The sequence below is a fragment of the Rana temporaria genome, chromosome 11 (genome assembly GCF_905171775.1).
Source record: "Rana temporaria chromosome 11, aRanTem1.1, whole genome shotgun sequence".
In the NCBI taxonomy this organism is placed as follows: Eukaryota; Metazoa; Chordata; class Amphibia; order Anura; family Ranidae; genus Rana; species Rana temporaria.
The window spans coordinates 107,872,625-108,143,381 of NC_053499.1; the positions used below are offsets into that span (position 1 = coordinate 107,872,625).

The window sequence follows — 270,757 nt, forward strand, 5'->3', positions numbered from 1 at the left end:
CGCTGTCCTGGGACATCCACCGTGTCCCGGTGGCCAATAAAATTACAGCCACGTCCTTGGCCAGGTTGAAGCCAGCCTCATCCACATACACGGGTATGTGAGAGGTCTCGTTTCCTTCCAGTGCCATTATTCTCTACAATAGAGTAAAAAAAGAAAACATCAAATCAGTCATACAGAAGAGTCATACACTAGAGTTACAGACAGCTACATAGGAATGTTCTATGTTCCACAAGTTCAATATACTACTGGCCAGTATTCCAGTGGTTCCAAACCTGGGGTACATGTTCTCAGAATTGGGGACCCAGTCGAATACTGGGGCCCCCGCCACAGCTTTAAATTTTCAGGGCCAACATGGTCCCAGAACCAGGAACACCGCGTGGCACGCGCACCCCTGTCTGGTAGGCCATCTCGCCCGGGGGCCGTGATGTGTGGTCACCCTAAAGGTGGGTGCCACCTCAGGAAAAGAACCCCGCCTCAATGGCGTCTGCTCCAGAAGTATCCCCCAGCATGCCCAGCGAGAGAAACTCCCTCCCGATTGGCTGCTGGCAAGAGGCACCCCAGCCTGGACTCCACTGTCGCCCCGGGGTGGTATGACACCCCAGCAACCACAGAATGGACCCGCAGCACAGCCCAGCTGAAACAGAGACCCTTTGTAAAATTGCAATCAGAATCAGTCAACTACACTCTGATTATCCCTTAACTTTTACAGTAATAGCACCGCTACTTGGAAGTACACAGGCGCTACATCTACAATATTTTTCTTGTCATTGTTAGTATCATACGTAACATCCCACTGAGGTAAGATACTGTTATACTGTAGGCCTAACACACACACACACACTAAATGAATATGTAAATGAATAAACATATTTGTTGCTCTATGCACAGTGTCCTGTCCTATACATTATATAATTCCATCATTGATTGTGAGGCCATGGCTGATGACATGGTTTATAATTGTGGCCCGAATTTCATCAGGGACAGCACGGTGTCTTCGTGCTCCTCGGCCTCTTCCCCCTATTCCACCACCACGTACCCTTACTCCTCCTCCTCCTCCTCTTCTTCCTCGAGCAGACAGTTGCCATTGTTCATTTACTTGGCCAGGTGACTCCATGTTCAGAAAGTGTACTGGTCCTGCATGGTCAAGCTCTATATATACATGTTTGGCAGCATTCACAGTTATGGACAGCACCTGTCAGGTACAGTAACTAAACATACTGTTTGATTGGTCATCTGAGACCAACTCCAACTCCTCCTTCGTAAGTTCTAGTTGCACCTGACTGTCAATTGCTGTAATCATTTTATCAAATGTTCCAAGAGATTCATATATGGTATTCATGGTATTATGTTCCTGAATCATTTTGACAATTGAACAGACTATTGTGCATGTGATGACTTAAACAATGAAATGACGCTGACACGTTTTGGAGAGAACGACCATAAGACTGAAGAAATGACAATCAGTTTAGATCAACAAGATTTATTCAATTGGAAATTGTGCTAAATGTAGGCTACTTGTACTAAATCATTTGAAAAATGTACTGAGACAGTGAGACATGTACTGAGACATTTGCAATTTGATGAAATGAATGAGAAATGCCATTCAGTTGTGAACAATTGCGAAGTGGTTTGGAGATTTGTCCATGTTGTTTTGAGAATGTCATTTCTGTTTCAAGAAATGAGCCAAAACAATGGAGAAAAACTGTAATACAAGCTCCTCAGCTTCAGTAAATATGGCTTTGCTGAGATTGAAAATACCAAAATCGTTTAGACACGTCTTCTTTTTGCGAGACCGCCTCCCCCCCTCTGGAGCCCCGTTTCTTTCGGGTATTCTCTTGTAATCGCCCATTTCTCTGAGAAAACCCGATGATTGGGATGGCTCAGCATGATTTTTGTTGTATTGTAAGGGGATCTATTATAGAAGTCCTGTTCTCTCTCTTTATAGGAATAAGGAGAATAGTGAGATTCTCGGGTAGACTCTTCACGTAAAGGTGAGTATCTATTGTGCGTCCGAATGGGTGTTGTATATTGATGATAGTTCTCTCTATAGTGTTGATCATGCCATCTCTGTGATGATCTAGATTGGTCATATTGTTGAGAATGATGTCTATTCGTATTTCCTATGGGATGACCTCTACCTCTATTTCTATTAGGTCCCCTTCCCCCACCATGGTGGACATGTGACCCTCCCTGATGGGAATTTGGTGTGTATGTATTCGGATGTCTATATTTAGGGCCACCAGGGGTGGGTGGAGAATTTGTTTGAGTTGTCAACCTAGAGCCCACAGAAAGGGGCAATCGGGGCTGACTGGCGGGCAAAGGCGGGGCCGAGGTATCCATCTGTGAAAGTTCTTCATTAGTATTATGTGTAATATTGTCTTTCTTTTGCCAACTGAAAACGTTATGGGTTTTGTAATCATTGACATCTCGGGTATACTTTTTTTGTTTCTTAGTTCTTTGATCACATTGCTCTTTCTCTAAATGATTTTTAAGATTAGTAGAGAGAGTGAGATATTCAGAAGTGGACTTGTGTGGTGCCAATTTCTCTTTTAGTTCCTTAATTTCTTTGTCAATGGTTGAGATTCTCATGCGTTTTTTATCAGACAAGAAATTTAAGAAACTAATACCAGCTTCATTACAGTTTTTCTCTATTGTTTTGGCTCATTTCTTGAAACAGAAATGACATTCTCAAAACTCTAAGATCATTTGGAAAAACAATCTTACAGTTTAGCACAACACTATAACTCAGGTGCAAAAGCTCATATCTCTCCCAAAACTGTTCACTCATGCTTCAAAACCATATTCCTTTCCCATATAAAGAGTCAGTGCCCTCAAAATGGCAAATATTCTTCTCAATTGCTTTGGCTCATTTCTTAATACAGACCGGACGTTCTCAGCTCTCTTGGTACTTTTGCCAAAATAACCTGGATGGTTCGGCACAACACCATGGTTCACCTTCAAAAGTTCATATCTTTCTCAAAACAGTTCACTCATGTGTCAAAACTAAATTTCTTTCTCATTCAAATAGTCAGTGCCCCCAAAATGCTTCATCCCTTTGGCATTGTGTAAGCACTGCAAGTCAAAATGTTTAGATGTTTTGTCTCTATGGCAGAGGACCATTGAAATATCCCTCATGTCCACCTTTCAGTCTTAGCCCAGTCCTTCATTGACAATGGTTACTGTACAGTTTTTGTCTAGCTAATTGAATACAATTGTGTATAAAACTGAAAAAAAGAAAAGATTTTAGGGTAAGAGTCGCCTCCAAGGTTTGACATCACACATTGCACTCATACTGCCAAGGAAAAATTACTTTACAGTATTGTAACCATTATCATTCACACACAAAGTAACTTCCATACTTCAGAGTAAAAAGAAAATGTATACAGCATAATATATACGGAAATATAAATACACAAACATAAAACAAGGAAAATTTTATTTAGCCTACAATGCTGTAAATAAAGCTGGAGTTTCACAAGTACTGTAACATCTCTTCACTGGTCGCTGTCCTCACCCTCCCTCTCCTGACCACCGTCCTCACCCTCCTGCCCACCGTCCTCACCCTCCTGGCCACCGTCCTCACCCTCCCTCTCCTGGCCACCGTCCTCACCCTCCCTCTCCTGGCCACCGTCCTCACCCTCCTGCCCACCGTCCTCACCCTCCCGCCCACCGTCCTCACCCTCCCTCTCTTGGCCACTGTCCTCACCCTCCCTCTCCTGTCCACCGTCCTCACCCTCCTGCCCATCCACACGCTGCTGTCTGTCTGGCCACAGATTTTCGTCAACATCACAGCGTATATTCTCCCTTGCAATACAACGAGGGAAGAAACGGTGTGCATGTCGCAACCATCCCCTACACTGATCTCCTGTAATATCCTCACAGGCGGCGTCCATTGCATGGAGCAGGGACCTCTGATCTTGAGCCCGATGCTCATACACTCTCCACCTCCAAGCGGAGAAAAACTCAGAGAGTAAGGTGGTAGGAACACTATATCCATCCTTGGATGAGCAGTGAACCAGGCCCTGATAAGCGGGCCATGGTGAAAATTCGCATTGCCCCATACAATTATATTATGTGGTAGGTGAGGCCCTATGAGACCTCTCTCATTTTCAGGGATCAAATCCAAATGAAGGTGGTCCAAGAAGATGAGGAGCTTCTGTGTATTGTGTGGGCCAAGACTGGGCATGTGAGTGGCCACACCATTCTCAGAAATGGCAGCACACATAGTTATATTGCCCCCTCGCTGTCCTGGGCCATCCACTGTGGCCCGGTGGCCAATAAAATTACGGCCACGTCTTTGGCCCTTGGCCAGGTTGAAGCCAGCCTCATCCACATACACGGCTATGTGAGAGGTCTCGTTTACTTCCAGTGCCATTATTCTCTACAATAGAGTAAAAAAAGAAAACATCAAATCAGTCATACAGAAGAGTCATACACTAGAGTTACAGACAGCTACATAGGAATGTTCTATGTTCCACAAGTTCAATATACTACTGGCCAGTATTCCAGTGGTTCCAAACCTGGGGTACATGTTCTTCTCAGAATTAGGGACCCAGTCGAATACTGGGGCCCCGCCACAGCTTTAAATGTTCCGGGCCAACATGGTCCCGGAACCAGGAACACTGTGTGGCACGGGCACCCCTGTCTGGTAGGCCATCTCGCCCGGGGGCCGTGATGTGTGGTCACCCTAAAGGTGGGTGCCACCTCAGGAAAAGAACCCCGCCTCAATGGCGTCTGCTCCTGAAGTACCCTCCCCCAGCATGCCCCGCGAGAGAAACTCCCTCCCGATTGGCTGCTGGCAAGAGGCACCCCAGCCTGGACTCCACTGTCGCCCCGGGGTGGTATGACACCCCAGCAACCACAGAATGGACCCGCAGCACAGCCCAGCTGAAACAGAGACCCTTTGTAAAATTGCAATCAGATTCAGAGTCAACTACACTCTGATTATCTCTTAACTTTTACAGTAATAGCACCGGTACTTGGAAGTACACAGGCGCTACATCTACAATATTTTTCTTGTCATTGTTAGTATCATACGTAACATCCCACTGAGGTAAGATACTGTAATACTGTAGGCCTATCACACACACTAAATGAATATGTAAATGAATAAACATATTTGTTGCTCTATGCAGTGTCCTGTCCTATACATTATATAATTCCATCATTGATTGTGAGGCCATGGTTGATGACATGGTCTATAATTGTGGCCCGAATTTCATCAGGGACAGCATGGTGTCTTCGTGCTCCTCGGCCTCTTCCCCCTATTCTATCACCACGCACCCTTACTCCTCCTCCTCTTCTTCCTCCAGCAGACAGTTGCCATTGTTCATTTACTTGGCCAGGTGACTCCATGTTCAGAAATTGTACTGTTCCTGCATGGTCAAGCTCTATATATACATGTTTGGCAGCATTCACAATCATGGACAGCACCTGTCAGGTACAGTAACTAAACATACTGTTTGATTGGTCATCTGAGACCAACTCCAACTCCTCCTTCGTTAGTCAAGTTCTAGTTGCACCCAACTGTCAATTGCTGTAATCATTTTATCAAATGTTCCAAGAGATTCATATATGGTATTCATGGTATTATGTTCCTGAATAATTTTGACAATTGAACAGACTATTGTGCATGTGATGACTTAAACAATGAAATGACGCTGACACGTTTTGGAGAGAACGACCATTAGACTGAAGAAATGACAATCAGTTTAGATCAACAAGATCTATTCAATTGGAAATTTTTCTAAATGTATGCTACTTGTACTAAATCATTTGAAAGATGTACTGAGACAGTGAGACATATACTGAGACATTTGCAATTTGATGAAATGAATGAGAAATGCCATTCAGTTGTGAACAATTGCGAAGTGGTTTGGAGATTTGTCCATGTTGTTTTGAGAATGTCATTTCTGTTTCAAGAAATGAGCCAAAACAATGGAGAAAAACTGTAAAGTAACAGAACCAAGGTTCTGTTTCAGTGTCTCCCTGTTGGGGGTGCACGTCCCATCTTAGACCCCGTGGTACCATCCTTTCCTTGAAATATTGTTCCAAAAAAGCTATATCCCATTCGAGATGCAATTCTGAAACCATGAGTTTTTTAATCTCATGAACAATCCCCCTAATTCTGAATCTGCACTCAATGCAGTGAATACCCCTTAAGTGTTGAGTGAGCGGCTAGACATATAGTCAAAGACGTCCATCTCCACAGAGAGGAGTATCTCAAAATTAAGATGGGATAAAGTGCGGCTGCGGTAAACAAATCAAATAAATATGTGAAAAATGTAGGGGAGAAAACCGCGCTGCTAAAGGGAAAAAGGGCAGCTGCAGTGCTAGCACACAACATGCAGAAAATATGTGAGAAAAGTTAAATATAAAAAATTGTGCTGCGCTAATGAATCAATCTAGACCTGTGTGGTCGTGATGTGGACATGTACAAAAAATGGTGCAACCAAATGTACACAAAATATGTGAAGGAAAATGGTGTATAAACAGTATAAATGCGGCAGCAGATATATATGCGTATAAGACCAAGTGACAGTGAATATAGTCCAATACTAAAAAATATTAATACAAATAGTCATGAGTCAGTTCAGGAGAGGGTCCATGTAAATGGTTGACGATGTTAATCAAGAACGATCCTCGCAAACAAGGTGAGATGTGGGACATGGAACAATACTGGTAAACTTGATGGTAGAAACCAATAAAGATATAAACATGAATCCAAAAAGGTATAAGATGGGTACTCTTACCATGTGGCGTGGACCCAGAACCCATCAAGAATGGGTTAAGTAGGCAAAGGTACGAGTGATGGTATCTCTAGCACCTCCAAAGGTAATCTCTGGTACAATCCAGAAGTTCCTCCCATCTGTTCACCGATATATTCAAGAGATCAGGAAGCTCCAAACACGATCACTGGTTCCCAGCAGCTCGATGGTGCAAACAGCAAAAGGCAGAAATGGAAATATCCCTCTGGGGATTTACGGCATGGCATAAAAAGGAACAAGAAAAACAGGCCTCCACATGGCGCAGGTCAGAAAGTAAACCCAAGGGATTTTAAATAAAAAATAATGTACAAAAGGCAAAAAAGACAAATAAAAATGATAAAATAAAAATTGTAAAAATCCTGCGATGGTTACAATGGTGATCACTGATAAAAAAGGCGCAGAATAGGCAACAAGCATAGAACCCTATGCATTTCGTCCTATAGGACTTCTACAGGGGTATATCTCAGCCTGCTGCTTCTGTGCTTACATAATACTGGCCAAATAGTATTAATGTACCCATATGATCCGTGCTCGTCCAATAGTGCTGCTGCCCCTCGTCTGACGTATTCGCATGTATTTTGCGCTATGCAGAAGGGAGGAGTTTCGGCTGCACACGCCCCGCTGGCTCCGACGAACTCAGGGGCGTGTCGCTCTGTTCCAGCCTGTTGAGACGTGAGTTCCCTTTGTGATGGACGTCCGCGGTGATGCAAGTGTGCTGAGGGTGGCATCCACACTGAGGGCTCTGGTGTGATGGGCCGGATTTAATGATGCAATGACGCTAAGCGTCGATGGGCAGGTATTTCTGATGCAATGACGCTGAACTCCTCGATACTACATCTGGATTGGTCATTTGCACACACACCTCCATGAATGGTTACCATGATACTGACGACATATCTGGCTTGACAAGCTGTGAGTGGCCACCCAGAATGAGGCTTGAGGTGCAAACTGACTCCACATGTCAGGAAGTTAATGTCCTGGCAATTATACTACTATGTGAGTGGCCATTCAAAATGAGCCTTGAGGTGCAAACTGACTCCACATGTCAGAAGTAAATGTCCTGGCAATTATACTACTATGTGAGTGGCCATTCTGAATGAGGCTTGAGGTGCAAACTGACTCCACATGTCAGGAAGTGAATGTCCTGGCAATTATACTATTATGTGAGTGGCCATTCAGAATGAGGCTTGAGGTGCAAACTGACTCCACATGTCAGGAAGTGAATGTCCTGGCAATTATACTACTATGTGAGTGGCCATTCAGAATGAGGCACAAACTGACTCCACATGTCAGGATGTGAATGTCCTGGCAATTATACAATTATCAGTGTAACAGTATATAAGCGCAGAAGCAGAAGGCTGAGATATACCCCTGTAGAAGTCCTACAGGACGAAATGCATAGGGTTCTTTGCTTGTTGCTTATTCTGCGCCTTTTTTATCAGTGATCACCCTTGTAACCATCGCAGGATTTTTACAATTATTATTATTATTATCTTCTTTTTTTTGCCTTTTGTACATTATTTTTTAATAAATATCCCTTGGGTTTACTTTCTGACCTGCGCCATGTGGAGGCCTGTCTTTCTTGTTCCTTTTTATGCCATGCCGTAAATCCCCGGAGGAATATTTCCATTTCTGCCTTTTGCTGTTTACACCATCGAGCTGCTGGGAACCAGTGATCGTGTTTGGAGCTTCCTGATCTCTTGAATATATCGGTGAACAGATGGGAGGAACTTCCGGATTGTACCAGAGGTGCTAGAGATACCATTACTCTTACCTTTGCCTACTTGACCCATTCTTGAGGGGTTCTGGGTCCACGCCACATGGTAAGAGTACCCATCTAATACCTTTTTGGATTCATGTTTATATTTTTATTGGTTTCTACCATCAAGTTTACCAGTATTGTTCCATGTCCCACATCTCACCTTGTTCGCGAGGATCGTTCTTGATTAACATCGGCAACCATTTACATGGACCCTCTCCTGAACTGACTCATGACTATTTGTATTAATATTTTTTAGTATTGGACTATATTCACTGTCACTTGGTCTTATACGCATATATATCTGCTGCCGCATTTATACTGTTTATACACCATTTTCCTTCACATATTTTGTGTACATTTGGTTGCAACATTTTTTGTACATGTCCACATCACGACCACACAGGTCTAGATTGATTCATTAGCGCAGCACAATTTTATAGATGTGAACGAGGCCTGAAAGTGAAATCGGTGCTGTAACACAAGGATAATGGGTAGGAGGAGAGAGTAGTGGAATTATAACGGTGCTAAGTTATTGAGATATCAACATAACAGTAATTTTAATTATTTATTAAAATATCATGAAATATATAAATCACATGACGAACAGATTGTTTAAAAACATGTATATTGTTACAAACATATTGTTTTTTCTGGGTCGCTGGAAATCCCAACTTGGAATATCCTGACGGTCAGGTAAGATGTCAATTCCCAATATATTTCCCCAAAAATTACTTAATCGGGGGTTACACTATGACCAGAAATTAGACAGCCAGCTCTAATAAAAATAAAAAACAACATGTAAACCAAACATACAAATATATAAACATATAATATAGTTTTGCCATATAGATAAGGACAAGTGCTGACCTGTCCCCCCGGATAGGGACTACCTTGATCCTGCCAAAAATGTAAGGAATCAACATACGACCCTACACAATAGGTGCAGAACCCTAATCCTGAATTTCCAGATCTGTGTAAGGGCAAAGCTCAGCCGTAGGGGGAGAAAAGAGACCCAGCTGTGAGGAACAAAGAGCCTAATGAGTGCTATGTTCCAAGATGGCATAGAATTAATTAAATATAATTAGTTTAAATAGACAGGGCTTACTATGTTTGATAATTGCAAACACTTGCGGAGACAGACAGATAACCAAGGATAATGGGGCTCCATTCAAATCCGTGTGTTTCCTTTCATTTCAGAAATGCTCTGCACCAAAAATTGCATTAAAAAACGCATGAAGTCCCACTCTAAAAATTAGTTCTGAAGCTTCTTTGGGGCGATTGCTGTGTGTAAGGCAGCCCATTCAGGTATGATGAGTGAAAATGCTCCAAAACGCCCCCTGCTAACATCGCATGGTCCCGCTATGCAGAGTTGTGAACGGTGCTTGACAGCTGATTGTTTCTGTTCACTCCCTCCTATATACTTGTCTAAATTTGGCCATGCAATATGATTCTATATTGTGTATTTAGTGAGAAGGGTGATCACTGATTGCAATTCATTTAAAAAAACATGCGGCTGGGAATGGGTGAGAGGGTGGATGATGCAGGGTGTGTGCTAATAAGGTCAGCTGGTCAACACCTTCCTGTGGCATCTCCTATATAGTGTAGCGCCCCCTTACTTTCAGTATGGGCACTACGCTAAAGTTAGTGGGGAATGGGAGAGTTATTTGGCTCCCATTCACAATTTGTTAAATTGTGGGCTGCTGTCATTCCTGAACTATCCTGTAGGTCAGTCTGCGCTCCAGGGGTGTTGTTTCCACCCCTGGGTGACAGGTGGCGCTAGAGGGGTTCTGGCAGAGCCACTCTTCCCCAGCAGCCAATTAGAGGAGTTTTCCCTCGTGGGGCATGCTGGGAAGGGGTATATCTGTGGCAGACGCCATCTTTATTGGTTCTTCCCGCGGGTTCCAGGTGCGGCATCCACCTTTTAGGGTGCGTGCATCCAACGGACCCCGGCGATGGCCTTCCAGGTCGGGGTCGCATGCTACGCGGAGCTACATATGGCTGAGAGGGGCCCCCGGTGACTTACTGGGTCCCCCGCTTTACTGAGAAGATCCCAAGCTAGGTGCTGCTCGATTGGGGGGTCGGCTTGAGGAGAACCCGGAGGCAGGTTGTCCAACAGGTCTTGAACGAACCATCTGGGATCTGGTGACCGGAATGCTGACAGGTACTCTTTGCTGTCATCCGGTGACCTATGTTCAATCTATTGGGAGGATTCGCTCAATTCGTCCATTTAGCTCATTCAAGTAATAGGCCTGTGGCAGAGGCCCTAGAGCCAGGCCTGTTCCTCCCAGCAACATAAAGTGACATTTCGGCTGCCAGGCTTGTGGCAGAAGTCTGTCCTGGGGCACTTCACCCACTCTGGCTAGAGTGGCGACGAACTGTGACTAATATTACTGTATTGCCGAGAGCAGGATTGCTCTGTTTATATCCAGGCCTGATACCGCAAGTTCTCTATCGCTTCATCAACCTTTTTCCTTCCTACTGCATGTTGATGTTGGCTATGTTGGGCCTGAAATAAAGCATTTGAAAACCTTCCTTCATGTACTGGACATTCGCTCACTGCTTTATTCATCAGTTACACCCCTAGATGACACTGAGGTAACTTAATACGCCGATCCCAACAACAAACCAGCGGCTCCTGCGGGGGTAGCGATACAATAGTCTGACCAGGAAGTAAGGCAGAAGCAATGGATATGTTTGGAAACATGGATGAGGACAAGTGAAGTAAGTGACTGTAGATTTCATGGAAAGCTTTGATATTTTTGCAAAAAAAAAAAAAAAGTACATGAAAACTATATTGGTACATAAGGGAGCTGGAATTTAGAAAAAGGTGAACTTATCCTTTAACGTTAATGTGTGTGTAAAGGCAGGCATCCCAATACTTTTGGTAATATAGTGCATTAGGGATGAGCCGAACATACCCGCGTTCGGTTCGCACCAGAACGTTCGAACTGACCGACCGTTGGCGCGAACATTTAGAACCCCATTGAAGTCTATGGGACTCGAACGTTCAAATTCAAAAGTGCTCATTTTAAAGCCCAATATTCAAGTTATTGTTGAAAAACGTCTCTGAGAACCCGGGTCTTGCCCCAGGGAACATGTATCAATGGAAAAAAAAGTTTTAAAAACTGTAGTTTTTTTCTGGAGCAGCGATTTTAATGATGCTTAAAGTGAAAAAAAAAATCAAAAATTCCTTTAAATATCGTACCTGCTGGGTGTCTATAGTAGTGGCACGTGTTAAAAAATGTCCCTGCACAACATGAGATTACTCTCAGAAAAAAGTAATTTAATACTGCTTGCGGCTTCAATGTAATGTTTGGTCCCTGCAATATGGATAAAAATCATGGAAAAAAATAGCATGAGTTTCCCCACCACCACTCCGCCCAAGTCATTACAAGACCCAGTGCCGATCCTGACCTCCCTGCGGCCTTAAGCAAAATGACATGGCACATTAAAAATGAGAAGCAGGGGGCTCTGACGACAGTGACATGTCACATTAAAGAAAGTTGAGAAACGGGGGGAGGGGGTGTTTTGCTGTCGGTAATGACTCAGCCAGTGAGTTTAGAAGCGGGGTGAGGGGGAGAAAATGACTTCTCACCAGGCGGGGCCTCTAGTAATTTGGGGGGCCCTTTGCAGCTTTGCGGGGCCCTAAGCGGCTTGCATAGTGAGCCTATAGGGAGGATCGGCCCTGACAAGACCCTTTGGCCCTATATACTTTGAACAGCAGTATACAGGCGGTGCAAACAAGACAAGGACTGTAGGTTTGTTAAGTAGAATCTGAACCATGTCATACTTTGCTGCTGCATATTGCACAATTTCCTAAAGAGACCCTCAACAAACTACATGACACTTGTGCCGCCTGGTGATGAGGCCATTGATGTTCCAGTGGTGGCCCGTGAGCCTGTGGCCATACAGGCTTGGCCCCCCAAAGCGCACGTGCTGTGTGGCAACTGGCAACAATATGTCGATTATTCTAGGGGTGGGGGGGGGGGGGGCGGCCATTACAATGCCAGATCTTGGCTGAATAAATTATGTTTTTGGGAAAGAAAAATTCTAGAAAAAAGGGGGGTTGCCACCCGGGGCCCCCTTTGAACAAATTCTGTGAAGAACTCCTGTTCTCTGAAGGCCTCCATTATTTCTGCAAGTCAAAATGTATCTAAAAAACTAATGTCAGTCAAGCCTTAGCTTTCTCCCCATATCTAACCCACAAACTCATCCACTGATCATAAAGTCCAAAAATCAAGTTTCGTATCGTCCTACTGCACGATCGTTTGCCCGACGTTTTCTACCGACTGCGAATGACGTTCTCACTCTTGCAATATCCCTTGTACACTACGCATGCAAGAAGCTCCGCACGTCTCCCCGCCCATGACGATCGTGCTAGTAATTGCCACGCCACTTTTCGGTCGGTCAATGCACTTCACTGAAGACATCATGGCGGACACTCAGGAGAGACAGGAAGCTGCAACCAGTTATTAAGGAGAGAGGCCAGGCACACACCAGGAGCAAGAGGAGGTACAAAGCCACCAACATGGCTTTTGATGAAATGGTGGAGATGGTTGCCATCCTTAAAAAGGAGGACTATCACTGTCTAAAAGGGCCTTACAAGAACCCCAAAAAGGTCAAGGCCAAAATAATAAAGAATGTTCAGAGGACTCTCCATCTGAAATTTAAGGTGCAGAGGTCAAGGGAGCAGTTGAGGAAGAGGTGGTCAGACCTCAAAAGAAGAGAACCGGAGCAGCTAGAGAGAATTCAAAGAGTCCTCAGAAGACGTAAGTTATTTAAAAGTGTACTTTGATTATTTGTTTTTATTATTTTGCGGCATGTGCTTTTTCTTTCAGGTTGTGTGTATATATACAGTCCAAGAATAGATGTCTCAAGGTTCATGTTTGTGGGCATAATGGTTGTTCATTCTATATATGATCATTTTATGTGAGACCAATTTTTTAGTTAATGTAGATGTGTTATTAACTATATTTAACCACTTAAGCCCCGAATCAAAATGCTGCCTAAAGACCCAAGGGGTTTATACAGTTCGGGACTGCATCGCTTTAACAGACAATTGCGCGGTCGTGCGACTTGGCTCCCAAACAAAATTGGCGTCCTTTTTTCCCCACTAATAGAGCTTTCTTTTGGTGGTATTTGATCACCTCTGCGGTTTTTATTTTTTGCGCTATAAACAAAAATAGAGCAACAATTTTGAAAAAAATTCAATATTTTTTACTTTTTGCTATAATAATAAATATCCCCCAAAAACATATATACATTTTTTTTCCCCTCAGTTTAGGCCGATACGTATTCTTCTACCTATTTTTGGTAAAAAAATCGCAATAATCGTTTATCGTTTATCGGTTGGTTTGCGCAAAATTTATAGCGTTTACAAAATAGGGGATAGTTTTAATGCATTTTTATTTTTTTTACTACTATTGGCGGCGATCAGCGATTTTTTTTCGTGACTGCGACATTATGGCGGACACTTCGGACAATTTTGACACATTTTTGGGACAATTGTCATTTTCACAGCAAAAAATGCATTTAAATTGCATTCTTTATTGTGAAAATGACAGTTGCAGTTTGGGAGTTAAACACAGGGGGCGCTGTAACATTTAGTGTTCACTTAGTGTGTGTTTACTACTGTAGGGGGGTGTGGCTGTAGGACTGACATCATCGATCGAGTCTCCCTTATAAAAGGGATCACTCAAACGATGCGCCGCCATAGTGAAGCACGGGGAAGCCGTGTTTACGCACGGCTCTCCCCGTTCTTCGGCTCCGGGGAGCGATCGCAACGGAGCGGCTATAGCCGCGCCGTCGTCCCGGATCGCTCCCCGAGGCTTACAGACTGCCGCATGTAGCGGGGGGGGGGGGTCCCGATACGTACATGTGCCTGTCCGTGCCATTCTGCTGACGTATATTTACATGAGGAGGTCTGCAAGTGGTTAAATAATCCAACTTAAGTCAATATACAGTAAAAGGCGAGTATGCTCAGCACAGCAGTTGATTACACATATGGACCCAGTAGCACAATGGTTGGCATGGCCGATCCGCCCTATAGGCTCACTATGCAAGCCGCTTAGGGCTTGCATAGCTGTTGAGGGCGGCTTGCATAGCGGCCCCGCAAAGCTGCGAAGGGCCCCCCAAATAACTAGAGGCCCCGCCTGGTAAGAAGTAATTTTCGCCCCCTCACCCTGCTTCTCAACTTGCTGGCTGCATGGGAGAAGAGGCAAGAAGTCAGCACCCCTTGCTTCTCAATTTAATGTAAGATGTCATTTACAACAGCAGAACACCCCCTCCCCCCACTTCTCAACTTTCTTTAATGTGACATGTCACTGTCGTCAGTGCCCCCCGCTTCTCATTTTTAATGTGCCATGTCATTTTGCTTTGGGCCCCAGGGAGGTCAGGATCGGCACTGAGTGTTGGTCACAAGAACAACCTAGTTAGCATGTCACACACAGGTGATCCAGTGTATACTTGCTGTTTTCCCATGTAGGAAACTTGGCCTAAAGATAGAGAAATGAAGCAGCTTTGGTAATGGATAAAATCCTGTGTTAAGCTTAGAAGGATTGTAAAAACAGACAATTGTACGACACTTTTTAAAAAAGAATAATTGATATTCCTCTTTCAGGCCTCTAATTTTTTTGATTCATCTATCTCTTTTTTTACAATCTCATAGACCGCAATCAAGCTGCAGCAGTGGAGCCGACCAACCCCACACAGTGCCAAGCCCCACCCTCGCCGGATGTGCAGGAAGTGCAAAATGCCACCACATCAGGTCAGTGTCATACAGCACAGCTTCAGGTAATACATGCAGGCCTGCATAATTTTAATACATGTTTTTTTTCCAAATTTCAGGTGTACAAGCTGTTGGGGGCGGCTTAGACACCCACAGTGCCCAGGTGCCAATTGGGGAGATAATGTCCTGCAGGGCACAAATAGAGGACACAAACCTCGCCCTCGAGAAGATCATAAAGAACAACAGAAAGGTGGACCAAAACCTGAAGAATCTTATTGATGTTCTGGGGAGGGTTTAAAAAAATAAAAAAATAAAATAAAAAAACAATAGATGTAGACAAGTATTTAAAAGCAAAAATATAGGGTCAGATTCAAAGCAGAGATATGACGGAGTATCTGAGATACTCCGTCGTATCTCTGAGGCCTTGTACTCACGGCAGGACATGTCCGATGAAAACGGTCTGCAGACCGTTTCCATCGGACATGTCTGGCCGGGGACTGCCCGGGGACTTCTGTTCGATGGCTATACACACCATCGAACAGAAGTCCGCGCGTAAACAATACGCGGGGCGTGTCCGCGGCGTCGACGCGTCGATGACGCGGTGTCGCCGCGACAATGACGCGGCGGCGTGGGCGGCCTGCCTTTAAAATGCTTCCACGCATGCGTCGAAGTCATTCGACGCATGCGAGGGATGGCGGGCGGCAGGACATGTACGGTAGGTCTGTACAGACGACCGTACATGTCCGGGCGGACAGGTTTCCAGCGGACTGTTTTAAAGCAAGTCCGGGAAACAGTTGTCTGCTCAGAAACGGTCTGTCAGACAATTGTTTGCTGGAATCCTGTCCGCGCGGCTGTACACACGACGGAACATGTCTACTGAAACTGGTCTGCGGACCAGTTTCAGCAGACATGTTTGGTCGTGAGTACGGGGCCTCAGAGTATCTATGCGACTGATTCATAGAATCAGTTACGCATCAATAGCCCTTAGATCCGACAGATGTAATTGTTTTACACTGTCGGATCTTAGGATGCAATACCGCGGCCGCCGCTGGGGGAAGTTCGCATCGTAAACCAGCGTCGGGTATGCAAATTAGTAGTTACGGCGATCCACAACAGTTTTTCGCGTTCGCTACGTCGCTGATAGTCTAGTTTCCCGTTGCGAAGTTAGTCGTCGTTTTAGGTGCCCTAACTTTACACAGCACATGTATGTGCTGTATAAAGTATGGCCGTCGTTCCCGCGTCGAAATGTAAAATTTTTTTCCTTCTTGCGTAAGACGTCCGGGAATACGGAAGTACGCTATGCACGTCGCCGTTTGAAAAAATGACGTCACTTCGCGCAAAGCACGGCGGGAAATTCAAAAGGGAGCATGCGCAGTAGGTCCAGCGCGGGAGCGTGCCTAATTTAAATGGCACACGCCCCTTTGAATTACGCGGGCCTACGCCGGAGGCCGCCAGCGTAAGTTTTCTCGCAAGTGCTTTGTGAATCAGGCACTTGTGCAATTTTTTTAGATTTTGGTTTGTGGTTCCCCTCAATATTTATACTAGACCCAAAGGGCCTGGTTATGGTCTGGGGGGGGAACCCATGCTGTTTTTTTCAATGAATTTTATCTGTATTGCCAGGACCCGACAATTCATTACAGCTGCGAGCAGTTTTAAATTACTCTTTTTCGTTTAGAAATGTCATTTTGCTACAGGGATTGTTCTAAACACGGGAAAACTGCGCCACTTTACAGGCATACTATAGACACCCCCTAGGTACGAATTTAAAGGAATATTTCACTTTTATTGTTTCACTTTAAGCATGATTAAAATCACTGCTCCCGAAAAAATGTCTGTTAAAACTTTTTTTGCATTGATTCATGTCCCCTGGGGCAGGACCCAGGTCGCAAAACCCTTGTTATGACAATACCATGCATATAAGGCCCCGTACACACGAGAGGATCGATCCGCTGGAATTGATCTGTGGACCGGCTCCAGCGGATAGATCCCCTGGTGTGTACGATCCAGCGGATCTGTTTCCGCGGATTTTTGTCCCCGGGGATGGATTTCCAGCGGATCAAAATTTCTTGACATGCTAAGAAATCGATCCGCTGGAATCCAGTCCAACGGATTGATCCGCTGGTCTGTACAGACTCACCGGATCAATCTGTCCGAATCCATCCCCCGCATGCGTCGTAATGATTCGACGCATGCGTGGAATTCCTTATATGACAGAGTCGCGCACGTCGCCGCGTCATCATCGCGGCGACGGCGCGACACGTCACCGCGGACGGAATTCCGCGGGGATTTTGATCTCACGGTTAGTACAACCATGAGATCAAAATCCGCCAGAGGATTTATCCGCGGAAACGGTCCCCCGGACCGTTTCCGCGGATAAATCCTCTCGTGTGTACCCGGCCTAAGCCTTTAACCACTTAAGGATCTTGCCTGTTTTTCAGACTTGGTGTTTACAAGATTAAAACATTTTTTTGTTGTTAGAAAATTACTTAGAACCCCCAAACATTATATATATATATATATTTTTTTTTCTAACACCCTAGAGAATAAAATGGCGGTCATTGCAATACTTTTTGTCACACCGTATTTGCGCAGCGGCCTTACAAGCGCACTTTTTTTGGAAAGAATTCACTTTTTTGAATAAAAAAAATAAGGCTGGATTCACACCTATGCAGTTTTAGTGCTTTTTGCATTACACATATTTGCACTACAGAACGTATTCCATAGGAAACCATGTTAAATGAACTGTAGTGCAAATCTGCAAAATGCAAAAAGCACTAAAAATGCATAGGTGTGAATCCAGCCTGATGCCACGTACACACCATCACTTTATGTGATGAAAAAAAACAACATTTTTAAAAACGTCAATTTAAATGACCGTGTGTGGGGGAAAACGTCTTTTTATGTCTTGTGAAAAACGACAAAAAAAAATTGAAGCATGCTTCAATTTTTTGTGTCGTTTTTCAAAACGTCGTTTTTTGTTTCACAAAAATTGACCGTGTGTAGCAAAAAACGACGTTTAAAACTACGTTTTTAAACCCGCACATGCCCAGAAGCTAGTTATAAAGTGAGCTTCAATGGAAAAAAGTGGTGAACGTAACCTCGCTTTGCTAGAGCACTGTGAAAAAACGATGGTGTGTAGGCAATATCGTTTTTGAAAATTTAAGTTTCAAAAATGTCGTTTTTTTCCATCACATAAAGTGATGGTGTGTACGCGGCATAAGAGTTAGGTTGCATCTTTTGAGTTACAGAGAAGGTCTAGGGCTAGAATTGTTGCTCTCGCTCTAATGATCGCGGTGATACCTCACTTGTGTGGTTTGAATACCGTTTTTTGGCTCATCCTTGGCGATACCACATGTGTGAGACATTTACACAGTATGGTCACATACAGAGGTCCAACATGCAGGGAGCACCATCAGGCATTCTACTGTAGAAGCATACATTACACAATATATCATTTCTAGACTACCTCTTGCACTTTAGAGACCCTGGAGCACCAGGACAATGGAAACACCCCAAAAATTACTACATTTTGGAAAGAAAACACACAACGTATAATCTATGAGGCATAATGAGTCTTTTGAACGTGTAATTTTTTTCTACAAGTTCTTTAATCACACGTAAGCGCATTTACTGCAAGTGCAATTTTGCTCTTTAATAGCACGTAAGCGCATTTACTGTAAGTCCAAGTTTGCTCTTTAATCACACGTAAGCGCATTTACTGTACGTGCATTTACTGTACGTGCAAGTTTGCTCTTTAATAGCACGTAAGCGCATTTACTGTAAGTGCACGTGTCCTGTTTTATTGCAACTAAGCGCATTTAGTGGAAGTGCAAGTTTGCTCTTTAATAGCACGTAAGCGCATTTATTGCAAGTCCAAGTTTGCTCTTTAATCGCACGTAAGCGATTTACTGTACGTGCAAGTTTGCTCTTTAATAGCACGTAAGCGCATTTACTGCAAGTCCAAGTTTGCTCTTTAATCGCACATAAGCGCATTTACTGTACGTGCAAGTTTGCTCTTTAATAGCACGTACGCGCATTTACTGCAAGTCCAAGTTTGCTCTTTAATCGCACGTAAGCGCATTTACTGCAAGTGCAAGTTTGCTCTTTAATCGCACGTAAGCGCATTTACTGTACGTGCAAGTTTGCTCTTTAATAGCACGTAAGCGCATTTACTGCAAGTACAAGTTTGCTCTTTAATCGCACGTAAGCGCATTTACTGCAAGTGCAATTTTGCTCTTTAATCGCATGTAAGTGCATTTACTGTAAGTGCAATTTTGCTCTTTAATCGCACGTAAGCGCATTTACTGCAAGTGCAATTTTATTCTTTGATTGGAAGTAAGCGCATTTACTGTACGTGCAAGTTTGCTCTTTAATAGCACGTAAACGCATTTACTGCAAGTGCAATTGTGCTCTTTAATCGCACGTGAGTGCATTTACTGTAAGTGCATGTGTCCTGTTTTTTTGCAACTAAGCGCATTTAGTGTAAGTGCAAGTTTGCTCTTTAATAGCACGTAAGCGCATTTACTGCAAGTCCAAGTTTGCTCTTTAATCGCACTTAAGCGCATTTACTGCAAGTGCAAGTTTGCTCTTTAATCGCACGTAAGCGCATTTACTGTACGTGCAAGTTTGCTCTTTAATAGCACGTAAGCGCATTTACTGTAAGTCCAAGTTTGCTCTTTAATCGCACGTAAGCGCATTTACTGTAAGTGCAAGTTTGCTCTTTAATAGCACGTAAGCGCATTTACTGCAAGTGCAAGTTTGCTCTTTAATAGCACGTAAAAGCAATTACTGTAAGTGCACGTGTGTTGTTTATTTACACCTGAACGCATTAAAATGTCTGGAAGGACAACAAACAGAGGCAGAGAGTCACAAGGGCAAGCAGGCTCTGCATGTAGAGGCAACGCTGGTGGTGGACGTGGTGCATCCTCTTCAGCACGTGGCCGTGGCCGCTCGTCCTTCTTTTCAGGAGCTGGACGTGTTGAGCCTCAACATGCAGAGAAATTAGTAGAGTGGATGACCAAGCCGTCCTCATCCTCCTCATCCTCTCTCACACAGACTGATCTTGGTTTGTCTGGCAAAGCAGCTGCCAAGGCTTCCTCTTCCCTCTGCACAATGGCATCACACAATCCTTCCCTAGTCACACTGTGTCCTCCTGAGGAGTCCCCCGAACTGTTTCAACACAGTGTTGGGTACATGCTGAATGAAGATGCACAGCATTTTGAAGGCTCTGATGATGGAACACAGATAGAGGAAGGCATTGATGTATCCCAGGAAGAGGGGGTGGCCGAGAGGGACAGCAATCTGGCAGTGATGTTCCCCCAGCTTGAGCATACTGCCAGGTTTTCGACAGTGATGAGGAGGGAGGGGATGATGAGGTCACTGACTCTACCTGGGTGCCTGATAGGAGAGAGGAGGAGGAGGAAGAGGAGGAGGAGGACGAGGCACAGGCACATCTCCAAAGAGGCAGGATGCCCTCCAGGGGTCAGGTTAAGGGCACACCAACTGCATTACATCGCACATCTACGCTTGTGCATGGTGCATGGTACAGCAAAAGTTCTTTGGTGTGGGCCTTTTTTGAAACATGTCCATCAGATCGTACCTTTGCTATTTGCAACATATGTCGCAAGCGTATCTCGTGTGGCCAAAACATCACCCGCTTGGGCACCACATGTTTGTCCAGACATATGTCGAGCTGCCATGCAGCTCGTTGGCAAGCATACCAGAAAGACCCACACCAAAGACCTTGCCCTTCTGTGACCTCCAACCCCACTAGACCCCCAGTCCTCTCTGAAGCCTGCACTGAAGAAATAGGTGTGTCACAACCTAGTAGTGGTAGTACATGCAGGCAATCTACTGATAGTACCAGACAAATTTCCCTGCCCCAGCTGCTGCAGCGCCGAAAGAAGTACGCTCCCAGCCATCCACATGCCCAGCGGTTGAATGTTAGCTTAGCAAAATTGCTAGCACTTCAACTGCTACCTTTTCAGTTGGTAGATTCTGCCCCCTTCCGTGTGAGTTTGTGGAATGTGCAGTACCTCAGTGGCAAGTACCCAAACGCCACTTTTTCTCACGGAAGGCGATTCCGGCTCTCTACCGGCATGTGGAAGGCAATGTCCATGCCTCGCTGGACAGGGCGGTCAGTGGTAAGGTGCATCTTACCGTTGACTCATGGTCCAGCAGGCATGGACAGGGACGTTACCTGTCTTTTACGGCCCATTGGGTGACTCTGCTGGCAGCTGGGAAGGACGCAGGGCAAGGTACAGTAGTTTTTGAGGTTGTTCCGCCACCACGCCTCCAAAACACTACTACTGGTTGTGACACACCTCTCTCCTCCACCCCCTCCTCTTCTTCTTCCTCTGTGGCCTCTTCCTGTGGTGATGTTTCCTCAGAACCAGCCGTGCTCCGTAGGCGTACGAGGGGCTACGCAGGAATGCAGCCCAAGAGATGCCATGCGGTGCTAGAGCTGGTATGCTTGGGAGACAGGAGCCACACTGGGGAAGAGGGTTCTGTCAGCTCTGCAGGGGCAGGCTCAGAGGTGGTTGACGCCACGCCAGCTGAAGCCTGGAATGGTGGTCAGCGATAATGGCATCAACCTCCTCTCTGCCCTGCGACAGGGAAAACTCACCCATGTGCCCTGTTTTGCGCATGTCCTGAATTTGGTGGTGCAGCGGTTCTTGGGCAGGTACCCGGGCTTACAGGATGTCCTGAAGCAGGCCAGGAAAGTCTGTGTGCATTTCCGGAGGTCATACAATGCCACTGCTCGGCTGACAGACCTCCAAAGGGAATACAACCTGCCCAAGAACCGCCTAATCTGTGACATGCCCACCAGATGGAACTCTACGTTGGCCATGCTGCAGCGGCTGCACACGCAGCAGAGGGCCATCAATGAGTACCTGTGCCAATATGGCAGCAGAACTGGGTCAGGGGAGCTTGGTTTTTTTTCACCACGCCAGTGGGCCTTGATCAGGGATGCATGCACTGTCCTGTCACCATTTGAGGAGGCCACGAGGATGGTGAGCAGTGACAGTGCATGCATCAGTGAGACTGTCCCTCTTATTCACATGTCGGAGCACACGCTACGTGGAATAATGGACAGGGCCCTTGAGGCAGAACAGAGGGAGGAAGAGGAGGACTTCCTTACCTCTCAAGGCCCCCTTTATCCAGACAGTGGTCCTGCTTGCCCACCTAGCACACAGGAAGAGGAGGATGAGGAGGAGGAGGATGATTGTATCAGCAGCATGGAGGTGGAGCCTAGCACTCAGCATCAGCAGCAGCAGTCTTCAAGGGATCATTTACAGTCCCAAGGAACACGTGGACTTTTACGTGGCTGGGATGAGGTGGCTGTGGATCCTGTCTTCCTCAGTGACCCAGAGGACTGTGCCCCGAATGCCTCTGCAAACCAACGCTGCATGGCCTCCCTGATCCTGCAAAGCCTGCGTAAGGATCCTCGTGTACGTGCTATCAAGGAGAGGGATCATTCCTGGCTGGCAACTCTCCTTGATCCACATTACAAGAGTAAGGTTGCGGAGCTTATGTTGCCATCGCAGAGGGAGCAGAAAATGAAACTTCTGCGGGAGGCCTTGCAGAAGGGTCTGTGCAATGCGTTCCCAGAACCGGGGGGATTACCAAAACCTGGCCCTGGACAACGTGTTGCTGAGGCTTCAGTGAGTCACAGAAGGAGCGGTGGAGAAGGTGGCCGTCTGACCGATGCGTTCAGACAATTTTTTAGTCCGCAGCCCCAAGGTCTGACCGGTTCCAGCAACCATCGCCAGCGTCTGGTTTACATGGTCCGGGAATACCTAGGGGCAAGATCCGACTTGAACACCTTCCCCACCGAAAATCCTCTGGCTTACTGGGTCTTGAGCATGGATCACTGGCCAGAGCTTGCACAGTACGCAATTGAGCTACTGACTTGCCCTGCATCCAGTGTTCTTTCAGAACGCACATTCAGTGCTGCTGGAGGCTTTGTGACCGATCACAGGGTGCACCTCTCCACCGACTCTGTTGATCGACTGACCTTCATCAAAATGAATCAGGCTTGGATCAAGACCAGCTACCAAGCACCTGATGCTGATGTTACTGAATAATATTTTTTTGTTGAAATGTCAGATCCCTTTGAGACTGCGTATGCTGATGCTGAGTGACTGTCCTGTTATGCTGCTGATGGAATATCCTTCTCCTCCTCACTTTTCTTGCTGATAGCTAGTAAGAAATGTTGTGTTTCTGGGCTCCGCCACCAGTGCCTAAGGCCTAATTTTTGTGCCCCTGTTTAACAGGGGCATCTAATAACAATTTTTGATGCAATACTTTGCACGTGGCTCTTTGTTGCGCTTCAATTACAGTTATTGGGAGGGGTTGCAGTGTTGTGCCTAAGGACACATTTTTCTGGCCCTGTTTAACAGGGGCGTCTAATAACAATTTTTGATGCAATACTTTGCACGTGGCTCTTTGTTGCGCTCCAATTACAGTTATTGGGAGGGGTTGCAGTGTTGTGCCTAAGGCACAATTTTTCTGCCCCTGATTAACAGGGGCGCCTAATAACAATTGTTGATGCAATACTTTGAATGTGGCTCTTTGTTGCGCTCCAATTACAGTATGTTTGAGGGGTGCCCTTTTTTCTACAATTTTTCTTTCACAAAAAAATAATGGCCCCCCACCACCCCTAAAATAATCGACATATTGTTGCCACACAGCACGTGCGCAAGCAGTATTAAATTACTTTTTTCTTATAATAATCTCATGTTGTGCAGGGACATTTATAAACACGCGCCACTACTATAGACACACAGCAGGTGTGATATTTAAAGGAATTTTTCATTTTTTTTTTCACTTTAAGCATCATTAAAATCGCTGCTCCGGAAAAACGGCCGTTTTTAAAACTTTTTTTTCCATTGATACATGTTCCCTGGGGCAAGACCCGGGTTCTGAAAGACGTTTTACAACATTAAATTGAATATTGGTCTTTAAAATGAGCGTTTTTGAATTTGAACGTTCGAGTCCTATAGACTTCAATAGGGTTCTAAAGGTTTGCACGAACCCGCGGTCTGTTCGAACGTTCTGGTGCAAACCGAACGCGGGTATGTTCGGCTCATCCCTAGTAGTGGCATAGATAAAGCATTTATGGAGAGGGCTGAGCATGGATGGGTATGGATAGGTATGTGTCATGAAAGGCAAAGAAGAGGTATTACAACCCATCTATAAAGGATGCTGCACACCCCTGATAATACTTGGAGAAAAGGAAATTTACCCCTAGGGGCTTTGTGTTGCAGCACGATATAAATAATGTACAAGTTGGTAAAAAGGATACATTTATTGGAATAAATAAGGCATCAAAAAAGAGCCCCTGGACAAAAAGGGAACTCAGGATATGAGCTTTGATAAAAATCAATCCATAAACAAAAAAGCAAAGAAATTAATCACAACATGGTAACAATAACAATTCAAATTTGAACAGTACTCTATGCATATAAGCACTATGTGCGAAAAAGCCCCTACGCGTTTCGACCTTCGTAGTAGCGGTCTTCTTCATGGAGCAAATGTTTTTACGCAAACATAAGTTCTATGGAGAAAATGTATACAAATCAATAAAAATGTAAACACAAACATAAAGAGGACCCGTCTACCCCAACATAAGGGTAAATGTAGGGGTGCATGATGTCCTCCCATAGCAATATAATTAACAATGATGTACGAAATCAAAATTCCACTCACCAAGACACGTATCGAAAAGCAGACCGGGATCGGACACCGAGCCACACCATCGAGGGCAGAACTGGGCAGATGGGAAGGCAAACAAGGGAGAGTTGGAACAGGTCACAGGGTCAGATGGAGAAACGACTCCAGGACGAAAACCAAGAGGCAAAATCACTAAAGGGCCTACGAGAGGTCACTCGTGTGTCGTGACCTGCACCACAGGGTGGAAAACAGGGGAGGCAGGGCGGGGCAGAGGAGGCGGGAGGCAAAAGGAAAGGGGGAAGGGTGGCGACAGTCAGGGTGAGGCAAGCACGCCCGTGGGGGGAGAAACCAGGTCCAACCCACCAGGGCCAAGCGTGACCCAGCACACCGTGCGAGCGGGGGTGGGCGGAGCCGGGCAAAGTCGAATGCCAACCTCCTCGAGACGGGACGAGACCCTAAAGAGAAAATATAAGACTAATGATAATATTTGAACGGGTGGTGATATCACCACAATTATTCAGTATATAACAAAGTACACTAGCACATCCACGCAATAGTCGTGTGTGCATGTGTGTGTGCGCATATATATCTATTTGGGAGAGTCTACAAGGTACATTAGAGAGGAAAAAAAAAAAGAGAGGAAAAAGGAAGAAGAAAGGGATGAGAGAAAATAGAATTATGAACAGAAGGTGTGGAAGTGTGAACATATAAATGGACCGACATAAGTGAATGGTGACGTGTGGGAAGTGAATGTGTGTGATGTTTGATATAATACAGACTAATGCATAATAAAAAAGAGAAACAGTGAAAGAAAAAACGATGTTTAAAATAAGTGTGTGAAGTGAAAAAAGGAATGTAGAAAGGGGGGGTTTTGAAATTGTGAAAATGTGCCTATATGGTGCGTTGAGCATGGAAAAAATGCTGAGATATGAAATAACAGGTGGGATGTGGATGGACAGGGAAAGGAAAATGAGAAGGAAGGTGATGAGAAAGCAATGGTGAAAATAGTAAGATAGGGAAGATTGTGAAACTACAAAATGACACAAACGCAGGGAAGGAAGATGAACAAGGGGAGAACATAAAAGGTGCAATGTACCTGGACTGTCCTCATGGATGGCAGGAGTAAAAAAGTCAGACAGTAATGAAACAATGGGAACCAACACCCCCGTTGTGGAGAGCAGTCCTATAATCCTCGTCTGTTACAGAGACAAGTATATAAAGGAATATAAATAAGGATGAAAGATATTGGCAATTGGGAACAAAGCAAAAGAGGAAAAAAAGCAGGCCAAGGCATATGCTTACCCCCCTAGTAGCTGCAGTATGTCCAACCAGCCAGGTTCAGATCACCATGGGATTGAAATCCACTCCCCAGGTGCTGATGATTTATATATATGTGAGCATCAGCCCTCTAATTGAGAGTGTGTACCAGCCAGGTTCAGATCACCATTGGATTGAGATCCACTCCCCAGGTGCTGATGATTTATATATATGTGAGCACCAGCCCTCTAATTGAGGGTGTGTACGCACCGACATGGGACCCCACCCCACCCCCCCACCCAATTACTGGACCAAGAGGCAGCCAAGCCCAGTCGGAGGGAACAGGAAAAACCCCCTACATGGCGTACAGACCCCACCCCTTCCCAACCAGCCCCCGCCAAAAAGACCCCCCCTCCCCCCGTAGAAAGACCCTCCAAACACGTGGCGCCAGATGCGACAATGCCGCCATAAAGGACGGCGCTGGGTGGCCTCTCCGGCGTTCCGAACAGGACCAGAAGGTCCTGGGCGGCCACGCCGTCATCCTAATGCACCACACGCGCGCAAGCCTGAGCGCCAGTCGCGTGGGGCATCGGTGGCATGACGCCACCACGGGACACGCGCGCGGCAACCGGTAAAGAGGTGCAGAGGTGATGACTGGGGGACGCCGCCGGCAGGCAGCGGGCTCCCCCCGGTGGTCAAAAACGAAAGGCCACCAGGGAGTAAGTACACACATAGCAGGACTAGCCTGAATGTGTATATTAACCCCTGCCTGCCGTGAGGCCCAGGAGAGAAAAAAATCCTGGCTGCCGTACAACTTCCCCTGTGCCCCAACATCCCCAGGTGCTGTGAGATGGAATAGGATGGTAGTGGTCTCGGGAGGGACCCAGGTCTGGAGGCCGAATGCGCCTATGGAGAGATAAGCACACCAATTAGGTTACAGATGTCTGCATGTAAGGAACATACAAGGAAGTTTCTAAATGAAAATTTGTGTAATATAATCTGAGTACATGTGATACAGAAAGCAATACATGTATACATTTAAATATATAGAAAAAAATATATAGCCCGAACAAAAAAAATCGGGAGATATAAATAAATACGATAAAACAGTAAATAGGACAAAATCAATTGAGATAAAGAAAAAAGGAAATATCCAGCACAATTGATCAAAACACGAATGGGCAAACTAAGAAGTTAAAGGTAAGGGAACAAAACTCAGGCAGCCAGGAGTAGACGAAAAATGCAGAATAAAAGGAAAATGATGTAACGTCCCTCAGAACAGTTGCACTTTCCCTTAATTTTTAAAGTCGGTCAGTTTTCCCGGATGCGAACCCCTTTAGAAAAGGAGCAAAGGAAAAGGATTCATTAAGGCCTGGATACACCATGGCCTGAAGTCTAAAAATCCTCTTTTGCTCACATAGGAGGAGGGCTTTGTTCCAAACGTCGCCCCTGATCGGTATATATATTCGATCAATGGCGACAGAGGAAATTATGGGCATTATATAGTTGTGTTTGAAAACAACTAGGTAGATTCACGTACAGCGGCTTAACTTTGTGCGGGCGTAACGTATGTTATTTACGTTACGCTGCCGCAAGTTAGAGAGGCAAGTGCAGTATTCACAAAGCACTTGCTCTGTAAGTTGCAGCGGCGTAGCGTAAATTGGCCGGCGTAAGCCCGCCTAATTCAAATGTGGAAGAGGTGGGCGTGTTTTATGGAAATTATTCGTGACCTCGTGTAAATGACGCTTCGAACGAACGGCGCATGCGCCGTCTGTGGACATATCCCAGTGCGCATGCTCCAAATCACGTCGCAAAAAGTCAATGCTTTCGACGTGAACGTAACTTACGCCCAGCCCCATTCACGGACGAGTTACGCAAACGACGTAAAACGTGAAAAATTTGATGGCTGCGCCATCTTTTTGGTGGTTTATCTTTACGCCTGAAAACGCTTTACGTAAACGGCGTATCTTTACTGCGACGGGCGAGCGTATGTTCGTGAATAGGCGTATCTTGCTGATTTACATATTCTAGGCGTAAATAGACAGCTAAGATACGACGGCGTAGGAGACTTACGCCAGTCGTATCTTAGCAACATTTAAGCGTATCTCAGTTTGAGCATACGCTTAAATATACGATGGTGCGGATTCGGAGTTACAACGGCGTATCTACTGATACGCCGTCGTAACTGTACCTGAATCTGGCTAAACATGTCTACCCAGCTGTTTTGTAACCGGACATGAAGTTGAGCCATTCGGTGTCCTGAAAGTCACTCATATTGAAAAAATAAGAAAAGGTTTGTCAAAATGCATCAAAACAAAAGCTGGATACATACACAAAACTCTAAATCTCATGTCCTGGGTCCATGGGTATCAAACCCTGGGGAACGGGTGTTTAGCCACCCAAATTTTTTTTAGCAAAGAAGAGGTATTACAACCCATGGATAAAGGATGCTGCACACCCCTGATAATACTTGAAGAAAAGGAAATTTACCCCTAGGGGCTTTGTGTTGCAGCACGATATAAATAATGTACAAGTTGGTAAAAAAGTATAAATTTATTAGAATAAATAAGGTATCAAAAAAGAGCCCCTGGACAAAAGGGAACTCAGGATATGAGCTTTGATAAAAATCAATCCATAAACAAAAAAGCAAAGAAATTAATCACAACATGGTAACAATAACAATTCAAATTTGAACAGTACTATATGCATATAAGCACTATGTGCAAAAAAGCCCCTACGCGTTTCGACCTTCGTAGTAGCAGTCTTCTTCAGGGAGCAAATGTTTTTACGCAAACATAGGTTCTATGGAAAAAATGTATACAAATCAATAAAAATTTAAACACAAACATAAAGAGGACCCGTCTACCCCAACATAAGGGTAAATGTAGGGGTGCATGATGTCCTCCCATAGCAATATAATTAACAATGATGTACGAAATCAAAATGCCACTCACCAAGACACGTATCGAAAAGCAGACTGGGATCGGACACCGAGCCACACCATCGAGGGCAGAACTGGGTAGATGGGAAGGCAAACAAGGGAGAGTTGGAACAGGTCCCGGGGTCAGATGGAGAAACGGCTCCAGGATGAAAACCAAGAGGCAAAATCACTAAAGGGCGTACGAGAGGTCACTCATGTGTGTCGTGACCTGCACCACAGGGTAGAAAACAGGGGAGGCAGGGCAGGGCAGAGGAGGCGGGAGGCAAAAGGAAAGGGGGAAGGGCGGCCACAGTCAGGGTGAGGCAAGCATGCCCGGGGGGGGGAGAAACCAGGTCCAACCCACCAGGGCCAAGCGTGACCCAGCACACCGTGCGAGCGGGGGTGGGGGGAGCCGGGCCAAGTCGATTGCCAACCTCCTCGAGACGGGACAGGAGACCCTAAAGAGAAAATATAAGACTAATGATAATATTTGAACGGGTGGTGATATCACCACAATTATTTAGTATATAACAAAGTACACTAGCACATCCACGCAATAGTCGTGCGTGCATGTGTGTGTGCGCATATATATCTATTTGGGAGAGTTTACAAGGTACATTAGAGAGGAAAAAAAAGAGAGGAAAAAGGAAGAAGAAAGGGATGAGAGAAAATAGAATTATGAACAGAAGATGTGGACATATAAATGGACCGACATAAGTGAATGGTGACGTGTGGGAAGTGAATGTGTGTGATGTTTGATATAATACAGACTAATGCATAATAAAAAAGAGAAACAGTGAAAGAAAAAACGATGTTTAAAATAAGTGTGTGAAGTGAAAAAAGGAATGTAGAAAGGGGGGGTTTTGAAGTTGTGAAAATGTGCCTATAAGGTGCGTTGAGCATGGAAAAAATGCTGAGATATGAAATAACAGGTGGGATGTGGATGGACAGGGAAAGGAAAATGAGAAGGAAGGTGATGAGAAAGCAATGGTGAAAATAGTAAGATAGGGAAGATTGAAAAAACATGCTGTACAAGTGAAACTACAAAATGACACAAACGCAGGGAAGGAAGATGAACAAGGGGAGAGCATAAAAGGTGCAATGTACCTGGACAGTCCTCATGGATGGCAGGAGTAAAAAAGTCAGACAGTAATGAAACAATGGGAACCAACACCCCCGTTGTAGAAAGCAGGTATGTGTCATGAAGATCCTGCCATTAACAGGTGCCTCCGACTCTCCGGTTCCCGATTGCGCGTGCAACCGCGTGTGCGCGTGCACACCCCTGTTGGCGCCAGGCGGGCTATTTAAGCCTGCCTGTCACATACTGTCCACGCTGTCTGCTCTACAGCGTTTGTCTACCTGAAACCTGATCCGTGACTTGTACCTGTGAAAGACCCGGCTTACCTGTGACCATTCCAGCTCTCCGCCTGCACCTGATCTTTGGCCTGTTGTGACTATTCTTCTGCTTGCACCTTTGTACCTCTGCTGCCTGCCTGATAACCGACCCGGCCTGTCTGTTCCTGGTTTCAGTTCAGTCTGCTAAGCTGCTCCAGTCTGCTGAACTGTTCCTGTTTGTTCCTGGTTCCAGTCCAGTCTACTAAACTGTTCCAGTCTGCTGAGCTGTGCCTGTCTGTTCCAGGTTCCAGTCCAGTCTGCTAAGCTTCTCCAGTATGCTGAACTGTTCCTGTTTGTTCTTTGTTCCAGTCCAGTCTACTAAACTGTTCCAGTCTGCTGAGCTGAGCCGGTCTGTTCCTGGTTTCCGGTCCGGTGTTCCAGTTCCTGTCCACCAAGCCTGTCAGCTGCTCCAGCTCCTGTTTCCCAGTTTCTGAGGACTTCTTGGACGTCTGGACTACTTCATTCTCTGTTGATCCTGCCAGGCACTCGTACCCCTCCTTATTCCTGTGCCTTCTGTTACTTAACCAGGGGCCATGGGTGGGAGCCATAAGGGAGGCCTCCCTCTGCAATATCGGGCTCACAACCATGGAGGTACGTGACAGTAGCAGACAGCCGTGTCTGAGCCCATGCAGGGAGCCTCTCCTATGGAAGAACTGTGTCAACACCTGGCAGGATTGACTGAAGCAGTTAAAAGTCTTCAGCAAGGCTACACCCGGTTACAAGAATGGGTACTGGTTCTATCTAACCCTACTGGAACTCGGGGTGGCCGAATGCCTCCACCTCTTCAGCCAGGGCAGGATCAACACCAACGGTTGTGATGCTCCCACCGGAGCCCAGAGTCCCTACGCCTGAAAAATTCTCCAGGGATCAGAACAAATTTAGGGCCTTCCGCAATTCTTGCGAACTGTATTTCACCCTCCAACCACGTACCTTCTCCCTGGAAGTTACCAAGGTGGGTTTCGTGATCTCCTTGCTTACCAGAGACCCTCAAACCTGGGCCCACTGGCTTCTAGAACAGAAGGATGTTGTTTTAACCAATCTCGCTACCTTCTTTGATGCAATGGCCCAGTTATATATGAAGACCCCCAGCTTTCAGTAAGCGCAGAAGCTGCATTGCGTAGCCTGCAACAGGGACTCAGGGCAGCAGAGGATTACGTGGCTGAGTTTAGGCAGTGGAGCGCTGATACAAACTGGAACGACTCTGCTCTCCACCACCAGTTCCGCATGGGACTTTCTGATCCTTTGATAGACGAACTAGCAAGAGTTGGACTTCCACACACTTTGAACGCACTGATCGATCTGGCCATACAGATCGATCGACGCTTGAGGGAACGAAGGGCCGAGAGGGCTACGGGTCTCTCTCGCCCAACCTGGATGCTTTCAAGCGTTCCCAGTCACCTACACCTAGCCTCCACGCCTGATGCACCTGAACCCATGCAGCTGGGATTTCTTCGCCCTTCCCTTACCCAAGAGGAGATTTGTAGGAGAAAAAAGCCCATGGGATGGTACGGATTGTAATAGGATGGAATTGTCGAAAAAGTATATAAAAATAGAAAAGTTTATTTGGTATAAATCGTGATGATCAAAATCTACAAAAAATTTGAAAACATTCATTTACAGTTTTTCTCTATTGTTTTGGCTCATTTCTTGAAACAGAAATGACATTCTCAAAACTTTAAGATCATTTGGCAAAACAGTCTTACAGTTTAGCACAAGATTTTAGTGTAAGAGTCGCCTCCAAGGTTTGACATCACACATTGCACTCATACTGCCAAGGAAAAATTACTTTACAGTATTGTAACCATTATCATTCACACACAAAGTAACTTCCATACTTCAGAGTAAAAAGAAAATGTATACAGCATAATATATACGGAAATATAAATATACAAACATAAAACAAGGAAAATTATATTTAGCCTACAATGCTATAAATAAAGCTGGAGTTTTACAAGTACTGTAACATCGCTTCACTGGTCGCTGTCCTCACCCTCCCTCTCCTGGGCACTGTCCTCACCCTCCCTCTCCTGGGCACCGTCCTCACCCTCCCTCTCCTGTCCACTGTCCTCACCCTCCCTCTCCAGTCCACCGTCCTCACCCTCCTGCCCATCCACATGCTGCTGTCTGTCTGGCCACAGATTTTCGTCAACATCACAGCGTATATTCTCCCTTGCGATGCAACAAGGAAAAAAACGGAGTGCATGTTGCAACCATCCCCTACACTGATCTCCTGTAATATCCTCATAGGCAGCGTCCATTGTATGGATCAGGGACCTCTGATCTTGAGCCCGATGCTCATACACTCTCCACCTCTGAGCGGAGAAAAACTCCTCAATAGTATTGAGGAAAGGAGAGTAAGGTGGTAGTAACACCATATCCATCCTTGGATAAGCAGTGAACCAGGCCCTGATAAGCGGGCCATGGTGAAAATTCACATTGCCCCATACAATTATATTTTGTAGTAGGTGAGGCCCTATGAGACCTCTCTCATTTTCAGGGATCAAATCCAAATGAAGGCGGTCCAAGAAGATGAGGAGCTTCTGTGTATTGTATGGGCCAAGACTGGGGATGTGAGTGGCCACACCATTCTCAGAAATGGCAGCACACATAGTTATATTGCCCCCCTCGCTGGCCTGGGACATCCACCGTGGCCCGGTTGCCAATAAAATTATGGCCACGTCTTTGGCCCTTGGCCAGGTTGAAGCCAGCCTCATCCACATACACGGGTATGTGAGAGGTCTCGTTTCCTTCCAATGCCATTATTCTCTACAATAGAGTAAAAAAAGAAAACATCAAATTAGTCATACAGAAGAGTCATACACTAGAGTTACAGACAGCTACATAGGAATGTTCTATGTTCCACAAGTTCAATATACTACTGGCCAGTATTCCAGTGGTTCCAAACCTGGGGTACATGTTCTTCTCAGAATTGGGGACCCAGTCGAATACTGGGGCCCCGCCACAGCTTTAAATGTTCTGGGCCAACATGGTCCCGGAACCAGGAACACCACGTGACACGCGCACCCCTGTCTGGTAGGCCATCTCGCCAGGGGGCCGTGATGTGTGGTCACCCTAAAGGTGGGTGCCACCTCAGGAAAAGAACCCCGCCTCAATGGCGTCTGCTCCAGAAGTACCCTCCCCCAGCATGCCCAGCGAGAGAAACTCCCTCCCGATTGGCTGCTGGCAAGAGGCACCCCAGCCTGGACTCCACTGTCGCCCCGGGGTGGTATGACACCCCAGCATAAAACAAGGGGGGAACTAATGCGCAAACCAGCCTAACACGGGAAAAAATATAGTGGTACAAATAAATTAAAAGTTACAATCAAGCAGCAGCCACAACTAAAAGTGCTCACGCACTGACAGCATATGATAGACAGGGGGATGTAGTGGCGCTTGCAAATACTAAGAACCGACAATAATTTAAAACAATAAAATATTCTAAACAATGATTCCTAAAGTATGAGAGTGAGTCCGTCCTCTACTGGGGTAAAAATGTGTTCCACTCGAGGTCTATGCCCAAAGAATACCATCCAACATCAATAATTAGATGTGGAAGGAACTGCGAGTGAATATATAATGAAATCCAATGGATAAAAGTGCCTAACTGGCCGCACAGTGTACATGGGATAATAATCCTTTTTTTAAAAATATGTGTCATAAATCCTTAAAGTGCTTGATAAAACACAAGTGCAAAGTGCTAATAAATAAAACAATAATAGCAGTGAATGAAAGCTCCAGCTCTCCTGGAAAGTGGTTAATTACTAATTAGCAAACACATGCAGGAAAAAGCAACAACTGAAAAGAAGTCCAAAAATGCAAGTGTCCTAAAAACCTAAACGGTTCAATCATAAAACTGTTGTTTTTCTGTGCGATGAAAAAAATATAATAATATAATAATAAAAAAAATATAAAAATATAAAAATCATAAATAATAGTCCAAAAACAGATAGTGAATAAAACTATACCCAGTGCACAATCAAGTGATGATGATAATATTAAAAATAAAGTCCAAAGTGCAAAGTGCATCTGTGCTCCATTCAACAATTCAGATGATCAGTGGTTAATTCAGTGAAGACTTGTTACATTGTGCTCATTCAGTGAAGACTTGTCACATTGTGCTCATATGTCTGTGAATCAAACCAGCCCGATTTTCCTCAGTGTGGGGATTATTTTTACCAGCCTCTTACCTTCCTGAGGCTTTTACCAAGCCTGTAACAGGAGCTGCTCTGCAGTCACATAGATAAAATCCAGGATCCAAAAACGGCTCACACTCCTCCCCATTCAGGCTCTCAAAAAGAAACACAGGAATGCCTCCATAGCATAAAACCACAGGATATCAGTTTAATAAAGAAAAACGAATACACTCACAAACATCGAGTGTCACCGCTCTGCGGCCGCAAAGCAGGTGACTTCACCAGCAAGCCCTCTGTGTCCTCCTCACGCGTATCGTGACAGCCCTACGTCGCTTAATCATAGGATCCTATGATTAAGCGACGTAGGGCTGTCGAGATACGCGTGAGGAGGACACAGAGGGCTTGCTGGTGAAGTCACCTGCTTTGCGGCCGCAGAGCGGTGACACTCGATTGTACACACGCTGTTTAACACAGCAATGTTTGTGAGTGTATTCGTTTTTTCACTGAATGAGCACAATGTAACAAGTCTTCACTGAATTTACCACTGATCATCTGAATTGTTGAATGGAGCACATATGCACTTTGCACTTTGGACTTTATTTTTAATATTATCATCATCACTTGATTGTGCACTGGGTATAGTTTTATTCACTATCACTAATCCTGCAGTGATATTGTACTATCTGTTTTTGGACTATTATTTATGATTTTTATATTTTTATATTTTTTTTATTATTATATTATTATATTTTTTTCATCGCACAGAAAAACAAGTTTTATGATTGAACCGTTTAGGTTTTTAGGACACTTGCATTTTTGGACTTCTTTTCAGTTGTTGCTTTTTCTTGCATGTGTTTGCTAATTAGTAATTAACCACTTTCCAGGAGAGCTGGAGCTTTCATTCACTGCTATTATTGTTTTATTTATTAGCACTTTGCACTTGTGTTTTATCAAGCACTTTAAGGATTTATGACACATATTTTTAAAAAAAAGATTATTATCCCATGTACACTGTGCGGCCAGTTAGGCACTTTTATCCATTGGATTTCATTATATATTCACTCGCAGTTCCTTCCACATCTAATTATTGATGTTGGATGGTATTCTTTGGGCATAGACCTCGAGTGGAACACATTTTTACCCCAGTAGAGGACGGACTCACTCTCATACTTTAGGAATCATTGTTTAGAATATTTTATTGTTTTAAATTATTGTCGGTTCTTAGTATTTGCAAGCGCCACTACATCCCCCTGTCTATCATGACACCCCAGCAACCACAGAATGGACCCGCAGCACAGCCCAGCTGAAACAGAGACCCTTTGTAAAATTGCAATCAGAATCAGAGTCAACTACACTCTGATTATCCCTTAACTTTTACAGTAATAGCACCGGTACTTGGAAGTACACAGGCGCTACATCTACAATATTTTTCTTGTCATTGTTAGTATCATACGTAACATCCCACTGAGGTAAGATACTGTTATACTGTAGGCCTATCACACACACTAAATGAATATGTAAATGAATAAAAATATTTGTTGCTCTATGCACAGTGTCCTGTCCTATACATTATATAATTCCATCATTGATTGTGAGGCCATGGTTGATGACATGGTCTATAATTGTGGCCCGAATTTCATCAGGGACAGCATGGTGTCTTCGTGCTCCTCCGCCTCTTCCCCCTATTCCACCACCACGCACCCTTACTCCTCCTCCTCTTCTTCTTCCTCGAGCAGACAGTTGCCATTGTTCATTTACTTGGCCAGGTGACTCCATGTTCAGAAATGGTATGTTCCTGCATGGTCAAGCTCTATATATACATGTTTGCCAGCATTCACAATCATGGACAGCATCTGTCAGGTACAGTAACTAAACATACTGTTTGATTGGTCATCTGAGACCAACTCCACTTCCTCCTTCGTTAGTCAAGTTCGAGTTGCACCCGACTGTCAATTGCTGTAATCATTTTATCAAATGTTCCAAGAGATTCATATATGGTATTCATGGTATTATGTTCCTGAATAATTTTGACAATTGAACAGACTATTGTGCATGTGATGCCTTAAACAATGAAATGACGCTGACTAGTTTTGGAGAGAACGACCATTTGACTGAAGAAATGACAGTCAGTTTAGATCAACAAGATCTATTCAATTGGAAATTGTGCTAAATGTAGGCTACTTGTACTAAATCATTTGAAAGATGTACTGAGACAGTGAGACATGTACTGAGACATTTGCAATTTGATGAAATGAATGAGAAATGCCATTCAGTTGTGAACAATTGCGAAGTGGTTTGGAGATTTGTCCATGTTGTTTTGAGAATGTCATTTCTGTTTCAAGAAATGAGCCAAAACAATGGAGAAAAACTGTAAAACAAAGGAATTGATATACAAAGTGAATTCGCCAATATACAGAAGTCCACACCCAAATGCTGACAAATTAATGAAGACAAGCAAGGGTGGATACAATCCGACATGTTTCGGAGGCAGACGGTTAGGTTAATTCATAAACCATATGCAAATTCCTTCTTCAGGGATTCTTAATATTGGTGTAAACAATAATATTAAATTTTTCCTAAGGAGAAAAGAAAAACAAAATCTAAATATAATTTGTAGCATTGTTAATTTCTACTTTACTTCTAGAGCTTTTTGCTTTGCATATCATTTACAGACATTGGGCCAGATTCAGGTAGACTTACGTCGTAAGTCCGAATCCCCGCCGTCGTATATTTAAGCGTATTCTCAAACTGAGATACGCTTAAATATTGCTAAGATACGACCGGCGTAAGTCTCCTACGCCGTTGTATCTTAACTGCATATTTACACTGGCCGCTAGTGGCGTGTACGCTGATTTACGCCTAGAATATGTAAATCAGCTAGATACGCCTATTCACGAACGTACGCCCGGCCGTCACAGTAAAGATACGTCGTTTACGTAAGGCTTTTTCCGGCGTAAAGTTACCCCTGCTCTATGAGGCGCAGCCAATGTTAAGTATGGACGTCGGGACAGTGTAAAATTTTCCGTCATTTGCGTAAGTCGTACGCGAATAGGGCTGTGCGTAAGTTACGTTCACGTCAAAAGCATTGACTATTTGCGATGTGATTTCGAGCATTCGCACTGGGATACGTTCATGGACGGCACATGGGCCGTTCGTTAGGAACGTCAATTACGTGGGGTCAAGGCTCATTTTAATACAACACGCCCACTGCCTGGACAATTTGAATTAGGCAGGCTTACGCCGGCCCATTTACACTACGCTGATGTAACTTAGAGCGCAAGTTTTTTCTGAATACAGGACCTGCCGCTCTAAGTTACGGCGGCGTAGTGTATCTGAGATACGATACGCCTGCCTAAAGATAGGCAGATCTATCTGAATCTAGCCCATTATGTCCAACATCAAATTCAGTCTATTTAGTGACTAGAAAAAATACATAGGCCCGGATTCACAGACACTGGCGCATATTTATGCCGCCGTAGCGTATCACCTTTACCCTACGCCGACGCAGCGCAGAGAGGCAAGCACTGAATTCACAAAGCCAGTGCTTCCAAATCTGCGCTGGGTTTCCAAGGCATAAGTTGGCGTAAGTGGAAGTGGGCGTGAGCCATGCTAATGAGGCGTGACCCCATGCAAATGATGGGCCGAGCGCCAGACAGATACGTATCGCCAACTGCGCATGCGCCGTCCCGTGGGCGCATCTCAGTGCGCATGCTCACAATCACGTCGAAACAACTGCCTAAGATACGTCGGATCACTGCCTACGGCGTGAACGCAACCTACGCCTAGTCATATTCACGTCCTACGTAAACTACGTAAAATACGTCGGCTTGAGTTCCCTGGTGCAGCCCTTTGCATGGATGATGCTGAATTACACCTCCTTTATGGGGCATAACTTTACGCCAGACGTATGACTTTATGCGCACTGCGTCGGACGGACATACGTTCGTGAATCAGCGTATCTCCCTCATTTGCATATGTGAATAGAAAATCAATGGGAGCGCCAAATACGTCCATCGTAAATATGCGCCCACTCTACGCCGGTGTAGGCAAGTTACGTTGGTCGGATGAAGCCTGTTTTTAGGCGTATCTTAGTTTGTGGGCACGGCGCACAGATACGACGGCTCATATTTTCACTTACACGGCGTATCTCGAGATACGTCGGCGCAAGTGCTTTGTGAATCCGGGCCAGAGTACTTACATCATATAATACACTGGGCATGTCTGGTTGGATAATTCTCTGGGGAGGCCCAGCCCAAGTATAATGCGTATAGCCATAAATGATGAAAAAAAAAAATATATATATATATATATATATATATATATATATAGAAGAAAAAGTTCAAGAGTTGCTGCACTTAAAATGGTTTTATTTTTCCAAATATTCTCGTAAAGGTTACATACCAAAGAAGTATACAAATTATTCAGACATGGATGTCCATTTCGGGTTTACATGCTACCGCCCTTCTTCAGATCAAGTCAGAACATATCTTAAGTAATTAAGCGTCGGCAATTACAAGCGCCAAAAATTAGCCGACAGGCGTTCACCTGACAGAAAACAACCTTGTATTCTGTGGCTGGTGGTACATTAGGCATTCACTGGATACAGAAGTAAGTGTCGGCCATTACAGGCCCCAAAAATTAGCGCACGGCCACAGGCGTTCACCGGACAGCAAACAACTTTGTAGTCTGTGGCTGGTGGTACATTAGGCATTCAACGGATACAGAAGTAAGTGTCGGCCATTAAAGGCCCCAAAAATTAGCCCACGGCCACAGGCATTCACTGGAAAGCAAACAACTTGGTATTCTGTGGCTGGAGGTACATTAAGCCATTCACCGGATACTGAAGTAAGTGTCGGCCATTACAGGCCCTAAAAATTAGCCCACAGGCATTCACAAGAATTTGAATGAAACATTGTGTACTGGTTACATGTGTTGAATTCCTCCGAGATCCATGCTTCATTCATTTTTATAAATGTGAGGTAGTCAACACTGTTGTGAGCTAGGCGAGTGTGCTTATCGGTCACGACCCCCCCTGCTGCGCTGAACGTCCTTTCGGACAGGACACTAGATGAGGGGCAAGCCAACAGTTCCATTGCAAATTGTGCAAGCTCTGGCCAGAGGTCAAGCCTGCCCACCCAGTAGTCCAGGGGTTCATCACTTCTCAGTGCGTCCACATCGGCCGTTAACCTGATGTAGTCGGACACCTGTCGGTCTAGGCGTTCCCTGATGCTGGATCCAGAGGACAGCTGTCAATGGGTCGGCTGAAAGAATGATCTCATATCATTAGTGACTAAGACATCTTCAAATCGCCCTCTTCTTGCAGGTGCTGTTGGGTTGGTACCCAAAACTGTTTATCTGTGAGTGGAAATTCCTCTGCCAGTGGACACAAAAGCAGAATGCAGCATTTCTCGAAGCAAGGCCTGGAAGTGCTGCATTCTGATAACCCTCTGTGATGGTGGTAACATTTCCGCCATGTTTTCTTTGTACCGGGGATCTAAGTACGTTGCCACCCAGTACTGGTCCTTGCCCTTTATGCTTTTAATACAGGGGTCCCTCTTAAAACACCGGAGCATGAAGGCCCCCATTTGCACTAAACTGGAAGAGCTGTACTGGCCTGGCTCCTGCTCATCATCCAGGATAATGTTGTCCTCGTTCTCCTCCCCCCATCCACGGACAACACCAGGGATCCCAGAAAGGTTTAAAGCATGCTCTTCTTGCTCCTCCTCCTCCGCCCCAGCACCATCCTCCTCTGACTCCTCTTCAGACTGCCGTTGTTGACTTGTCTCAGGTGGAGTAGCCCCCCCTGGGAATTCATCCAGCATTGCAACTTCCTCATTTTCCTGCTCCTGCTCCTTGACGGCTTGATCAATGACACAACGCAATGCACACTCCAGAAAGAAGGCGTAAGGTAACGATGTCACTGATGGTGCCCTGGCTGCGACTGACCAGTTTGGTGATCTCATCAAATGGCCGCAGAAGTCTGCATGAGTCGCACATGAGCAGCCACTGGTGCGGTGCGAAAAAACCAAGCTCCCCAGAACCTGTCCTGCCGCAGAGTTTGAACAGGTAGTCGTTAACTACACATTTCTGCTGGAGCAGCCTATCAAGCATATATAATGTTGAGTTCCATCGCGTCGGGCAGTCACAAATAAGACTGATGGGCAGGTTGTGTCGCCGCTTATGTCAGCAAGGCGAGCCATGGCCGTGTAAGATCTTCTGAAATGGGCCAAGATTTTCTTGGCCTGCCGCAAGACGTCCTGGAGCCCAGGGTATGTGGTACAGAATCGAGATGCATGACCAAGTTCAGGACGTGTTCCATGCATTGCACGTGTGTAATTTTGCCCTGTTTCAGCACGCTGAGCAGATTGGCACCGTTGTCACACACCACTTTACCAACTGTCAAATTGAGCGGTGTTAGCTACTGATCTGCCTGTGAACGCAAAGCTGAAAGGAGTGCAGGATCAGTGTGGCTCTTGTCTTCCAGGCACAACAGATGCAGCACAGCATGGCAACGTCTCACCTGGCATGTTGAATAGGTTCTGGGGATCTTGGGTGGCGCAGCGGAAGAGATGGTAGCATTGGAAAATGAGGAGTCAGCCGAGGAGGAGGGAGGATGGAGTAGTAGGAGAAGGAGAAGAAGAGGCAGGCCTGCATGTAATCCTGCATTTAAAACCAAATTTACATGAGTGCCACGGGTTAGATGCTTGACGGCCGTCAGAAGGTTCACCCAGTGGGCAGTGAAAGTTATATACCTTCCCTGCCCGTGTTTGCTAGACCACGTGTCTGTGGTCAGATGTATCTTGGCACCGACACTGTGTGCCAGAGATACATTCACTTGCCGCTGAACATGGCCATATAGCTCTGGGATGCCCTTCTGTGAAAATGTTTTCCTTATTGGGACCTTCCATTGTGGTGTTCCAATGGCCCCAAATTTTCGAAAGGCCTCCGACTCCACCAGTTTATATGGCAGTAGTTGGCGGGCTATCAGTTCCGACAAGCCATCGGTCAACCGTTGGGCAAGAGGGTTATCCGGCGTCATCTTTTTTTTACGATCGAACATTTGGGCCACGGAAGCCTGCCTTTTTGCAGAAAAACGTGAGGAAGGCAGGATGGAAGGTGGAGTGGAGGACAATTGTGGGCATAGAGGGGAAGGAGAAGAAGAAGAGGCTGGAACTCTGAGAGCCTGGAGTGTGGCTTTGTGGGTTCTGATGGCGTTACTCCCACTGGGCTTGGTAATGGGAGGCCAGGTGCCTTCTTAAAGGGGTGGTTCACCCTAAAAACTACTTTTTTTTATTACACTGCCCCCCCACATTACAATACGATTAAGGGTATTAATTTTTTTTTATGCTGTACATACCTTTGTACAGCATATTCACCCATGGCATCCGGCTTGCGAGTCCCGCGGGAGTGGGCGTTCCTAACATGTCTGTGATTGACGTTTGACCAAAAACGAGCTCCCCCCCATCGCGTAAGCCGTGTCACGATTGGCGAAAGGAGCCGAGCGGCGATGCGCATGCGCAGTATAGCACCGACTCGCCGTTCGGCTCCTTTCGCCAACCGTGACGCGGCTTACGCGACGGGGGGAGCTCGTTTTTGGTCAAACGTCAATCACAGACATGTTAGGAACGCCCACTCCCGCGGGACTCGCAAGCCGGATGCCACGGGTGAATATGCTGTACAAAGGTATGTACAGCATAAAAAAAAAATGAATACCCTTAATCGTATTGTAATGTAGGGGGGGAGTGTAATAAAAAAAAGTTGTTTTTAGGGTGAACCACCCCTTTAAGGCGGTCGTCCCTAGGTAAATGTTGGGCTTACCGCGACTTATGTGTTGACTGCAAAGGCTGCAGATGGCAACACTATTGTCTGCAGCAGACACGTTAAAAAAAAACACACTGCGGAGCCATGGGCCAGCGTCGCTCCTGATACATTAGGAGTCTGCTTTGTCCCTCCTGTGCAATGTAAGTTCGGCCTGCTTCTCCTTCCTATATGTTGGTCCATCTCTCCCTCTGAACTCCCCTCCTCTTCCTCTCTTGTGGGCACCTACGTGACGTATGTAGACACGTCATCATCAACGTCACCTTCCCCATCACTAACAGTAGAGATCTCGGAGTAGGCAGCAACAGCGGGCACCAACCTCCCTTGGGCTGATCTGAGTACTGTCATCAGACTGCTGAGTGCCGGCTGTTGCTACCTCCTCTTCCTGATCTAATGCCAAGAATGGCTGCGCATCCGAAATGTCTTCTGATGGATCGGAAAATAATTCCTGTGACTCAAGCGGAGGATATATGGTGGTGGTGGTGGTGGTGTTGGTGGCGAGCCACTCAACCAAGTCTGGTGCATCCTTTGACATAAGCGAACGAACATTGTGCCACTTCCCACTTTGGCTCCGGCCTGGTGCTCCTGCCCTACCCCTACCACCCTTGCGGAAGGGCCTGCCTCTTCCTCTGCCTGTCATTTTTTAAATGACCCTGTGACAAAAATCTCTAGAGAAGCGCAGTATATGTGTAAGAAGGTATATAACAAAATCTGTTGTTTTGGGGGGCCACTGGTTTATTTCGCCAGTTATGAAACTTTTTTTTCAGGAATTTTTTTTAATGTGTGTAGCAGAGGAAACGCAGCGAAAGAGGCAAAAATCCAGCAGTAACCAAATGCACCGCCAGTCACAATGCTGCACAATACAAATCCACTACAATATGCTTTCTATATTCAAAAGTATATTATAAGTGTATATTACACCTATATACTGCAGTGCACATCAAGTAACACACCTATACCAGTGCTTGAAAGGACTTTTGTGGACCTGTTAGGTAGCAATTGTTTTTGCTAAACGCTGTCCCTGCTGGAAACGCCAACCTCGCCCTACACTGACAAAAATTATATGAATGTATTACACACTATCATGTACTGCAGTGCAGACCAAGTAGCACACCTATACCAGGGCTTGAAAGGACTTTTGTGGATACAGCCTGTCCCTGCTCCAAACAGCAGCCTCTCCCTACACTGACAAAAAGTATATGAATGTATTAGACACCTATATACTAGAGCAAGTAGCACACCTATACCAGTTCTTAAAAGGACTTTTGTGGACCTTTAGATAGCTATTTGAAATAATACAGCCTGTCCCTGCTCCAAACACAGCACCCTTTCCCTACACTGACAAACAGCAGAATGTAAGATGGCCGCCAGATCAGGTCTATTTATAAGGTAGGGGGTATGTCCAAGTGCTGAAATGTCTCAATTGGCTGTCCTGCACCACCCGATGAATGTGTCATAGGTCAAAGTTCTTACCCATGTAACATTGCGGACCGCCGCGAACATCGCCAGATGTCCGACGGTTTGGCAGACCGCGAACGATGAAAGTTTGCCGCGAAACGACCGCCTGGCGAACCGGCAGCCCATCTCTACTCGACACTACCAGACGGTCTTTAAACTATTCAGTCCAGTAGTAGATACCCTATAAGTCCCCAACCATTTGAAGCTTTCAGTTGTTTTTCTTGTTTCTTTTTTTGTTTCTCTTCTATATGCTTTTTTTGCATACAATCTGCATAGGTTAAATTTTCTTCTCCCCCTTTTTTTTTTTTTTTTAATATGGCCGAATTGTACAGCGAATCCTGGGAGTCCTTTGTGACTAAGGTACAATCTGACTATGGTCAAAATGAATCTTGGGAATCCGAATTAATTTTTCTCTTCTCTAACCTCTAAAAAAGTCTTTGATGCATTGGCATGTAAAAACTTTCGATGAATATGCCCGAGATGATCTGAATCCTTTTGGACTATGGGTCCAGATTTTCCCTTCTTATGAGAACCTGGACCCCATGTTCAAAACTGCATGGGAAGATAATCTTAAACAATGTTCGCTCGGGATGATGAAACTCCTAATGGAGGAATATCAAAAAGGTTTGATTGATATTAATGTCAACATTGAAAAAATCTATTCCAGAATTAAACCACTTCAAGCTCATTCCTCCTACAAGGACCTTAATGAAAAACTCAAAATCCATATTGAACTATTTAATAAATCAATTTTATCTAAAAAGGAATTTAAGTACTTACGAGATAAACAAGCCTTTGAGGAGGGTAGAGCTTATAAGTAGTCTCATAATAATAATACTAGGTTTCCACGTAGAAATGGATCACAACATTTGGTACAATCTGACATGTCCGATACTTCTTCTGCATCATCAAACATGTCACGCCTTCCACCTAGATCTAAACACACGAGACAACCTAAAAGAAGTCGCGATTTTGAAAGTTCCTCTACTCTCAATACGAATAAATGTCCACCTAAACAACACCCACGCACTCCTTTACCTGCTGTTTCTACTGCTCCGGCTGCAGCTACCTTGGATGTCGCCGACGCCGGCACAGGACTAACGACAGGAACTAACACTTTTGTTCTCCCTAAAGTTCCCCCAATGTTTTCGAGAAATCAGAGAAACTCACAGGTTCCACTAAACTCAACTCCACCTTAGTAGATCACCATTCTTCCTCACCTTTCAATATTATTAATCTTTCCTCTCACGTCCTCACTAATGATGAAATCTCTGTATTATCAAAAGAGCTGACTTTTTGCCCGAATAAATAAACCGATAAATTCGAGGTCACCAAAGATCTCCATTTATACACACGTAAACTTCTCCTTAGGAGTATATTGAAAAAACAGACACAGATACACGAGAATTTCACACTTTCAGTGAAAGACAAGCACTGAAAAATTTAAAATCACTATTGGAAGAGAATGAGCCCAGCGATCTCATTGACAGATTGGACTTGGAATCTCTTCTAAAGATCTCAGATGCTCCATCAACGAGCGCTCAGGCTGTTTCTAAATCTTCCCTCAAAAAGACTTTGGTACTATACCCAGCACCAAGCTCCAACCATGGAGTTGCCAACTTTTTAAAGATGACCTTGCATGATATTAAAGCTTTACAATCTATACCCCCAGACCATATGAATCTCACTCGGAATGAAAAACTTGCTTTAAAGAATCTATCCAAAAACCATCAAATTACTATTAAGTCATCCGACAAGGGGGGCAACATAGTCCTAATGGACAATAACCAATAACTGTAAGATGCGTTTGGACATCTTGGGCAACCATGACTGGTACCGTCCAGTCAGTATTGGTATTGTAGAAGCCTTCAATACGAAATTCTATGGCCTGGTAGATATAGCATTTCAGAATAACACTATTTCAAAACAGACTTTTGAATTTATTCGTACCCCCTTCCCCAGGATACCCACTTTTTATTCCCTTCCCAAAATTCATAAAAATGCTCAAAGTCCCCCTGGTCGCCCAATAATATCGGGCAACGGTGCCATTTCTGAGAACTTATTTTGCTTGGTTGACGAACATTTAAAACCCTTCGTTCTTAGTATACCATCATATGTACATGATACTCCTCACCTTTTACGCCTTATCGAAGGTGTTCAGGTTCCTGTAGAATCTATCCTTGTCAGTATTGATGTGGAGGCTTTATACAGCTTTTTTCCACACTCTTTAGGTCTGGTCTGTATTCGACACATCCTTTCACAAACAAGTAATCAGGGACTTAAGACCATTATTAAGGGTTCTGCAAGAGCAAGAAATACAGTACAATTGGGGTTTTCCAGCATGATTGATTGGCAGAAAAAACGGGGTTATGGCGAGACTCAGATTTATTGAAGAAATACCGGAATTCTGTCAAAAATTAGACATCCCAATGCCTATCAGTTAACGAAATGGGAAGGGGACGGGTGAGGGGTGGGAAAATGTGGGGGGGGGGGTGGAGGTGGGGAGGAAAAAAAAAAGGGGAGCATTAAAATTCAGAAAGAAAGAGACATGGGGACCCGAGACCCCGGTAAGGCCCCGGAGTTATTTCCCTAGAAATAGGGATTAGGAGACCGTGGTGAATAGTTCTCCACCTTAGAGATAGGAGCATAGAGCGCCAAAGGGGGCGCAAGAGGAGATGCTCTATAACAGGACCATAGGGTCTAGGTTCCACCATGGGAAGGGAGGAGGGGAGGGAGGGAGGGATGGGAGTGGGGAGATGGCAGAGGTGGGTGGGAAAGAAGGGGGTGGGAAAAGGGGGTCAGGGGGGAGGGGGGGGATGGGGACTCAGATCTGTGAGCCTTAAAACAAAAAATATATATGTGCCGGAAACGAGGAAAAAAAAAAAGAGAAAGATATGACTAATATAAATTTTATAACATACAGCGTAAGAGGCCTTAGCTCCCCGGAAAAAAGGCATATGGTGTTAAGAGAGGTGGAAAGGTATTCGGCAGAAATCGTCTTCTTACAGGAGACACAAATAACATTGGACTCTAATGTAGACTTTATTCTCGGGCAGTCCCAACCTGGTATTATGGTGACTCTTCAAAGAAGAGAGCTAAGGGGGTTGTTATAGGGGTAGGGAAAAACATCTCTTTTAAGGTAGAAGAGAGGAAAGTCGACCCAGAGGGTCGCTATTTGTTTCTGAGAGGGGTCCTCCAGGGGAAAAAATATACGCTTGCAAATATATACTGCCCTAATAGACATCCGCAATAATTCCTTAGTGGGATCCTGAAAGCTCTAATGGATTTCAAACAGGGATACGTAATCCTAGCAGGATATTTCAATTTTTCAATGGAACACCACCTTGGTAGTACGTCCGGTGCACAGATGCGAGATACTAAACAACTCCGAATACTAAGAAAAAAAAGTTTAACCAGCAATTAATAGATCCATGGAGGATCACACACCCAAATAAAAAAGACTATACATATCACTCGTCTGTGCATGGTACATACTCAAGATTGGATTATATGATGGTAGACCATGAGTTATTGGAAGATATCGTTAAAACCTCAATAGGTGTAACAACAATTTCAGACCATGCGCCGGTAATAGTGAAAATAAGATTCAAAGAGATAGAGCAAAGAAAAGGAATGTGGAATTTAAATGAAGAACTTATAGAGGACATAGAGGTAAGCAAGATAGTGAAAAATGACTTGGAACAATATTTTATGATAAACAACACATCGGATGTAAGCATGGCCACAGTATGGGAAGCCCATAAGGCATTTATCAGAGGGAAATTAATTTCTATAGGAGCAGGGATAAAAAAAGGCAAGAGAATTAAACATGAAAAAATTAACAACACAGCTTTACGAACTGGAGCAAGCACATAAAGAACGAGGAGAAAGCGAAGTACATCAGAAAATAGTGATAAAGAGGGCCCAGCTCAGAGACTTGATGAAACTTGAAACTAGAAAAATATTTAAAAATGTTGCAAAAGAAAGATACAAGTGGGGGAATAAACCAAGGAAATACTTAGCCAGAGTATCCAAGGAAAAAAAACAAAACACAAATTACATTGAAAAAATAAAAAATCACGAAGGGCAGATGAAATATAAGACTTCTGAAATTGCAGAGGCGTTTCAGACTTTCTATAGCACATTATACTCTATTCGAACCAATGAGACTCAAGAGCAAGAAGATATCAGAAAAAGAAAAATCAAAGAGTACCTAGAAGAAGTTAATTGGCCAAAGATATCTCAAAATGATATTGAATCCCTAGAGGATCCAATTACTCAGGAGGAGATTTATAAAGCTTTCCAGAAGACACCAGGGGGTAAGAGCCCAGGCCCTGATGGTATGCCGATTAAGTACTATAAAAAATTTAAAGAACTGCTGGTCCCAGAGATGTGCAATTATTTTAATAAAATAGGAGAGGAAGAAGAAATCAGAAAATAATCGCTTCTTGCCAATATTACTATTATTCCTAAGTTAGGAAAAGATGGAACTTTGTGTTCCAACTACCGACCAATAGCATTGTTGAATGCCGATTTAAAGGTATATGCAAAAATATTTGCAACAAGGATACAAAGTTTAATGCCTGAACTGATAAATACTGATCAGGCTAGTTTTGTAAAATAATAGCATAAGGACAATACTCCTATTACAGCAAGGAAAAAAAAAGAAACCCCCAGTCGTACTAGTGTCAATAGATGCTGAAAAAGCATTTGACTGAGTCGACTGGGGGTTTATGATGGACACCTTACGAAGCATAGGTCTGGGACCAAAATTTATGAAGTGGGTAAGGAATTTATATTGCCATCCGATGGCTAGGGTGAAGGTCAATGGGAGTGTGTCGTCGGTGTTTGAAATGAAAAATGGAACCAGACAGGGTTGCCCGCTCTCGCTATATGTAATAACATTGGAACTACTAGCAAAAATCCAGGAAAATCCGGATATAGGGGGGGTGAGAGTGGGCGACGATGAACACAAGGTGGCGGCGTACGCAGACGACATACTCCTATATTTGACCAAACCTAGAGTTGCACTGCCCAATGTCATAAAGGAAATAAAAAGATACGGTGAACTCTCTAATTTTAAAATAAACCCGATAAAAACAGTAATCCTGAATTTGGGTATAGGCAAAAAAGAAGCGGAAGAATTGCAGAAAGAATTTCTATTTACGTGGGAAAAAGAATCTATAACATACTTAGGAATTAAGATCACACCCGCAGTGGAAAAACTTTACTTGGCCAATTATGTTCCCTTAATTAATGAAATTAAATAAGATTTGAAAAGACTGGCAATGAAACCTATCTCCTGGATTGGTAGGATCAACGCTTTTAAAATGATGATACTACCGAAAATAACCTATAAATTTCAAATGCTCCCTATAAGAATTCCACAAAGTTTTTTTAAAATAATTAAAACATTAATCCTGAAATATCTTTGGGCAGGCAAAAAGGCTAGAGTAAGCTATACACTGTTGAGTACGAAAAAAAAAAGTGGTGGGTTGGCGCTCCCTGACATAAAAAGATATTACTATGCTGTAATACTAGCAAGGTTAGTAGAATGGACAAATGCACAAACTAAAAAGAAGTGGGTACAGATGGAAGATACACTAAGTATGCCCCATTAAAATAGGAATGTTTGGATACCACCAAAAATTAGGAAATTGGGCACGGACACACACTGCATAACAAAGAATGTATTTAAAATATGTGACACAGTATTTAGACGGGAAAAATGGGAGTATAACTCCCCATTGATCCCATTAGCAGGCACAGATTTTTTTCCACCAGGCAATAGGACACGGTTGGGAAAGCAATTACGCGGAAAAATAAAAGCAAGACAGGACATAAAAACGGGAGAAGGCGATCAACACTTGAGTGATTGGGAGTATTTTCAGTTGAAACACTTTGTGAGCACTTTACCACAGCCGATACGGGATAATAAAACATTAAACCCAATAGAAAAGATATGCAGCATGGATAAGCCATTGATACATGGTATATCATTGGTATATGGAATATTAACAGATTTGGAGACTCAGGAGACATTGCCATTCGTAGAAAAATGGGGAAATGATATGGGTAAAAAGATCGACAACTCACAAATGATAGGAGCAGTGTATAACTATGTTTCAGACATAACTACCATTGAAGCCAATTATAAGTGTATGGTACGTTGGCACCTGACCCCAGCAAGAATGTGTAAAATACATTCAAACATCTCTGACCTCTGCTGGAGGAATTGTAAGCAAAAGGGGACAACAATGCATGTCTGGTGGGACTGCCCAAGAATAAAAAAATATTGGGAAGACATTTTTGAATATACGGAAGAAATCACAGTGGAGAAGATCTTATGTAATCCTATGACTTGTTTATTTCATGGAACAAATAAAGCTAAAAAACAGTATGCAATAACTTTAGTCCCGGGTATTACTAAATGCAGCTAAGGGCCTAATTCCAAAAAATTGGCTACACCCAAAAAGGCCATCAATAAAAGAGTGGATAGAGAGGGTCGATTATATAGCAGAAATGGAGTACCTCGCTCGAGGGGAGATAGGAGGAGAGGACAGATCCAGAGAGGTGTGGGAGAAATGGAAAGTCTTTAAATCATCCGAAAAATTTGTACAAGGTATGACAGATATTGATAGTTGAGAAAATAAAAAAAAACGACAACAGCAATAAGGCACACAGATCTGGGCGGGAGGGAGGGGAGGGAGAGGGAGGAGAAGGGGGAAAAAAAAAAACAAGAGAGGCTAGTAACTATATTAAGCCTATATCTCCCAGAGGGGAAGGAGCCAATGATCATATGTCCGTGAAAAAAAGATAAACGTTGCATTTGCACTAGAAAAGAATATAAATATATTAGAAAGAGGAAAAAAAAAGAAATAACCACATATGATGCGAAGCCATAAACGAGACGCTATGGGCGGTTGTACAGTGAGCAAGTCTCCCTGTCCTCTGTCGGGGAAGTCCTTTGTTGGCGAAGTCTGAAGTGGACAAAAAATTAAAAAATAAAATAAAACAAGTAATCATGAAGATTAATTTAATGAATTCATACTTCGGACACTAGATGTTACGTACCTGGTTACCAGAGTCTGATGCAGGGTAGCCCCTCTTACGGCTCTGGTTCGCGAGCCACTGAATATGAGAACAGCGGACTCTGAGCACAGAGGGGTAGGAGTGCCGAGGTGGTGAAGAGAAGTCGCAGACGGACGGAACCCTCTTGATAGACGATGCTGAACGCAGGAGCGGAGGATGGGTCAGCGACCCGCACGGAAGCTGCGACTACAGCGGCACAACAGGAGACAGTTCAGATATATTGGTTAGCAGGAACAGACAAGCCGGGTCACAATGGTTAGGCAGGAAGGAGATGGCAGAAGGGTAGTCGGTAATACAAGCAGGTGGATCTGGCAACGGAGAGGTCCAGCAGGCGGATGGTCGGACGAAGCCGGGTCGGGATTGGAGAGGTAGAGTAGTCAGACAAGCCGGGTTCAGAGATCAATCAGGATTTCAGGCAGGTAGGAGAACAACAGGTCTCAGGTAGGGATCCAAAGTCAGAACTGCAGATCAGGCAGCGAAGACACTGTGCTGCTGAGGTGTTTAAATAGGGCAGCCTGCTGTTAATCACTGAAATCAGTCTGCACCATTAACCCTTAAGTGGCAGATCCATGACATTGTGCTGCTGAGGTGTTTAAATAGGGCAGCCTGCTGTCAATCACTGAAATCAGTCTGCACCATTAACCCTTAAGTGGCAGATCCATGACACTAGACTTCATACTTAGACACAATGGCCCGGATTCAGAAAGACTTACGCCGGTTAATTAACATGTAGCACGCCCACTACCTTCCTACTTTGAATTAGGCGGGCTTACGCCGGCCAATTTACGTTACGCTGGCGCAAATATGGGAGCGAGTGCTTTGTGAATACTCAGATTGCCTCTCTAAATTACGTCGGCGTAGCGCATATGAGATGCGCTATGCCGGCACAAAGATGCGCCGATGTCTCTGAATCCGGCCCAATGTCTTTACTTTTGATGGTGGAGCATTCCTCCAGGTGCAGGGCATAGCCATGGGCACTTGTTGTGCCCCTGGCTACGCCAATCTGTACCTGGGGGAATGAGAACGAGCCATGTTTTCGGATGAGGGTCTCTCTATATACCTGTGCCACGTAGTTATGTGGCACAGGTACATAGATGACATCCTTGTCGTGTGGAATGGCCCACAACAACTATTAAATGAATGTCTTTTGGCCTTGAATGTCAATACATTTAACTTAAAATTCACCATGGTATCTGACAAAAGCAAAATTACATTTTTGGATGTGGAAATTTTCAAGGACCCTAACAACATGCTGTCTTGCAAACTGTTCCGTAAACCTACAGCAGGGAACACTATTTTACATTCTTCAAGTTTTCATCCTAGACCCTTAGTAGAATCTATTCCATACGGACAGTATCTGAGGATCAAACGTAACTGTTCTGATCCATCAGATTATAAACGAGAAGCCAATAACCTCAGAAGACGACTCTTAGAAAGAGGATATAGTCATAAATGTCTGAAAAAAAGCATTTAACCATACCCAAATGAAGAATAGACACGATTTGCTGGCACCCAAACAAGCTAAAACCTTGGAAAACAGTCATCGTATCATTACCACATATACTGATGACCATACCCAAATAACACACATCTGTCAGAAGTATTGGCATTTACTCACCTCTGACCCTGTAGTTGAACCTCTTGTGCCTTCTAGACCTACTATAACCTTTAGAAGAGCCACTTCTATAGGAGATTTACTCGTTCAGAGTGAATTTCAAGGCTCCCGTAGAGGAGATCCCTGTAAAGATTTGGGTACTTTCCCTTGCGGATCATGCACTTACTGTCAATATATGAATACTGACGAGGAGATTTTTCTACCCAATGGAAACATTTTTTCCAAGATACTATGCAAACTGCCAGACAACAGGGGAAATTTACCTTCTGTTGTGCAGTTGCAACTGCTTCTATGTAGGCAAAACTATCCAAAAACTCTGGCAACGTTTGTATCGTCATCTAAAAGCCATGAGAGATAAGGACCCCGATTCGCCTCTTGGCAGACATACCCTTCAAACTCACGCTGGCATATTCCCTAAAATCAAGGTACTAGTTTTGGACTGGGTGCACCGCAGCTCTCGGGGAGGGGATTTCGACAAGATTCTCCTGCAGCGAGAGTTGAGGTGGATCTCAGACGTCAATGCAATCATGCCACCAAGCTTTGAATTTTAAACCTTTCCTACCGGGTTTTTTCTCTGGGGTCTTTGACAAAGACCTCTTAAATTAAAACACAAAGGGCCAGATTCTTAAACGAGATACGACGGCGTATCTCCAGATACGCCGTCGTATCTCTAAGTTGCGCGGTCGTATCTATGCGCCTGATTCTAAGGCCTCGTACACACGACCGGATCTCCGCTGGAAACGGTCCGCTGGACCGTTTCCAGCGGAGATTCCTCCTCCGGATTTGGATCCGATGGCGTGTACACACCATCGGATCAAAATCCGTGCGGAATTTCTCCGCGGTGACGTGTCGCGCCGTCGCCGCGACGATGGCGTGGCGACGTGCGTGACGCTGGAAGGTAAGTACTTCCACGCATGCATCGAATCATTACGACGCATGCGAGGGAGGGGAGCGGACGGATTGATCCGGTGAGTCTGTACAGACCACCGGATCAATCCGCTGGTCCCGATTCAAGCGGATAGATTTCTTAGCATGCTAAGAAATTTCTATCCGCTTGAAATGGACCGGCCGGACGAATCTCCGCGGATAAATATCCGTTAGGCCGTACAGACGACCGGATTTGTCCGCTGGAACTGATCCGCAGATCAATCCCAGCGGACAGATCCGGTCGTGTGTACGGGGCCTTAGAATCAGTTACGCATAGATTTCCCCTAGATCCGACTGGCCTAACTGTGTTACACCGTCGTATCGTAAATGCATATTTACGCTGGCCGCTAGGTGGCGCTTCCGTCGAATTCCGCGTCGAGTATGCAAATTAGCTATATACGCAATTTCCCGAACGTACGCCTGGCCGACGCAGTAAAGTTACGCCATTTACGTTAGGCTTTTCCCGGCGTATAGTTACCCCTGCTATATGGTGGCGTAAGTGCGGCGTACCAATGTTAAGTATGGCCGTCGTTCCCACGTCAAAATTTTAAAAAAAGTTGCGTCGTTTGCGTAAGTCGTCCGTGAATGGCGCTGGACATCCTTCACGTCTAAACCAATGACGTCCTTGCGGCGTACTTTGGAGCAATGCACACTGGGAAATTCCACGGAAGGCGCATGCGCCGTTTGGGAAAAACGTCAATCACGTCGGGTCACAGTACATTTACATAAAACACGCCCCCCTGATTTAGACCATGTTTTGTTGTTGGGGTTTTTTTTTTTCCCACCGTACCTCCCGCCCCAATGCGAAAGGGGCCTTATACTTTGACTTCCTTAGTTCACTTCACCCCCTCTCACTAACATGCTAATACAGTTGTTAAATAAAACCTAATAGGTTTTGATTACATACCTTATTTTAGATCTATTGACTTTACCAGGCCTCTGTGCTTCTCTATGCAATGCAGGCAAATTGTGCCTGATGAGAGGGGTCGGCAGTTTCCAGAGAACATTACAGCATCCTACCAATGTGCTTTTCTCAAGAGCCCTTGTTGGGGCCGTCTTTTTGCATGGGCACGCTGGGCAGGGTTTTTTTTATTTTTTTCTTGCAGATGTGTACATTGTCTGACATTTATCCCTCTTTCTTGATCTTCCAACATCAAATCTATACATCTATGGTACTATGAGTGTACACTGAGCCAAATGGTTTCTACTGCCCATCGTACTAATTTATACTCTCTTTTGCATATTTGAAATAGAAGATGTTCCAAATTGACTCAGTGCACATTCTGCTAGTGTGTAATATGCTTATATTTATGCTTGCATATGTGTTTTTCTCTATTATTATTTTTGATTGATGTAATATCTTTCTTTGTAGATACTTATAACTCTGTAAAGCTGTATGGCATGTCATCTCTGTAATGGATGAATTCTCTGATGGTTTGTAGACTCCACCTTTCAATAATTTTTTACCTATATTGATTATTATTTTTTAAATTGTCTGATCAGTAGGTTTTGGACCATCTGGTAGTGTCGAGGCTCCCCAGCACGTAGAAACCTCTGTCTTTTTGTCACTCAGGGGCCAGCACTCTTTTTTGAGTGTTTTCGGACGGTTACGCTGCCTGGGAGTTAACTAGTCCCGTACGCATGCGCTCTGGCGATTTCCGACAGTCCAGATATTTCCGCTCGCTATACGCGCTGGCGGTCACGTTGACGTGTGACGTCGCTGCGTTTTGGTGCCAGACGCCGCGAGGATCAGGGGATTGCGCGGGAACAGACCACGATGTGCACACCTGATGTGCAGTTAATGCTAGGGGGACCAAGTTCATTGGCCCCTTGCATATACCTTAAATTTTGTCTTTGCCTCTCACCTGGCACCAAGTTTGGGCCAGTTTGATAGGCTGACAAGCATCAGCTGCTCTATTTAAACCTGGCTGTGTCATTTTCTTACTGCTGCACAGCCAGGATCCATGCATCTTGTTAAAATCCAGGAACTAAGGTATGAGAATCTGCTGTCTTCTTAAGATTTGCAATAGCACACCAAGCTCTGCTTGGCTGGTCGGTATGTACTCACATCTTTTTTTGGTTTGTGCTGTTGGCAATTTTTCCTTTTCCTTTTCCCTTTTTTCTATACCGTATATATACTTATACACATATATACCTTTAGGCAGCTAAAGGACCTGGCCCGTTTTTGCGATTCGGCACTGCGTCGCTTTAACTGACAATTGTGCGGTCGTGCGACGTGGCTCCCAAACAAAATTGGCGTCCTTTTTTTCCCCACAAATAGAGCTTTCTTGTGGTGGTATTTGATCACCTGCGGTTTTTATTTTTTGCGCTATAAACAAAAATAGAGCGACAATTTTGAAAAAAATACAATATTTTTTACTTTTTGCTATAATAAATATCCCCAAAAAATATATATATTTTTTTCCTCAGTTTAGGCCGATACCTATTCTTCTACCTATTTTTGGTAAAAAAAATAGCAATAAGCGTTTATCGATTGGGTTGTGCAAAATTTATAGCGTTTACAAAATAGGGGATAGTTTTATTGCATTTTTATTAATTTTTTTTTTTACTACTAATGGCAGCGATCTTTTTTTTTTTTTTTTTTTTCATGACTGTGACATTATGGCAGACACTTCGGACAATTTTGACACATTTTTGGGACCATTGTCATTTTTACAGCAAAAAATGCATTAGAAATGCATTGTTTACTGTGAAAATGACAATTGCAGTTCGGGAGTTAACCACAAGGGGGGGCTGAAGGAGTTAAGTGTGACCTCATTTGTGTTTCTAACTGTAGGGGGGTATGGCTGTAGGTGTGATGTCATTGATTATGTTTCCCTATAAAAGGGAACACACGATCCATGACAGTGCCACAGTGAAGAACGGGGAAGCTGTGTTTACACACAGCTGTCAGGATCAGCAGCTAAGGTGACCAGACACGTAGCTACACAAAGGAACTGAGACCAAACAAAGGATATATGTATTAGTGATATTTATTTACAGTGAACATACACCAATAAACATACACAGCAACCAGTGAAAACATAAACCACTCCAGCAAACAAGAACTAATAAACCTAACAGCTATCTATATACAATATCTACAACATGAGGGAAAAGGCAACAGGGATGCAAGGAAAGGGACACGGCTGGGGACAAGAGCATAAAACAAGGCAAGAAGGGTGCAGGATGGATCAGAACAAGGACAAGTTATTAGGCACAAGCTGGTAGCAGACAGACAGGAAGGGACCAGAATCGTAACGCACTGGGGGAAGGGAGGAGCAGCCTAAAATATCCACCTGGCAGCTGGAGCCAGGTGTGGCTGATCAGAACCTGCTGGCTTCTGGGAGACACCTGCTGGTGGACACTGGAACTGCAGCAAACAGCCCAGAGCAGGATAGTGCCACCAGCAGGTGAACTTAATCCTAACAGATTGCCCCCCTTAAGGAGCGGCCTCTGGACGCTCCATAGGACCCCACCACCAGGATCTGCAAACTGACTGAGCACTCCAATGTCCATGTCTGAAGGCCTGGTGAGAACCCCGCCGCCGGGGTCCCAAAACTGTCTGGGTTCTCTGTTGGTCAGATCCCTGAGGAGGCGCAACACCAAAGGTACATTCTTAAAAGCAGCCTGTGTCCCAATGCCGGGACACCAAAGGACACCCGACCGCCCAATGCCAGAGTCCGTGGTCTGTGCAGGTACCCCGATGCCAGGGAATTCTCTCCCTCTGTTACGAGAGGCCGCTCTGCACTGTACCTCGGGTCTACCCAGCGCATAGGTTACCTCACTCGGGTCCCCAAATGCACCAGGGATCGCAGAGATTACCCCTGGGTCAGAACAAAGCTCAAATGGAACACTGTCCTTTCCCATGGGACCTCTACTACCGGGGCTGTAACAGTAGATTTGGCTCTCAAGTTTAAAGGGGAGATCTGGACCACCTGGCCTTGGCATAACAGGATCCTCTGGCTGCAAAAAGAACTCGGTATGAGCAAATGTAGGGATCTTGACCCACCCAGACAACCCCTTTAGGCCACATAACACTGGATCTTTTTTTTTTTTTTTTTTAACAATCAGGAGTGCTTTATTGAAGGAAAAAACAGACACATAATATACTGGCAATATAGACAGTTCGATATTCAAGAATAATGCATTACAAAGCATGTCAATCACATATTTCACATATCATGCACGCTCAACAGTACAATCAGTAACACAACCCAGACCAAAAGAATGTATAAGGGAAGTGGAGTGTGCTCCCGGGAGCCAGGACCGGCGGAGTCCACACCCAGAGAGACTCCGCCACCCGGCAGATTAAAGTTCCATCCAGGGCAGCCACACCTTATCATACTTCCAGGGACACCCACGACTGATATAGGTCAATTTATATAGTGGCAACGCTGCATTAACCCTATTCTCCCACGCGGACACAGAAGGGGGGGCAGAAGAGGTCCAGTTGGTAAGTATTTCTTTTTTGGCATAGAACAACAGGTATAAGATCAGTAGCTTGCTATGATGGGTCCTTTGATCATCGTCCATGACGCCCAGCAAGGCCAGTGCAGGCGTCATGGGGACTGAAAGCTCTAGACGAGCATTCAGATGGTCAAACACACCCGTCCAAAATGGCCCCAAAGCCGGACACGTCCAGAACATATGTAAGAAAGAGCCCCGCTCCACCCGACACCGCGGGCACAGTGGGTCCCTGCCCGGGTATATCCTAGACAGGCGCACAGGGGTGAAATAAACCCTGTGCAAGAATTTTGTCTGCACAAGCTTATCTCCCGCAGATATTACCAACCTGGGGGCACGCTCCAGACACTCCTCCCAATCCTCCCTCTCTAGATCCGGGATATCCACCTTCCAAGCATCCCAGAGCCTGTCCAATTTATGGGAGTCAATGGGAAGCAATACGCCATACAGGGCAGATAGAGGCTTTGGCAGGTCCTCACCAGATAGGAGATCCTCCACCGGGTCAAACCTGAGCTCCGGCGAAGTGGGAAATTGGGCCCTAGCTGCGTGGCGAAGCTGAGCATACCGGAAAAACATCCAGCCCGGTAGCCCATATGACTGCGTCAATTGCGAGAATGATAGCAAAGCTCCCAACGGCATGATATCTCTTAAAGTCTTAATACCAAATCTCGCCCAAACCTGAGGGTCAGGCATGGACCGAAAGTGAGGCAAGTTAGGATTCCCCCATAGAGGTTGTATCGGGGCCCAACACCCCGCACGAAAGAACCTGCGTCTCGCCGCCACCCACACCCTAAGGGTAGTTCTAGTTGGAGCCGGCAGACCCACATAGGCCCGCAGGCCCCTGAAAGCCAGGTTTTGCAGTGCCCGAAGGGAGCCCAGCCAGGCCGCCTCCACACAGACCGCAGCATTAGAGCGCTTGGCCGCAAACCACCAGTACACCGTGACCAACATTGCAGCCCACCAGTAGGTTTTAAAGTTCGGGAGTGCCAGACCCCCCAGATGAGTAGGAAGATGTAGCGTGGACTTAGCCAATCTAGGGACAGCCCCATTCCAGATAAAGGAAAGAATACACCCATCCACCTCCCGAAAGAAGGCAGCCGGAATCCAGGCCGGGCTGTTCCGGAACATGTAAGTGAATTTCGGCAAGAGAATCATCTTCAAGATGTTAATTCTACCGATTAAGTTCAACGGAAGGCCAGACCAAGACCGACAGCGTTCCCTAAGGAGCTGGAGCAGGGGGAGCACATTAAGCGTGTAATACTGGGCTGGGGACCTAGCCACCCTCACTCCAAGATACTTGAATTCAGTAACCCACTGCAGGGCGGTGGGGCTGGACAAAGCAATAGTCTGTGGGTCTAGGGGGAAAAGAACTGACTTCGACCAATTAATACGGATACCAGACAGGGAGCCAAACTTATTGAACAGATCTAGAGCAGCAGATAGGGACGGGCCCGCGTCATTTAAGTATAGTAGGGTATCGTCGGCATAGAGGGATATCCTCTCCTCCAGTCCACCAATCCGCATGCCCCGAACCACCAGAGATTCCCGGACCAAGATCGCCAGCGGCTCCAGTGCCAGGGCAAACAGGCCAGGGGACAGGGGGCACCCCTGACGCGTACCCCTGTGGAGGTGAAAGGACTCGGAGACCCAACCATTCGTACGCACCCTAGCCCTCGGCGCCCGATATAACAGCCGAATCCACCGGAGGAAACCAGGGCCAAAACCAAATCGCCGCAGAACCCCCCAAAGGTACTCCCATTCCACCGAGTCGAATGCCTTCTCGGCATCGAGGGAGGCAATGACTCGGGTCCCCACATTCTCGTGCTGGATCGCAAGGTTCAAAAAGAGTCGCCTAATGTTAATATCCGTACCCTTACCCGGCATGAATCCAGTTTGATCTACATGTATCAACGTGGAAATCACTGCAGACAGGCGGGTAGCTAGAATCTTTGCCAGAACCTTGGCGTCCACGTTTAGCAATGAGATAGGCCTGTATGAAGCGCACTCCTGCAGGTCCTTACCAGGCTTGAGTATCAGGACAATGACAGCCTCCTCCATGGACTCGGGAAGCGCCCCGGCCTCTGCGAGTCCAGAGAATAGAGCCCTGAGTCTAGGGGCAAGGATGTCTGCATGCTGTGAGTAGAACTCAGCAGGAAGGCCGTCTGCGCCCGGGGTCTTGCCACTCTGCAGACCCCCAATCGCAGCCTGGACCTCCTCCAGAGAGATGTCCCCGTCCAATTGCGTCTTGTGTTCATCAGACAGGGATGGAAAGGGGATGGCACCCAAGTATTCCTGCAGCTCCGCGGTGGAACAGCCGACCCTGGAGCAATACACTCCCTGAAATAACTCAAGAAATCTAGAGTTAATGTCCTCAGGAGAAGACACCAGCTCCCCCCGGCCATCCCGGACACCAGCAATATGCGTGGAGGACCCTTGGGACCTCGCCAACCACGCCAGCAGTCTGCCATTTTTGTTTCCATGCTCAAATATTCTTTGCCTAGAGTACAACATAGACTTCTTAGTCTGTTCCACATTATGCAGAGAGAGATCACGCAGCGCGCCCTGCCAAGCCCGGTACGCAGCCTCATCAGGGGATTGAACGAATCTCCTCTCACACTGACCAGCCTCCCCCTCCAGCGCCTCCAGGGTTTCAGAGGCCTCCCTCCATAGTGCAGCAATGCGAGAGATGTATTCCCCTTGTGTCCATGACTTGAAAGCATCCCACAGACCATTGGCGCTAGCAGACTCCCCATTTAGCACCCAGTAGTTACAGATAGCCTCGACCATAGGCTCCTGCAACCTCTCATCTATCGCCCAGAACCTGGACAGACGCCAAAGCCGCAGACTTGGGGACTCACCGAAAGAGATGGAAAGGTGGAGAGGGGCATGGTCTGAAATCCCACGAGGCAAGTGCTCAACCCTCCTTGTCCACCGCAGCGCCCCGGTAGAGGCATATGCCAAATCAATACGGGACAGAGCCCGGTGGGAGGCGGAATGACAGGTGTACTCCCTGGCAGACGGGTGGAAATGACGCCACACATCCGTGAGAGCAAACGTGTCAGCCCAATGTGACAGACCCGAAGAGGGGCGGGCGGCAGCGTGCAGTCTGTCCAGGTCCGGTGAAGGCACCATATTAAAGTCTCCAAAAAGAAAGACCTCCTGCGTATTAAAACCCAACACAATCTGCATTATATCATATAGTAGCTGCTCAGCCGCAGGAGGGGGGAGGTACAAACCCACCAGAACCAACTCTTTAGCGTAGAGCACAGCGTGTATAATTATAAACCTGCCACCTGGGTCCGTTCGGACGCTCAGCACCTGGAACGGGAGGGACTTGTGGATCAACAAGCTCACCCCCCTCGCATAGGTAGAGTATGTGGCGTGATAGTGGGCCCCAACCCACGCCCTCCGGAGACCCAGGATTCTGTTACCCACCAGGTGTGTCTCCTGGAGAAAGACTATATGGGGGTTGTATCTCTGGAGGTACTTGAAGACCAGGGACCTTTTGGTAGCTGAATTTAGTCCCCTAACATTCCAAGAGATCACAGATATGCTCGCCATAGGTCATATATGATAGAGTTTGAACATGGTGACCCGGTCCCCCCGGCCACCCACCCCAGACCCCAGGAGCACACACCCAGAGCAAACACACTCCCCTCAGACATATTTGTAAAACCTGACGTTTGGCACAGTATGCATAGTACACATATGAAGTATCATAGCAATGATTGCTGCAAAACAACTCCTGACGTAACAATATAACACAAAGTACCCCCAACATCTGCAACGGCAGAAAACTTCCCCTCCCACCCCGCACCCCCAGCAAAACTTGGCGATGCATCGTATCCCCGAACCCCAACATGAAATAACGTTTCAAAGAGGGCTAGCTCCTAAAGTGAAAAAGTATCTTCCAGCAGATCCATAGAGATGCTGGCAGGCGAACACATATAGTCTCCTGAATGTTCTCAGGGGCACACAACTTAGTTACTCATCCGGTACAGAGCAGAGGAAGAGCACTCATACCGGTGATATGAAAAATTTCCGACAAGAAAAAATTTAAGAACTGTACAAAAAAAAAAAAAAAACAACGTGGGCAGTCTTTTCTTTTTTATCCTCGGGAAGCAAGGATCAACCGGGTCCCGTAGTCCCCAGGCAACTGGCGATCAGTCCCCACAGCCAAATCTCCTGCGCGGGAGACACAGTCTATTAGCCATCCGACCCTGTCAATGTAGCCCCGACCTCCCAACACCCAGTCAAAAGTCCCCTGCCCATAGCAGAGAGCTCGCGGACACCAGGGGGGGCCATGATCGGGGATAGCAGTTAGGAAGGAAACGGGGGTCCCGCAAGGAGAGGCAGGCGGCACCGTCTATGCACGGATGAAAGAGATGCACCGCCACCACCCCATGTATTCAGGGCACACGAGCCCAGCTGAGGGGTCCTCAGAAATAGTATGCCAGAGGGGGGGGGGGAGACTGCGACATCCCCACGAACACTCCAGACAGCCAAGGTCCCCCCGCAGTACAAGGAGCACAGGAACATAGTAGTGGCCATATCACATTCTTCAGCACCCAAGCCAAAGGCAAAGTGGAGGGACGCATGCCTGCAAACATCACAGCGGGGGCTTCAGTAGGTCATACAGGGCCAGTAGCCACACTCGGGATCCGTCCGGCAAAAGAAAAACTCCCAGCCATAGTAAAAGAGTGTACAGTCTACAGTAGATGAACAGTCATTTACCAGCGTATAGGGGGCAATGACTCCAACCATGCAGCGGCATCACGGGGAACGGTAAAAAACCTGACTGTCTCTCCGTCCTGGACTCTCAGCTTGGCGGGAAACAGAATACTATACTTGATATTCCGTGCACGCAGCCCCACTTTAACTTGATCAAAAGATCTGCGGGCTTTTTGAGTCTCCATGGAATAGTCCGGGAAGAAGAGCAGGGTGCCATTTTGGTATTTCAATTCTCCCGCCTTGCGCGCCGCCCGAAGGATCTCGTCCCGATCCCTGAAGTTAAGCACCCTGAAGATAAAGGTGCGCGGCCGGGTTCCAGGTGGTCCAGGGACCGGGGGGATCCGATGGGCACGCTCCACCGTGAAGTACGGGGAAAACTGTGCGGCTGGCAGTAAACCCTTCAGCAGGTCCTCCACAAAGACCGTAGGGTTCTTCCCCTCCACGCCCTCCGGCAGACCAACGATACGAAGGTTGTTCCTTCTGTTCCTATTTTCGGCGTCGTCCACCTTGTACTCCAGGGCCCGCATCCTCGTCTGGAGCGTGCGGATGGAAGCAGAATGCTCCTGCACGGTGTCTTCCGTCTGGCCGGTCCGCCGCTCCACCTCCGACATTCGCGAGCGAAGCTTGTCCAGGTCCTGGCGCACGAGGCCAACATCGAGCTGCACGGCCTCTATCTTGCCGGTCAGGGTGGCCTGAGAGTTAGCTATTGCCGCCATCACCTCCCGAAAGCCAAGCTGCTCATCAGCCGGCTGATCCTCCATCTCCGTCTGCGATGCTCTATTACAGGCGCGCGTAGCAGGGGTCACCACGTGCAGATCCGCTCCGGGCGCCTCAGCGTCCGCTATAGGTGGAAAGTATAATCTCTTTCCCCTGTGCCTGGTCTTAGGTGGCATCCGGAGAGCAACAGCAACGTTCCAGGGTCCAGTAAACAGGCAGGAGTAAGGATAAAAAGCGATTAGCCAGCAGAGCTCTGAATCTAGCGTCCTTCTAGATCGCCATCTTGGCCACGCCCCCAACACTGGATCTTTAGAAGCTTCAGACACATTAGATTGTTATTTAACCCAATCAGTGACCAGTTTGACAGCAAGTAGAAATTTGACATAGTCCGGAGGGGCGGCAGCCCGGCAATCGGCATAGTCCAGAGGGGCGGCAGCCCGGCAATCAGCATAGTCCAGAGGGGCGGCAGCCCCGCAATCAGCATAGTCCAGAGGGGCGGCAGCCCCGCAATCAGCATAGTCCAGAGGGGCGGCAGCCCCGCAATCAGAATAGTCCAGAGGGGCTGCAGCCCCGCAATCAGCATAGTCCAGCTGGTCAGCGGCAGCCCGGGAACCCGCTGTGGCAAGCTTGGCAACAGATGGCAGATCACCCGCCGCAGGCTTTGCAACAGACGGCAGCATGGAGGAGGCATGGATCGCATCATCAGGCGGCAGCATGGAGGAGGCATGGATCGCATCAGCAGGTGGCAGCATGGAGGAGGCATGGATCGCATCATCAGGCGGCAGCATGGAGGAGGCATGGATCGCATCAGCAGGTGGCAGCATGGAGGAGGCATGGATCGCATCAGCAGGTGGCAGCATGGAGGAGGCATAGATCGCATCAGCAGGTGGCAGCATGGAGGAGGCATGGATCGCATCAGCAAGTGGCAGCATGGAGGAGGCATGGATCGCATCAGCAGGCGGCAGCATGGAGGAGGCATGGATCGCATAAGCAAGCGGCAACATGGAGGAGGACTGGATCGCATCAGCAGGTGGCAACATGGAGGACTGGATCGCATCAGCAGGTGGCAACATGGAGGACTGGATCGCATCAGCAGTCTGCATGGAGGAGGACTGGATCGCATCAGCAGTCTGCATGGAGGAGGACTGGATCGCATCAGCAGTCTGCATGGAGGAGGACTGGATCGCATCAGCAGTCTGCATGGAGGAGGACTGGAACGCATCAGGCACCGGATTGGTGGGAACAGGATCAACAGGCAACATGGATAGTGGCACAGATATAAGAGTAGGAGATGAACTTTGTTTCTTTTTCTTAGGCTTAGGCTGATATTGGATCACTGCATGTAGTTGCCTTGTGCTGACCAGGCTGAACTGCTGATGGTGGGAAGGTAGAAACAGTACTAGGGGGAATAGAGGGGAGAGTATCAGAAATACAGGAAGAGGCCTGAGAAGTTGCCATGGGTAACGGTACTGCAGGGGGAGCTTTTAATTGATTGCATACAGGGGTAGTGTGCCCTCTGGTGGCAGGGTAATTATGTGACTCATTTAGCACTGGGGATATGATCCCTGACCAAGTTTGTAGCAGAGGTTGAACTAAAGTCAGTCTGTCTCTCCCTTGCTCAATTAAACAGTGCACAGAAGCAATACATTCCAACACCACCTGCTGTGAATAGGCTGCATACTGCTGGAGAAATGAATCTGCACAATTTTTCAGCAACCATCCCAAAAATCCAGCCTGGTACAAAGTAAATGGAGGAGGGAAAACATCATGGCCCTGAGGGGTAACCGGAAATAGTAGCTCAGAACAGACCTGAATGAAAGGTTGTACTTGATCAAATGAAAATCTACCCTCCACGGCTAAGGCATGTGCAGTCAGAATGCCTCCAAGCAGCTCCTCCTCAGTGAGATCCTGCCACAGTGAATGACACAAATCCTTATCCTCTACTGCAAGCTGCACACGGCAAATAACCTGCACTCTCAACATTGTGAAAGGAAAAGCAAAAATCCAAATCAACTGGCTCTCAGTCCCCAAGTGTAGCAGATCTGGTCATTAGTGGGCGTTACGATTATGTCAGGATCAGCAGCTAAGGTGACCAGACACGTAGCTACACAAAGGAACTGAGACCAAACAAAGGATATATGTATTAAGTGATATTTATTTACAGTGAACATACACCAATAAACATACACAGCAACCAGTGAAAACATAAACCACTCCAGCAAACAAGAACAACTAATAAACCTAACAGCTATCTATATACAATATCTACAACATGAGGGAAAAGGCAACAGGGATGCAAGGAAAGGGACACGGCTGGGGACAAGAGCATAAAACAAGGCAAGAAGGGTGCAGGATGGATCAGGACAAGGACAAGTTATTAAAGGAGTTCTCTGATCTAAAACTTTTAACCCCCGCTGTGCCCGGGCTGTAAAAAAATAGAAAATAAACTTTCACTTACCTGCCTACGATCCCCCGTTGTTCCGATATCGCCGTCCCGTTCTCCGGTCCCGGTCTCTTCCGCTTCCTGTGTGTCGGTGACTCATAGTGCGCTCAGCCTATCAGTGGCCGCGACGGGACATTGCTGCGGCCGCTGATAGGCTGAGCGCACTATGAGTCACCGACACACAGGAAGCGGAAGGGGCCCGGGACCGGAGAACGGGACGGCGATATCGGAACAACGGGGGATCGTAGGCAGGTAAGTGACAGTTTATTTTCTATTTTTTTACAGCCCGGGCACAGCGGGGGTTAAAAGTTTTAGGTCAGAGAACTCCTTTAAGTACAAGCTGGTAGCAGACAGACAGGAAGGGACCAGAATCGTAACGCACTGGGGGAAGGGAGGAGCAGCCTTAAATATCCACCTGGCAGCTGGAGCCAGGTGTGGCTGATCAGAACCTGCTGGCTTCTGGGAGACACCTGCTGGTGGACACTGGAACTGCAGTAAACAGCCCAGAGCAGGATAGTGCCACCAGCAGGTGAACTTAATCCTTACAACAGCTCTCCCCGTTCTTCAGCTCCGGGGACCGATCGCGGGACTCCAGCGGGATCTGTACGTGCTTGTGCCCAGCCGTGCCATTCTGCCGACGTAAATGTGCAGGAGGCGGTCCTTAAGTGGTTAATAGATGGTTAATAGATTTCACCGCACTCTGCCTGCATCTATCCTCGTGAGATTTGACACACTGCATGGTTCCATCTCCCTGCTGATCTTATGTCTGACCCTTTTTGTCTAATACTCCAAACCTCAATGGAATAATGACACTACTTCCACATTTTTAAAGGGCAAGACCCTTTATATATATATATATATATATATATATATATATATATATATATATATATATATTGTTTACGCAATATATACGCATTATACTTGGGCTGGGCCTCCCCAGAGATTCATCCAACCAGACATACCCAGTTTATCCACATGTGTAAATATCATCATATAATGTAAGTACATTGGCCCAGATTCACAGAGTGTGGGCGCACATTACGCCACCGTAGAATAACCACTGTACGCAACTCCAGCGCAGAGAGGCAAGCATGGAATTCAGCAAGCCAGTGCTCCCAACGCTGCGCCAGCGTGGCGTGGGTTTCGAAGGCGTACGCCGGCGTAGGTGGAAGTGGGCGTGACCCATGCAAATGAGGCGTGACCCCATGCAAATGATGGGCCAAGCGCCAGACAGATACGCATCACGAACTGCGCATGCGCCGTGATGTGGACGCATCCCCCTGCACCTGCTCACAACCACGTCGGAACAACTGCCTAAACTACGCCGGATCACTGCGTACGGCGTGAACGTAACCTACGCCCAGCCAGACACACGTCCAATGCAAAATACACTGGCTTGTGTTCCCTGGCGCAGACCTTTGCATGTCTGCTGCTGGGTTGCACCTCCTTTATGGGGAATAACTTTACACCTGGACGTACAACTTACGCGCACTTTGCGTAGCCTACATCAAGCACACGTACGTTCGTGAATCGCCGTATTTCCCTCATTTGCATGTTTGAATGGCTAATCAATGGGAGCGGCACCATGCACCCAGCCTAAATGTGCGCCCACCCTACGCCGGCGTGTTGAAGCCTGGTTTTAGGCGCATATCTGTTTGTGGGTCTGGCGCACAGATACGACGGCGCACATTTGCCCTTACGCCGGCGTAACTTGTTATACGTCGGCGTAAGTGCTTTGTGAATCTGGGCCTATGTATTTTTTCTAGTCACTAAATAGACTGTATTTGATGTTGGACATAATGGCCCAGATTCAGGTAACACTTACACTGACGTATCTTAAGATACGCTGCGTAAGTGCACAGATGCGCCGTCGTATCTATGCGCCTGATTCTTAATGCAAGATACGCCTGAAATGTGACTTCGTCCGACCGACGTAAGTTCCCTATGCCGTCGTATCTTGGGCGCATATTTACGCTGGCCGCAAGGGGCGCTTCCATTGATTTACGCGTTGAATATGTAAACGACCGAGATACACCGATTCACGAACGTACTTGCGCCCATCGCAGTAAGCTACGCCATTTACGTAAGGCGTACGTCCGGCGTAAAGTTATTCCACATATAGGCGCTCATCCCATGCTAAGGTATGGACGACGGAACACCCGTCGTATTTTACGTTGTTTACGTAGTAGTACGTGAATGGGGCTGGGCGTAGGTTACGTTCACGTCGTAGGCATTGAGCCGTCGTATCTTAGGGAGTATGTTCAACGTGATTCTGAGCATGCATGCACCGTTCGTTCGGACCATCATTTGCATGGGGTCACGGTTCATTTAAATGGATCACGCCCACCGTCCACCTACTTTGAATTAGGCGGGCTGGCGCAACGTAGGGAGCGAGTGCTTTGTAAATACTCTGCTTGCCTCTCTGGGATACGTCGGCATAGCCCATATGAGATGCGCTACGCCGGCACAAAGATGCGCCGATCTACCTGAATCTGGCCCTTAGTCTTTAAATGATATGCAAAGCAAAAAGCTCTGGAAGTAAAGTAGAATTTTTTTTTTTTATTGTAAAAGTTTTTATTAAGAATTTAATCAAATACAATATTAACGACAAGCTTAAAAAGTCAAAAAATCACGGACGCAGCCGTATATCGAATCATAAATAGACAATTTGGCCCAGATTCTCGTACATCGGCGCATCCTTATGCGGTCGTAGCGCATCTTGGATGCGCTACGCCTTCCTAACTTAGAGAGGTAAGCTCCGTATTCCCGAAGCACCGGCGTTCAAATTTGCGCCGGCGTAGTGCAAATTCGTGGGCGTATGTGGGCGTAAGTGAAAGTAGGAAGGAAGTGGGCGTGATACATTTAAATGAACCGTGACCTTATGCAAATGATGGTCTGAACGGACGGCGCATGCGCCGTCACGTGACCGGGTGTCCCCCGCCCCTATGCGCATGCGCACAACGCGATTGGCGAGTTGCTCCAAACAAGTGCATAAATACGCCCAGACATGCGCCCATCATGTGCAAAAGTACACCTGTTAGTTTACTGTTGGTGGTGAGCTTACTTTTGCAGTGCTTTGCCATGTCTGCTGAGCGTACAAGTAGAAGGAAAAAGAATTTCTCTCATGAGGAGAGGGCCATCATTCTTGCAGGCATGGAGAGGCACTATGACCGCCTCCATGGGTCCAGGAGTAAAACCACAAGCAAGGGGCGAAGGGATGAGATCCTGCAGAGGATAACGGATCAAGTGAATGCTGTGGGCAATGAGGCGAGGAGGCCCCATCATATAGGCAAGAAAATTAATGATCTTAGGAGGAGGGTCAAGGACAAGATGGCCCTCATGGCGAGGCATGCCAGGGGCACTGGTGGGGGACCTGCCTCAAGGATCCGTCTGACACCAGATGAGGAGGTAGTTGCCCGGTGCCTTACCAGGGTTCAAGTTGAGGGAATGCCGGGCTATGATTCTGTTCATCCGCCCTTGAGGACAGGTAAGTGTTTATTTCAACTATCTGGTGTGTAGCATGTGTGTGGGGGGAGGTAGGGAATATGTGACAAGTTTGTGGGTCCACCAACATGTGAATGTTTTGTGTCATCCACAGGTGTCCAGGATGAAGCTGGCCCGTCTCGTGCCCCTGCCCGTCCCACAACATCCCCTGATGCTGATGCCCCTGCCCGTCCCACACCATCCCCTGATGATGATGTCCCTGCCCGTCCCACACCATCCCCTGATGCTGATGTCCCTGCCCGTCACACACCATCTTCATCTGATGAAGATGCCCCTGACCCCCAGGGAAGGCAAGCGGCATTGGTGGAGGAGAGTGGTGGCCACGCCTCCATTGAGGAGGTTCTGCAGGATGCGGAGCATTTGGGGGAGGAGGTGTCACTGTCCCTTTTCTTGGAGGATTTGGGAAGCTTGGCTGGTCCATCCCGGACCTCAAGCCCACGATCCTCCATATCCTCGGACTCCATCTCCAACCCAGCCACTCCCTCTGTCTCCATCTCCAACCCACCCCCTCCATCTAATCCCTCACCCTATGCCAGGCCTGAAGCCTCTCGTGGACCAAGGAGGTCAACGCGGAGAACCAGGGGGGTACCCGAGTTGCTGTCTGTGACCCTGACCACTGCGCAGGAAGACCAGACCCGCCTTATGGGTGCGATGGGCCAGGACTGACAGCCTAGGGGAGAGGGGACATGTCACCGATGTGATTCAGGACATTGCAGGCAACACCACTGCAATTATCACATGTTTGCGGGATCTCGAAACCACCACAGCAAGCCTGGTGAAAGAGGTGCAGACCCTAAATGAGTCCGTCCAGGGGCACACAGCTGCCATTGTTGGTGTTCAAACCGAGACCAATAACCTCCTGAGGAGGATAGCGGTGGCATTAGAGGGCAGGCCTCCAGCCACGGTGGATGCTCCTCTGCCTGATGAAACCCCCCCCCCCCTCAACCAGGCAGTTGAGGAGCCGGGGCCGGGGCCGTGGCCGAAGGCAGGCCAATTAGTTTTTCGGGTTGATTATTGCTCTGGTAAAGAGTTTTTTTATTTATTTTTCAAAGTATTGCTCTGGTAAAGAGTTTTTTTAATTATTTTTCAAAGTATTGCTCTGGTAAAGAGTTTTTTAAGTTAGTGTTGACAAATGCACACGGTGAGGCGTGCAGAATAGTGTGACTGGTGTGAGAATGGGGGGGGGGTTGACACTCCTGCCAGCAAAGGGGTGTCACCCTCTGCCGTGTGAAAGGTGTATGAATGTACAGTAACATAATTGGAGCCTTGGCGCGGCGTTACTGCTCCCTAAAACAATGTGGTTTGATTGGGTCTAATCCAATTCGATGTGCATGTGGGGGGTGTGTGCTAGGGACCACAGTGGTGTGCACGTGTGCATTCACATTGTGCCATTTTTAATGTGTGTGTTTAACGTTCAAAGAGACGTTCAACGAGGCATCTCCTGATTGCTGATCCCTCAGCAGACGGGGTACCCTCAGGCAGGGGGGGATTGTCGGGTTGGGGGCTCAGGTCATCACGTAGTTCAACCTCCAGGCCCTTTCTCACTGCGAAGTTGTGCAGAATGCAACATGCCCCGATGATCTGGCACACAAAGTCTGGGGAATACAACAGGGTCCCCCCAGACTTATCCAGGCATCGGAAACGGGACTTCAGTTGGCCAAAGGTTCGTTCCACCACTGCACGGGTACTTATGTGTGCAGCATTGTAGTTTTCCTCTCCTGGGGTTTGTGGGTTCCGGAATGGGGTCATTAGATGAGGTCCAAGTGCATATGCAGAGTCACCTGGAAGAGAAAAGACAGGAGGAGGTTAGTCATGCATGTGTCCCTCGTAATGTCTGCGTCATGGGGGGGGACAGTCATACCTGACACCCATGTCACTCACCAACCAGCCAGCTGTCCCCGTACACATTCTGGTCAAACTCCATTGGGATGTCGCTTTGGCGGTAGATGAAGCTGTCATGAGAGGATCCGGGGTGTTTGGCACGGACGTGCCATATGAGGCCATGGGCATCCACGATAACCTGGACATTGATAGAATGCCAGTGCTTCCGATTGCGGAATAGGTGCTCTGTGTCATGGGGGGGCTGTAGTGCCACATGGGTGCAATCAATTGCCCCGATGGTGCGTGGGAATCCTGCAATTCTGACAAAATCTGCCCTTGCCTTATTCCGCTGGACCTCCTGGGTGGGTCTGACGATTTGGTTGGACATGTGTCTCAGGATTGCGGGTACAACCTGGTGCACACATCTGCTCATGCTGGTTTGTGACATCCCAGCCACACCTCCACTTGTGCGCTGAAAAGATCCAGTGGCCAGGAAGTGGAGTGTTGCCAGGACCTTGATCAGTGGCTGCACTGCATGTGAGCGGTGTGTTGGGCTTGTAAGGTCATCCTGCAGGATTGTGGTTATTTCCTGGATGGCTTGAGTATTAAATCTGAAGAGGCGATACACCTCTGCTTCCCCGATGGCCAAGACGTCTAATGGCGTTCGGTAAAAACGCTGCCGTGCCCTCCTCCTTCTCCTTCTCATTCGAAGCGCCTGGGCGCACACTAGTTGTGCTATGACCATGCCTGCCCCTGGCATGTTGGCATACAGAAGTCTTGTCCTGCAAGTGTGGTTGCTGAGCTCGTCCGTAAGGGTGCTGCTAAAGCTGCTCTCCAGCTGACCTGCACACGTCTGGTGCAAAGTTGCCCCTGCTTTTATGAGGGGCAAGTTTACACCGGACGAACAGCTTACGCGCACCGCTCGTAGCCTGCGTCGGGCGGTCGTACGTTCGGGAATCTCGGTATATCCCTCATTTGCATATTTGATTATGAAATCAATGGGAGCGCTGGGCGTTCTCGGCGTAAATGTGCGCCTACGCTACGCCGGCGCACAAACGTTGCGCCGATCGAAACAAGACTAATTTCTGGCGTACCTGGTTCTGTGGGTACGGCGCACCGATACGACGGCGCATCTGTTCAATTGCGCCGCGCAAATCAAGGTGCCCCGGCATAACGCCTTTGAGAATCTGGGCCTATATATCAGTCACAACAATAGTTGGAGATTTATGCATATTTCGAATCAAACATTAGACGTTAAGAGTAGTGTCCAAAGGCAAATTCAGTCAAATAAGAACCAGAAAAAAATAAAATAAAGAAAAGGGGTAAGTAGAAAAAATAGTGTGGAATAAAAGCGTTCTAATGATGTTTAAATGTAAAAATATATAATAACACATTCTGTCAAAGAAAGGATAACGTTTAGGAAGTATATGAGGGAAGAAGGGGAGGAGCCTGCCACAGCTCTAGAGTATCAATTCACATTAAGTAAAGGGGGTATCAATTTCTAGAAATTTAATTTTTGAATACATCAGTTGAAGTAAAACTCAGCCAGTCAGACCATGTTTTAACAAATTGGTTATGGGTGTCTTTTGCTTGATGAACCAACTTCTCCATTTCCATATTCCTCTGGGTACGGGTAAACCAATCAATAATTGATGGGGGGTCACTGGATTTACATTTAGCTGGGATACATATTCTAGCCGCATTGATAAGATGCATGGTCAGGGATTTATAATAGCCTCTAGGTAAAGAAGGGGAGTAATGAAGCAAGAATTGAGCAGGTTTGAAGTCTAATTGAAAAGGGGTTATTTGAGAAATATATTTATGGACTTCTGTCCAATATGGTTGGATAGCAGTGCATAACCACCAAATGTGGAGAAGAGACCCTGTCTCGTGTTTGCATCTCCAGCAGGTTCTAGATATTGAGTTATCGATACGATGTAAGGCAACAGGGGTTTTATACCATCTGATAAGAATTTTATATGCATTTTCTTGTGTTTGGACATGGGTAGATCCTTTATGAATAAATTTGTAAATATTTTCCCATTCTGAGTTTGAAAGATCAAGCGAAAAAGTATTTTTCCCATAGCTGATTAGCCCAGTTAATTTTAGGTGAATGATTGGAGAATAATAAAGCATATGTAGAAGAAATCAAATGTTTAAGAGGTTCTCCACTGTCACACCATTTTTCAAATATAGTTTTATTTCTCGCCCAGTCTGGTTTGGGGTTAGGCTTCAGAAGAAAGTTTCTCAATTGTACGAATGTCCAGAAAGGGAATGATTCTTTGTCCATTTTATTAGCTAAGTCAGTTTGAGACAACAATTTATTATCTAGGAAGAACTGTCCAGCTCCAATAGTTGGGTGAGGTCAGCCATCAGATAAAAAAGTGTGCATTCCTGGTGTAAAGTCAGGATTCAACTTAATTGGGGTCATTGGACCATTTACAGAGGAGATTTAATGTTTATTGCAAGCACGTCGAAAGGCGATTAAAGCGGGATGAATCAAGGGATGTTGTTTACATGCTATAGGAATATTATGAGTTAATCCACAGGATTTGGGCAAGAGGGAGAGGTGAGAACATGTGTTCTAGTTTAACCCAATCTTTGTATTCATAGACCCAGATTCACGTAGGCGCAAAAATGTGGCGCAAAAATGTGCGGGCGTAACGTATCTCATTTACGTTACGCCGCCGCAAGTTTTTCAGGCAAGTGCTTTATTCACAAAGCACTTGCCTGTAAAGTTGCGGCGGCATAGCGGAAATCACCCGGCGGAATTGAAATTCGGCGGGTAGGGGGCGTGTATCATTTAAATGAACCGCGTCCCCGCGCCGAACGAACTGCGCATGCGCCGTCCCTAAAATATCCCAGTGTGCATTGCTCTAAATGACGTCGCAAGGACGTCATTGGTTTTGACGTGGACGTAAATTACGTCCAGCCCCATTCACGGACGAGTTACGCAAACGACGTAACTTTTATAAATTTCGACGCGGGAACGACGGCCATACTTAACATTGGCTGCGCCTCATAGACCCAGGGGCAACTTTACGCTGGGAAAAGCCTAACGTAAACGTAACTTTACTGCGTCGGATGCGCGTACGTTCAGGAATTCGCGTATCTAGCTAATTTGCATACTCAACGTGGATTTCGACGGAAGCGCCACCTAGCGGGCCAAAAAAAAAATGCAGTTAAGATCCGACGGCGTAAGAGACTAATGGATATCTATGCGTAACTGATTCTAAGAATCAGGTGCATAGATACGACGGCTCAACTCAGAGATACCAGATACGCCGTCGTATCTCTTTTGTGAATCTGGGCCATAGTGTACATTCCAGTCAATAATTCTGGTCAGACAAGAAGCTTGGTAGCATTTAAACATCTCAGGTAGGCCTATTCCTCCTATAAATTTCGGGGTCGTAAGCCTGTCATAGCTTAGTCTCGGGTGAAGTTTATTTCAGACAAAGTCAGTGCTCAATTTCTTATATGAAGAAAAGAAGGTTTGAGGGATCACAATAGAGATAGTTTGTAATTTATATAGGATTCTCGGAAGAATGTTCATTTCAATGATCGCAGCTCTGCCAAACCACGAAAATAATCCAGAGGACCACCTCAATAAATCAGATCGTATATTTTGTAGTAAAGGGACGTAATTCAAGGAATACAAGTCATTTAAACAAGTCAGAAGTTGTATACCTAGGTATTTAATTGCTCAAGCGTTCCAAGAGAATGGGAAGTCAGATTGGCATACGTTTTATGTCGTCGAAGGTAGCGAAATGTTGAGGGTGGTTGTTTTCGAGAAATTGATTTTGAATTTTGATAAATTCCTGAAATTATTGAAATCTTCTAGTAAGTTGGGTATGGTGGTAAGAGGGTCTGTCAGAAACATAAGGATGTCATCCGCAAAAGCGGCAAGTTTATAGGTATGACCCTTAATGTCTACACCTTTAATGTTGGGATTGGATCTAAGGCGTCTCAGTAATGGTTCTAACGTAAGTATAAAAATCAGTGGGGAAAGGGGGCATCCCTGGTGAGTACCGTTCGATACAGAGAAGGCGCCCGACAGGTGTCCATTCACACGTACTCTTGCAGTGGGTTCTGAATAAAGAGTAGAAATAAAGTTTAACATGATGGGCGGGAGTCCTAAGGCTTTCAGTGTTTCAGTCATGTAGTCCCATGCCACCCTGTCGAACGCCTTCTCCGCATCCAACGAGAGTAGAAAGCCAGGGGTCTTGGTGCATGTGAGCCAGTGGTGTATATTGATGCCTTTAAGGGTGTTGTCGTTCGCTTCCCTGCCAGGCACAAAGCCTACTTGGTCTAGGTTTATCAATTTGGGCAAGAGAGGAAGAAGTCTGTTTGCTAAAGTTTTCGCGAACCATTTAAGATCAACATTTAGTAATGAAATTGGTCTGTAGTTCGCAACTTTGGAGTGGTCTTTGCCAGGTTTCAAAATCATTACAACATGTGCTGACAATAATTTACGTGGCGGTGTGGTGGAATCATTAAATGAATTAAAGGCTGATAAAAAGAATGGGGTGAGGGTCTCTGCATAGGTTTTATAATACCCCACCGTCAGTCCGTCAGGACCAGGGCTCTTTCCCGGTTTCATCTGTTTAAGTGCTAAATCTATTTCCAATTTGTTTAGAGGAGCATTTAATTGTAATTTCGTGTCATCAGTTAAGGGTTTGGGGCTATATTGTTTTAGGAAATTTTTGATTAGTTTTTGTCTGTCTTCTTGAGATATAAAAGGATCAGTCGGGGGGAGATTATAAAGGTTTGTGTAAAATTTAACAAATTGTTTGGCTATGTCTGAAGGGGTGTGAAATGTATTTCCTTGGTCGTCGGATATGGAGTGTATAGTTGTTCTAGCTTTTTTTGTCTGTAAAGCTTTGGCAAGCATTTTATTAGCCTTGTTGCCATATTCGTAAAAGGTTTTGTTCGCTAAGACAAATTTGCGCCTAACTTGTTTGCCCAACAAATCCAACATTTCGGTTCTAGCTTGGATAAGTTCAGTCATGGTTGCCAAAGCTTGCGTAAGCTTATGCATATTTTCTAATTTTTGAATTTTATGGAAAAGATCTGAGTATTCTTTTCTTCTGTTTCGATTACGCTTTGCAGCGGCAGCAATGAGAATACCCCTGACTACACATTTGTGGGTCTCCCAGTTAGTGATAGGAGAAGTGTCCAGAGGATCATTCTCCTGGAAGAACAATTTGATGTTGGATTCCACTTCCTGAGCTATTGTAGGGTCTGTAAGTAATGACGGGTCAAGTCTCAATATATTCATTTTAGGATGTGCGTCTGGAAATAATAATGTAAGAGAAATGGGGTTGTGGTCTGAAAAAAACATGGGGTCAATGGATGTGTTTTGGATCATAGATAAATCATTTTGGGTAATGAACAGGTAGTCAATTCTGGAGAATCTGTCATGTGGAGAGGAATAAAAAGTGTAATCTCTACCATTAGGGTTTAAGGTGCGCCATGTGTCATGAAGCAAAAGGTCTTGAAGGTGAGATCTAACTTTTCGTATTGTCGCAAATGAGATGGAGGAAGTGCCAGTGGAGGTATCCTGAACAGAATTGAGAGGAATATTGAAATCCCCACCTAATATAAGAGTACCTTCTTTGAAGGAGGCTAGTTGTTCGGAAATGGATCTAAAAAAGGATACCTGATTTTTATTGGGGGCGTAAATATTTGCTAAAGTAATCTTAGGTGCCCTTCAAAAACAAATACCTGCCATCTTTGTCAGCTACGGATGTAGAGATTAACAAGGGACAATTTTTAGCAATCAGTATTGAAACTCCCTTTGATTTAGTTAAGGGGTTGGTGGAATGGAACACAATAGGGAAAAAATGGTCATGTAACTTGGGTATTGAATTAGATCGGAAGTGGGTTTCTTGAAGAAATATGATGTCTGCCTTATTCTGTTTCATAGTCAATAGTAATTGGGAACGTCTTTCTGGAATATTGAGACCCTTAGTATTGAGAGAAATGATTTTAACCGGAGGAATATTATCAGATGAGGAACTGGTCATCATGATGTATTTTGAGGCAATTATTAAGTGAGGCGTTTCAAAACGAGTTACGTAAGGCTAGTGGCAGGTAGAGGGAATCGATACCAATGGAGAGAGAGAAAATCAGGAAAGGGAAGGGACAAAAGGAATTCCAGTTATCTGTGAAATTCCACTCACCAACTAAACGGAGTGGACACACTAGAAATGGGGGGGGGGGGGGGGATCCGAAATCAAATAGTAGTCTGTGAATAGGATTGAACAAAAAGAATCTTTTTAATATTTAAAAAATAAGACTACCGTACGGGGGTCGGTTAAACCTTTGAGAAGAGTGTGGGAGAGTGAACGTAGGTAAGATGGATCGTCTGTCTGTGCCAAAGCCCTATTATGGCAAAATATTAAACTTTCAGGGTGAATAAGCAAGTATGGGGGTGGTGAAGGAAAAAAAAAAGATCATAGATCGCTTTTATTTTCAGTAGCTGGGAATGGAGAGAACTGGGTTGGATATTTAAAAATTGTTACGGTGTGAGTCAAATACAGGATAAACAGTTTATATCTTTTAAGAGATATCTGTGTAGTCTGAAGTCCCAAAAGCAGGTTGAACATGTATGAGAGGACAAGAGATATAGGGAGATATCCTGAAGCTAATGTGCACGGAGTCTCGTCAGCCAAGACATATTGAAGTATAATAGCAAGTAGTATACATATTGAAACAAGATCTTGTTTGTACCATCTAAAACAGGGGAGGCAAACTCAAATTCACCGGGGGCCGCATCAGCAGTATGGTTACCCTCAAAGGGCCGGGTGCGCTACGTATACAGTGCATGGGTCAGGATTGCGCTACGTATACAGTGCAGGGGTCAGGATTGCACTAAGTACACAGTGCATGGGTCAGGATTGCGCTACGTATACAGTGCATGGGTCAGGATTGCGCCTAAACATTTCTCACATCTGTACTCCATTCTACCTTCCTACCTGGACCAGCTCTGGTACCTCCCTGTGTAGGCGTCTCCCTCCCTTTGTATTGGGCTATGGTACCTTTTTTTTTATTGGGCTATAGTAGTGGTACCATCCCTCTGTGGGTGGATCTCCTGTATTATCAGTACTTTGCTTCTTTTTGTTTTTGACCAAAACTGTAAAATATCAGCACACAGTTTTTTAAGAAGAGTCACAGGACGCAGCCCGCTGGATGGGGGAAAAAACTTCCCCAAAAACTGCCAGCAATCTCTGCCACTTCATACATTCAGTGGCATGCAAAAAAGCCAGCACCGCTGGCTGTAAAGACTGGGGAGGCGGGGTGGAGGTGGAGACGGGGCGGTGGTGGAGGCGGAGACAGGGTGGAGGAGGAGGCGGGCACTAGAGCGGCATTGTGGCTGCAGACAGAGTGGAGGCGGAGACACGGCGGAGTAGGAGGCGGAGACGGAGCGGCACGTCACATATTCACCTTACTCTGTGCCGCTCCGTCTCCGCCTCCGTCCTGCCTCCAACACTGCGTCTCAGGCTCCGCCTCCACCGCCGGTGATCTTTCATTATGGTTCGGGCTGCCGCTCTGGTGCCCGCCACCTACTCCGCCCTGTCTCCAACTCCACTCTGTCTGCAGCCACAATGCCGCTCTAGTGCCCACCTCCTCCTCCACCCTGTCTCCGCCTCCACCACCGCCCCGTCTCCACCTCCACCCCGCCTCCCCAGTCTTTCCAGGTTTTTTTGTTTGCTGAAATCCTGGAAATCCTGGAAATCCTGGCAAAATTAGGTGGCAGCTGTGCGGGCCACATTACAAGGGCCGGATTCGGCCCGCGGGCCTTGTGTTTGCCACCCCTGATCTAAAAGATAGCTAAGTCAGAATGGATACATAGCGTATCAACATAGAAAGAGAAAGAAAGACAAGTGAAAGGAGAAAAGAAAAAAAAATGGTTACAATGTATTACCTGTAGCACATCACATTACATAGTTTCAGCAGAGTGTGTCTTCAGGGTAAACATAGATGAATAACAGGCATTCCAAATTTGTCAATCTATTAGTTATATGAATAACATTAACATCCTAGAACATAGCAAGAAGTTCATATATGAAAGGTAAACTTACTCTGGTGTAGACTTTCTAACAGTTTATTGAATTGTCCTTCATTATCTACACATCACAAGGGATATATACGTGAAGCCTTGAACAAAAACAGGGGAGTAAAATGACTATTTGGCTAACTCATAATGACAGTACTCGTTAAAAATAAAGCCGAGACTAAATTATGAGATAGCGATTTGTTATCAAACAGTAAAAATCAGTAAGTGAAAAGAGTTCTAATAGAAAGGTTAAAAGGGCAACACAAATGGAGATTATAGGACTTGTGTACGGAGTCAGCTACACAATGTCCAGGAGTAAATATCATATAGATCTTGTGATCAGGCATCGAACCTCAGCGGGGGATGTGTATTTGATCTCGGCGAGTTCTGCGAGGTAAGGGTTCAACAGAAGGACTGCTAGGCAGGAGGTTTTCCAGTATTATAGTATCGGCAGTAGTCGGAGAAGGTGAGCGTCTACGACGTGTCCTGGAGTTCAGGGCTTCCATCGGTTCTCCCTCCGAGATGAATTGATGAGGAGTTGGAGTAGCAAATTCGGCGTACCAGTCGGGGACTGCGACAATCGGTATGTCCAATTGTTTGCAAAAAGCTGTCAGTCACGCAGGAGAGCCAAGCGATTTTGATAATAGGCAAATAGCCCAAATGGGAATCTCCATTTGTATCGGATCCCCTTGGAATTGAGAGTGTCCAGCAGAGGGCGCAAATCTCTCTGGTTCTTAAGAGTGATTGCTGAAAGATCCTGAAACAGTTGTATTTGACGGCCTTCAAAGAGCAATCGGTTTTTATCACAGGCTTTTCTGAGGATCGTAAAGCTTAGGGCGTAAAGCTCTGTGGATACGCTCCATAGAGATAACAGAGCTTACAGGCCTGTCAAGAATGTCATTAAATACGTCAGAGACAACTTGAGGTAAATGTTCGTTATCGACGGTTTCAGGTAAGCCCCTGAGCCTCAGGTTGTGACGTCGTCCTCTATTGTCCAGTTTCTCGACGTGACGTTGTATGTCACGGAGTTGACGATTATGGGAATTAATCGGGTAATCGATCCGGTCGATTGCCTTTTGTTGCAATATAGTGGTATCTTCCACTTTCTGTATTCTCCCTGTCATGGCCTGTAGATCTAAACGTAGATCAGAGATAGCAGTGGACAGTGCATTTTTTATGTCGGTGGCTACAGATCGGAGGTCGTCAATATTCAATTGGGGGGTAATCGGTTGAGCGTTGTCCACCGAAACCGGGAACTGGTCCGAAGGGGAGAGCGGGGTTCCATCCGGTCGCTGAGGAGAATTTGGCATATGAGGAGCAGTCGCCATTGTGTTTCTCCGCGGGCTGAATAGATCTGGGATAGTTCGGTTTGAGCCAGCTTTGCCTCTCGGGGACCGGGAACGTTATGTTGCATTGTTCCGGGAGGATGTCCCCATAGCTAGGCAGAAAATCGGTGCGAGATACCCCTATATAGATATGTATTGGGCTGAGGAATGACGGAGCTCCCACTTTAAGCAGCCATCTTTCTCCAATGTTAGCCACGCCCCCCCCGTAAAGTAGAAATTAACAATGCTATAAATTATATTTATATTATGTTTTTCTTTTCTCCTTACTAGGAAAAATGTAATATTATTGTTTACACCAATATTAAGAATCCCTGAAGAAGGAATTTGCATATGGTTTATGAATTAAAGCGGGGGTTCACCCTTAGAGGGCACTTTTTCCCCTTGGCTTCCTGCTCGTTTTCTCTAGGGGAATCGGCTATTTGTATTAAAATATGTGCAGTACTTACCCGTTTTCGAGCTGCATCTTCTTCCGTCGCTTCCGGGTATGGGCTTCGGGAATGGGCGTTCCTTCTTGATTGACAGTCTTCCGAGAGGCTTCCGACGGTCGCATCCATCGCGTCACGATTTTCCGAAAGAAGCCGAACGTCGGTGCGCAGGCGCAGTATAGAGCCGCACCGACGTTCGGCTTCTTTCGGCTACTAGTGACGCGATGGATGCGACCGTCGGAAGCCTCTCGGAAGAATGTCAATCAAGAAGGAACGCCCGCTCCCGAAGACCCATACCCGGAAGCGACGGAAGAAGATGCAGCTCGAAAACGGGTAAGTACAGCTCATATTTTACTACAAATAGCCGATTCCCCTAGACCGAACGAGTAGGAATCTAGGGGAAGAAAAAAATTTTTTTTAGAAATGGGTGAACTCCCGCTTTAACCTAACCGTCTGCCTCCGAAACATGTCAAGTTTTATCCACCCTTGCTTGTCTTGATTTATTTATCAGCATTCGGTTGTGGATTTCTGTATATTGGTGAATTCACTTTGTATGACAATTCCTTTGTTTTAAATAATTGTTTTAAATTTTTTTGTATATTGTGACTATCATGATTTATACCAAATAAACTTTTCTATTTTTATATACTTTTTGACAATTCCATCCTATTAATACAATCCGTACCATCCCAGGGGCTTTTTTCTCCTACAAATTCCCAAATGTTTCTGGGATGTGATTGTGATTCCTTGGAATTGCATAACAACTGATCTTTTTTCTTTAAACTTACCCAAGAGGAGCGTCAACGTCGTTGGGTGAATAATCTATGCCTATACTGAGGAGAACCGACATTACGTCAGAAACTGCCCTCTTAAGTTTAGTAAGTGTCTGCCTATGCCTCTTGAACTTGCGATCCCCTCAGCCAAAACCGCATCTGATCTTGTCCTCTCTGTTTCATTACAGCTTCCAGGAAAGACCCGCCATTATTGACTCCGGAGCCTGCAGCTGTTTCATGGACTCATCTTTTGCTGCTAAACACCAGATACCTCTGCTTCCTAAGACCCAAGGACTCTCTATTCACCTGGCTGATGGGTCTGCTATTAAATCTGGACCTGTAGTACAAGAAACTGCTCTTATACCCGTCACCCTATTGCCAGCAGTTCTGTGGCTCTTACTTTTCCCATGAGCCATCCATTTTACTGTGCCTGGATGCAGAAGCCGAAATACGTCAGTCCATCCCAGAGGTTTACCATGACTTCCTTGACGTATTTAGTAAACAAAGGGCAGAAACTTTACCACCCCACCGAGCCTACGATTGCCCCATTGAACTGCTTCCCGGACCTGAAATTCCATTTAGTAGGATTTTTCCTTTGACAGAGGTGGGCATTAAAAGAATATGTTGATGAGAACTTAAAGAAAGGGTTCATTCGCCCGTCCACATCTCCAGCAGGCGCAGGCATCTTTTTTCGTGAAGAAGAAAGACCATACCCTTCGACCCTGCGTGGACTACTGTGAATTAAATAAAATTACAGTGAAAAACCGTTATCCTCTTCCCTTAGTACCATGGAAGGCGGTTTTCCACTCATCCCCTTCCCTGATACGAACCAGATTGTAGGCTCCGCGGAGATCAAGTTTGGTGAAAATAGCGGCCCCCAGTCTCTGAAATAACTTTCAGAGACTGGGGGCCACTATTTTCACCAAACTTGATCTCCGCGAAGCCTACAATCTGGTTCGTATCAGGGAAGGGGATGAGTGGAAAACTGCCTTCCATACCCGATTTGGGCACTTCGTGTACTTGGTAATGCCCTTTGGATTATGCAATGCCCCCGCCACTTTCCAATACTTCATAAACGATGTTCTTCGGGACTTTTTGGACTTGTCATTGTCTACTTAGACGATATTAAAAATTTCTCCTTTTCCGTTGAATCTCACCATAGGCATGTCAAAAGTGTGCTGGCCTGGCTGCGACAACATGGCTTGTATGCGAAAGCCGAAAAGTGTGAATTCGAGCAGGGAAGTATACCATTCATGGGGTTAATTATTTTCAGTGAGGGCATCAAGATGGACCCCCAGAAGATTGCTGCAATTCCGGACTGGCCGGTCCCAGCAGACAAGAAAGGAATCCAATGTTTCGTTGGATTCGCCAACTTCTACCGTAAATTCATTAGAGGGTTCTCGGCCATTATTGCACCAATCACCCAGTTACCCAAACAGGAAACCCATTTTCATTGGTCCCCTGAGGCCCAAAAGGCCTTCGAGACCCTCAAGGGACTATTTACTTCTGCCTCTGTTTTGAAACATCTGGATTCCGCCCTGCCATTTGTACTTGAGGTGGACGCATCCGAAATTGCTGTAGGAGTAATACTGCCCCAAAGACAGGGAACTAAGGCCCTACTCCACCCAGTAGCCTTCTTCTCTCGCAAATTATCGGCAGCAGAGAAGAACTACGACATGGGAGATCGGGAGTTGTTGGCAATCAAATCTGCACTGGAAGAGTGGCGTTACCTGCTGGAAGGAGCTGCCCATCGAATTCTGATATTCACTGACCACGAGAACCTGGAATATCTGAAATCAGCAAAAGGTTAAAGCCACGACAAGCCAGGTGGGCACTCTTTTTCTCCAGGTTTTCTTTTCATTGTTGACGGGGAGGAGGAATTTGAAGTGGAAGCTATCCTGGATTACAGGAGGAAAAAGAACCAGAACCAGTTCCTGATTAAATGGAAGGGGTATGGACCCGAAGAAAATTCTTGAGAGCCAGAGGGAAACATACACGCTAAGAGTCTGGTACAGTCTTTTAAAAGGTCTCATCCCGAGAAGTTTGCCCGGATAGGGGGGGCAATGTCATGAAGATCCTGCCAGTAATAGGTGCCTCATACTCTCCGGTGCACCTCTGTTGGCGCCAGGTGGGCTCTCTGCTCTACAGCTTTTTTGTACCTGAAACCTGATCCCTGACTTGTACCTGTGAAAGACCCGGCTTACCTGTGACTTTTTTTCAGGTCTCCGTCTGCACCTGATCCTTGGCCTGTTGTGACTATTATTCTGCCTGCACCTTTGTACCTCTGCTGCCCGCCTGATAACCGGACTGGCCTGTCTGACTACTCCTGTCTGTTCCTGGTTCCAGTCCATTCTGGTAAGCTGCTCCAGTCTGCTGAACTGTTCCCGTTTGTTCCTGGTTCCAGTCTACTAAACTGTTCCAGTCTGCTGAGCTGTGCATGTCTGTTCCTGGTTCCAGTCCAGTCTGCTAAGCTGCTCCAGTCTGCTGAACTGTTCCTGTTTGTTCCTGGTTCCAGTCCAGTCTACTAAACTGTTCCAGTCTGCTGAGATGTGCCTGTCTGTTCCTGGTTACGGGCCCGGTGTTCCAGTTCCTGTCCACCAAGCCTGTCAGCTGCTCCAGTTCCTGTTTCCCAGTTCCTGAGGAGTTCTTGGACATCTGGACTACTTCCTTCCCTGTTGATCCTGCCAGGCACTCGTACCACTCCTTACTTCTGTTACTTAACCAGGGACTGCGAGTGGGAGCCGTAAGGGAGGCCTCCCTCTGCAATATCGGGATCAAAACCATCAGGTACGTGACAGTATGGCTGGGTATTGCTGAGTATGGCTGGGTATTGCTGAGTATGGCTGGGTATTGCTGGGCATAGCTGAGTAAGGATGGGGGTGGATGGGATGGCTGAGTATGGATGGATGGCTAAGCATGGATGAATGGCTGAGGATGGATGGCTGAGCATGAATAGATGGCTGAATATGCATGCATGGCTGAGTATGGATGGATGAGTATGGACGGCTGTGAGTATGGATGGGGCTGAGCATAGATGGATAGGATGAGTCCTGCAATGGGCACAGAGCAGCGCTGTGGGCACTACAAGATACAGCCCACAGCACTGCTGCAACCGATCTCTCCCCTCACACTGTACAGAGAGGGGACATGATGCCGGTTTGTTTACAAGTGATCTCTCCGTCATTTGACAAGCGATCACATGGTAAACAGCTGCAGTCAGCGATCATTTACCATAAACCGTGATGCACCGGGTCCTTGGGACCCAGCGGACAGGAATACTCCCATGTGCATACTCCTGGGGACATGTGGGAGTGCGATTTTGGTAGGACGTCATAGTATGCCCACCCAGAGTTATCGAGCTGCGCGCTGTAGCCGTCATTCAGCTATAGCGCAGTTGTTAAGTGGTTAAACTCCCTTCCTTGAAAAAGTTTTACCTATTGTGGGGTCACTAGTATGGTATTTGTAAATTGAAATCATATCCCCTCTCAAGAAGTGTCTCTTCTCCAGAGAGAATAAGTTCAGTGCTTGCAACCTTTCTTCATAACTAATATCCTCCAAACCCTTTTTTAGCTTTGTTGCCCTTCTTTGTACTTGCTCTATTTCCAGTACATCCTTCCTGAGGACTGATGCCCAGAAAAAAAAGGCAAGTGTGTCTTGCTTACAGTCAAGCATGGTGGTGGGAGTGTCATGGTCTGGGGCTGCATGAGTGCTGCCGGCACTGTGGAGCTACAGTTCATTGAGGGAACCATGAATGTCAACATGTACTGTGACATACTGAAGCAGAGCATGATCCCCTCCCTTTGGAGAAAGGGCCGAAGGGCAGTATTTCAACAAAACGACCCCTAACAGACCTCCAAGATGACCACTGCCTTGCTAAAGAAGCTGAGGGCAAAGGTGTGGACTTGCCAAGCATGTCTCCAGACCTATACCCTATTGAGCACCTCTGGGGCATCCTTAAATGGAATATGGAGGAGTGCAAGGTCTCTAACATCTACCACCTCCATGATGTTATCATGGAGGAGTGGAAGAGGACTCCCGTAACAACCTGTAAAGCTCTGGTGAACTCCATGCCCAAGAGGGTTAAAGCAGTTCTGGAAAATAATGGTGGCTACACAAAATATTGACACTTCGGGCCTAATTTGGACATTTTCACTTAGGGGTGTACTCACTTTTGTTGCCAGTAGTTTAGACATTAATGGCTGTGTATTGAGTTATTTTGTGGGGACAGCAAATTTACACTATTATACAAGCTGTGCACTCACTTCTTTACATTGTAGCAAAGTGTAATTTCTTCTTCAGGTTTGTCACGTGAAAAGATATAATAAAATATTTACAAAAATGTGAGGGGTGTACTCACTTTTGTGAGATGCTGTATATATTGTTTTATTTGGACCGACTCCTTATTTGTCCTGATTGAGACTTACCAATATATTCCCGTATATTATTTTGTATATGTTGACTGTGTGCATTCATTCCTCTGAAAATATGATGCTGTCTTGTGTTTGATTAATGCTACCTTAAGTTTTTATGGAATAAAAAATAAATAAATGAACATACCATATTTATCGGGGTATAGCGCGCTCCCGCGTATAGCACGCACCCCTAAAGTTTCCCCGAATCCTGTGGAAAAAAGTTGTTTTGTACTTAGAGTTTTGGTGTCTTGCGCGGCGTCCATCGGCGGCCTCGTCGGGTCCGGCGTCCGTCTGCGACTTCGGGTGTCCTCTTTGTCGGGTCCGGCGTCCTTCTGCGGCGTCCTCGCGTCCTCCCCGCTCGTTTCCCGCGCCGAGTTTGAATACTGCGCCGACATATACAGAGCGCAGTACACTCGTGTATTGTCGGCAATGCTCGGCTACTCTCGCGCTGACGTCCTGTACGTCCAGGACGTCAGCACGGGAGGAGCCGAGACTGCCCGACAATACATGAGTGTACTGCGCTCGGTATATGTCGGCGCAGTATTCAAACTCGGCGCGGGAAAGCGGTTATCGGCGTATACCGCGCACCCGCGATTTTGCCCAGGGCAAAAAAGTGCGCGGTATACGCCGATAAATACGGTACTTTTTTTCAATATATGTTCAGTGCAGTTGCATGACATGGGCATAATTTAATCTGGAGAACAAGTGGTGCTTTACCTCAGACAAGACCTGATCATGAGCATTGCAGCACAATGGTTTTTTTTTTTTTACCCTGGTTGTGTGTGTGTGTATATATATATATATATATATATATATATATATATATATATATATATATATATATTTATATATATGTGTGTGTATGTATGTATGTATGTATGTATGTTTATTTATTTTTCTTATTTTAAAAGAACACCAGAGTTCTGCTTAAGGAGCAAATTGTAGGATGTTAATTTTCTCTTTCAACCATGGAAAAATAACATGGAGAGAATACACCTCAGGGCGACAAGATCTATCTCCTGACCTTGGGGAAACATGGTCAGGACAGTATGAACCAGGATGTTAAAATAGACTACAGGACAGGAAAACTAAAGAAACTGTTAGGAGAAGATCATAACAGTCTTAAAAGAGCACTATAGGTCTTGTAAACAACAACAATTATCAGGAGAGGATGGACCTAGGTTCCCAGCTTTCATGATAGAAGAGTAGATTAAACCAAAAATACTAGAAATATAGATTTGGAAGCAAAAATGTAATATACATTCGTTTGAAAAAGTATTTGCCCCCTTCGATTTTTTTGCATATTTCTCACACTTAAATGATTCAGATCAAACAAATTTTAACCACTTGCTTCCGGGTCACTTAAACCCCCCTCCTGCCCAGACCAATTTTCAGCTTTCAGCACTCTCTCTTTGACAATTGCGCGGTCATACAACACTGTACCCATCATTTTTTCCCCACAAATTGAGCTTTCTTTTGGTGGTATTTGATTACCTCTGCGGTTTTAATTTTTTGTTAAAAAAATAAAAAAGACCAAATTATTAAAAAAAAATATAAAACCGTTTTATATTTTGTTATAAAATTTTGCAAACGGGTAATTTTTCTCCTTCATTGATGTACGCAGATGAGGCTGCACTGATGAGCACCGATAGGCAGCACTGATGGGCTGCACTGATGGGCTGCACTAAAGGGCACCGATAAGGCGGCACTAGTGGGCACTGAGAGGTGGCAATGGTGGGCACTGAGAGGTGGCACTGAAGGGCATTGATAGGTGGTACTGGTGGGCACTGAGAATTGGCACTAATAGGTGGCATTGATAGGTGGCACTGATAGGTGGCACTGATAGGTGGCAGTGATGGGGACTGATAGGTAGCAGTGATGGGCACTGATGGATGGCAGTGATGGGCACTGATCAGCACTGGTAGGTGACATTGATAGGCAGCACTGCTAGGTGGCACTGATGAAGCACTGACTGGCACCACTGGTGGGCATTGATAGGTGGCAGTGATGGGCATTGATAGGTGGTACTGATTGGCACTGACATGTGGCACTGGTGGTCACCGTGGGCACTGGCAGGTGGCAGTGACAGGGGACACTGGCAGGCGGTACTTGTCTGCACTAATGAGGCAGAATTGCCTCTTCCACTTGGGCCTGACATCCCTTACACAGCAGCCATTATCGGCTTTTTTTTCTCCTCACGCAGTCAGCGCGAGGATAAAAAAAAACGATTACCGAGCTTTGTTTAGATCACGTGATCAGCTGTCATTGGCTGACAGCTGATCACGTGGGAAGGGGCTGGGACCGGCCCCTTACTCGGATCCGTGATCACAGTGGGCGCCCTGCAGGGAGCGCACGGGGCGTGTGCAAAGGGGAGGATGTCTTTTGATGTCCTCCCGGAAATTGGGGTCCGCGCTGTAGTCGTCATTCGACTATAGTGTGGGCCCCTAGTGGTTAATATTACAAAAAGATAACCCTAGTAAATCCAAGATGCAGTTTTTAAATTCTTATTTCATTTATTAAGGGAAAAAAGCTGTTCAATCCTGCCTGGCCCTATGTGAAAAAGTAATTGCCCCCTTCTATGCTGAATCATGAATGAACTGTGATTAACCACAATTGTTTGGAAAACTGAGTTAAATTTCACTTGTCACACCCAGGCCTAATTACTGCCAGACCTGTTGAATCTAGAAATCACATAAATAGAATCTGTCAGACAAAGTGAAACACTCTAACCATAGGTGTATCTAGTGAAAATAGCACCTATGGCAAGCACTGAAACTGTGCCCCTGTCGAAACATTTGAAACCCATCTTTCAGATAACCTTAACAAAAAAACAGCTAAAAAAACTAGTGATATTTATCATCCCTTGTGATACCTTGGGTAGTGACATATCCTCTTTATGGAGAAATCTGGGGTTTATTAGACCCCTGATCCCTCCTCTGCCCTCCAAGGCCAGGTAAATGCAGAACCAATACTGGAAGTGGTGACATCACTTAAGGCCTCAGTTTTCACAGAGGAGAGGGAGAAACTGATGTTCCTCCTTCTTCTTTGTGCGCTGCCAATCTGACCAGATGGAATGGGAGAGCCTGGGAGAACAGAGGAGGGCTGTGGCTGAACGCAGCAGGGATCCATTAGCCAAGGTGCTGAAAATGAGATCCTGCCTATACTCGGGAGGAGGGAAGAAGAGACCATCAGGCCCTGGTAAGTGCCTTGCTGCCCAGCCACTCAACATCGCTCCCTTCATATGTCGCCCATATCAAGAACAGATTAGAAACGGTTCAAACAAAGCAACATTTCAGTTTTGGAGTGGCCTAATCAAAGCCCAGACTTAAATCCAATTGAGATGCTGGCCTTACACAGGCCGTTCATGCTGGAAAACCCTCCAATGTGGCTGCATTAAAACAATTCTGCAAAGAAGAGTGGGCCAAAATCGCTCCACAGCAATGTGAAAGATTCTTGATTGCAGTTGTTGCCGCCAAGGGTGGCACAAAAAGGTCACAAAAAGCCAGGCAGGTTTGGACAGCTTTTTTGCCTTATTAAATGAAAGCATCATTTAAAACTGCGTTTTGTATTTACCCAGGTTATTTTTGTGTAATAATAACATTTATTTGATGATCTGAGTCATTTAAGTGTGACAAAATATGCAAAAAAAAATCTGAAAAGCGACAAATACTTTTTCACACAACTGTAGTTTACTTTATTTGAATGCCTAAAGAAATAACTCCCTCTATTTGACAGCAACCACAATTTTCAGATATGAACATCGGCCAGATTCACGTAGAATTGCGTCGGCGTAACTTATCCTAGATAAGTTACACCGCTGCAATTTTTCATCGCAAGTGCCTGATTCACCAAGCACTTGCGATGAAAACTACGCCCGCGGCCTCCGGCGTAAGGCGGGCCAATTTAAATGGGCGTGTGCCATTTAAATTAGGCGCACGCCCGCGCCGGACCTACCGCGCATGCTCTGTTTCCAAACTCCCGCCGTGCTTTGCGCGCCGTGACGTCATTTTTTGAACGGCGACGCGCGTAGCGTACTTCCGTATTCCCGGACGGCTTACGCAAACAGCGTTGATTTTTAAATTTCGACGCGGGAACGACGGCCATACTTTAGACAGCAATACACTTGCTGACTAAAGTAAAGGCACCAAAAAAAAAGTTTAACTTTGCGACGGGAAACTTGACTAGCGGCGACGTAGCGAACGCGAAAAACCGTCGTGGATCCGCCTTAACTCCTAATTTGCATACCCGACGCTGGTTTACGACGCAAACTCCCCCCAGCAGCGGCCGCGGTACTGCATCCTAAGATCCGACAGTGTAAAACAATTACACATGTCGGATCTTAGGGATACCTATGCGTAACTGATTCTATGAATCAGCCGCATAGATAGAAACAGGGATACGACGGCGTATCAGGAGATACGCCTGCGTATCCCTTTTGTGAATCTGGCCCAGTGTTATTCCCTCTTTTTTTTTAGATGAATAATATTATTTTTTCTAAATCTTTTTTTCAAGCTTTGGTTGCCTTTTACCTGGTTTTCAAGGTTGTCAGGAAGTCTCCTTACAACCTCGAAGAAGAGCAGAAGAGGCACACCAGAGTGGTAATAATTTTTTTTTCAGTGATTTCAATTATTTTGCATGTTAGTTTTGGATAAAGTAATGTAAGGAAATGGTTATATACTGCCACAACTGGAGCAGGGAAAGGAAACACAGATGCCTGTCTTGTTTGGAAAATGTATATGCCTTGGAGTTGGAGACAACAAGAAAATAGAGAATGAGAACTTTTCACTTGGACTGGAGTTTCATTGCGAAGATTTCCCATCACCTCTTGGTGACAATGGTCTTTAAGACAGGCAGATACAGAGTGCATTCCTCTAACAGGGGCATAGACAGAAATAACCTGATAATGAAAGGATTTGGCTTCAGATACACCTTAAAATATTTGTCAATCTGTTTTTGCAAATATGCAGGATGGGAAATTTGGGACTCCTGTACTCTATGGTTATCCAAGATTGGTGGTATTTGCAGAAAGTATATGAAATTCTCTCAGACTTTAGTCTTTGTGTTTATTTCAACAGAATATTTTTGTACATAGTTGAATTGCAACTTTTTTCTCTCAGTGTTTAGTACATTATTATACTATTTCCTACTAATGCTTAATGTCTTATTTTCGACTTGTTTGTAATTTTTAGAAATTTGTTGATTTCTTAATCTGCTATTTATATAATATTATTCATATAATTACAATTACACTAACGGTTTAAACAATTTAAAAAGCAGCAAATCTTCAATGTATTATCAAAGTCAGATACGTGCTATTTAGAGGGTGTATTTGTTTTACTGCTAGACTATTCTTGGACACTGAAAGTGCTTGCAGTTTAAGTGTATGCCATGGGTAGGGAGGACAGGGGAGAGGAATCTATTTCTGTACATGTGAGATCATCGTGGATGTCACATACAGTAGCTATGAAAGATCATAAGATCTTGCAGCTGTGAAGTGAACTAGGCTACACAGACTTTCAAAAATTAGGATTACAAATGTGAGAGGGTACAAAAAAGTGTTAGAAGGCTATAAAAAGACTTTTGTTCGAACTCTTATGAAGTCTGAACTCATAGGACAGTCTGACTAGGAGGAGTTTTGTTAGACCACCCACTCACCATTTATGGGTGGTTAACTGACCACATGGTGCCCAGCTGATAGTACTTATGGAGACTAGGTCACGTGTATCATTTTTGACCAGGGACAGCAGGCTGGAAGGAGGAAGCAAGAAGCTTGAAGAGGGGATTCCTGGCTAGATCTCCCAACTACATACCACTGCAATTAAGGTTTAAGAAGCTATTACCTGCTGGCCAGGGGCTGCAGGAGCCATTAAGAGCAAACCCAGAAAACTTGCAGAGTAACATAGAAGTGAACCAAGTTAAAGGGAGAAAGCAAAGATGACTGCCATTGATTCGCATCTGCAGTATACCAACTCGTACAGTGAAGAAATTTACATGGCACAGGAAGATGACTGGGATAGGGACCTACTCTTAGACCCTGCATGGGAAAAACAGCAGAGAAAGGTAAAATAAGTTGTCCTATCACTATGTAAATCTGTTTTAAAATATATAATATATAAGTTAAATTTTCAAAAAATTACTTTGGCTGCCCAAGCCAAAACTGAGCATTTCTAAGCAAAGCCCATTAAAAGCATTGATATAGGAGTGCAAACAGGAGCAAAAGCTTCTATATTCTAACATAGCAGTAAAGAATATTTAAGACTGACTGTTCTGTATGTTCAACAGTTGTATCAGCTGGAGGCTGAACAGGTGCCTGCAACACATTCCCCCCACCCCACACATTGCAGTTGCCCCCATCCTTAGCCTGGCTCAGGATGTTCCACTGATGCTTTTTTTGGAAGAAGTGGGCTCAGCAAGAGTAACAGATTGTTTTTCAGTATCAGCCCAGCCCATTTGTTAGTTGGAGAGCTGCAAGGTGATCCTTACAAGGGAGGGGACAGAAGGTTGAGAGAAGGGAGCTCTGCATCTGTGGCTTAGTGAGCAGCTGGTCCCTTGTAATAACTCTGGGAGGGATAATGCCTTATAGGCTGGAGACATTTTCAGCAGAAGGTGTCATCACCATGTGAAATGTATGAGAAGGGTGATCAGGTGGCATAGCAGAGACTTTATGGTTGGGTTATGACTTCAACATACAGATATAGAGGCAAGGATCATTATCAAATCCCTGGTGACATCAGCCAGGACACTTTATCTGCATGTGTCATAAATGTTTGGAATAGCACAAAAGAGAGACTTTTATTTCAAATATATTTGAAATAAAAGTCTCTTTTTTATGTCTTCCAGTTTTTCACAGGCCTGTTCAATAAAAAAACATTTACACAGAAGTCAGTAATTTGATTGTACTTTCTGGGTTTTTAGGGCAAATTTCCTATTGGTGAAGTTAATGCATTTGACTAGTCCTGCCAAGGTTGATGTCAGTGAGAAGGAAATGTAACCTTGCACGGAAGTGGGTGTTTAATCAAAGGATAAAGGCTCTTTAGTGTTTCATTTCATGTAGCTGTCTAATCAATTAAGTTGCACTTAATTTACACACATTGGAAGGTGACCTGTTGTCTCATACTTAAGGACACATTAAAGTAGCACTGTAGTTTATAGTAGATATCACATGTGTGCTGTGCTGTAAATTTCAAAGATACCAATCTCAGTACATTACTTAAAATAACTAATTATTAAATATGTGCTTAAGGATTGATTTTTTTTTTATAGCTAAAGCAACTACATTTAAGTTAATTTCCTGAAAAAGCTTCAGATAGATAGATACAGTTAGTTGTGTTCCAAAGTTTGCTAATGATTACTTCTACATAGAATCATAATTTTAAAAAATGTCAAAGAATTTGGATTTTCAGAATGTAATAGAATGTTGATTTTTGTAAAAAAATAATCAGATACACGTATTGTATCAATCTAACCAAAACTGATATTTTAAATCACTGCAGATTAATTTGAAATAAATAATTTAAAGGATTTGTTTATCACTCAGATACTCCTGCAGTGAGATTTCTGCACTTGTCTTTCTAGGTTTGCATACCGACTGTATGCTTCTTATTTTATTATTAAATATCATAATGTTATATTTTGGAGAATGCAACAAGATGTTTGTTATGTATTGCACACAAAACATGCAAATGGTTCAAAATAAAAATATGCAGGTACTCCATAACCCCCCCCCCCCCTGAAAAAAAATATATAAAAAAATATATAAATATATACACCGTATTTATCGGCGTATCACACGCACAGGCATATAACGCACACCCTAACTTAAGAGGAAGTTTCAGGAAAAAAACTTTCCACAGCCCCCTGCGTATAACATGTAGGATCAGTTTACCCTCTATTTTCAGGGTAAAAAGTGAGTGTTAGTTTATATATAAATATATATTAAACTATTAATCAATTTCCCAACAATGTTTTGATATGTCTTAGACAAGCTAGATATCAAGTATTATCCATAGATTTTGTTATTACATTTATGCTGTCATCCAAAACTTATACTGCAAACATTATAACATGGTTCATTTGCAGTAAAAATTTGCAGTAAAAATAGTTGTATTATGCTCTGTGTATAAATATATGAGTAGTTTGAAGTATATCCGTACTGATTTAAATTTTACTACTATATAGTCTGTGCAATGCAATATTAGGCTGCTCCAGGACACTGCATATATCTATAGTTATCTTTTACAGTCCCTTGTGAAACCTGAGGTAATTTCTTTAGTTGGAAGCTGGAAGCAGAAGAGTGTATGTGAAAGTAGTGGCTTCCTGGCTGAGGTCTGTATTTGCATTAGAGATTCCACAGGTGCTCTAGAAGAAAACGAATGCTATTACTTTCAACTGGTAATTTACTAAGAGTAGAGTAGCTCTGTTTTTTAAGGTGAAACTCCACCTAAACATTCTCCTGAACACTTATGACAAAGGGCCTATCCTAAGCACTTTCAGTCAAACTCCACTCATTCTACTTGGGTGTTGAAAATGTCACATCAACTTAGGCTAGGTTCACATTTGTGCATTGCTGGAAGATGTGCAAAATCATGAGCACTTCAGCCATGCACAAAAAATATGCATCCCTTTTTTGCATTTTATGGCACCCCAGCAAACACGAACCTTGCTAATGTACACTTCGGAATGAGCTGCTCTAAATGTGACATGCAAAATCACAAGCACATTGTGCCACCAGCATATGTGTGAATAGAGCCTTAAAGTGTATCTAAAGCCAAAACCTTTTCTTTATTGCTCAGGGTATACAGTGTTAGAAGGAATTCTGAGACAACTGGTTATACTGCTGTCTACAGGAGAAATAGACAAAAAAAAAAAAAATGTTATTCAGGCAGGTATAACCCCCCCCCCTCATTATTCTTCAGTTTCTCCCTAGTATCCTAAAATAATGCATATATTTTCTTCTCGGGGGGGAGGCTAATTTGACATTTCTTCTATTTTATCAAGATATTTTTTCTTTAATTGGCTTATCCTTGGCGCTGCCTTTGGCCGTACCTGAACCCCACCATGCTGAAGATAGAGGGTCTTCTTGTAATATAACCTTTGGGCACTAGGCTCTGCTTATGGTGCTCTCCAGGCACCTAGTGTCCTAGTGTAATTTAGTCACAGGGAGCTTTACAGGTCCAGGGCTGTGATAAACCTGCTGGTGTTATCCTGTCCCGAATACTTCTGCAATGTAACATGTATCCCTGGATTCTGTATTGGCTTTCTCCAGTACCTACAGTAAGTTATTGGGTCTTGTTCCACTTTTTAGAGCCTGGAATGTGTTATTCACCTGCATCTTCCCCTTGTTGGGTAACACTTTTCAATGTATTGAAGATGGTCTGTGCAACATGGTTGTGACTCTTACTCTTCAGTGTGTCGCATTGCCCTCTGATAGTTTTATTGCATAGCTTTCAAGGTGTTGCCCACGCCCAGATGGTTCTAACTTGTGGTTGTCTGGTACATGAGCAGTAGATTTTTTCACTGCACCCCTAAAGCCGGTCATACAGCAGTAACCAGCTAAGATGCGAACCGTTAATAGGCAGGCTGAATGTACCAAGTTGATTAATCGATCAGCTGCTATAGCCGCTAGCTATAATCACTGTCTTCTACCAGCAGGGTCCCTTCCCCTACAATTGCTGATTCCCCTGTCAACACTGTCTGTGTTGATGGGGAAATCAGGCAAATTTTTTTCCTGTAACTTCTCCAAAATAATTTGCACCGTGTGTGGCCAGCCTTAGGCCTATGTTGCAATTATTCAGCCTGCTCTGACTCACAGCTATTGGGCATATGCTCACTGGGCTATTATGTGTTGCATCTGTTGGACATGCACCATTACGCTAAATAAAACACTGACCATTGTGAACATCGCCGTGTATGAGGACCCGGTGAACAAAAGCCAGCAAAACCTTAACAAGTCCTCACAGACCCTGGGGTAAGAACCAAGAATATGACTAATGCACCTGGATCGATTCTAACTGATCCTTCAGTTTTGAAAAATTTAGAACTCATGCCTATTTCCCTACACTACTCTGTTAATGGGTTTTTGGATATTGTATGTCTCATATTCAGAATGAGTCTTCTGTCCATACATATGCATCACAAACCTTGGACTCCCAGACCTTCCAAATTTTCAAGCAAATGCTTCTCGCAATGAGGGGATACCCCCAAGTCTAAGAAGTGGAGGAACATCTATTAGCCTTTGCGACCACCTGAAATGAAAGCATCCTCAATGCATGGGTGAAGAAGCTGGTGTCCAGGAGCTACAAGAATTGTAATCTCTGCCAAACTTCATAATGTTGGACTTGCCAATCTCTCTGCAAAGACTAACTGACATCAATGCTGCTCTGGTACAACTGCTCCGTCAAGGAATCATTGACATTTTTCTAGAAATGGAAAGGTTTTAAGGTTTCTATGCCAACCTGTTTGTTCATAGTCAAAGGGGGTATATTCCCTATTCTGGTTCCAAAGGCACTGAATGTCTTCATAAAAGTCCATCAATTCTGCATAGACTTCATAAGGCTAGTCATTGCTTCCTTCCATCCATTTATGGCCTCTGTGGTCGTCAACGATGCCTACAGTCATGTCCTCATCTGTGGACACACAACGCTACCAGTGTCTTGCCCTTCCCTTTGGTTTGTCCACTGCATCTTGAATTTTTACTATGGTGTTAGCCCCTGTGCTTGCTCTGTTGCACTGATAGGGCATTCCTGTCATTGAAAATCTGTCCAAAAACTGTTCAGCCACTAAAAAAGTTTGGTTGGATCCTGAATCTGCAGAAATCAGTGCTGGAACCATCTCATAGCTTAGAGTATCTATGACTCTTTCTAAATATGGCTCAAGATTTTCTTTTCTGCATGACAAACTCATGACTGTCTTTCTCAATTTTGAACTCTGCAGCCCAGGAAACATCAATCTCTCTGCTTTTGCATAAGAGTTCTGCGCTTAATGGTGGCTTTCTTTGAGGCAGCCTTTGAACAGTGTATTGCTCATAATGTTTTACCTGTACTCTGTGGGATCTTAACATGGCTCTATCAGCAAAAACTTTTAAGACTATTAGAACTTTTTCTATGTCAACACTTACCCACAAGGTTGCCTTTTTTTTTATCTAAAAAAAACCCTGCTAAGTGAGTTTATAAGTCTATTGTAGAGACCCATTTTTTGTTTTACATAAAGATAAAGTTGTTTTGAGGAAGATGGCTGCTTTTCTTCCTATAGTGTTTTCCTTCATTCTTCTTAACCAGGACATTATACTTCAATCTCTCCATCCTGCTCCTTGGAATTTTCCTTCCATTGTTTGGATGTGATACAAGCTGTTTTTCTATCAGCCACATTTTCTTCAAGCTGAGTGACTCAATCAATATCATTCCTAGGCCCCTTTCACATGGGGCGGATCAGTAATGATCCGCCCCGTGAACCTCCGCTTGCTCAGCGGGGATTGCTCCGTTGATCCTGGCTGAGCCGGCGTATGACAGGGCGGTCCCCGCACACTGTGCAGGGACCACCCTGTCTTTTCTCCGCTCTCCCCTATGGGGGGATCGGATGAACACGGACCATCTGTCTGTGTTCACCAGATCCGATCTGCCAAACGGATGGAAAAGTAGGTTTTTCCTCCGTCACACTTTGGCAGATCGGAGCGGGTCGGATGTCAGCGGGCATGTCACCGCTGACATCCGCGGCTCCATAGAGGAGCACGGAGTGCCCGTTCAGGTCCGCCTAAAAAACTGGCCTGTGTGAAAGAGCCCTTAGGGTCCCAGCAAGTAACAGACTGCCTCTTGTGCCATTATTTCTAGATGGATTAGGTAGCTCACCATTCAAGCCTATAGGCTTGAAGACAAGGTTTCACAATTTTTTAGCAAGGTACACTTCACTAGGTTGGTAAGTGCTTGATGGGCTTTTTAGCATAAGGTCTCTCTTCCTCAGATTTATAAGGTTTTAACCACCTGATACTAGTTTTGGATGTATGGTCCTTCATTTGGCTTTTTGAGCTGCAGCTAGCCTCCAGATTACCCTTTCGTTTTAGGGCCTGTTCTCAGAATTTCTTCTGACCCTCAGTAAATAGTAAACAAAACAGATGTTTTGACCTACTGTAAAATCATTTTTTTGGAGTTCATTAGGGACACAGGTCCCATCCTTTGTCTTATGAATACTCCTACTACTGCTTTTGCACAAAACTGTAGCATGAAGAGAGTGGGAGGAATTCTCATTATGCCCAAGTTGTCTCAGAGATCCTTCTGACCTGTTTTTTTAATGAACTTCAAGAAAAAGATTTTACGGTAAGTAAAAAATCCTGTTATTTGTAGTTGTGGATAGTATAGGTAAGAGTTAAAACCCATGTCAGCTTTTGTTGCTGTCTGCATCCCATTCGGTAAATTTAACTTTATCTCCTTTCCTGTAAACACAACAGGAAGTGAGAAAAAAATCTCTCTAAAGTGAAGGAAATTTTCTTTTAGACAGTTGTCACCACAGCAATTTTCCCCATTTGGAGACTTCTACTGTTCTGCTGTCTGCTAACAACCATAGGTTTTCCCACACTTTTAGTTCTAGTGACAACTGTTATTGGAGAGAGTTGAAACTTGCCAGCAGAACACAGACAGCATTAACACTTAACAGAGTTTCTAACCCAGAGTTTTTATGTAATATGCATTTAATCTTTAAATTAAAACTTATATTTGTAAAGTGTATGGATTCATACATTTTTACCAACTCTTTAGAGTTAAATTACCAATAGGAAAAAGGGAGAATTTTCCCCCTGGGCCAGTAAATGCAATGAGAATTCACTTTGCAAAAAAAGGAAGGAAAAAAATGCAAATTTTCTTGCAAAATGAAAATTCTTGCAAACCAAACCATTTGCTATTAGTAAACCAATCCATAAAATGTTATTCTTCTTGATATACCTGAATGTAATCCAGAGGAAAACGATGTAAATGATCAAACACAAAAACATAAGAGACTGGAATTCAATACAGAATACAGTCACATGTACAGATGGAGCAATTCCTATGGCACATTCCTAGAATGAACCAACATTTGCATGTGTTAGTCCCCCACCCTTTCTCAAGTGAACAATATAAATTAGGAGACATCATCCAACCAATTGATTCTTCACTCTAAAATGATTGGCTTTTATTGCTTTTGTCAATGTAAATTCACTAAACAACTTAAAGGTGATTTCTGATAGATTGCTATAGAAATTAGAACCATATTCCTCTTTGTGGCTGATGACTAATGTCGACTATAGACGGTTCGAATCTTGACTGGTTCAGCAGAGATTGGCTGAGATTCGAACCATGTATGGGCAGGCTTATTGTACTCAAGTTGATTACTCGTACAACCAACCTGCCAGATTTTTCATGCAATTATTGCCAGCAGCTATAGCCGCTAACAATAACCACTGTGTGAAACTGCTCCCTGCCCCCTTCCCCAGTCTATTTGCCTGACAGCAACCATTTAGATAATCACTGATTTTCATCCAGCCCAAGCAACAGGATTCTTAAGATGATGATCGGGTGCTACTCAGAAATATTGAATAGGGTTATATACACAGGATGTCATGTATAATATTTGCCAAATGTTTTGTTATCATTTCCAGCCAGTCTTTGTGATCCAAAGCCTGTGCTCCACTGTTCATCTAGGCAGGTGCCCCTTACCTGTGTAGGCAGTTTTTTTTAAAGGTGAACTATGTCTTAACAGGACTTTACATCATCATAAAAATTACCACAAATTCACCTTTAGAAATATTCAGTATTGACAATCTACAGCGGGGATAAGCAATTAGCGGACCTCCAGCTGTTGCCAAACTACAAGTCCCATCATGCCTCTGCCTCTGGGTGTCATGCTTGATGCTGTCAGAGTCTCGCTATGCCTCATGGGACTTGTAGTTTGGCAACATCTGGAGGTCCGCTAATTGCTTATCCCTGATCTACAGATTAGTTGTTTTGGCAGCAGCTAGCTGCCATAACCCCGGTAGCCTCTTCTTCAGTGGGTGGTCCGCTTTCAGATATAAGTAGTCTCTGAGGTGGATTCACCTCAAGATCACTTTTATCGGAAAGGGGCCCCCCTCCTGCCGCGATCCGGTGCCCTACACTGCTTACTGGAGCCACCGGCGAAGGTGATCAGATCCTGTACCCTCTGTGGTATGGAGCTGAATGAGGAGAAGATTTCAAATGATATTTTTTTTTTCTTTTATTGCATTTTAGTGTAAATATGAGACCTGAGGACTTTTTGACCCCAGATCTCATATTTAGGAGGTCCTGTCATGCTTTTTTTTCTATTACAAGGGAAGTTTACATTCCTTGTAATAGGAATAAAAGTAACACCATTTTTTTTTTTAAAACAGTGTAAAAAAAAAAAGAAAAGGTTAAATAAACGTACCTCCGTCCCGCCGAGCTCGCATGCAGAAGCGAACGTATAAATGAGTAGCATCCGCATATGAAAACGGTGTTCAAACCACACATGTGAGGTATTACCGCGATCATTAGAGTGAAAGCAATAATTCTAGCCCTAGACCTCCTCTGTAACTCAAAAAATGCAACCTGTAACATTTTTGTAAATGTCACCTATGAGGATTTTTAAGGGTAAAAGTTTGTTGCCATTCCACGAGCGGGCGCAATTTTGAAGCGTGACACATTGGGTATCAATTTACTCGGCAGAACATCTTTTACAATATAAAAAAAAAATTTGGGCTAACTTTACTCTTGTCTTATTTTTTTAATAAAAAAAGTGTATTTTTTCCCAAAAAAGTGCGCTTGTAAGACCGCTGCGCAAATACGGTGTGACAAAAAGTATCGCAAGGACCGCCATTTTATTCTCTAGGGTGTTCAAAAATATATATATAATGTTTGGGGGTAATAAAAAAAAAATATTTTAACTTGTAAACAACGTTTGAAAAATAGTCCAGTCCTTAAGTGCATGTAAGATTATTTGATATTAGCATGCAGAGCTGTATACTGATGTGATTTTAGTAAAAGGGTGAAAGGGTAGAAAGTTCCATTTTAATCTGTAAAATTTCATATTCCTGATATGTATATGTTGTACCATATGCTTGTGTTAAAAAGTATCCTGTTCTCTTTGTATTTATTTATTTGTGTGAAAAACCTAGTGATCCTGCCAGTCCCCCTGCTTTCCTATCTAAAACTGACCACACTAGGTGGTGAGGGTTAACATCTACTTATGCAGGTGAAAGAACGTTCCAGCACATGAATCCTAACTATGACATTCTTATTTTACTACTATGAGTGTTTGTACATAATAAACAGGTTGTACCTCAAAACAAACATAACAGTTATGCATGGATAGTATTCTAAATCACCCACTGGAATAAACATATCAGGATATATAAATCTCTCCATTTGTATCTGAGTTCCGAATGGCGAAGAGGGATAACGAAGTGAAAAAGCGCTTAATTACACAGTCTAGAAAATGGATTAGAGAGAATCACTAAATAAATGAGAATTGCTGGCACTCAACACTGCTGGCTTCATGTACAAAGCAGAGCTTCTGAGCTTTAATCAGTATATTACTTTTGTTAGGTCTATTTTTAGGAACTGACCACTAAAGCCTCGTACACACGACCGAGGAACTCGAAACACATCGTTTTCCTCGTCGAGTTCTTTGTTAGGCTGTCGGAACTCGACAAGCCAATTTTCTCCATTCCCGTCAAGGAAATAGAGAACTTGCTCTCTTTTTGGCTCGTTGAGTTTCTCGACAGTTTCCCCGACGAAAATGTACACACGACCGGTTTCCTCTGCAAAAATATATCTCCCAGCAAGTTTCTTGCTGGTTTTTGCAGAGAAACTCGGTCGTGTGTACGAGGCCTAACACAACTGTCCTTAGCCTGAGTTATTCCCATATGGAATAAATCTTTTAATTGACACAAGCATGTGAAATATAGCTTTTCATTCTGTCCTGTTAGGAGCCATTGGAAGGAGTGCGAAAGGTCACATAGCTGAGGTGTTCAAACTTTTCACAGATGTAATCATGACACTGATTTTGTATCCCAAATATGTGGCAGGTAGATATAGTTATCTCGGTAACAAACAAATGGCCCCTGCCCCCACCTATAACTGACCTTCACAGCAAGAAGCACATGGAAGGGCAACGCATGCGAAACAAAACCAAAGAAAATTCCCTGCTCAACTCACCAACTAGTCTGCTTACCAACCAAATTAACCTGCCTAACAGTTTGTGTTAAAATAGGGGTTAATTAGCACATATTTGCAAATGCATGCTGCAGAGCCGCTCCAAGGCACCTCAATATTTCTGCAGTCTGGCTTTAGTAGGTGGGAAATATTAACCGCTTGCCGACCAGCCGCCACAGTTTTACGGCGGCAGGTCGGCTCTGCTGGGCGAGATCACGTAGATCTACGTCATCTCGCCGAGCAGTCAATAGGGGCGCACGTGTCCCGCCGGAGGCACGCACTCGCATCCCCCGCTCGCCCCTGACGCCGACGCACGTGATCACCACCGGGCACCCCGATCGCTCATTACAGAGTGAGAACCGGGAGCTGTGTGTGTAAACACACAGCTCCCGGTCCTGTCAGGGGGGGAAATGACCTATCGTCTGTTCATACAATGTATGAACAGCGATTTGTCATTTCCCCATGTCAGTCCACCCCCCCTTCAGTTAGAACACACCCAGGGAACATACTTAACCCCTTCCTCGCCCCCTTCCCTGCCAGTGGAATTTTTATAGTAATCAATGCATTTTTAATGCACTGATCGCTATAAAAATGCCAATGGTCCCAAAAATGTGTCAGAAGTGTCCGAAGTGGGGCGCACGTGTCCCGCCGGAGGCACGCACTCGCACCCCCCGCTCGCCCCTGATGCCGACGCACGTGATCACCACCGGGCACCCCGATCGCTCATTACAGAGTGAGAACCGGGAGCTGTGTGTGTAAACACACAGCTCCCGGTCCTGTCAGGGGGGGAAATGACCTATCGTCTGTTCATACAATGTATGAACAGCGATTTGTCATTTCCCCATGTCAGTCCACCCCCCCTTCAGTTAGAACACACCCAGGGAACATACTTAACCCCTTTCTCGCCCCCTTCCCTGCCAGTGGCATTTTTATAGTAATCAATGCATTTTTAATGCACTGATCGCTATAAAAATGCCAATGGTCCCAAAAATGTGTCAGAAGTGTCCGAAGTGTCCACCATAGTGTCGCAGTACCATTAAAAATCGCTGAATGCCGCCATTACTAGTAAAAAATAAATATTAATAAAAATGCCATAAAACTATCCCCTATTTTGTAAACGCTATAACTTTTGCGCAAACCAATCAATAAACGCTTATTGCGATTTTTTTTTTACGAAAAATATGTAGAACAATACGTATTGGCTTAAACTTAGAAAAAAAATGTTTTTTTTATATATTTTTGGGGATATTTATTATAGCAAAAAGTAAAAAATAATATTTTTTTTTCAAAATTGTCGCTCTATTTTTGTTTATTTTTGTTTAACTAAAAATTGCAGAGGTGATCAAATACCACCAAAAGAAAGCAATTGTCAGTTAAAGCGACGCAGTGCCGAATCGCAAAAAGTGGCCTGGTCTTTGACCAGCAATATGGTCCGGGTCTTAAGTGGTTAATTTAACAGATTTTGTTGTCTGTTTATTCTACATGCTTTCTTTTTAAATAAGCACAGGAAGCCCTCCCTGAAAATGATCACTGTTGAACAGCATCATTTTGTTTTATAGTTGGCCTTTTAAAAATGCTGTAAAAAATAATACTGAATCCTTCATACATAAATAAAAATGGTGAACAGTGGATAAACTAAAATTTACTTAAAGTGACACTTATGATAGCTGCACAAAATGTATCTACAATAGCCTGCAAAAGAAGGAGATAAATTCTAAAGCCCTGTACACACGATTGGTTTGTCTGATGAAAACAGACCGATTGACTGTTTTTATCGGACAAACTGATCGTGTGTGGGCCCCATCGGTTTGTTTTCCATCAGTGAAAAATATAGAACATGTTTTAAAATTTTCCTATGGATAAAAATACGATAGAAAAAAACGATCGTGTGGAAGTTCATCGGTCAAAAATCCACACATGCTCAGAATTAAGTTGACGCATGCTCGGAAGCATTGAACTTCATTTTCTCAGCATGTCGTAGTGTTTTACATCACCGTGTTGGACACGGTCGGATTTTTGACCAATGGTGTGAAGGCAAGACTGATAAAAGTCAGTTTCATCAGATATCCGACGAGTGTGTAGCTCAACATGCAACTAAACCCTCCTATTATGCAATAAGCCAGACTAAAGCTTTATTAACAAAATAGGATGGGTGAAACTAATAAGAAAAAACAAATACAGATACATGTAATCAATATATGAAATATACAGAAATACAACGATCAAGCTTGGCTGTTGATGGCGATAAGTAATTTCCACCAGTGATTCTGTGTTTAGGGGATGCAAGCGGATGCAAGTTTTAGGCCCCGTACACACAAGGAGACATGTCCGATGAAAACGGTCCGCGGACCGTTTTCATCGGTCATGTCTCCTGGGAGCTTTTGGTCACCGCTGGTCACCGCTGACAGAGAACGCGGTGACGTAGAAGACACCGACGTTCTCAAACACGGAAGTGCAATGCTTCCACGCATGCGTCGAATCAATTTGACGCATGCGCGGGATTTCGGGACGCTGGTTACACGTCATAACCAGCGGACATGTCCGATTATTTGTACTAACCATCGGACATGTCCGACGGACATGTTTCCAGCGGACAAGTTTCTTAGCTTGCTAAAAACTTTTGTCCACTGGAAACCTGTCCGCTAGGCCGTACACACGGTCGGACATGTCCGCGGAAACTGGTCCGCGGACCAGTTTCAGCAGACATGTTCGACCGTGTGTACGGGGCCTAAGTCCAAGAAGTGCTCTGATAGCTGGTTCCTCCTTTCAGTCTCCAAGATGGAGTCTGAACTCCCATGATGCATCTGCTTCCTTTCCTTGGACTGAAGACTGATGGTAAGTTTTAATAAAGGTGAACAGTTTTCTAGTTTCTGCAAAACTGTAAATTTACCACCAGCCACATCTTGTGGTCATATCCAATATTGCAGGCGAACAACCAATAGATATCCAATAGATATCCTGCTGAATGCAGAACACACCTTTCCAGCATCTTAAAACATATGTTCAGGCACTACTGGAACTCAACAGTTCCAGGTGTGTTGAATACCAGAAATCCTCCCACTTGTTGTGGTTCCTCCCTTCGGTCTCTATGTCACACATTAGCGATGTAGGGGCCAGGGAAACTACAGTATGTGGCCTGGAGGACAAGGTATCTGACACATACAGGAGTATAAAATACAAACATATGATAAGCTAACAGCAGGATAAGAGAAATACAGATGGGCGATTGCTGCTTAACAGAACCCTATCATTATGGTCTTCCTCAGGAAGGTGTCCCCCAACTTGGTTGAGGAAGTTTATCTAACTGATGGAGATCTCTTCCTGAAACTCAGTCATGTTTTTTGGCTTGTAGCTTTCCCAGTCCACCAAATATATAACTTTGCCCTCAGACTTTGGTGTTGATTAACTTAAAGTTATATGAAAAAAAACCTTCCCCCATCTGGTGATCTGACCAGTAACACACTTCCTGTCTTAGGCTCCAGGCACACTAGCTTAAAAAATGCTCATAACAGCTGCTTTTGAGCATTTATTTTCTGCATCTAGAAGCAAATAATGTTAATCTGTGTCCATGCACACTATTTTAATCTAGTAGTGTTTTTGGAGCTTCAACTTCTAGGAGCAGGTGTGCATGGAGCCTAAAGATGCCTCCACTCTAGATGGAGGAACAACTGAAACTTCTTTGGACAGCAGCAGGGAAAGGACAGTGTTAGATGCACTACCAAACTGCTTTTTTCTTCCTATGGGAAAAAGGTTTTACATAAATGAGTAGTTTGATGAAGTTTTTTTTATGTCATTAAAAACGATCGTGTGTTGGCTCCAGAGCATTTTTCACGATGTAAAAAATGGGCATTAAAAATTTAGAACATGCTCTATTTTTTCACTTTGTCGTTTTTAACATTGTAAAAAATGGTTGTTTTTGGGCTTTAACGACGTGAAAAAAACGTGCATGCTCAGAAGCAAGTTATTAGATGGGAGCGCCGGTCTGGTAAAACTAGCGTTCGTAATGGAGTAAGCACATTCATCACGCTGTAACAGACTGAAAAGCGCGAATCGTCTTTTACTAAAACAAAATCAGCAAAAGCAGCCCCAAGGGTGGTTCCATCCGAATGGAACTTCCCATTTATAGTGCCGTCGTACGTGTTGTACGTCACCGCGCTTTGCTAGAGCATTTTTTTTTCACGATCGTGTGTAGGCAAGGCCGGTTTAACGATCGGGTTGAAAAAAACGTTTTTTCTAGACCATTAAAAATGTCATTTTTTACATCCCGAAAAACGGTCGTGTGTACGCGGCATAAGAACTAGCAATTGAAAACACTCCTGTCAGTGTTAATAGATTCTCTTAACCCTCTAAATACCACTTTTTCTTGGTAGTTTTGTTTTTTTAAAAATGTTAAGCATTTTTCTCCCTAAGATCCAGGACATACTGGATCACTTCCTGAAAATGGTGCATTCTGTACTTCTAAAGGGTTTTCTCTCTGCATTGGCAAAAAAAACTCTCAGCAGATGATTGACTTCTCAACCTCTCTTGAAGCATCATCTTGAACAGAGGATGTAGCTAACATTCCATTTCTGTGAAATTTTACAGGATGTATTATTTAATTTCTCTTCAGCCTACCATCTTTCAGCCATTGTATTATGTTCAATCATGTACAATAACCATTGTAAGGTTTTCTTGAGGATATTATTCTGGATGAACATTGTATGATCATGGCAAAATCCTAGATGGCCTGTTTTTCATTAGCCCAAAATACTACAAGAGATGAACAATAGGATTTTGAGTTGGCACCCGGTGTTTCTTAAACATGGAACTAAGATCACAATCTAGGAAGGAGATCAGAAATCCCTCTACTGGGTGATCAACATTGAAATATACTCACAGAAGAACAGGGCTCACCAGGCAATTTTTGAGCTTATTAAATATGTCTTTATATGGTCTAGATAACTAACAAGGGGTAGCAGTCGCCAAAGGTGACTCCACCCCTGGAAGGCAAGTATGATGTCAAGTAAATAAATTTTTCCAGTGGAGTCACCAATTGTGCCAGGGGAGGTACTTTTCTATGAGGACCCCCCTGCCCGAACACACACACCTTCATGGTTAATGTGCAGACCTTCAGAATTCAAGGGAGCTACCTGAATGATGGTTGATTAGGGCATTAGAAAATGCCAATCTCAGCCTCTCATATGCTTGAATTGAATCCAGTGGCTACAGCTACATAGTTGCATATCGTTACATAGTTTGTCTGGTTAAAAAAAGGCACAAGCCTATATAGTTAAACCGATAAAAGGGAAAAAAAAAATACAATTCTTTATCCACAATCCTATATCCACAGTGGATCCAGAGGAAGGGAAAAAAAATCAGCAAAGCATAATCCAATTTTGCTCCAGCAGGGGAAAAAATGTCTTCCTGATCTCCCAAGAGGCAATCTGATATTCCTTGGATTAACTTTTCCTATAAATATTGGTAAACATTTAGGAAAGAATCCAGGCCTTTTTGAAGAAATCAACTGAGCTGGCCAGAACCAGCTTTTGAGGGAGTATATTCCACATTTTCACAGTTCTTACTGTAATAAAGCCTTATCGTATTTAGAGATTAAATCTCCTTTCCTCCAGATGTAAAGAGTGCCCCCTTGTCTTCTGTGATGACCTTCTGGCCTAAAACAAAAATGTTAAAGCCAGAAGCTACACATACTGCAGCTGCTAGCTTTTAATAATAGGACACTTACCTGTTCTGGAGTCCATCGATGTCGGCACCGCAGCTGATGTTTCCATTGCAGGTAAGGGAACCCGGCAGTGTAGTCTTTTGGCTTCACGCCGGGAACCCTACTGCGCATGCGAGAGGCCCTGCTCCTCTCTCCTATTGGGCTGGGGGAGGAGGAGGGAGCCCCCGGTGACATCAAAGGCTGTGGCCCAGACTCCTGGAAGACTCCCTCCCCCCGAAAGGTGCCAATTGTGGCACTGGAGGGGGGGGGGAGAATCAGATGAGCGGAAGTTCCACTTTAGGGTGGAACTCTGCTTTAAAGTGAATAATTCAACACCGAGTTCACTTTATGGACCATTTATGTATTTACACATGTTTATCATATCCCCCTTAATCTCCTCTTATCAAGAGGAATTCAGTTCCTGTAATCATTTCTCATAGTTGAGCTGATCCATGGCTCTTATTAGTTTGGTTGCCCTTCTCTGCACTTTCTCCAGTTCCCCAATATCCTTTTTGTGAACTAGTGCCAAAAACGGAACTGTATATTCCAGATGAGGTCTTACTAATGATTTGTACAGGGGCAAAATTATATCCTTCTCTCTGGAGTCAATACCTCTCTTAATACAAGAAAGGACTTTGCTCGGTTTGGAAACTGGAGCTTGGCATTCTATGTTATTATTTAGCTAATGATCTACCATAACACCCAGATCCTTCACCATTGATTCCCCCAGATATACTCCCCCTAGTATGTATGATGCATGCATAAGTGCATAACTTTACATTTATCAACATTACACCTCGTTTGACACATAGTTGTCAAAATTGCATTGAAGTCGGCTTGTAAGTTGGAGACATCCTGTAAGGATGTTATTCCACTGCATAGCTTGGTGTCATCTGCAAAGACTGAAATTGTACCTTTAATCCCAGACCCTATATCATTAATAAATAAAATAAAAAGTAAGGGTCCCAACACTGAACCTTGGGGTACACCACTGATCACCTTTAAACCATTTAGAGAATGAATCATTAACCACTTTTCTCTGAATACAGAATACAGATTTCTACTAGGGATGGGCTATCTGCTCGAGTCGAACATCAGTTAGACTCGAACATTGCCTGTTCTCCGAACAGTGAACAATTTGGGGTGTTCTCAGCAAATTCAAAAAGCCGCGGAACACACTTTAAAAGTCTATGGGAGAAATCAAAAGTGCTCATTTTTAAGCTATTGTCATAAAATGTGTTTGGGGACCTGGGTCCTGCCCCAGGGGACATGTATCAATGCAAAAAAAGTTTTAAAAACGTCAGTTTTGTTTGGGAGCAGTCATTTTAATAATGCTTAAAGTGAAACAAAAAAAGTGAAATATTTCTTTAAATTTCATACCTGGAAAGTAGTAGGTGGGGGCGGTGAAGTGGCAGGGTTCTCCCCTTCCTCCTTCTCTCCTTGTTTGTGTCCGTCCAGAACTAGTGTTCTGAGCATAGGTGTGTGTCCATCCAGAACTGATGTGTCCTCTGACCATCTCCTGTACTATGTCTGTAGTCTCTGACCATATCCTTTACTATGTCTGCAGTCTCTGACCCTCTCCTGTACTATGTCTGCAGTTTCTGATCATCTCCTGTTCTGTGTCTGCAGTCTCTGACCGTCTCCTGTACCATGTCTGCAGTCTCTGACCGTCTCCTGTACCATGTCTGCAGTCTCTGACCGTCTCCTGTACTATGTCTGAAGTCTCTGACCATCTCCTGTATCATGTCTGTAGTATGTCTGGGGGCTCTTTCTAACAGACTCTCTAACAACTGAAGCCCTCTCTGTGTCCATCAGAGAGGCCCCCCTCCAGGTCCCAATAAAGTACTCTGTTTCTCTTCCTGTATTTTGTTTATTGTTAAGCGATCATGTAAGGATCACAGGGTAATGAAGACTTTGTGGGGGAGCATCTCTGTGGTTGAGTCATTGCCATAGAAACATTTTTAAAGGGGAGGAGTTAGTAAAATTACCACGCCCATGTGGGGGCGCCAGAAATATTTCTACACCCAGGCGCCTGTGACCCTAGGATCGGTTGAATTTCAAGTGCACTTTGCACTTGTAGTGCAAAGTGGATTTGCTTTTCATAAATAACCCCTTCTGTCCACAGCCATCCCTCTGTCCAATGTTTTACTTACCTTCTCATAAAAATAAATCAGATTTGTTTGACAACTTCTGTCTGTAAGGAATCCATGCAGTTTGTGGCTTAAGCCTCGTACACACGGCCGAGGAACTCGACGGGCGAAACACATCGTTTTGCTCGTTGAGTTCCTTGTTAGGCTGTCGAGGAACTCAGAGAGCCAATTTTCTCCATTCCAGTCGAGGAAAAAGAGAACATGCTCTCTTTTTGGCTCGACAAGTTCCTCAACAGTTTCCTCGTCAAAAAATGTACCCACGACTGGTTTCCTCGGCAAAAAAAAACCCCAGCAAGTTTCTTGCTGGTTTTTGCCGAGAAACTCGGTCGTGTGTACGAGGCTTTGCATTTTTTTTCCCTGCAAGTACTTATCTATGTGGTATTTTGTTATACTCTCCAGTATCTTCCCAACTATAGAAGTTAAACTAACAGGTCTATACTTACTTGGTAAAGACTTTGATCCCTTTTTAAATATAGCTACTGCAGCGATAACTAATGAGTGGTCTTTAACAAATTGCGGATTGTTATGTTTGAAACAAAGAAACTTCCTCTATGTCAGGAAAGGTTCCATCCGCTGTTAATATCTATCATTTGGCATGCAGTACTGAGGTCCACCAGCAGGTGTCTCCTGGCAGTTTTGAACTGTCAGGCCTCGTACACACGGCCGAGTTTCTCGGCAAAAACCAGCAAGAAGCTTGCTGTTTTTTTTTTTTTTTGCAGAGGAAACCAGTCGTGTGTACACTTTTTCGACGAGGAAACCGACGAGGATCTCGTCGGGCCAAAAAGAGAACATGTTCTCTATTTCCTTGACGGCAATGGGAAAATTTGGCTCGCCGAGATCCTCGGCGGCTTCACAAGGAACTCGACGAGCAAAACTATGTGTTTTGCCCGTCGAGTTTCTCGGCCGTGTGTACGCAGCCTCAGGGGAACTTCTCCCTGCTGGTGTTATGTCATCCTTGGGCCGCAGTACTGGCGTCCACCAGCGGATGGATCCTGGCAGTGTGGAGCAGACAGCACTTTTTGCGCTCAGGTGTGACTTGAGGCCAATTACAGGCATTCCTGTAAATACCCGGCAAGTGCAAACATACCTTGCCCTGGTATCGTCCTCGTGCCCTGATCTGTACCTGCTGCCTGATTATCTGAACCTGTTCCTGAAATCTGCTACCTGAGTTCCTGATCCTGTCTTCCTGTCCTGACCATCCATCCTCTCCCTGTCCTGTGTTCCTTACCCCATCTGCTGATCTCTCTTTGTATGACCTTCATAATCATAATGCTGATGGGGCCCACGATGAAATTGAGTTTGACACCCCTGTGTAATGCCCTGTACACACGATCGGTTCATCCGATGAAAACGGTCTGATGGATTTTTTCATCAGATATACGATGAAGCTGACTTTCATCAGTCTTGCCTACCCACCATCAGTTAAAAAAAACTATCGAAAAATGAAGTTCAATGCTTCCGAGCATGCGTCGACTTGATTCTGAGCATGCATGGATTTTTAACCGATGGACATGCCCACAGACGATCGTTTTTTTCTATCGGTTTTTTAACCATCAGATAATTTTAAAACAAGTTCCTAGTTTTTTCACCGATGGATAAAAACCGATGGGGCCCACACACGATCGGTTCGTCTGATGAAAATGGTCCATATAACCGTTTTCATCAGACGAACCGATCGTGTGTACGCGGCATTAGAGTATTATCATTTGAGATACTGAAATATGAGAGAGAACAGAATTTGCACCATAAGATGCTGTTGTTTCACAATCATTGGTCCTTTTTCCCAGTGCACTTTAAATCCCCAACTGTGTTTAACTGTTGGTAGCAAGCGTTGTGAATTGAAGGATTTTTTAGCCTTTCTCCAAACATAAGTCTGTCAGGTGCCAAACTGATAAGAGGAATGGAGGAGCTCAGCTATGAGGAAAGATTAGAGGAATTGTATTTATTCTCTCTTGAGAAGAGGAGATTGAAGGGGGATATGATCAACATATACAAATACATAAGGGGTCCATTAAATGTGAACTTGATGTTGAATTATTCATTACATCTAGAGGAAAAGAGATTTAATCTCCAAATACGGAAAGGTTTCTTCACAGTAAGAGCTGTGAAAATATGGAATAGAGTCCCTCCAGAGGTGGTTCTGGTCAGCTCAGTAGATTGCTTTAAAAAAGGCCTGGATTATTTTTTAATTGTACATAATATAACTAGGTATTACCTTTATAGGTAAAGTTGATCCAGGGAATATCGAATTGCCCCTCGGGGGATCAGGAAGGATTTTCTTCCCCTTGAAGCATGAATCATGCTTTGCTGGGGTTTTTTGTCTTCCACTGGATCAACTGTGGGTATAGGATTGTGTATATGGGATTTATGATTTTTTATTATTATTATTTTTTTTTTTTTGGTTGAACCATGTAACTAGTAGGTATATGAAAATAGGTCACATTTCTCAGCAAACCATACTCTTGTTTCAGTTTCCTAGTCATTGCTCTTTCAATAGGTCAGGTATATTTGGGCAATGAACGTTCATAAAGGCAGTTTACACTAGGTGTATTTGTGGATTTTACCAGTATCTTGTTAAATGTTTATCTGTTTAAGAGAAAGAGCTCCTGGTGGACCGCGCAGAGCCCCTGGTGGACCGCGCAGAGCCCCTGGTGGGGAAATGAATCCAATGAGTGCATTTACTGTAAGAGCACGGCTAAGATCATCAAGTTCACTACCATCAACTACAGAGGAAAAAGGACTAACAAAATCATATATTTTTCTCTTGCAAGAGCAATGGTCACTTTTTACAAATGCACAAGTCACTTTTATTTATTATTATTGTTCATTATTGCACCTAATGTAATCATTTTTATTCATGCAATTTATATTTTTAGGATCTGTTGTTTATTCACTGCATCGTTATTATATTTAGGTCTCTAGGATAGAGGTTTTACACTGATTAATATTAATGTTTTTGCACCATTATTTATCGCTCAGTGCACCTTTGCAACAGGGGGTCAAACCCTCTCCATGGGATTGACATAAGTGGATCACACCGCACTTGGTGACCCGTTACTGATAAGCACTAGCTAACACTGGGCACCTAGTTCCTGTCAATTATAATTAGTGTCTGGCACTATTAATTTATAATTTACTCTTTTGCCACAGGGGGTTAAACCCTCTCCATAACACACTCAAGGGATAACACACCACATTTGGAGACCCATTATGGATTAGCACCAGCTAACATTGGGGACCTTGTTCCTTTTAACTGGTCTAAATTCACAGAGGGTATAACACTTAACACCACTTTTAAGCTGATGGTACTGTATATTCTAACTAGCTTTATTTATACCTATCATATAGTGGTTCGCAGCACCTGTCATTTTGTTTTCTAGCCCTTATTTCCCCTAGAGGAACAGCGCCAAATCTACATTTCTCTTTTTCTCTATCTGTACTCCACCTAGGTGGTAGTATTTTGTAGAGGCAGCAGTTTCTCTTATTAATTATATATTTTCCTCTGCCTTGATTATTTCCTTGCGCGAAATCACACACCCACTTTTTCCAAATGTCTATGTGTGCTAGGTAGTTTAATGTGGGACCGCTTTTTGCTGACACAGTTTGTCCAAGTTTAGCCCATCTTGTCATCATATCTGATAATTCACCATGATATACATTTTAACTGATGCAACTTCAATTTAGATACTGATTATTTGGTCTGCTTGCTGCCCTTTTGTTGCTTGTGCTAGTTTAAAACAAAGTACAATTACTTTTTGCCATGTCCCCTGACCCAAACATGCTTCCCCACCTAAATGCATATGTACCTCAGTTTGGAAGCTGCAAACTGCAGTGTTCGTTTACATCTTGACCCAAACATCTTCTATACATGAATGAGCTGCATCCAGTGCACAGATGTTTAGTCCATTGCTGCTGGATTGAGGTATGTATGCATTGCTGTGGTTTGCTAATTCAATCGCATACTAAATTCCTTTTTATTTGAGCTATTTCCATGGCTTAGTCACTCCCTTATAGGTTACAGTGTGTAGAACTAAAGGTTCATTGGTTATAAAATTGTTTAAAGAAGAACGAAAGTGGTCAGACATGTATCATTTCTGTATATATCTTTAAAGTGGAAATAAACTCCCATCTCTGACTTGTACCTATAGGTAAGCCTATAATAAGGCTTACCTATAGGCAGGGCAGGACTTAGGGTGGTGGGGGCCCCTGGGCTTGAGTGTTGAAGGGGCCCCCTGGAGCCGAGAATTGGGGGGGATTGAAGATGTTGAGTGGGGGGGATCATAGTTGTTGAGCGGGGGGGGGGGCGCATTAAAGTTGTTGAGCGGGGGGGCGCATTAAAGTTGTTGAGCGGGGGGGCGCATTAAAGTTGTTGAGCGGGGGGGATGCCTCTCACCTGTGCACGGAATGTGTCGGCTCTCTTCCCTTCAGCAGACATCCACACACCACTCCGGTTTCTCCTGCTTCCGTGCTGCCTCCTCTTGCAGTGCAGGAGAATTAACCCTTTCGCGGGATGAAGCTGTCTGTGCGGGAAAGTCCCGCAGAATCCGTGCGTGTTGGGAGGTATGCGCAGGGTCGCCATCAGGAATTTTGGGGCCCCTTACACAGCTTAAGGCATGGGCCCCCTAGAGCAGAGAACCAAGGGGGGTGCTGCTGCCTGAAATTGAGAAGCGGGGGGGCTGCCGCAAATTAAGAAGCGGGGGGGGCCAAGAAAAAGAAGAAATAAAGAAAAAAAAAATATATATATATATAAAAGGGGGGTAGCCATCCGGGGCCCTGGGGACCTCTGGGCCCTTTAATAAAAAGAAAAAAGAAACCTCTGGGACCTTTAATAAAAAAAATATATAAAAAAAAAAACCATTTATAAAAAATACATAAAAAAGGGAGGTTGCGATCCGGGGCCCTGGGGACCTCTGAGCCTTTTAATAAAAAATAAAAAAATATTAACAAAAATAAAAAAAGGGGGGGTTGCCACATGGGGCCCTGGGGACCTCTGAGCCCTTTAATAAAAAACAAATATATAAAAAAAATGAATTTTTTTTTATATATAAAAAAAAGGGGGGTTGCCTGGAGACCTCTGGGCCCTTTAATGATAAATATATGATATGATATATAATATAAAACTTTTTATAAAAAATGAATAAAAAAAGGGGGGGTTGCCTTCCGGGCCCCCTATTGGGTGGGGCCCATGGGCTTGAGCCCAGTCAAGCCCAATGGTAAGTCTGGCCCTGCCTATAGGTACTGTAAATATCTCTTAAACATGCACCGTTTAGGAGATGTTTACTGTATATGCAGCCAATGACATCACCAGAGCATGCGCTCTGAAGGAATATACTAGCACATTCGAAAAAATAGACCCCCTTGGGAAATGGGATTTTAAAAGTGACCAAAAACACCAAGTATTAATATAAAATAATTTTATTACAAAAAATATAATATAATTGTAAAAACCTTGTATAGATAGGAATGCACAAAAGCATAAAGATTAAATAATTTTGATACATATACAGACATTTATGACATCTCTGATGCACCTGACGTTCCTTGCTTGATGCCCTTCTTCAGTTTTTTTTACAAACATAGCAAAATGTCTAACAAGAAAAGCTGTATTGTTTGCATGCCTCAATAGGATATGATATACACCTGTAGATGCTTGCGCATGTGCAGTGGTGCCGGATGTATTGCGCATGCCCAGAGGTGCGCAATACATCCGGCGTATTTGTGGCCGACCAGGACCAACTGTCCTCAGAGCACATGGTGCCGCCCCAAAGGCGTGACGGCATCCTGCGCTCCAGGGACACCGACACACAATCACAGCCTGTCAACAATGGGCGGGGCTCCAAAAAGAACCGGATCATGTCAGCGCCGTGTAAATATTGGGGCGCGCTGACAATGCAGAACACCCCCTTTGTGCGCCAGATGAGATATATCCAAAACAAAGAGGATGCATGAAAGAAGAAGTCCCACCCTAAAGTGATTGAGAAAAGGGAAGGAAAAAAGGGAAGCTTGTAAAGGAGTCTGAAAGACACAATAAAGTGGCATCATTACCAGCATATTATGCTATATTAGACCCTGAAACCTCTTATAAAAGTCATCATACTAGCACATTATGACATTACCTTTCAGGTCAGAAAAAAATTATAATCACCCAGCAGTTTACTACCGCTTTAATTTCTGTTTAAAGAGTCAGTTCATTCAAAATGTGTATATATATCCTAAACTTTTTTTGTTTAGAATGTGAAAGGGTTAGAACCTCTTCCATTTTTTTTTATTTGTTGTCTGTGACCTCGCTGGGGTATTTAATCAATTCTGTTTGTTCTGTTGACTATTGTCACAGAAAAAGAAAATGATGGCATAACCAAAGGTTTTACAGTTGTCCATAGAATAGGAATAGAGGGACAATTTTTGCGTACTGTCACTTGCACCAGGGACACTTATCTAGGAGGGACATTCTCCTCACTTTGTAAAGATTTCCTCTCACTTCCTATTCTGCCTCCATGACAGGAAGTAAACAGAAATTCCCCCATCCTGACACAGACAACAAAAATAACTGGACAGGGTTTTTAAACTTTCTGTACACTATCCAAACTTGAAAAAGTTTGGGGTTTTTATACAGACCTATGGTCTCCTATGGTCTCCTATGTCTTTAGGGACTGTGGTGGTGAGATCTGTGCTCTTAAGTTCCTGGCTCTGCAAACCTGCCATAGCTTTTATCAAAAGGGTCCAACTCTCCTTGTTGGATTTTTTAAATATATCCTATAGATTGTAGAATGCCACACTAGTAGTGGGGACAAGCAAAGACGATTACTTACCCAGTAGGTTTGACCTGTAATTGAAACATTAATTTAAAATGGACCAGCCTTTTAAAAATGATCATGGCAGAGCCCATACAGATAACAGGCTAAACAGTGAGAAATGCTAAAGTGTATGATCCCACAGCAGCCAATTAGAATTGCTGATGTGTAATTGGCACAGATACCAAGGTAACATAAGTGCTATTACTGCAGCCTGCACTCAGTTTAGCGTGGAGCACTTCAAAGCTCTCTAGTGAGCTATAAGAGCTTCCAGAGCTTCTGCTTGGCCCGTGTATATAAGCCCTTGTTCTTTAATCTCCAACATAACCAAATACAATTAATTAAAATCAAATTGATTTCTATAGTGTACTGCAGTTTGCACATCATCATTATGTTTTACATCATCTGACAGGTATACATAGCCATGTAAAAGACACGTTTATACATGTTTTTTGACAAAGGAGTTTAATTTTATTAATGAGAAATAGAGGCTACAAATCATTTTTGTTTAGAGATCAATAACAATCCTTCGTAGTCTTTTTGAACCTGCACTTCTTCAGTAATGATTGAAATTGATTGGTTGCTGTAAACAAAGTTTCTTTCAGATTTAATCATCAGCCCCAAAGAGCTTAGAGTATTACAATCATAATTTATATTGCAATCTATCAGAAATATGAAACAACCAAAGTCAACTATTTTATAATGAAGAATCAACTGGTGGAATTTTCCCAGACAATTTCTACTGTTCACTTGAGATAAGGCTGGAGCTGGTACATATGTATGCATGGTCATTATATAGGAATGTATTCTATTCTATTAGGTGTTTGTGTTAGTTCATTTAAATAGGTCTCCTCTGAATTACATAAGTCAAGAAGAATAAAGTCTTAGGCCCCGTACACACGGTCGTACAAAACCGATGAGAACGAACCGAAGTTCAGTTTCATCGGACCAAACCAACCGTGTGTATAGGCCATCGGTCTGTTTTCCTTCGGTCCAAAATTTTAAAACATGCTTCAAAACCGAACCGATGGACCGCTGCCCGATCGGACCAAACCGATGGTTAGTACAGAAAAGCATCGGTTCAAAACCCGCGCATGCTCAGAATCAAGTCGACGCATGCTTGGAAGCATTGAACTTCGGGTTTTTTTCAGCACGTCGTGTGTTTTACGTCACCGCTTTCTGACCCGATCGGATTTTGAACTGATGGTGTGTACACACATCAGACCATCAGGCCACTTCAGCGGTGAACCGATGAAAACGGTCCGTCGGACCATTCTCATCGGTTTTGTCCGACCGTGTGTACGGGGCCTTAGGGGTTGATTTACTAGTGACAAAAAGGGTGTTTTGTTTGCAAGGGAATTTTCACATTGCAAGGGAAATTTTCTTAGCACAGTGAATGAGGATAAGCTCTGGTGACTTCCATTGTCCTATCATTTGGTAAAAAAATTACATTTTTTTTTTTAACTTGTATGGTTTTGGGTATTATTTTTAAAGTGAATTTTCACTGTGCTCACTAAGCTAGGAAAAAGTTCCTTGCTTATTGGTTAAACTCTATGGACATGTGGTTTTTTTTAACTTGTAAGAACCAAAAAATAAATATTTTCCCTGTGGGACTTTTATGAATTATGTCAAGTAAAGTTGGTATCCATATATTTTAAAAAGTGCAAAGTTTATTCCATATGACGATTAAAATTAGACAAAGTAGACCTTGTGTCATGATAAAAACAAATACAGTATACATGTATTACTAAAAGTTGCATATATACAATGTTGCAGATGTTGCAGAGACACTTAAATTGGTGCACTGTCTGTAATCTTTACACGTTTCATGGAGCAGCATTCACTTCATCAGCCAAAATATTTTTTTTGTGTATCTGTGGGAAGACCATGTCATAAGCAAAAATATATAATAAAGTAAGCTTATAAATAAAAATATCACAGGTAATGAATAGATCACCTACGTGGTGGACATACCTACACATTCATTGAAGCACAGGGGTAAATACACAAAAAACACCATCAACAAAACACAGTAGATGTGTCAAGGATCATAAGCAGAATTTAAGTAAATCCACAGGCTAAGGTCTGTCCATGAGCTGAAAGAGGAGCAAGCCAGGGGCCAGGGCACACAAAAGGGCCCAAAGAAAAAAATATATATATATATATATACACTGTATACGTATATTATATATTATATATTTTGTCTTTTTTTATTTTTTTCCTTTTACTAATTGTATTTGATCTATCTATATGTATTTATATATTTGCGTTTGATTGGTTTTGGTCTTGTCTAAGTTACCATGCCGCTTGATGGGCTCATTTATGTGATCAGCTTTTTTGGTTGACCATGGTTGAAATCGGCGTCATGTTTTTTTTTGTTCGCTCCTCCTTGAGGAACCTCCGCGCATGCTCAGGCTGTTTGTTTTCAGTCTGTGACGTCCTGTGCATGCATTGTTTAGCCTAGCTTCTGCACATGTGCTGTTCATCCCTGGGCATGTGCGTTGCACCTCTATGGCGTTGCTTGCTACCATTGTGACCGGGGCTGCCTCGCCAGTCCATGGCGCATGCGTGGTTAGGTCTTGCTTCTGCACATACGCTGTCTTTGTGTGTCACACTTTGCTGACGTGCACATGCGTGGTAGCTGCCGTCAACACCACACTCTGGCACCATTCGGCCGCCATTGGTGGCATGCCTTGGATTTGGCTGCGCTTTCCAGCCCAGCCTCCTTTTTTACATGATGCTTAGGTGGCAAGGCTCTTGGCCAGGGCATCATATATAAGTGCCTTTTTCCCCCCGTAGATCTCATTTGTATTTCCATGGTCACATACCAGTGTTGTCAACCTACGAGATTGAAATTTACTGACACAACACCCAAAATTTACTGGCACAGCCAAATTTTTACTGGCATTTCCAAAACTTACAAAATTACAGTTTTAAGTGCAAATTAGAGTATTGGCTACAAACAAATACAATATGCAATTAGCAATATGATTTAAGGTAGATAATAAGGCAAAAAACATGTTTCTTATTTTATTTTTGATATAGTAAGTAGCTTAGGGACAGGCCTCAGGAGGGCAATAAATTAGAATGGGCGGCACACACACATAAATTTGACTCTCCCTGTGACACTGACAGCAGTGTGCAGCAGCACAGATGATGATGAGACCTCACTGACACAACATGTCCCCTTCTGAGTCACAGGGATCGGAATTCTGCTCAAGCTTGGCTTGCATACACATTGTCACACAAAAGCTCTCTGAACTTTCATCCCTCAAGAACGCAGTGACGTACAACACTACAATGAGCCGAGAAAATGAAGTTCAATGCTTCCGAGCATGCGTCAAATTTTTCCGTGCATGTGTCAGAATTTTGCACGTCAGAATTGCTACAGACGATCAGATTTTCCGATAGGATTTTTTTCCGTCAGAAAATTTAAGAACCAGCTCTCAATCTTTTGTTGGCGGAAGTTTCCAACAGCAAAAGTCCGATGGAGCATTCACACGGTCAGAATTTCCATTCAAAAGCTCATATCAGACTTTTGCTGTCGGAATTTCCGATCGTGTGTACGGGGTATAACAGTCTCCCTCCAGTCCACTCCAGTCTAAACTGCCTTGCTCCCATATTGCAGACCCGCACACAAGGCTCTGGCCGCTCTGCTTGGCTCCATTGACATCACATAACATGCACAGGCACCGCCTCCGCCAGAGCTGTCTGATCACACTGTAGCAGACACTTGGATGGTTTGAGCCGGCTCTGGACCAAGCCAAGTGTCACAGCCTTATTTTTTACTGGCAACCTTTTACTTTTAGGCCTCGTACACACGACCGAGGAACTCGTCGGAAAAGACACATCGTTTTCCTCGACGAGTTCCTTGTTAGGCTTGTCGAGAAACTCGACAAGCTTTCTTTACGTACACACAGTCAAGACCAAATCTCCTCGTTCTCAAACGCAGTGACGTACAACACGTACGACAGCAGGGGAAGTTCAATTCCACTGGCACAACCCTTGGGGCTGCTTTTGCTAATCTCATGTTACTGCGTGTTAAGTAAAAGTTTGGTAGGAGACGATTTGCACTTTTCAGTCTGTTACAGTGTGACAAATGTGCTATCTCCATTAAAAACCATACTTTTAACGAAGGTGCGCTCCCGTCTCATACTTTATTCTGAGCATGCTCGGGTTTCTAAGCATACACACGAACGTGTTTCTCGTCGAAAACCAGCCCGACGAGGAACATGACAAGGAAATTTAGACTCCCGTCGAGGAAAAAGAGAACTTGTTCTCTTTTTTCCTCGTCGAGTTCCTTGACAGTTTTCTCGATGAAAAGCATGCACACGACCGTTTTCCTCGGCAAAAAAACTCTGCCACCAAGTTTCTTGATGGATTCTGTAGAGGAAAACGGTTGTGTGTACGAGGCCTTACTGCCATTTACAGGCAGGAGAAAATCGCCTGTTTTTTACTGGCTGCCAGTAAAATACTGACGGTTGGCAACACTGTCACGTACTAATAATTCCTTATTGCAAGTACAGCAATGTATTTAGACCACCTCAGTATTTTTTTCATCATAGATACCACTCAAATGAAGCAGAAATTATATATATACTTATTTAATATAGTATAAATATTTTATTAAACATCATTAAATGTGATGAACTATATTTTCATAGAAGATATATCACAGTGGTGGTGGAACACATTATTGTTTGATTTTTGGTGGGACACAAATTTACTTTGTTGATTATATATATTGTTTTAGATTTTCTGTATTACAATATAGAATTGGAAGTCATGCATTTATAAAAATATTGGTAATATCACAGGGATGGTGGATGTATAGGGTTTAGATATAGTGTATATTGGAGAATTGATCCATGTTAATTATTTTTGAATATCACATTACTCATTAAAGCGGAGGTTCACCCTACAGTATGCTGTTTTTTTGGTTTTTTTTTGCCGTACATACTGTTTTATTGTTATTTTCCCCCCGGCTTCCCGGTTCTGGCTCCCGCGGGAGTAGGTGGGCGTTCCTATTTAGAGGTTAGATGATTGACGTCTGGTGAAAAACTTCCCCTGGCGCATAAGGCGCGTCACGAGTTTTCCGTAAGTAGCCAAACTATATGGCGCCTGAGCAGTCAGCTCTACACGGCGGGCTCAGGCGCCGTATAGCGCCGTATAGAGCCAACTTGCAGGTCGGCTACTTATGGAAAACTAGTGACGCGCCTTATGCGCCAGGGGAAGTTTTTCACCAGACGTCAATCATCTAACCTCTGAATAGGAACGCCCACTCCCGCGGGAGCCAGAACCCAGAAGCCAGGGGGAAAATAACAATAAAACGGTATGTACGGCAAAAAAAAAAAAAAAAACTCGGCATACTGTAGATGTCGGAAGTATGCTGGTATAATTGTTTTAGGGTGAACCTCCGCTTTAAGGATATTATTTGGGTTTGTGATAAGACATGATAATGTAGCGCAGCACTTATTTTATAACTTTTTAAAACAGTGCTGTTGTTGAAGTCCATACATCATCTCTCTTACTAACCACTCCCCTCAGATGCTGATCTATGCCTTCTTCCATTTTAAAGTAAGTTACGCATGGCTTTTAGGACAAGGGCAGAAATGTTTGACATGTAGGCTGAAATTAACAGGTGGGATTCACTTTCCTTTTGCAGTGTGGAAAGCAAGATGTAAGCACCCAAGGGGAAAATAACTTTGTCTTGGTGGATAGACTGCAGTACAATTTTTATTCAATGATTATGCACCAGTGAGTTATTTATAGTCTGTATCATTCATATTTGGCAGTGGCTTGTGTAACACTAGGAAAGGAAAGGATTGCTGTAACGGTTACTGTCAGATTAGCAGTTAAGGATACGCAAGAGGCCAGGAACATTTTGAGTCAAGACTCACCATGTACTTTTGGCACTGTATGCTCCACACTAATAACTTCTTTGCTTGAAACCAACGTACTGTACCTCCAAGGCCTTGCTCACCAAAATCAGTTAAGCAAGCTGCAGACAATTATCTAATTTAAATAAAACAATATTTTAAAATTCTTTATTCGTTGTATATGTGCCATTATATATGATTTTATTAAAATATTTAAACATTATGGCCCGGATTCACAAAGCACTTACGCAAACGTATCTCGAGATACGCCGCGTAAGTGTAAATATGCACCGTCGTATCTATGTGCCGGACTCAGAAACCAAGATACGCCTGAAAATAGGCTTCATCCGACCGATGTAACTTTCCTACGCCGGCGTATCGTGGGCGCATATTCACGCTGGACGTATTTGGCGCCCCCGTTGATTTTCTATTCACATATGCAAATGAGGGAGATACGCCGATTCACGAACGTACGTCCGTCTGACGCAGTGCACGTAAAGTCCTACGTCCGGCGTAAAATTATGCCCCATAAAGCAGGTGTAAGTCAGCAGCATCCATGCAAATGGATGCACCAGGGAACACAAGCCAACGTATTTTACGTAGGACGTGAATATGACTAGGCGTAGGTTACGTTGACGCCGTAGGCAGTGATCCGGCGTATCTTAGGGAGTAGTTCCGACGTGATTCTGAGCATGCGCACTGGGTTGCGTCTACGGGACAGCGCATGAGCCGTTCATTATACGTATCTGTCTGAGACTCAGCCCATCATTTGCATGGGGTCACGCCTCATTTGCATGGCTCACGCCCACTTCCAGATACGCCGGCTTACGCCTAGGAAACCCAGCGCAGATTTTGCAGCACTGGCTTTGTGAATCCAGTGCTTGCCTCTCTGCGCTGCGTCAAGGAGATACGCTACGCCGGCATAAAAATGCGCCGATGTATGTGAATCCGGGCCTATGCTTTGTATACAATTATTTAATTTAGGCATAAGGCTTTATGTGGCATGATGCAGATTCAAATCTTCAACATTGCATATTTGTATCGGTACAAAAGATTCTGCTCTTCATGTTCTTGTGAGTACTCCAGGAAGACTCTGGGTTCTCCAGAGGTTGGTATGCCTGTTATCAGACTGTATATATGTGATGTAAGGGAGAGTGGGGGACTCAACTTCTGATAGTTGGGGTGGCTCTTGACATCTAATATATGGGGATCTAATCTTAGGCCCCGTACACACGACAGAGGAACTCGACGTGCTTGGCACGTCGAGTTCCTCGTCTCGTTTTGGGATGAAGCCGCCGAGGAGCTCGGCGGGCCGCCTTCTCCTATAGAACAACGCGGCCAACGAGAAAATAGAGAACATGTTCTCTATTTTCTCGTCGAGCTCCTCGGCGGCTCCATCGAGCCAAAACTGTACAGACGACAGAGATTCTCGGCAGAATCCGGGTTTTGACCGAGTTTCTCGGCGAATTCTGCCGAGAATCTCTGTCGTGTGTACGAGGCCTTACAGATACAACCGGCCCTTTTTAGGGCAATCATAATGCCGATGTGGCCCACGATGAAATAGAGTTTGATACCCCTGCTCTATGGCATTTGGGCAAGGTTTCCATTTGGGAGTGGTAGGACTTGGAAGTTTTTATAGTACAGTTATATATAGTATAGTTATCCTTTAACATGATACCTTTGACAGGCTTACCTAGTCAAATCAGAATGCAAGCTTTCAAAACATATTACGTTCTTTAATCTATCTTAACATCAGGCATTGTATCACTTTAAAGCTGAACTCTGTGGAGGAGGAACAGTTAACTGCTCCTTTTACCTAAGGAATTATGAATAAGGTGATATATAGTTAATTTAGTACACACTACTGCAGGCTTCCTCCTCCTCTGAATGACTGATCCCCTGAAGCCTTTTCCCTTTGCAGCTCTTTGATGTCATCCTTTACATAGCAGGACTAGCAGTAACTACACTGTATGGGAGAGCACCATTTGTCACTGGACTGGGAATAGGAAAAGTATATTATCTTATTTATCATGCCACCATGCCAGGGGTGTCCAAGTTTTTTTTCAAAGAGGGCCAGATTTGATGAAATGACCATGCTTGAGGCCCGACCATTTTGCCTGTCATTCTTTGAACCATTAAAATTTGGTCTAACTGTGTTTGTCCGAGCACTAATACACTGCCCAACAATAATTATCTTGCCTTTGTGGCTGTGTGTGTGGTGAAGAGATGAGCTTGGGAGTGTTATTTGGATATACCGTGCATATCGGAGTATAACATGCACCTTCACTTTAGTTTCAGGAAAAAAACTTAAATTTTAAATAAAGAACTGTGAAGCAAAATAATCGTCAGTGCCCATGAATGCAGCCTAATCAGTGCCCCTCTGCAGCCCCACCTCTGCCATGAATGCAGCCCCACCTCTGCCATGAATGCAGACTCACCAATGCCATTAATGCAGACTCACCAATGCCATGAATGCAGACTCATCAATGCCATAAAAGCAGCACCCTCATTGCCATGAATGCAGCACCCCCATCGCCATGAATGCAGCACCTCCATTGACATGAATGCAGACTCACCATTGCCATCAGTGACAGGGAGGGGCGGGACGAGCACCAACAGATTACATACAGGAGAATCTGTTTTCTCAATGGCCTCTTTACTACAAATTCCCACCTCCTATGAAGAACAGAACAGTCATCCAATGGCAGCACAGGATACAGGACTTCCTATTTCAGAGGCCGCTGTGTAAACAGGAAATTCTCCTGTATGTACGGCACTTGTCCCGCCCCCTCCGTGTCCCCTCCAAGGCAGCCAGCATATATATCTTTTGTGGCCCTAAAACAAAAGATTTACATGTTCAAATTACCAGGCGGGCCGTTCGAAAACCAGAACGCGGGCTGCAATTGGCCTGCGGGATGGATTTTGGACATGCCTGCCCCAGGCAAAAACGAGCTGTACTTCTTTCAGCAGGAAGGGGGACCCACTGCAATGGTAAAGATTTTTCATCCTCAGAGTTCAGCTTTAACAGGAAATAAAAATTATAAAGTAAAAAATAAAATATTACCAAAGAACCTTCACAGTAGCTATCTAGCATTTCTAGAAGAAAAATTTCAGAATTGGCAGGCTACATGCTTCTCACATTAAATGTAAACTTTTTACTTATTTTTAACAAAAAAAATACTTATTAATTCCTTTAATTGTTGGTTCATCATCATAAATAAAATACATCCTGAAGATCTTTACTAAGCAGGGCCATGTATATATATCTATTAGTACAGTACGCATATGCCCAGAGATAAACGTACAGGGATATGATTACTGCTTACCCTTACTGGCAGTATGAGCTAGCTCATTGTTTGCTATTTAGGCACACCCTGATGAAAGAATCTTTGAATTGCGTTATTTCATATTATTGTACTTTGCAATTTATATAATGTGGAACTCTCAGCAAGGCAAAACTTCTCACAATAGATTGAAGATAGCTTTATATCTTGATGTAAATTTCCAAATGAAAAGTGTGGGGGAGTCACAAAAGTATATGGTGGAGCATCCAAAGTCAGCAAGCACAACATGTGGAACTTGTTATGCTGATTGTTCGATGAAGAGTAATACCAATTTATATCTTCATCAAGCAAGGAATTAAAGGGGGAAACAACAACAGAGGTAACATAAGAAAATCTTGTGTGACACGACTCTTAAGCCCTGTACACACGGGCAAGAATCTCTTCAGGAAAAAAACGTTGTTTTTCCCGAAGAGATTCTTGGCAAGAATCTCTTGCCGCCCAAATGTACAGACTTTCCTTTCAAAAGAACCGCGGTCACATTCGATGCCGTCGCCGGCATCTTGCTGCACCCTACCTATGCCTAGGAAGCTACCACGCATGCGTCAAAGTCATTTCGAGCATGAGCGGGTTTCCACGGTGACCAGGTAAGTATACACACTCTCGGGTTTCTCGGCAGGAAAACTGCTGAGAATCTCAGGCCTCGTACACACGGCCGAGGAACTCGACGTGCCAAACACCGAGTTCCTCGGCCAGTTCAGCCCTGAAGCCGCCGAGGAGCTCGGCGGGACGAGAGCTCCCATAGAACAACGAGGAAATAGAGAACATGTTCTCTATTTCCTCGCCGAGGTCCTCGTCGGCTTCCTCGGCCGAAAGTGTACACACGACCAGTTTCCTCGGCAGAATTCAGCCAGAAAATCGGTCGGAAGCTGAATTCTGCCGAGGAAACTGGTCGTGTGTACGGGGCCTCACAACGAGAAAATAGAGATGTTCATTATTTTTCTCGTCTAGATTCTGGGCAGTTTTCTTGTCGAGGACCCTGAAAGCCTTGTACACACGCTTGGTATACTCGGCAAGAAAACTCTGCCAGCAGTTTTCTTGCTGGTTCTTGCCGAGTAAACCAAGCGTGTGTACGAGGCTTCAAAGAAAACGTCCCTATTTGAAAGTGCCAATTACCTGGGATTCATGACTATGCTTTGGCTCCAAAAAGTCACTGACCTAGAACAAGTATACTGATGATATTTTTGAAACTCATTTCATTTCATTTGTTGCGTGCTTGTTCCAAAGACTTAAATATCCTAAAGTCAGACACAGCCAAGCAACCAGTATTTTACAAAGGAGATCTACAAGGCAGCCCATATATTTCTCTCCTGACAAGGTTACTTTAATGGACTTAGGCAGTGCATAACACAGTTCTGTGAGGCAGATTTGCAATTCTGTAATCGGTTAAGAAATTATTTGTGACTGGTGACTTTATTTTACACATAGTTACAATCCCGTACACTGCCTTAGGAGGGGCTAATGCCAGGTACACACAGGTCAAAGATTGGTTAAAAACGGTCAGTTCGGCAGGACCGGCTTCTGTCGAACGGGCATGCTGAAAAACCAACATCCGATCAGTGCTGGCAGCCAATGGCTTAGAGCACTGACAGGTGTGGGGAGGGGGGGGTGTAGTCCACCTGTCAGAACACAATAGCACAGAAGGGGAAATCACTGTACTAACATCGCCTGTCAGTTTTTTTTTTTTTGTTCAGCCCTGTACCAGGCTTAAGGTTAGGCTGGGTTGTAAGAATTTAATGGGATGGCTGGAGCAGATCTTGAGAATAAGCTGACTGGTTTGCCCTACTTTCCAGCTTTTTACCCAGGACTTTGAGGTAACTAAGCAGATAAGGCATACGTTGAATGATGAGAGACAGTTGGCATGGCCTATTATTAGCTCCTCACCATCAGAGTGGCAGTTCTGCAACTTGAGTTGTAACAGCTGTGACTGGTTTGGGAAAACACTGCCGCCGACTGCTGTCTTTTGTCATTGCTCTTTCTGCTGTTACTTTTTCTGTCACATTACAGAAATAGAACTGATTAACTCATTTTGTTTTGACTGAAGGTACCTGCAGAAAAGTAAATTATTGCAAAACATGGGGTAAAAACTAAAATGACATTTCTAATTTTACATAAGCATCAAGAAAACATTCAATGTGTACTTAGAAGTGTGAACCTGCAATTTTATTATGGGAATTGAATGATGTGGATGTAGTTGTGAGAAGATTGTTTCTATTAAGAACATAGGGCCAGATTCACAGCCAGGCGGCGCAGCGTAACGTAACCGATTTAGGTTACACTGCCGCAAATTTTCTGGCTAAGTGCCCGATCCACAAAGCACTTACCTGGAAATTTGAGGCCGGTGTATCCTAAATACATCTGGCGCAAGGCGGGCCCAATCAAATGGGGTGAGTCCCATTTAAATTAGGCGCGCTCCCGCGTCGGACGTACTGCGCATGCTCCCGTCGCAAATTTCCCGACGTGCTTTGCGCGAAGTTACGACGCGCCGACGGTAAAAAAGACTTGCGCCGGGAAAAATAAAAAATGTAAAAAAAAATCGAAAGCGACGCGGGAAAGACGGGTATACTTTTACATGGTGTACTAAGTTTACACTTTGTAAAAGGTACCCTAACTTTGCGACGGCAAACTAACACTTGCGGCGACGTAACTACGGGAAAAAATTTTCGTGGATCGCCGTAACTGCTAATTTGCATACCTGGTTTACGACGCAAAATCCCCCCAGCGGCGGCCACGGTACTGCATTCTAAGATCCGACAGTGTAAAACTATTACACCTGTCGGATCTTAGGGATATCTATGCGGAACTGATTCTATGAATCAGTCGCATAGATAGAAACAGGGATACGACGGCGTATCAGCAGATACACAGTCGTATCCCTTTTGTGAATCTGGCCCATAGGGGTTATTTACGAAAGGCAAATCCACTTTGCACTACAAGGGCACTGCAAATGCACTTGGGAGTGCAGTCTCTGTAGATCTGAGGGGTAGATCTGAAATGAGGGGAAGCTCTGCTGATTTAATCATCCAATCACGTGCAAGCTAAAATGTTGTTTTTTATTCTCCTTGCATGTCCCCTTCGGATCTACAGCAACTGCACTTCCAAGTGCACTTTCAGTGCACTTGCAGTGCAAAGTGGATTTGCCTTCCATAAATAACCCCTAATGTGTAGTATAAATAAAAATAGTACTTAAAGTGGACCTGACCCCAAAAAAGTGGTGATTTTCTTTTCTATATAGGATATTCAAAAATGATAATTGTGCCTAAGCGGGGCCCCTAAAAAAGGAACCTCTGTCTGCAGTTCCTCCTGAAAAATAGCAGTACATGTTCTGGTATGTGAGTGTACCTAGGCACTCCTATACCTACATCCTCATAGCTGTTTATCTGCACTGTAAGATTAAGAGCACTGCTGCCTTTGACTTCTAGCATTTGAAGTGAGATTTTCTGATATCACCGCTGTGCTGCTGACTGTTCTTTTTTCTGGAGGTTCTGACATGAGGAAACAAACCCCTGCCACTATAAAGATGGCCAACACCACATGGAGACACGGTACAGAACAAGGCATAGTTAGTCAGTAATGAGGTTATTATTATTGGTGGGTGGCTAGTCCTTTGCTTTCTGCCTGCCTGTTTTTTAGGCAGAGTTTCCAGAGTTCAGTTCCTATGTAACCCCTTCATGACCACATATGTGCAGGGGCAAAAGGGTACGCTTTAACACCCACACCCTCTACATTAGCATTATTGGGCGGCCAAACGTTATGTGCTGGGAGGGTGCTCACTGCATGCTCCCAGCACAAACAATAAGCTGTTGAAGACAGTCCAAACTAAAAATCGGTAGCCATGGGCCTGGCTTCAGATCATGTGACTGCTGTAACAGTAGTCTCATGATCGCTGATCCTTTCTGTCCTGTGGGGGTTCAGAACTGCCTAAAGGAACTCCGGAGCAGGCAGAAAGGGGTCAAACAAGACTGTTCATAAAAAGTAGAAAAAGGTGGATCATCGTGAAAATAAGAAGAACAGCAAGTTAGCCATATATAGCCTTTTCAGTACACCTGTCATGTCTACACATATGGGGGCTTCCACTGCTAAAATACCTTCTGAAAATTATAGTTGCCTGGCTGCTTCATCCTCTTGATTCATAGACCCACAACAGTTATGCAGGTAATGAAAGCTTGAGAAATGTAAGAATTCCTTTTTCTCCTTCTGGGTCTGTGACCCCCCCCCCAGTTTCTGTGAAAAAGGGAGGCAACCAGCATTTTCAAGCAAATTCCTATGTACCAAAAAACTAATAGCTGTGTGTTGTTATAAAAGTGTACTTTTGCTATACTGATTAGTTTATGGGCTCTCTAATTAAAAAAAAAAAATATTAATGTTGTTATGTCTTGTAAATATGGCACTTATATAATCTAGTAGCAACCTCAGGGAGAGTGACTTTTGCCTATTTAATGACGTGCCAACAGTGCCGCAAGAAAACAGCACATGAAGACTAGTAGTATACTTGTTGTAGTGGTACAACATTGCTTTTATGTCCTTTATTACCACCGAAAACCTGTAGTAAACATACAATTGTCAAAGTCAATAGTCCATTTAGATTTCTGCACATATATAGTGTTGTGAAAAATGCAGCCTGCATAATTTTTACTATCTCAGTGTGTGTTTTGGGGCATATAAAAATGTATGAAAAAACTCACATACAGAGCCAGATCCACAGATAATTAGATGGGCGCAGCGTATCAGAGATACGCTACGCCGCCGTACCTTACCTGGCGGATCTTCGAATCCTCAAAGAATTTGCGCCTTAAGTTACGGCAGCGTAGTGTATTTCTGGCGGCGGAATTCAAATTGGAATTGAAATTGGCGGGTAGGGGTCGTGATTCATTTAAATGAAGCGCGTCCCCGCACCGAATGAACTGCGCATGCGTCGCTCCGAAATTTCCCGCTGTGCATTGCGCTAAATGACGTCGCTAGGACGTAATTTTTTTTAACTTAGACGTGAGTTACGTCCATCCCTATTCACGGACGACTTACGCAAAAAAATAATTCAAATTTCGACGCAGGAACGACGGCCATACTTAACATGGCAAGTCTATCTATACGCCGCAAAATACCAGCTTTAACTATACGCCGGAAAAAGCCGACTACAGACGACGTTAGAAAATGCGACGGCCGCGCGTACGTTCGTGGATCGTCGTAAATCGCTAATTTGCATACCCGACGCGGAAAACGACGCAAACTCCACCCAGCGGGCGCCAAAGTATTGTACCTACGATCCGAAGGCGTACGAAGCCGTACGCCTGTCGGATCGAACCCAGAAGCCGACGTATCTTGGTTTGAGGATTCAAAGCGGGTAATTTGAAAGTAAGCCGGCGTATCAGTAGATACACCGGCGTACTCCCTATGTGGATCTGGCCCGTAGTATGCATTTAAGCAGTGTAGAGATTTTTTTTTTAGACAAGAACATGTAAAACACATGTAAATACGTTTTACAAATGCTCTTATAGAGGAACTGAACTCTTGAAGCTTGCCCAACAAAAAGCACACAGAGTAAAACACTACTCCCAGTATTGGTCTCCCTGCATCTTCCCCCATTAAAGACACATCATGCCTTGTTCTGCATTGTGTCTCTGTTTTGCAGTAGTGTAGTTTGCAGATCTCTGGTTTGGCCACATGTTGGGTATGCAGTCCGTGTATGCAGTGCTCAGGAAGGATGTACCTGAACTGGAGAGAGTCCAGAGAAGGGCAACAGACCCAAAAAAGTGGCTGGAGAACCTCAACTATGAGGATAAACTACAAACATTAAACTTATTCTTCCTGGGGCAAAAGACACTTAAAGTGTTTGTAAACCTAAAAAAAGATGCTACTGTCTCATTAAAGCAATGTAATACAATTTTTAATTTTGCTTTTTTCAGCCCTGCCTGTGTTGTGCTATACCTGGTTGATCCTGCTTGGGCACCTACTCCTGATAGTAAACTGACCACTCTAGCCTGGCTGCCAATCCATGTTAGCACAGTCAGTTTACATCTTGTGTCATACCGCTTTTAATACAGGCACACTGTGCACAGTGTGCCTGTACCTTCGTTGTCTGTGGAAAGCCGTGCCTTCTCTAATCATGCCTCCTCCAGCCGCTCCTCCCCTCTTCTTACTGCACTTGGCTGGGGAAAGTGATGATGTTGTTGGGTCTGACTACATTTTATTGCTATGGAAAGGCAGAAGCTCCATGGCAACATCATTTTCTGCAATAACATCATACCCCCCTCTTTTGACACGCCCACCAGCAGGTCCGTGGTTCGCTCAGAAAACTAGAGTGGTCACGTGACCTGCAATTTAGAAAGGAATATCTCTACAGTCATGTATATTAGAAAAAAATGACCATTGATTTAGTACAGTGTATCATTTATCTGTAGAATAATGTGTCTGACATTAATTGACTTAACAACTACTTTAAAGGAGTTGTAAAGGAAAAAATTTTTTTGCCTAAAATTAATGTCTGCAAGGTAGACAGACAGAATAGTGTAATGATTCTGTTAAAAAACAAGTAAATACCTATTAAATTTCTTCATCTATATCACCTCCGGCATTCTAGTTTCTGTTCTCTCATTCACTTCCTGGTCTGCAACGCTCGTTCATGTAAGACCTACATTTCCCAGTATGAACTGCGGCACACCCAGTAATTCACACCTCCTTGAAGTCTCTAACATGTAGAGAGCGTCCTGCCACACAGATGTAGTTCCCAGGAGGGGGTGAGCACGTTACTGACCACCGCAGTAAAGCCTCCCTTCACGGTGGTCAGTAAAATCAGACAAGCAGGAAGTGAACAGAACAGAGAAGAAATAGAGCAACTTCTGAGCAAAAACAAACAATGAGGAAGTGAAAAGAGGAATGTCTGCAGGTAAAGGATGCTTATTATGAAAACATTTTTTTTCCTTTACAACCCCTTTAAGAGGGGATATGAAGCAATATACAAATCCTTATATTGCGACTCTAGCATTGGGAGGAAATACTTTAACTCTAGGTCTCTAAAAAAGACATGAGGCCACACAATGAATTTGGAATGCTTAAGACTTAAATTGTAAAAGGGGCTCTTTACTGGCCCTTAGGATGCTGTTGCAATTGTACAATGTACAGGGATATGGAATAGTAGTCTCTCTCTCTCTCTCTCTCTCTCTCTCTCTCTCTCTCTCTCTCTCTCACACACACACTCAGGTTGAACTGAATGTACTGGTGTCTTTATTGACCTTACCAACTATGTACCCATGTAAAATCTGTTGAGATTACCAGCCAGTGGTCTTAAATTCGCACTGCATGTATACAACTTTGAGGCTCTAGGTACAGAGTACCTAGACACACTCACATACCAGGAAGTATGCTGCTATCTTTCACGAGGAACTACATATAAAAGTTATAGTTATAGTTTTAGGTCCCGTTCATACCAGAACGCGGTGCAGGAAACCCACATGCTGTGTGCGGTTCCTGCACCTTTTTAGAAATGCACTGCAGTTACCATGTTAAAAATGCACTATAGTTGCGATCTGCAGTAAGTGTCAATGTTAAGTTAATAACACCCCAGACGCAGGTTGCAAATTCAGGGCATTTGCCTGCATTGATCCTATGGTACTAGCCCTAAGGGTAGTACTTAGGCACAATTAACATTTAACAAAGCAAATTACAAAATCAAATGCTAAGCTTGTTAAAATGGCATTGACTCCACAGACTTAAATATGTATTGTCCTCCCCCATCCTAAGAACATGATAGATAGAAAACATTTAAAGAAATTAAAATTGTATACTCACAGTGTAAGTTTTCCTTTCTTGTGTTCGTCCTGTGACGGAATCCTCACAGTGTAGGCCCCACTACCTTAAACGCTATAGAACTGGTTGCTCTTTAAACTTTCCCTAGTCACAGATGTACCTTCTTATGACTTCATAAACTGCAACAGAAAATGATATGCTGCCAAATGATTTCAAAGCCAATTATGGAAAAGTGACTATGAAACTTTCTGTTTTCCTGGTACTAAAGGTGGCTGCACATTTATGAGACATTGCTAGGAGAAAAAAAAGATACAATGAAAAGTGGGCATTAATTTAGTGCCTGCAACATGGGATTGTGGCCGTCAAAAAATAAATAAAATAAATGTGTATATATTTAAATTTAAGTACTGTCAATTTAAGGCCTAGTATACGGACATGTGTGTCTTGGGCGGGAAAAACGTGTTTCTGAGCGGGAGAAAAACATTTATTCCAGTTCAATACACGTGCGGGGGGCTATATATAAACCCACCACTCGGAGGCAAATCACAAGTTGACCTGAAAACGGCTAGGTGTACTCCCCCTCCCCCCCACCCTGTCGCAGCACCTGTTATGTGGTTTGTCACCCTTGAATCAAGGGGGGACTTTGTATTTATTATTTATGGTATTCGCTCGGAGTTCTATGACTGAGCGAGATCTTAAGAGTTAATTTAAAGTTTTGAAAGTTTTATTCATTAAAAATTTAAATAATAATAAATGAAATATTTATGCTTATATTATATACCAATAAAGGTGCCGCTGCCATTTTTACTACCAAAAAAAAAAAAATGTATTTATCAATAAAGGTTATCGAATCTATTTTTATGTATTGCAAATTTTATTCATTTATATATTTGAAGTTTAGTTATTTTGTACGGCCTACACTCCCATGTAGGATAAATGTGAAGTATCATTCACAAAGTTTGCTATACAGTAAGGCCTCGTACACACGACCATTTTCCTTGACAAAATCCATCAAGAAACTTGGTGGCAGAGCTTTTTTGCAGAGGAAAGCGGTTGTGTGTATGTTTTTCATCGGGAAAACTGTTGTGGAACTCAACGAGAAAAAAGGAGAACAAGTTCTCTTTTTCCTCGTCGGGAGTCTCAATTTCCTCGTCGTGTTTCTCGTCGGGCTGGTTTACGAGAAACAAGATCGTGTGTATGCTAAGAAACCCGCGCATGCTCAGAATAAAGTGGAATCGAACTTCCCCTGCCATCGTATATGTTGTACGTCACCGCGTTTGAGAACGATGAGATTGGGTCTTGACAGTGTGTACGCAAAGAAAGCTTGTCAAGTTTCTCGACAAGCCTAATGCCCCATACAGACGATCGTTTTTTGTGATGAAAAAAAATGACGTTTTTGAAAACGTCATTTAAAATGATAGTGTGTGGGGAAAATGTCGTTTTATGTCTTCAGAAAAACGACCAAAAAAAAATTCGAACATGCTCGAATTTTTTGTGTCGTTTTTCAAAATGTCATTTTTTGTGTCAATGAAAATGATAGTGTGTGGGCAAAACGACGTTTTTAAACCCGCACATGCCCAGAAGCAAGTTTTGAGACGGGAGGTAAAACTACCATTCATAATGGAGTAAGCACATTCATCACGCTTTAACAGACAAAAAAGCACGAATCATCTTTTACTAACAAGTAACCAGCTAAAAGCAGCCTCAAGGCGAATAGAACTTCCCCTTTAGAGTGCCGTCACTTTGTTCATCATTTTTCAAAACGATGGTGTGTATGCTCCATCGTTTTTGAAAATGAAGTTTCAAAAATGTCGTTTTTTTTCATCACTTCAAACGTCATTTTTTTTTCATCACAAAAAACGACCGTCTGTATGGGGCATTACAAGGAACTCGTCGAGGAAAACGATGTTTCGTTGACGACGAGTTCCTCGGTTGTGTGTACGAGGCCTCAGGCTAGAAGATCTTTGCAATATGCTTCTGACAAACTTCACCACAGTAAAAGATGCCTGACTAATCTTGTAATGTGCCATAAATGTTCTATATGAACATTTTTTATATAGTTTTGCCACAATATTTCAAAAGGCCATCCATAATGATGTCATCACTTTGGTTTCTAGAATTTTTACCTGAAATGTAGATAACACTTTGGAAAGCAGCTCTCCTGGTTCCTTCTGCCAACCTCTACATCACCACCAGTGTCCCCTGTTGTGATGGAGAGATCACCAGGAGAAACCATTTCTCAGCAGTCAAGTGGTGTTCAGCAGTGTGAGCGTCAGTACATACACATTTGTTTTACAAGTGTACCTTTTCTTGGAGACTCTGCTATTGCGGTCTCTTTAAATCAGAAATGTTATAAAATGCTACAATTAAAGGCTACAACCACAGGAAGACCAGCTGTCCCCCTCCCATTCCCCAAGTAGCTGTTTTATTTGTATCAGTTTATTTGTATTAGTACTAGAACAAATGGGAACATGTTGTTGATTGTAGTCCAGTTCTTTGTAATCACACATTTATTTGTGCTAGTATTTAGGATAAGAAACCAATCAAAAAAATCAATGCATATCATTTTTGTCTACTTAGTACAACAGCCTGATCATTGGTTATGATAGTTGAAAACTTTTGGTTAATGCAAAATCCAAACTGTTGTTTGTGTCCTCCCCACTGGGGAGAATCCCTTCCTTCACGCTGTATCACCAAAACAGTATTGTAATCTTTTCAATAGGGCACAGACATCAATATAAAGCTGATAAAATGTTCTATTCTCTCCACAATTTTTTTTTAAAAAAAATGCCTTGCAGTTTTAATATGAAGTATTACTGCAGTCTAAATTTTTTATTTTTTTTGTCTTTTAGATAGGATAGGGAATAGTTATAAGCTCTGACAGGTTTTTAATTTTCTCTCTCTCTCTGTTTTTAGAGCGTGCTAAGCCGCTAACCTCCTTATTCCTGGGGGCCATTGTCAACCCAGATAGCAAGCAATTGTGCTGCAAGTTTAACCTCCCTGGCGGTATGATTCTGTCTGGAATTACGTACCAAAAGCGGTACAATTATTTTGCAAGGAAATTTGGAGTTTTATACTGTAGGCCTGTAATTTTTAGAAATAACTCACTTAAATCTGACCAAGCAAGAGTCTTGTAGGCATCCCGGGTATGATTTTTTTTTTTTAAAACAAAATTATAAATTATAATATAATAAATAATTATAAATAATTATAACAAATAATAATATAATTACAATAAAAATTATTCAATAATGTAATCAGCTCAAAATCACTGAAATTTGCTCAGTTGCAGAATTGTCGCTGTCATTATTATTATTTTTTTATGACGTATTTCCCCACAAATCACTATCGCACATTTCTGCAAGTGATTATAATTTATTATCGCTGTTTTCTAGCTGATCTAAAACCATTTTTGACATAAAGGGACACTTTTGGACAATCTACAGTTTTTAGGCAGAAAGAACATTTTTTATTATATAAAAGTACATGTAGGGCACTGGGCAGACCACTAGGGACAAGGGGTGTGTGTATTTTTTACATACAGTACTGTAATCTATAAGATTACAGTATACTGTATGTAATGTGTTTGTTTACTTTTTTTAATTTGGCGCTGATCTCCGCTCCCGTGCGTCGTAACGTCGCAGGGAACGGAGATCGGCGGCACGCGGGGACACTGTGAATCGAGTGAGGAGGTCCCGCTCGCTCACACAGCGGGGTGGCATCGCTGGATCCAGGGACAAGGTAAGTAACTTGCCTGTGGATCCAGCGAGAAGGTAAGCCGCGCCGCTGCACACTCTGCACGTCCACCCCGAGCGTGACTCGGGGATACCGATCTTATCATTGAAAACCAACCCCGAGTCACGCTCGGGTTTACCGCCAAGGGGGTTAAAAAAGGACTTCCTAAGCTAGTACTAGACTTGTCAGGTTTTACAAGTTTAATGCACAATTGCAGCAAGTCCACATTACATCCGTGGACTCCAGATTAACTTTCTTTGCAAACATTCTGCAAGTCTGCTGCAAATTCTGGTTCAGTTACATTGGTCACAAGTCATCCCACCACAGGCTGAATTATCATGCTGTAGATTTGCAGAGCTCTTGCTGTAGACTCACCACTGCAACTTTGCTCTTGCTAGGGACTTGTCACGCAAATTTGCTACAAATTGGAAAAGTGTCAACTAGAACTCTGCAAGTGTACAACTTACCAGTGAAAATGTGCAGCAAGTTAACAAGACTAACAATTCAACCCTGCCACAAATTTGTAACAAGTTATCCTTGCTATCTGGGAGTGTGCTGTCATTGCAACAATCCTTGGCTTGAGTTGAATGTCTTTGGTGTGAAGCCTGTTATTTGGATGATGGATTAACGTTAGAGCTACAACAACATATTTTATCCACTTTTATAGAATAAAACTCCATTTGCCCTCCCCACCCAATCACTAGGAATAAAATGACCTGGCCAGACCTAAACAGGCTGGGGCCATGGCTGCTGCAAAAGTCTGGCCTAAAATGTTTTGTTCACATATAGGAAAACATGTGAACAGACAACTCCTTTGTTATGTTAATGCTTACTTTAATATGTTCAGTCATTATGGTCTTGGAGCGCATGGTCTATGTCTCTAATTCTATATCATCCATGAACAAAGATCACCAGCATCTCAAAATAACAGAATTTATTACAATGGATTCACTGAACAGTGTACCAAACATACAATAAGTCATAGCATATATACTGGCGATCTTTGGTTACATGTGTTTACATATATCATTTTGAGGAGGAGGGTGAGTTGGAGGAATTTGGGCTTTGTTCTACAGAATAAAGTTATAAAGAAAAAAAAAAAAGGACAACCAAAAGAACAGGGTTCCCAAAATAGATATATATATATATATCAAGGAATAGTTTCCAAAGTTTCACAATAATAGCAACAGGAAAAGAGCCAATATCTGTAACAGCATTAATTATAAAGCAATGCTGTTAGGTAAATGCCTAAAGAGGTGTATTTATGTTTTGGATTTAAAGTACTTTTGTGGGAACCAAAAGGCTGCGTCAATGTTTAGTTTCTAAATATTACTTTAGCGAGTCTGGTGTCCATACAGATATACCCACCAAGAGTCTCTCTTGTAAAGCCGCTGTTCTGAGCTATAATGGTTTGCGTGTGTAAGGGAAGTAGCCAGAGGAATTTAGCATCATGTAACAGCTGCTATTCTGGACAGTGGATCCTTTAAAGGTAATGTCTAAATTAGCTTCAGATTCCTCCTCTGTAGAGGAGGGGTAGGGAAGGGAGAAAGATAGGGGCATGAGGTCATATGGATATTTTAAATGGCTTAATTAGGATATAGATTGGAATACAAGAGATAGGAAGATAGATTTTAGGCTTTAGAAAGGATAGTTAGCTGAGGACACCTTGCACATATTTTTTTCTATCCAACTGATTTCACCATTGGAAAAACAATTGTAGCATGCCTCTCTGTAGTAATATAGGTCTTTATCTGTTAGAAGGTTCTAAGTATGAACTGTCTGTTTTTTCACAGATCAGCCAATCAAATTCAAAATGTCAAACTGCAATTTTTAAAACCTATGCCCACAGTTATCATTAACTTGTATAGCATGCCAGCATGCTGCTTCCATAATTAAGGCTTTCTACTTTAGTTGTAATTTTATTGATGCATCATTAAAGCATCCGATGTAAAGCTTAAAGCGATATTAAAAGCAAACGCAAAAATGTAATATATTGCAGCTTATTAATCATTAGATGTGGTGACTGCGTCTGTTTTCTTTTTTCTCTGTGTTTTCACCTAGTGGTCTGGCCACCTCCTGTTTAGAGTGCCCACACTCTAGATAAAGGTACATAGGGCATAGAGTGCCCACACTCTAGATAAAGGTGCATAGGGCATAGAGTGCCCACACTCTAGATAAGGGTGCATAGGGCATCTTTGGACAGCAGCATTGTCAGTTTAGGGGAGGGGGGAATTAAATGTACTAGCAGGTTTTGGATACACTAACAAATTTAAGCCAAAATCTAGCTCACACTGCAGTTAAAACAGTCACAACAACAGTTTTTTTTCTTTTGGGATAAAGGTTTTACAGGAATAAATAAAATCTGATCATTGTAAGCGCCCTGTAAATAGTTTGTCTGAACACTCCAACTAATACATTTGCAGGAGAGCTTGCTCTGTTGAAAAACAACAGACTTATTGGCTGGATCACAGCTGAAACTAAAGGAAATAAATTCTAAAAAAGAAAATGAATGCAGCCATCACATATAAGAACTGGTAAGCTGCAATATAACAAATGTTTGATTTTAGGCTTAAAAAACACTTTAACTGAGATGTCAATTCAAACATATGCAAACAAATAGAAAAAGGGCAAACACCAATTTAAGGACAAAAGAAAAAATAGGCCTAATTTTGTTTGCCCAGTGTTTGAAATAAGAACTAGCTAGTCAAATACAATGTGCATTGCCTGGGATGAACTAAGCAGACTAAAATGTGTGAAAAATGTTGTTTTGAATAAACACACTGGTGCTGACATGGTAATGACTTGGCATATCAAACTTTTGTTGCTGACAATCACTGTTAGCATGTCTTAGGGGTTAAGGTAGCTTTAGTACTAAGGGGAGTTTTATGCTGCGTACACACGATCGGTCCATCCGATGAGAATGGACTGATGGGCCGTTTTCATTGGTTAACCGATGAAGCTGACTGATGGTCCGTCACACCTACACACCATCGGTTAAAAAAACGATCGTGTCAGAACGCGGTGACGTAAAACACAACGACGTGCTGAAAAAAATGAAGTTCAATGCTTCCAAGCATGCGTCGACTTGATTTTGAGCATGCGTGGATTTTTAACCGATGGTCGTGCCTACTAACGATAATTTTTTTCCCATTAGTTAGGAATCCATCGGTTAAATTTAACCGATGGTTAAACAACCGATGGCGCCCACACACGATTGGTTTGGACCGATGAAAACGGTCCATCAGACCATTCTCATCGGTTTAACCGATCGTGTGTACGCGGCATTAGAGTTCGGCCTCGTACACACGACCGAGAAACTCGACGGGCGAAACACATCGTTTTCCTTGTCGAGTTCCATGTTAGGCTGTCGAGGAACTCGACAAGCCAATTTTCTCCATTCCCGTCAAGGAAATAGAGAACTTGCTCTCTTTTTGGCTTGTCGAGTTTCTCGACAGTTTCCTCGACGAAAATGTACACACGACCGGCAAAAAAATATCTCCCAGCAAGTTTCTTGCTGGTTTTTGCCGAGAAACTTGTGTGTACGAGGCCTTAAATGTGAACTCTAGACAAATATAAAATACACAAATTAGTGCAGCTCTATAATCATTAATACATCACTAAATATATATATTTTAAATGCAGGCCATATAATTCTCCAAATTTGACCTGGTTTGCAGTCTCTGTACAGCAGAGATAGGAACCTATCAGTCTATGTGCTGACAAGAAGCATGCTGATAGGAAGAGAGAAAAGAGAGAGATAGGGATGAACTCACTACTGTGCCGCTTCTACTTTCACTGTCCAGTCACAGGGTGGGAGGTGTCCTGGAAGACCAGGGCTCAGAGGAAATAGGTTGAATGATGGCATTGGTGGCCAACAGACTGAGAACATCTATCTGATGAAAAATAAGCACTGTGGTTGAAACCTCTTAATTCAAGTTGAATATTGCAACAAAAGTTGGTTTTGTTATTTTATATTTTAATGGGCTGTCCTTTTGTATTTATTTTTTTGTATGTAGTTCTGTTTTCAACCTAAAGCTTGCATTTACAGGATACAGCTTTTCTCTTGGACTCTAGTGATAAGATATTTGCACTTGGATTCCTAGGTCAGCAAATAAAACTTTTGGATGGATTGACTAGTTAAATATATATACTCTAGTCAAATCTAGAGAGAACATGACCCGAAGCTCCTACAAGGGGTTTTAATTTTTTATTTGGCATAGCTGTAGGACACCAGTCTACTCCACTCAGTTTGATGATTTGTGATACACCAGAGGATGTTTGAATAGAGATTTAAATAAGGGCCCCCCCCCCCCCCCCCACACACACAATAAGATCTCTAAAATATGGCTGCAAAAGATTATACAGAACTCGTATATAATCAAAATAGGAGAATGCCTTTGGTGCTTAGCAATGTATCTTGGATAGCATTGACAAAATTATTGGTTAATGTCACTTATCTGGAACTGCTTTTTAAGGCCTCAGTTATAGTGCCACATTTTATGGGCGCTTAGCAGACAGTTCTGACCCCTGCCAAGTGCCCATAAACCAACTGGTCTAAAAGTGTCTACTAAGCTGACTGCCCAGTTCACAGTTGGTTGGCAGAGATTGTGACATATTGGCCTAAACACAGTAAGCAGCGTTTGGTTTGAGGCTACATCTTGTTTTGTATAGTGGGCATGATCATATTTATTTCAATAGATGAAAGCTATTCAACCACTTGACCTCTGGAAGATTTTCACGCCCCCCCCCCCCCCTTTCCTGACAAGGCCATAGTTTTGCAATAGGGCACTGTGCTACTTTAACTGACAATTGCGTGGTTGTGCAACACTGTAAATAAAATGTATATCCTTTTTTTCCTCCAAATAGAGCTTTCTTTTGGTGGTATTTGATCACTGCTGCGTTTTTATTTTTTGCGCCCTAAACAAAAAAAGGCAGACAATTAAAAAAAAAAAAAAAAAAAACGTGTACTTTCTGCTATAAAACATATCCAATAACAATTTAAAACAAATCAAATTTCTTCATAAATTTAGGTCAATATGTATTCCGGCGGACATCGGCTCCCCCTGTGAATAATCACAACGGAAGCAAGCCACCAGCGGTGCACACTCACGCCCGCTACCCGGAAGTGCAGGATCAGGTATATATACCTGATCCAGCACACAGTGGCCACCATGTAGCAGTAAAACTGAGCGGTCGCTAAGTGGTTAAGAAGTAGCCAAACTTTTTTATGTATTTTATACAAAATGCAAGAGTGTTAAAATGTCTGTCAAGTTTTTATTTCTGTCTGTGCCTATGCTGCGGAGATCCACTCTCTCTATTTGACCAATGTCAACAGGCAAATAAGTTACAAGAAATCCAATTTTACAGTTACCAGTGGTAAATAAATAGAATGGAAATCTTTTAACGGAGACACCTGTTCTGGGGACAGCTGCCTAAGGGGGGATTTTATGTTGCTTTAAAGACATTTTCGTTTCAGTTTGCTTGTGTTTTCTATTTTTTTTTGTTTTTAGAAAAAAAAGCATACAGTAGAAAGACACAATACATTGTCCAAGGTGGATTGCAAACATTGGACAAAAAGCACAGGGCCCTAAAAATAATGCAGTGATCCCGGAACAGAAGTTAGATCTTCATAATATGAGAATATTACAGCTGGGTTCTAGCTCAAAAATGAGAGACAAGTGCATCACAAATGGTCTCAAGATCCTAGGGCCTGGAACTGTAGACAACAAAATTCCAATCCAATGGTGGTCGGATGGTAACAGGGGGTACTATCAATCCACTGAATGGTAAAATGGAACAAGTTTATGGAACATTTGGAAAGCAGCAACATACAGTAAATCAAAAGAGAAAAGGCATTAGGGAGACAAAAGCAATAAATATAAACTTAGAGAATGAGGAGCAAAAGTGGAAGGAAGGTGAGAGGGAGAGAAATAACTCAATAGAAGGGTATCTAAAGTGCTGTGAGTGTAGCCTAGCTCATTCTGACTCTCTTGTTTTACCGGCTTATCCAAGTAGTAACATCAAAGACATTCTGTCAACTTGTATTTAAAAAATAAGGGCCAGATTCACGTAGAAGTGCGGCGGCGTAACGTATCGTAGATACGTTACACCGCCGCAAGTTTTCATCGCAAGTGCCTGATTCACAAAGCACTTGCAATGAAAACCTACGCTGGCGGCCTCCGGCGTAAGCCCGCGTAATTCAAAGGGGCGTGTGCCATTTAAATTAGGCGCGCTCCCGCGCCGGACCTACTGCGCATGCTCCGTTCTGAAATTCCCGCCGCGCTTTGCACAAACTGACGTCATTTTTTCGAACGGCGACGTGCGTAGTGTACTTCCGTATTCCCGGACGTCTTACGCAAACAACGTGAATTTTTTAATTTTGACGCGGGAACGACGACCATACTTTATACAGCACATACGTGTGCTGTGTAAAGTTAGGGCACCCAAAACGACGACTAAATTTGCGACGGGAAACTAGACTAGCAGCGACGTAGCGAACGTGAAAAACCGTCGTGGATCGCCGTAACTCCTAATTTGCATACCCGACGCTGGTTTACGACGCAAACTGCCCCCAGCGGCGGCCGCGGTACTGCATCCTAAGATCCGACCGTGTAAAACAATTACACCTGTCGGATCTTAGGGCTATCTATGCGTAACTGATTCTATGAAGAGAGAATCTGGGCCTAAGTCCTCCGTCGTATCTCCTTTGTGAATCTGGGCCTAAGTCCTCACTAGCAATTTCCGGATTCCTCCATGTCCAAGTTTCTTTTAATATCACATATTAGGCAGTAAAAATGTGTTTCGAAATGTGTTAATGTCACTAGACAAATGATGACCGAGCGGGAGCTTTCTGTTTTTTGGTGGACATCATATGACATCCTCCCAGTCATGCCATCACATGACAATTGTACACAATGAATAGTTTTTCTTCATTCATTCATTAAATCATTGTGTACTATTGTGTTCATCTCTGTGATTGGTCACAGAGATCAAATTGTACAGACAGGGCCAATCACAGTGCATCTGTTCCATGTGATAGTTGGGGCCAATCACAGCTTTCACAATAGTAAACCTTGAATGAATGGATGCCATTCAAAAATTATTAGTTATAACAGTGATAATCACTGTTATATGCAGTGATAGTGTTAAAAAAGTTCTGATCACTTCCCCAAAGTAGGTATGTAAAATAAAAAATAGTAAAAAAAGAAACAAATGTAAAAACAAATAATGTTTAAATGTCATCAGTCAGTGTCCTTGATCACCGCCACACCAGTCATACAATGAAGCTGTACTGCTCTGGTCACAGTATGTAAAACAAAAAAACTGTGAAAAATTTTTTATTAAATGTTTTCATTTCCAAAGAATTGTGGGAGAAAATTACAACTTCAAACAATTCACTATGCCTTTTACTAAATCTCTTGGTATGTCTACTTTCCAAAAAGGGGTCATTTGAGGGACATTTATGCTGTTCTGCATTTTAGAAATCAGATACATTTTCATATATATGTACCATAACTTGTAGACTCTATGGGGTTTATTTACTAAAGGCAAAAAGACTGTGCACTCTGTAAATGCAGTTGCTCCAGAGCTCCATCATCCAATCATGTGCAAGCAAAAATGCTTTTTTAATTTTCCTTGCACATGATTAGGTATTCTTTGTAAAGTGAAGCCTTACCTAATTTACTGAAGCAACTGCACTTGCAGAGGGCAACTGCCCTTTACAAAGTGCACAGTCTATTTTCCTTTAGTAAATCAAACCCTATAACGTTCACACAGACAAACCCTATAACGTTCACCCAGAGGCGATTCAGTTCGCATGTGTTGCGCTATATAAGTTTCTCACTCACTCAAATAATAAACTCTGATTTGGGTTATTTTTACTAAAAGCAGATTACATTTTGACTTACATTTATTAAAAAAGGTTATGTATTTGCAAAATTTTTATAACAGAAACTAAGAAAAAACTATTTTTTTTTCAACATTTTCAGTCTTTCTATGTAGCAAAAAATAAAAAACCCAGTTGAGATTAAATACCACCAAAAGAAAGCTCTATCTATCTCAGAAAATGTCATTTGGGTACAGTGTTGCATGACTGAGTAATGCCATTCAAAGCGTGACAGTACTGATATCTGAAAATTTGGCTGGGCAGGAAGGGGGTGAAAGTGTCTGGCATTGAAGGGGTTAAAGGCATAGTTAACCTTTGCCCAAAAACTATCCATGCAGGTATGCCTTTAGATTAAACCAAATGACACAACTTTCACCAATGCTGAATAATGCCCTTGTGTAGGCGTAGGCCATTTATGTACCTCCTGAATCCTGACTGAAAAAGTCCCAGAGATAGAATCATCCTGTCCTGCCTTGTTGCTTAGGGCTTGCTAAGAGACTCTTAGGGCCAGATTCACAAAAGAGATACGACGGCGTATCTCCTGATACGCCGTCGTATCTCTGTTTTAGGGCCGTTCTAACTATGCGACTGATTCATAGAATCAGTTACGCATAGCTAGCCCTAAGATCCGACAGGTGTAATTGAATTACACCGTCGGATCCTAGGATGCAATACTTCGGCCGCCGATGGGGGGAGTTCGCGTCGTAAACAAGCGTCGGGTATGCAAATTAGCAGTTACGGCGATCCACGAAGGTTTTTCCCGTTGTTACGTCGTCGCAAGTTTTAGATTCCCATTGCAAAGATAGGGCTGCTATTAACATGGTGTAAAATTACTCCACCATGTTAAAGTATGCCCGTCTTTCCCGTGTCGCTTTTGAATTTTATTTGTTTTCCTGGCGTAAGTACGTTACGCACGTCGCGATTCTCAACACGTCGGCGCGTCGTAATTTCGCGCAAAGCACGTCGGGAAACTTGCGACCAGAGCATGCGCAGTACGTCGCATGCTCCGGCCGCAGTTGCTTCTGTGATGGTGGAGGTGAACAGTAAGAGCAAGGAGCCCCTTAACTACAACGTTGCAGCAAGGCAGGACGGGATGATGTGATCTCTGGGAGTTTTTCTGTCAGGCTTCAGAAGGTACATAAATGACCTACACCTATAACAAGGGTATTATTAACCTTTGATCAAAGCTGCACAATTTGTTTTTATCTACAGCAGCCCCTTACCTGCACTTGCAGTTTTTTTTAGTAAATGTGAACTATGCATTTAAAGTATAGCTATCAGTAAGTCTAAACTGACTGTAGAACTAAAATGCTTTAACATTTAAAAATGTACTGCTTTTAATTATTATGACACCTAGTGATCATACCAAAATGTCCTTGTTCTGTATATCCTGTCATGGGATGACATATTTTTCCCAGTTGTGCTCCTGTGTTGTCACCCATTGCATATACCCCTGTTGGAGACTGCATGCATCTATGCCAACACACATTGTGCAGGCATAGTTTACTGTTGTCACCATCTGGATGCCCGTCCAGTGATGTGCAGATGCTGCTGGAGTCAGTGCATGTGGACAGGAAATGTCTGCAGGAGATCAGCAGCAGCACCTGGATCAAAAAGGGGCCAAAAAGTTTTTGGTAGCTCGGCACAGGGGACAAGGAAAAGAAAGCTGGCCATCAATAATGTAATTTTTAAACATGGTGGCACAGGAGCAGGGCACAGGCAGAACTAATTCTGTGGGAATATATAAAAAAAGGGTTGTTGATGGATATAAGTAGATATGTTTCCCTAATTACTTTTACATAGCATTGGCAGTTTAAAAACTGGGGGGAAAGAGATCTCCACTTTAAGCAAACTAAAATTCATCCAGTTAGGGATTAGGTCTACTTTATTTGCTGTCAATGACTTGTTGTGGAGATTTCACCAAGCATGTTGTCCCTGTGACAGCGAAATGAGGAGAAGCAGTTGTAACAGTGACAGGGAAATACAGACCGTAATAAAGCTTCCAATTCACTGAAAATTTGTTTAGTTGCAGTATGTTTCCCCAATTTAAATATTTTAAATCACTTCTTGTCCCAGCAAAAAATTACAGGAAGTTTCCCCAATGAGGACTCACCATGCTCACCATACATGTTACTGTCCGATTGTACATTGTGAACTGAGGTGTATTGACAACCTACTCAAAATAAATGGGCTCCTAACGCAATGCACCTCCTCAATGCACAAAAAATGCGTGCAATGCAGCATACCACACTTTGGTGTGAATGGGCCCTTATGCAAGTACAAGCCAGGGATTTAGAAAATCTTCCTAGTGGTTCAGATATAAGGAAATTATTTAGTTTTAATATTCCACAAACTTACCACATTGCTCCCCAGACACACCGCTAATTATTTTAATGCTGGTTGGACATGTATAGTAAAAGTAATTTAACTTGAAATAAAAAATAAATAGGTTTTTGGTTGATTTCTGCCTCTACTGAGCAATCCCCATTTGTAAAGTCTGTACTACCTTTCTACATTTACTACAGCCTATATACATATATTTTAATTTTCCAATTAGTAAGCCTTATTTTTGTGTAAAATTGGAACAGAATAATCTTCTTAAATAGTTTATATGGCGTAGATATTACAGACTGTAAAACATAATCTTTGTGGCCAGTTTTCTGAAGTGTATTAATGTGGACAATTACCAAATTTAGAAATGATGTCGGCGGAACCTTAAAAGAAACTGTTAAATATAAATAAAGGAGCTGCAGTTGCTGGCTTGTCTTTAAAGGGACAAGATCTATGACTTTATCCTTTAACCTTCAACTACTACTTGGTGGGTCACTGACATGGAACAAGTATGTGTCAAAGGTCAGGTCCCATATTTTTTTCTCGACAGGTTTCACATAACAACCCTGAATAGGATTGCCTGTATTGTTAGACAATTAGGTTAAATCTGGTGATCTGGTCATCAAAGTGCGTTGGACATTTTAATTCAAAATGCACGGTTGTGATTTTCTTTAGTTTGATCCTTCTATTCATGTTTAAATAGCTATGGCTAAGGCCTTGTCCCCATTGCATTAACTCAGTTCAGAGGGTAATCCATGATAAGCAGTGTTAATCTGTTCCATATAATTACATTTCAGTTACATTGGTGATAATCTAAGGGAATGGTAATGGCAAAAGTGGCAAGAACTTACCTTTGTAAAAAAAAAAAAAAAATTAAGATTATTATAGTAATACAAATTTCTCTTTATTGCTATCTTTTATGTTTATTTTTGATTAACAGTCTCGCAACTCATGTTATATTACGCAGTGAAATGAGCATTAAGGTGAATTAAAGTGCTTCAAATGTATACATTGTCAGTAACAAGAAACATTTATTATTGGCTGAAGAAAAAGTGTCACATGATATGGTATGCAGTGCCACAAAAAGAGCATCACTACCATAAAAACTTCAGGAAGATGTTAGCTCACCACATTGCAGACAGAAATTGGATCTCCCACCTGCCTTTTCCTTTGGTATGGAATAGCCAAGCTCTCTCATTCCAAGATGTTGTACAGTGTACCTCCCATAAACCCTCTTTGGGACTCTCCAGGATAACGTTACCCTATAAATAGCTTTCTAGGAAGCTGACAGATTTGTCTAGTTGACCAGACACCTCAGAAAAGAAATTCTGATTAAAAGATTTTTAAGGCAAGCAGCAAGCTTGACTTGACAAGACTATAAAAACATGACATTAGTAAAACTCTACCATTACAAGACACAGGGCTCAGCGCAAGTGATAAAGAACTGAAAAGATATGTTGTTTTTAAAATGAATTACCATCTTATCATCTTTAACTATATTCCCTGAATCCCATAAATCATGACACGCAACTGGCCCCTTCCTACATTCTATGTATGATCTTCTCTGATAGCTTTATTGAACTAATGTGCCATACCAGTATATTGTAACAGGCTTTAAGAAATTAGTTATATTTTTTATTATTCATGATCGAATCCCTAATGTCATTTCTCTTGTGCATTACGGATTTAATATTGACATCTGATTAGTTGCTTCAGACATCTCTGGTTAATCATTCATCTAGTGCAGTGGTTCTCAACCTGTCTAGTGCCGTGACCCCTTGAAAAAAAAGCCCAAGTTGTGGGGACCCCTAACGGTAAAATTATATTCCTATTGTGGGTTGTCGGCACCCAAGGTAAGACAAGTAATTTGCACCCCTAACCCACGGACATTTAGCGATCCCTGAGTGCCTTCCACTCGTACAATATCAGAACCCCTTATAGTACATTTTAGGATGTACCACTCTTTCTCTTTGTTCTCCTTTCTTTCCCTTTTATCTCTCTCTATCCTAATTTCCTGTTTGTTATCCCCATCCCTCTCTAGACGTCTTTCTTGTTCTTTCTGTTTAGTCTTTCTCTCCCTTTTTCTTTGTTCCTCCCCCTCTTTTCCTCTCCCTTCCATGTATTCTCTATTTTTTATTCCTTCTCTTACTCCCTGGTGGGGAGTCTGGAATCAGTGGCAGTGCTGGCGGGGAGTTGGGATTCAGTGGCACTGCTGGTGGGGGTTGGGATGAGTGGCAGTGCTGGTGGGGAGTTGGGATCAGCCAACTTAGGTGCTCTTGATCAAGGTCATCTGCTGATCTGAGAACTGTAGTGGGGACTCTAATCACAGGTAGTGTTACTCACTTTGTCTCCAACTTTGTGGTTTCTCGTAGCAGTGACACCTATGCTGAAATCAGCAGATGGGGTCTCCTCCAGCCCCTCCCACTTCACATTCCTCACCAGTCAGCTGACCTCTAGTCCCAGCTATGCCGTGAACTTATTTGGGCGGCTGTGAAGAGGCTGAGTGGGCGGCCACAGGCTTCAGAAATAGCCCAGGTTTTGGGGACCCCTGGCAAATCCTCATTTGACCCCCAAGGGGGTCCCGACCCCAGGTTGAGAACCACTGATCTAGTGTATATGCATAAGACCACTGCCAAAGCCCTTTTTTAATAAATTAGGATTCTCAAATCCTGCTATATACCATCTAAATGACTTAACAAATACATATCTGACATAATAGGTGCCTCAACCATTTAATATATAACCAATTATTTGCATTCAGAGAGTGGACATTTTAGCAAATAATAGAATATATTTGGTTAGGCTCATAATGTTTTGGAACAATAGTGTTATTGACACTAGTATAGGATTACTTTACATTTTAGTTATTATTGGTGATAGGATTCTACCTATAACTGATAATAATTGTTTGAGGTTAGGTTTTAGAGCAAAAGGTTTGGGTATAATTTAGGTTAAAGTTAAGGGTTGAATTTAGAGGTCAGGTTGAGGGTTATGGCCCATACACACAATTTGAAAATCGGACAACAGATCGTTCATTTGCTTGCTAGTCACATATTGAAAATGAAGGGTTTACTAAAGTTATGAAAATTCTTGTACGACAGAATAAAAAATCAGAAGTAATGTAATGTGTATTTCTATTGTATTATCGAACGACAACTGTACTGATTAAACGAAAATCACGCGATCTGGTATCGTACGAGAAAAACTTACGTGGTTGTCCAATCAGATAATATTAGATGATATGAATTTTCAGATTGTGTGTACGGGCCATTAGGATTAGGTTTTGGGGCTATGTTCAGGCTATGTTGGTTACTTATGCACAATGCCATATGCTGTGAGCATGTTAATTAAGCTTGCAGCAGAGAACTCAGAATGTGCACCTTCTGAGCCTTCCTTTTTTTCAAACTTCACTGTCAACTGTGTTGACAACAAATTAAAGCGGTAGTAAAGGCTGCTTGGTGATTTTTACATACAGGTAAGTCTATAATAAGCCTTACCTGTATTTAAAATTAATATCTCCTAAACGTGCAGTGTTTAGGAGATATTCATCCTGGATGCAACCAGTTACATCACCGGCGCATGCCCTCCTAAGGTCCAGCATACCTTGCCGTACCTTCAGTGCCTTGTGCTGAAACTGAGGGATCCCTGTGCCCATGCAACCCAAACCTGAACCCTTTGAACCCAGAAGAAAGACTGGAGGAAGAAGTCAGCCCTCTCAGCAGTGACAGCATGCCGCTGGAAAGCTTAATGCCAAGGTAAGTATTTTAATAATGTGCTAGTATGTGATGCATACTAGCACATTATGCAATTGCCTTACATGTGTTTTTTTTTTACAGCCATGGTTTACTACCGCTTTAACTGATACATACTGATGCTAAATTTAGTCTCTGCGTCTAAGTTTCAATTATTTTGGTTTGCAAAAGCATTAAAGAATTAGGGTTTGGGGGTTGGATTGAGGTTAAAATGTAAATTTAAAGATTAGGTTATGGATTAGTATATGGGGGTACATTGAGCTTAAATCTGAGTAGCTATTATTGTATCAGGTGTGATAATTTTCTGGATTAAAAAATGTGTGCTGAAATATTACTTTAAGTATCAGTGCAAAATGCATATGTGTGATTAAAATCACTTGTTCAGTATTTTTGATGCCAACAATACATGATAGATGTAGCACTCTGATGTTTAGGCATGGTTTCTATTACATTTATTTGCCAAGTGATAGCTGCCTTGGCCAATTGTTAGGAGGTCAATTAATTTCACCCTAATTCTGGAATTTCTACACTTCTCTCTTCCGTCACTAGATGGCCGGGTGTCTAGTGACATTAGATAACACAAGGGCATTGCAAGGACAGATTAGGAATGAATGGGGGTGTCTCAGCCAATGGGCAGGGATTTTCTTGGGTCCCTTGGCCTGCTGGGAGAACCTATTTATTTGGGTGGAGTCAGGTGATTGGGGTTCTGTGCCACCTGGACAGCTGTCTGGGTGGAAGTGTGTTGTATTGCCCCAGTCTGCTAGGCCATAAATCTAAGGCCTATCTCAGGGACATCTGGCTGCTAGGCTGAGAGTCTATCCAGAAGTAGTGCAGGGTTGGGACTGCGGGGTTGTAGTCCAACCAGAAGTAATGATCCTGCTGGCCGGAAGAACCAGTCATGGTCGGAGGTAGAGGGGAAGCTGTCGCCACAAAGGGACCATCCATTTTGCTACCGGTGACCATTGTGATTATGCTGAGGCCAGTACCAGAGCAGACTTCTCGCCAACCTTAAAGTAGTGGGAAAGAATCAGCAAGTCCCAAGTCAGGGACCCAGTGGGACAGCAGAGGTGACGCTTGTGGAGTGCCAAGCCAGGGACCTAACGTGTCAGCAGGGGTGAAGCTTGATGAGTATCTGTATATGCCAAGCCAATGACCCAGCAGTTAAGATACCAAATGCTACAGTGAAAGAGCTCAGGGGATCCAGTGGCTAGTGGATCTGAAGTTTAGTGAGCGAGACTGGGAGCTCGTTGAGTGAAGACTTACAGTGGGTGAGTGTGGGGTAAAGAGAACTGTTCGTGTTGCAGATAGTTGAATACCTTTATCGTTCGTAACAGCTGCAAGATTGTTGTCATAGGAGACAGCAGTCCTACCTATACAGAAGTGGTGTCCGGCTGGAGGCCTTCACCTGTATAGCTGTCTACCTATAGAAGTCTCAGAATCTGCCAATTAAAACTGCATCTACCTAAGGTGACAGTGTTCTGGCCCTAATCCTCTCTCTCACAGTTCTGTTTAAGAGACAATATATCTCTTTGCATTCAAAAAGTGTCTGGCACCAGCTTGCATTACACCCACCGTGCCTTGTAACCCACTCTACACTGAAGGATGTCAGCTGTCCTTAACTCTGGAGGTCACCATTGTGCTTCAGGGGCCCGGAACTCTGTTACATAAACATTATGAGAAACGTGTACTTTTAAAAAGCAGTTCAGCATTGGCACTATTCATATTGGTATGCTGCTTTTCTTACATTAAAAAGCAGGATTGTCTTACTTATGTTATATACTGTATGCACAAGCTTTCTCATATGTCCTAAATGCATTTATTTATAAATTCTTGTATAACCCAGTTGTTTTCAGGTTAGTTTCATAAGGCTACATTCAGGTGTCCGGATAGCAGCAGTCTATCCTGGCTGCCAACAAGAATCAGCGCATGCAACCACTCATCTCAGCCTTTAACCAATCCTGGACGCAGCCAGTGTGCAGGATCGGCATTTGTTTTCAGTTTTGGCCACATACAAACTATCTGCCCCTAATTGCCCAGTTTGTATGTGACCACAGTACAGGGTGTAGCATTGTTCAGAGGCGGAGTTTAGCCACCTCTGAGTGCAGCAAACTATTCGCTGCTATTTAGCCGTCTGAATGTAGCCTAAAGAAAATGTCAGCCTGGCAATTTGTAGCAGCCAGATTTTTTTTTTTTCTGGATATAGAGTTGCTGCTGTAACCTATTATATTGCTTATCTATGCAGCTACAATACGCTAGTGTGCCATGACTATCAGCTGCTGCACTGGATATCATGAGAATCAGCTCCAAAAACCTCAAAAATCAATTGCTTAGCAACCCAGCTAGAATTTATCTTTGAATTTCAGCAACACAGACATTTCATTGACTGCTATTAAAGGGGTTGTAACGATACATTTCCCCCTAAATAGCTTCCTTTACCTTAGTGCAGTCCTTCTTCACTTACCTCATCCTTCGATTTTGCTTTTAAATGTCCATATTTCTTCTGAGAAATCCTCACTTCCTGTTCTTCTGTCTGTAACTACACACAGTAATGTAAGGCTTTCTCCCTGGTGTGGAGTGTCGTGCTCGCCCCCTCCCTTGGACAACAGGAGAGTCAGGACGCTCTCTACGTTGCAGATAGAGAAAGGAGCTGTGTGTTAGTGGGTGTCCTAAATCTCATGTAGTCCAAGGGAGGGGGCGAGCACGACACTCCATACCAGGGAGAAAGCCTTGCATTATTGTGTGTAGTTACAGACAGAAGAACAGGAAGTGAGGATTTCTCAGAAGAAATAAGGACATTTAAAAGCAAAATCGAAGGATGAGGTAAGTGAAGGAGGACTGCACTAAGGTAAAGGAAGCTATTTAGGAAAAAAATTCTACCTTTACAACCCCTTTAATTTTTTCCCACCAAAGGAAAACACTATTTCAGTCTTAATAGCAATCATCAAGCTTCCTTATATCTTACTTATTCAGGTTGATTTATTATTTTCCAAACCTCTCCATGTGGATCATTGTAACTATGCTTATTCCCTTTCATTTGTTTTCTTCTATAGACCTTCACAGCCTGGTGCAACTCTCACCTGAGGAAAGCTGGCACACAAATTGAAAATATAGAGGAAGATTTCAGAAATGGCCTTAAATTGATGCTGTTGCTTGAGGTCATCTCTGGTAAGTACTTTAAAGAATACGTTTCTTAGTTGTAGCAGTCCAGCAGGGACAAAGGTAAGTGCAGCCCTGGTTGTTGCTGTACATTAGAGTTCTGCCTAGTGTGGATGCAGACTGACACCCAAACACCTATATGTTTCTGGTAAAGTGGATGTAAACCCACATTTTTTTTTTAAATCAAAGTGATATTAAAGGTTTAAATATATATTTTTTTAAATAACAAACATGTCATACCTACCTCCAATGTGCAGCTCGTTTTGCAGAGTGGCCACGAACGGCGTTTTCTGGTGTCCCTCAGTGGCTCTCTCAGCTCCTCCCCGCTTCAGATAACCCCCTCTGAGAAGCGCTCTCCCAAGGGGTTTACCTTGCGGGCACGCTATCGTGTCCTGCATTTGGCGTCCATAGCCGCCGAGTGCAGGACTCGGCCCCGCCCCCGGTCCCCACGTAAGTGGATTTTATTGACAGAAGCAGAAGCCAATGGCTGCGCTGCTATTAATCTATCCAATGAAGAGCCGAGATACCCGGGCAAAGGAAGAGTGCGTTCTCGACGCAGAACTTTCCAGGGCTCAGGTAAAAAAAATGGGGGGCCTGCAATTGTCAGATGTTTTTACACCTTAATGCATAGGATGCCTTAAGGTGAAAAAAACATGAGGGTTTACAACCCCTGTAAGGCTTGACACTTTTAGAGCATAGGATTCCATGTCATCTGTGCCCAGTCTTGCCACAAAGAGTTAATCCAGCTTTGAGCAATCTTCGTATCTTTTTTCAGCAAGATAAAATGGACACACAGCGGATGAGAGGCATTCTGTGTACTTCACATTCCCCTCCTTTCTTCTCCAGCTCTCCCAGGATTGGCTGCTCTCCACCTCAGCATTATTGGGCACATTGAAGTCATGTGGTGCCTTTCCTGGGTTTTGACTGGATGTTAGTGATCATGGGGCATAATCCACGAGACCAGCAGCAGTTTAGTGTAAGAAATACTCAGGAGAAAATATATGTTGCCAAGGGGAGTGTAGAGGTGGGCGGAGAGTCTACTGACATCACCCCAGAGAATCCAAAGTTTTGCAGGGCTACAAACAGAAAAAGGGGAGGTATTTGACAGGTAAGGATACATGCAGGAGGCAAAAGTTAGTACACCCCTTTTTGTAAATATTTTATTATCTTTTCATGTGACAGCACTGAAGAAATTACACTTTGTTACCATGTAAATTTGTGAGTGTACAGCTTGTATACCAGTGCAAATTTGTTGTCCCCTCAAAATAACTCAACACACGGCCATTAATGTCTATACCGCTGGCAACAAAAGGGACTACACCCCTAAGTGAAAATGTCCAAATTGGGCATGAGGTGGCACTTATGGGCACTGATGAGGCTGCACTAATGGGTATTGATACGCTGCACTGATAGGCACTGATGGGGCTGCACTGATGATCAACAAAAACAGCGCGCTGACAAGCTTGCCGGTTATCGGCACTCCTTTCCTCACACAGACACAGCACTTGAGGAAAGGACTGCCAATAACTGTCAAGTCTGTTTACATGTGACTGGGCACAGCTGATCACATGGTAAAGGGCCACTATGATTGCCACTTTACCCTGATCTGTGATCAGCTGTGTCTGAAGGACACCAGTCACAGAGCACAGCCGATGCATGCAGGCAGCTCACAGGCCCCAGAACTTTAGTACAGCGCTTGTAGCTGTCTTTTGGTTATAGCGCAGTACTAAAGTTCAGGTCCGCCTGTCAGTTTTTTCAGCAGGGCCTGAACGGCCACTCCATACAGGTCTATGGAGAGTCGGATGTCAGCGGTGACATGTCCGCTGACATCCGATCCAATCCACTAAGATCAGTCGGATGGCAATACATGCTGTCCGTTTTAATCCGATTTCTCCATAGGAGACAGCGGCGCTCAGTGAGCAGAGAGAACCTGTTATCTGTCAGCTCAGCGGAGATCAACGGAGAGATCTCCAACTGAGCTGGCGGAGGGCTCCAAACGGATCCGCCGCGGCTGGAAGGGGCCTTAGATACATTAATATGTCACAATATTAGATAACAAATTAAAATAAAAAAATTCTCTCAAGAACCTTTCCAAATAAGGAAAACTGTGTTGATTTACTGACCTTACCATTCTTAACTGCTTCAGCTCTGAAGGATTTTACCCCCTTCCTGACCAGAGCACGTTTTACAATTTGGCACTGTGTCACTTTAACTGACAATTGCGCGATCGTTCGACACTATACCCAAACAAAATTGCGTCCTTTTTTCTCCACAAATAGAGCTTTTTTTTGGTGATATTTGATCACATCTGCTCTTTTTATTTTTTGCAGTATAAACAAAAGAAACGACAATTTAGAAAAAAAATCGCACTGAAAGTGCACTTGGAAGTGCAGTCGCTGTAAATCTGAGGAGTAGATCTAAAAATGAGTGGAAGCTCTGCTGATTTTATCATCCAATCGTGTGCAAGCTAAAATGCTGTTTTTTATTTTCCCTGCATGTTCCCCCTCGGATCTACAGCGACTGCACTTCCAAGTGCACTTTCAGTGCAATTTCAAGTGCACTTTGCACTTGTAGTTTTCTCTTGCAGTGCAAAGTGGATTTGCCTTTCGTAAATAACCCATAATATCTTTTACTTTTTGCTATAATAAATATCCCAATTTTTTTTCAAAAAAACTAATTTTTTCTCAGTTTAGGCTCATATGTATTCTTCTACATATTTTTGGTAAAAAAAAGTGCAATACACATATATTGATTGGTTTGCGCAAAAGTTATAGCATCTACAAAATAGGGGGTAGTTTTATGGCATTTTTATTGTTATTTATTTTTTTACTAGTAATGGCGGCGATCTGCGATTTTTATCAGGACTGTGATGATACGGCGGAAACATGGGAGACGTTTGACACATTTTTGGGACCATTCACATTTATACAGCAATTAGTGCTATAAAAATGCACTAATTACTGTATAAATGTCAATGGCAGGGTAGATGTTAACACTAGGGGGCGAACAAGGGGTTAAATGTGTTCCCTTGCTGTGTTCTAACTGTAGGGGGGATGGGACTTACTAGGGGAAGAGATAGATCAGTGTTCACACATTTTATGAACACACAATCAGTCTCTTCTCCCCTGAAGCCTCGTACACACGACCGAGGAACTCGATGGGCGAAACACATCGTTTTCCTCGTCGAGTTCCTTGTTAGGCTGTCGAGGAACTCGACAAGCCAATTTTCTCCATTCCCGTCAAGGAAATAGAGAACATGCTCTCTTTTTGGCTCTTCGAGTTTCTCGACAGTTTCCTCAACGGAAATGTACACACGACCGGTTTCCTCTGCAAAAAAAATATCTCCCAGCAAGTTTGTTGCTGGTTTTTGCCGAGAAACTCGGTCGTGTGTACGAGGCCTAAGAGAACCGGGATCTGTGTGTTTACACACACAGATCCCAGTTCTCGCTCTGTCACAAGCGATCGCAGGTGCCCGGTGGTCAGCTCACCTGCCAGGAACTCGCATTGACTCTGGGGGGCGTGCCTCAGGTGCGTGCGCGTGCCTCCGGTGGCACATGCACGCCCCTAGTGGCCGTGCCATCCTGCTGCAGTAAAACTGCGGCGGATGGTCGGCAAGTGCTTATAGAAATTTTTGTTGGTTAAAATGGAAGGATCATTCCCATAGCCCACAGAAAAATTGGCCAGGGATGGGAAAAATTACCCCCAGAAACCTATGCAGAAATTCTGACATTTATCAGTAACTCATACTTACTGGTACTTTTTTTTAGAAACACTAACTGAGCAGGCACACTTTTAATTCTCCATGATAAAGTCAGACAGTCATGTAACAGTTTACCTGTTTTGAAATATTAAGTATATCACAAACTAAGAGAAATTCAGCTTTGAGTTTTTATACCAGCCTTTCTCAACCCCCAAAACCTTGAAATATTTTTCAGGTCTCAGGGAACCCCTGTTCAAAATAATTATACCTACAGTTTGTGGTACATTGGTGCGATTCCCCAAAATGTAGAATGTTTTATATATTGCAAAAAATAATATGACATACCCAACATATTTGATGTCGTGGACAGATCATGTTTACACCCTCCTGCTCTGCACTGTGGGCCAGATTCACAAAAGAGATACGACGGCGTATCTCCTGATACGCCGTCGTATCTCTGTTTTAGGGCCGTTCTAACTATGCGACTGATTCATAGAATCAGTTACGCATAGCTAGCCCTAAGATCCGACAGGTGTAATTGAATTACACTGTCGGATCCTAGGATGCAATACTTTGGCCGCCGCTGGGGGGAGTTTGCGTCGTAAACCAGCGTCAGGTATGCAAATTAGCAGTTACGGCGATCCACAAAGGTTTTTCCCGTCGTTACGTCGGCGGGATAGGGCTGCTATTAACATGGTGGAAAATTACTCCACCATGTTAATGTATGTCCGTCTTTCCCGCGTCGCTTTTGAATTTTTTTGTTTTCCCGGCGTAAGTACGTTACGCACGTCGCGATTCTCAACACGTTGGCGCGTCTTAATTTCGCGCAAAGCACGTCTGGAAACTTGCAAACGGAGCATGCGCAGTACGTCCGGCGCGCCTAATTTAAATGGTACCCGCCCCATTTGAATTGGGCCGCCTTGCGCCGGACGTGTTCACGATACACCGCCGCAAGTTTCCAGGTGAGTGCTTTGTGGATCGGGCACTTAGACTGAAAACTTGCGGCGGTGTAACATAAACGGGTTACGTTACGCTGCGCCGCAGGTACGAGAATATGGCCCATAATTTTTAGTGAAATTCTTGAAATTAAATAAAAAAAAAACCATAAAAGTAATACATACACGATCGGAAATTCCGACAGCAAAAGTCAGATGTGAGCTTTTGAACGAAAATTCCAACCGTGTGAATGCTCCATCGGACTTTTGCTGTCGGAATTTCCGCCAACAAAAGATTGAGAGCTGGTTCTCAAATTTTCCGACGTAAAAAAATCCTATTGGAAAATCCGATCGTCTGTAGCAATTCCGATGTGCAAAATTCTGACGGATGCTTGGAAACAATTCAACGCATGCTCGGAAGCATTGAACTTAATTTTCTCGGCTCATCGTAGTAATGTACGTCACCACGTTCTTGATGGTCGAAAGTTCCGAGAACTTTTGTGTGACTGTGTGTATGAAATCCAAGCTTGAGTGGAATTCCGTTGGAAAAACCATCCAAGGTTTTTTCGACGGAAAATACGATCGTGTGTACGCAGCATCACAGTATAAATTGTGGTTTCCCTTAACATTAGTGGTCATTGTAGGTAGAAAAGGAACTCGATATTGCTCACTGCAAAAAATAATAAAAAAACGGGTTTCCCTGTTTTAGCATTGATAAACCAAAGACATATTTAACCACTTGCTTACTGGGCACTTAAACCCCCCTCCTGCCCAGACCAATTTTCAGCTTTCAGCATTGATGCACTTTGAATGACAAATGCGCGGTCATACAACGCTGTACCCAAATGAAATTGTTATCATTTTTTTCACACAAATAGAGCTTTCTTGTGGTGGTATTTGATTGCTAAACAAACAAAAAAAAAATGGAAAATGTTGAAAAAAAAAAATCATGTTTTATATTTTGTTAAAAATGTTTCTCCTTCATTGATATGCGCTGATGAGGTGGCACTGATAGGCTGCACTGGTAGGCACTGATAGGCACAGATAAGGTGGCACTGATAGGCACAGATAAAGCGGCACTGAAGGGTATAGATAAGGCGGTACTGATAGGCACAGATAAGGCAGCACTGATGGGTGGCACAGATAGATGGCTCTTACCTGTATTGGCACTGATAGGTTGCACTGATGGGCACTGACTGGCACTGGTAGGTGACAATGATGGGTAGCACTGTTTGAGGCACTGATTAGTGACTTTTAGATTTTGCACTCTGGGCACTGATAGGTTGCACTCTGGGCACTGATAGGTTGCACTGTGGGCACTGATATTTTGCACTATGGGCACTGATAGGTGACACTGGTGGGCACTGGTAGGTGGCAGTGACAGGTGGCACTCATTGGCATAGATAAGCTGTCTGCACCTTTCCCTGATCGGGACCAATGTCCCGCTGTCTTCTGCCGGTGATCAGCTTTTTTTCCCTCCCCGCGCTATCGGCGTGAGGAGAAAAAAAAAAGCCGATTACGGGCTCTGTTTACATCACATCGGGACCGATCCCTTAGTCCGATCTGGGATCCGTTGAGGAAGCATGCATAACCCTAGTGCAATAGTGTAAATAAGAATACACCAAATATTGATCTGATTCGTTTTTTGTCTTTTTTTCAGTAGTACCTATTCTAATTTTAGTCAGGTCATCTATGTGGTAACCACAGCACAAAATGATGCTCCTGCTCACTTCTGCTGATGCTGTGTTTAAATATTTCAGTGGACAGCCTCTAGTTCCCCTTGCCATAAAATGTGTTGATATCTTGGTTTAGAGTACACGTTCAATATGTGTCAAGGGCAGGAAATATCTTTCAGCACTGTTTGCTAACATTCTACTGCCATGTAAACTCTATGGCTAGCTTAAGGAAGAATGTGTTAACATTTATTATCAATATAAGAAATGTTACAGGCTGCATGCTTCCAATTTTGGTTGGATTCGGAATGCTTGGGGACTACACAGACATTCTCACTAGCCTATATGAGTTTTGAGTATGCAAGTCAAGGGTCCAGTTGACTAGTTTGGTTTAAAAAATAAGTACTAATGACTAGACTAAAATGTAATTTATCACATCTATTGGGATGACACAATTCAAATTCTAGTGGGTTTATTTTACTGACATACAGTATCATTTTTTAACCTTTATTAAAATGTGGCCACTGCTGAGTCTTTATGGGAACTAGGTTACACGCCATACTTATAGATGAGCACAGATACCTTCTGAAATGTGGATCTGCATGGATTACATTATGAAAGATTTGTTCATGATAAATATTTGAACAATGGCTTTGAGAGATGAAGTTCCTAGCAAAAGGGGCTCAATGCCTGGGAACTTATAAGCATTATTGATTACCATAGATGGCTGATCTCTTTTATGCTGAAGTTGTATCCATATTCATTATGGATACAGGTGTCAGTACACATATGTACTGCACACAGGCACTTTGCTTAGTGCTGCATGCTGATGCTTTAAACTGGTGCCAAAAGTGTTAGTGAGTAACGACAGCTGCATTCACCAGAAGGAAATAATTCTTAATGTTGGAATTCAGGCGTGTGAAATACAGATGCTTTCTTCCAATCCCAAACACAGAAGAGGTTCTTTGATACAGCAATCCATAGATATGTACAGTGAGGAAAATAATTACTTGATCCCCTTCAGATTTTGTAAGTTTACACACTTACACAGAAATTAAGGTTCTATCATTTTTATTATAGTTTTTTTTTAAATTGAAGAGACAGAATATCAACCAAAAATCCAGGAAAAAAAACACACTACAAATGCTATAAATTTAGCTGTAGTTCAGTGGGTAAAATAAGCATTTGATCCCCTGCAAACCAACAATAATTCTGGGTACCACAGACTGGCAATTTAAGAAGTTGCTCCTAATGGCAACTTGTTATGTGTATAAAAGACACCTGTTCACAGAATATTTTTCTTCCATTCAAATCTCACCATCATTGGCAAGGCCAAAGAGCTGTCAAAGGACTTCAAGGACATGATTGTAGACCTGCACAAGGCTACAAGACCATCAGCAAGAAGCTTGCTGAGAAGGAGACAACTGTTGGAGCCATTATTTGCAAATGGAAGAAATACTAAATAACCATCAATCGCCCTTGGTCTTGAGCTCCATGCAAGATTTCGCTTTATGGGGTATAGATGATCATGAGAAAAGTGAGGGATCAACTCAAAATGACACGGGAGGAGCTTGTGAATGATCTCTAGGCAGTTGGAACCACAGTCACCAAACAAACCATTGGTAGCACAATACGTCGCCATAGATTGAAATCCTGCAGCTCCTGAAAGGTCCCATGAAGGCACACGTACAGGCGCTTCTAAAGTTTGCCAATGAACATCAAAATGATTCAGAGAAGGATTGGGAGAAAGTGAAACCAAAATTTAGCTCTTTATCAATAACTCGGCTCGTCGTGTATGTAGGAAGAAAAATGCTGACTATGACCCTAAGAACACCATCCTTACAGTCAAGCACGGAGGTGGAAACATCATGCTTTGGGGCTGTTACTCTGCTACTTTACTTTGCTGCATTGAGGGGCCAATGGACGGTGCCATGTATTGTAAAATCTTGGATGAGAACTTTTTTCCCTCAGCCAGAACACTGAAGATGGGTTGTGGATGGGTCTTCCAGCATGACAATGACCCAAAACATACCACCAGGGCAACAAAGGAGTGGCTCAATAAAAAGTACATTAGGGTCATGGAATGGCTTAGCCAGTCTCTAGACCTTAATCCTATAGAAAATGTATGGAGGGAGCTGAAATTTCAAGTTGCCAAGCGACAGCCAAGAAATCTAAAGGATTTAGAGAATATCTGTAAAGAAGAGTGGACCAAAATCCCTCCTGAGTTGTGTGCAAACCTGGCAACCAACTACAAGAAATGTCTTACCTCTGTGCTTGCCAACAAGTGTTTCTCCACCAAGAACTAAGTCATGTTTTGCTTGGGGATCAAATACTTATTTTACTCACTGAACTGCAACTCAATTTATAACATTTGTATTGTGTGTTTGTTCTGGATTTTTGATTGATATTCTGTCTCTGTTATTTAAAATACCCTTTGTTTCTTTGTAAGTGGTCGAACTTACAAAATCTGCAGGGGATCAAATAAGTATTTTCCCAACTGTATATTAACCTGCATAGCGGTATTCCCGAGTCAGGCTCAGGGTAAAATTTCAGTACCATTAGCGGTATCCCCGAGACAGACTCGGGATCGCATTGCATGATCCAGGCATAGTTACTTACCTTGTCCCTGGATCCTGCGATGTCTCCCCGCTGTGTGAGCGAGCTGTCTCCTCGATCCATTCACACAGTGCCCGAGATCGGCACCAAATTCAAAAAAGTAAAAACACACAATACATACAGTATACTGTAATCTTACAGATTACAGTACTGTATAAAATAACTACACATTCCCTTTGTCCCTAGTGGTCTGTCCAGTGTCCTGCATGCACTTTTATATAATAAAGACTGTTTTTTCTGCCTGGAAACTGGAGATTGTCCATAGCAACCAAGAAGTGTCCCTTTATGTCAAAAGTGGTTTTAGACCAGCTAGAAAACAGCGATAATAAATTAGAATCACTTGCAGAATTGAGCGATGGTGATTTGTGGGGAAATTCGTCTTCAGACACTGAAAGTAACAATTCTGCAACTGAGCAAATTTCAGTGTTTTTGATTTGATTACATTATTGATTAATTTTTATTATTATTATATTATTATTTGTTATAATTATTTATAGTTATTTATTATATTATAATTTATGATTTTGTGTTTCAAACTTTATCATACCCGGGATGTCTACTAGACATCTTGTTTGGACAGATTTAAGTGAGTTATTCCTAAGAATTACAGGCCTACAATATAAAACGCCAAATTTCCATGCAAAATAATGGTACCGCTTTCAGCACCTAAAATCTGACATAATCATACCGCCAGGGAGGTTAAAAGGATAATTAGCATATAACTAACATCTTTTCCTGTGAACAGCATAAAATTTGTGGCAGATGTATCATAAGGAAAATGCTATATATACATGTCTTATTCAAATATTATATATCTGTCTAAAATGTGTAAAACACTGAAAGGAAATTTCTAAACCCCTGAAAACTGCCATTGCATTTTTTTTCATGTACACATTCTGCTCCTGCAGGTGAGAGGCTGCCTAAACCGGACAAAGGAAAAATGCGCTTCCACAAGATTGCAAATGTCAATAAAGCTTTGGATTTCATTTCCAGCAAAGGAGTGAAACTGGTGTCTATTGGTGCTGAGGGTAAGTAGTAGCCCTGGACTGGTAACTCTATTTTTGTGGGGGAAAAAATTGCAAATAAAAAAATATAGCATATACAATTGGTACATAAGTCATAATGTAATTGAGTGTTATTAAAAATTAAATTTCATTACTATTGCAATCTACAGCTCTATTCTTTTCTGTAAAATGCAATATGGCCACCCCTGGCATGCCATTTTCTGCTTGTGTAATTGTCTTCTCAGAAGTCTGCACTAAGATAAAAGTCCCCTGCAACAAAAAAAAATTTTTTGGGTGAGATACGCCCTAAGAAAATGATATCCCTACCACTTTCCTCATTGGAAACCCCGAAAGAGCAGCAGCTGATTCATAATTATAAATTCACTCCCATTAGATTCACTTAACACATGTACACAGACAAACAGACAGCTATTTCCTCAGAATAACAAAAGGTAGGAATCTGTAACAAAGTTTGTTAAAATCCTTTTTTTGTCTCAACAAAAGTGGAGTTACTCTTTACATATGTATGTGAAAGAGATTGTGGGGCAGATCCACGTAGCGCGGCGCATATATCCACCGGGCGTAGCGTATCTAAGATACACTACGCCGCCGTAACTTTTTTTTTCGAATCCTCAAAGAATTTGCGCCGTAAGTTACGGCGGCGTAGTGTATCTTTGGCGGCGTAAGGGCGCGGATTTCAAATGGATGTAATGGGGGCGTGTTTTATGTAAATACGTTGTGACCCGACGTAAACAACGTTTTTTTTGAACGGCGCATGCTCTAAATGAAACCGGAACAAGCCAATTTTTAAGACGGTGACGTCATTCTATGCAAATCCCTATTCGCGAACGACTTACGCAAACGACTTAAAAAAAAAAAATGCGAGGCGGGAACGATGGCCATACTTAACATTGAGTACGCCTCATAATAGCAGGTTTAACTATACGCCGGAAAAAGCCGAACGCAAACGACGTAAAAAAAAGCGCCGGCCGGACGTACGTTCGTGGATCGCCGTAACTAGCTAATTTGCATACTCAACGCAGAATTCGACGGAAATGCCACCTAGCGGCCGGCAGAAAAAATGCATCTACGATCCGACGACGTACTAAGACGTACGCCTGTCGGATCGATCCGAGATGCAGTCGTATCTTGTTTTGTAGATACAAAACAAAGATACGACGCGCAAAATTTGAAATTACGCGGCGTATCAAGAATACGCCGGCGTAATTCTTTCGTGGAACTGGCCCTGTGTTTTTTTTTTCTTTTCTATCAGTTCTAGATGTATAGTACGTGGAAGCAGCCATATTAGCGCACTTCATACACATGCAAAATATCCTGCTTTGCAGGAATAAAGGATTTCTAAATTGTAAATTAGCATCTGCTAATGGTTAAGTCCATAAATTTGTAGATGTAAATGTAAGATAAAAATACTACAGTGACCACGTGCAACGTCATCCTTTCCTAGGTGAGGAATGAGGAAGTGTGAGGAAGCACCTGTTGAGGAAAAGGTACTTGCCACCCCAAAAAAATTATCAAAACGTTTAAGGGCCTGTTCACACTGCCACCACAGTTGCCACACTCTAAACTGTAGCGGTTTAGTGTGCAGCAGCTATTCATTCTGGCTGCAGTGAGCCTGGTAGTAAGGGGCAGTGTGACAGTTCCCTTGTTTTGTTTTGATTCCACTAGTTCATGTGTATAAAATGCGATGATGTACAGTGACATGCAATCCAGTCCTGTATGCTGCCATAAATTGCAACATGTCTGCATTTTATCGCAGCTCACTGCAGTGCAGTCCCGGGCTGCATTACAGTGTGATTATAACACAGAAAACAATTATTTTCCGTGAGTCTTGAAACTGTGAACTGAAAACCCTAAAAGGGAGGGGGAAGAGCCAGGATTATGCAATCGGTAAAAGGTGAGTGAAGGTCCTAATTCTTCAGGCAGGTATAAAAAGGCATAAATTAACGTATCTCTGTATTATTGTTTGTTTATTTTATTATTTTTAAATGCAAGCATGGCATGCACCTGCATTTGACTTGGTATCAGCAGCCTTGTATAGTCCTTGTACAGCAGAGCTCAGCCTGAGATAGGAAGAAGCATCACAAGGAGCCAATCAGTTGTGCAGTAGTGCAAGATGCTTGCTGATATAAGGAAAGAACAGAGTGTAAAGCCCCATACACACTATCAGTTTTCCTGCAGGTTTTCTCTTCAGGTTTACCAAAACCATCTAATATGAGGTCAAACCTCAAGAGTTTGAATTTGAATGCAATCAGGCAGGTCCTTGTACTACATGGTTTTGGTAAACCTGAAGAGAAAACCTGCAGGAAAACTGATAGGCCTCGTACACACGGCCGAGGAACTCGACGTGCCAAACACATCGAGTTCCTCGGCCAGTTCAGTCCTGGAGCCGCCGAGGACCTCGGCGGGCCGAGTTCTCCCATAGAACAACGAGGAAATAGAGAACATGTTCTCTATTTCCTCGCCGAGGTCCTCGTCGGCTTCCTCGGCCGAAAGTGTACACACGGCCGGGTTTCTCGGCAGAATTCAGCCAGAAACTCGGTCAGAAGCTGAATTCTGCCGAGGAAACTGGTCGTGTGTACGGGGCCTTAGTGTGTATGGGGCTTGAGAGAGACAAGCTCATCAGCATGCTGCTCTCTCTTGTACATCCTATTTTCTTATAATTTTCAAAGAGGATTCACCCATCAGCATACAACATAATAGACAGGTTCTAAATAGAAACAAGGGGCCAGATTCTCAAAGAATTGCCCTGGTGCAGCGTATCAGAGATACGCTACGCCGCCATATCTTACCTGGTGGAATTTCGAATCCAGGAAGATTTTGCGCCGTAAGTTACGGCGGCGTAGTGTATTTCTCGGCGCGTATTTCAAATTGGGAGGGTGAACGTAGACGTGAGTTACGTCCTTTCGTATTCACGGATTACTTACGCAAAAAAAAAATTCTAAATTCGACGCGGGAACGACGGCCATACTTTAACATGGCAAGTCTATCTATACGCCATGAAATAGCAGCTTTAACTATACGCCGGGAAAAACAGACTAGCGACGATGTAAGAGAATGCGATGGCCACGCGTACCTTCGTGGATCGCCGGAAAAAGCTAATTAGCATACATGACGCGGAAAACTACGCAAACTCCACCCAGCGGGCGCCGAAGTATTGCACCTAGGATCCAAAGGCGTACGAAGCCGTACGCCTGTCGGATCGAAGCCAGAAGCCGTCGTATCTTGGTTTGAGGATTCAAACTAAAGATACGACGCGGCAAATTTGAAAGTACGGCGGTGTATCAGTAGATATACGCCGGCGTACTTCTTCTGTGAATCTGGCCCAAGGTTTGCGTATGTTTTTTAAAATCAATCAAGGTTCAACCATTATCATCAGCATATAACATAATATGGAGAAATTGCAATGACAAACACGATTTTCTTGTCACATTTAACATCAAACAAGACTTAAAGGGTCACTAAAGGATTTTTTTTTTTCAGCTAAATAGCTTTCTTTACCCTAATGCAGTCCTGGTTTTATGTCCTCATTGTTCGTTTTTGCTGTAATACTTCTGTGTTCTGCACACTTCCTGGTTGTCTGTTTCCTTATGAAAAAAGTACTGGGAGCTTCTCTCTGTGGTCTCTAATCAAGAAGGTGTGATTACTGTGTGTCTAAAACCCCTCAGAACCAATCACTTTAATTTTAAAAACAAACACTGCCCTCTATTGGCTCTGTGTCTCTGTCCTTCACAGAAGCATGAAACTAGATGAAAACGAAACTGAAAGTGCAGGCACATTATATGATTGATTTTTATCTATTTTTAATCATTTTTAAAAGGAATTAGTTAACTATTATGTCTCTATACCCTGTAAACAGTCATTTCAGCAAAAAAATGTTTTTCCTTTACAACTCCTTTAACCATGTTACGCATAGGGCGAATCCTCTTTGAAACTGATAGCCTAATGCTGTAAAATGCAGACAGACAAATGTCCAGCAAACATTTGAATGTGCGAATGGCATCGTGAATCCTTTATAAATAGACCCCTCAGTGTACTATCTGCATACTCCTGGTACATGAAACAGATTAAGGCAGAAGGTCAGCATGTTGGATTGCTTCCATAAAAGTATCTTTATTCTATTCAGGAGGTAAACCATGGTCAAAGGCAGGCTATATCTGTGTATGTGGTTTTACATCTCTAATGAAATCATTAAACTTTTAATGAAACAATCTGATGTGCGGATCTTTGGGTTTCATATTTTACTAGCTAGTTTAAAATAAATCGCTTTGGTATACTTCTTCCTCTACTACTAATTAATACTGGATATTTAGAAGCCAATTGACTGGATCAGAATCCTAGGGGTCCTAGTCAGACAAGGATGAGACGCAGTCAGATAGGGAACCATTATTTGGTTTTGACAGTCTTGCCAGATGACATTAAATTGATTTTAATAAGATGTAGGCATTGGGCCAGATCCACAAAGAACTTACGGCGGCGTCTATTGATACGCCGCGTAGGTTCTACGATGCGCCGTCGTATCTTTGTTTTGTATCCACAAAACAAGATACGCCTGAATGTGGGCTAGATCCTAATGACGTACGTCTTAGTACGCCGTCGGATCTTAGGTGCATATTTACGCTGGCCGCTAGGTGGCGCTTCCGTTGATTTCCGCGTAGAGTATGCAAATTGGCTAGATACGCCGATTCTCAAACGTACGTCCGCCCGGCGCATTTTTTTACGTTGTTTACGTAAGGCTTTTTTTGGCGTAACGTTACCCCTGCCTCTATGAGGTGTACGCAATGTTAGGTATGGACGCCTGGACAGCGTAAAATTTTCCGTCGTTTGCATAAAACGTTCGCGAATAGGGCTTTGCGTAAATTACGTTCACGTCGAAAGCATTGACTATTTGCAACGTGATTTCGAGCATGCGCACTGGGATACCCCCACGGACGGCGCATGCGCCGTTAAAAAAAGTAATTTACGTGGGGTCAAGATGAATTAGCATAAAACACGCCCACATCTTAGTCATTTGAATTTTGCGCCCTTACACCGACAAATTTACACTACGCGGCCGTAACTTACGGCGCAAATTCTTTCTGGATAAGGAACCTCCGCTCTAAGTTACGGCGGCGTAGTGTATCTGAGATACGCTACGCCTGCCTAAAGATAGGCAGTTCTTTGTGGATCTGGCCCATACTGTATACCACACAGGAAAAGTATTCAGCAGTTTGACCTAGTTATTTCAAAATCTGTCTGTACATAGAGAAGAATTGTTGTATCAGATGAATGACAGTTATGTAGCCTGTAAAATTACTGTATGCTATCCATGTTTTTGTTTCCAGGCATTTTGGTTTTCTTTAACAGATCACCTTAAAATATGTCCCTAATGTAAATATTAACACAATATGAAAAATGTATCTACATTTGAAATCCATAATAAACTATTTTGGTTATTTAATTATTTTCCCATAGAAATTGTTGATGGAAATTTGAAGATGACCTTGGGTATGATCTGGACAATTATTCTGCGTTTTGCAATTCAAGACATTTCTGTTGAAGGTATATGTTGGGTGTATCTTTATATATTTGAAACCATTGCATTCATTGAGTATGATTCTAATGCTAAATTAAGGATCTTTGCAACACTACATCACTTTAGCGTGAGTGTCTCTGGTGAATTGCTCTAACCTGTCGTGAGTGGATATTTTGCCTCATTACATCCACACACTAAACTGTTGTAGCAACCTAATTTGTTTTATTAGGCAGGAAAATCGTTGTATATAATAACAATAGTGTAACAATGACATTTTCAATCTTACAGTGTTTTTAAAGCCCAGCTCCTATCCAAAAAATAAAACCTTACGCAAGAAAATATTTTTTATTTGATGACACGATTGAAACATTGAGGCTCGGTTCACATCTAATGCTGATGTATTGTGCCTCCTGGTTCATCGTTTCAAGTCTGATTTCAGCCCAAATTTTTACCTGGAAAGGACCAAAACATGCACAGGGCTCCTGTGCAAATTTGCACCGGCGCCGCATCAGAGATATGCGAACCGGCTCCATAGAGAGTCGGTCACAATCTCCTGTATAAAGATTTGCTGCTCGAGGTTGGAGTAGAGCACTTACTTTTTGCTGTACCATATTTTGCTTTCTGATATATGTAAGGCCCCTTTGGACTATCCTGCCTCATGCATTCCTCATTCATGTAAGCATTTTATATCTTGCAATACAAGTCTTTGGCTTGCTCTTAGATTTATTTAGTTCTCTAGTCAGATTCACAATGATGTCTGTGTCTGTGACTTTTGATTTATGTATGGGCAGGGAGGTTCTACTGATTGACTTCTGTATAACCACTCTGACAAATTTTTCCCACTTGATCAGCACTGCAGGCTATAGCCTGCAACATTGATCAGAGTATTCTGACAGTAGAATTTAAGAGTTGTAATACCTTTTTTTCTGGCTTTGAAATTATATTCATTCAATGTCCTTGCTGAGAAAAATCTTACTAGCTTTACAATATTTCACCTGCTAAATGGAGGAGGATATGTGGGATATGTGGAATGTCCAAGTATGTTCATGTAAAACACCAGGGAACAATCTTGTGCTTACAAGATTGTTCCCTGGTGTTTTACAAAAACAATATAGTATAGGCAAACATTTTACTTGAATATTATCTTGTAGCAATGAGCATTAGAACCCTTCCACACGGGGCGGATCCACTTGCAGCGGTCCGCCAGCTCAGCAGGAGATCTCTCCTTGGATCTCTGCTGAGCTGGCGGATGACAGGTCCCTCGCTGCTCACTGAGCAGGGAGGGGCTTGTCCAGCGGCGCTGTCTTCTATGGAGAGATCAGACAAAAACGGACAGCATGTCAATTTTCATCAGATCTCACCCGATCCGATCCACCATGAACGGATGGCGACGTATCGGCATCCGTCTGATTTTAGCGAATTGGATCGGGTCGGATGTCAGCAGACATGTCACCGCTGACATCTGACGCTCCATAGAGAAGAATGGAGCGGCTGTTCAAGTGCGCCGAAAAAACTGACAGGCGGACCTGAACTTTCTGGCAGTGTGAAAGGGGCCTTATTTTGTAGGAATGACTTTAATAACCTGGGTTTATTTACTAAAATTTGAATTATGGGGTATACACAAAACAAAACAAAACAAAAACATACCACTATTAGCCGATTCTGGGTCATAGAATGTGTAAATGTACCCCTATGGCTTGAAGGAGAAGTATGGCCAAAAAAGGTTTGTCCATACTTCTATTTTAAGGAATAAAGATTGCCCACCTAGCAAATGAATGTTCACTTTGCTTAGTAAATATATTAAGTTATGCTCACTTTGAATAACAAATAACGAACAAGAGAAATAAAGAAAAACAGATAGTGGGGTTAATTTCTTAAGTCTAGGTTCACATCAATGCAGCTGCGCTTGACGCGTTTTTAAACCAGCATTTTTATGTAATTTTGCATGCAGTTTTCAGACATTTTGCATTTTACATGTTTAAATGCACTTTAAAACACACTATATAAAGCTGATTGCTAAGGAAGGGGCCGGGACGCCGGCAGCTGCTTCCCTATCAACCAATGAGTCATCAGCTTTCAGCGAGGTTCCCGAATAAAACGAAATGAAAAAGAAATGGCGTGGGGTTCCCCTCCAGGTCCATACCAGGCCCCATTGGGTCTAGTATGGATTCCCGCTGAAAGCTGAATAAAAAGAAAAAAAAAATTGCCGGCAAAGAAAATTGTAAAAAAAACGGTGTGGGGTTCCCCCCCCCCAGGTCCATACCAGGCCCTTTGGGTCTAGTATGGATTCGTCTTCGGCCACTGTTTTCTCCCCGAGCTGTCATCTCCCGGTGTCGTCTTCTTCCTCGCCCCCACCGCCGCCTTCTTCTTCTTCCTCCTCACATTGCCGTCTTCTTTTACTTCCTCACTGCCGCCGGTTACCCGCTAAAAAACAAAAAAAGCTGGTCTTGTCACAAAGCTGTCTTCCTCCGTTGTTATGTTCCCCGCCGTCCAGCACCTCTTATATAGGCATGGGACATGGCCATCCAATGATGTCGCCCGGTGACATGTGACGACACAAGGGGCGGCCTTTGGATGGCCCCATGCTTATATAACTGACGCCAGACAGCAGGGAACATAACAACGGAGGAACACAGCTTAGTGACAAGACCAGTTTTTTATTTTAGGTAACCGGCGGCAGTGAGGAAGTAGAAGAAGAAGAAGATGGCGACGCAAGGAGAAAGAAGAAGAAGTCGGCGGTGGTGGAGAAGAAGGAGTTGACACGGGGAGATGACAGCTCGGGGAGAAAACGGTGGCAGAAGAAGACGAGGGCACCAGGAGAGACGGCATTGGGAGAGAAGGCTCAGAGCTATTTTACTAATAAAGGAATTATCAAAAACTGTCTCTTGTATTTTCTAACTTTTGACTGCTTTTTTGGTGAATGGATAGGGGTACGATGTACCCGATACCCATTCACATCCACTGGCTAGGGTTGTTGGGAAGAGGCCCTCATCAACATGGGGTAAACTAAGGTGCTTTGGGGTGGGAGGCGCAGAGCCCCCCTGCCCCAAAGGACCCATCCCCCCATGTTGGGGCAGGGGGGGCGCTCGCTTGTCCCCTCCCTTTCCTGACCTGTCATGCGTTATGGATTTGGGGGGGACCCCACTGCGTTTTTTTTGGCGTGGGGGTCCCCTTCGAATCCATACTAGACACGAAGGGCCTGGTATGGACCTGGGGGGGGGGGGAATCCCACGCAGTTTTTTTTTTTGTGAATTTTTTTCTTACTTTCAGCCTTCAGCGGGAAGCCTGCTGACAACTGATGACTCATTGGTTGCTAAGGACGCATCGACCGGCTTCCCGGCCCCCTGCTTAGCAACCAGCTATATGCAGTGGTAAAATAAGAACCGCAACATGCAAAGCACATAAAAAATGCACCACTTGTGTTTCTGGTGCAGCTCCATTGAAGTTTATTAGCCACAAATTGTGCGAAAAAAGTGCCCGACCCTTTCCAAAAATGCACCAGCCGAAAAATTCATAGATGTGAGCTAGTTCCATAGGGAACCATGTTAAATGGACTGTGGTGCATTTCTGAAAACTGCAAAAGGGCACTAAAAAATGCATAGCTGTGAATGTAGGATAAAACTGGAGAGTGAAAAATCTGGTGCAGCTGGTGCATGGTAGCCAATCAGCTTCTAATTTAAGCTTGTTCAATTAAGCTTTCACAAAAAAAAGCTGGAAGCTGATTGTTTTCTATGCAGAGCTGCACTACATTTGGAACTCTCCATTTTTAATAAATTAGCCCCACTGTGTATGATAGACAGTAATATCTGTTAAACTCTACACTAATGCTAGCCATAGACCTGTCGAAAAATTGTTCGAACGAGTTTTCAAAAAACAAACACATGGTCGTGAGAGCAATCGATTTTGCCATCATGTAATCAACAAATTTTGATCGATAAACCGTTCAACGGACATAAATGAATTCATTTTTTGTTTGTTTTGTCACAGTGCAAACTGTTCGGGTGAGAAACACATTAACCTTTTAATTTATCGTCCATTCAGCCGAAGTATTCCAAACTTTTCCTTCGATTGTTCGGCTCAAAAAAACTCACAACCGATTTTCAATGGGTGCCCATTAACTGGACGATAAATAAACAAACTGCCCAAATGACAGATTTTCGAGCAATTTTTTTGTCTAGTGTATGGCCACCTTAAGTTGAGTTTACATTTCCAGCTCAGTTTGGCAATAGCACAGCATCATTTTCAGTGCAGTTCTTATTTAGGCTTATATACATTTGCACACATTAAAAGTTTTGTCGTCATGTTCTGCCTAAACTGAGATGGCTGAAGTGTTCTATTATTTTGTATATTGTAATATTTAATATTCAAACAATGTTCTTCCATCAGAGACATCTGCCAAAGAAGGCTTGCTGCTGTGGTGTCAGAGGAAGACTGCCCCCTACAGAAATGTTAATGTGCAGAATTTCCATATCAGGTAATAGTAGATGCATGAACATCATCCTTCATCAGTCCTTCATATTGAAATTGAGTTTTTTATTTTTGCGAAAGCATTTGTAGGCACCAAATATACAGTTACCAACATGTTAAAAAACGTTTTCAAGAACACTGCTATTGTTTTTGGTTAATTAGTTTTTGTACTTTTTTTGTATTTTATACAAAGGGCCATCCAAAGACATCACAGAAAACAATATATTGATTATTAAGCCTCACGAACATAGGTGTTTAGCAGCTCCTGGGTGCTGAGGCATAACATCTCTTGTTCTTTCTATCACTCAGAGAGCCACATGTGATGTAAACAGCCGCCAATACAAGTGAATGGCTGTACATGGTTATGTTCAACGTTCACCCGAGCACTGGCATGTAAAGCCATTCACTTGTATGTAAGCATCTATATGTAACACCTGAGTTTCCCTGACCACCCCCTTCCTTTTCCTGAGCATCATACAATGCTGGGGATAGAGGGCCGGATTCAGAAAGCCCATCGTAAATTTCTGCGGGCGTAGCATATCTCAGATACACTACGCCGCCGTAACTTAGTGAGGCAGGTTCTGGGCCAGATTCTCAGAAGAGTTACAATGGTGTATCTCAGGAAACACCGTCGTATCTCTGTTTTTGGCCCCGGGTATCTATGCGTCTGATTCCTAGAATCATTTTCGCATAGATACGGCGTAGATCTGACAGGTGTAAGTCACTTACACCGTCGGATCTTAGATGTAATTCTACTGTGGCTGCTAGGTGGCGTTTACGTTCAGTTCTCATTTGACTATGCAAATGAGCCTGATACGCCGATTCCCGAACGAATTTGCGCTGCGTCGTTGTTGTTTACGTTGTTTCCGTAAGCGTAAGGTTACCCCTGCTATATGAGGGGTAACCTTACGCCAGTCCGCCGTATGCCATGTTAAGTATGGCGTCGGGTCAGCGGCGTCTTTTTCCGTCGGTTACGTTGTTTTACTAACTCATTTGCGGGGGCGCGCTTAATTTGAATACAAGCCGCCCCCTTTGAATTACGCAGCCATACGCCGGGCCATTTACACTACGCTACCTCAAATTACGGAGCAAGTGCTTGGAGAATACGGCACTTGCTCCAGTAAGTTGCGGTGGCGTGGTGTAAATGGCTTACACTACGCCGCCGCCGATTCTATGAGAATCTGGCCCTCAATGCCTTAGCGCACAAGAGCTGCTAAGTGTTCATGTGCATAACGCCTTTGAACTTTAGCTACCATGAAAAAAAAGGACATGCAACCATTACTAAATACTGAGAACAACAGGGACTTACATTGGTGAGCCATGAGAAGCTATCTTACAATTTCCAGCCAAATAATGCACCTAGGACATATGAATGTTTGCATGGAATGAGCCTATCTTGAGCTTAATCCAAACATTTGAGAATGTTGCGGGGTGAATGTTGGGGTGATTTACCAAACTTACCTTTTTTGCTTAGCTTTCGAACTTGAGATCACTTTCAATACATGTTCACATGCAAAGAACATCTAATATTGTCAATTATATTTTGATTTACAAGTTTATACATTTTTAAACTCTTTTTTTTTTTTTCATCTGTTTTAACTGTCTTTATATAGTCATTGTTTCCAAATTAAACATTTAATACACAACCAAGGGAAGGGTTCCCGAAACAATAGAAGTTCGCTAAAGAAATAGAAAGCTTGCTCTCTGGCAAAGGATAAAGTCAATTTCAACAGAGCTAAAAGTTGAATGTCTAAAGAGGACTACACTGCCATCTGCTGGCTAGATAGAAGACTGCATAATGTTAATTTGCAATATCTCATATTAATATGAAAATGTCAATGGAAACCATGCTAGAAACAAACAGCCTTTTTTAGGAGCCAACATTTAAAATATGTGCAGATTACATGTTAAAGTGATTGTAAAGGACATTTATTATTTTTTCTTATAACAAACATGTTATACTTACCTGCTGTGTACAATGCACAGAGCAGCCCGATCCCCCTCTTCTGGCATCCCCCCACTGTTGTGCCTCCCCCTGCCAAGTCCCCCGTCCCCCCAGCAAGTCACTTGCTAGGGGTGCACTTGTGCATACTTGATCCTGAGACACACTGTGTGCGTCTATAGACACACACAGTGCGGCTCTGCCCTGCCCCCTTGTCACTGATTTTCATTGACAGCAGCGGATACGCCGTCGTATCTCTGAGTGTGGCGCTTCCGTATAGTTACGCAATGAATATGCTAATTAGGTATTTACGCCGATTTCAGAAATGTATGTCTGGCCGGCGCATTTTTTTACGTCGTTTACGTTAGGCTTTTTTCGGCGTAAAGTTACCCCTGCTATATGAGGCGTAGCTATTGTTAAGTATGGACGTCGTTCCCGCGTCAAGTTTTGAAAATTTTACGTTGTTTGCGTAAGTCGTTCGCGAATAGGGCTGTACGTAAGTTACGTTCACGTCTAAAGCAATGACGATTTGGAGCATGCGCACTGGGATTTTTTCAGGAACGGCGCATTCACCGTTCGTAAAATACGTTATATACGCGGGGTCACCATTCATTTGAATAAAACACGCCCACATCATCCCCATTTGAATTAGGCGGGCTTATGCCAGACAACATACGCTACGCCGCCGTAATTAAGGGCGCAAGTCTTTTCTGAATACGGAACTTGCGCCCTAAATTACGGCGGCATAACGTATCGCAGATAAAAAATCACAATAAGCGTTTATTGATTGGTTTGTGCAAAAAAGTTATAGCTTAGTGGACTATTTTATGGCATTTTTATTAATAATTATTTTTTTTACAAATTCTTTACTAATATACAATCAGCGATTTTGATCGTGACTGTTTAAAAATGTTTAAAATGTATAAACTTGTAAATCAAAATATAATTGACATAATTAGATGTTCTTTGCATGTGTGTAAACAAGGCATTCCCCTATTCTGCCTAGTGACACTGTCACTAATGACCGTCCCCGTAATCGGGAACGCTCATCAGTGACGTGTCACGTGTAGCCACGCCCCCTAACAGAATCACTTCCTAAGGAACACTTAACCCCTACAGCGCCACCTAGTGGTTAACCCCTTAACTGCCAGTGTCATTTTTACAGTATCAATCAATTTTTACACAATCCCAAGTTGTTAGCTCTGTTTCAAATGAAACATGAACTAGGTTTATGGTTATGAGAACAGCCCGAGCTGCAGACATGTAATAAGATCTGACTTACAAACTGCCATAGTCATAATTATGTTGCACAAGTGAATCTATCAGGGACAAAAAAAAGCACATTCTTAAATTTTTTTGAATGCTTCAGAACTTCTGACTGGCAAAAGTTGCCAAATGTACATGTAATAAAAACTAATTCTTAAACCATTATCAGAAGTTTTAGGATGCACTACTGTTTGACACAATAATATATTATTCTTTTCTGATGTTCAGTATCAAAGAAGGCTTTTCATTCTACTCCCTAATGTTATGTGACTTGTACTGCAGCAATGTCCAGTAAGCTTTTATGGAATCTGCTTACCAGGGAGAATTACAGAGTGCATCTGCTGGCATCAATCAGAGCCACATCTATTTTTACCATTCAGTAAAACATGCATACCCTTTACAGTATTTAAGAGTAAATGAAAAAACTGCCCCGGATCTAGAATCAAATAAATTGTTTGTATTTCAAAAATGTTTTTTCAACTTAAAATACTTTTTTCCTAGTTGTATTAGTTTTTTTTAAAGGTGTTTATTTATATACTGTATGCATTTTCATAAACGCAACACAAAATCAAAACACTCTGGCACTCTATATACATAGCAAAATATGTAAATAAATCCAGTAAGCACAGGTATGGCATATTTGAATAAACGTAAACAAGAAGGATTAAAGACCCTCCAGGCTCCCGCATATAGTTGTACATAGCTCCCAACTGTCCCTGATTTCAAGGGACTGTCCCAGATTTGGAGCAATGTCCCTCTGTCCCTCATTCCTCCTCATTTGTCCCTCATTTTGGTCTGATCTATATATGGTCTTTATCTATCAAAAAGTGTTTTCCAGCGCTAAACCTGTCATCTGATTTCTAAATTGCTGCATTTGTAAATTCCAAAAGCCAAAATAAAGGAATAGTAGTGGTAAAAAACACACAAGGGGGTAGATTCAGGTAGGGGCGCGCACTGCTACGGCGGCGCAGCGTACCGTTTTTACGCTACGCCTCCGTAAATTACTTGAGCTACGCTTCATTCACGAAACATTTGCTCCGTAATTTGCGGCGGCGTTTCGTAAAAGGGGCCGGCGTAAGCGCGCGTAATTTAAATGATCCCGTAGGGGGCGTGGATCATTTAAATTAGGCGCGTTCCCGCGCCGAACGTACTGCGCATGCTCCGTAGGGAAAATTTCCCGACGTGCATTGCGATAAATGATGTCGCAAGGACGTCATTTGCTTCGACGTGAACGTAAATGGCGTCCAGCGCCATTCACGATCCACTTACGCAAACAACGTAAATTTCGAAAATCGCAACGCGGGAACGACGTCTATACTTACCATTGGCTGCGACGAACGCAAACGACGTAAAACACGACCGCCGGGCACGCGTACGTTTGTGAATCGGCGTGAGTATGCAATTTGCATACTCTACGCTGACAACTACGGGAACGCCACCTAGCGGCCAGCGTCAGAATGCAGCCTAAGATACGACGGCATAAGAGCCTTATGCCAGTGGTATCTTAGGCTACAGTCGGCGTATCAAGCTTTCTGAATACAGAAAGTTGATACGCCAGCGCTACTTAGCAATTACGCTGCGTATCTATGGATACGCAGGCGTAATTGCTACCTGAATCTACCCCAAGGTTTATCCAATCTTGTAGAAAAGAGGAAGGGTGGGGGCAAAAGAATAGTTGCTGAAGCTAGACTTAGGGGCATGCCCATCCAAATGTTAGTGGACTATCTCGGTACTGATAAGGAATAATAAAAACAGTTGCATTAAAAAATATTTATTAAAGATAGAAAATTACAAAACAATCATACAGATCAACGATTGGACGAAGTCTCTACTAGTTTCGCGGGAATACCGCTTCTTCAGGAGAGCCAATCTATAAAATACATAATACAATAAAGTCATATGATACAGTTCAGCAACAATAAAGATTACATAGAAAACAGTAGGGGTAGCTTACCCGATGAGTAATAAAACCGTTGCGAAGGCAACAATTAATTCAGATGATGGTACGATGTTATAGTTTTTTATTTATCTTCTACATGAGGCTATACTCCAACTTTGTTTAACCAATCTTGTTTTTTAGTACAATTCTCCATTAAGGTGGCATGGCAATGGGGTGTGTCCTATGCCTATATACTTTTGTTGATAGGTGTCCCTTATTCCCATCTCAAAAAGTTGAGAGGTATGCTTCAATAACAGAAGCCTCTTCTTTTGCAATCTGAAAACACAAAACAATGAAAAAAGATGTTATGCTGCTTAACAATTAAATATATATAATTTTCTGCAATATTACAGAAGTACTTTAGGGCCCATTCACACCTAGGCACATAGATTCAATAAAGTTGAACATGGAGGTCAGGTATTGTTAAATCATCCCTTTCACCCAAAAAATTAAATAAGGGACAGTTTTGACAGTTTGCAAAGAAATGCAAATAATGCAGTCAGAAATGCTGCTTTGTTATAAAATAATTTTTCTAATAATTTTATAATGTTTGCTTCTTCTTCTTCCCTTGTCATGTAAAGCTGGAAGGATGGCCTTGCACTTTGTGCTCTTATCCATAGACACAGACCTGACCTCATTGACTACTCCAAGCTCAGAAAGGTATACCCTTCACTTTCATTATTTTTTATATTGTCAGTGTAAGTTTTAAGTATTTGTTTATACCATTCTTCCTTCATTATTATAAAGGCTAGCTTTCTTTTCCAGAAATAAGATTTTATAAATTATATTGCTATTGATCAATTCTTAGATGTGTGGGCTGCATTTGTTTTATTTTTAGTCTTTTTACCTTTATTTTTACCTTTAGACCCAGACAGTAAGGGGTCAATTTACTAAGAGTTAAATAAGGCTGAAAAAATTGCGGTAAAATAACACATGCTGAAACAATTGTGCAAATGTTCAATCCATTAAGAATAATTTATCACATTGAGCTGGTTGCTCAAGGAGTGGGCCAGGATGCCAGCCGCTGCGTCTCTAACAGCTGACAGCTGAATGTAAAGATAGCATACCAGCAAATACAAATTATGAAAAAAAAACCAATGTGGGGTCCCCATGTGGCCTGGTATGGTTCAGGAAGGGGGGCAAGAACTTCTATCACATAACCCTGGGCTGTGATTGAGGAGGTCTTATCAGAATTTGGAAGCCCCCTTCAATAAGGGGCCCCCAGATGTGATGAATTTGCGAAGAACCTGCATTACAGCTGATGATTCATCCATTATTAAAGTGGTACTAAAGGTAACATTTTTTTTTCAAAAAATAACAAACATATCATACTTACCTCCACTGTGCAGTTCCTTTTGCACAGAGTGGCCCCAATCATCCTCTTCTGGGGTCCCACGGCTGCTCTCTCAGCTCCTCCCCAAAATATCTAACCCCCTCTGGGAAGCTCTCTCCCGAGGGGGTTACCTTGCGGGAGCGCTCTCGAATCATACGCTCAGCATCCATAGACGCCCAGTGTATGACTTGGTCCTGCCCCCCGGCGGCCGCGTCATTGGATTTGATTGACAGCAACGCAAGCCAATGGCTAAGCTGCTATCAATCTATTCAATCAATGGCAAGACTCCGTGGAGAAGAGAATTGCAGATACGAGCCGAGCAGGTGAGCTGGCTCAGGTAAGTAAAACGGGAAGGGGGGGGCCCGTGATTGCTAGGTGTTTTTTCACCTTAATGCATAGGATGCAATAAGGTGAAAAAACACAAACCTTTACAACCCCTTTAACCTCCCTGGCGGTATGATTATGTCAGGTTTTTGATGCTGAAAGCGGTACAATTGTTTTGCATGGAAATTTGGCGTTTTATATTGTAGGCCTGTAATTCTTGGAAATAACTCACTTAAATCTGTCCAAACAAGAGTCTAGTAGAAATCCGGGGTATGAAAAAGTTTAAAACACAAAATCATTAATTATAATAAAATAAATAACTATAAATAATTATAACAAATAACAATAATACAAATTATTCAATAATGTAATCAAATCAAAAACACTGAAATTTGCTCAGTTGCAGAATTGTCGCTGTCATTACTTTCAGTGTTTGAAGACAAGTTTCCCAACAAATCACTTTTGCTCAATTCTGCAAGTGATTCTAATTTATTATCGCTGTTTTCTAGCTGCTCTAAAACCACTTTTGACATAAAGGGACACTTTTTGGTTGCTATGGACAATCTACAGTTTCCAGGCAGGAATTACAGTATATATAATATAAAAGTGCATGCAGGACACTGGGCAGACCACTAGGGACAAAGGGGGTGTGTAATTATTTTATACAGCATTGTAATCTGTAAGATTACAGTATACTGTATGTGTACTGTGTTTTTATTTTTTTGAATTTGGCGCCGATCTCCACCCATGTGCGTCGTAACGTCGCAGGGAACGGAGCTTGGCGGCACTCGGGCACTGTGTGAATGGAGCGAGGTGACAGCTCGCTCACACAGCAGGGAGACATTGCAGGATCCAGGGACAAGGTAAGTAACTCCCTGCCTGGATACTGATAATGCAATGTTACCGCTATTAGTACTGAAATTTCACCCCGAGCCAGACTCGGGATTACCGCCAGGGAGGTTAAAGATGCTGCGGCCTTAGCAACCAGCTATTGGGGGGATCCCCACTTTGTTTCTGACAAATACTGCATGTCATACCACCAGCAAAACCCTGGTGATACCTATTGCACGTTTTTTTACTGTCTGTTCTGTTTGCGAATTGGACTTCAGAACTTATCGCATTTTTTTGGGCGATATTTACCGGCACATTTTTCATTTTGCGGTAAATACTCATTATTTTTTTGTGAATTTAACATTTTTTTACTGAATGCAATAATTTATGCAAATGAGTCATGTGACTATGTTATCGCATGCAGTAAATGAGAGTGAGAGCAGCTGTGCTGAGAGCAAGTAGCATCAGGTGGTGGCAACAGTGGGCTGGTTTAGCACACAGCAAGGTTTATAATCCTACTATTCAGTGCACAGTTTTTGTTGGTAATTTTGTTGGTAGTTTCTGTTTGCTATACTAACAAGAGTAGTGATAGTATACAGTGCAAACACTGTCTGCAGCCATACAGCTACATCGCCTGTGATTGCCATCATCATAATGATCCCACAATACAGGCTGTATACAGTATATTAAGACACAGACCGTGTTTGCACTGTACACTGATCAGCCATAATATTATGACCACTGATAGGTAACATGAAAAATATTGATTATCTCATTGCAATGGCGTCTGAAAGAGGGTGTAATATATTAGGTAGCAAGTGAACAGAAATTGATGTGTTGAAAGCAGAAAAAATGGGCAAGCTTAAGGATTTGAGCAACTTGGACAAGGGTTAAAGTGGTTATAAACCCTTACAGACCATGGTTTAGAAGATATCCCCCTGTATCTGCATGTGCCAAAGTCATCGGCACATGCACACTGAAGCAATGGCATGTCATGCTGTTGCCCTCCTGCACGCATGCGCGGGAGTGACGTCACTTGACTCTGTCCAATCACAGAGCCAGAGTCCACGGCCCTGGAAGGAAGAGGGGCGAGAAGATGGATGCAGCCTGCACAGGGGACAGTGCTGGATTCGTTTGCAGGTAAGTGTCATATAATGGGCTAGTATGTGATGCATACTAGCCCATTATGCTTTAATTTGCAGGGTTTGCAGTAAGCAAAAGAGGAAGTAAGCCCATCTCTTTAAACTGTAATGGCTAGACAACTGGGTGAGAGGAACTCCAAAACTTTGGCTCTTGTGGGATGTTCCCAGTTTGCAATGGTCATAACCTACCAAAAGTTGTCCATGGATTAAAAAAACTGGTGTACCAGCAGCAGGGTTATAGGTGACCAAGGCTCACTGATGCATGTGGATAGCAACGCTTCCAACCCCTACCTCTTAACTCTTCATAAAAAAGAAGGGAGTGCACTCTTATTAGTTAGAATTGTTTTTAACTCTCTATATAGACTACATAGTCTATATAAAGAATTAAAAATAATTCTAACTGATAAGAGTGCACCACATGCAACGAGAACGGGAAATTATCAACTTTGAAGGAAGAAAAAAAAGAAAAGTTCATTGTTAGGGTTTAGATTTACAATTATTTTGTTCCAGTGCTCTAAATATTACATTCTGAAAAGTCTATAAAATATTTAAAACTATTTTTGTTACTGAAATATAAGGTAAACCTAGGTTGAACACCATTTATCTGTCTAAAATAATTGTTTTATCAATTTCTTCAGGATGACCCCATTGGTAACCTCAACACAGCCTTTGATGTAGCAGAAAAGTTCCTGGATATCCCTAAGATGTTGGACGCAGAAGGTGTGTAAGCAGAGCAGAGACATGAAATAAAGCTAGTAACAGTATTAGTGAATTTCTATTACAGTTTGTTTATCTTCCTGCAGATATTGTAAACACACCCAAGCCAGATGAAAAGGCAATTATGACTTATGTGTCCTGCTTCTACCATGCCTTTGCTGGAGCTGAGCAGGTAACAAATACAAATCTTAAGAGCAGCAAAATACCCAAACGCCAAGACAAAGTGACTCACTGTAAGAGTAGAGAGTTTGAAAGACTTGGGACAGGAACAGGATCCATCAGTAACATATCTCCATGAGATTATTTACTTATTGCCATAAAAAATGAAAACAAATTATATAAGGGTGCTATATTCTACAGACTCCCATAGAGACCACCAAGCCATTCACAACAGTTATTTCCCCATAAAACCTTACATTTCCATTATAGTACTGCAAACACACTCTCACTCCACTCTGCTGTGAATTTGCGAGCACTGAATGTAACCCACACAAAAATAGGGATAACATACACACTTTGTAAGATAGTATCCCAGAGGGACCCACCAGTGGTCTGAAGTTTACAAGGAAGTAGTCCTAACATCTGTAACATTATATTCCATTTCTCTGATGTTTCTCAAATCTAGATACTCAACACTGTCAACACTGAAAAATATGAATACATTGTGCAAAATCAGATATTAAAATATAAAATTTAAAGTACAAATGATATATAAGCAAAGCTGCTTTATACAGCTGCAAACTCGCATCTTGGAATATGAACGGTTAGTTTTTTATTTTCTAAATAGGTTCCTTTAAGCTAGTGCATTGCTGGTTCACTAACCTTTTCCTTCAATTTCCCTTCTAAATGTTTTTTTTTCTTTGTCTGAATTTATCACTTCCTGTTTCTCTTCAGTAAGCTTACCCCCCTCCATCATCCAAGCCATTCTGGCTGGGGGTTAGTCAGTCAGAACAGCTTACTGAGGAGGAACAGGAAGTGAGAAATTCAGACAAAGAAAACAAAGAAAAAATAACATTTAGAAGGGAAATCAAAGGAAAAGGTATAAGTAAACCAACAATGCACTAGCTTAAAGGAACCTATTTAGAAAATAAAAATCGAACCTTTACAACCCCTTTAATATATTATTTGTGTGTGGATGGTATTGGTAAGCAGCATAGCTTTTCAATAAATGACTGATTTCCAAAAGATGGGCAGCTTAAAATTATTAAATGAAAATGTATTTTAAAGGGAAGACGATCAGAGAAATTGCTTGCTGTTTCCAAACACTAACTCAAAAGTAAAACCATAAGTAGGCAATATTAAGAAATGAATGCAAATAAGTCAAAGGTCAGAGCACACTTTTTCCTTGCATGTTTTTTTGTTGCTATTGGTTGTGAAGCATAGTAGAAAGCTCCACTGAAATGTAAACTGTTTATACAGGCTGAGACTGCAGCAAACAGGATCTGCAAAGTCCTTGCTGTGAACCAGGAGAATGAGAAGTTGATGGAAGAATATGAGAAGTTAGCAAGTGAGGTTAGTATGCAATCATGCACAAATTCAATGTGATAATTCTTATAATTGCCTTTAGTTTACCTATCTACTCTATCCTTTACTTGGATAGATACCTTAAATGTACTTAATATAACAATTAACACTGAAATCCAGTTTAATGTGCAATATGTACTTTGTTTGGCCAAAATTGCCAATGATTGTTTTTTAGGGTGGTGATCCACAAGCATTTACCACCTCTTACAAGTTTTAAAATATTAGTTCTTGTAGACTGGTATATTGCTTATACAATGCTGAAGAAACTGCCCTTACATTTTCACAGCTTCTGGAATGGATCCGCCGCACTATTCCCTGGCTGGAAAACAAAACCCCCGAAAAAGCTATGAGCGCCATGCAGAAAAAACTGGAGGACTTTAGGGACTACAGAAGAGTACACAAGCCACCCCGCGTTCAGGAGAAGTGCCAGCTGGAGATCAACTTCAACACTCTGCAAACCAAACTGAGGCTAAGCAACCGCCCTGCATTCATGCCATCTGAGGGCAAGATGGTGTCCGTAAGTATTAACAACAGCAGTAATGCTACATACTATATCATTTCCTCCTTCAAACTGCTGAGCTTAGACTTTTAGAAAGGACTATATTTACTTTTCTAATACCTAGAGCAGGGGTGTCAAACTAATTGACAATGCTTGTCTCTACACCATGTGCTTCGCCAGCACCTTCTCAACAATATTTGGGGGAGGGGGGTGTGTCAGAGTATCTGCCTGGAAACCATCCACGGTCCTGCTAACAGCAGAGGAAGCTTCAATAAATGAACTCTGTCTGAGCTCCAAAATAGCAAAAAAATAAGTCAATAGGCATGAACGAGAAGGGGAGTTTCCCAGTGGAAGCCATCCGCGGTGTCATAATTTGCTATATAGAGCTGTTAAGGCTGAGTTCATTGACATTAACCGAGTTCATTATCCATTTTGCAAAGCACGATGAGCAGCTTTCTGTATGATTCTGCTACACTGAGTATTATAAATAAAGACAGTTTGTCTGACTGGTGCTCTCACTGAAAAAGGGGGTGGTAAAAACTGAGCTCTGCTTGAGCTCAAACAGAGGAATGCCTACAAATCGGGCTTCTGACAGGGGAAAGACTGACAGGTAGCAATTGGAGAAGTAAAGAATGGATGGTCTACACAATAATTCAGAGTTTCTGAGGAGAAGCAAAGAGAAGTAATAATACCCTAATCCAGGGATATGCAATTAGTGGCCCTCCAGCTGTTGCAGAACTACAAGTCCCAGAGGCATAGCAAGACTTTGACAGCCACAAGCATGACACCCAGAGGCAGAGGCATGATGGGACTTGTAGTTTTGCAACAGCTGGAGGTCCGCTAATTGCATATCCCTGCCCTAATCTATAGACCAGCATATTATTTTTCAGAGTTTTTGAGATGTCTCATCTCATTGCTCATTAAGGTGTGACAAGTGCATTCAAAACAAACAAATAAAGAGCACCAAAAGACTTGTACACTATGTTACTAGAACACATAAATCAGCATATGTTTAGGTATTCATCATTGAAACCTTCATTTACATGCAGCAATGTATATAAAAGGTAGCAAAAATGTCCTGCAGTATGTTTCTGTGAAGCCTAAATCTTATCCCTAAAGGCCTAAATAGTTTCTGTAGCCATAGCCAAAATCCATGCCATTAGGCTGCATTGCTAGCTTTACAGTTTCTAAGTTCCAGGATAATCCTGATACATAACATACCTTAAAAATATTTGCTTTGTACTTTATTTTTATATGATATGTAGAAACCCAAAAAATGCCAAAGCTTCTAGTAAGCACCTGAAGCAAAATAAAAGTAGGTGATTTCGGAGCAGGGGTTCTAAAAATGGACTCCCCCTATCTCTGAAAACAAGGAATGTATTTAATATGATGTATTTGTTTCATTTACTTTTAGTTCTCACTAAGTTGTTTTGCCATAGGATATTGCCAATGCTTGGAAAGGTCTGGAGCAAGTGGAAAAGGGTTATGAAGAGTGGCTTTTACTGGAAATAAGGAGACTGGAAAGATTGGAACATCTGGCAGAGAAGTTTAAGCAGAAGGCTTCTCTCCATGAGTCCTGGACCAGAGGTAGGGGAAGAGTGTTCATCTAACAATAGCTATTTAATCAAATGGATATAATGATGCTTTATCCAACTACAATGTTCAACTTTAACGTCACTGATACTGAGGTTTCACTGCTCTTGAGCAGAAACGTTGCAACTTCCTGAAGAAGCAAGAAACGTTTATGGCAACTATTCAACCAGAAATAAAACATAAGGAAGGATTTTTGATTCCCACCTGAATGCAGTTTCATGCTTTTAATTTTTTTTGTGGACAGTAGAAAACATTAAAGGCCAAGTTCTTTAAATCTGGATAATTCTTTTAAGGTTATCTAAATCCAAAAACAAAAATGTTATGTATTGCAAGTTAGCAATCCTTAGGTTTGATGGATTTAATAATAATAATAATAATAATAATAATAATAATAATAAGAAAAGTCCAGTAGATTTTTGTCCACTAATTTCTGTGCCGTGTGCACTATACAGGAAAGGAGGAACTGCTGTCCCAGAGAGATTATGAATCAGCTTCTCTAATGGAAATCCGTGCCTTAGTACGCAAACACGAAGCATTTGAGAGTGACCTTGCTGCCCACCAGGACCGTGTAGAGCAGATCGCTGCTATTGCCCAGGAACTGAAGTAAGTGTATTTTTTACAGGATGTCTCCAACTTACAAGCTAAACTTAATGAACTATTTATCTGGGCAACTATGTGGCAAATGAGGTTCAAAGTTGATAAATGTAAATCCATGCACTTGTGGGCTAAAAACATGCATGCTGCTTAAATTCTAGGAGGAGAACAACTGGGGTTGAGAAAAGTATCTGGGTGTTTTGATAGATCATAGACTTAATAATAGTATGCCATGCCAAGCTGCAATTTCTGAAGCTAGCAACACACTTTCTTGTATACAAATATGTATAAACCCCAAGGAGAGTGAGAAAGAGAGAGACATATTTTTGCCCCTGCACAAAATATTGGTAATACCTCATCTGGAATAGGGATGAGCCGAACACCCCCCGTTCGGTTCGCACCAGAACCTGCGAACAGACCAAAAGTTTGTGTGAACTTTAGAACCCTGTTAAAGTCTATGGAATTCGAACGTTTGAAATCTAAAGTGCTAATTTTAAAGGCTAATATGCAAGTTATTGTCCTAAAAAAAGTGTTTGGTTACCCGGGTCCTGCCCCAGGGGACATGTATCAATGCAAATTTTTTCGGGGGCAGTGATTTTAATAATGGTTAAAGTGAAACAATAAAAGTAGACGTACCTGGGGGGGGGGGGTGTATAGTATGCCTGTGAAGTAGCGCTTGTTTCCCATGCTTATAACTGTCCCTGCACAAAGTGTCATTTCCGAAGGAAAAAAAAGTCATTTAAAATCACTCGCAGCTATAATGAATTGTCGGCTCCCGGCAATACAGAGAGAAGTCATTCATAAAAAAAATGACGTGGGGTTCCCCCCAAATATCCATTCCAGACCCTTCAGGTCTGGTATGGATTTTAAGGGGAACTCCACCCCAAATAAAAAAAAAATGGCGTGGAGTTCCCCCCAAAAATCCACACCAGGCCCTTTATCCGAGAACGCAACCTGGCAGGCCACAGGAAAAGCGGGGGGATGAAACCGTACCAGGCCACATGCCCTCCTCATTGGGAGGATGCTTTGGAGGTCTGTGACCCCTCAAAGCACCATGTCCCCATGTTGATGGGGACAAGGGCCTCATCCCCACAACCCTTGCCCGGTGGTTGTGGGGGTCTGTGGGCGGAAGACAGGTGGAGACAGCTGATGCGTGCGCTGGACGGACATCTCATCGCTGGATCCTGGACCTGGATGAAGAGGAGATCTTCTCATCGCTGGACCCCAGAGAGGAGATCACCTGTCGCAGGATATTGAGAGTGGATTACCACCGCTGGAATTTATTTTTTTTATTATAAAGGACTTTCCCAACGGTGTCTGTGTTTTTTTTTTTTACAATTATTTACACTTTCTTTGTGAAATGGTAGAGGTACAATGTACCCCATTACCAATTCACATAGGGGGGGCCGGGATCTTGGGGTCCCCTTTGTTAAAGGGGTCTTCCAGATTCCGATAAGCCCCCCGCCTGCAGACCCCCACAACCACCGGGCAAGGGTTGTGGGGATGAGGCCCTTGTCCCCATCAACATGGGGACATGGTGCTTTGAGGGGGTCACAGACCCCCAAAGCATTCTCCCAATGTTGAGGGCATGTGGTCTGGTACGGTTCAGGAGGGGGGGGCGCTCTCTCGTCCCTCCTCTTTTCCTGTGGCCTGCCAGGTTGCATGCTTGGATAAAGGATCTGGTGTGGATTTTCGGGGGGAACTCCACGCCATTTAAAAAAAAAAATTGGGGTGGAGTTCCCCTTAATATCCATACCAGACCTGAAGTCTGGTAAAAACAGTTTTTAGCACCTGCACTGGAAGAAAAACAGCACCTGCACTTTTGTAATCCCTGTGATCCTGTGAAGATTACCTTCTTGCACTTTTGGAGTTTATTCATCAGTATGAAATATAAACTTTTTTGAAGACTTTATTTGTTATTTTTTATCAGACTTTTCCACTTTTTGCACTTTTATGCACATTGCACATTGATGTCAGTTGCACATTTATCTATCTGTTTATTTATTTATTTGCTGGATTTTTATCCACCTGTCTCATATGGGTTACTGATTGCCTATTTCACATTTTTATTTTTTTTATTTTCTTTCACTTGGCTTATTTGTTGCACTGGAATTGCATGTTTTGGATTTGTTTGGACATTTATTAATTGATCAGTTTTTATCTTATCAATTATCCTTCTGTTAACCCATTTAGTTACATAGTTATTCAGTCAGTGAGTGCCCCCTACCTTCTTCTTTTTAATATTATTTACCGTATTTATCGCCCTATATCGCGCACCGGCGTATAGCGCGCACCCCAAACCTAGAGGAGAATCCTAGGGAAAAAAAAGAAATACTGACAATTTACAGATGCAGTTACATACAGTTGCCCGGCGTCCATCGGCGGCCTTGTCCGGTCCGGCGTCTGTCTGCGGCATTCGTGGTGTCCTCCCCGCTTCTTCCAGCTTCTCCCGCGTTGTTTTTGAACGCCGCCGCCGACATAAACCGAGTGCAGTACACTCGGGTACACTCGGCTGGGCTCGGCCACGCTCGGCTCCTCTCGCGGAGCCAAGCCCAGTCGAGTGTACCCGAGTGTACTGCACTCGGTATATGTCGGCGGCGGCGCTCAGAAATCCATCGGTGTTTAGAACCTCTGCATACAGAAAGGCTTCTTCACAATAAGAGCTGTGAAAATGTGGAATAGACACCTTCAAGAACTAACTCTGGCCAATTCTGTAGAATACATGATTGCTTCTTTAGGGATCAGAAAGGAATTGTTTTCCTGCTGCTGGAGAAAATTGGATCCTGCTTTATTGTTGTTGTTTTTTTTTTGCCTTCCTCTGGAGCAACTGTGGGTATAGCTTTCTACCAGTTTTCCTAAAACTCAGTGAATGCAGTGAAATTGCACTTTGCAAATACCTTGCGCATGATTGAATGATGGAGTCAACCAAGCTTCACTTATTCATTACTTTCCCGGCAAGGTAGTGTAACTTGCATTGCAAGGTGAACAGTTTATTTGCCTTTGGTAAATTAACCCAATTAACCCCAATATAGCAGATATGTTATATCCCTAATGACCAAAGTTTGGCAAGATTACCACCCCCCCTCACTCGGTGTAACTGTAGATTTCCCCAAGCTACCCTAATAAGTGTATGGCAATATTAATTCCCTTGTTCTTTCACTGTAACAGTTAGGCATTTTCCTTTCAAATGTAAATTTGAAAAAACTGATGTGTTTGCTGCAGTTTGACTTTACTTTATTGCCTATTTAAAGTTCACCGAAAACTACATGTCTATAAAAACTGACCTGTCCTACAATGCTGCTGATTGCACTGCAGAATGAAAAGTGTCACCCTGTTAATGGTAGTATTAAATAAACAGGATATATTGCTTGCATCAACATAATATAAAATAACAGTGTGTTAAAGATGGGGCGCCAAAAAACAGCTATGATTATTCTGTTGACAAACTGCACAAAAAATGTAATTTGTCCTTTTGCTTATAATTCTAGTCACTCACTAAAACTGAAAATTTTGCTCTACAGTGAACTTGACTATCACGATGCCGCCACTGTTAACAGCCGCTGTCAGGCAATTTGTGACCAGTGGGACACTCTGGGTACCCTCACACAAAAAAGAAGAGATGCTCTTGAGGTAAAAAAAAATAAAAAATTATATCTGAATACCATAGTTACAAAACACGTTGAAATTATTATGTGTGCTAATGCAGCTACAAAGTTTGGAAAAAGTAATAAATTAGTATGTGTTTGTTATTTTATAGCGCGTTGAGAAGCTCCTAGAAACCATTGACCAGCTCTACTTGGAGTTTGCTAAAAGAGCTGCTCCATTCAATAACTGGATGGATGGAGCAATTGAGGATCTGCAGGACATGTTTATTGTGCACAGCATTGAAGAGATCCAGGTAAAAATCACACCCAAATGTATACAAATACAGTGACTATTGCAATGGACATGTCATCATTCATTACCTATCTGAAAAAAAAAAAAAAAAGATGAAAGTGTAAAATTCATTGTTAAAAAACAGGATGGAATTCAGTGATCCAGAGCAGGGATTTCCCTGGAATTCTGGTTAACAAGTAGAAAAACATCACATAATTGCAAATAACAGCTCAAATGCAGTTTTTATACAGACATGTATGTAGTAATGTTTGCATGGTAGAATTTTGGAAATATCACCAAAAAGATTATTCTCCTAATAGTTCACATCATTCATTAATGCATATTTTAAATATTATTCATTATATATAGTGAACATATACAGTGATAATATTTAAGAGACTCTACAAGACATTAATGGGCACAGTTAAAAAAAGGTTAATCATCTAAAATGTAATTCTAGTGAATTCACTACGTTTAGATCTAATTAGTTTACCCCTATAAAGCAACCACAAAATACTTAAATGTGTCAAGTATTTTTTGTTGCTGACAAACTCCTTAATAGGAAGACCACTAGAAATGTTGTTCAATATCTGTTTCTAATTCATTTTTCCAGAAAGTAGTATTAAAATAATAAAAAAAGGGGGGGGGGGAAACTAATGCGCATACCAAAGGGAGATAATCTAAAACCTAAAATAAACAGCAGCAGCCACCTAAAAATGTTCGCACATACCGTATTTATCGGCGTACGCGCACTTTTTTCCCCTTAAAATCAGGGGGAAAACGTGGGTGTGCGTCATGCGCCGATCCCCGCTTTCTGAGCGCCGCCGCCGACATATACCGAGTGCAGTGCACTCGGGTACACTCGGCTGGGCTCGGCTCCGCGAGAGGAGCGGAGCGTGGCCGAGCCCAGCCGAGTGTACCCAAGTGTACTGCACTCGGTATATGTCGGCGGCGGCGTTCAAAAACAACGCGGGAGAAGCGGGAAGAAGCGGGGAGGACACCACGAATGCCGCAGACAGACGCCGGACCGGACAAGGCCGCCGATGGACACCGGGCAACTGTAAGTAACTGCATCTGTAAATTGTCAGTATTTCTTTTTTTTCCCTAGGATTCTCCTCTAGGTTTGGGGTGCGCGCTATACGCCGGTGCGCGATATAGGGCGATAAATACGGTAAATAATAATATTAAAAAGAAGAAGGTAGGGAGCGCTCACTGACTGAATAACTATGTAACTAAATGGGTTAACAGAAGTATAATTGATAAGATAAAAACTGATCAATTAATAAATGTCCAAACAAATCCAAAACATGCAATTCCAGTGCAACAAATAAGCCAAGTGAAAGAAAATAAAAAAAATAAAAATGTGAAATAGGCAATCAGTAACCCATATGAAACAGGTGGATAAAAATCCAGCAAATAAATAAATAGATAGATAAATGTGCAACTGACATTAATGTGCAATGTGCATAAAAGTGCAAAAAGTGGAAAAGTCTGATAAAAAATAACAAATAAAGTCTTCAAAAAAGTTTATATTTCATACTGATGTGCAATAAACTCCAAAAGTGCAAGAAGTTAATCTTCACACAATCACAGGGATTACAAAAGTGCAGGTGCTGTTTTTCTTCCAGTGCAGGTGCTAAAAACTGTTTCCCCCCAGCCCCTCACCTTATTAGGCTTAAAATAAAAGCCTTGCTGCAATATCTCTTTAGAACTGTGATTACTGCTCTCTTCTCATTGCTGTCCCAGCGCCTGATTTCACATGCACAGCATGCTTACACACACAAGTTCCTGATGAGCTCCAATAATCCAAAGCTCCAAACACGGCCAGCCTCCTCACATCAGCTTACAATAAGCCTGCTGTGCATGTAAAATCAGGAGCTGGGACAGCAATGAGAAGAGAGCAGTAATCATTCCGAAAGAGATATTGCAGCAAGGCTTTTATTTTAAGCCTAATAAGGTGAGGGGCTGGGGGAAACTGTTTTTAGCACCTGCACTGGAAGAAAAACAGCACCTGCACTTTTATAATCACTGTGATCCTGTCAAGATTGCCTGCTTGCACTTTTGGAGTTTATTTTCAGTATGAAATATGAACTTTTTTGAAGACTTTATTTATTATTTTTTATCAGACTTTTCCACTTTTTGCACTTTCATGCACATTGATTGATGTCAGTTGCACATTTATCTATTTACCGCATTTGCCGGTGTATAAGCGACCGGGCGTATAAGACGACCCCCTAATTTGACAGTTTTTTTAGAAAAAATGCCTGTACTCACCGTATAAGACGACCCCCTTCCGAGGCTTCTGACGCTTCATATTTTTTCCTTCTGGAGCCATATTCTTCTTCCTTCTTGCTGGAGCTGGAACCAATCACAGCGAGTGATGTATTCTATTAATGAATACAAAGCCTGCTTGGATTGGCAGAGGCTGTAACATCATCAGCCCACGCCTCTTTGACTCTCAAAGCCAATCCAAGCAGGCTACTGTATGTAGCCTGCTCGGATTGGCAGAGGTTGTTACTCCAATCCGAGCAGGCTCTGTATTCATTTGAATACAACGCTCACTGGGATTGGCTAAGCGGTATATACTGTATGTAGCCAAAGCTACATACAGTATTACTGCACATCCAGCAGGCATCTGAGCAGCTGACCCAGCGTATAAGACGACCCCTGATTTTTGGCCAGTTTTTTTGAGTGTAAAAGGTAGTCTTATACGCCAGCAAATACAGTATTTGCTGGATTTTTATCCACCTGTCTTATATGGGTTACTGATTGATCAGTTTTTATCTTATGAATTATCCTTCTGTTCACCCATTTAGTTACCTAGTTATACAGTCAGTGAGTGCCCCCTACCTTCTTCTTTTTAATAGTATTTAAATAAAACACCAATATCTGTATTTTTTTTTATCACAGAGCTTGATCACAGCACATGAACAGTTCAAGGCCACACTTCCAGAAGCTGACAAAGAGAAAATGTCAATTTTGGGCATCCAGGCTGAGATTCAGAAAATTGCTCAGACCTATGGAATTAAACTTTCTGGAATTAACCCATACACCAACCTTACCCATCTCGATATTGCCAATAAGTGGGAGACGGTAAGTAAATATGGAAATTGTGGTTCCATTGATTAGCATAATAGTGCATAAAATTAAAGGTTTGTCATGTTATAACAGTAAGATATCTATTAGCCTGAGCTAAATAGTAGAAGCTAAATTTTAGCAATCTGTATATATCATAACAAAAGTTAAATGTACTAGAAACACTATATTTATGTTTTGTTGTAGTTGTGTCTTTCTTAAAGGTACATTCCTGTCAAAATTAAAAATTAAACCTGGAAATTCAGAGAGTGATGAAAGTCTACATGCTTGATACTTAATGTGTATTTCCCCTTTTGCGGTTAAATTGGGATAACAACTACATTATATTTGTTACATGTACCCATTTACATAACAAACCTTTCATTACCGTACATCATGGGACACAGAGCACCATAGTCATTACTATATGGGTTATACGCCACCTATAGGTGAATGGACACTGGCACACTCAAGACAGGAAGTCCCCCCTATATAACCCCTCCCCGACAGGGAGTACCTCAAGGAAGAAGATTGAGAAACTGTCTGTAATGCTTCTCTTTTGAGGGCTGGACCCTGGGATCCAGCTCCTTTGGTCACATATTCTATACTAAAAGGTTGCTCTGGCAGGGTACTGTATAGGTCCAAGGGAGAGGACCCTATATACAAAGGGACCCAGTCCGTGAAGGTCTATTATGGCATGGCCCACCATGATGGGTAAAGATTGGATCTGTCTGTTTCACCAGCAGTATCCTGCGGCGGGAATGGTAAGTTAGGAAGATCCTAAAGGAATCTAGGTTCGCTTTGGACTTCCTATTGTGAGTAGACTGTGTCTTGCCTGTTGTCTCCACTAGAGGGGCTGAAAGTGCATATCTGTGAATGTACATTACCATGCTTCTACAACCTTTTTCAGCCTGAAAATCCCAAAGACTGCTGGTTCAGTCCCTTACAAAGCTGGTACATATAAGTTACCCACAGCAGAGACAGCTGAAGAGTCCTTTTCCTCTTTGGTTCCCTAAAACCTCCACAGGATCCTCATGCTTTTCCTGTACACCCCTTACTGGAACAGTCAATATATGCTGAATGGCATATACCCAGATAGGCATTTTCTTCCTCCTAAAAGGTTTTCTCTTCTTTACCCTATGGACGAAAAATTCACAATGAGATGGAGTCTTCCTGCGGTAGACACAGCTATCTCTTCTGTAAATAGGAGTCTGACCTGTCCAGTGGACAATGCCCGGATGCTTAACCACTTACCCCCCGGAACATATTGCTGCCTAAAGACCAGAGTACTTTTTGCGATTCGGGACTGCGTCGCTTTAACAGACAATTGCGCGGTCGTGCGACGTGGCTCCCAAACAAAATTGGCGTCCTTTTTTTCCCACAAATAGAGCTTTCTTTTGGTGGTATTTGATCACCTCTGCGTTTTTTATTTTTTGCGCTATAAACAAAAATAGAGCGACAATTTTGAAAAAAATGAATATTTTTTACTTTTTGCTGTAATAAATATCCCCCAAAAATATATAAAAAAACATTTTTTTTCCTCAGTTTAGGCCGATACGTATTCTTCTACATATTTTTCGTAAAAAAAATCGCAATAAGCGTTTATTGATTGGTTTGCGCAAAAGTTATAGCGTTTACAAAATAGGGGGTATTTTTATGGCATTTTTATTAATATTTTTTTTACTAGTAATGGCGGCGATCAGCGATTTTTTTTTCGGTATTGCGACATTATGGCGGACACTTCGGACATTTTTGATACATTTTTGGGACCATTGGCATTTTTATAGCGATCAGTGCTATAAAAATGCATTAGATTACTATAAAAATGCCACTGGCAGTGAAGGGGTTAACACTAGGGGGCGGGGAAGGGGTTAAGTATGCCTGGGTGTGTTCTTACTGTGGGGGGGGGGGTGGCCTCACTAGGGGAAACACTGATTTTCTGTTCATACATTGTATGAACAGAAAATCAGCATTTCCCCTGCTGACAGGAACGAGAGCTGTGTGTTTACACACACAGCTCCCGTTCCCCGCTCTGTACCGAGCGATCGCGTGTGCCCGGCGGCGATCGCGCCCGCCGGGCACACGCACGGGAGTCGGGGGCGAGCGGGGAGCTAGTGGCGGCTATACGATAGGACGTATAGCTACGGGCTACGGGCTCTCGCCCAGGAGAGCCGACCTGCCGCCGTATAATGACGGTGGCTGGTCGGCTACTAGTTAAGGAACCAGCCAATAAAAGGCTGGAGTCTTTACTTAGGGCCTCATTTGTGGTGGCAGGTTCAGTAGCACAACCTGCAGTAGCAGCAATAGGTATCTGTCAGGCCCTTAAGGACGAGGTTAAACAGGTTATTAAAACGGTTTCCACTCAGGGAGAGCAGGCCCTTGAGTTAGCTGAGCTACCAAGGGCCTTGTGTTTTGCGTTGGATGCTATTAAACATTCTATTCATCAGGCATCACTCCTTGCTCTCCTATTGGTGCATATGCGTAGAATTCTGTGGCTGAAGAATTGGTCAGCTAAGTCTCCATGTAAAAAGCTATTGTCTGGTTTTCCCTTTCATGGGGAATGGTTGATCGGGAGGATTTGGATAAGCACATCCAAAAAATTACAAGTGGTAAGAGTACCCTCCTGCCAGTTAAGAGAAAGGGTAAACGTCCTTCATTCAAACAGGCATCCTCTCCGGTGCCAGGAGCGTCTGCCTCCAGATAGTCACGACAGCCTCTGCCATCCAGATAAAAGGGTAGGCCTCAGTCCCAAGCACAAGGCCAGAAGAAGCCCTGGGGGCAGAAGCCTGCTAAGCAGAGCCCCAAGTCCTCCTTATGATGGGGCGCCCCCACTCAATCGAGTGGGGGGAAGACTTCTGTGGTTCTCAGGGGCTTGGCAAGAAGAGATCCTAAACAGATGGGTCATCTCTGTGGTAACCCTAGGCTACAAGCTAGAGTTTCAGAAGTTCCCTCCGGTTCGCTTTTTAAACTCAAACATTCCCAAAGACCCAGGGAAAAGAAGGTCTTTGTTTCTGGCACTAGACCGGTTGATGTCTCAAGGTGTATTCATAGAGACCCCATCAGAAGAGTGGGGCATGGGGTTTTATTTAAACCTCTTCACCATTCCAAAGCCAAATGGAGATGTCAGGCCCATTCTAGATCTCAAAGATCTGAATCTTTTCCTAAGCATCCGCTCCTTTCTTAGTCGTTTCCACCTTGCAGGGAGAAGAGTTTCTAGTGTCACTAGACATGAAAGATGCATATCTCCATGTGCCAATCTTTCACGCTCACCAAAAGTTTCTGCGTTTTGCGGTAGAGCACCGTCATTTTCAGTTCGTGGCTACACCCATCGGGTTGGCCACCTCTCCCCGTGTATTTATGAAAGTTCTGGCCCTAGTTCTAGCAAGACTAAGGGGCCAGGGTATTGCGGTAATGGCTTACCTGGACGACCAGCTGCTGGTAGACCGGCCAGTATAACGGTTGAACCAGGGTGTGTCCAGCACGGTCAAGTACCTGGAACACCTGGGTTGGATTCTCAACCTAGAAAAATCATTCCTGCGCCCAGTAAGGAGGCTGGAGTATCTTGATCTAAATATAAGCAGTTCCCTATGCCCAGTTTCATTCAAGGCCATTGCAGAACAGCATTCTGTCCACTTGGAACAAGGATACCTAAACCTTGGATGACCTCATGTCTCTGACCCTAAGGGTGTGCCAGAGTCTCAATTAGTGGTTGATAACCAAGAATTTGCAAAAGGGGAAATCCTTCATGCCAGTTACCTGGAAGGTAGTAACAACAGATGCCAGCCTCTTGGGCTGGGGTGCAGTCCTAGAAAAAAACACTGTCCAAGGGAAGTAGTCAGACTCCGAGAAGACCTTGCCATCAACATCCTAGAGATTTGGGCAGCTTGTCTGGCCCTAAAAGCATGGACTTCAGGTTTGCGGGGATGCCCCGTCAGGATACAGTCCGACAATGCCACGGTGGTGGCCTATATCAATCACCAAGGGGGAACCAGAAGCCAGGCAGCCCAGAAGGAAGTGAATCATATTCTAGCCTGGGCAGAGGCGCATGTACCTTGCCTATCTGCAGTCTTCATTCCAGGGGTAGAGAAATGGCAGGTGGATTTTTTGAGCCATCAACAAATTTCCCTGGGAGAATGGGCTCTACATCCCGACCTATTTCTGGTCATATGCCAAAAATGGGATACCCCAGACATAGATCTGTTGGCATCCATGTTCAACAGGAAATTGGACAACTTTGTGCCAAGGACAGGGGATCCACTCACATACAGGACAGATGTGTTGGTGACCCCGTGGGATCAGTTTTCTCAGATTTATGTTTTTCCCCCCAGTTCAGCTGCTACCACGGCTTCTTTGCATAATTAAAGAGGAACGGAAGCTGGTGATTCTAGTTGCCCCGGCATGGCCCAGAAGATCCTGGTATGCAGAAATTGTAAGGATGGCAGAAGTGAGTCCTTGGTCTCTTCTGTATGGCCCGGACCTGCTGTCGCAGTGACCGGTGTTCCATCCTGACTTACAATCGCTAAATTAAACGGTTTGGCTATTGAAGCCCACATTCTAAAGAATCGGGGGCTTTCAGGTTCAGTAGTGACTACCTTGATTAATGCAAGGAAGCCGACCTCCAGTACCCTTTATTATAGGATTCTAAAGGATTCTTAAAGCACTTACGCCAACGTATCTACTGATACTGATACGCCGCGTAAGTGCACGGATGCGCCGTCGTATCTCTGCGCCGGATTCTTAATACAAGATATGCCTGAATTTTGGCTTCATCCGACCGACGTAAGTTTCCTACGCCGTCGGAGCCTGGGCGCATATTTACGCTGGCCGCAAGGGGCGCTTCCATTGATTTACGCGTAGAATATGCAAATGACCGATATACGCCGATTCACGAATGTACTTGCGTCCGTTGCAGTAGTATACGCCGTTTACGTAAGGCATACGTGAATGGGGCTGGGCGTAGGTTACGTTCACGTCGTAGGCATTGAGCTGTCGTATCTTTGGGAGTGATTCTGAGCATTCGCGCGCAAGAAGGGTATCAGAGTTGGCTCCTTTTTCCTGTAAAGAGCCATACTTAATTATTCATAAGGACAAGGTGGTGTTGCGTCCTCACCCAACCTTTCTGCCTAAGGTGATGTCAGGTTTTCATCTAAATCAAGATGTTGCCCTGTCTACCTTTTTTCCAGAACCTCATTCTGCGGAAGAATAATTGTTACATTCTCTCGATGTAGTAAGAGCAGTTAAAGGCTATCTAAAGGCAACAGCTCTTATTCGGAAAACTGATGTTTAGTTTGTACTGCCGGATGGCCCCAGGAAGGGGTGGGCAACATCAAAATTGACTAGTTCTAAATCAATTTGTCAGGTTATTATTCAGGCTTATGGCCTGAAAAGGAAGATTCCTCCCTTTCAAGTTAAGGCGCACTCCACTAGGGCAGTTAGTGCTTCTTATGCCGCGTACACACGGTCGTTTTTTGGGATGAAATAAAACGACGTTTTTCAAACTTCATTTTAAAAAACGACGTTGCCTACACACCATCGTTTTTTTAAAATGCTCTAGCAAAGCGTGGTTACGTTCAGCACGTACGACGGCACTCTGTTCCATTCAAGCTTGCGTCATAACTTGCTTCTGAGCATGCGCGGGTTTAAAAACGTTGTTTTAAACATCGTTTTACCCACACACTATCATTTTAAATGACACAAAAAACGACATAAAACATTTAAGCATGTTCGAATTTTTTTTTTGTCGTTTTTCAGAAGACATAAAACAACGTTTTCCCCACACGGTCATTTTAAATTACGTTTTTAAAAATGTCGTTTTTTTTTCATCACAAAAAATGACCGTGTGTCGTTAGGCAGTGCATCACCAGGCCTCTATGACTCAGATTTGCAAGGCCGCTACTTGGTCATCAGTGCATATGTTTACAAAATTCTATCGGGTGGATGTAAGATGGCGAGAGGATGCCACCTTTGGGTGCAGTTTGCAGGGATATATATATATATATATATATATATATATATATATATATATATTGCTTTTCTACAAAACTGACATACTCCCTGTAGTGGAGGGGTTATATAGGGGGGACTTCCTGGCTTGAGTGTGCCAGTGTCCATTCACCTATAGGTGGCGTATACGCCACATAGTAATGACTATGGTGCTCTGTGTCCCGTGATTACTACAAGAAAAGGATTTTACAGGTAAGCTGTTATAAAAATCCTATTTTTTGACTGAAAAACTTCAAATACACTTACCATTTTATTTATTGCTGTAGTGCATGCCTACCAGTCTTTTCAGACATAAATCATGTGACCTAAGAACCACTTAGGGTTGTACAGCAGAACTGTACTCATTTTGACCAAATGCAGGTCTCTTGCTATTGAAGGCCTAATATAGAATTTCTCCTACTAATAAGTTCTTACACCCACCAGTCAGAACAATGATTCCCTTGGATGTTTGATTGAGATTTGTGATACAGGCAGCAGAGAGAAAGTTTTTCAGAATGTACACTTTCAGTGACCCTATATGGAATTCTCTGGATTCATGCCAGAGCAGGATACACCAAATTCTGGTTAAAGACAATGGGCCAGATTCACGTAGAGCGGCGCATCTTTGTGCCGGCGTAGCACATCTCATATGCGCTATGCCGACGTAACTGTGAGAGGCAAGAACAGTATTCACAAAGCACAAGCCCCCTACGTTGCGCCAGAGTAATGTAAATTGGCCGGCGTAAGCCCGCCTAATTCAAAGTAGGGAGGTAGTGGCCGTAATCTATTAAATTGAAGCGTGAACCCATGTAAATGAAGGGCCGAACGAACGGCGCATGCACGCGCATGCTCAGAATCACGTCGCATTTACTCCCTAAGATACGACGGCTCAATGCCTACGATGTGAACGTAACCTACACCCAGCCCCATTCACGTACGACTTACGTAAACGACGTAAAATACGACGGCTGTTCCGACGTTTCCGACGTCCATACCTTAACATGACTTACCCCTGCTTTATGAGGCTTAACGTTACGCCGGACGTATGCCACAGCGACGGGCGTAAGTACGTTTGTGAATCGGCGTATCTCGCTCATTTACATATTCAACGCGTAAATCAATGGAAGCTTCCCTTGCGGCCAGCGTAAATATGCGCACAAGATACAACGGCGTAGGAAACTTAAGTCGTATTAAGCCAAAATTCAGGCGTATCTTGTTTGCTGAATCAGGCGCATAGATACGACGGCGCATTAGTGCACTTACGTTGGCGTAAGTGCTTGCTGAATCCGGGCCAATATGTGGACTTTCTGAGTAAAACATCGTTTCTTTGCTTGCTGGATAACAGGATCTTACAGATCTCACTTGTTGCTTAGAATTGCTTTTTAAAGAGGATATTCAGTCAGTTAACACAAAAATGTATTCAGCAGCTATAAACACTGTAGCTGCTTATTTTTTAACAACGGGACACTCATCTGTGCAGGGATCCAGTATTGTCCTCATCTGGTCTGTTTCTGGTTCCCAGCACTGCTATGTTGGATATGGAAAGCTGGCTTTGACTCCCTGCAACTTCACAGCTGGCTTCTCACTGTGCCTCTGTGAGTCGCACTAGGACCTATGGCGTGTCACAGCAGGTTGGGGGTGGGGGTGAACTCAGTGTAAATCAGAGCAGTTACCTGCAAGAAATAGGTACCCGTTCCTTGCCCCCCCTCCCCCCCAAAAAAGAAAAAAATAACTACCAAAAATTCTGGGCAAGGGGGAGGATAAGACAAAGTGGCATATTCCTTTCGAGGGAAGTTCCACTTTAAAAACTTAATTAATTTTTAATAGATTTTGCCACTCAGTATTTCTCATTTGATTTCAACAGGCAAAACAACTGGTTCCACACAGAGACCAAACCCTACAGGAAGAGCTTGCCCGTCAACAGGCTAATGAACGATTGCGTCGTCAATTTGCTGCACAAGCTAATGTTATTGGACCTTGGATCCAGACCAAGATGGAGGTAAGTTTAAAAGTTGTTATTCTTCAGATAAGTAAGTTCTAAAACAGTCATAATAGGTTAATAAAAAAAAACCTCTAATGATGCATTTTTCTGTCATTGTTATATACCGTAATTATAATTTAAATTACAGGAGAAATATTTATGGGCATTTTATTTTTATTCCTGTTTAGGAGATTGGTCGCATATCTATAGACATTAGCAGTTCCTTGGAAGACCAGATGAATCATCTCAAGCAATATGAGCAGAATATCATCAATTATAAGTCCAACATTGACAAACTGGAGGGAGATCATCAACTCATCCAAGAGTCTCTTATCTTTGACAACAAACACACAAATTACAGTATGGAAGTAAGGGACAATCTTTTTATTTACTTTCTCAGAGACAGAAAAGTTTTGGATGGAATTCCTTTGTGTTCAGGACCTATCATACTGCCTAGACCAGGATTTCTCAACTGTGGTTTCAAGGCAACTCTAGGGTTCTTTGCTATAGAGAGAGACGGTTTTAGGAATGGAAGGGAAGGAGGAGGAGTAGGCTGTGTTTTTAATTGAGTTTGTCCCATGTAGAATCCTTGTACTGTCAACAATGCAGGGCAGGGAGCAATGAGGGAGCAGAACAGGGGGGACGGTTTCCTTACAGAAGTTTGTCCCACAGATGGGAGAAACTTCAGGTTACCAGCACAGTAAGAAAGATAGATAAAACAGCAATGAGAGGCGAAAGAGTAGGATGGGGAAGATGAATAGTACTGACAGTAGTCCACCTCTGTTCTGGGCACAATCTCAGGCATTCGAAACAGAAGGGCTTGCAGTTAAAGGAGCAGGAGAATAAAGAGTGAAGTATTTTGGGGTGATAGAAAGAATAAAGGATTTGGGAGAATAAAATTAATCAGAGAGGAAAGTAGGAGGAGCTAGGGGGTAGAGGTAGAAGTGTATATGTAAAACTGTGGGTGGTTAAAATCTGACGGAGATGAATATAGAAAAGGAGGACTTTAAAGCTATGTCTCTCAACAAGGTTGAGAGCAGGATCTCTCAACAAGGTTTCAATGACATTGTTGTTAAAAGTAAAACAATTGTAGTAGATTACTGATGCACCAATGCACATTTTGTGTTGGAATAAATGTATTTATGCATGTATTTATTATTATATTTCTAACTCCCTGATCACGCTTAAGTCCTGGGAGCTGTACATCAAAAAAAAAAATTTCAGCGGTTCTCAAGACCTGAAATAATATGAAAAGCAGGTTGTGGCGCCACCCTAAAGTGTAGAGTGTAGACTAGTGTCAATGATAATTAATAATAATGTGTGGGTGGTACAATATAAAAAACAGAACAAAACAAAAACGAAAAATGCTAGTGATAATCCAAATAACAAACAAAAAATTCAAATGTGTTCCAGTGCTAGTGATTTCCAAAACAAAAACAAAATCCTCATTCCATTTCTGCTTCATGCACAAATTGAGTGAATCAATAAATATAAATATATATATGGTGCTGTGTGCTTTCAACAGACAGTACTCATACTGTAAGTGAAAAGTCTTTATGCAAAAATTAGTTCCATGCAATAAATAAATAAATAAATAAAAGTGCTGTGTGCTTCTTCCACGTGAAAAAACGTTGATCTGAATCTTCTGTGAAAAAATCGTGCTCACTCCCTGTGGTCCCGCACTCACCAGATACTTGAACCCCTACAGGGGTAACGGGCGTTCACAGTATAATATACTGACAAAATCCCTGGATCTTCCCAGAATCTAAAAATCTCGACCGCTCAGAAGAGGAGACAAATAGATTGCCCAATAGCGTGATACCGTTTTTAAAGTGATAAACAACTTTTATTCACATATAACAGGGTACTCACATTTAGTAGAAAGGTTAACAAACATATAACATAAAACGTGCTGTGGCTTAGAATAGCGTCTGCTCATTTCTAAGCCACAGCACGTTTTATGTTATATGTTTGTTATCCTTTCTACTAAATGTGAGTACCCTGTTATATGTGAATAAAAGTTGTTTATCACTTTAAAAACGGTATCACGCTATTGGGCAATCTATTTGTCTCCTCTTCTGAGCGGTCGAGATTTTTAGATTCTGGGAAGATCCAGGGATTTTGTCAGTATATTATACTGTGAACGCCCGTTACCCCTGTAGGGGTTCAAGTATCTGGTGAGTGCGGGACCACAGGGAGTGAGCACGATTTTTTCACAGAAGATTCAGATCAACGTTTTTTCACGTGGAAGAAGCACACAGCACTTTTATTTATTTATTTATTTATTGCATGGAACTAATTTTTGCATAAAGACTTTTCACTTACAGTATGAGTACTGTCTGTTGAAAGCACACAGCACCATATATATATTTATATTTATTGATTCACTCAATTTGTGCATGAAGCAGAAATGGAATGAGGATTTTGTTTTTGTTTTGGAAATCACTAGCACTGGAACACATTTGAATTTTTTGTTTGTTATTTGGATTATCACTAGCATTTTTCGTTTTTGTTTTGTTCTGTTTTTTATATTGTACCACCCACACATTATTATTAATTATCATTGACACTAGTCTACACTCTACACTTTAGGGTGGCGCCACAACCTGCTTTTCATATTATTTCATACCCTTCTCCATTTTGTGGGGATTGTTTTGCAGGGGCAGCCCCTCATACTTATTATATATATTTTTTAATCACCTGAGAGTCTATCCGAGGGCTCCAGACTATTTTTAAATATTCTGTGGCGCAGATTCATATTTTCGGTTCTCAAGACCTGACATTTTTTTAAGGGACCCTCAAAAGTAAAATAGTTGAGAAAGGCTGCCCATAAATTGGATGTAAAGATTCTAAAACTAGAACTCTTTTTCTACCACATTTTACTGCTATAGTAGTCTGGAAAATGTCTGGATATATTAAGCTATCACATGCTCTGTTTGCATTTACTGTCACCGCTAATATATTTTAATGCAATAATGGTTTTGTGCACCATTTAATTACATAAACTTATTGGAATTATTTTTTAGTCAACCACATCATTATAACGTGAGCTTAATCTAACTCCACCATTTACCTTTCTTAAAGCACATCCGTGTGGGCTGGGAACAACTCCTCACTACAGTTGCTAGGACCATCAATGAAGTTGAGAACCAGATCCTTACCCGTGATGCTAAAGGCATTAGCCAAGAACAGATGAATGAGTTCCGTGCATCATTCAACCACTTTGACAGGGTAAGCAAAATCTGTGTGAAAAATTCAGATGGTACCTGAAGATCCTAGCAAAACAAATTGGACAGAAATTGTTATCAATGCACACATCCTGATCCAAAGGCTTCTTATTTTATCTTAGTCATTGTTGATAACATAGTTTTTTTTTTCACTTGATTGCAGAAGAGGAATGGCATGATGGATCCTGATGACTTCCGTGCTTGCCTGATTTCTATGGGTTATGATCTGGTAAGACTCTTTTATACTTTGGGCATGGCTATTGGAGTTAGGGCATGCTGCAATTTAGAACATAGAGGCAAAATATATTTTTTTTTTTACTGATGAAACAATTATGTAGAATAAAGAGAGGCCTCTTGTAAAACTGGAGTATACAGTAAAGGGGTACCATCATCATAATAACAATTGAAGAGTTCAAAGGAGACAATGCCCCTATTAGTCTCCAAGAGAAGGAAGGAAGGAATGGACTATCTCAGTATCCTGAACAATGTACACAAGTAATAAAATACAATTTTTTTTATTTATATACACATGTAACAAAGAATCCACATACAAAAGAGACAAAAATATAAATGTACACATAAATGTATTCAAATTGGTCTATACATGTGTTACACTGGCACTTGATTACCTTCAAGATGGAGATAGGAGATACAGTGGGTCGTCAGCGGACACAACAAGGCTTCTCTTCATGTTTCGCGGAAATCTACCACTTCTTCAGGAGGAAGTTTTTTTTTTTTTTTTTTTTAGAGAAGGTCTGAAATCACAATAGCAGAAACGTACATAGTACTAAGGTAATGTGATGAAACAAGCATAGTATAACAATTAGGAAAGGGGAGAATGGAACTGTCGCTTACCAGTACAGATCAACACACACCAAGGCATCAACGCCACTCATATTTCCCTACGGCGATAATGGGGGACATATATTTGGTGGATAGGTTGATGCTGAATAGCAACTATAAAAGAGTAGTAAGATATATACATAATAAATATAGATGGTATCCAGATATAGGACTTTTAATCAATTAGGATGAAAGAAAGAGAATTGATTGAAAGTCCTATATCTGAATACCATCTATATTTATTATGTATATATCTTACTACTCTTTTATAGTTGCTGTTCAGCATCAATCTATCCACCAAATATATGTCCCCCTTACCCGCCGTAGGGAAATATAAGTGGCGTTGCTGCCTTTGTTTTGTCATGTGTTTTGATCTATACAGGTAAGTGTCAGTTCCGTCCTCCCCTTTCCCACTAGTTATACTATCCTTGTTTCATCATATTACCATGGTATTATATATGTTTCTGCTATTGTCATTTCAGATCTTCTGTAAAAAAAGTATCTTCCTCCTGAAGAAGCAGTAGATTTCCGTGAAACATGTAGAGGAGCCTTGTTGTGTTCACTGAGGACCCACTGTATCTCCCATCTTCATCTTGGAGGTCATCAGGATGACATTGTATTTCTGGAATTACCTTGACCTAAGCCCTAGTTACTAGAGACTATACAGTGCATCCGGAAAGTATTTACAGCACTTCACTTTTTACACATTTTGTTATGTTACAGCCTTATTCCAAAATGAAGAAAACGATTGTTGGGACTTTATATGAAACCATGACTAAATAGTGCACAGGTCTCCATCCCTAGATACTTGAAAAAGGAAATGGCAATAGGGGCAGGGAAGTGGGACTTTATAAGAAACAAAACACTGGGGCAGGATGAGTCAGTCAATATGCTAAACACAACATTTAATAGTAGCAACATTGAGTATAGTACATCATTTTTTGTAATATACTCAATGTTGCTACTATTAAATGTTGTGTTTATCATATTGACTGACTCATCCTGCCCCAGTGTTTTGTTTCTTATAAAGTCCCACTTCCCTGCCCCTATTGCCATTTCCTTTTTCTTATTCCAAAATGGATTAAATGTATTATTTTCCTCAAAATTCTACAAACAATACCCCATAATGACAACATGAAAAAAGTTTGTTTGAAATCTTTGCAAATTTATAAAAAATAAAAACAAAAAAAAATCCTATGTACATAAGTATTGACAGCCTTTTCTCAATACTTTGTTGAAGCACCTTTGGCATCAATTACATGCGCAAGTCTTTTGCATTCGATGATACAAGCTTTGCAAACCTATTTTTGGGCAGTTTCTCCCATTCTTCTTTATAGGACCTTTCGAGCTTCATCAGCTTGGATGGGGAGCGTCAGTGCACAGCCATTTTCAGATCTCTCCCGAGATGTTTAATCATGTTCACATCTAGGCTTGGGCTAGGCCACTCAAGGACATTCACAGAGTTTTCCCGTAGCCACTACTTTGTTAACTTGGCTGTGTGCTTATGATCATTGTCCTGTTGAAAGATGAACCTTCGCCAAAGTCTGAGGTCCAGAGCGCTCTAGAGCAGGTTTTTATTAAGAAAGTCTCTGTACATTGCTGCATTCATCTTTCCCTGATCCTGACTAGTCTCCCAGTTCCTGACACTGGGATAGTATTGGCCAGGTGATAAGTGGTGCCTGGTTTCCTCCAGACATGATGCATGCCATTCAGGCCAAAGAGTTCAATCTCTTTTTCATCAGACCAGAGTCCTTCAGGTGCCTTTAGGCAAACTCCAGGTGGGCTGTCCTGTGCCTTTTACTGAGCAGTGGCTTCCGTCTGGCCATTCTACCATACAGGCCTAATTGGTGGAGTGCTGCAGAGATGGATGTTCTTCTGGAAGGTTCTTCTCTCTCCACAGAGAAATCCTGGAGCTCTATCAGAGTGACCATCGGTTTCTTGGTCACCTTCCTGACTAAGGCTCTACTCCCCCGATCGCTCAGTTTTGCCGGGCGTCCCGCTCTAAGAAGAGCCCTGGTGGTTCATTTGGGACCTCATTGCTGCAGACATTTTTCTGTACCCTTCCCCAGATCTGTGTCTCGGTACAATCCTGTCTCAGAAGTCTACAGGCAATTTCTTGGACTTTATGGCTTGGTTTGTGCTCTGACATGCACTGTTAACTGTGGGACCTTGAATAGACAGGTGTGTGCCTTTCCAAATCATGTCCAATCAACTTTACCACAGGTGGACTACAATCAAGTTGAAACATCTCAAGGATGATCAGTGGAAACAGGATGCAGCTGAGCTCAATTTTTCGTGTCATGGCAAAGGCTGTTATTATTTTATTTTTAATAAATTTGCAAAGATTGCAAACAAACTTCTTTCACGTTGTCATTATGGGGTATTGTTTGTAGAATTATGAGGAAAATAATGAGTTTAATCCATTTTGGAATAAGGCTGTAACATAACAAAATGTGGAAAAAGTGAAGCGCTGTGAATATTTTTCAGGTGCACTGTATCTGTTGCTGTATCATTTCAAACAAGTAAGCACTGCAGTTATGCAGATAATTATTTTCTCCCCTAATTTTCTGTAATAGCATGTGGTAGCTAAAACACCATTAGACGGAGCAAGATATTTGTCTGATGCTGTCCCTAGGTAGTATCCTCTGAGACAAGATTCTCATTTGGCCTCCAAAAAATATTTTTTTTGAATATAGCAGCGATGCGTTATGACGCTTTATTGTTTTTCTTATTTTTCCTTTTTTTTTATACATACTGCATTGCTCATATCAACTTTTTTTCCATTTTGTAGGGTGAAGTTGAGTTTGCCCGCATCATGACTCTGGTGGATCCTAACAACACAGGAGTTGTAACCTTCCAGGCCTTCATTGACTTCATGACTCGTGAGACAGCAGAAACTGACACTGCTGAGCAAGTCGTTGCTTCATTTAAGATTCTGGCATCTGACAAGGTCAGTAGAAATTTCTTCACATAAATGTTTATGGCTTGTAAGGGTTGGTTAAATATTCAAGTAATATAAAAGGGTGACATCTCCTTTATAAATTTATATGACTAGCAGGGTGGTGGGGCTGCTTTTCTGGCATGCAGCTATCTGATCTGAATGGAATTTAGGCAAGAGGCTTTGGGGGCAAGACCTACTCTGTGTTTTGGATGTTATTAAAGCCGAGAAGTGTGCAAGCTGGAATTTGCACATGATATGAGGTCGGTATGTGAACAGTTGAAACCACTGGCTCTGTGGTGGAGAACAGTGAGCGCTTGTTACTGTGCAAGCAAGCGTTGGTGCCCCAGATAACAGTAACCTGACTTTTGAGTGGATGCATCATTTACATGAAGGAGGTTATGTGGGTCATTGTAATAAAATTAGGTGGGCTCTTGGACTTCTTTGGAGACCTTTTAAGAAACACTGAGGGTTTAATCAAGAAACAAGAATGTAATGCTGCCCTCCCCACCCCCCCCAAAAAATCACACCCACCAAAAGGCCCCCCACATCCATTATTGCATATCATGAGAGGGTGGGAGTGAGAGAGAGAGAGAGAGAGAGAGAGAGAGAATGGGTGAGACTGAGAAAGAGGGGGTGAGAGAGAGGAGGAGTGAGAGAATGAGTGAGAGGGGGTTGGGAGAGAGGGAGGGTGGTAAGAAAGAGGAGGAATGAGAGAGAGGGATGAGTGAAAGAAATGGGGGCTGAGTAGAGGGTTGAGGGAGAAAAGCAGAGGGGGTGAGAGGAGGTGGGTGAGAGAAAATGAGGGGAGAATGTAAGAGAGAGGGAGTGAGTGAGAGGGAGGGGGCTGGGAGAGAGAGAGGAGGGGGCTGGGAGAGAGAGAGAGGAGGCGGCTGAGAGACAGAGGGGTTGAGAGAGAGGGGGGCTGAGAGAGGGTGTGTGAGAGAGGGGCTGAGTGTAAGATAGAGAGCGTGAGAGAGAGGGGAGGTGAGGGGGGCTGAGATACAGGGGAGTGAGAGAGAGATGGGTGGATTGTGGGAATGGGGGGTGAGAGAAAGGGAGTGAGTGAGACAGAGGGGGGCTAAGAGACTGAGAGACAGAGGGGAGTAAAAGAGATAGGGGGTGAGAGAGAGGGGGGATGAGAGAGAGAGGGGTGGAGTGTGAGAGGGGCTGAGAGAGATAGAGGAGTGGAGTGTGAGAGAGGGGTTGGAGTGTGAAAAAGGGGCTGAGAGAGGGGATGGGTGAGAGAGAGAGGGGGTGAAAGTAAGAGTGAGTGAGACAGAGGGGGGCTGAGAGACTGAGAGACAGAGGGGAGTGAAAGAGATAGGGGGTGAGAGAGAGAGGGGGGTGAGAGAGAGGGGTGGAGTGTGAGAGGGGCTGAGAGAGAGAGGAGTGGAGTGTGAGAGAGGGGGTGGAGTGTGAAAAAGGGGCTGAGAGAGGAGATGGGTGAGAGAGAGAGAGAGAGGGGGTGAAAGTAAGAGTGAGTGAGACAGAGGGGGGCTGACAGACTGAGAGACAGAGCATTGGCTGAGAGATGGAGGGGAGTAAGAGAGAGAAGGATAGAGTGTAAGAGAGAGGGGTGAAAGAGAGGGGTGGAGTGTGAGAGGGGGGCTGAGAGAGAGTAGGAAAGGTGGGGGGGGTGGGTGAGTGAGACAGAGGAGGGCTGAGAGAGACCACGCAGCTCTGTCCCTATCTGCAGTCTCCTCCTCTGCCCCACCTGTCCCCCTGTGCAGGCAGGTACAGTATGTATAGGATGCCTGGTACCTGATGGTCAGCAGCAGGCGGGGCCAAGTCTCCTTTTTGATACGAAGGTCTAACTGTTCTGCTCCTTCCTGCGGCTCCTTGGCAGCTTCCGCCTCCTGCAAGTCCTCTTCCTCCGGGTCCCCAGTCAGCCTGTCCTCCAGCCTGGGTCTCACTGTTAATCCAGGTTCTGGGAGCGCCAGGGAGGCTGGTCTGGAGCTCCTGTGAATTGCTCCAAAAAACACACAAAAAAAACACTCCAAAAAAATGCTCACCTGAATATGCTATGCTCAAGTGTGAATGTAGCCTACTTAATGAATCAGCAAACCATGAGATAAGTTGGCACTACTGCTTATAGATGGTTTGCTAAAGATTATAGACTAGTGCCCGTTGACAAGGCAAACCTGTGTTAATGTCTTCATTTTAAACTATGATTTCTGTTTTGTGGGTTTGGAAGGAAGATGGGAGAAAACTGTAATGAGGACCTGAGAATTTTTTTTTATTTTTTTTACTTTGTAAAGTTGAAATATAAAATGAATAAATACAAGTTGATTTAAAAAATTAAATCACATTGAAAATTACTTTCCAATAAATGCTGAAATTATCAATCAAAATGTATATGTATTGAAAAGAATGAACTGCATTTCTGACCATGTCTTTGCATTGCAGAGCTTCATCACCATTGAAGAGCTGCGCAGAGAGTTGCCTCCAGAACAAGCTGAATACTGCATCAGCCGTATGACAAAATACATAGGTGCAGATTCTATCACAGGAGCTCTGGATTATATGTCCTTCTCCAGTGCTCTCTATGGAGAGAGTGATCTGTAAAGAAAACCACCTTCCCCTGCTTCCCATAACTATTCCCAAGCTCCACCCCTCCCCTGTACCTCAGTCTTTTACCCAAAGGCAATGATGGCCTTCTGCAAATGTATCAAAGTGGCAAATAAAATGTATATGTACACTCTGTTGGTCAAATATGCTAGCGTCAATCAAATGGCAGTGAATAATGTCTCTTATGGGATTAATCAAATAAATATTTTATTTAATTTGATTATCTGTCTACATATTCTGTACCTATGTTACCAATTTTAAATGAATACTGACAAAGACGTTTTAACATGTACCTTGTATTGCCTGACTCTTGTTATGTAATGATGATGTCTAGAATGTCATAAAGAAGGAACACCTATTGGGTATCAGATGTCAGTCATTGTAATTGTTAAGTGCTTTATCAAATGTTCTTTTCTGGGACTTGTATTGCAGCTGTACTGAATAGTATTGAAATATATAAAGTGAAATGTGGGAATGAAGCCCAAATACATTTTGAGTCCCACATTCATTTGGAAACATCTATGTTTCATTGTATGAAGGCCAAAGTGTGTATATATACATTTTAATGATTAATTTTTGCATTGTATTTACATAACCTTAGATTAGCTTTCCATGCACATAGCAGAAATGCATTTTTAAAGTGCAAATCCAGTCATGCATCCATAGGTCATTGAAAGTGGTAAAAATAGTGGGAATTTGAAAGGTGATGTTATATGAACCTTTGGTGAGCCAATATGCATTGGCAAAGCACAAATTAAGTCTAGTGTGTTCTTGTTATGGTTCAAAAACTGTTCAGTTTTTCAGCACAAAAAAATTGTAAGCCCAGATGTCTCAGGTCCTGTGAAGGTGAGAGGACAATAAATGTGAATATTTATTGGTTATATAATGGATTGTCCTGTTCTGTTCATCTGTTTCTAAATTATTTGCAAACTGGACAGAATCTCACAATTAATCCAAGGGCATGCAGTATGTTGTTTTTGCACACTGTGCAAAGGGCATATTTGAAATTGGCAATTGAACCTTAAGAATATATATCCTTAAAGCTGAACTTCAGGCACATATAATACATAAATCAATGCAGCTCTGTATGCATTATTTCATCATTAAACATATGTATTTTAAATGCAAGCAGTGTCAGTATCTAAATTTAATGAGGCATAATACAACAGAGCTCAAACTGGTATTTGGAGAAGCAGCACAAAGAGCCAATCAGCTGTGCTGCAGTGTTCATGTGCTAACAGGGAGCATGCTGATGAAAGGAGAGAACTTAACAGTGTGTTGGTTCCTTTTTCCTTTTTCGAAGTCCAGTCACATCCTTTGGTAAAGACAAGACGTGTAAGTGCTACCTGAAGTGTATTGGGTAGTGTGGTAAGGTGTTAGGTTTTGATAGCTGTCAGTGTCCCCACTGGTAACCATTGTCACAAGAACTGTAAGTAGGGGAAAACAAATCCTGGAAAAAAAGATAAATCTTCCACAATCTTATTACAATGGAGATATATCCTCTTGTCTCCTATCCGAATGGACCGATAAATAAAACAGACAAAAAAATGAAAAAAAAAAGTCAGGGGTTTTATCTATCTTCTAATCTATCCAAAGCTAACAAAATATTTTTTAACTATACCTATACTTTAGCTACAACAGAGAAAAAGTGGGTCTTCTCCACTGTCACATAGGGCTGTGATGTGTGGAAGAACTGTGTAAATATCAGATTGGATAGAAAGAAATACAAATCCTTCTGAAAGTAAACCTGCTCTTATAGTCATCTGTATAATTATCTGTTTGCCTGGAGTTCAGTTTTAAATTCACTCCTTTAGCATCTGAACAGAGTAAATAATTGTTTGCATTGATAAACCAGTGCCCATTAGAAAAAAATTATAAATATATGGACCGATAAAGCAAAAAGTGGAACTATATTCAGCTCCACTCTAGCAATGCAGTGTTGATACCCTTGCCGGCTTCTGATTTTCTTCCATTTTGATTGGTTTTCGGTGACATCACTCCTGTGCGTGTGCAGAGTTCACTGTACATTGCAAACAAACAGAAAATAATACTTTAATATACTTTAATGGAGAACAGACATAGGATGTCTCTTCTGCATTAAAAATCTTACTTGTTCACAATTTTTTCACTTTAAGGTACATGTGATAGTCATTGACCTTGATTCAGCAAACCTAGTACCACACATAGAAGTAAAAAGTAAGTTGCAGGTCAGATAAATACCTTCTGCAAAAATGTGATATTTTAATAGTATATGAAGCCACTATTTACAATGCTGTTTAACAAAATATGTACAAATTTGCTACCCCATTGTGACTTATTTGAACTCAAATTAAGAAGGCACAAGCAGACCATGCAATGTGCAAAATGAAGTTACTGACAAATCAGAGTTCTTTCATTCTTCTCATATGTCTGAACTGATGAAAGTTGATGTTTTGTTTTTTTCAGTAGTTGCAAGTCATTGCTGTTTGCACATTAAATTAGCCCCCAGGTGTTAAACTCCCTACAGTTTCATTAATATAACAGTACTTTAAGTCTATCTGAACAGAATTTTGAAGTATACAAATCTATTCTGCTGAAAATAATCTCATTGTCAGAAAACAATCAATAAAATGTTCTATACAAAAAATTATTCACAGATGTATTTGGTTATTTTTTTTATAATTCTCATACAGTACTACCACAATCATGCAAAAACTGGTGGGGAAATGTAGCTGGCATTTTCTAGGGAATGACACAGTCTATATTAAAGTGGTATTAAACCCAAAATCAAGCATTTATTATATTGTAGCTTACCAATTCTTGTGTAGCCAAGTCTGGACTACAACAATACGCAGAAAGAGATATTGTTTTTTTTTTTTTTTTTTCTAAAGGCAAATCCACTTTGCACTACAGTTGCAAAGTACACTTGAAATTGCACTGAAAGTGCACTTGGAAGTGCAGTTGCTGTAGATCTGAGGGGGACATGCAATGAGAATAGAAAACAGCATTTTAATTAGCACATGATTGGATGATAAAATCAGCAGAGCATTTCAGATCTACCCCTCAGATTTACAACGACTGCACTTCCAAGTGCAATTTCCAGTGCACTTTGTATTTGTTGTTTGCACTTGTAGTGCAAAGTGGATTTGCCTTTCATAAATGACTCCCACTGAAGTTATGCTGCATTATTCTCTTCTGGTCAGCAGTGGGAGAGCCAAAGATAAGCAAGTGCATACACTCCTATGCATAGTGCTGAGAACTTTGGGAGGTGTAGTCCAAAACAACCACTATGTAAAGAAAAAATAGGATTTTTTAATACAGCTTACCTGTAAAATCTTTTTCTTGGGAATACATCACGGGACACAGAGCCTTAATTACTTAACCACTTCCCGCCCGGTCAATAGACAATTGACGTCCGGGAAGTGGTTGTGAAATCCTGGCTGGATGTCTATTGACGTCCAGCAGGATAATATGCCCGCGCGTGCCTGTGGGGAGGCGCGCAGCGTGGCGATCAGTGATGCGGGTGTCAGTCTGACACCCTGCATCTCCGATCTCGGTAAAGAGCCTCCAGCGGAGGTTCTTTACCACGTGATCAGCCGTGTCTAATCACGGCTGATCACGATGTAAACAGTAAGAGCCGTTGATGGCTCTTCCTCACAGACAGGAGGGTTTCGCGCTGATTGTTTATCAGCACAGCCCCCCCTCGGATGCCCACACTGGACCACCAGGGAAGCCCACACTGGACCACCAGGGAAGGGGGCAGTAAAAAAATTAGAAAGATGCCAATCAGTGCCCACAAATGGGCACTGACTGGAAACATAGGCACTGGGATAAACAAGTGATGCCCTCAGTGCCACCCCTCAGTGTCCATCAGTGCCACCCCTCAGTGTCCATCAGTGCCACCCCTCAGTGTCCATCAGTGCCCATCCATGCCCAGTGCCCATCTGTGCCACCCATAAGTACCCATCAGTGCCACCCATGAGTGCCCATTAGTGTCGCCTATGAGTGCCCAGTGACGCCTATAAGTACCCATCAGTGCCGCCTGTGAGTGTCCATCAGTGCCGCCTATCAGTGCCCACTCACTGTTGCCCATCAGTGTCACCTCATCGGTGCCCATCAGTGCTGCCATATCAGTGCCCATAATCGAAGAAGAAAACGTACTTATTTACAAAAAAATATAACAGAAAAAAATGTAAAAAAAAATTTTTTCTACATTTTCGGTCTTTTTTAGTTGTTGCGCAAAAAATAAAAATCGCAGAGGTGATCAAATACCACCAAAAGAAAGCTCTATTTGTGGGAATAAAATGATTGGGTACAGTGTAGCATGACCGCGCAATTGTAATTCAAAATGCGACAGCACTGAAAGCTGAAAATTGGCTTGGGCAGGAAGGTGCGTAAGTGCCCGGTATGGAAGTGGTTAATGGGTTATGTAGTCACCACAGGTGATTGGACACTGGCAAACCCGAATAAAATTGAGTTCCTCCCTTATATAACCCCTCCCAAATGGAGAGAACTTCAGTTTTGTAGCAAAGCAATAAGTGTTAAACTCTGAAGAGGGGAGGGTGCTCTGTGTCCCGTGATGTATTCCCAAGAAAAGGATTTTACAGGTAAGCTGTATTGAAAAATCCTATTTTCCTGGCCACCCTTACGTCAGAACACAATGGGTTAACCCCTTCCTCCGGTCTTCCAATACCACCTTAATTTAGCTGATAATTAGGGGGCCCCTCCTCCCTAAGGCTTAAAGAGCTTACCATTTCCTGGGCTGTGGTGCTGCTGTATTATCATGCTCCCTAAATATCCGCGCCTTAGGAGTGCGCTGGCTGCCTTCCCTGTGTTTTTCTGTTGGGAGGGGGGCAGAGGCATCCCTAGGGGGGGACCAGAGGGGGCCCTGACCCCCCCAACATCATGCTGTGCCCCACCATGTGCCCCCCCCCCCAAAAAAAAAATTTTTTTTTTTGCAATTTTTGTATTTTGCTCCCCGAGAGGGAGAGCGTCCCCAGTCAGCTCTGCGGGGGATTCCTCCCCCTCCCTGTGCTCGCCGACACTGCATAATGCGAGCACTCACACAACCAGATATTCTAGCCTGGGCCGTGTTTAAGTGTGTGCATTGCAGACTGCAGTACACTGTAATCACTGAACTACATTATCTCCATCCCTTCTCTCCCCCCCATCTGTCTCCCTCCCCCTCTCCTGTTCTTTCAAAACATTCACAATTTACTTTCACTTTCAGTTAGGCAGATAATATACGGTGCAAATTTCTTTCCTGCATCCACAGATTGCAGGAAAGAAACTTGCATGATTCCCCCATCAACACAGACAGTGGTGACAGGGGAATATCCCTCCTGCCCAGCAATTATATTCTCCCGACAAACAGTGATTATAACCAGTGACTATACAGCAACCACTAGTGATAATTATAAGAGAATCTGCTCATTAATGGTTCAAATCTCAGCCAGTTTCTGCTGAAATTTAAACTGTCTATGGCTGGTCTTAGCTCTTAGGCAGCCCATACATTGATTAGCACTGTGGAGTGTCGGCTTCCTGGCGTGATCGGACATGTGGGATTTCAAACACACCCGAGCCCATCTCTATTGGTTGTAGACAGTTGAGCTCCCTGCAGGTTGCTTAGCAGTAGTGGACCCTTCTCTGACATGTCAAAATCAAATCCTAGTCATAAATATCAGTGATTTTATTGATCAAAGCCCACACTTTACAGGCATAGAGCCCACATGGCTGCTGATCATACGGTTGATTATATTTATGTGGTTGTACTCTTGATGCTAATAAATACTGTGTTTATTAGATCTGACTGGGAGCATCACCTGGATCACATGCCGATCAGCATGTCAACAGAGAAGGTTATACAGCATTACTGCTGCTAGGTGACCAGCTGGGGGCTCGGCTCTCTATAACCAATAGTGCCAGCCTTCCCCTGCATGCACCCATAATGTCACCAGCACTAGGTCCTAATAGACTGCCATCGCTGCCAAGGAGACAGATGCCAGACCAGCGCTGTAAATAGCAGGGACAGGACAGCTGGGGATCCCCACTGTGGCAGAACACCAGGGCCCGGTGGCAAGACAACCTTTGCAACCCTGATAGTTCTCCCACTGCTTTGGACCCTTATATTTTCTTGGTGTGCTGGTGACATATATCTCTTGTTTTCTGCCACCCTGGGGGGCCCCAGTATAGTAGGAAGGGAGCTCACTGCAGAACATGTGAAAGGGCCCATAGTGGGATCGTAGTAAAGGGCCCCAGGATATATATATATATATATATATATATATATATATATATATATAATTGCATTTTATAGTTGGCCCCCCTACTTTTGTCCCTGTCCCCCCATGTGCCCTCCCTAAATATGAAAGCTGGAGACGCCACTGGAGGGGGGTCAGGTATAGCCTGAATCTAAAACTTAGAGAACCAGAGGATTCAGTGCTGTTTGCTACTGCTAGTGAGAAGAGTTTTTCTGAGGAGTCTCCTTCAGGCTCCATTCACATCTAGGCGGACGAAATCGCGGCGTTTTGTCGCCGCAAATCGCGGTACAAATAGCGGCGTTTTGTACCGCGATTTGCGGCGACAAAACGCCGGTATTGTCCGCCTAGATGTGCCCCAGATTGACCCCCTCTATGGAGATGCTTCCCATCTCCTAGCCGAACGCCGAAAGACGCCTGAAAAAAAGGTCCGGGACCTTTTTTCAGGCGGCAGGCGTCCGGCGTTCGGCGTGGAGATGTGAACCATCTCCATAGAGGGAAATGTGTTTCCAGCCCTCTGGCGGCAGCGGCGTAGCGCTACAGGCGTAAAAACGCCTAGATGTGAATGGGGGCTTACAGAGAGGGAGGGGTGGCTGGGCTGTGTCAGTGTGCACTAGGCTGTCTCCACTAAATGATTAACCTCATTTGTTCACACTTGCTAAACAGATATTTTCACAAATCCACTGCCACCCAGAGAGATTCCTTTTACCAATGCAAGGTAAAATTACCAAAAAAAAAAAAAAAGCTTATTGGCTATATCCTGTCTTTCGTAAATAGAAAACAATTCAGAAGGAATTGAGGGGAAAATGGACTTTGTAGGCACCTTAGTATAAAAGTACAAATTTTATGTTTCACAAAGAAATAAAATCTGAATACATAAAAAATTGAAAAAGAAGATAATTGGTAAAAACAATACAATATGCAGTATTGGGAACAACCAGTGACTTTCTAACAGGAGCAACTCAATAATAATGTAAGTAATTGGCTATATTGAGTATAAATGTCTCCTCGATAGGAGGTCCACCGGATCCACAATAAAAGACTTGTGCTCTACATGTTTTGCGATATATAATCGCTTCATCAGGAGCCTCTAAATTATATAGAGAGAAAAACAAGTTTCAGTTAAGTTGTCAAATACAGCAACATTGGTTTGGTTTTAAACAGAGTCAAAACCATAAACATTATAATGTGAAACGCTCACCAACATTTTTTGATGCTGATTTAAACGTGTTTATGGAGCCGCCCACCCCATATAAAGTGCAGTGCTGATTGCCTGATAATGTACACCCCTAAAGGTAGTGGGCTGAAGACCCGAATGATGGATAAGTTGGACCCAACAGGTACAGCGAGGCAAAATGTGGGAATGCGCGGGTAACTAAAAAAATAATTTGTAGAAAGATATAGCTATGAAATCATTAAATATGGCACAATAATGTAGCTCTATATAGTAAAATACCAGACAAAAAAACCTTTGCAGGTACATACAAAATTGTCAGGATAAGACTGATATGTTAAATGAGAGGCCCTAGATTAGACGTGATGTGATCAACAAATAGGGGGTATTTTTAGGATTGAGATGAATAGTACATATAGTATAAAATTATAATAATGAGATGTGTACATGTACAATACATGTTGAATGCCAAAAACGGGCACCAAACATATCATTGAATGCCTATTATATAGGCCAGAGACGTAACCTTTACGCAACCCATATGGGGATGTAAAAGAGAAGTTGAATATAAGATTAATTGAGAACAATAAATATATATATGTATGTCCTATTTTGGTGTAAAAAAGGGGGAAAAAAGTAAGACAGTGAGAACATTTAAATTGGGATAATGCGCCAAAATTGGGGTTAAGGATAATTTTTGGGTAATGTATGTCCTTTTTGTAGTTAAGTAATAAATACCCAGAAAGGAGCCTGAGAATTGAGGAAGTCTCTGAGGAAACCTAAATCAGAAATCAAAGGATAATAATAAATGATGATAAAGCTGTTAGAGATTATTGCCAATATTAAATTACCCCCAGGAGGAAAGGAAAGAAAAGGGCTCTTACTCGCAAATTGTTGAAAAGGAATGAATCTGTAAGGCAGAGATGCAGTCCACAGGACTGCTGATCAGGGTATAGAAATGCCCGTCGTAACAACCTCTTGGGGATCTAACAAGATACAAGGGTAAATTTGCCAAGATTGGTCATAGAAAACAGCAAAGGGAGGTCAAACTTGAAAAAAGAGTCCAAATTGGACTGCTACTAAAAATAGGTAACCCACCTCAAAATGTCGAGCGCCTACAAAAACATCGTCCAGGACCGACAAAACAGCGAGGTGATGAGTGTGGCTCCACTCCCCGACAGCATCTGAGGAGTGGGGTCAAGGCCCCACTTATATTTCCGCTCGTAAACGTCCGCTCGTTTGCACGTCGAAGACGACCAACGTGATGCGAGCCGGACAAAAAGACGTACTTCACGCATGCGCTCGCACCACAGGTGCGAGTGTTAAAGCGAACGTACTAAGAGAGACTACCTATAATAAGGTGTCTCTCAATTTGCCACCGGAAATGACAGAAAACCAGCCTGCTCCCTGGATTGGGAGTAGCTGGCCTGTCAATGCCGATGGCTTGAGGGGCCACACATTGAACACGCTGTCTGGGTCCATAATCCTAAACGGGGAACAAACAGTTCAAAAAGATCAGTCACCAAGCACAGCAAAGGGGTGAACAGTAAAGAACACAAACATGGTAACAAAAGCAAATACATTTGCATATGATTAAGAAATTGCATAAAAACAATTAAGTAATAAATCGTATCATGCTAGGGAGATGATACGATTTATTACTTAATTGATTTTTGTAACTTAATTGTTGCTAGATGCAACTCTTTCTGGAAACTTTGCCAAATCTTATAGTTTCCTGTGATGCAGAGTGGTACTCAGGCCTTTTTTTTTTCAAACAATAGGTGCTGGAACTCAACCACGACCCCCCAAAACCCCTCCACACACACACACCTTACAAATCACATCAAGTAGTGGGTGTGGTCATTTCAATTTCACGAACAGTAAGAGGGTCTTAAAGGGGCATTAAATACCAAGATTGCCTTACATACAGAGTGCGGAGTTCAGGGGGTTACACACAGAGTGCAGAGCTGTCACTTGTAAACACAGAAACTGGACTTCTGTGTTTACAAGTGATTGTGGTGAGCAGGCCCCCCCCCAAGGGTTTGAGCCAGAGGTGGTAAAACTGAGTTCTACCATGTTCCCCCTGAAAAAAGCCCTGGTGGTACTGCAGTTGAAGCTGAGTGAGCTAATGAGCCAGGTGGCTCAGCTTTTCCAGTGTTTCTATTCTGCTGAAGCTGGAGAAGATCCCCGGCATGGGCAACCTTATGTTGGACTGTCTTTTTGCTTTCTGCTGTCTTAATAAAAGTGGGCTACCACTTTAAATATAGCTCCTGTCTGCTGTGGATTCACTGTAAAAACACATCTACTGTGAGAGCTAACTACTTCATGTCACAATTAGAGATGAGTCAAACACCCCCCGGTTCGGTTCGCACAAGACCAGATCATGCGAACGGACAGAAAGTTTGCGCAAACTTTCGAACCCCGTTAAAGTCTATGGGACTCGAACGTGAGAAATCCTAGCCCATTACCAGACCCTTTTGGTCTTGTATGGATATTAAGGGGAACCCTGCACCCAAAGTAATAAAAGGAAAGGCGTGGGGCCTTCAGGCCCTATATACTCTGAACAGCAGTATACAGGCGGGGCTGTAGGTTTGTTCTTAGGTAGAATCTGTTTGTAATTTTAAACTGGTACATTTTTAAAGTGTAGCTCAAGCCAAAAAAATCTACATTTAAGCTTTTTGGAAAACATAGGGAAGGATCATCACCCCTGTAACATTTGTTTTGCTATCTGTGCACTTGTTCAGAACATTTCAACCCACTTTTTGTCCCAATGACAATTGTTTTTTTAGTGAAACAAGGATTGGTGATAAAGCATAAGTGGAGAGGAGACACGTTTTTCCCATATTAACTCTTACAGAAGAGAATTTCCCTTCCTAGGGTAGATTTCCTCTCACTTCCTGTTGTCTCCTTCCGTTTGCAAGTAGGAGTCATTTGCAAGTTTGATGTTTGAAAGTAGGGGCCTGCCCTATATACTCTGCAGAAATTCGGGCCTTAGGTGTTGGTGTTGCCACAACACTATAAGCCCTCACAGTTACTCTTGGTGGGCGTAAGGAACAGGCCTTGCTGTGAAATATTAGATCAAGAATTGTAATTATATGCCCCTGTTGAACAGGGTTGGAAAAATAGGGCCTTTGGTGGTGGATAGTGTTGAGCAGAATATGCCATATTCGATTTCGCGATATATCTCGAATATATATTCGAATATTCGAGATATATTCGCTAAATTCGAATATTCGTGATATTTTATCGAAAGTAAATGATTGCGATTTTTCGCTATTGCGAATGCGAAAATAATTGCGATTTTTTGATAACTGCGGTAGGAGCACTCTGATTGGCTCAGAATATTCGTGATATTTTATCGAAATATCGCAACATGCGAATGCGATATTTATTGCGCAATTTCGAGAAATGCTGGAGGAGCGCTCTGATTGGCTCAGAATATTCGTGATATTTTATCGAAATATCGCAACATGCGAATGCGATATTTATTGCGCAATTTCGAGAAATGCTGTAGGAGCACTCTGATTGGCTCAGAATATTCGTGATATTTTACAATACAAAATAATTGCGAATATTCGGCAAATGCGGAAGGAGCACTCTGATTGGCTCAGAATATTCTTGATATTTTACAATACAAAATAATTGCGAATATTCGGCAAATGCAGAAGGAGCACTCTGATTGGCTCAGAATATTCTTGATATTTTACAATACAAAATAATTGCGAATATTCGGCAAATGCAGAAGGAGCACTCTGATTGGCTCAGAATATTCTTGATATTTTACAATACAAAATAATTGCGAATATTCGGCAAATGCGGAAGGAGCACTCTGATTGGCTCAGAATATTCTTGATATTTTACAATAGAAAATAAAAAGTGTTTTGCATTGGTGGTGATTCTTTACTCTATCCATCTGTCACAGCCGTTTGTCAATCAAACACCTTGAAGATTGAACACGTTCATGCTGCATGCTTTGGACTTTTTTTCACTTCACATATCAAAGACATTTTTATGAAAGATTATTTTTCTATTATTGGGACTATATTTCTTTATATATTTGTTTCACTGTGTATTTCACAAGTTATTTGCGCTTGCTTATTTTATAATTTGCCCACATGTCTTGTCACTAGACATATTTTTTATTCTTGTAGAGCGACTCCATTTTCTGTCTTGTATTAATTTATGTTGTATAACATTTTTGAGTTGCTGCTGTATTCTCCCCTTTTTTAAGGTATGCGCAATTTTTTCCTTCTTACAAAAAATAATAATATCAAACATACAAATATTCATAACATACACATACACATACACAAAGCCCCCCCCTTTTGCATCAGAGACAATCAGAGTTCTCCTACCACAGTTATCGAAAATTCGCAATCATTTTCGCATTCGCAATAGCGAAAAATCGCAATTTTTTTTTTTTCAATTTGGCAACATAATAGGATCGCCTCAGCTTAGCTACTCGGCCCAGGGTCTCTAATCATACCAGCAATGCTTTTAGACGTCGATAGGATGTGATCTGTTTTAAAAATCAAATTGAAAAAATGCGAATATTCGGAATTGCGAATATTCACCGCGAAATTCGAAATATAGCGCGATTTCTCGAATATGCTATATTCGAGTCGAATATTCGCAATGCGAATATTCGTGAGCAACACTAGTGGTGGACGGTGTGGTGGTGTTGCCACAACACTGTGAGGCCTCACAGTTACTCTTGGTGGACGCAGGAACGGGCCCTGCTGTAAAATATTAGATTGAGAATTGTAATTACATGCCCCTGTTAAACAGGGGCTGAAAAATTGGGCCTTAGGCACTGGTGCTGGTGCCACAACACTGCAACCCCTCACAGATACTCTAGTTGGAGCGCAGGAATGAGCCCTGCTGCAAAGTATTGCATCAAAAATTGTAATTACACACTTAAACAGGGGCAGAAAAATTTGGCCTTAGCCACTGGTGACAGTGCCCAGAACCAAAAATATTCTTACAAGCTACCAGCATGATCATTGAGGAGGAAGAGGATAGTCACTCAGCATAACAGGATAGTCACTCAGCATCAGCATAGGCAGTCTTTAAGGGATCTGACATTCAAAAAAAATAAAATATTCAGTTACATCAGCATCAGGTGCTTGGTAGCTGGTGATCCAAGACTGATTCATTTTTATGAAGGTCAGCCGATCGACCGAGTCGGTGGACAGGCACACCCTGTGATCGGTTACAAAGCCTCCAGCAGCACTGAATGTGCGTTCCGAAAGAACGCTGGATGCAGGACAGGCCAGTAGTTCAATTGCATACCGTGCAAGCAATGGCCAGTGATCCATCCTCAAGACCCAGTAACCCAGAGGATTTTCAGTGGGAAAGGTGTCCAAGTCTAATATTGCCCCTAGGTATTCCTGCACCATGTAAATCAGATGCTGGTGATGGTTGCTGGAACCGATCATGCCTTGGGGCTGCGGACTAAAAGATTGTCTGAACCTATCGGTCAGACGGCCACCTTCTCCACCGCTCCTTCTGTGACTGACCGAAGCCTCAGCAACACGTTGTCCAGGACCAGGAATTTGTAACCTCCCAGGCTCTGGAAACGCATTGCACAAACCTTCCCGCAAGGCCTCCCGAAGATGTTTCATCCTCTGCTCCCTCTGCGACGGCAAGATAAGGCCTGCAACCTTACCCTTGTAACGTGGATCAAGGAGGGTTGCCAGCCAGTAATGATCCCTCTCCTTGATACCACAAATACGATGATCCTTCCACAGGCTTTGCAGGATCAGGGAGGCCATGCAGCGTAGGTTTGCTGAGTCATTCGGTCCGAAGTCCTCTGGGTCACTAATGAGGACATGATCCGCAGCCACCTTCTCCCAACCATGTAAAGTCCATGGGTTTCTTGGGACTGTAAATGATCCCTTGAAGACTGCTGCTGATGCTGAGTGCTAGTCTCCACTTCCATGCTGACACAATCCTCCTCCTTGTCCTCTTCCTGTGTGATCGGCGGGCCCGCAGAAACACTGTCTGGCTAAAGGGGGCCTTGAGAGGTAAGGAAGTCCTCCTCTTCCTCCCTCTGTTCTGCTTCAAGTGCCCTGTCCATTATGCCATGCACCGTGTGCTCCAACAGGTAGACAAGAGGGATAGTGTCACTGATGCATGCACTGTCACTGCTCACCATCCTTGTGGCCTCTTCAAATGGTGACAGGACAGTGCATGCATCCCTGATCATGACCCACTGGCGTGGCAAAAATATATATATTGGCACAGATACTCATTGATGGCCCTCTGCTGCGTGTGCAGCCGCTGCAGCATGGCCAAGGTTAAGTTCCACCTGGTGAGCATGTCACAGATTAGGCGGTTCTTGGGCAGGTTGTATTCCTTTTGGAGGTCAGCCAGCCGAGCACTGGCATTATATGACCATCAGAAATGCACACAGAGTTTCCTGGCCTGCCTCAGGACATCCTGTAAGCCCGGGTACCTGCCCAAGAACCGCTGCACTGCCAAGTTAAGGACGTGAGCCAAACAGGGCACTTGTTGTCCCTGTTGGAGGGCAGAGAGGAGGTTGGTGCCATTGTCGCAAACCACCATTCCTGGCTTAAGCTGGTGTGGCGTCAACCACCTCTGAGCCTGTCCCTGCAGAGCTGACAGAATCTCTGCCCCAGTGTGGCTCCTGTCCCCCAAGCACACCAGCTCAAGCACCGCATGGCATATTTTTGCCTGCGTACTTGCATAGCCCCTTGAACGCCTACGGAGCACCGCTGGTTCCGAGGACAAATCAGCACAGGAAGAGGCCATGGAGGAAGAAAAAGAGGAGGGGTGGAGGAGAGAGGTGGTTCAGAATCACCACTAGTAGCATTTTGGAGGCGTGGTGGCGGAAAAACCTCCAACACTATTGCACCCTGTCCTGCATCCTTCCCAGCTGCCAGCAGAGTCACCCAGTGCGCCGTGACAGATAGGTAACGTCCCTGTCCATGCCTGCTGGACCAAGTGTCAGTGGTAATATGCACCTTACCACTGACCGCCCTGTCCAGCGAGGCCAAGACATTGCCTTCCACATGCCGGTAGAGAGGCGGAATCGCCTTCCGTGAAAAAAAGTGGCGTTTGGGAACCTGCCACTGAGGAACTACACATTCCACAAACTCACGGAAGGGGCAGAGTCTACCAACTGAAAAGGCAGCAGTTGAAGTGCTAGCAATTTAGCCAAGCTAGCATTCAACTGCTGGGCATGTGGATGGCTGGGAGCGAACTTCTTTTAGCGCTGCAGCAGCTGGGGCAGGGAAATTTGCCTGGTACAATCTGACGTTGGTGTACCGATAGCAGATTGCCTGAAAGTACTTTGTTCTTTGGTGTGGGTCTTTTATGTACGCTTGCCAACGGACTGCATGGCAGGTCGACATATGTCTGGTCAAGCAAGTGGTGCCCAAGCGGCTGGTGTTTTGGCCACAGGAGATATGCTTGAAACATATGTTGCAAATAGCAACTGTGCGATCTGATGCACACGTCTCAAAAAAGGCCCACACCAAAGAACTTTTGGAATAACGCGCAGAGACAGCAGTGCCCTGCACATGCGGAGCTCTGCGGTTTGATGCAATCGGTGTGCTGCCCTTAAGCTGCCTTGTTGGAGATGTGCCTCATCCTCCTCATCTCTCCTATCAGGCACCCATTTAGAGTCAGTGACCTCATCATCCCCTCCCTCCTTGTCACTGGAGCAAACCTGGCAGTATGCTGCAGCTGGGGGAACATGACTGCCAGATTGCTGTCCTTCTTGGGCACCCCCTCTCTTTGGGCTCACGTTACTGCCTTCCTCAAGCCTGGGGACCATCATTGGAGCCTTCAAAATGCTGCGCATCCTCCTGCAGCATGTGCCCAACACTGTGGTCAAACAGTTCGGGGGACTCCTCAGGAGGACATGGTGGGACTATGGAAGGAGTTACAGATGCCATTGAGCCGAGGGAAGAGGTCGCTTTGGCAGACAAAGTACCCTGAGGCTGGGTGAGAGAGGATGAGGAGGATGAGGACGGCTTGGTCATCCACTCTACCAACTCTTCAGCATGTTGCGGCTCCACACGTCCAGCTGCCAAAAAAAAAGGACAAGCGTGCCCCATGGTCAGGTGCTGATGAGGATGCACCGTGTTCATGACCAGCACTGTTGCCTCTAGACACAGAGCCTGCTTGCCCTCTTTTATTGGCCTGTGTGTGTCTGTCTCTCCTTGTTGGCCTTCCAGACATACTTTATTTGATGTATTGGAATAGGTAGGTACACAAGGAATTGTCTGCAGTCAGCTTTAGCTGCACACTGTGGCCAGTATACAGTATACTGACTTACTATACTGCAGGTTAGCTCATCCAACTGCTTGTATTGTCAGTAATAGAAAAGCAATAGTCTGCGGTAAGCTTTACGTGCACACTGTGGCCAGACTACACCACACTGACTTAAGAAACTGCAGTTTAGCTCAATCAACTGCTTGTATTATCAGTAATAGAAAAGCAATAGTCTGCGGTGAGCTTTACATGCACACTCTGTCCAGTATACACTACACTGACTTAAGAAACTGCAGGTTAGCTCAATCAACTGCTTGTATTATCAGTAATAGAAAAGCAATAGTCTGCGGTGAGCTTTACGTGCACACTGAGCCCAGTATACACTACACTGACTTAAAGCGGAGGTTCCGTCGATTTTTTGTTTTTAAAAGCCAGCAGCTACAAATACTGCAGCTTTTGACTTTGACAAAAAGGACACCTCCCTGTCCAGCGCGCCCGCGATGTCAACAGCCGAGGCTGAGCAATCGCTTGGTCCTCGGCTGCTTCCACCTCCATCCTCAGTGAGGGAATCAGGAAGTGAAGCCTTGCGGCTTCACTGCACGATTCCCTACTGCGCATTCGCGAGGATCGCGGGGATCAGAACCTGGAAGTGATGCAAATACCTGTGTACCTACTCCCCTGAGCCATGATTGGCCAAAGGCAACCTTCCTTTGGCCAATTACAGCTCTCTGTACTGACGGCGCTGTGATTGGCCAAGCATGTGGGTCATAGTGCATGCTTGGCCAATCATCCGCCAGAATGCACTGCGATGACGCAGTGAATTATGGGCCGTGACGCGCCACTCTAATTTGGTGCAAACAGCCCATATTGTTCAAAATTTGTTGAATGGATGAACAGACGATGTTCGAACATGAGTTTGACTCGAACACGAAGCTCATCCTTAATTACAATTAACTGTTGCAAGTTCAGTTACCATAGGAGACAGCAGTTCTACAAATACAGGGACCATCTCCGGCTGGAAGGCCCTTAACTTGTATAGCTGTCTGCCTATTTTGTCTTGGAGTCTACCAATTACCATTGCATCTGCCTAAGGGTGTCCTGGCCCTAAACCTCTCTCTAGTTCTTGTTAAGAGACAATAAATCACATTTGTTTGTATCAAAAAAGTTACTTCCATCTTGCATTACACCCACTATGCCTAGTAACCCACTCTACAAGGTAAGATGTCAGCTCTCCATGATTCTGGAAGTCACCATTAGGCTTTTGGAGATCATGGCCAGCACTACATAACTATATTCAATTAATAGTTTGTTTTAGTATTTTCTAAGAATTTTACGTATTGCAATTGCTATTTGGAATACCAACTCCTGATAATCAAAAATTCATACTTTTAAATATTGCTGTACCAGAAATGTATGCTCATATGTTAGCATTACCAGATCTCCTAAACATTGTACATATATATTAGAAATATCATATGGCCCCACGCCCATAGGTGTGCGCAGCCTATTGCATTAGGGTGTGCACACCAAAGCTCAAACACACATGCGTGTGTAATATACCATATATGGCAGTGGGCAACTCAGTAGGGCTTTGTCAGCAGGGTGGTGTCAGTAGTTTATCTTTATTTGTATTATTATTATTATTATTTTTTTACAATTTTATTTGTATTATTATTATTTTTTTTAATATTATTATTATTATTTTTTTAGGAGCCCTGTTTGGGGACTTTGGTGAAATATCAGTGATCTAAACAGACCCCTGATGTCTAACTTTTGAGACAGAGAAAGGGACAGAGGACAGAGATTCCCCAGTCCCTTTCTCTGCAGCCAGGCAGCAGGGGGAGTCTGCATAGTACAGGGTGATTAGGGTGTGCCCAGGCACACCTTACACCCTATGTGCGCAAGCCTATGCCCACGCCTATATCATGAGGAAGTGGACATAACAGATTATTTATAAGAATAATTTAGAACAAATATCCCTTGTCCTATATTGACACTTGGTGGCTAATGCCGCGTACAGACGGTCGTTTTTTGTGATAGAAAAAAACAACGTTTTATGTGATGTAAAAAAACGTTTTTGAAACTTCATTTTAAAAAACGACTTAGCATGCACACCATTGTTTTTTCAAAATGCTCTAGCAAAGCGTGGTTACGTTCAGCACGTACGACGGCACTCTGTTGCATTCAAGCTCGCTTCATAACTTGCTTCTGAGCATGCGCGGTTTTAAAAACGTAGTTTTAAACGTCGTTTTGCCCACACACTATCATTTTAAATTACACAAAAAACGTCGTTTTGAAAAACGACACAAAAAATTGAAGCATGTTCGAATTTTTTTTTTGTCGTTTTTCAGAAGACATAAAACAACGTTTTCCCCACACACGGTCATTTTAAATGACGTTTTTAAAAATGTCGGTTTTTTTCATCACAAAAAGTGATGGTGTGTACGCGGCATAAGAGAGGCAATGCCTGAACAAACAATGAATTAATAATTAGCCACATGAACCAATGAAAAGAAGTTCCATCCTATGGGCTAGGCTTATAAAAAATGTTATGAGCTTATTGTCCAGAGCGGTATGTAGGACAAGGATACGAAGTCATAGGGTGACATTTCACTTGATCCATTGGACCTCATTTCCTATTAAGAACCACTTCATCCAGAACACACCCCTCCACCTAAAGAGACATTCATCATCACACCTCATCATCTAAAAAGAGATGCCATTTTGCAAAGGCAGCCCATTTAGGGGACTCTGGTAACGACCATTGTAAGCCAGCAGCCGTTTTGAAGGGGTAATTATAATAAATTGATCTTTCCATGATTCCTTAATTATTTTGATATATCTCTTATTGATTTCTTGTGAAACTTAGATTGTTCTTCCCCCGATAGAATAACCATTTAGATTTTTCCTTAATTGTATTTTTGTTTTTTCCAATTTTAATAATTTCTTGTTTTTGCACTATAGTAGCATTCCAATTTTTGTTGATGTGGTTTAACACGCTCATCCTTTCTAAACTACTGCCATAGTGCTGATCTATAAGGATTAACATGCCTCCTGTTGTAGTATCCTTACCTGTCAAATGTCTCCCCTCTGTCTTTTATGAGACCTGAAAAACTGCAGATTTTGTGGGTGGATCTGTTGTCTGGCGCTTGGTGGGTGGAGTCGTAATGTCAGTAGACTCTCCGCCCACCTCTACACTCCCCTTGTCAGCATGCATTTTTTCCTTTGTATTTTCTTACACTGACTTCTGCTATGATCCCTAACATCCAGTCAAAATCCAGAAAGGTAACCACATGACTTCAGAAAAGGAGTGGGGGTGGGAATTAAAAAAGAATGCCTGTCTGAAACTAGTGCATGAGATATGTAAATAACCTATCACTCACAGCAAGGGGGCGGAACGGACCAAGGTTTTTCTCTGTAAGTCCGTTTTATTTCATTGAACAATAAAAGAGGATTGCTCAGAGCTGGATTAACTCTGTGTGGCAAGACTGGGCACAGATAATAGGAAATTGTTTACTGTACATTGTGACAGCAAAATAATAATACAAAAAAAATCGGGTTTACATCCACTTTTTAAAGCAGAGTTCCGGACAATTTTTTTTTATTATTGATCCTAGCATTAGTAGTAATTAAATACAATAACCGTTAGATAAAGTTTCTTAAAGCGGAGGTCCACCCTATTTTTTTTTTTAAAAAAAAGCCAGCAGCTACAAATACTGCAGCTGCTGACTTTAAAAAAAATAGACACTTACCTGTCCAGCGCGCCTGTGATGTCAGCAGCTGAAGCCGGGCAATGGCTTGTCACTCAGCTTCCCCCACCGTCATCCCCGGTGAGGGAATCAGGAAGTGAAGCATTGTGGCTTCACTGCTCGGTTCCCTACTGCGCATGCGAGAGTAGCGCGGCGCGCCCTCACTGGTCCCCTCTCTCTCCTGGGACCAGTGTTTTTCCATGAGACAGCCATGGAATTCCCATGGGAGTCTATGCCCAGAAGTGGGTGCAAATATCTTGGACAGGTATCTGCACCCTCCTCCCCCTGAAAGGTGGCAAATGTGACACTGGAGGGGGCGAGGGTTCTAAATAGCGGAAGTTCAATTTTTCGGTGGAACTTCGCTTTAAAGTGGAGTTCAACCCGAAAATGGAACTTTCGCTTTTTGGAAACCCCCCCCCCCCCTGGTGTCACATTTGGCACCTTTCAGGGGGGAGGGAGCAGATACCTGTGTAATAAAGGTATCTTCTCCCACTTCCGGGCATAGATCACCATGGTGATCAAGGTGATCTATGCCATTTCCTGCACCTCAACTGTCCTCTCCCGCTGTCACAGGTCCCAGAAGACAGCAGGGACCAGTGAGGATGCGCATCGCGACTCGCACATGCGCAGAGGCTTCACTTTCTGATTCCCTCACCGAGGATGGTGGCGGCAGCAGCTGAGAGCCGAGCGACTGATCAGCTTCGGCTTCCGACATCGCGGGCGCCCTGGACAGGTAAGTGTCCATATATTAAAAGTCAGCAGCTGCAGTATTTGAAGCTGCTGGCTTTTAATAATTTTTTTTAGGCAGACCTCAGCTTTAAGTATTTATTAACAATATAAATCACTTAGCCCTGCCCTGAACTGTCCTGTGGGTCATTCTGTGCTCCAGAGATGCAGTTCCATCTCTGGGAGGCAGGTGGCGCCAGAGGGGTCCAGGCGGAGGCGCCTTTTCCCCAGCAGCCAATCAGAGGAGTGTTTCCCTCGCGGGGCATGCTGGGGGAGGGTACTTCTGTGGCAGACACCATTTTTGTGGGTTTCTTCGCGGGTTCCTGGTTCCAGGTGCGGCACCCACCTTTAGGGTATACGCACATCACGGCGATATGGCCTACCAGGCCGGGGCGCATGTGCTACGCAGAGTTCCTGACTCTGGGCCCTCATGGAACGGTGCACGCTGCAAAGGGACCCCAGTGACTTACTGGGTTCCCACCTCTCATCAAGAAGATCCCAAGCGAGTTGTGCTGTTCGATGGGGGAGTCGGTCTGAGGTGAACCCGGAGGAAGGTGATCCAACAGGGCTTAGATGAACCATTGGGGATCTGGGTGGCTGGACACTGACAGGTTGTATGCTGCAAACTGTCAGTCGGTGACTCAAGGACAAGAGGTCTACCTGAGGGAGATTCAGGTTAACTATCAACGGGGAGGATTCGCTCTACTATTCATGTTCTCGAGTACTAGGCCTGTGGCAGAGGTCTCTTTACAAGTCCTAAATTCCAATAGAGCCAGGTCTGTGGCAGAGACCTGTTCCTTCCCAGAAGTTCTAAGTGACGCTCTGGCTGCCAGGCCTGTGAAAGGGGCCTGTCCAGGGGCACTTTACCCACTCCGGCTGGAGTGGCGACAAGACAAGCATAATCATTGGAGGCAGGACTGATTCTTCTATTCATAGCCTGAATCTGCAAAGTTTATTCTTTTTTTTCACCAACCTATTCTATCTACCTCGAGTTGACTGTTGGTCGTGTTGGACCAGAAATAAAAGCATTGAAAACGTCAACCAACTGTCTGGACGTTCCATCACTGCTCTCACCATCATCATCACCCCTAGACACATCACAGAGGTAACATAATTATGCCGTCCCAAATCTAACCATCGGCTCCTCCGGGGGTAGCGCTTACACGTGGGGGCTCGTCTGGGATTTGGCTGTTACCTCTGGCAATGGAACCGTGAGTTCAACTTTATTATGAGTGCAAGGAATTGTTGGGTGTTCACTGTGCGGTAAAAAAGGAGTTAACCTCAGGTAGCAGAAACCTGATCGTACGTGCAGTAAAAGCACGTGCACCTGCCACGTGTTCGGAGAAGAAAATTTTCTTCAAGTGGGAGAAGCCACCCACCCCTGCGTGAGACATAGGGCAAGGATTCGCACCAAACCAGTAGTTGCTGCCCGCCTTCGAGAGAGAGTGCCACTTGTGAGATGTCCGCTCCCTCGCTGCCACCCGCAGCCTCTCAGCGATTGAGGCCCCCAATGACTGCTTCGGGGGTCTCCACCATGTTTGCCGCAGCCGGAGTACCCCTCACCGATACGGGGATCCGGATGCGCACGGAAGGAAAATGTATCCTTTATTCCAGCGGAGGATCAGAGGCCTTAGGACTATCCTGCCCTCGGTGTACAGAGCTGGCCGTACGGTTCTCGCCTTTCGCCCGATGCCATAGATGCCGGGCATACCTTTTCACTGTTGAGTCACCTGCTGAAGCTCCTCGGGAGTACCGGGTGAATTGGATCTCTGGGACTGTTACCGCGGAGGAGGAGGCACCATGGCCGAAACCCTCCCCGTCAGTGGAGATCGTTGAGCCAGAGGCTGTTGACCCAGAGATCATTTCCGTCTCGTCCACTCTGACCCTGCTAACCGCTGCCTCGCCATCCCGCTCTTTGGAGGTAAGCGAACTGGGCGAGACGGACCGAAGAGACTGATTCAGTAAGACGGGCGCATCTTCAGTTCGGTGTAGTGCATCCCATTTGCACTATGCCGACGTAACATAGTGAGGCAAGTACTGTATTCACAAAGCACTTGCCTCCTAAGTTACGTCGGCATGGCGTAAATGGCCCGGCGTAACCCCGCCTAATTCAAAATAGGCAGGTAGGGGGCGTGCTCCCTGTAAATTACCCGTGACTCCATGTAAATGAGGGCTGTTTGTACGGCGCATGCGCGAGCATGAATGAATGAATGAAAAACTTATATAGCGCGGCACATGCGAACTGAATCGCTTCTGGGCGCTGGTTGTTTGTGTCTCATGCCATCAGAAAAGCAGGGTTTTGATCTGCTTTCTGAAAGACAGGTGGTTTTGCTCCAACCGAATGCTGGTTGGTAAAGCATTCCAAAGCCTGGGGCCTTGGAAAGCAAACCTTCTTTCTCCTTTGGACTTGTATTTGGTTTTTGGAACCTTGACCAGATTTTGGTCGGTGGATCGCAGAATGCGGTTGCAATTGTGAGGTTTGATCTTGTCGCATAGATATCTTGGAGCCTTCCCATGGATGCACTTATGTGTCAGGCAGAGTGCTTTGAATGCAATTCTGTCTTTCACTGGCAACCAGTGAAGGGATCTCAGTGAAGGTGAGATTGATTCCCAAGATTTTTTCCCAGTCACCAGTCTAGCGGCCGTATTCTGTACGACTTGTAGACGAGCGATTTGGTACTTGGGGAGCCCGAGGTAAAGGGCATTTGCATAGTCCAGTCTGGAATTCACGATTGTTCCCACCACGACTGCTACGTCTTCTTTGGGGATAAATGGAATAAGTCTGCGTAGTAGGCGCATCAAATGGTGCGACCCGCTGACTACTGACCCTATTTGTGCGTCCATTGTCATGAAGGTGTCAAACGTGACTCCTAGACTTTTGACTTTGGAGCTAGGGGAGATGATTTGTCCCAGAATGGGCGATGGTGTCCAGTTTGTTGCCAGTTGACTCTTCCGACTGGCATTAAACATAAAGAGTTCTGTTTTAGCGCTATTGAGTTTAAGATAACTCTTAGTCATCCAGTTTTCTATTGAAGAGACACATTTCTCTAATCTGAGATGATGATCCTTTTTGTGGCAGATGCGAAAATACAGTTGCGTGTCGTCTGCATAAGAGTGATAGAGTAGTTCTTGGCTACTGATAATATCAAAGAGAGGACGAAGATAGATATTGAACAGCACCGGTGATAGGGGGGATCCTTGGGGGACCCCACATGGCACCGTGCGTTTTTCTGACGTGAAAGATCCCAGTTTCACTGTTTGTGATCGGTTTCCGAGAAAAGAGGAGAACCATGGTAAAGCATCTTCTGTGACTCCGGCGACTTCTGCTAGTCGTCTCAGTAACAATTTATGGTCTACTGTGTCGAAGGCTGCGCTTAGGTCCAGCAGAACCAGGAGACAAGATTCTCCTTCGTCTGCGGCCTCCAGCGCATCGTCCCATATTTTCAGTAAGGCCGTTTCTGTCCCGTGTCCGGGACGGAAACCGGATTGAAATGGATCAAGTAGGTTGTGGGTATCCAGATGCTGTTGCAGCTGTTTTACCACCACTTTCTCCATTATCTTGGACAGAACATTTAGACCTGTTATGGGACGGCGGTGAGTTGGGTCCGTAGGATCCAAATTAGGTTTTTTCAAGATCGGCAGGATTGTGCCCTCTTTCAGCAGGGAAGGCACTATGCCTTCTTTAAATGACTGATTTATAAGCTGTGTGATTGGAGGCGCCAGGATGTCGGCACATTCCTTCAGTAGCTTGGTGGGAATGATGTCATTGGGTGCTGTGCTGTTCCGCAGCGCACCAATGATATTTTTGGTGGTATTGACGGAGATTGGTTCCAGAATGAACTTAGTTGATTGTAGCGGATTTCTGTTGGTGTTTTGTAGTTGATTGAAGAGGGGGCTGAGTGGAGTATTGTTTTGCAGAATACTTACCCGAATTTTTTCAATTTTGTTGATGAAGAAATCCGATAGTTCATTACAGAACTCTTGGGTGTCTGAAGTGGGGACTTCAAGACATCCCGGATTCATGGTCTGGGTGACCATCCTGAAGAGTTCTCGTGGGCGATTCATGGCGCTGTTAATCACCATGGAAAAGTGATGTTTTTTGGCTTTGAAAATGTCTTTGTGATATCGTGTTGTTACTGCTTTGTAGAAGTTGAGGCGGTCTTCTGAAGGACTTCTTTTCCAGGCGGCTTCCGCCCTTCTGCGCTCTTGCTTCAGTAGCGACAGCTGGTTATTGAACCAGCTGGACTTTTTTTCCCGGCTGCGGACTTTGCGCTTTGGTGCTGCTAAGTCGGCTGACTGTAGCAGAGCTGCATTTATGGCATCCAGTGTATCTGAGGCTGCTAGCTGAGGAGGAATAGCCCCAATTCGGTTTCCCAGGGTAGATTTGAAGAGTTCCGAGTGGAGCTTCTTCTGAGATCTAGCCCAGTGTATTGTCACCGGCTTGGGTGCTTTTATAACTAGTGGAATTCTGGGAATTATGAAGCTAATTGCATGGTGGTCTGTCCATGGCAAAGGTTCATTACCCAAAATGTTTATTTTCAGATTTTGTCTGAAAATTAGGTCGAGTGTGTGACCTGAAGCATGCGTGGGTCCGCATATAAGTTGCTGTAGTCCTAACCCTTCCAGGTGGTCGATGCAGGCCTCCGCGATGGGATCCTGTGAGGAGTTGGCCCACAGATTGAAATCCCCGAGCAGCAAAAGATGATTGCTGTTAAGGGAGTAAGTGGATATGAACTCCGTTAATGCTGGTAGCAACTGCGATTTGGGCCCAGGGGGCCTAAAGGCAGAGGAGAATGTGAACGGTCTCCTGGGAGTGAGATTGAAGTTTCCATAAAAGGTAGAGGATTTTGAAGGACCGGTTTAGTGATTGCAATATGAGACTTATGAATCACCGCCAGGCCTCCTCCTCTTTGCCCTATTCTGTTTTCCGTTAAGATGCGATAATTTGCTGGTACCAGTTCTCCGAGAATGGTGTTGCAGTCGTCTGAAAGCCAACTTTCTGTAATAAAGAGGCAGTCTAGATCGTTTTGTAGTAAGAAATCGTGGATTTCTGATCGGTGTTTTACTGCCGATCTAGTGTTAATCAACGCACATGATATGTGCTTGAGCTGTGTTGAATGGTTGAAATTTTTGATGATCGATCGACGATCGAATCTCAAAAGTTGATCTGTTTTTAAGGCTTTTGTGGTGACGGCAGGTAATATTGTTGCGAATTGTCTGAGACCCCAAATGGTTTCTGCAGAGTATCGCAATTTAACCATTGTTGCCAGTCACCGTGGGCGGGGGTGCGGGTGTTGGGTGAGAGAGGATTCGCAGAATCCTCGCTCTCGGCTATTTTGGTCCAGAGGAAGGCAAAAAAACCCTGGGCAAGCTGGCCAATGTGCTGCGGCAGGGAAAAAAATTCCTTCCTGATCCCTAAAGGCGATCGGATCAAACCCTGGATCAAAGACTGTTGGCTTATGGAGGGGAGAAGGGGGGGATGCTGGGTGTCACTGCTGCTGGGGTGTACCAAGATGGCCGCCAGGCAAAAACACAGGACCCAGGCTGGGGGGGCTGTCAGCTTGGTAAAAAACGAATTTTACCGATCTGGTTGCTGAACAGGGGGTGGAGGGGACCTCTAGGGGTGCGGGGGCGATAATCCAGAGCGATCTGCACTATTGGTAGCAAGTGCAGGGAGTACGGTCGGCGCGCCGGTAGGCCGCGGCTGAAGCTGCGGACTTTCCTGAGGCGCGGCGCCGCGAAAAGGAGCAGGCTGGCGCGGGCGTGTAGAAACGCCGAAAAGCGCCGAAAATTCCCCCAGGGAATCACGTCGGAAATACTCAATGCTTTCGACGTGAACGTCACCTACGCCCAGCCCCATTCACGTACGCTTACGCAAACTACGTAAAATACGATGGCTGTTCCGTCGTCCATACCTTGCATGGGCTGCGCCATCTTTTTGGTGGTTTACCTTTATGCCTGAAAAACGCCTTACGTAAACAGCGTATCGGGCGCAAGTACGTTCGTGAATCGGTGTATCTTGCTAATTTACATATTCTAGGTGTAAATCCACGTACACGCCCTAGCGGTCAGCGTAAATATGCAGCTAAGATATGACAGCGTAGGAGACTTACGCCGGTCGTATCTTAGCAACATTTAAGCGTATCTCAGTTTGAGAATACGCTTAAAGATACGACGGCGCAGATTCGGACTTACGACAGCGTATCTACTGATACGTCGTCGTAAGTCTTACTGAATCTGGCTATGTGTGTCCAGCGTGACGAGCACGTAGACCGAAGCCGTACCAGAGATCACCACAACTAATGCGGTCTCTGTGTGGCGTGCTGTTGTTGGAGAGGGCCCTGCACAGGCCTCCCGCGGCTGCGGTCGAGGCCTACCTGCCCGCCGTTGTTTACCGGATTGGCCAAGAGACCCATCAAAGGCATGCGGTTACCCGCCCGCGGAGGAGTGTGACTCGTCGGATCTGGAGTCTTTATCCGGCGCTGGGGATGACCATCTCTTTGAACCTATGTTTCCAGAGTCACAGGGCTACGAAGGATTTCGAGCCCCTTGCACAAGAAGGAAGAAGCGCTCCGGCCGGAGTGCACCTATTGGGCCCAACGCTTCATACCGGAGCGCACCGCGTGGGTCCAACACATCGAACCCAAGCATCCCGCAGCTGACCTGGGGAGTTGGTGAGTCTGTACCTGCTCCTACCCTCACCACTCCCATCCCTACTACTGTGCCCGTGCTTAGATGGGCATTGGACGCTATTGTGCTGCTGGGGTTAGGAGACCCGCGTATGCTGCCCAACTTGGCCCGGTTACAGCGCATTGTGATACGCAGGGTTTCTACTGATTACGGATGGGAGTATCCGTATGTGCCGCCCGCTCTCCTTCACCAAGTTGATCGGGAACAAGAAGGTTGGGGTCATGATGAAATATGGTCCCATTTGAATGCACCCAGGTTTGTGTGGGGCGCGGACTTTATCCTTGCTTGCCTTAAACCCAAATTTGGGCATTGTCTCAAGGAGTGGAGTTGTGGTCATCACATTTTCAGTGATCGTGTGGTCATGAAGTGCCCAGGAAAAGCAGACCAGGTTTTCTCTGTGACTTCCACCAATGCCAATGGAGACGTTATTTCACTTTCAGACCCACGCTTCTACAAGTAGGCCCCATGTCTATACTATTGAACCTGCTGCTTTTGAAGAAGTTATGGACAAGGACCTTTTCCCCTATTCAAGTTTTTTTGTTTCTTTATTCCCCCCCCCCCCCTGAATCCACATATTGGTGCATGTGCAGAACTTTGGGTTGGGTTTATCTCAGTTATTTAGAATAGGGTCTTGTCCGTTTCTTTGCAGCACCAAAAGGAAATTCAGCGAAGGAAATGCTCTGCTCTACATTTCTCTTTTCCTGATGTACCTTTTGAATTGAAATTTAGACTGCCGTGTAGTACCAGCGCACTGACCGCTAGGGGGCAGTGTTCTGCAACGTTTTTATCCCTGCAGGACTTCAATGTATACTTTTAGCAAGATTCAGAGAGATTTAGGCGGGCGTAGCGTATCTCAGATACACTACGCCGCCGTAAGTTAGAGCAGCAGGTCCTGTATTCACAAATAAGTTGCTCTCTAACTTACAGCGGCGTAGTGTAACTGGGCCGGCGTAAGCCCGCCTAATTCAAATGTGGAAGATGTGGGCGTGTTGTATGTAAATTCATTGTGACCCCATGTGCCGTCCGTGGACGTATCCCAGTGCGCTTGCTCCAAATTACGCCGCAAAGACTTATTGGTTTCGACGTGAACGTAACTTACGCCCAGCCCCATTCTTACGCAAACAACGTAAAATGTGAAAAATTTGACGCGGTCCCGACGTCCATGCTTAAAATTGGCTGCGCCATCTTTTTGGTGGTTTATCTTTACGCCTGAAAACGCCTTACGTAAACGACGTATATCTTTACTGCGACGGCCGGGCGTACATTCGTGAATAGGCGTATCTAGCTGATTTACATATTCTAGGCGTAAATCAGCGTACACGCCCCTAGCGGCCAGCGTAAATAGGCAGCTAAGATACGACGGCGTAGGAGACTTACATCGGTCGTATCTTAGCAATATTTAAGCGTATCTCAGTTTGAGAATACGCTTAAATATACGACGGTGGGGATTCGAACTTACGACGGCGTATCTACTGATACGCCCGTCGTAAGTCTACCTGAATCTAGCCCTTTGTTTTTTTGCAATAAGAAAACTATTTTTTTCTTTCAGCACTTATGGATAACTCCCTGGGAGGAAAGGAAATTTCACTCTCTGACGAGAGGGTGCAGTTTCAATTCCGATCTTGGAGATTGTAAATAGCAAAATTATTAATATATTAAAGTGTATATTGTGTATGTATGTTTTCTTGTATTCCTCTGCAGGTTGCTGATCTGACCTACTATCAACACTGCCGGAGACTGGGGCAGATTAGATAGATAGGAATGTATATGTCACTGTTCTTAATGTAGTGTTGTGTAATACCATAGTTCTTCCTATAGTATTCCAGGAAGCTAATATTTGTAACTCAAAGTTTGCATTTATGTTTCTTTCTTTCCTCCTTTTCTATTACTGTTTAGCAGATTTAGGCTGGCATTCAGGATTGAATGCCTTAGGACACTGGGGACAGTGTCATTTCAAGTGGGGGGAGTGTGTAGCGCCTGTGTACTTTTCAGTACAGGTGCTATGTCAAATTTAGTGGGATGAGAGACTTATTTGCTCTCATCCATGTTTGATTTGTTTAAATTCAGCTGTTGCCAGCCCTGAACTGTCCTGTGGGTCATTCTGTGCTCCAGAGATGCAGTTCCATCTCTGGGAGGCAGGTGGTGCCAGAGGGGTCCAGGCGGAGGCGCCTTTTCCCCAGCAGCCAATCAGAGCAGTGTTTCCCTCGTGGGGCATGCTGGGGGAGGGTATTTCTGTGGCAGACGCCATTTTTGTGGGGTTCTTCGTGGGTTCCTGGTTCCAGGTGCGGTCGGCACCCACCTTTAGGGTGAGTGCACATCACGGGCCCCGGCGATATGGCCTACCAGGCCAGGGGCGCACGTGCTATGTGGAGTTCCTGACTCTGGGCCCTCATGGCCCGGAGCAACTGATGCTGCAAAGGGACCCCAGTGACTTAATGGGTTCCCACCTCTCATCAAGAAGATCCTAAGCGAGTTGTGCTGTTCGATGAGGAGTCGGTCAGAGGTGAACCCGGAGGCAAACTGTCAGTCGGTGACTCAAGGACAAGAGGTCTACCTGAGGGAGATTCAGGCTTACTATCAACGGGGAGGATTCGCTCTACTTTTCATGTTCTCGAGTACTAGGCCTGTGGCAGAGGTCTCTTTACAAGTCCTAAATTCCAATAGAGCCAGGTCTGTGGCAGAGACCTGTTCCTTCCCAGAAGTTCTAAATGACGCTCTGGCTGCCAGGCCTGTGAGAGGGGCCTGTCCAGGGGCACTTTACCCACTCTGGCTGGAGTGGCAATGAGACAAGCATAATCATTGGAGGCAGGACTGCTTTTTCTATCCATAGCCTGAATCTGCAAAGTTTATTCTTTTTTTTCACCAACCTATTCTATCTACCTCGAGTTGACTGTTGGTCGTGTTGGACCAGAAATAAAAGCATTGAAAACGTCAACCAACTGTCTGGACATTCCATCACTGCTCTCATCATCATCATCACCCCTAGGCCCCGTACACACGAGGAGACATGTCCGATGAAAACGGTCTGCGGACCGTTTTCATCGGACATGTCTCCTGGGAGCTTTTGGTCTGATGTGTGTACACACCATCAGACCAAAATCCCCGCGGACAGAGAACGCGGTGACGTAGAAGACAGGGATTTCGGGACGCTGGTTACACGTCATAACCAGCGGACATGTCCGATTAGGTGTACTAACCATCGGACATGTCTGACGTACATGTTTCCAGCGGACAAGTTTCTTAGCTTGCTAAGAAACTTTTGTCCGCTGGAAACCTGTCCGCTAGGCCGTACAGACAGTCGGACATGTCTGCGGAAACTGGTCCGCGGACCAGTTTCCGCGGACATGTTCGACCGTGTGTACGCGGCCCTAGACACATCACAGAGGTAACATAATTATGCCGGCCCAAATCTAACCATCGGCTCCTCCGGGGGTAGCGCTACACATGTCTAGTAAAAAAATATTAATTTAATTCCATATTTAGTCTGTATTCATAGCGATTGATTTGTGTTTTTTCCTAAAGAATCTGACTGGTCAAAAAGTTACTCAATATAATTACCGTAATCGTTCTGGCAATTTCCTGACATAAAACGCATAACAACCTCTAGTTGCATCATGCACTAACCAATCTAAGATTACTAACTTGAACTTGCAATCCATGCCTGTGACTGACTCCCTGGTAGATACTTTCAGCAAAAGGGGCCTCATATTCTCATAATATAAGTCGCTCTTAAATTATTGTATCTCCACTGCGGTTCTACCAGGCATAAAGGGATGAGAAACTGATGTGGAGGACATATCAGAAGACTCCTGGAATAATATCTTGGAGCTAGTCTCACAGGTTTCCTTGTTGCCTGCACAAAGGCTGTTCCAATTGTTTTTCATTTATAGAGCATACCACCCTCCTCTTAAGTTGTATTGGTAGGGCTGCAGACCTACACCAGATTGTCCCCGCTGCCAAAGATCCTCAGCAGATCTCCACCTGTTGTGGAAATGCCCCAAGTTGGTTCAATACTGGAGTAGGGTGGTAGATACAATTAACAGAGTATATTGAACCAGACTGGAATTATTTCCTTGGATCTATTTGCTTGAAGATATTGACGGGGTGCAAATTCAATCAGAGGCAAGAGTTCCTGTTATACGCTCGCTATTTATTGCCAGAAAAATGATTGGTCTTAAGTGGTTATCTACCAGCCGGCCCACATTTGAGAACTGGAGAGTACAAGTAAATTCCACCCTGTTAATCGAAAAACAAGTATACCAGAACACGGGCAAACCGGGCAAATTCTTAAACCCTGGTTGGCTCTATCGGGCTTAGCTCCCTCTCATTGATCTCACTTACCATAGATTACTTCAGTGTTAATCGATATAGTACTTGATATACTACTAAGGCATAGAGTAGGTCATTTAATATAGGGTCCCAGTTTTGTGATGACAGGACAGAGGTAATGGTACCGTAATTAACCTGCTAGGTTATTGGGTGTAAGCAGACATTATTTAATGGTTATCATTTAGTTTTTGTTTTTTTTAGTACTTGAACGTTTCCTCATGACACGAGGCGAGTTCCATTGTTGTAAACATTTTCACATACATACCTGCTACCATTGGTTTAGGGCAATACGATACAGTGTCTGCTCTAGGATTGCCAATGCTATGCTTTGCTGTGGTTGTTTGTAAAATGCTAGTTGAAGGAATATTTCATGCCTGACTTAATATCAAAGTGTCATTCTTGATATATTTCTATCTTTGTTTTCTAAGATTGAAAAATGTGTCTTCGATAAAAACAATTTGAAAGAGAAAAAAAATAGGAGGATGATATTAATTTGCCTGTGAAGTGGTGCATCTGTACAACATACTAGAGGAAAACTGACATTTACAAGGACAAAAATGGCATTGAAATTGCCGACAAATTACAGCTCTGCCCGCTTTACTTCTGTTTCCAGAAAACAAAAGGGCGAGATTCCTTCACATATACCAAACCTGTAAAAAATAAATAAAACAATGTGAGGTCAACCCAAAAAATCCATGCCAGCCTCTTTATCTGAGCATGCAGCCTGGCAGGACAGGAAAGGGGGAAAGGGTGCGTGTACGCCCCTCCACTCTCCTCCCAAACCATACCAGGTCACATTCCCTTAACATAGGGGTACCTTACCAAGGCTCCTTGCCCTTAAGATGATGAGGACAAACGCCTCTTCCCCACAACCCTGGCCCAGTGGTTGTGGAGGTCTACAGGCAGGGGGCTTATCAGAGTCTGGAAGCCCCCTTTAACAATAGGGGGGCACCCCGATACTGGCTCCTCCCATGTAAATGAGTAAGGGGTAAAGAAAATGATGCCTGCATCTGCTGCTTCCTTAGCAACTATTGACAAATCAGAATCTCTCAAAGATAATAGCAGTAAAAATATTATATACGATCTCTCTCTCTCTCTCATATATATATATATATATATATATATATATATATATATATATATATATATACAGGGCTTTTTTTCTCAATCAATAGGTGCTGGAACTTAACCACGGCCCCACAAAACCCCTCCCCTACACACACCCTCCAAATCACATCAAAGAGTGGGTGTGTTCAGTCAAATTTCACGAAAACAGTAGGAGGGTCCTAAAGGGGCATTAACCACTTACCCCCCGGACCATATTGCTGCCCAAAGACCAGAGTACTTTTTGCGATTCGGGACTGCGTCGCTTTAACAGACAATTGCGCGGTCGTGCGACGTGGCTCCCAAACAAAATTGGCGTCCTTTTTTTCCCACAAATAGAGCTTTCTTTTGGTGGTATTTGATCACCTCTGCGTTTTTTATTTTTTGCGCTATAAACAAAAATAGAGCGACAATTTTGAAAAAAATGAATATTTTTTACTTTTTGCTGTAATAAATATCCCCCAAAAATATATAAAAAAACATTTTTTTTCCTCAGTTTAGGCCGATACGTATTCTTCTACATATTTTTCGTAAAAAAAATCGCAATAAGCGTTTATTGATTGGTTTGCGCAAAAGTTATAGCGTTTACAAAATAGGGGGTATTTTTATGGCATTTTTATTAATATTTTTTTTACTAGTAATGGCGGCGATCAGCGATTTTTTTTTCGGTATTGCGACATTATGGCGGACACTTCGGACATTTTTGACACATTTTTGGGACCATTGGCATTTTTATAGCGATCAGTGCTATAAAAATGCATTAGATTACTATAAAAATGCCACTGGCAGTGAAGGGGTTAACACTAGGGGGCGGGGAAGGGGTTAAGTATGCCTGGGTGTGTTCTTACTGTGGGGGGGGGGGGGGTGGCCTCACTAGGGGAAACACTGATCCTCGGTTCATACATTGTATGAACCGAAGAAAAGCATTTCCCCTGCTGACAGGAACGAGAGCTGTGTGTTTACACACACAGCTCCCGTTCCCCGCTCTGTACCGAGCGATCGCGTGTGCCCGGCGGCGATCGCGCCCGCCGGGCACACGCACGGGAGTCGGGGGCGAGCGGGGGGCGCGCGCGTGCGCCCCTAGTGGCGGCTAAAAGGTAGGACGTCCATTTACGTGGTCTCGCCTAGGAGAGCCACCTTGTGGACGTATAATGACGGTGCGGCGACGGCAAGTGGTTAAATACCAGGATTGCATTACATACAGAGTGCAGAGCAGTCACTTGTAAACACAGAAACCAAACTTCTGTGTTTACAAGTGATTGCGGTGAGCAGGCAACAAAGGGTCTGAGCGAGAGGTGGTGGAACTGAGTTCCACCAAGTTCCCCCTGAAAAAAAGCCCTGTATATATATATATATATATATATATATATATATATATATATTATCTCACAAAAGTGAGTACAGCCTTCACATTTTTGTAAATATTTTATTATATCTTTTCATGTGACAACCCTGAAGAAATTACACTTTGCTACAATTAGTTGCAAGTAGTGAGTGTACAGCATGTATAACAGTGAACATTTGCTGTCCCCTCAAAATAACTCTACACACAAACATTAATGTCTAAATTGCTGGCAACAAAAGTGAGCACACCCCTAAGTGAAAATGTCCAAATTGGGCCCAAAGTGTCAATATTTTTTGTGACCACCATTATTTTCCAGCACTGCCTTAACCCTTTTGGGCATGGAGTTCACCAGAGCTTCATAGGTTTCCACTGGAGTCCTCTTCTACTCCTCCATGATGACATCATGGAGCTGGTGGATGTTAGAGACCTTGCACTCCTCCACCTTCCATTTGAGGATGCCTCACAGATGCTCAATAGGGTTTAGGTCTGGAGACATGCTTGGCCAGTCCACCAGCTTTACCCTAAGCTTCTTTAGCAAGGCAGTGGTCAGCTAGGAGGTGTGTTTGGGGTTGTTATCATGTTGGAAAACTGCCCTGTGGCCCAGTCTCTGAAGGGAGGGGATCATGCTCTTACATAGTTACACAGTAGGTGAGGTTAAAAAAAGACACAAGTCCAACAAGTCCAACCTATGTGTGTGATTATATGTCAGTATTACCGTGTATATCCCTGTATGTTCAGGTGCTTATCTAATAGTTTCTTAGATGGCCCCCACTGAGACCACTGCCTGTGGAAGGGAATTCCACATCCTTGCCGTTCTTACAGTAAAGAACCCTCTACATAGTTTAAGGTTAAACCCTCTTTTTAATGAGTGGCTATGTGTCTTGTTAAACTCCCTTCCGCAAAAATGTTTTATCCCTATTGTAGGGTCACCAGTATGATCTTTGTAAATTTAAATCATAACCCCTTTCTCAAGTGTCACTTCTCCAGAGAACATAAGTTCAGTGCTTGCAACCTTCCCGCATAACTAATATCCTCCATACCCTTTATTAGCTTTGTTGTACTTCTTTGTACTCTCTCCATTTCCAGTACATCCCTCCTGAGGACTGGTGCCCAGAAATGGACAGCATACTCTAGGTGTAGCTGGACCAGAGTCTTGTAGAACGAGAGAATTATCGTTTTATCTCTGGAGTTAATCCCCTTTTTAATGCATGCCAATATTCTGTTTTATTTGATAAGGCCTAGGGAGTAATTTGTGACAGTAAAAAGTGTCAGGGCAGTTAGGCCCCTTTAGGTCCAGGGCAGCCCCCTACCCCCCCTAATAAAGGTTTAACCCCTTGATTGCCCCCAGTTAACCCTTTCACCCCCTATCGCCAGTGTCACTAAGCAATCGTTTTTCTGATTGCTGTATGTGTCGCAGGTGCTGCTAGGTAGCCAGTTATATTTTTAGGTTCGCCACCAGGTTTTTACAGCGACAGGTACCCCCATAAATTTTCTAATAAAGGTTTTAACCCCCTGATTGCCCCTAGAGTTAACCCTTTCACCAGTGATCACCGTATAAGTGTCACTGGTGAAGCTGGTTAGCCAGTTAGTTATTTAGTTATTTAGGTTCGCCGCCAGGTTTTTATATAGCGTCAGGTACCCCCATATATTCCCTAATAAAGGTTTTAACCCCCTGATTGCCCCCTAGTTAACCCTTTCACCAGTGATCACTGTATAAGTGTTACGGGTGACGCTAGTTAGTTAGTTTGCTGTTTATAGCATCAGGGCACCCACCGTATATAACCCAATAAAGGTTTAACCCCCTGATCGCCCGGCGGGTGATATCAATTACATTTTAGTGTTAGTCAGGGTCTGCATCACCCCAGGCAGCGTCAGGTTAGTGCCAGTAACGCTTACACCCACGTGCAAAGCATACACCCCCCTTAGTGGTATAGTATCCGAACAGATCAATATCTGATCTGATCAGATCTATACTAGCGTACCCAGCAAAAATGCATTGTTAGTGGAATCTGCCCAGATACGCGCTAGCACCTGCGTTTTGCCCTTCCGCCCAGCCCAGCCCACCCAAGTGCAGTATCGATCGATAACTGTCACTTACAAAACAAAACACAAATAACTGCAGCATTCGCAGAGACGGGCCTGATCCCTGCGATTGGTAAAAAAAAATTTTGGAAGCGTTTTCTACATTTGCTGACAGGTCAGGTGCTTTTTTACCTGTGAATCCTTACTAGTGTACCACTAAATTTAGAGCCCACAATGGCAAAGCGAATGTACACTAGTAAAGAGGCCTACAAGTTTCTGAGTCTGACAGATAGTGAAGAGGAGGTCACGCATCTGTCAGATTCTGGCTCAGAATACAACCCGGTAGAAGACAGTGGCTCCATGTCAGATAGCTCTGACGACGAAGTTGTGGTCCCTGCTAAGGCCAGGTGTACCCGACCCCATTCTGATGTTGTTGAGGAGCAAGAATTGCAGGACCCTTATATGGAGCAGAGAGCCAGTACTAGTGCCGCTATTCCTTCTGGTGAACTGGCAAGCACCAGCGGTCTAGTACACCCTGGTCGTTCATAAAGCTCTGCAGTATCACACGGTGACGTGGCGAGTCCCATAAGTGCAGTTCAAGCTGGCGAGGTGGCAAGCACAAGTAGTGTCCCGCTGCCACCAAGAAGAAGACAAAGACAAGCCCGTCGTGCCCATAGTGCCCTTCCTGCAGAATTTGCCTATCCTGATTGGGTCCCCACCACTTCTGCAGAACCCGTACTTCCCCCATTCACTGGCCAACCGGGTATTCAGGTGGAAACAGCTGATTTTATGTCACTTGATTGTTATTCGCTGTTTTTCACGGAAGATCTCTATAGATCTATTGTGGACCAGAGTAATTTATATGCTGGTAATTACATCAGCGCTAATCCCCAGTCCGTCCTTGCCAGAGAATGGAAACCACTTACGGTTTCCGAATTTAAAACCTTTCTGGGCCTTTGCCTCAACATGGGCATACACCAATTTCCTAAGTTGCAGACTTATTGGTCCACAAGTCCACATGACTATATGCCTGTGTTCTCTGCTTCCAAAGCCAGGAAACGATACGAGGCGATCCTGCGGTTCTTGCATTTCAATGACAATGAACTTTGTCGTCCACGTGGAGACCCTAAATACGACCGGCTCTACAAAATTTGGCCCCTCATAAACCACTTCAACGAACGTTTTGCAGCCTTGTTTACTCCCCATCAAGTTGTCTGCGTTGATGAGTCCCTAATTCAATTTTCTGGCCGCTTGTCTTTCAAGCAGTACCTTCCCAGCAAGCATGCCAGATACGGTATGGTGTGGGACTTGGTAACACCCTTATTCGGAAATGGGTACCCTTGTATGTGGACAATTATTACACGAGCGTGCCACTTTTTAGTCACTTGTTTGATCATCAGATTGGAGCATGTGGCACTGTGCAACCTAATCGCCGGGGCTTTCCCCAGTGGCTTGTAGATTCCCGTCTTAGGCTGGGGGAGAGAGCCCTTAGAAATCTTGAAGGCGGTGCTTGGTTTTCGGGGTCCTGTACGCAGGTAGGCTCCCAAAAAGTCCCACACATGTGGTATCCCCGTACTCAGGAGAAGCAGCAGAATGTATTTTGAGGTGTAATTCCACATATGCCCATGGCATGTGTGAGCAATATATCATTTAGTGACAACTTTGTGCAAAAAAAATCAGTTTGTCATTTTCCCGCAACTTGTGGCAAAATATAAAATATTCCATGGACTCAACATGCCTCTCAGCAAATAGCTTGGGGTGTCTACTTTCCAAAATGAAATGGGGTCATTTGGGGGGGGGTTTGTGCTATTTTGGCATTTTATGGCCTTCGAAACCGTGATAGGTAGTGAGGAGTGAAATAAAAAATTTGCGCCCTTAGAAATGCTGAAGGCGGTGCTTAGTTTTTGGGGCCCCATACGCGGCTAGGCTCCCAAAAAGTCCCAAACATGTGGTATCCCCCTAGTCAGGAGAAGCAGCAGAATGTATCTTGGGGTGCAATTCCACATATAACCATGGCATGTGTGAGCAATATATCATTTAGTGACAACTTTTTGTAAAAAAATTTTTTTATTTTTTTGGTCATTATTCAATCACTTGGGACAAAATAATTTTTTTAAAGGACTCAACATGCCTCTCAGCAATTTCCTAGGGGTGTCTACTTTCCAAAATTGGGTCATTTGGGGGGTTTTGTACTGCCCTGCCATTTTAGCACCCCAGTCATAAATTAAAAGCTGTGTAAATTCCAAAAATGTACCCTAGTTTGTAGACGCTATAACTTTTGCGAAAACCAATAAATATACGCTTATTGCAATTTTTTTTACTAAAGACATGTGGCTGAATACATTTTGGCCTAATAAATTTATGACTAAAATGTTGTTTATTTGATTTTTCTTATAACAAAAATTTGAAAATATCATTTTTTTTTAAACACCTCGGGTCCTTAGCCTGCATATTGGTCCGGGTCTTAAGTGGTTAAGAGAAAGTCTAAAGTTCGATCTTCACAAGCCAAGTCATGTATAAATTTGACTTGCATTATAAATACACATGATATTAAAAGTAAGAATATATGTTACATACATGGAATAAATGAAAAATAATGTTTATATTATCAATGACATCTTAGGTCAGAGGGAAAAATATGACTATAGCATCTGTTGATTTAGAGACTTTGTTAGAAGAAGAAAATATATAAATATATATGAATATGAGTTTACATAGAAGTGTTATAGAAGCTAACCAACATTATGAAAGATGTCAAATTGTGATTATAAAAGGATATTAATTAACCTGTACTTAGAGTAACACATATTCATCGAACACATATCAAAATGATTCATGTATCCACATTAATAATTATTTTGTGTAGATTGAGAGATATAACCTATGCATGTTTAGAAAAAAATGTTTTTAAAGATATACATTTATACAGGAATATAGAAGCATGTTATGCAGGAATCAAAAGTATACAAATTGTATTTTATGAAAAGTAAGCAGAATAAAGTTACCAGAATGTTCAATATATATATATATATATATATATATATATATATATATATATATATCGCTATATATATATATATATATATATATATATATATATATATATATCGCTCTATATATATATATCTATATCTATATTTATATATATATATATATATATATATACTGTATATATGAGACACCGGGTGGTTGAAAGTGATATTACTTGAGGATCTCAAAGTCCAGAGAACAGTTAATCATTAAAGTGGAGTTCCACCCATAAATATAACATTAGTAGTTTTAAAAAAATGTCATTAGTTCTTTAAGATTTTTTTTTTTTTTTTTTAGATGCCTTCAAAGTGTTGTTGCTAGGCAGAATAGTTAATCTTACCTCTTCCTGCACCTAGGTGCTTAAGTTTCCTAACCTACACCGCACAGACTCCTGGGAATGTAGTGGGTGTAACTTTCCAGGAGTCTGTGCACGCCCCAGTCTCGAAGAATCATGTGACTTGGACAGTACAGGTGCTGAAACCTGATCTGAAACCTATTACACTGCTTGTGCAGCACTGAGCCCACACTTAAGATGGCCCCAGTCAATTTCTATTTTATAAAGTGTCTAAATGCTGTAACAACCTAACAAAACGGACCTTAGTTTACAGACTAACTTTACTAGAATACATTAAGATTGTGTATTACAGGGGTATTTATATTTAAAAAGTGAAATTGTGGCCGGGACTCCGCTTTAAGTTGTCACTCAATAGAAACCAGACACTTTGTGACAGTAACTCCCATATCTGCAACCAACCTATGAGTTAAGGACACATACCGGTTGGGCAGAACTTAGTATACACTTTATAGTCTTATTGTCCTGAGGGGTACATAAATGGAAGAAAATTAGATGAGAGGGGAATGACTGAGGATGACTGGAGGAAAAAGGACCCATGTAGGGATGACTCAGGACTGACTCCGATGGGGAGGGGCACACTAGCACCATGCATGAGGACATATTCTTATCCCATGAAGATCCATAGAAAGCCACTGCAGCCATTTAACTCTGGTCACTTGCAAGTAGGAAATAGCCATTTTGGAATGGGTAATTATGTCATTTTGATTTTATCTTGAATCTATTGCTGTTCTCTAAAATATTGAAGTATTGATGTTGTTCTCTAAAATATTGAAGTATTGATGTTGTTCTCTAAAATATTGAAGTATTGAATATCTTGCAATTATGATTTATTCTCATTAATCAATAACTGGTAGAATTTTTTCTAAAGAGCACATTTTTCATTATATTTTTCTTTTTACATAGTTCCAATTTTATTGACAAAACAAACGTCCAATGTATTTCACATTGTTAACCACTTACTTACCTGCAGTATAGTAACGGTTGGACATGTGAAATAGACGTTCTGTTTCATTGTCATTTACACAAAGTTATTGAAACCACATTGAGAATTTATCATGGCACAAATGTCAAGTGTACTGCATGCCCATTTTGGGGGTATTTTTATTGATTTTCAAGTCATTCATGTAACGCAATTGGTATTTTAATTTTTATGTAAATATTCATATTTTTTTCAACTGTGATGGTGGGACTCTGTGCTATGTGAAAGGTTGCTGGTTTACGCCAGATTTTGGAGAGAAAGACACATTAATTGCACAGCTGTGTCTTGGGCTTTTTAGTTCTGACCTGACATGGCTCAAAGCCCCACCCAACAGACAGGAAGTCTGTTCCTGGGAATCAGGTGGATTCCCAATCCCTCTGAGAGGAGTCAGAGACGCTGCATGGGTGCAGCTAGAGCATGCATGTCTGCAGGAGGCAGATGTCGTTTGATGATTGAGCAGCAAGACGCTTATCAGGAGAAAGCTAGGTTTGTGCTTATCCCTAGGAAACTGTTTGTTCTGTCTGGTCAGGCAAGCCGGGTTGTCAACAGAGGTTGGTAACTGCTGCAACAGGCTTTAAATAGGGTACTGACGCCAGGAGTCACACCAGGATTGAGAATGGTTGAGATTGAGAATGGAATGAGAACACAGAGTTCTCATTGTTGTTGCTTGTGTGTGTGCTGGTGTGCGCGCCCGCACGCGCTCTGTGCTCCGTGCCTCTGCTGCAGGACAGGTCTGCCAGCTCTTCCACAGATAGTTCTCTGACAACTTCCTTCAAGCCTAAATCGCGTAACTTTCCCCCACTTCATACAAACCCCAATATTTGGGCCTTTGTTCAGCAAGTCACTTCAGAAATAAAAAATATGAATTTGTCCAATAAAAATGAATATAATCTTTCCTCCAGGCATCGGAAGGCTTTAAAAGATCTCCAAACACATTCAGGTTTGGTTATAAAGCCGGCCGATAAAGGGGGTAATGTGGTTGTCATGGGTGTCGGGGCATATGAACGTATGTGCCTCGACATCCTTGACAACATATCTTGGTATCGACCAATTTCTAGCACACTGGTGGATAATTTCATTCATGAATATCGTGCTATTATTTTCAAGGCCTATTAGGATGGTACTATCGACCAGCCTACCTGGAATTATCTGGACACCAAAGATCCATAGACACCGACATTTTACTCTTTACCTAAAGTTCATAAATCTCTGGTTCACCCTCCCGGTCGTCCTATTGTGTCTGGCTGTCAGGGATTGACTGAGAATGCGAGTGCTTTGGTTGACAAATACTTGCATCCTCATGTCATTTTACTGTCATCTTATGTTAAAGATACTATAGATCTTCTTCGCAACATTCATTGAAAATATCTTCCACCTGGCACTTGATTGGTTGCATTAGATGTGGAATCTAATTTATAATTCCATTCCCCACAAAAAGGGTATTGCTACTATTCGGACGAACAAGTTTCGTCTTCTAGTTGTTACAGCGAGTTCGTCCTTCGGCTGCTTGAATTCATCCTCACCCGAAATGTTTTTTATTTAGCACCTCCCACTTCCTCCAGGTGCAGGGAGTGGCTATGGGGACCATTTGTGCCCCGTCTTACGCTAACCTGTACCTGGGGGGGTGGGAGAGGCAACTTTTTTCTAATGATTGTTTGTCGTCTCTGTTACAACATGTGATTACATGGTCAAGATACATAGACGACATCTTGATTTTATGGTCGGGCACTAGGGATGAGCTCTTGCAGTTGACGGACGCACTCGCTGTAAATTACTTTAACCTAAGTTTTACTATGGAATGTAGCCAATCGCATATCAACTTTCTCGACCTGAGGATTCATATTGACCAAGAGGGTAGACTCCATTCTTCCCTTTATCGCAAGCCTTCAGCTGGCAATACTGTATTGCACGCAGCCAGTGCACACCTCCAACCTCTCCTCAACAGCATTCCATATAGCCAGTTTCTTCGGCTTAGAAGAAACTGCACTTTAGACTCTGATTTCACTAAAGCAGCCAATGAATTACGTGACAGATTATTGGTTCGGGGATATAGTCGATCCCTTTTAAAAAAATCATTTAACAGAGTCGTCAAATTAAATAGAAAGGATTTAATCCATTCAACTAAAATACCCAAATCAAATGCATCTGTTCGCGTAATAACTACATTTTCAAAACAACATGACCAATTGAACACTGTTCTTAAAAAATGTTGGCCCATTTTACTGGCTGACAATACTATCAAAAAAATGATCAAATCTCACCCAGAAATACCTTACCGTCGTGCTCCTTCCATCATGACCAACTGATATCTAGTCATTTTTGTCCTCTACCTTTTGAGCAACCCTTACAAACAGGCACTTTCCCTTGTGGAAGATGCGATGTTTGCGTTTTTTTATCCATACCCTAGAGACGTGCCTCTTCCCACTGGATATGTTCACAACATCAAAAACCGTGTAATCTGTAAAACTGTTGGTGTGGTATACCTTGCCCTTTGTCAATGCGGATGTTTTTATGTTGGCAAAACCAAAAGACCATTCTTTAAAAGAATTATGCCCTGTACTCACGATCGGTCCATTCGATTAAAACGGTCTGATGGATTTTTTCATCGGTTAACCGATGAAGCTGACTGATGGCCAGTCTTGCCTACACACCATTGGTTAAAAAACCGATCATGTCAGAATGCGGTCACGTAAACCACGTACGACGGCACTATAAAGGGGAAGGTCAAATCCAATGGCGCCACCCTTGGGGCTGCTTTTGCTGATTCCGTGTTACCGCGTGTTAGTAAAAGTTTGGTTAGAGCCGATTCGCGCTTTTCAGTCTCCATGCTTTGCAGATCGTTTTCTCGGGTTCAGTTTGTGCTTTTGGGTTCGTATCTGTCTTTCAGTGCTTGCAGTCAGGTCGTATCTGTTTTGAAGTGCGTTCCTGTCCGCTGGATTTCTGTTTTTCAGTTTGTTCTTTACAGGCCTTGCTGTACTTGGTTGCTTTCTGTTTTAAGTGTTCTGCCATCATACAAGTGATGCAGAAGGTATATATTAAGGTAAGTTGTCTCCTTTCACATCACAATCTATGTCTTTAATGTATGCTAATATCTTGTATTTCTTGCATCATTCCCTAATTACGATGATTGTAATATGCTGTGAATGTCTCCTTTGTCCCCATGCATGTTGTAAGCTTTGAATGATCCATTTTTGGCCTACATGCATATTTCCCTTCACTAACCTGTCCAGCATGCTATCCTAGGCCCAAACACACCTAGCTTAGTCTGTTTCCAACTTGTTTTTTGTCTGCACCATTGTAGTTCTGCCCCCCCCTTAAAATGTTTAATGGCCCATCAGAGGGGTGAGGAGTCTGATAAGTGGGCCTATTTTAGTTTTGGCATGAAATTCTCACTCCACTAATAAATGTTATACTGATGTTGGACAAGGATGTCTTTTGTATTGTGATTGCAATGTTTATGTGCCACAGTTTCCTTCCAGGCCACAGGAATGGCAGACTATGGCTTCCCAATTGGCCCAGCGGTGGGACTTCTGTAACTGCGGAGGGGCAAGAGATGGAAAACACGTCCACATGGTGCCGCCACCCCGTTCGGGGTCATACTATTTCAACTACAAAGGTTTTCATAGTATTGTGTTGATGGTGGTGGTGTCGCCACAGTACGAGTTTTTGTATGTGGACGTGGGGAGGAACAGCCGGATGTCCGATGGCGGAGTATTTGCGCAGACAGAGTTTGCCCAATGTCTCCAGACTGGTGGCCTGGCACTGCCATGGGATGAAGACAATGTGGAGGGACTCCCTTTCGTGTTTGTCACGGATACGAAGCGTTCGGCCTGGGACCACACCTCATGAGGCCGTTTCCCCAGAGAACACTCACCCCGGAGAAGAGGGTTTTTAATTTCCGGCTGGCCAGAGCCCGGCGGGTTGTCGAGAATGCCTTCGGGATAATGGGCAGCCGGTTCCGCCTGTTCCAGACAGCCATACACATAGCGGAATATAAACTGAACACTATCATTTTTACCTGCTGCATTTTTCATAATTATTAGCGCAGGCATTCAGAGACCTACCTTTCCAACATTGGGCCTGAGGCCAGACAATCATCTGAGAACCTGACTGGCCTGGACACTGGCCGTACTGGCTTGGCCCCCCGAACTGCTCGAGATGCCCATGATAGATATGTTGAGTACTTCACGGGTAGGGGGGCCATTGTTATGCTAGACCATATTACTAAAAAAAAAAAAAGACAGAGGCGCATGTCCCAGCTGGAGGAGGAGTGTATTCAGGTCATTAGGGAGGCAGCTTCCATCATGAGGGCCCCCCTTAACCCTGTTGAGGGCTACAGCACCTACCTTGCTGACCAGCTGCAAAAAATGGATGAGCGACAACGGGCCCTGGCAGAGGATATTTTTGCTTCTGTGGTTCAGAGGGGAAGAAGGGGCCTGCTGACTGAGAACACACAACTCAGTGACCCGGCCCAGTCTCCTCCACCTGCTGCCACATTCTCACCACTTGCAAGGGGCCGTGGAGGGAGCCGTGGAAGGAAGGCTGCAAGGAAGACCAGAAAGTAAATCCGTGACTTCAAGCTGATCTGCCAGAAAACGGAGGTTGTTATTGTAGTACCACAGCTTGGGGTCATGTATGACATCTGCTGCTGTGTCTGATTTCTGGGATTTGGGAAGCACATTGTGACCCAAATTAGAGGGACTCCTCATGTTATTGATTTTGTTGTTGATCATGGTGGAATGTGGCTTTGGGCTCCAAAGTGCTCAATTGTTGCCCTTCATGTTTAATTTGTTGGTCCAGAATAAATGGAGATTTAATTTAAGTTAAATACTTGTCTATTGTGTTTTTCTGGTGAATAGCCATCAAACATTACAGAAATACAATGGGCCTGATTTACCAAGCCTTTACTCCATGACTCATGGAGTAAAAGCAGGAGTAGCAGCCGTTTGGCCATTTACTAAAGAAATACGCTGCTAGTGCAGTGTATTTCCCTAGTTACTAATGTGCTCCGTGCGCCCAGGAGAGGGTGCATTGTGCACCAGTACAGACCTGGCGCACGGCACATTAAACTGTAAATTGCGGGGGTTTGGGCGGGAGTTTATTAGGGGGGGAGGTGGGGGGATGCAGGGGAAGTGAAGTGACATGTGTTTTGAAGTGTTTGGCGGGCCGAATTGAAAGGGAAAGTGTTTTTTGAAAACAGATCCCCGTACGCTTGCACAGTGCGCCTGAACCTCGGGAGGTTCATTTGCATACTGGGCATGCGCAGAGAGAAAAGTCAGGGATTCCCGTGCGCCTTGTCAGTACGCCGTGAAAATCTTGGTAAATACCAAGCGGCGTACCCGTGATTGCGCTGCGTGACGCGGCGCACGGGAATCTCCGAGCTGTTTTCAGCCATGAAGGGGAACTCGGCGCCAAATTTCAAACTTGAAATCGGCGCGGGTCCCCCTTCAGGGCTACATTAGGCTCTTAGGCTTGGTCCGGAACGTGAGGGGTTAAACCCGCGCCGATTCGGCGCGGGGGTCCCCCCCAGATCCAAACCAAGCCCTCATCCCAAGCATGCAGTCTGGCCCGGACAGGAATGGGGGAGGGGACGAGCGAGCGCCCCCCCCCCTCCTGAGCCGTACCAGACCGCATGCCCTCAACATGGGTGAGTGTGTACTGTGGGGGAGGGGGGCACTGCCCCCCCACCCCACAGCACTCTTGCCCCCATGTCGATAGGGACAAGAGCCTCTTCCCGACAACCCTTGCCATTGGTTGTCGGGGTATGCGGGCGGGGCTAATCGGAATCTGCGAGCTTCCTTTAATAAGGGGGCCCCCAGATGCCGGCCCCCCACCCTATGTGAATGAGTATGGGGTACATCGTACCTCTACCCATTCACATGGGGGAAATGTAAAGTAAAAAAAACACCACACAGAATAAAATATTTTATTAATCTGCTCCGGAGCCCCCCCTTTCTTCTTTAGCTCTCTTAGAAGGGGGGGTTTCTTCTCTCCCGATCTTCTGCCGGGACCCTGGGCTTCGGTGATTTCTGCCGGGGGAGGGCGCCATCCCTCGGTCCTCTCCGGAGCCTTCCGCCGGATGCCCCCACCCCATTTAAGCTCTTTTTCATTAGGGAGGGGCATCCGGACTTCGGGGTCTTCTGCCGGGGGATGGCGCCTATCCCCCGGTCTTTCCGGTGCCTTCCGCCAGGGTTCCGGTGGCAGATTAATAAAATATTTTATTCTGTGTGGTGTTTTATTTTACTTTACATTTCCCCCATGTGAATGGGTAGAGGTACGATGTACCCCATACTCATTCACATAGGGTGGGGGGGCGGAATCTGGGGACCCCTTTATTAAAGGGGTCTCTCAGATTCTGATAAGCTCTCCGCCCGCATACCCCGACAACCAACGGCCAGGGTTGTCGGGAAGAGGCTCTTGTCCCTATCGACATGGGGGCAAGAGTGCTTTGGGGTGGGGGGGCAGTGCCCCCCTCCCCCACAGCACACACTCCCCCATGTTGAGGGCATGTGGTCTGGTATGTCTCAGGAGAGAGGGGGGCGCTCGCTCGTCCCCACCCCCATTCCTGTCTGACCAGACTGCGTGCCTGGGATAAGTGCTTGGTTTGGATCTTGGGGGTGACCCCCACGCTATTTTTTTTGCGCGGGTTTAACCCCTTATGTTCCAGACCAAGCCTAAGAGCCTGGTATGCACCTGGAGGGAACCCACCTTATTTTTTTTTGGGGGGGTCTGGAGTTCCCCTTCATGAACAGCGATCTGTCATTTACACATGTCAGTCCCCCCCCTACAGTTAGAACACACCCAGGGAACATATTTAACCCCTCCCTCGCACCTAGTGTTAACCCCTTCCCTGCCAGTGGCATTTTTTGAGTAAGCAATGCATTTTTTACAGCACTGATCGCTAGAAAAATGCCAATGGTTCCAAAAAAGTGTTCGATGTGTCCGCCATAATGTCGCAGTACCGATAAAAATCGCTGATCGCCCCAATAACTAGTTAAAACAACAAAAAAAAAAAAATTGTAGACGCTATAACTTTTGCAAAAACCAAACACTAAACGCTATTTGCGATTTTTTGGAACCAAAAAGATGTAGAATACGTATCGGCCTAAACTGAGGGGTTTTTTAGTTTTTTGAATATATATTTTTGGGGATATTTATTATAGCAAAAAGTAAAACTAATTTTTACATATGTGGGCGGGACTTACGCAAGTCCCGCCCACATATATAAACATCGTTCAAACCACACATGTGAGGTATTGACGCGTGCGTTAGAGCGAGAGCAATACTTTTACCACTAGACCTTCTTTGTAACTATAAACTGGTAACCTGGAAAAAAAAGAAAAAGGTTGCCTATGGGGATATTCACGGAATTCATTTTGGCCCCATTGCAGGAGTGTTTCCAATAGTAAAGCGTGACATGTAAGGTATCTATTTACTCAGTGTAACATCATCTTTCACATTATCCCCAAAAATTGGGCTCACTTTTGTGTTTTGTTAATTTTTAACCACTTGAGCCCGGACCATATTTCTGGTCAATGACCGGGCAAGTTTTTGTGATTCGGCACGGCGTCGCTTTAACTGACAATTGCGCAGTCGTGCGACGTGGCTCCCAAACAAAATTGGCAACCTTTTTTTTCACACAAATAGATTATTAAATGTGCGTGTTTACTTCTGTCTTTAACACCTCCCCTTCAGGCTGGAAAGCATCAGATCAGGGGAAACCAAAAAAAAAAAGCTCTCATTCCATTGCAGCTTGGTTCCTACATGTGTGATGAACTGAGCATGCTCAAACACTTAGAAAAAAAATATCCTTTCTTTTTAAAAGGTGAAAAACACTCATTGGATGCTCATAGAGCGTGGTTTGGATTAATTGCAGGTGTGCCCAATTACAAGCTCACCCAAACTAGAGACTGCAATTTGTTCATGTGATTCCAATTGCTTCATTACTAGCACTGTTATAAAAAGCTTGGATCGATCAGTCCTCAGCTGCCCTCAGAAGGGGCAGGCTGGCAGAAATGCTGCTGCTAAACACAAATGTGGTTTGTTGCATGGGTTTTGTTTTATTTTGCCAATGGTTTTGGTTTCTTTTTAAATGATGTTCACTTTGATGTATTTGTCTATGTGGCCTTATTTTATGAAAAATGTGTAAAGCTATGGTTATTTAGAATTTTGAAATGTATTTTTGTTTGTTTGTCTTTTTTTGCTTTCCTTGTTTTGTTGACCAATAAAAATTACTTTAAAATTGTTAAGTTTGTCTTTTGTTACTTTTTCATGCTACATATGTTGACAGCTGCAGCTGAACTAGGTTTGGGCCTAACACATTATGTGTGATTTTTGTCTAAGCTTCTTTCCTGGTGTGTAATCATGAAATGTTTGCCATGTTTATTCTCCATGACTTTAAAGACAAAAACTGGTAAGTATTTTATTTATTCTGCAGTGGTCCTCAGCCCTCAAGTACCCCCGACAGGACATGTTTTGGGGATTTCTCTTATCAAGAATTGCTGTCCAGACTGTATTTTAAAGCACATGTGCAAGATGAAGGAAAACCTGCAAACATGGCCTGTGGGGGGGGTTTGCTATTGGTGGACAGGCTTGACGTGCTGATTTACAGCACTGTGCTTAAATCTAGCGCAAGGCAATCCTATTCAAATTGTGGGTGTTTGAGGGAAGCCAAGTGAGTGTTAGAACCCCTGCTTTGTGTTTTTTTATTTTTGTGTTGAGCTTTGTGTCCCTTTTCTTAAAATTGGCTTCACTTCCTGTCACACAGCTGAACAGGAAGTGAGGTTAAAACCCTACCAGTGTCATTTCTTGGGGACACAGGTCAATCTAACTAGTGTCCCCATTAAGCAAATTGCACTCCAGCACTGCTGTGTACACCCCAAATCATGGGTCTTCAAACTACGGCCCTCCAGTTGTTCAGGAACTACAATTCCCATCATGCCTAGTCATGTCTGTGAATGTCAGTGCATTACAAGGCCTCATGGGATGTGTAGTTCTAAAACAGCTGGAGGGCCGTAGTTTGAGGATCCCTGCCCCAAATGATTATTTAGTTTGGGGTTTAGTAAAGGCAAAGCCACTCTGCAGTACAAGCATAGTTGCTGAAAATCAGAGAGGAAGCACTGATGGTTTTAACATCCAATCCTGTAGAAGCAAAGTTGTTTTGTTTTCTTTCTTCCTTGCTTTGCACTTATAGTGCAAAGTGGATTTGCCTTTAGTCAATGGACCCCAAAGTCCAAGATCCCTAATAATTTGGGGTGTACACAGCAAAATGCTAGAGTGCAATTTACATAATGGGAAACTATTTAGCTTGATCTGTGTCCCCAAGAAAAGATATTAGTAAGGTTTTACCCTCACTTCCTGTTTGGCTATGTGACAGGAAGTGAATGAATTAGAAAGGGTGAAGACACCTCACAAATGTTGTCACTATCAGGGGTGCAGACATCCCCAAAAAATGAGCAGATAATACTTATTTGCAAATTAATAATTTTTTAGTTAACATTGGGTGGGGTGCTCTAACGCACACATTCCTACATATTAGCAACGCTCTATCCTGGCCTATTGGCATGGTTATATTTTTTGGGGCTCTCAATAAAACTCTATGAAATTTGTGCTTAAACTAGAACCAGGGGCGGACTGACAACTCATGTGGCCCCTGGGCAATAGAAGATTATGGGGCCCCTCTGGCTTACAGATGACCACCACGCCAGGAGGTAGTGCAGAGGCGGGCAGCTAAAATCTTGGGATCTTCACATTAAAAGCATGTCATTTTCGGACATATCAGGGACAGATCTAAAAAAAACACAGATTTTTACACACTGTCCCTGGTTTTACTGAGCCTGGCAACCCGGATGGGGCCCCCTAGTGGCATGGGGCCCTTGGGCAGTGCCCGAGTGACTCAATGGTCAGTCCGCCCCTGACAAGAACTATAATCAACAAGTTTTATTTTCTTTAATTTTGGATAGAGTGAGGGAGGGTTATAGGCCCTGTCAGTTTATTTTGTATTATCTGTGTCCAATTGGGGAGATTTGCCTTCACTTCCTGCCCCATAGCCAAACAGGAAGTGAGAGAAAAACTATGCAAATTAACCACTTCCCGCCCAGCCTATGGCCGATTTACGTCCGGGAAGTGGTTACACAATCCTGACAGGACGTCCTGCAGGATTTCATGCCGCACGCGCCTGTGGGGGCACGCAGTGCGGCGATCGGTGATGCGGGGTGTCAGTCTGACACCCTGCATCTCCGATCTCGGTAAAGAGTCTCTCACGGAGACGGAGACTCTTTACCACGTGATCAGCCGTGTCCAATCACGGCTGATCACGATGTAAACAGGAAGAGCCATCGATGGCTCTTCCTCACTCGCGTCTGACAGACGCGAGTATAGGAGAGCCGATCGGCGGCTCTCCTGACAGGGGGAGTTCGCGCTGATTGTTTATCAGCGCAGCCCCCCCTCGGATCACCACACTGGACCACCAGGGATGCCCACCCTGGACCACCAGGGTGTGCAAAAACAAAAAAAATATAGAACAAAAAAACAAAAAGCAATAAAAAATAAGAAAAAAGATGCCAATCAGTGCCCACAAATGGGCACTGACTGGGAAAATCAGTGCCACCCCACAGTGTCCATCAGTGCCACCCCACAGTGCCCATCCATGCACAGTGCCCACCTATCAGTGCCCACCTGTGCCACCCATAAGTATCCATCAGTGCCACCCATAAGTGCCGCCCATCTGTGCCGCCCATGAGTGCCCATCAGTGCCGCCTATGAGTGCCCATCAGTGCCGCATAGCAGCGCCGCCAATCAATGCCACCTCATCTGTGCCGTCAGTACTACCTCATCGATGTCCATCAGTGCCATCTCATCGGTGCCCATCAGTGCCGCCATATCAGTGCCCGTAATTGAAAGAGAAAAACTTATTTACAAAAAAATTAACCTAAAAAAATAAAAACTTTTTTTTGTTTCAAAATTTGCAGTCTTTTTTTAGTTGTTGCGCAAAAAAAAAAAACGCAGAGGTGATCAAATAACAACAAAAGAAAGCTCTATTTGTGGGGAAAAAAGGACGCCAATTTTGTTTGGGTACAGTGTTGTATGACCGCGCAATTGCCATTCAAAGTGCGACAGTGTTGAAAGCTGAAAATTGGCTTGGCGGGAAGGTGCGTAAGTGCCTGGTATGGAAGTGGTTAAGGGAATCCAGTGCCCCCCCAGAACTAGTGTGTGGGTCCCCTGAAAATTACTGGGCGGGGTTATACAAAAACAGGGTGTGACCTTGACAGGAAGGGGTGGGTCATTTTTCTATTAGGAGGTGCAGATATGTAGTCAGGCCTAGGGCAGAACCAAACCTAAATATACTACTGCATATTAGGGCTTATTTAGACCGGAACCGATTTACAGCGTGTTTTTATATTGTGGGAGGAAACCCACGCAGGCACAGGGAGAACATGCAAACTCCATGCAGATGCTGTCACGGGCGGGATTCGAACCAACGACTCTTTTGCTGCTAGGTCAAAGTGCTATACACTACACCACTGTGGTGAACGAACATGATTGCAGCTGAAAGCATGAGAACTTTTATTTTTTTTTTCAATACCATGCTTTCCAGCCTTATTGACCCCGCCTCTCTCCATAAAGAGGACCTGTCACACACTAGTCCTATTACAAGGGATGTTTACATTCCTTGTAATAGGAAGAAAACTGATCATTTTTTTTAAATTTTTTTATTTCAGTGTAAAACATTATAAAACTAAATAAAAATAAATAAGAAAACCCCAAAAAAAATTTTTAAAGCGCCCCGTCCCGACGAGCTCGCGCACAGAAGCAAACGCATACGCGAGTAGCGCCCGCATATGAAAACGGTATTCAAACCACACAAGTGAGGTATCGCCGCGATCGTTAGAGTGAGAGCAATAATTCTAGCCCTAGACCTACTCTGCAACTCAAAAAATGCAACCTGTAGAATTTTTTAAACGTCGCCTATCGAGATTTTTAAAGGGTAAAAGTTTGATGCCATGCCACGAGCGGGCGCAATTTTTAAGCGTGACATGTTGGGTATCATTTTACTCGGCGTAACATTATCTTTCACAATATATAAAAAAATTGGGCAAAATGTATTGTTGTCTTATTTTTTAATTCAAAAAAGTGATTTTTATCCAAAAAAAGTGCGCTTGTAAGACCGCTGCGCAAATACGGTGTGACAAAAAGTATTGCAATGACTGCCATTTTATTCCCTAGGATGTCTGCTAAAAAAAAATATATAATGTTTGGGGGTTCTGATTAATTTTCTAGCCAAAAAATTGTGATTTTCACATGAAGGAGAGAAGTGCCAGAATTAACCCGGTGGGCAAGTGGTTAAAGTACTCATGGCTATAAAGAATAGAGTCATTGCTCATTAAAAAAAAAAAAAAAAAAAGGGGGTCCCTCCAAATTAAATTACCAGGCCCTTCAGGTCTGGAATGGATATTAAGGGGAACCCCGCCGTAAAAAAACCCCCAAAAAATGGCGTGGGGTCCCCCCAAATATCCATACCAGACCCTTCAGGTCTGGTGTGGATTTTAAGGGGAACTCCACCCCAAATTGAAAAAAAAAATGGCGTGGAGTCCCCCTAAAAATCCACACCAGACCCTTATCCGAGCACGTTGACCTGGCCGGCCGCAGAAAAGAGGGGGGGACAGAGTGCGGCCCCCCCCCCTCTCCTGAACCGCACCAGGCCACATGCCCTCAACATGGGGAGGATGTCCCCATGTTGATGGGGACAAGGGTCTCATCCCCACAACCCTTGCCCGGTGGTTGTGGGGGTATGCGGGCGGGGGGCTTATCAGAATCTGGAAGACCCCTTTAACAAAGGGGACCCCCAGATCCTGGCCCCCCCCCCATGTGAAATGGTAATGGGGTACATTGTACCTCTACCATTTCACCCCAAAAAAAATGTCAAAGTGTTAAAAATGACAGTAGCCGGTTTTTGACAAATCTTTTAATAAAATCTTCTTTTCTTCTTTCCTTCGGGTTTCTTCCGCTGCTTCTTTCTTCTCGTCCACATCTTGCCCGACGTGTTCTTCTATCTTCTCCGTCCGTCCTTCAGCCTTCTGGTCCCGCATCTTGCCCGTTGTCTTGTCCTGTCTTCTTCTCCGTCCGCCTCCTCGTCCGCATCTTGGGTCTTCTGCGGTGTTCTTCTCGTCCCCGAACCCAGCGTTTGAATTTGATTTGGCCGCCGTTTTCCCGCTCCTGGGACCCGCCCCCCTCTGACGCCACAAGTAAACTCCTTAGAAGGTCATGTGCGTCAGAGGGGGGCGGGGTCACATGAGTGTGACACGGCGGGAACTTCTTCTCCGGGCGGCGCGATTGAAATTGAATTCCCCTGCTGTGTGACGCTCTGCGACCCCGCCCCCCTCTGACGCACATGACCTTCTAAGGAGTTTACTTGTGGCGTCAGAGGGGGGCGGGGTCACATGAGTGTGACACGGCGGGAACTTCTTCTCCGGGCGGCGCGATTGAAATTGAATTCCCCCGCTGTGTGACGCTCTGCGACCCCGCCCCCCTCTGACGCACATGACCTTCTAAGGAGTTTACTTGTGGCGTCAGAGGGGGGCGGGTCCCAGGAGCGGGAAAACGGCGGCCAAATCAAATTCAAACGCTGGGTCCGGGGACGAGAAGAACACCGCAGAAGACCCAAGATGCGGACGAGGAGGCGGACGGAGAAGAAGACAGGACAAGACAACGGGCAAGATGCGGGACCAGAAGGCTGAAGGACGGACGGAGAAGATAGAAGAACACGTCGGGCAAGATGTGGACGAGAAGAAAGAAGCAGCGGAAGAAACCCGAAGGAAAGAAGAAAAGAAGATTTTATTAAAAGATTTGTCAAAAACCGGCTACTGTCATTTTTAACACTTTGACATTTTTTTTGGGGTGAAATGGTAGAGGTACAATGTACCCCATTACCATTTCACACAGGGGGGGGGTCAGGATCTGGGGGTCCCCTTTGTTAAAGGGGTCTTCCAGATTCTGATAAACCTCCCGCCCGCATACCCCCACAACCACCGGGCAAGGGTTGTGGGGATGAGACCCTTGTCCCCATCAACATGGGGACATCCTCCCCATGTTGAGGGCATGTGGCCTGGTGCGGTTCAGGAGAGAGGGGGGGCCGCACTCTGTCCCCCCCTCTTTTCTGCGGCCGGCCAGGTCAACGTGCTCGGATAAGGGTCTGGTGTGGATTTTTAGGGGGACTCCATGCCATTTTTTTTTTCAATTTGGGGTGGAGTTCCCCTTAAAATCCACACCAGACCTGAAGGGTCTGGAATGGATATTTGCCGGGAACCGCACGTCTTTTTTTTTTTTGGTTTTTACGGCGGGGTTCCCCTTAATATCCATTCCAGACCTGAAGGGCCTGGTAATTTAATTTGGGGGAACCCCTACACATTTTTTTGTTTGTTTTATGAATGAATCCCTTTAGAATTGTCAGAGCCGACAATTCATTATAGCCGCGTGTGAATTTTTAAATGACTTTTTTCCTTCTGAATGTCACTTTGTGCAGGGGGAGTTCTAAGTGCGGGAAAAATGCGCTATTTCACATGCTGACATTACACCCCCCCTAGGTACGAAATTTAAAGGAATATTTCACTTTTATTGTTTCACTTTAAGAATTATTAATTTCACTGCTCCCGAAAAAACGGCCGTTTTAAAAAATAAAAAAAGCATTGATACATGTTCCCTGGGGCAGGACTGAGGTCCCCAAACACTTTTTAGGACAAAACTTGCAGATTAGCCTTTAAAATGAACACTTTTGATTTCTCCCATAGACTTCTATAGGGAGTTCGGCGCGGCTTTACATATTAGTTTCAATGCGCCGGCTGCTACGCTGGTTCATGCGCCCAATTAAGCCTCCACCCGGAGTACTAATTAACGCATGAACCAGCGCAGCGCACAGAGCATAGTAAATCAGGCCCATTGTGTAATTAACAAAGCACACAACCTCCTTGCGGGGGTGGTGGGGGGGTTGTTGTTGTGATAACTTGATATAAAAAAAACTGACATTTAAAAAAAAAAATTGTTGTGATAACTTGATAAAAAAATAAAATAAATAAATAATAAAAAAAAAGATGTGGAGTACAAAAAAATATTTTGGAGATCTGTCTTTTTAAAAAAAAAAAAGGATTATTCATGAGATCACAAGCCAAAAAGAAAAGAAGTCAGTATGGGAGAAATACCATTAGCAAAACAACGTCTTTATTCTAGCAATAGAACGAAGAAAAAAATGCGCTGCAATAAACGAGGCACTCATTTTAAAAATGTAGAATCTGCCATCTCCATAACGAACGCTAGTTTTACCAGAACGAGCGCTCCCGTCCCCTAATTTAGTCTGAGCATGCGTGGATTTTTAACCGATGGTCGTGCCTACTAACATTTATAACAAGTTGGCTTTTTTTTAACCGATGGTTAAATAACCGATGGCACCCCCACACGATCGGTTTGGACCGATGAAAACGGTCCATCAGACCGTTCTCATCGGTTTAACCGATCGTGTGTACGCGGCCTAAGAGATCATATTCTGCCCCTCTTTAAAAGGTTAACTACTACCGCATTAAACCGACATGTTGGTTGCCAACATGGTTTTGATGCGACTATGGTGCGATTCCACGCCCTTGAGCATGTGCCATCACATGTTCGTTGGATTGGTATAGATTCAACTCTCTTACAGTTAGAGACAAGATGGATACACAGCCTAGACGCTGTTAGATATCCAGGATTTAATGAATATATTAGCTATAAGTCCTTTTTATGATTTTGCTGGTGTAGTATTTATATATGCCGTTCTGCACATTTTCTGAGATTTCTTTCGGATAGTCCATGATTTTTGTCCCTCTGTCCTTGTCATTTGTTTTCTCTTTTGCTCACTAACGTGATGGTCCCTTATCACCCATGGATCCACTTGGTTGATGCTTGTGGTCCCCTGTGTATTTTCTTCCCTTCCCTCCCTCACCTTCCCTGATTCATTTTTACTTGTAATGTGTAATTCAATATTGCTATTTACTCTGCTTTTTCTCATTTTCTGTACAATATTTATACGACTGACATTATGTGTAGCTATCACTAATACTCAATGTAAAATTAATGTTTATTTATTATTTAATTGTGCTTTTTACAAAGTTTCACTCTTGGCTCTCTTTCTCTTTAGGTGTTCGTTCATCACGGATCCTTTCTTTATGTACACCGGACGTGTGGTCTTAACCACATGACAGTCTTTATGTGCCTGCTGTTGCCTGCCTCTTGTCTGATGGTGATTGATGTTGCGCTGTAGGGGCGGCATCTGGGCTCCTTGCCGTGATTGTACGGACACCCAAGGGCTATGTTGTCTATTGACACATAGCCTGCCTTCTAGCCATGCCCTGTGTCCTCCCCTCCTGCTCTAGCACTCCTTGCCTCTCCCCGATTTGCTGACTGTCGGCTTGCCCTCGGGTTGACTGCTCGCCGTAGTGCTGCGACTCGCTGACGTCACGCCGCATGGCATTCTGGGGATTGTAGGCGCAGGTAGGCGTGCGCGCATGCGCAGTGGCTATTTACTGTCCGCAGTTGATCAGGTGACGCTTGTCACTGATCAGCTGGGGGGCTATTTAAACTGACTCAGCCAGCATTTGTTTGCTGGGGAGCCTTGGTGGTGCGCTGCTGCCTTATTTACTTCCACCATAGGTAATTTTTTAATTTGGCTCTGCTATTGGGATTGACCTTTTGCTGTTGTATACAGGTCTACCACCTACTGCTATTTATTTGTCATTGCAGGACTCTATTCCCATTAGCATTGCTAATTTTGTTATGATTTTCCATAGGATTGATTGATATCTCCCTGTTTAAATCTGTGGGCTGTCTTGACTGGTGCAGTCAATCTACCCATTGATTAATTGGATATTTCCTTTTTTATGGAAGTTTTATCAGCGCCCACCTATTGAACTCTACAATTTCTTTATAATAGGTACGTATGGAGGCTATGTTAGCCCTTACTTAGGGATACTATCCGTGAGTTATTATCTCATGTGATTTAAACCCCTAACTAGTTTTTGAAACTTGTGCTTTCTTTTAGTTTGAACTATTAGCCCCCTGCAATCACAATAGTGCTTGGAGATTCCAGGCTGTTGCCTTGCTGTGCGGTATCTAACCTCGTTTTCTGACTTGGGGTAGGTACGGCTTTCTTTATATTAATAAGGGGGGTGTAATGGCGCTTGCAAGCATAAGTGATTAAAAATGAATTAATAACAGCATCTATACATCAATAAAAGGGAAGTACATGCATCCATCCCCTGCTGGGGTTAAATATGTTCCACTCTGGGTCTTGACCAAAAATACCACCCAGCATCAATAATATAATGCGGAGGGTAATAACGAGTGAATTAATAGTCCCGTGAACAAACGTGCCAAATGACAGCACAATGTTGATGAGGTGATAAGGATCACCATATGGGGGTTCCAGATATTATAAACAATAATCAGATATCATAAATATAATTTACAATCAACAAGTCCTCAAAGTGCTTCATCCAAAAAAAATGTGCAAATGTGCAACAAGTCAAATTAAAATATATGATAATCGGTGAAAATAAAGTCCAAATTCTTGAAGAAATATTCAATAAACATGCCGGGGTGATAAAAACCCAATGCAAAAAAAACCTTCAGTGCAAGTGTCCCATGCGATCCATCCAAGGGATCAGACAAAAAAATGTGTCAATAAAGTAGAAAATAAAATATATTAAAAATTAATAATAAATAAATAAATATAAAAAATATATATATATA

The 270,757-nt window shown here is 43.5% G+C and overlaps 1 protein-coding gene across 1 annotated transcript; it reads left to right on the top strand.

Annotated features, from left to right (window-relative positions):
* The first annotated feature begins 91,957 nt into the window (after positions 1-91,957).
* Positions 91,958-213,225, top strand: ACTN3 (actinin alpha 3). Its single transcript, XM_040328808.1, has 21 exons — positions 91,958-92,307; positions 154,775-154,889; positions 164,713-164,832; positions 170,281-170,367; positions 174,728-174,815; positions 180,537-180,615; positions 184,224-184,305; positions 184,389-184,474; positions 185,722-185,814; positions 186,113-186,343; positions 187,765-187,912; positions 188,371-188,521; positions 192,034-192,142; positions 192,270-192,410; positions 195,299-195,481; positions 203,310-203,444; positions 203,615-203,794; positions 206,511-206,657; positions 206,817-206,882; positions 210,288-210,446; positions 212,844-213,225. Exons 1-21 carry the CDS (start codon positions 92,182-92,184, stop codon positions 213,000-213,002), a joined length of 2,685 nt encoding a protein of 894 aa, XP_040184742.1. The 5' UTR covers positions 91,958-92,181; the 3' UTR covers positions 213,003-213,225.
* Positions 213,226-270,757: the final 57,532 nt, after the last annotated feature.

What these genes read in the sequence shown, in the direction of transcription:
- ACTN3 (XM_040328808.1), top strand. Translation starts at nt 92,182, where the DNA reads ATGACTGCCATTGATTCGCATCTGCAGTATACCAACTCGTACAGTGAA. An exon ending in GGGAAAAACAGCAGAGAAAG is followed by an intron (nt 92,308 to 154,774) that starts GTAAAATAAGTT and finishes TTTCTTCTATAG; the next exon opens with ACCTTCACAGCCTGGTGCAA. An exon ending in TTTCTATGGGTTATGATCTG is followed by an intron (nt 206,883 to 210,287) that starts GTAAGACTCTTT and finishes TCCATTTTGTAG; the next exon opens with GGTGAAGTTGAGTTTGCCCG.